Raw genomic sequence first — 219,850 nt, 5'->3', positions numbered from 1 at the left:
ACATAAGGTTTTTCTAAAGGCCATGCATTACTTTAGACACAACTAACAAAATGTAATTGGGTGATTCTCATGAAATCAAGTCACATTTTACCCCAAAATCAAATATATATATATATAATTATTTTTTTTTTTTGCATGATGAACACAAAGTCTATTTTCATGAGAATTAATCACAGTATTTTTACTGTTAAACCAGTATGAAAATCTCTCTTTTTTTTTTTTTGAAGAATCAAAATTTTACTCCAAATTAAATGGGTTTCGTGGGATTCACCTTTTCATTTTCTTCTATTTTATTGACAGGAGCTGTACCACTATAGAGAAGGTTTCTATGGATTCAGTTTTGTAAATCCATGCACATTTGTACATCGTGTTTCTCAAAGTGTGTGCAAAGCTCTATGAAACCAATTTGTCCACTGTCCTTGTATTAAAGGGATAGTTCACACAGAAATGAAAAGTCATTTACTCACCCTCATGTTCCGAACCCGTATGCATTAATTTCTTCTGCTGAACACAGTATTTTGAAGACGGTTTCAGTTCCTGTTGACTTATTGCATTTTTGTCCATACAATGGAAGTCAATGGGTACCAAAACGGATTAGTTGCCAGCATTCTACAAAAAAACAATCTTCTTTCATGTTTCACAGAAAGTCAGACAGGTTTGGTACAACATGTGTGTTAGTAATGACAGAATTTTCATTTTTGAGTGCACTTATCCCTTTAATAGATTCAAAAATATCTCCGACTCCAAAATGTGGGAACAGATTTGTACATTTGAATATTTAGCTTCAGAGCCTGGGAGGCCACAGGTTCACTGCTTACCTCTAGCATTGATGATCTCAATGTTATTCTGTAAATAATAGATCTAATGTGCAAAACACAGACCGTGTCCGAGATTTCTGCTTAATTGAAATTTGGACTGTAAAATTCTACTGATCATATGATCATGTTCGACTATGTATTGTAGATAAGTAAATGTTAAAAGTTATGTTATTCCAACTATATTTCTCCTAATTCATGTTTTTTGAGATTGATCATGATGGTCTGTTTTGGTTGACTGGTTCTATTCATTCTTTTTTGTTAGGTTGTTTCTTTAGTATTTTACGTATAACTGGTTTATAGTGGGGTTTTATCACATTGGATGTCATTGGACTGTAAAAAATCACAAAGCTGACAGTTGTGGGTCACTGATCACTCTTTGCTTTTAAAACTCAAAGTGAGCCTGAGTTCTGTTCGATCTGGACTCTACTAGTGTGGAAATCAAGTGATCCTTAAGCGATTTCGGAGAAGGTGCATGGAATACAACTAGTATGCTTGCTTTCTCTTAAGAAAAAATTTTTTTTGCTTCTACAACAATTATTATTAATAAAAAAATATTTTTTTTATTAATTATTAATCATACATACTTTTTTTTTTTTCTGTTTTGTTTTGAGGAGCCTCATTTGAAAAGCATCTTTTGAAGCCACAGTAAAAGCAAAACCCGGTGACATTTCTCTGAAAAGTGACATTGCCAGTCTCAATTTCCCAACAGTCATAGTGCAGTGCCAAAGATGATCCAGCTTTGTTTAAAATGGCCTTTCTCTGCTCCTCTGGAAGACCCATCCAACTGTGAGCGGCTTTGTCATGTTTGTCAAGTTTCCTATTAACTGCAAATTGACTAAACATATGAAACGTTATGGCTGATATTTTATCGGTTTCTTCATTTTGCCATGTAAGATTAATGTGACAAATCAGACTTTCTGTTGGTTTCCCTAATTCTGTACAGATGAATTATCAGTTTAATAAAACGCTGTAGATTTTCTTACCGTTGTGTTTTGTCTCCAGATTTGTTTTATTCATACATACAGTATGTGACTCCGAAAACATGATGACTGTCTCTGTATTTTTAATTGCTAATTTTATTTAAATTTAACTCAAGAGTCCAGCAATGTCAGGAACGTTTTTGAGAACAAACTTGTTTTCTAAAGCAAATTAAAGGGAAATTTTGCTGAAAATTTACTCTACCCTCAGGTCATCCAAGATGATGTTTTTCATTGGAACAGATTTTGAGTAATTTAACATTCCATCACTTGCTCACCAATGGATGCTCTGCAGTGAATGGGTGCTGTCAGAATGAGAGTCCAAACAGCTGATAAAAACATCACAATAATCCACAAATAATACACACCACTCCAGTCCATTAGTACACATCTTGTGAAGTGAGAAGCTGCATGTCAAAGCCAGTCTTCCTCTGCATTAAGAGGCGTATGTAACCCAGATTACCTGGATAATGATAGTCCCAGTACTCAAAATGGCATAGCATCAATATGAGAATGTCTTGTGGTTTTCTCCTATGTCTTAAAGGGATAGTTCACCCAAAAATGTAAATTCTGTCATCATTTACTCACCCTCATATCGTTCCAAACCTGTATGAGTTGCTTTCTTATGTTGAACATAAAAGAAGATATTTTGAAGAATGCTGGTAATCAAACAGTTGGTGGTTCCCATTGACTTCCATAAAAGAAAAACAAATAAAATCTAAGGGAACCACCAACTGTTTGATTACCATCAACCTCAAAAATAAAAACATATTCTAAAAATAAAAAAATAAAAAAACAACTCATACAGGTTTGGAACGACATGAGGGTGAGTACATGATGACAGATTTTTCATTTTTGGGTGAACTATCGCTTTAATGACTGCAGCACTGGAGCTGCAGGAACAAAACCTGATGATCATGTTCTCCAGCAAGAACATCTGTACAAAAAGTCACATGATCAATTCTTATTTGATTAGTGACCTGAAAATAGAGCTTAATCTGAAATGTATATTTTGATTTACTAGTTTACGTCATAGTGTTTCTTTGTTTTAAATGTTTCAAAATTCTAAAACGGTTTAAATTCGATTTTGAATTCCAGACTTTTGGAGCCCACAAATCTCAGTGGTGTTTTACTTATTCAGTCTTTTAAACGATCTAAAACATTTTTCGACATACACATCGTTGTCGATCATCATCCAAGTGTCTTTTACTGCCACCTAGTGGTGTTCGTTTGGATTGAAACGCTTTTATAAACGTGGCCATGGTTTGTGATGGACCAGCGTGCAAAGATTAATGACAGCAGTCCAGAATGGCTTAGATATAAATAACTACTGGACAGCCATAAACGTCCACTAATTCATTACCCACTAGTCAAGCGTCAGCCATCCATCCATCCAGAATCAGCAAGAGGTCAATACTGTCTGTCCTGCAGGCTGTCCAAGAGAAGATGTGTTCAGATCAAACATTTGATATCCCTTCAAACTGTGGCATGGCGGGTCTCAGAGAAAATGTCCTCTACAGAGGACAAAAATCTATGCCTGGGTCCCAGGAGGGGACTTTTGAAATAACTTTTTATTATCTGTGAAGAAGTGTGGAGCTAGTTAGAAGAATATGTTCATATGCTATATAGTGCAATATCTGAGATGATGTTATGAATATATCCAGGCAATATACTTACCAAAAATAAGACAATAATTTAATAGGTAGTGACAATTTAACAGTTTATTATATAATACAAGAGACTTAATGCAGGGTGGACACCAAAAATAAAGATATTTATTACAAAAACTTACCAATATTCAACAAACAAGGCATCTATAAAGGCTATGCATTTTTTATTAAGATTCAAACACATTATTTTAACAATGCCACAAGAACCTGAGGAATTACATATTCACATAATTAACAACATTAGCTGCCAGAGAGAGATAAAAAAATACATAAACTTCAGTGCTTTTAAAAGGTTTATGCATAATTTAAAGTCATTTATGAAATGAAGAAAAGATTGGCAAAGGTATTTTCATTGCAAAACAAATAATAGCATAACGATTCCATATATTGTTCTTTATTTTCTTTACATTTTCAAAAGAAAAAAGCAGATCAAATACAATGATTTCTGTTGTACATCCTAGTTTTCTGTTAATATAGTTTTCTAAATCCTTCCAAAATAATAATGAGTAAAGCACCTACATATAAATGTAAAGTTGTTTATTTAGTCTTTTGCTACATGTAGCTTCACCATTAACCTCCCCGCCTCCCAAAGACATGTCAGCCAACCCGATGTCAGCACACTGACTGTCTGCAGTGATTGACAGGCAGAGAAAGCTTCTTATCGGCTATAAACTCTGTTGTGTTGTGCACAAGGCCTTGGTCTGTTACAGGCATGTTTGTTTTCTCAGGTCACCTATATAAGTGATATCAGTCAGGTAAAAGGGGCAGTTTATGTGTGGTGCTTCAAAACAGCATCTTTTAAGACATAACCTTTGGTTTCCCTGGAGTTCTCATGTCACATTTACTTCCAAACATTTAAATCTGGTTTAGGATACACAGAGAAGCATGGCAGGTGTGTTTCTCTCCATGTATGGTTTCAATTTAACCAATCAATCAAAATAAAAACGAGTCTTTGTGAATTCAGTTAGTTTGTAGTGAGCAAACCAGCTCATTAGTCTAGCTCAGCATGCTCTAAAATGATTACCCTGATGATAACTATAACCAAATGGACACATGGATTACTTTTCATGGCACTTTTTTGAGTTCAGTCCTCATCTTCTCATTCCTTGTGCATATTTGGTGCCCAATGGAGGACAGAAGGTTTCACAGGTTTGGAACAACATGACGGTGAGTAGATGATCTATTCCCTTTAAAATATTTCAAGCAGAGTGGCATCACTAGTTTATTCATTTTTGGTGTGTTATGTGAATACAGTTTTAGATTGAAACAGTTTTGCTTATGTGTCCTCTTCCCAGCATGCACTGTGGCATGAATAGTTCATATGATTACATTTTGGGACCGTTTACTGGTGGGGTTATTGATTTTGTAAGCATCTTTAGCATTTAAAGGTTGTTTCTCTTTACAACAAAATGATCAGTTATTTGATTGTTAACCTTATTGTGTTTCATGTGTAACTTGAGTTTTTTTTTTAATATAGTATACTAAGTGCTAAATGCTTGTGTCTTTGTTATTGGTTTAATGCTGTTTGCTATCTATTTGCATTTCTAACAGTAATTATTGAAAGCCATTCAAAATATATTCATATATTTGTTTAATCTACTGCCAGTTACTCTGTTTTAATGACTCACTGGACTTTATTTGACTGTTGCAAAATCGTGACACATATGTTGTAGGCTATTTCCTTAATATTGAGTATAAATACTATACCATTTTTACTAGTATCAAATGATCAATTCAAGAAAAAAAACTTTTAACTGAATCTACCAAATTTTCATTATTCAACAAAACAGTGAAAATGTAAGAAAAAAAGAAGCAGCTGTTTCACGGTCATGTAGTTGTTCGTGGCTCCAGCAGATGGCGGTCTCTGAACAGATTTTACTCTCTTGTATTTCTCCGCAGTTTCATCTGAAACAGCAGCTCGCGTAACTCCTCACTGTCAGTGAGCTTATAGCTCAACATATAGTTTATCTTGGATGCATATAAACCCAGAATTCTACAATAACACAGATGCATTCCCAGTTCATTCCAGTCGACCGATAAGTCTTCCCTGTCTGTGACAGTCCTTGTCGTCACTTTCACTTTCTTGGATTTAAATAGCTGCAATCTGATTTGGTCATATTTATTAATGTCTTGGCCCAATCTAAACTATAACTTTTATCCAAAAAACAAAAACACTGGTTTGCTTGCCTAAAAGCAATTCTTTTAGACTTGTCTGCCTAAAATTAATATGCCTTTCCATTATGTTTACAGTTTTTATTCCTCTATATGGGCTGCTCTAATCCTAAATCAAGGCACACTTGTTGGTTTTCTTTAAATAATAGGCTAGTTAGAGCATGCTTGACTTTGGAGATGTTGCATTTGGAGCAGGGACGCATTTTACATTTTACATAACCTATTTATCAACAAGAAGAACATGCTTGGTATTCAATGTTTGTTAGCATTATTCATATTGTTTAATTATAGTATGTGTAACATGGGAAATATTATATAGCTAAAGTATTGGCAAAAAGGGAAGGTAACATTTGTGTGTGTGTGTGTGTGTGTGTGTGTGTGTGTGTGTGTGTGTGTGTGTGTGTGTGTGTGAGAGAGAGAGAGAGAGAGAGAAACACATCGGGCTGCTCTGGGCTTTTGTCCTGGGGTCGCGCACTTGACCTTTTGTCTGAACTGTGGAGCAGCTGCTGCATCACGAGCTCTTCTGACACTGTCAGCTCCAGATTTAATAAGAAATCACTGACCAGAGGCTTTGTTAAAGTTCAGAGACTGTACACTCCTTCAGAAAGTTATTGAGATTATTCGATGTCACGCGTTCATATCGTTTATGAGAACCACAAGAGGATTTTATAAGGCTTATTTTTTAGAGATGTTCAGATCTTGAATTGATTCCTTCTGAGATTCTTCTTTTCCCCTTTCTGTCGTTGTAACTAATTCAATTCTGCGTTTATTTCTAACGAATTAATATTTCGAGAGCGCAATGCACGCGAAACTGAGACGATGCATTTATGATTTTGTGAAACCATCGTCAGTGAATCAAATGTCTTTAACTTTTTGATTCGTCTAAAATAGAAAACATTTAATAAATAGCAATGATTAACATTTTGATTCCACAACAGAAGGTGTTTTTATTAGTGAGGAGAACAGGATGAAGATGAATTTAAAAATATTTTATAAAGTGTGTCTGATGCGGGTTCAAGAAATACGATCTCGTACAAAATACAAGCGTATAGATATACAAATATAAGATATCATTTTATATGAGTTTATTTTGAATAAAAAAATTCTACAATATTTGTAAAACAGAATGAAGTTGAATGTGTTTTAAGAACGAATTGGTATCTTACTAACATTAAGGCTACTTTTATTCTAATTTTATCAGCTGTTATTAGCTAATATAGTTGTAGAAGTAGTAATCATACTATAATAATATTAATCATTATTATTATTATTATTATTACTATTTAAAGCACGAGAACATCACGTGTTAAATATAGGCTGCCCTAAAAGATTCAGCCTACCTTAAATTTGAATGTTAAAATGTTAATTGCTGAATCAAAGGCTGATATTAAATTATAATAAGCTATGAATCGTAATTATACGCTGCATTTTAATTCAGAAGAGGCTGTATTATTACATTTCAGCACGTGGCACAGAGGTTAAGCTGCATGCACATTTAAAATAAGATGAAATTGTGCAGGTAGAAGAAGAGGATTCCCGAAGCCTGGTCACATTTAGAATAGTTTCCTGCGTCTTGTGCATTAAAATTCCGAATTTTATCAAACTTATGTTGTATTTTATACTTACGTCATATAATTCGATCATATATCAAAACATACTAACAACACGTGAACGTGCTTTATCCAATTTTATGTGTCTTTTTATCTATGACGACAGTGACGCGCAAAATCCGACAATTAATCGTTCGACAAATAGACTATGTAGTCTATGACATTAATTAAGGTATAAAAGAAAACGCAGAGCAATAGAACTATAGACGTATATAACATAATCTTCATATAGACATATGAAAATTATATTAAAATGCCACAGTAATTCAATGACCTTTCTCATCCTGTCCGACCAATGCGAAGAGATTTTTATAGGCCGGTGTTTCCAGTCAAGTTCATGTTCACAGCAGTGAATCTCATACATTTTTATAGAAGTAGAAAAATAAAAGAAAGAAATCTAAAGAACTTACCTGTGATTTAAAACAGATTTTTTTTCAAAGGTTATTTTATCCTACACCGTGTGTGTGTGTGTGTGTGTGTGTGTATGTGTGTGTGTATATATATATATATATAATGTAGGCTATTATTTATTTCACATGATGTATCTATTAAAACCAGACATGAGGCCTAATATTAACACTAAATATATATAAATGATGTAACAGAAAACGTACTGTAATGTACAAGGACATTAAGAAGCAGTCAAAATGAAAATAAATGTAGCTTTCCGTAGGAAAAGATAAATATATTCATAGAATAGACATTTATTTACAATATGGACTTACCTTAAAAATAAAATAAAAAAGCCAAAGTAGAGCAGAGGGCTTGTGGTTGTCCTGTGTGATGATTTTTGAGAGGTTTGAGGAGCAGACGCTGTGTCAGGCTGCTGTTTGAGGTTAAGGTCACGGGGTCAGCAGACAGACAGCAGCACATTGGCTGTCATATGGAGGGCAGAAACTGAGTGGGTTAAATAAGGATTTACAATTCCATGAATAGCTTCAAGATGCTTCAATCTCCACAATTTGACATTTTGAGCAGAGTTGTGAAGAGAGTAAATGTGATATTTTTCCCCCCATTACTGCAAGATTAAGATGAATTTTCAGCATAAATGGGTTCCTGTTTGCCAGCACTTCTATCTTTTTCTTTTTCTTTTTCTTTTTCTTTCTTTCTTTCTTTCTTTCTTTTTCTTTCTTTCTTTCTTTCTTTCTTTCTCTGAATTCTGATTTAAATTTGCATAATAAATGAAAATGGAGAATTTTTTATAAGAAACATTTGAGTTAAATATAAATTCATATCAATAAACACCATCTATGGGATTCTGTTAATCAAAACTAATTGAATCATCCCGAAGCTTGTATAAAAACACATTTCTATATCGGTGTTTCTTTCATTTTTGAATTTTCAATCATAATCAATTTGCCAGTAAATTTTAAAGAAACGGCAAGGAACACATTGAATTAAATGTGATTTTTTTGTCTGAGGCTTCCTGAAGCTTAGAAAACAATTATTTAAATATATTTAATAAATATAGAAAATAAAACATTTTTTTTTAAATCCTTGCCAAAAATCATTGGTCAATCAAATGCTATAAATAATAACATAAAAAACAATAAATGCTATAAATAATACAATAAAATAAATAAAAAAAACAATCCAAATGACAGAGAATATTAAGATGTAATACAGAGGTTATTAGATATAGTGGTATTTGCCAGAATTTAAAGGTCTTATCCTGAATATAAAAGGTGTGAAAACCCCAATAGCCAAAAGCCTAGAAAGTTCATATATGTCTAAGACTGGACTACAGCATATGAATCATTTGTACATGTATACGAGATTTTAGATTTGATTTTGTCAGTCCGTCTTTTTAGATTTCAAAGGCTCTGTGTTGAACCCCAGTCGTTCTCTCCAAAAACTCAAATAGAGGACTGTGGTTGCCATATCAACCGGCCACCTGACGTGTTACTGTGGCAACAGCAGTATTAGACAGAAACCGCTTATTAGATGTCCCATCTAAGGGTGAGCGGGAGGGGTGCGGGTGGAGAGACATCTAGATTAAAAAAGAATGAAACAAGGAATAATACCCTCTACTAATGCTACTAGTAAAAAGAAGAGATACTGATAACAGCTAGTTTAAAATTGTGCAGTGGATTTTAATTCCTCATAAGACTATTAACCCGTTCACTGCAGCACTGCACGGAAGTGTAGGGTCTTAAGACAGTGAGAGGCCAGCTGAGATGACATTTGTCATGCTGAAGGGTCAATGGGGTGAAGCGGCGTCTGTGTGATGGACCTCTTGTACTGTAATGCAAACAAAAATGCGTGTTGGTCTCAAATCTACAGTATGCATCTTGTTTGTGTCACACCCACAATTTTATTTATTTTTAATAACTATAAATTATAATAATGCTGAACGGTTAAATTAACTTATCTGTGTTGCTAGTTAGTATTTCTGTTGTGAACTCCAATGTTGGCAGTATCTTCAGAGGTGACCGTCATCTCTCATTGTCAGAATAAATTGTAAAATTCAAGAAATTAAAATTTGATTTAACCCAGAGAATATATTTAATTCCAATTTAAATTATATGGACAGTTATGTCACAGTCTGTAAAAACAAAACAAAAGCATTAACAGTTTTGCACTTTGACTACAATTATAATGTGTATTGTTAATGCATTTATGAATTTATAGTTAACCAAAATATTTCTTATAATTATAAATATGTAATAAATTTGGGAGAGTGGTGATTCAGTGCCAACTTGATATCCTTGTATTTAATTTCCTTGTGTTTTTTTTTTTATGATAAAAAGCTAAATATGCACTAGATAAGGAAATCAGATGTAAACTGAATAATGCACTTAAAACATAAAAGCAAGTTAGTCTTTAGAAAGTAGCAAAGATATTCTATTAATTAATATATATTATTTCTGTGATAGATTACTACTTTATTAGAAGAATTTTGCAAAATAATACACATAAATAATGCTGCTAAAAAGGCAAGAATTTGCATAACACATCAACCCTCTATGTGTGTGTATGTGTATGTGTGTGTTTAGCATTTGGGTAATTAACCCACATTAGATTAATCTACGAGGGTGGCATTTGTATCACAATGAAAACAGTGACCCCCAGCACTGCCGTGGGGCACACAGACATATAGAGGTCTGGCAGCAGGCCAGAAACACACGCGTGCATAAACAAACACGCATGCATACGCACACATTCACAGCGGAGATCCAAGGCTTTATACATTTAGATCCATCCATTACAGAAATAAATATAGTGTGATTTCACTTCAAAACGTGCAATTTTATTCTCCTATTTTCACTGCTTCATATGGGAAAGTGTGAAATGTCATTTCTTAAAGACAATGCATTAGTTTTAGAGCATGATTGTGTACTGATTCCCAAGGCAACATTCAGTATTACAGAATCTAGCAAATCTGGGGTAAACATTCCCACTTGGATTATCCTAATAATTTCCTTCCAAAAGATTCAAATCCACAGAGAGATTTACTAGCTATTGAAACTTTACCGACTGGATTTAGGGCTCTTGTGTTCTGTTATTCTCACAACCTCTGAAGATCCTGAACACGGGTATCACATCAGGAACATAAATAGGATTTCCCAGCAGACATGTATTATTCCAGTTCCTCTTTTCCAGCTGAGAAAAAGTGTTTATGCAAAGTGGCTCCCACCATGGCCCACATTCGTGAAAAATGCCTTCCAGAAACGAGAGTTGCTTCTGGGGTATTGTATTGTTTTACAAATAAACACATATCCAGCATGAGTCGTGAAATTACAAATATTCTTTAACAAGACCTGGCCTTGCTGCAGCCCCCCACATTTATGTAAAGCACCTTTGGCTTAAGCATAGAAATGTACACATTTCACAGACTAGTCCGTATGAATAATTTAGCTGAATTTTTTATTTACCTGTTCCACATAAAAGATTTAAGCAAATCCTTGATTTACAAAGATGGTTATACGATAGACCTCAACATGTTCTGATCGCTAAGTTAGAAAACCCATAATAAACAATAAGAAAAATATTAATGATGCCTCTTTTTGCAGTTAGTGCTACATGCAAAGAAATATCTTAGAGATTTATTTGGCTTAATTCTTCTGCAAAATGTACACATTAACAAAGTGTAAGTGATGTTAAACTAGTGAAAATCTTCAAAACAATCATTTAATTACAGTTAAGCTAAATGTGTTGTTTTTACAGACTTGATGTTGAAGAAGCTAATAAATGTTTTTACTTTGATTTTTGCATAATTTATTTAAAAACCCAAAGACTCTTGTTGGCTTAATTCATTTTTACTCATTTGCTATCTGTGCTGTATTATAAATCAAATTCGATTATACTGTGCTGGCTTTGGCATTAACAATAAATGCACCGGTGTTTTTTTATTTTTTTTATTTTGAGAGAGAAAGAATTGTTCTACTCTATAAGAGCTGAAACATCATTGCAGCCATTAGGTGGCGCTGTAGAAGCACCTGCCTCTGTCATCACCTCGTACTGCTCACATGGTCATTGAGCACATTTGTATAGTTTGCCAGAGTCCTACAAACATTAAAGTTGATTTGTGACTACATGAAAAATAGATTTAAGATGAAGACATTTTAATCATCACTCTGACGATCGGCGGCATGCTGTGGCAAAAACTAGATGATGTTGCTTTTATTTTTTTTACTCCCACTTAAGTCTTTGATTCACAGATTCATTTTTTTTTTTTTGCTTGCGTACAAAATATTTGCTTTACTGGATGTGTGCTAATTCTAAGATTGCATATTGTGTAATTAAGAAAAACGTGTTATAAACCAAAAAAGCACAAATCTCTCTGAAGCAGCAGTGAGTGGTGTTCCTGCAGATGGATGAATGCATGAATCAGAAGTTCTATTCAGCTGTGGCTGATGAATTCTGTTCTTTTGTTCGTAAAGGCTGTTCAAGGAAACGTCATTATAAGGGCTTGAAAATGACCATGATTTTGCTGCTCAGCTGATGCACGTGTGTAAATAATAAACTCTCCTATTTATAAGTGCATGGGGGGAAATTATTGCACCAAGATTTGTGAATGCACAACATTTTAAATGCATAAATACACCGTGCTTATATTTTATACAGATATTCCCACATTGAAATATTATATACACGCATCATCCTTTGGATTTATTTGATTAGGCTATAATAAACTTAGAATATGACTATGTGTGTGACCGATCATAATGGAATATTGGTTCATTTTGGTTCATTATGAACAAAAAGGCTTTAAAAATAATATTAATTAGCTTCGTTTTTTTTTTTTTCAATCTATATAGGCTATTTTTAAGGCATATGAAAATAAGTGCTCGCTTTGATTCTCCAGTGTATAAGTTTGAGGGAAATTTGCAATTTGGCATCCAACTTTAAAAAAAAAAAAAAAAAAAAAAAAGACAACAAAATAGCCTACATTTCATGCATATTAAGTAGCAAAGAACTTAGATCAATTTTTATGTAATGCAGGGTCGGTTTTTATGACAAAACGGAAACGTTGACCATAACAGCTCAACAGCCATTTTCAAGCACGCGCGTGCACGGACACACACACACACACACACACACACACACTCACAAAGAACACAAAAGAATTATCATGACAAAAGACACAAGTAGAGTGAAAAACACTTCAACACTCGCTCCTTTCATGTAGAAGTTTTAATGGAAACAATTTTCTTCCTGCTTGTGCACAGATGAAACATGCCATGTGCTACTGGTAAAATATTGATGCGATTATTATTGAGATGTTGTGTATATATGCCATGCTCCTTTTCTCCTTTTAAATGTGTTTTACACAAAATTGTATACGCTGGACATCTTATTCCTTTTTAATTTATCAATTTATGAATTTCATATAACAACAAAAAAAAAAAAAAAAAAAATGACATTTAACATTTATTATTTAGATGCATTTTTGTTTATAATATCAGAAATCCGTTATTTAAAATAGGTTCAGAATATTTTTTTATATATATATATATATATTACGCAATGCATTGATAGAGACACACTGGGAATGAACAGTATGTACTGATGAAAACCAATTATTACATTTATTTACTTTAAATTAACATAATTATGAAATTTTGTAAATGGTTCCCTATTTATATTTATGTATTCATCTCCGAACGACGACGACTACTAGAATAAGCCGCTATAATTTCATGCTCAATTTTAAAATTTTTACATTTGCCTTTATTTCATTGAATATCGTATCTAGTTGCATTTCTATACAAAACTCAACCAATAAATCCATATTATATTTTAAACATAAATGCACAGTAGGGCTTCAAACTTTCTATGAGCCCTACTGAGTGACAGAAACAAATGTTTTATATATGTATATATTAATAATAGGCTATTCAAGGCATGCATTATTATATGATTATAACAAAACATCGCGGTCCCTTCTCTACTGCATAGGCTACTCATATATGACCATTAAATATTTCTGTGAATATGTTTCCGCCCATCATCTGGCTTCTCATTTCATGGCAACTTTGTTGTTTTATCCTCGTCTTTATTGTTTATGTGCAAATGTAAAATTGTCCTATAGTCTAATTCCATCACTTCCCCCCTCTCTCCTCCCTACATCTCCCTCCTCTCTCTCTCTCTCTCTCTCTCTCTCCCTCTCCCATCCTGGAATCTTATTGATCCAGGAGGAGCTAATTATCTCTTCCCCTCGTGACTGTGTAATCAGCACATGCGCAGTGTGTTAATTCCAGCCATTTTTTTTACACGAAAGTAATTAGCAGGAATAAAGACCGGACTGATTTTTTTCACTCTCTCCTCCTTCCTCGAACCGAAGCCAGGGCGCGTCTGTCGTCTGCAGAACAACCAAAAACGAACCCTTTTAAATGCTTTAAAAACAGTCAAATACCTCGTTTAACTTCAGCAGCATGATGTGTGAACGCATGCATCTGTGCCAATGGGATCTATAAACGTGTTTACTGGAATACAAAGCGACGCGTCCAAATGTAAGTTTGTATCCGATGACTGTTTTCGCCGTTACAGTCGATTCTCTGCTCACTTTGCGCATGTATTTACGCAGCAAGTATAAACAGTTACACTAATGCACTACATAATTTTGCATGTTTCTGCTTTTGTTCTTTACTAATTACTGTCATGACATGTTTATGACATGTTCGCGAATGTAGAGCGCGTCCTGTTCACTTTCTTTCACGTCAGTGTCTTTCGTGAGTTCAGTTTGAAGTTAGAAAAGCTCTTCTGGTGTTCTCCTACCTGTTTTCTCCAAGAGTTGTCGCCCTCTTGTAAGTTGCATGAGAAAAAGAGCGAAAAGCGTAAAGTAACGTCCTTTGTGTGCGTGCGCTTTTGCTTTGGCGAGGGCTGTTGTGCATGTCAACACTGATTTCAGCGAATGCACCAGTACTGACTCGCGCTACGGGTCCAGAGCTTCCGTGAAACGATACGATACGAAGTAACCGAAGCCTCTGTGCGTCCTTCGCGTCGCGACGCACTTGCGCGTACATTATTTAAAAAGAGACGCGGAGTCAAGGGTGTAACTTTTTGGTTTTGCGTGTGAAATGAAGCGTAGATGGTGGAAGAAAAAGAATTAAGGTGACCCTGGTGTCCTGGGCATGTTTGGTCAAGCCTGCTTCCATTTATTCCTTCAACTGTATATGTGTGTGTGTATGTGGTGAGTTTGTGTGTGTGTGTGTGTGTGTGTGTTGTCCCCAGAAGTTAGGTAAATATAATAAAACCTAAAAGTGACTCATAAAGGAAGAGTATATTTTATTACATTCTAAAATGCAAAAATAAATTCAAATTTTATTTGAATAAAAAAGTTTATGGTGTGTCTGTGTGTGTTTACAATCCTATACTCTGGAGAATTTTTTTTTCTTCTAGAAATTAGCAATGATAAAATTATTCATAAATAAAGTTTTTATTTTATATAGTTGGTATGTAGTAATTTTAATTATTTTAAAATTTAGCAAATCAATGCAAATCTATAGTACGTCCTCATTTAGATAAACAAGTTTGTGTGTGTGTGTGTGTGTGTGTGTGTGTGTCTGTGTGTATGTGTGCTACACACAGACCGTGTGTTTGGGTATTGTTTTTCTGTCCTTTTGTGAATCTGTCACACTGTGACAAATAGTTTCTTTTTTATTCATTATACAATTGTTTTTGGCTTAATAGTTGAATAGTTTGCTTTTGAGCAGCTGGGCTCAAAAGCCAGCGCAAATTTCAGGCTTTATTTAGAAAAACAAAAATAAAAGAGTACCCTTTTTTGAGAGTACCCTAATTAATTTAGCTCTCTTAATGTCAGAATATTCACTTTTAGAAATGAAATAAATACTTTATATCTCTAGGTATAAAACCAGTGCTTGGCCTGAAATGGAGTGCTTACACTGAAGAAACCAGTTCTACTGCGAGAAAATAAACACTGTGCTTGAGGAGCAGATACAAATGAAGCAAGCACAGACTCTTTCTTTTGAGAACGCACACAAACACAAGGAGATGGTGTGGGGTGAAAGAGGATTGGCTCACAGGTCAGAGTTCACGGAGTTAGGGAACTGGGTGAAAGGAAGAAGATGGGATGAAAGGGCACAGCGAGAGAAGAGAAAAGTGGACTCCGCAGGGTAGCGGTGTCTAAATGATAGTGCTGAGCCAATGAGAGGGTTTAAAGGAAATTGTTCACAATAGGGTTTCGTTGAAGCATTTCTTTTACTGCATTAACCAAATTTAGTGGATGCATTGTAAAATATCTGAATATACATGATAAATGTTTATTTTTTATCATTCATATACAATCAGAAAAAATATAAGAGTCACATTTTAGGGTGTGTATGTAGGTTGTTTTGTTTATTTGATGTGTTAGTGTAGTCTCTAACCTTGCAGGACAGTGTAAAAATTGTGCAGACGTTGTGTTTGCAAATAAGGTGTCATGAAATCTGAATAATGAATTGTGTGTGTTCGTTTGGGAGTCTGTGTGCACACACTGCCTTCAGGGTTTGACTTTTTCTGTTTATCATAATAATAGCTGGGGTTGTGGAGAAGTGAGGCACATCGAAAGATCAGTCACTAAGGCCTCTCATGCAAACACACACACACATGCACACTTGCGCACACATGGACACACACACACACACACACACACACACACACACACAGCCAGAGAACAATGCAAGGGGGCCCAGCCTGTCAGTTCAAATTCTGCTCTCCATCCACGCCTTAAACAGACTCTGTGTGGTGTGTGTGTGTGTGTGTGTGTGTGTGTGTGTGTGGATGGGAGAAACGAGGGTGATCAGTGATTCTGCCTCACCTCCGCGTTACTGTGAACTCTCACCAGAATTCACTGCAAATATTGAACTATATCACACTGTCTGCTTTAGTCCAGGCAGAAGGAGGGTGGATTTGTTTGCCGTGGCTGCTGAATATATAGATTGAAGGTATAGTTTATAAAAGGTGCATAAACCACAGTCATGCAAGGTCAATGGAACTGTTGAACTCCTTTTCTCAGAAATGGATTGGAAATGGAGACAGACAGCGCCTGTTGTGAGCGAAAGACATTTTGCAGTGTTTTCAAATAGTGCTGAAATATATTTCTCTAGGGGTTCTGTGTATGATTAGCTTTTTTTTACGTTTATGAAAAAAGGTTGAATTTATTGAAGGAAAGAGGAAAACAGCTCAGCATGACTATTTGGTGTCTTTACAAATGTCGTTAAATAATATTGTGACGTCATGTTTTTACAGTTTGTATTTTCAATAGTTTTTCAACAATTTTCAAATTGTGCCTATAAATATTTGTGATGGATAGATAGATAGATAGATAGATAGATAGATAGATAGATAGATAGATAGATAGATAGCCAAAATTAGCACTATTAATGCAAGAGCAACTGGATTGCTAGCCAGTAGTAACATGACTATTTAGTTATTGTTTTAGCAAAAAGCCTATTCTGTCCGGTTTTTGCAATCCAATTAATTTCTGATGAATAATTTTCAAGTCAGTAATTGTCCTCCAACACAATCTAATCTCTTGTCAGTTTGTGAGGCTGCATAAATAATTTGTTAATACCACAGATTTTTTTTTTTTTTCAGCTAGTCAATTCCATTTTTGTTTTGCATGCTATTCAGCTCTACAGGATTTTGGATTATGATTTAGCTGTTAAAAGGAGTTAATCTTGCACAAATGTTTCCTTTTTCTTTTCCTTTCTCATTTCACAGTGCATATACTCTGGTAATGAATGCAGGATATTTACATGAATAATCCTAACAGATAAAAGCTTTAGTGCACACACAGTGCCACTTTCCATGAGATGTGTATAACAAGTGCTGCATTTCGACTGTAGAAGAGCAGTGTGCACAAGCATTTCCCATGCGTTGTCAGAGGCATAAGATCAAGTCAAATGAATAAGAACTCTTTCAGTGTAGCATTGATTTCATAATCCCGCCGGGTCTTGCTGCAGTTTAGATCAATACGTTTACATCACACTCAGACTTTCACACTAGAAACTGAAGTGTGTGTGACTTACTGTAAGCATATTTGATAGAATGCATTAGTGCGCATGTGTGAAACACTGGCTTCCTGTCTGTTGGAAACTGAAATACTCAAATGCAACTAATAATACATGCCTCATTTTTAAGGAGACAGCTGTCACAACACTGTCACGGCCCTGCCGTAACATCAGCATTACCTTTTGACCTTTGACCCTGCATTTTTGTCTGTGACTTCCTTTTTGTTTGTCATTCAGGAAGAGCATCAGCATTTTACTTCCTGTTAGTGTATTTTGTTCTTTGCTGGCTGACTTATTTAGAAACATTTTAAGGCCTCAGTTTTCTAAATCATATAAGTAATACCACTCTCACACTCTCTTTCGTCCACTCTTTCTTTTTTTCCCTTCCTCTTTCTCCCTCTTTCTTTTGAAGTTTCGCTCTTGAATAGGCTAGTGTCTCTAATGGAAATGGAGCATTAAATCAAAGATCAAAGACAAGCACACAGCAGAGAGGACAGCTGTATAAATACAGTGGGAGAAAATGTGTGTGTTTGCGTGACTGCAAGAGAGAAGGGGAGAGGGTGTGGGGTTAGCAGGTTCAAGTTTGGTTTGATTTCATACTTTCATTTTACAGTTCAACCCTTCTAACAGTTTTCATTCTTGTGTATTCATGCATGTGCTTAAAAGGATAAAAATAAAACAAACGTTTCAAAAGCTGGCATGAAGACTGAGCACACACTTGAGTGTTTCAAGTGTTTTTTTTTTTTTTTTTTTTACGATGTCTTGGATACTCTAATTTAAATACGTGCTGTGTCATGTTGTAAAAAGCATGTTTCATAATTGTTATCCGTATCTGTGCAGTAGTATTTTTGCTGTGATACTGAGGCAACATTAGATTAGCATTAAAACAGGAAGGCAAGACCCTGAATCAGCAAACTGCACTGTGAATGTGAAATCACTCTCTCCAACAAAACAGCAGGGCTCCCCAAACCATGTTTTTTTTGTTGTTGTTGTTGTTTTTTTTGTCAGGTTAAGCACTTTCTTTCAGTGGTCAGAAAATGTTGATAGTCTCAAGAGGTCAAACTAAATATTAAATGAGCTATTTAATTTCTATGAAGTTTGCAACCTTTCATGCAATCAGTAAACATAAAGTAAACATGAAATTGAAATGAACAGAAAAATACACTAAAATGAGTAACTGGGTTGATACAGCTTTCATTAGGGGCCAATTAATTTTTATATATACTATCATAATCCTCAAAACTAGAAAACAAAACTGTATTAAAAATAAAAAAAAAAAAAAAAATGTGTTTTGTATATATATATATATATATATGTGTTTTGTTGTTTGTTTGTTTGTTTGTTTGTTTGTTTGTTTTTGATCACTTTAAGTTGGATAATTTTCTTATTTTACTGTAATGTTTCACAAAGTATCCAAATAATGTTATTTTTTTGAGTGCCATCAATGTTTCTCAAAGTGACAGATTTATTAGGTAACAGGGATTGTCCACAAGATGTGGATAAATTTTTTTTAAATTTTTCATACATTTTAAAACATTTTCCTGTATATATATTTTTGTGTGTGCGTGTATTAGGGTTAGTGCTGGTACTGTTAGTGTCAGGGTTCATAATAAGGTTAGTGCAGTTTTGTGTAATTCTTACACAATAACATCTTGGTCTTAATCTACACACACACACTTCCAGAGAGTAATTGGTTTAAGATGTGTCTTGATTCCAGCTGTGTGCCCCCTATCAGGTATCCCAGAGAGATGGGTAATTAACCTAGCAGCTAATGAGATACATCACTAATTACACCACACACACAGAGCATATAAGACTGGATATTCATTGATCTGTACAGGAAGTCTAGTTTGTGTCAGCATGGCAGTCTGTTTATGAATATATATCTCCAGCACTCTGTAAGTATTTGCGTTCATTTAAATGAGTGGACTTCTATGTTCATTTTTGAAACGTTGCTTCTGGCCTGTTGTTTTAGGTCCTGTTTGAGCCTAAATCAGTGAACACATCCTTTAGCCTGGTGTACTAGCATCCTGTTCTTGCTTCCAGTAAGATGCTTAGCATTCACGCTATTGATTTTCCCATTAGCACTTTAGCCCCCTCCAGTAGAGAGGATCAGAGAGAGCTCAATATAACAGCTTGAATCTGAGTTCAAGAATCTGCACTCTTCAACCTAGAAACAGAGCAATTAGCCCCCCAACTGCAATTCACGAACCCTATACTTTCCTCAGACACCTTCTGTGCATATGCTTGAAGTTTTTACACCATTTAGGTGAGTTAACTGTAGATAAATCCAGTAATCTAGTAGATAACTATAAGCACATTTTAATTATTTAGCTATAGCCTATGGTGTAACTACAAGGCAGGCCCAAGTAGCAAAATCATATGTTTGCATTTGTAAAATGTACCAGCAGCACAAACTTAAACAACTGAAATGCCTATCCAAATGTGAACCTGTTTCTACTTAGTATCAATGCAAATTGCAATCATTTTAGACACCTTATGTAAGTTGAACCCTGTTGTGAAAGGCTGCTTTAATATAATTCAATTTAATTCACTTCAGCTGCTTTACTGATCAAGGCCTGTGGGGGCCGTGTCTCTGGAGAAACCTGGGACTAGAGTCAATAGGGAACTTATTCCGGAGGCACTGTCACGGGGCAATCCCCCGTAGACATGGCCCTATGTTCTGCTCAGTTGCCTAAAGGGAAATATAATGCAGATGGAGGGGGATGGGGGAAGCCGAGACAGACAGAGACATTTAATTGAACAGATCTTGGTGATTCCAAGAATTGTCTCTCATGTAATATTCAGCTCTCGGTAATACAGCTTGGCAAATAGCTATTGATCACAGTCTAGACCTCTTTCTATTTTCCTTCACCATTCCAGGGTTGCTTCTTTCTGAATAGTGACACTAAAGTTTGTTATGCTGCTCAAATTTAATATACCTCATATGTTGCTGTTATTATGTAAAGCGCAAAGTGATTTCGAAAGTCATAATGAAAGTTGTAATATTCAAGTGATTTGGATTCTAAATTTGACCCCTTTACTCTATTCTCTATTTCACTCTAGGCCAGGCTGGGATGAATGTGCTCAGTAGCTCAGAGGATGGAGTGTTGTGACTCTGTCTCAAACAATGGAGCCTCTGGCCCCCACACACAACAGCCTCCTGGGCTCTGCAGACCACTGGCCCCCTGTCCAGTCCTGCTGGCCAGAGATCTAGCCATTGCTCGGAGCACAGCGAATCTGTCTAAGCAGGGTGGAGTAGTGGGGCAGGCTGAGGAAGAGAGACTTGCAGGGAGGCATGAAGAACGATTTAGGGAAAAACAGGTTAATGAATGTTCAACCAGAGAGATGTTAAAAGATGCAGCTGAGAGGGAGAAGGCAGATGAAGAGGAAGAATGTGATGACGTGGAGAGGCCTATTGGAGAGATCCTATACCAGCCTGATGGGTCTGCCTATGTGATGGAGAGTAAACTTACTAGTGGTGTGCCCTCCTCCTCATCAGGTGCTCCTTCCTCCATCATTAAAGCCTGTTACATTTCCTCATCTGAAAGCCCTACTCCACAGATTTTTCATGTCTTCCAATTGCATAACCTTGACGACAGTGAAAGTCTAGCTCTGGTGACCTGCCAATCCAAAGATAGTGCTCCTGACGTGGCAGGATCATCAGAGACAGGAGTGACATGGTCCGGTCTAACCAAACCCATCCTGATGTGCTTTCTGTGTCGGCTGTCCTTTGGCCGTACACACTCATTTAGGGCTCATGCTTCTCGGCAACACAATATCACCTTCAGCGATGAAGAACAACATCTGCTCTCATTTAAACACACCTCTGCCATTTTACAGCCTGCCGGCCCAGGCGATCGGCCGCTCCTCTGTTTCCTAGAACCAAAAAGGAATTGTGAGTCTGTGGTACCATTTAACCTGGCATCTCTGACCTCTGGGAACAGCACAGAGGACACTGCAAGACGGAAAGAGAATGAAGAGCCTCTGACCTCTGAGCCTGGACTCCCTCTCCTGCCCTCTCCACCCAGAACCTCCCCTGCTACCTCAGTACCAAGCCCTGCCAAAGACCCTTCAACCCTGGGAAGAGAGGGCACACAAAGAGGCAAGGAGGATGAGATAAGAAAGAATGGAGGAAGTAGTGAGGAAGGAGAAAGGAGATTGTGTTTAGAGGTAGGCAGCACTGTAGATAATGGTGCTCACAGTATTAGCAGCAGTAGCGGACAAGAGCACATTACTGAAGCTGCTCTGTCAAACCAAAGCATTTCAAAACCTCCAAACTCTGTAAAAATAGCAACCAGCTTTACGAACAACACCAAAACCCTTACAGACTCTGAGTCAGAGTGTGGAACAAGCTTTAACTGCCACGACCCTGCACCTGCTTCCCTTGTTGTGGTAAACCCATCCACTATCACTATTACAGAACAACTTGCCAACCAAGAGAGTGCCACAGCAACAGAACCAAATGATCAGTTAGAGAATGGTAGCGCCATAGCAATGGAACCTACCGCCAGGTTGTCTGAAGATGACAGACATGCTGTCGCTCATTCTGACCTGCCCAATAATCATAGCCATTCCACGTCACCTACACTCAGTCCCATCTTAACCCAGACTAGTCAGCCTACTCTTGAAGAAGGGCACCCAGACACGGCCTCTAGAGGAAGGTTGGTGGTGGCCGGTGACGGAGGCTTCGTTGCAGCTGGAGACGATGTCCAAGGATCATCTTTCACTTTTGGCGTTCAAGCCACTCTGGTACACACCAGAAATTCCTGCAAGACATTGAAGTGTCCGAAATGCAACTGGCACTACAAGTACCAGCAAACTCTTGAGGCCCATATGAAGGAGAAGCACCCAGAGTCAGAGTCTGAACAGTGCCCATACTGCAGCAGTGGGCAGAGCCACCCGCGCCTAGCAAGAGGCGAGACATATTCTTGCGGATACAAGCCCTTCCGCTGCCAAGTCTGCCAATATTCCACCACCACCAAAGGCAACTTGAGCATCCACATGCAATCGGACAAACACCTCAACAACATGCAGAGCCTGCAGACGCAGTCACATGCGCACAGCCCAGCATCCCAGCCCAATCCTTTAACACATTCGCATCCTACTCTCACTCACCCCACCCAAGCCAACTCCCCCTCTCCATCTAAGCTGCGGGGACATGCATCGTGGCGGTGCGAAGTCTGTGACTATGAAACCAATGTGGCACGGAACCTAAGAATCCACATGACCAGTGAAAAGCACACGCACAATGTGCTTCTACTGCAGCAGAACCTGGCACACATGCAACGTCAACGTAAGCACAATGCCACTGAGCTTTACCGCGTCTGCCAACCTCAGACTAAACTGCCCGATGCCATCACTCCTCTATCCTGCAATGAAACCTCCTCACAGGAACTCTTTGAATGCATTCTATGTGGCTGCTTTTCTTGTGACACTCTAGAGGAGCTAAGTCAACACCTGACCATGCAGCGATCATTACCCAATTCTTACTGGAGGAGCACAACCGGAGACACCCATCATTGTCGCCTTTGCCATTATGCCACGCCTCTGCGAGCTAACTTCCAACTGCACTGTCAGACAGACAAACATGTACAGCGCTACCAGCTAGCTGCACACCTCCGAGAGGCCAATAGTCAACATGGAAACAGCGAGGAGGAGGAAGAAGAGTGGCGCCTCAGGTGTGTTGCTGCTGGAAGTCAGGTGCAGCTCAGGTGCAATGCTTGTGACTACGAGGCCAGCAGTTTGGAGAAACTGAAGCTACATACCATGAACTCCAGACATGAGACCAGCCTGAGACTATATAAGGTAAATCTCACAATTCAAAACCAGAAACTCTGTAAAAAAAAGTCTGGGGCATGGTATTCCTGTCAGTAAAACAAAAAGCCCAAGATTCCCTGAGTGACTCAATTCTTCCAGCAAGGCCAGCAAGGCCTCTTTGTTAATTGAGATAGATTGTGTTATTTTTTCCCTCCTGCTAATGTAGTCCATTAACTCAGCACATCTCTAATCAGTTTAGAGTTCTGTAAAACAAGTGGACTGGTGTTTCTCACCGTGGTTGTGTGTATGTGCTTTTGTGTCTTAGTGTGTGCATGTGATGTTTCACAGGGTTCTTTTTCTTTGAATCTGTCTGCTCAGCTTTCACCAGACCTCAGACAGAGGGAGAGATTTAATGTTTATTTGAGCAAAGCATGTTAAGTAACATCTACATAGGTGTTTTACAGGGTTGTATTGATCCTGCATTGATCTTTATTGTGCTGTCCACATAAGAGGAAGCCACATATTGATCATTTATGACTACATGGTCAATATATGGCTTAAGTTAAAGTACTTGAGTATGTTATTTACTGGTGTTGAAATGTGAGCTGGATGAAGTATAACAGTGTTTTATAAATTGATTTAACTTCTTTTCTTATTTCCTTCCTTTCATTTCACTCTCAAACATGCATACCTTTAATGTTTATCTTCACTTTCTCTCAGTATTTGCAGCAGCTGGATGGAGTGGAGTCTGAAGATGTCTGGCTGCACTGTGTGCTGTGTGATTTCTCCACTCAGAACAGCCTTTCTTTAGTGCAGCACTCCCATTCATTGAACCACCAGAGAGGGGAGGGGCTGCTCAGACTACAGCGAATCCAGAAGGGTCTGCAGGATGAGGAGGAGCTTGGTGCCATCTTTACAATCCGAAAAAGCCCTGCTCAAGAAAATGGTATGAGACACACATGCACAGTCGCTTTGTGAATTGTAAATGACTTTGGATATGGAAAACTGGGTTACCTTCAAGGGTTTTGCAAAGCACCAAAAACTGTCTCTTCAAACCAGTTAGTTTAAAGTCACTTTTCAGGGGAGGAAAATAAGCAGAATCCAACACACTCATAAGCAGAACACAGGCTTTTGATGCTAGATTAATTTTAGGGAAAAAAGGCAGGGAGAAATCCTTAAAACCCAAATCAAAAGACTTAACTGTCCCTTGTGTGTTGTGCTCATGATGCTCAAGGCTCTAAAACACACAACAGAACAACAGAGGAGGAGGAGCTGACAGACATGCAAAAAACAGAAAGAGAAGAGGGCAGATATTTACACTGGGGTAATTGAGAAAACCGAGTGGTGGAGGCAGTTAACATTTAGTTCTAACACAGAATAAGCTCAGCTAATGAGCTGAACAATAGCCTGACCTTGGCACCCAGCCTGTTTGAATGTGTATGTACTTATGCATTTGTGTGCGAGAGAGAGAGAGAGAATCAGTGTTGTGCTTTTTGTACAGAATGGTAGGAATTGATTTTGTTAATTGACTTGCCAATAATCACATTTGTAACATCTTCACTTGCAAGAAAGAGGCTAAACTAGAGGGTTAGCCAGTCAATGCAGCCAATAAAGGTGCAACCCGCTAACAAGGCATGAGTTAATTAACATTCTCCAATTAACATTTTAAAGGAAAGGCACAGAAAAGGCCTGATATAGATTCTTAAAGACTGACAGGTGTTTCTTAATATTGTAAATAGAAATGTAGAAATCCTAAACATTGGGGAAAAAATCATGAATCATGAAATACAGTATATTAGTATTATATTAGCAATGAGTAGAAATGGTGACACGCATGGTACAAGAAAAGGTTAACAGCCAGTGTGTCATGTACAATCAATGCTAAAGTCAGAGAGTGAGAGTTGAGTAGCTGTTTCAGTGTGAATTTGAACCTGTAGGAACACTGGATCAGCGCTGCTTCCGACCTGCTGGAGTGCCGCAGCTGAATGGCTGGTTATTGATCTCTTTGGGAACACCAGGGCATTGCCTAATTTATAATCAATACTGGATCAATGCTGCTGAGCATTTGTATATTGATCCCTGGGACGAGAAGGAAGTGCTGATGAAGTGTGTGTTGAGTGTGCGCCTGGAGTGTGTTAGCATGTGTGGGTGCATCTGATCACTTCATTACTGGCCGAAATGACCTCACCACACTGAGCCACGGCCATCTGTTTTGTCCAAGACGTACATGCAGAAAGAAGTGCACACAGAATCAGAGTGAATGCAACCCCCCCCCCCCCCCCTTTAGGTTTTGAAGTGGTTTTGAATGCAGCTTCAAAATTAAAATATTTGATAATTACTCTGATTTATTGCAGGTAAAACAAAACAAAAAAAAACACCTGTTCACATGTAAATTTGGTTAAATTCAGATGCATTACAAATTCACAGAATTGAGTTGTACTGTTTTGCATGAAATGTATAATTTGCTATTTTTGTCTGTTTGATTTGAATGTGACTGTAATGTAACAATTTCCTTCATTCCTATGTATATTTAGTTGCTGTTGTTCATTGATGTATTTATTTATTTTTTTAATTCCTAAGCTTCTTTGTTGTGATTTTCCCTGTGAGAGATGCTCAACAATAGACTAATATTTTTGGTCGGGTTCAAAGCGGTGTGTGTGACTTTGAGAGAATGACTGAGCGAGAGGGCTAAATGGGACGGTCGTAACTAGAGCGGATTTGACAGTTTCAGGTTATGTGTTCTGTGTTTATGGGTGTGTTGGTTTGATAGGAAATCAATAGCGTGTCTGTCAGGATAATTGGTGTTCAGATGGCCTTTCTCGCTCGCTCTCTCACCCTCCGTCATAATCACCTTCTCAAAGAACCACCAGAAGATACCTCAGCCTGCCTTTGATTGGTCTGTTATGACGACCCTCATGCATTTTTTTTTCATGTTTCCCCCCCCCCCCCCAAAATCCACCCAAATCAACTCTGTTCCCCCCCGCCTTCCCAAAATCCACCCAAATCAACTCTGTTCTTATTTTCCCTTCCCCCATGTAGCAGAACAATCACTCTGCTAAGAAAGCAGAAAGGCAGAAAGCAAGAGAGAAGAGGATGAGGAGAGGGAGGGAGGGTGTTGAATGGGGTATCTGGTTTAGTGTGTCCCGAGGCTGTGTGTTTTGTACCTACGGAGCTCGACTGAAGCTTTTAGATGCTGCAAAAGAACAACAGTGTCATTGCGCTTTTTGAATTTCCAACTCTCTGGATTCTTTTTGATTGTAGAGTCATCGGCAAGATTAAAAAATAACAAGCCAAAACTGAAAGCTGTTGTCAAAATAATGCCAGTAAATGTCATCCAACATGTTTTAGATATACAGACAGTTCAGTTTTCAGAAAAAAATAGCAAGAAAAGATAAAAACTAGTACAACAGACTCAAACTGAGCACAGTGCAGAGACCTATTGTATAAAGATAACTTTAAGCCTGTCATTGCAGCATTGTTCGCCAATTTGTGCTTTGAAATGGACTCTTTGTGTGTGACCCTCCTGACCTCTTCTACATTATCTTCCTCATGTAACTTTTAAAATCCCCACAGTTTAAATGAAGCTTTGCTGATGCTGTTGACTAACCCTTCCTCCTGATTTTCTTTTCTTGTATCTCTCTTTGTATGTTTTGCTGTAGAGGATCAATAATTTTAACTTTTGTGTGAACCGAAAGGAAATGGTGTGCATTATTACTGTATTGTGTCGGTCTGTTTTTGTTAATATATCAGAGCAGGTTGGTTGGGTCTCTCCAAACTAGTTGAGACTGACCCCTATAGGTTTGATTTTGATCCTGCATTCAACCTTGTTTTACAATAGCACATGTGCTAATGTAAAACAAAAATATTTTTAACACAAAAGATTTTATGCATTGTCCAGTTACCTAGTAAATCAAATAGTGAATTTGTCAAATGTGATGCACTCTCTGATTTTTTTTATATATTTTTTTGCTTTCAGGAGATCAGAATGGAATGGACTCTTCCACTGAGGCTAAAGCTAACCAGGAAGACAGAAATACCAATGGAGACAGAACGGAGAAAAAATCAGGTCCTTAACAAAATATCTTGCCAAAAAAAAAAAAAAAAAAAAAAGCTTGCAACAGTGGTTTTTCGTTTGATATTTCTTCAATACCCAGATATTGCATTAGATGTATTGTTTATCTTGTTATTTATCTTCTTGTTTAAAATCCAACACAGTAACTTATTAATATTATCAGACAAATATTATAATTTGCATTTTGCATTGTTGTTTTCCCTGCTGTCCATGATAACCAATTGGGAACCACTGTTTCACAATAAGCTTACTGTTGTAAATAATGTGCAACAATGTGCACCCTTTCTAAATGATCTCTGTTTGCTGCTTCTACTCATAGAAGGATTTATTCAAATGGAGGTGGAGCAAAATGAGTTGTCTTGCAGTCCTAAGCGTCCTTTATCTGGATCTGACGAGTCAGTTGAGCCCTCTCCCTGCAAACGGCCACGAATACAGGAAGAGGTCTGCTGCAACATGCTCTGCATTCATTTTTATTAAATGTAACATGATACTGTTTTTTAAAGTTCTTTAAAACCACTGATGCTACATACCATATTATTATTTACATAAGAAAAACATAATTCATTTTATACCACTGCATATCTGATACATCACTCTACCATTGAGCACAGCAACAAAACAAAGCCTAAAATTATTTAAAAGAATTGGATACCACAAAACAGTATGTAATTATTGTACCTTTTGTAAGTATTTCTGTTTTTCTCTCATTCAGATGCGGCAGTGTCCATTCTGTCAGTTCCATCATACTGATATTGAGCGTCTAAGGAGTCATGTGATGAATCAGCACGCAGTTCAGCCTGTGGTCCGCTGCCCACTGTGCCAAGACACACTGCACAGTATTGCCCTCTTGCGTACCCACCTCACACATCTGCACAGTGTCACTGCAGACTGTACTCAGAAGCTCATCAGTACGGTGAGGGGGGAAAAAAGAAACAGTATGCATGTATTATGTATATTTAGATTTTTTTTTTTTGTACAAATGTATAGTTTGTGATTTTGAAAAGAAATAAAGCAACCAGAGATTTTAAACAAAACAAAGGTCCATTCCAGCCACAATCTTCACTGCAAAAAAGTTTCTTAGTAAAAACATCGAAACTCCCCTGAAACAAAATAACTTAATATATAAATAACTTAATATATAAAGTTTTTTTTTTTTACAACAATATTTTTTGAATCAAGTATTTTAAACCACATAGGGAAATCTACAAATATTCAAATAAAACAAAATCTATTTGTAAATGTATTTGGTTTTAAGGATTTTTTGTTGTTGTTGGGGCAGGCCAAATAATCATCTGATATTTTGAGATTAATTGAGAATTATGTTTTAGTAAATACTGCATACTGTTTGTTTAAATTGTGCTATTTTGTGTATATCTTATTTGCTATAATTATAAGCCATGCTGCTTTCTAGATATATAAAAAAAAAAAACATAAGTTGACCACTATTTTTATATATGGTGTAAAAAAAACTATTTATGCAAGAAAATGGCTAGCACATTGTGAATGTGCATGTGCAGAGGGTGTTTAGGCCCTCAGTGACTCCAGCACGAGCGAACGGAGACAAGTAACGACATTGAGTTGGGGGAAGGGAGAGGTAGCTGCCTCAGATCCAATGAATATTAAAATTAGCTTTTTTTATCTGCAGAATATAAATTGATACTAATGCACACAGAGCTTGTTTGAGCTCCAAGCAGACATGCCTCACTGTTTCTGAAAGGTTGGACATTTTTTGCCAATTCAGTCAGCTTGCGCTGAGTGCTTTCTCTAGCGTAAAAGGCTTTTCTGTCTTTCTTTCCATTCATGTATTCTCCCCTCTTCCATCTTTCTTGTTCTTCCTTGCCCTCTGTTCTGCCATCTCTCTTGATTTCTCTCTTCGGCACTTTGCGTTCCTCACCCCCTTCCCCAGCTGAACTGAAGTACAGTAATGAAAATAATTGTGCTTCATTAGTTCTGAGCCAGTGCTAGGTGATTTTCGTTATGAACCGTGCCTGGTAATTATGTTCTAAATTAAATGTGACCTTGAAGAGGACTTGTGTGCTTTCTTCATGTCCCTTTAATACAGCACTTTGCTGAAATGGTGTGCTTTGTGATGGAAATAGCAGCCATTTTGTTTGGTTGCTCTCCCTCCCACTCCCCCCTTAAAGTTGCATTGATTTACACATTTTAAATTTGAGTGGGTACAGAAGGAGAGAAGGAGAGGGAGATAAATACTGGCTTTTTTGACTTCCAAAGTTAGCTAATTGTGTTGTCACAGACCAAAGATGGCTTCCATTCATACTTAACCTTTGAACTCCTTTAAGTGTTGGTTCATGACTGCGATTCCATTTTGCCATCTGAAGTTAAGGGTCTATTCTCTGGCATGATGCATCGTTAATGCACACATGTAGCAGGAACACAGCATAATGACCAATCATTTTCAGAGATAACGATCAAATGACTTAATAATGAGATTTTGTGGATTAATTAATCCACAAAATGGATTTATCAAACCTATTATGATTTCTTTTTTCCCCTTGTGATCAGGTGATTGCTTCAGACGTGCTGCCAGAGAAGATGTTTTTATCGGTGCACACGCCGATAAATGCTAATGAAACAACGAGACTGGATGGTTAGTATAAATCTCACTATTTGTTTGTTTTTATTTGTTATCTAGGTTGAGCATGGTTCTTTATTTGTCATAATTTTAAATAAGATCAACAGTTAATATACAGGATTTATGACAAGATTTTTTTTATATTAAATTTTGCTTAATGATATATTCACAATGATCCTTTTTCTCTTTTTTCTTTAGAAATTTCAACCGATGCTGAACCTGAGAGAGGTACAATAACTCACTTGGAGGCAGCAAAAATCTATAAACAACCGTCAGAAGATGCAGAATCCACAAAGGAGAACAACGCTGCTTTTCCTTGTTGGCAGAAAGGCTGTAACAAAGTCTTTACATCCTCAAGTGCACTCCAGACACACTTTAACCAGCTCCATAGCCAGAAATCTCAAACAGCAATATCTGATCGCCACATTTACAAGTACCGGTGTAATCAATGTAGCCTAGCATTCAAAACCCCTGAAAAGTTGCAGCTGCATTCTCGGTACCATGCTATCAGGGCTGCGACCATGTGCTGCCTCTGTCAACGCAGTTTTCGTACAATGCAGGCCCTTCGGAAACACCTTGAGACAAGCCACCTGGAGCTAAGTGAAACCCAGATACAGCAGCTTTATGGTGTTTTAATGATGAATGGTGAGACCCTGATCTGTGGAGACCAGACTTTTGGTGAAGAGGAGGGATTGCCAGAAGAAACTGGGATGAAAGATGATGAAGAATGTGATTTGGAGGAAAAACTAAGTCCTACAGACAATGATTCAAGTTTGGTTAAAGATAATGTTGAATGTGACCCTAAACAGCCTGTTTTTCCTCTTAGAAAAGGTCAGAATATCACATTTGAGAAATTTTTGGATCCGTCAAGGCCTTTCAAATGTACGGTTTGCAAGGAATCTTTCACCCAGAAGAATATTCTCTTGGTTCACTACAACTCGGTCTCACACTTACACAAACTTAAACGTTCTCTGCAGGACACGTCAACTGGCTTGCAAGAACCTGTCAACAATGCAGACCAAAAACCATTTAAATGTAGTATTTGCCATGTAGCATATAGTCAGAGTTCAACCTTAGAGATTCATATGCGTTCTGTCTTGCACCAGACCAAAGCTCGTGCATCCAAGCTTGATTCATCTGCTTCTAGTTCTGAATCTGTTGGCCCTACCCCAGGCAAGGCATTGTCCAACACTCCTGCAGCCATGAACAATGCTGGTCTAAGCCACCAACAAAACACTGAACTCAAAGGCATACCTGCAAACCCAGACACCAGTCATCCTTCAACATCTGACTTGAGAAACAAGTTGGTAAACATGATTGATTCAGCTACCAAGCAACAACAGATGTCATTACAACAACAACAACAGCAGTTAGCCCAGGCTCAAGTCCATCTCCACCAAGAGCTCCAAAAAAAGGCTGCTCTTATTCAGTCCCATTTATTCAATCCTGCACTTTTACACCCTTTTCCTATGGCAACAGAAGCTCTTCTTCCAGTGCAGCAGCAACAGCAATTGCTTCTTCCTTTTCTTATTCCAGGAGGAGAGTTCCGCATGAATCCAGAGGTAAACCTTAAAGGCTCTGGGCTAAATGTAAGCACAATAAAGCCTACTGTAAATGAGGATATTGCAGAGTCTTCCAAAAAAGATGTCCCAAAATATTGTTCTAAACAGAAACAAAATGAAGAGCTGGATGAACAGAAACTGACAAATGATCCACCATGTGAGAAGGATGTAGATGGACAGAACAGTAATGAAGAATCAAAGGAAATTGATAATGTAGGCATCAGTGAAAAAACACATGGTCCTAAAACTCAAGAAAATGAAGTCCTAAACAAAGAGATGTCAACCAGTGGGGAGGGTTTTGGTGAGTTTCTTCCACCCAGAATAGCCCATGATGCATCCGGGAATGCTTCAAAGGCACTGCTTGAAAACATTGGTTTTGAGTTAGTCATGCAATACAATGAAGATAAGCAGAGATATCAGAAAAATCTTACTGAGCCAATACCAAATGGCAGGGATGTGTCTGACACTGAAGAGGTGGGTCATTCGGAAGATAAGAAGAAGTTAGAGTGTGAGTCTTGTGGGAAGCTTTTTTCAAATGCACTGATATTAAAGAGCCATAACGAGCAAATTCATCATTCCATATTCCCTATCAAGTCGTTGGAGAAATTTGCCAAAGACTACAGGGAGCAATATGACAAACTCTTCCCTTTGAGACTTGCAACTCCAGATGCTTCCCCTGTCTCATCCCCTTCTCCTAACCCTCCTGTGATTCCAAATTCTTCAGTGCAGCAGCCACAACAACAACAACAACCTGTACAACCAATTATTCCTGCCTCTACACTCAGTGCTACTCCCTCTACTGTCTCCATTCCTCAAGTTAAGTCTCCATTAGCTCAAATTCCCTTACCCATGGAACTACCACTCTTCCCCCCACTCCTAATGCCTCCCATAACTTTGCAAGGTTTGACTCCTCAGGTTCCTGTCCATCTGCCCCCAGTGGAGGCTGAATTGACTCCTGATTTGTCACAGTTTTATCAACAGCAATTAAATCCAGCCATGTTACAGCAACAAAGTAAAAGACCTCGAACCAGAATCACAGATGACCAGCTTAGAATCCTGCGTCTGTATTTTGATATCAACAATTCTCCAAATGAGGACCAAATCCATGAGATGGCCAACAAATCTGATTTGCCACACAAGGTCATAAAGCACTGGTTTCGGAACACTCTATTCAAAGAACGCCAACGCAACAAGGATTCTCCCTATAACTTTAGTAACCCTCCCATCACAACACTGGAAGATGTAAAGATGGATTCTAGACCACCATCTCCTGAACAACCAAGACAAGAGATTTATGGGAGTAAGAGGTCCTCAAGAACCAGGTTTACTGACTACCAGCTAAGAGTATTGCAGGATTTTTTTGATGCCAATGCATACCCCAAAGATGATGAGTTTGAACAACTGTCCAATCTGCTTAATCTCTCTACCCGCGTGATTGTGGTATGGTTTCAAAATGCCAGACAGAAAGCTCGGAAGAATTATGAGAACCAAGGAGAGGGAGGGAAGGATAGTGAACGTCGAGACCTCTCTAATGACCGCTACTTTCGTACTTCCAACAACAATTTCCAGTGTAAGAAATGCAACATAGTTTTTCAGCGCATTTTTGATCTTATTAATCACCAAAAAGAGCAGTGTTACAAAGATGATGAGGAGGAAATGCAGAATGATCTGAATGAAACTGAAGTAGATTTTAAGACTGAGTGTCATAGTCCAATACCTGGACCCTCTTGCTTTACACAACCAGCTTCCTGCACAAGCCCCTCCAGTTCATCTGTGTCTAGTACTAATGTGAAGTTCACTGATTCTGAGCATATGCACACATCAAATCTTACTGGAGAGCATAAACAAACAAATGAAGCATCCTCTGACCCTAAACAGGCTGTTAGTATCAACTCCGAGCTTGAGGAATTAGAGAAAAGAATGCAGCAGCCAAAGCCTCTCTGTGAAGAGAACCAAAATGTAAGCACAGAGATTCCCTCTCACCCACCTCCTAAGCAACAACAGATTTCCTGCACATCTGAAACAAGCCCATCTCCATCAAAGAGCTCCCAAACTATAATTAGTCCTTTGGATATTCCTTCAACTGAGCAACAACAGCAACAGAAACCAGCCCAGGATATGAGCCCTTACCACTGCATCCAATGCAAATTGAGCTTCCCCTCATTTGAACATTGGCAAGAGCACCAGCATATGCACTTCCTTGCCCAAAGTTACTTTCCCACCTCACAGTTCCTAGACCGTCCTGTAGACATGCCTATTATGCTGTTTGATCCTGCTAATCCTCTACTTGCAAGGCATTTGCTTTCAGGAACAATTTCCCAGATAGTGGCAAATCAACCCGCAGTGACCACCATTCCCGATTCAACCATAAACTCTCTGAAGAGGAAACTTGAAGAGAAAGCAGGATTGAGTTCTTTGGAAAATGACTGGGAAAATAATAGGGAGGAACCCCAGAGAGACAAACGTATGAGGACCACTATAACACCAGAGCAGCTAGAGGTATTATATCAGAAATATCTTTTGGACTCCAATCCAACACGCAAGATGCTTGACCATATCTCCAACGAGGTTGGTCTTAAGAAACGAGTGGTTCAAGTCTGGTTCCAGAACACCCGAGCTCGTGAGAGGAAAGGCCAATTTCGGGCACTGGGTCCATCTCAAATCCATCGTCGCTGCCCATTCTGTCGGGCTCTCTTTAAAGCACAGACTGCTCTTGCTGCCCATATACGTTCACGTCACTGGCATGAAGCTAAGAATGCAGGCTGTAGTATGGCAATACCTAATATGACTCAAGATCAGGAAGGTTCTCAAATCAAATCTGAACTCTTTGATTTTGCCAATTATTCTCAGTTTTTGAACTCCACTGATGACTCTACAGCATGCAAAAGCATGGACCTGTCTTCACATCAGCAGCGTCTGAGCCCAAAACCTTTTATAGGTGAGGGTATGGAAGATTTTGAGATGCCTTCCATGTCAGTTTATCAAAATTTTGAACAAAGCAAGCTGAATAACTGTGACACTAAAACAAACATGGCCCATGACCATACCACTGATGAAGGAAATGACTCTCTAGAGGCTAAACATGGCAGTATTGACCACATGTCTCCCAGCACTGAAAGAGAGGCTTCTTCTGAAAGTGATGAAAAGATGTCTTCTGGATTGGTTAGCCCTGCAATGAGTTTTAATGCTAAAGATTTTGATAATGATTTAGTCTTAGATTACAGTGAAAATTCCAGCCTGGCTGATCCAGCTTCACCATGCCCTGGTAGCTCCAACAGTCAGAGCTTTGATAATGACAGACACAACCAAAAACGAAACCGCACTCAAATGACCAACCTGCAGGTGAAAGTGCTCAAAGCCTGCTTTAGTGACTATAAAACCCCAACAATGCTTGAATGTAAAGTCTTGGGGAATGACATTGGACTTGCCAAGAGGGTTGTTCAGGTGTGGTTTCAGAATGCTCGTGCCAAGGAGAAAAAGGCCAAGCTTAGCCTTGCAAAGCAATTTGGCACAGAGAGTACTTCTATTGATAGACCTAAGACAGAGTGTACTCTTTGCTCTGTTAAATACAGCAGCTGCTTGTCTATTCGTGACCACGTCTTCTCCCAGCAACATCTTGCTAAAGTTAAGGAGGCCCTGGGTGGCCAGATGGAGAGGGACAAGGAATATTTAGGATCAGTATCTACTCTTCAGCTGATGGCACAGCAAGAGGTGGATCATCTAAAAAAGACAAGTGATGGTCTGGGATTTGTCCAACCACAAGATATACTGAGCTCAGTAGGCCTTAACCAAACTGCCCTTCATTGTCTGAGCCCGTTTTCAGTGTACTCAAGTCTGCAGATGCAGACCACTGCAAGAATGGCAGGTGGTAGCAGCACAATGACTGAAGATTTTTCTTCCATAAAAACAGGTATGTGGCTAACCTACACTGTATTTTTTAAAATTAATTCACTTACCAAAATTCTGATCTTTAGTAATCCTTACTTCTTTTATGCATTCATTATTATAGAAGGTGCCAGTGACCCTCCTGTACATGACCTGACTTGCAAGCCAACTACGACATCCTCTTCTGCCATATCAGCTATGGATGACAAAGATGTAGTGAGCACAACCAACTCTGTCTTGACCCCAAAGACCACGGAACAAGAACTCCAGTTTCCCAAAGAAAATGATACTGAGAGTAACAGGATTCTCACAAACAAGCTTGACAGTACTCCTGAGGGAAATGCTAATCGTGCAAATTCTTCTCGCAAAAGTAAAGAAAAGTCAGACTCTTCCAGACCAACAGTATCTACTACAAATAATGGAAGAGAGTATGCCATGGAACCAACTCAGCTACAAGCTCTTCATGCAGCAATGAAAACTGACCATCCTGCTCTGCTCCCTAGTCCCCTCCTGCCCTGTCTGATGCCCGGCTTCCCTCCACTTTTTTCTCCCCATATACCCACAACTATATCTGGAGGCCTTCTGCAGCCCATATTTGGCATGGATAGCATGTTCCCATATGGTCCAGTCTTGCCACAGGCTCTGATGGGGCTGTCCCCGGGCTCCATTCTCCAGCAATATCAACAAAATCTGCAGGGTGCACTGATGCAACAAAGACTGCAGCTGCAACAGAAACAGTTAGTGCAGCTACCAGAGAAACCAAAACCTAGCCAAATCTCTGCTCGCCTCAATGCAGAGGACGCAGTTTCATCCAAACATGACAAGAAGCAAGGCACACCCAATAGCACAGATCCCCCCTTCATAAACGCTGTCAACACTAAGCAGCCAGAAGTGGACAATAACTTTCTTCTAAGCCAGTGTATTGTCTCCAAAACAGAGTGTAGAACAGAAGGCAAGGATGGTCATCTTTTTGACTGTCTCGCCTGTGAGGTGTCTCTTACTGGGAATGCAGAGCTCATCAAACATCTGGAGTACCCTCAGCATATACAAAGAGTGGCAGAGAGACTGAATGCCAAAGAGCATGCTTCTCCTCGATTACCTCATATCAATCCCTCATCTACCTCTCAGTCAAACCCATCCAGTGAACAGAGACCTTCTACAACTGCCCAGTCTTCTTTAGGGACTCCTTCTGCAACCTCCATCCCTAACCCAACCAATTCTGACCAGCCCGATAGACGTCTCCAAAGCTCACCCCTGACTTCAGTTTTACCTGAGGCTTCTCAAAGCTCACCGGCTACTCCCTCACATCATGTTCTTTCGCCTTCAAATGTTACCTCAAGCCTGGAAACCCCTGCAAAGACTTGTCACGTAAAAACAATTGACTCTGTAGATGGGCATTGTGACAGCAACGAGTCAGAGGATGGACAATACTCAACATAATATATTGGAGCAAGAGGTTTGATGCCTTCCATAACCATTGTTTTTATGGCTTGGACACAGCCTGAGAAAAGACTCCACCGAAAAAAGAAAAAAAAAAAACAGGAGGAAAGTTGAACAAAATGTCTCCATTGTAGATTACACTTGGAGAAAGCTATGACCCAGAATTAGTTAAGCAGACTGTTTTAAAAGGACTGAATCCTGTAGGATCCCACTTGCATTAACAGTGCTTGTAACCAAAAACAAGTGTCAGTAGAATGTTTTTTTCCATTTCAATATGCTGGTTTTTAACTAAAACTTGAGTATATGTAAAGTGTTTGGAAACTAAAGGGTGCACAGCTAAAGACTGGTGAAGAACCTAAGATGGTTTCATGATTACCTAACTAACCAAAAGTCTGTTTATAATGCGTATGTTATAACAGACACTCATAAAACACCAACACTATTTTTTGCCCTGTCAAGTGTTAAGATATTATATTATTGGCTTAATGAAGTGATGTAATGTATTTTGATGTTGTCTTCTCTCAGGTCAACAGCTCTCAATTTTGTTCTGTTACAAGACATACCAATAGAAAATATATGAAGCCCAAAAGAAATGTGTAATGAATGAAAACGTCCAATTCTGATTTGTTTTCAAAGTCCTGAAATTGCAACTAAGCTAGTAGATGTTCTTTTTTTCTTTTTCTTTTTCTTGGACATGTACTTGTCCGGACACAAAGTGTATTGCAGACTGTTGTAAATTGTGGAAAAATATCATTTAGCTTTTTTTCTTTTTGAAAAATGACAAAAAAACAAAAACATTTTGTGTTAATAATAGATACATGTATGAACATTTTGGTGTTACGTAGATTGTTAAATTCAAATGACTTATTTGTATGTTAGGTTAAAGCAAATTACTTGCATATTTAACTTTTGTATTGTCCCAGTCAAAGACACTTGAGGCTGTTTAGACATGCTAATGTTAAAACATAGCATTTACCCTCTAATGCTGTTGAAAATTGTCACTGTACAACCAACTTCCTCTCCTGCACTGAGCCAGGTTGAAAGACCCTATCTGTGTATGAATTAGATCAATGCACATCTATAAGATATTTTCTATTTTTGTTGTCTTCTAAACAGAACATTTCGATTGTGCACTTATTTTATTTTTTTCTTCTTTTGCCTTCAATACTGTAATTTCACTTTTAAGGCAGTAATTCTTTTTAATTTCTCCTTCACTACATGGTGTTTTATTTCTTAACATTTCTGCACTTGCCATGACTAACAATAATTACAGTGATGATATTATGAAACCATAATAACTTACAGTATTGCTTTAATGGAAAATCCAAAGATAAAGTAGTCTTACCATTGGTGCGTACAAAGGATAGAAAAAAACTTTATACTTTAGAAAATATTACTGTTTTTAAGGAATGGTAATCTTTTCAGAGCCAGCTATGAGAAAACTGTTTTAGCTAACTTATTAGAACATTTCTGACCTCATTTATGAAACAACCAGAGAACCAAAAAATAAAAACAAAACAAAAAACAGAAAGCTTACTCTGAGGATATGGGACAGCACTGTTGTGCAGCCATTGAGGTTTGTATTATAGAGGTGGAGATTACATAGTTTGCGTCTCCATGTCTGGCCTTTTTTTTTTGTCTGGTTATCTCTTTTGATTTTGTTTCTTATCTTATCGTTTGTTCTACTAAATGTACTGGGTCTAATTGTTGAGGAAATAGAGTGTGCTGCTAATGTAGGTTTGTACTAAGATGCATGCTTGATTTTGCTTTTCGCTGAAGCTTTAATGACGACCGTCAGTAGCCACAAACAATGTCCCTGTTCCACTGCAGTTGTGTCCACACATGACTGTGAAGACTGTGACTCTCCATGAACTACATTATGTTCTCCTCTTAGCCAACCAATGTTGAAAACCAATGATGTTATATTTATACAAAGTTTGCATTCCAAATATCACATTTGACATTTCAGTTGATTTTGTTTTGTTTTCCTCACTGTATTCTACTTCTAAGGGGACTGTAATGTATGCTCTCACTCCTGAGTCTGGACCTGCTGTGAGAGACTGTTTACTCTGCGTGTTCTTGGAAATGTTATTACTGTAGCGATCGCCAAATAATGTATGTTCATGATGCACTTGTGTTTATTCATGTGACTCACTGGGCTAATGTCTCCTGTCCTCTTATATAAGCATTCAAAGTGAATAAAATCTGTTTCCTTTTAATAATTTGACATGTCTCTATGGTCCTCAGAGCACCCAGGGAATCTGTCTTTTTAAAAGACTTTTATGACTCCCCTTTCTGACAGATTGAAGGTTGCAAGTAACACAAAATTTTAGTGATCGAAGTTCTGTGATTTGATCATGTGTGTTTCTGCTATGTCCTTAATCTGATTGCATGCACCCTACTCTGCTGAGGCAGTGTAAAGGAGACGGGCAATCAGCCAGAGCACTAGAAATCAATGGAGGTTAAACGAGACAAAATCAATGCAGCTAAAGTTCAAACTGAGATTCAAGTTCATGTGTATTAGCAAGCGATGGCATTGATGACAGTGTTGACTTGTGCTCAATATACAGTATCTCACAAAAGTGAGTACACCCCTCACATTTCAGCAACCATATTAGTATATCTTCTCAAGGGACAATACTATAGAAATGAAACTTGGATATATTTTAGAGCAGTCAATGTGCTGCTTGTATAGAAGTATAGATTTACTATCCTCTGAAAATAACTTAACATACAGCCATTATTGTCAATATAGCTGGCAACAAAAATGAGTACACCCGAAGTGAGCATCTCAAAGCTGTGTCCAAAGTGTCAATATTTTGCGTGAGCACCATTGTTATCTAGCACTACTTTACTTTAATATCCACCTGGGCATGGAATTCAGCAGAGCTGCACAGGTTGTTGCTAGGATCCTTTCCCACTCTTCCATAATGATATCACGGAGCTGCTGGATGTTAGACACATGGTGCTTCTCCACCTTCTGCTCAATAGGGTTCAGGTATGGAGACATACTTGGCCACGCCATCACCTTCAGCTTCCTCAGCAAGGCAGTTGTCTTCTTGGCGGTGTTTGGGGTTGTTATCATGTTCGAAAACTGCCGTTCTGCCCAGTTTCTGAAGGGAAGGCATCATGTTCTGCTTCAGAATGTCACAGTACATGTTGGAATCCATGTTTAGCACCAACCGCACTCATGCAGAGCAGCACCATGCAGACGGCCATGCAAACTGACTTGTTGCAGTTTGTGGCCTATGGTCTGAGCACTGACAAGCTGACCTTCCATTTCGGGCCTCTATAGCAATGCCAGCAGCACTCATGCGTCTGTTTTTTGAAGCCAGCTTCTGCACCTGATGCACAGCACGAGGACTCAACTTCTTTGATCGACCCTTGCGAGGCCTGTTCCAAGTGGAACCCATCTTGGAAAACCTCTGTATGACCCTGGCCACTGTACTGTAACTCAGTTTTAGGGTGTTACCGATCTTCCTATAGCCTAGGCCATCTTTATGAAGAGCAACAATTCTAATTCTTAAATCCTCAGAGAGTTATTTGCCATGAGGTGCCATGTTGAGCATCCAGTGGTCCGTATGAGAGAACTGTACTCAACGCACCAAATCTTAACTGCTCTAATACAAGATACACAAATTTGTATGGTCCTGTCAAGCTGAAAAAAACATGAACATGATGAATAGGACATCTAGCTTTATTGTCACTTAGGGTGTACTCACTTTTGTTGCCAGCTATATTGACAATAATGGCTGTATGTTAAGTTATTTTCAGAGGATAGTAAATCTATACGGCTATACAAGCAGCACATTGACTACTCTAAAATATATAGTATTGTCGCTTGAGAAGATATACTAAAATGGTTGCTGAAATGTGAGGGGTGTACTCACTTTTGTGAGATACTGTATATAACGCACAAGGTTATTAAGAAGTCAAGTCAAGTCAAGTCATCTTTATTTATATAGCGCTTTAAACAAAAAAGATTGCGTCAAAGCAACTGAACAACATTAATTAGGAAAACAGTGTGTCAATAATGCAAAAAATGACAGTTAAAGGCAGTTCATCATTGAATTCAGTGATGTCATCATGCAGCTCAGTTCAGTTTAAATAGTATCTGTGCAATAATTTGCAATCAAGTCAACGATATCGCTGTAAATGAAGTGTCCCCAACTAAGGAAGCCAGAGGCGACAGCGGCAAGGAAACAAAAACTCCATCAGTGAGAGAATGGAGAAAAAAACCTTGGGAGAAACCAGGCTCAGTTGGGGGGCCAGTTCTCCTCTGGCCAGACGAAACCAGCAGTTCAATTCCAGGCTGCAGCAAAGTCAGATTGTGCAGAAGAATCATCTGTTTCCTGTGGTCTTGTCCCGGTGGTCGTCTGAGACAAGGTCTTTACAGGGGATCTGTCTCTGGGGCTCTAGTCCTGGTCTCCGCTATCTTTCAGGGCTGTGGAGGTCCTTTCTAGGTGCGGATCCACCATCTGGGCTGGATACATACTGGATCCGGGTGACTGCAGTGACCCTCTGACTTGGATACAGACTGGATCTGGTGGCTACGGTGACCTCAGAATAAGAGAGAAACAGACTATTATGAGCGTAAATGCCATTCTTCTAACGATGTAGCAAGTACATCAGGTTTTATGGGAAGTGTTCCCGGTTCCGGTTGACCTAATTAATGCAGCCTAAAAATCCTTTAACGGATTTGGATATTAGAAGTGTATTAGTATGTTATGTGTAAGCCAGGTTAAAGAGATGGGTCTTTAATCTAGATTTAAACTGCAAGTGTTCCATGGTGTTCCATGCACAATCTTTATTTAGAAATGTTTGACTCACCAGCCACTGACCAATCAGAATCAAACATTAGTCAGGATGGGTAAGTAAAACTACAATTCTACCTTTTCTTACAGTTAATACAATAATATTGTGTATAGCTATCCTATTGTTTTATATCGTAGAATGTCGTATCAATAATCAACTAGCGTTCTACTTATTGAATTAAAATGTCTGCAGTGCATACCCACAGCCAAAATAAAATGTTTGGACAACGTCTTTTAGAATGTGTTAGCTGTGAACCAAGCAATGACGTACAAAAACTAGAACGCTCCCTTAACAATCAACGGACCTCGCTGATTGTAACTAGTTCTAGATTGTCGCATCGTATCCTTCACTCAGGAGCCGAGCGGATTGAGTATGGTGCTGGGAGATGAGGCCTAAATTACATCACGTCTCTGAATGATTTCTGCACATGTCATTAAGAGAGACACAGGAGGGTGATGGGCAGGACTAAACATTTCTAAAGAATCACGAGAGATTTTGATTGCATTTCTAGGGTTAATTTAAGACAGTTAAGGCCACTATTTCAGAGCTTTTGACATATAACGTTAGATATTTGTAAAATTTGGCTATGCTGTTAATTTAAAGCGGGAAACTCGAGTGACGTTTTTTTTTTCGGAGGTATTCCAAACCTCCCACCCAAAGAGCTTTACAGCTGTGCTCATATATAGCACTTACCCGTACTGCGCATCATAATCCTGTCTGAGCTGAGGTAAATCACGGCATAAACTAATCAATACGCACTAATAGTTTTTTATTGTACAGTTAGATTGCGGCTTTGCGGAAAACAAAAAACCATTTCCCTCTAATGACTCATGCATCTGAGTATCCTTTCATCAGGGAAGCGGCAGTGCAGATGATTCTATCCACAAGTTTCCTACGCCCCATGAGGCCTTGCGTCAAAAAGTTGGAGCGTTTTCCGGTTCGAAGTAAACAAAGTGGCATGTGACACTCATTCATTCAACAGTTTACAGTTAGTCTTTCAAGTTTACCCATTCAAACTTGCTATGATGTGGGAACACAACTTCAATAAACTTAAAATGGGTAAAATAATAGTACCTTTACCCTCCGGGGTAGATGGTTGGGAGGATGTTAACTGTGTGTCATTCATGTTCTGCATATGTTGCTTCAGAGTAGCTTTCACTTAAAATCTTTAGTCGAAGAAAAATGAAAAATAAAATCAGAAAACAAAGCAAAAATAATGCACCAAAATAAAAATACATATCAAAAAAAGAAAATTTTGATTGCACTTGGCTGAAAGCCAAAACTGAAAATGCTTTGTAATAATTATTTATTATTTTATTAAATAATATAAAGTAACTTTTAATGCAAGTGACACAAAAAATTGACAGAAAATACATTAATATTAAATATCAATATATTATTCAGTATTATCAGAGCATGTGAGCAGAGCGGGGAGCAGATCAGTAAATGAGAGGGTAGCGTCATTTTACCAGCGTTGCCCAGTACAGCTGTACTACACCATGTTACAGCACAGTTGCGCTATAGCAAACAGGAACAAGTTTATTACATAGAAATTTCCTGCTGGCACGTTGAGCAGACTTTCCTTTTCCAGTGAGCATGAGCGGGGTTGTGGCTAGAAGAGATGCATCAAAAACCAGAAGCTAACAATAAATAGAATTTTCTACCTATTAGATTGTGTTTTATTAACATCCACCACTACAAAAACCTTAATTATTGCCCTTAAACAAAAGAAAAAATAGTAATTGTTGTTCAGTGTGAGAAATATTACACTATACTGATGTGCCCATGCCCAGTAGTTTTTGCCATGTAGCCTTAACCCATGAGAGGAACGCACATTCATAGAGCGGAATATTGAGTGGAGTGTCAGTGAAGGCACCTAGAGGAAGAGTGGAACTTGCGCTCTGAACACTGCTGGCGGTGCGGCACTATAAATTTTTTGGCTCATATTTTCGTCCATTTTATTCTTTCGGCTGAAAATGCAATTTTGGTGCATCCCTATAAAATACCAATGATATACTACTTCTGCCACCTCACCGGAAGTTGTACCCTCTTTCTTTTTTACAGTAGCACCCCCAAGAAACAGGTGGATAGAATGACGCTGGTTCGAGTGGGGGCTGCACATCATTGGCTACCGGGGAAGGTTAATTGACTCTGCGTTTAACATGCTAAATTATTCCAGTTTGCCTGCATGGCATTAGGGGCTGCAAGACTCCCTCCTCCTCAGCCGAGGTCAGCCCGGACCAGTCATTAATTAAACTTGTGACATTTAGCCAGATGAGTTTCCTCTGAGTGAGGATGATATTATTAATATTAACGACCCTGTGTGAATAGAAGCTGTAACCGACTGCGTTTTTTATGGCATCAGAGAGATTGAATCTTTCTCGAGCAGCAGATTTTAAAATGAAAATGCAGGTTGTGATATGGAGATCCTGCCTCATGCATAGTTGGTTTCAAAGCTAAATGTGATGCGTCAGGAGTTTTGTGCGTGAAAGCTTGTTCTCTGGAAGATGACTTGAGGAGGTTTTCTCTTGTTTCTCTTTTCTTTAAGGCGAGAATTTCCATATGCTAAAACTACTTACTGTCTGGTGCGTCTTTAAACAGCGTAATAATGCAGCAGATGACATGTTTGAGTGTTAATGGACAATCATTTCTGTAATTGCCTAGACCTAATAGATTGAAGATGCAATAGCGTCATTGGTTTTGAATGTCGACATATTAGCATGGAGATCATTTGTTTAAAAAATGCCAAGCCCACCCGTGTTTTGAAACAAAGTGGATTGTGGTACCTTCAGAGAGACCCTTCCCCCATCTCACTGGTTTTAATACTAGGCAGCGCAGGGCCGTTATGAGCATTTCAGCTCCTCTTGTGTTCTGATAGATGGGCTCTGCTGATACATGATCTATGATGTATACGGAGAAAGGCCAGCTCATCTTTATTCATGAGCTCGGAGCTGTGATTTCCTCTTAAAGAGACAGAGCCCCTCATTCGCTGCACCTTTCTCTAGTCGCTGCTAACGTGCTACTGATGTTGTTGTGATTTTAAAACAGCACCAAAGCTCTTTAAGAGCAAAGATGATAATGAATTTTCATCTAAATGGTTCTTGTTAAATAAATATTGTTTGCTTCAGATTTCATTAATGTTTTTCACAGAAGATTAGCCTGTAGCGGCATTATCATTATTTTTCAGTTGAGTCATTAAGAGATTCACGGACTGTGTGTCATGTTGTCCCTCTCCAGTGGAGCAGGTCGAGGCAGCTATAATGATCTCCCAGAATCAGAGAAAGCACTGGCTAGTGCTCGTTTCCAATTCATTAAAACCACTATGGTGTTCCTTAAGACAATTCGCTTAGCATGGGAGCATTGAGCGATTGGAGCAGCAAATTTTGCCGTGGATACATGCCATCTTCTATCTGTATTTCATTTAAGAACCCCATTAGATGCAAAACCACAGGACATCACCTGTTATCTTTCTATTTCTGGAAATAGCCTATATTGTTTCTGTTTTCTCTTGCGCGCCATTAAAGTATGCTTCCCGCAGTAGACATTTAGAGGGGAACCTGCTAGCTATCTGTCTCTGAAATGACTTTTTAATGGCCAACTGGATTTGCTCATCTATCACAGGTCTGCGGCGCTCTTGATTCTCTGATAAACTCAAATAGATTCGGTTACTAATGTTCACACAGCCGCCATCGCACTGTTCTATGTGCAGTTCTTTACTCGGTGTGGCAGAGAAATTCATCTGAGTGGGTTTTTCTCTTACTGAATCGTTCGCTCACAAAGTCAGGTTGCAAAGTAACATTAAATAGCTGTGAAACCAGGGTAAGCTCATAAGGGAGATGTCGCTCTATCAGCTTTTATCCAAAAAAAAAAAGTGCTTTGGTGACATTCTGTCAAAGCCTCAGCATTATATGTATAAGAAAATCTGTGAATGACTCAAAACACACACATTTTTTAAATATTTGGATTGTGGGTATACTAGTTGCGGAGAATGCTGAGGGAAAAATGGTTTGTGTTCCACAGAAGACAGAAAATCATATGGGTTTCATATGACATGAGGGTGACTAAATAATGACAGAATGACTTTAACCCTGTACATTTAACCTTGAGTATGTCATATAGGTGATGAAGGATAAAGGTTACTAGAATGCTGTTTGTTTTTGGAGATTATATTAATCTTTTGCGATTATATAAAGCAAGATTTTTTGGGATTAATTAAATCGATAAAAAAATTTGAGTGACAGTAAAGACATTTATCAAATCTATTTATCAAAGAATCCTGTTTTTAATATGGATAATAATTAGACATGTTTCAAATCAGCATATTAGAATGATTTCTGAAGGATCAGGTGTCACTGAAGACTGGAGTAATGGCTCCCGAAGCTTTGTCACCACAGGAATAAATTTACATTATAAAATATATTAAAATAAAAAACAGTTCTTTCAAATTGTAATAATATTTCACAATGTTACTGTTTTTACACAAATAAATAATAAGCATAAGAGACTTTAAAGAAAAATGTAAAAAAAAAAAAAAACTTTTGAACAGTATTGTAGGTTAACATTTACAAACTGGTTGCATGATACTAAGATGTAAATGTAACACATTCTTTAGTTATAGTTCATTATTCATTATTGTTTTGTTGTTGTTGTTTTTGAAAATAATCAATACTTAAAATATAAATAGTATTTTAATTACATCATTTTTAAAAAATTCTTTGTATGGAGTCTACAACATTGTACTGCAACATAACTGTAACCAAAATGCAGCATAAAATATCATGTTTACGAGCCTGTCTGAAATGTTGTTTGTAATATCGCGAAACGCAGAATGCCACATCTAAACATTTGCTGACTAAGAAACCCCCCCCCCCCCCCCAGGTTGTCAGTTTGACACGGTTGCTGTATAATATTTTAGGTGAGCATCTGTCTCTACAGGGCAGGAACTGAGCCATCATGTTAGTGGAAAGGGGGCGTAGGGGGGGCTTTTTAAGAATCAAGCCTGTGAAATGAGATGCTAATCAGAGGCAGCAGGAGCATGAACGGGCTACGCGTGGCTTCCGTGAATATCTCGCACTGATATGATAAATTATGCTAAATCTTTGACCCTTTGACCTTGGGGAGTCTGGCGTATGAAGGTTGGTTATATGGTTTTGAGACCCTACACCCCATGTAGAGTTAGTGATTTAAGACTGGTGGTGCGATTGTTAGTTTAGGGTGAGTTATTGAAGGGTTTAGAAAGTGGTACAAGTTGGCATGCTACAGGAAAAGGTGGGCAGGATAGCAAGAAGTACACCAACAGTGAGGAGGGGTCTATCAAAGTCATTAGCATAAGAAAAGTATGCAGTGTAGTGGTTGCGCTGAGCTGTCCACACTTGATAACGGCATGAAGCGTGCCAGACAAACACACACTTAATCGTACATGACATCTCACCAGGTGGTGGCCAACACCACATGTCTTTCCCTCTTTCTATTTTTACCCCCTTTCTTTTGGTTTCTTAAAAGAGAATAAATCCTTGAAGCTCCGTTTGTCCCTCAGCAATGCTTTGGTACTCGGTCTATACAAAAGCTTTGGATCAGGGCTTATTCTGGCTTCTGTTTTATTGTTTACCACATCACCGGCTAGCCTGTGCCATTCGCCACAGCAAGGCTAATATGAGAATATTTTAAAACAGTTTTATATTAGAACCCCCTGCATACACACTCTGTCACTTCTTCATTATATATGATGGATAGCCCAATTTAAAAAGCTGCTGAGGGAGCCTAATTTAGGCATGAGATTTTTAACGAGATTAAACATTTCACATTCATAGCAGGTAATCGATGCAGACATTTCTATCATACGTAGACCTTGCTGCTCCGGTGTTTACATACAGATTTAAATATATCCGTCACAGAGTAATTACATTAAAGTCACACTGGAGAATGGCCGTTCTTGGGTCTGGAGGTCGGATGCTGTTTTGCACTTTATTTACAAAGTATTTAAGGAAAATGACGTTATGATAAACGTAGGAGGTGAGTGGGAGTAATATTTAAAGTTCATTTATTCATTTCCTTTCAGTTTTCCTTTTCTATCCCGTCTTGTTCTTCTCCTCTCCTTCCCATTTCTGTCCTCCAACTGTGTTTGTCATTATGTTTCTGTAATGGAAAATTTCACATTTTTCTAATCTCTCCCCAATGCCGCGTGCAGTCTTCTCTTTTCTTTCATGGAAAATATTGCAGTGGTCCTCTGGTGGCCTGTTGGCTGGGGCATGATTTATTTCAGTTATGTGTGGATGTCCAGTGCAGAATAGCCCATTGTGCAAAACACAAAGAGGAAGGCCAGTCTCTGAAGCCAGGCAGATGGCACATCCTGGAATCAGAGACAATAGTCTTCACCCTGAGTTCTATTAAAGAACGCAAAGAGCTGCATACTAATCATGCATACGTTAAACTGCTGGCCTGTGCTGGACTTTACATCCTCTGAAACATATGGTTTATTTTAGGCACCGATATCTTAAAATCTCATTTTTATTTTCCCAAAGAGTGCTTTTAAGTGTTAAATGTCACAGAGCATTGGCATGGAATATAAGTACATTATGTGATTAAAACAATGTGTATGTGTTAATGTATGTATGTAGAACATTCATGAAAGAAAATAAATGCATTTTTTAATATTCATAAAAAATATGGCAAGTAAATAGAAAAATGGAATGCATCATCAAAAAAAAACAAAACCCAAAAAACATTCTTTTAAATGCACATTATACTGTAATTATAAATATATATATTTCAAAATAAAATGAAGCAACTGCTTAAGAAACATTTTGCATATTGAAACAAGACCCTCATTTCTCGTTGTGCCGTCCTCTGCCCCTCTCCCCTCTCTCTGCAGGTGCATGAGCAATTTAATGAGATGCAAATGAGGTATGCATACAGCCAATCTCATGTGCCATGATTAAGCTCAGGATATTAATGAATTCTCTCTCTGTCTCTCACTTGCTCTTTTTCTCTCTTTACATCTAGTAAATCCCATCTTCGTCTCTGTCACTCCATTGCAGGACTACTGCAGCAGAAATAGCTACAAGAAAGAGAGAGAGAAAAAAAACCGTTTGCCATGTGTCTTGGTACATGGTGCATTGAGGAGAAAGATCCTTTCAGAATTCTGTGCAGTTTCTTGCAACCCCCCCCCCCACCTCCACTCTTGCCATATTCCCTCTTCCTTTGACGCTCCCCTTTTGTGTTAGTGTATGTGTGTGTGTGTGTGTGTGTGTGTGTGTGCGCATGCAGTTTTTTTGGGCATAATCCATTTACATAATAAAGATGAGGTAAAATTAAGATCCCCACAGGAGTAAAGAAGAGAATCCCAGCGATACAAACCTCATTAATACAGCGTGATTAGCATATCCGTACACAATTGTCCACAATCGGTACAAAGAAAGACATAAAAGCGAAAAAAAGCCCCGCAAATTAATCGGCTCATTTCATGAGGTTGTTAATGTCTAATTTGAACTTGTTTATCGAAGGTTATGCTGAAAACAATGCCCGTTTCGGAACCAATCCTGCGTCGCTTTAACGAGAACAATGCCAATGAAAGATTCGAAGCACAAAGGTGTGTAAATCCCTTCCTTCAGAAAGCACCAGAAGGAAGAGGAGGAGAGACAATCTGCATTATTTATGCTCCTCTACAATGTCAAACACATCCAGTGAGGGACTGAATTCTCCACTCACTCTCATCACCTTCTCCCTGACTCAACAGGAAGTTTCGAGGATCCTCAAAACAGGTATTCAAGCACAAAATCACTCATTACTGCGTATACAGGTATGATGGTTTAAGGTCCTGTCCTTGGATTTGAAAAGCTCTAGTAGGTCCATAAAATTGCAAAAGTAGTGCATCCTCCTGGTAAATTTCACCATACTAACACCCGCCAACATGTATCCTTTTGGTGTTCCCGACGTACCAGAGAAAATTCACTCTTGCTTGTGTTCATTTGTGCAAACCATTCTGTTTTGTTTTTGTAGTACATAAAATCCATATTCCATAATGACTTTAGTGTTTGAATTGATCTGTTGAGTCACTGTATGATAAGTCAAGGCCTGTGGTTTCTTTAGCTTCTTCCTGTTTCCACACTTGTTTCCTCAATCTTCTGTCTTGTCCAGAATTTGAAACAAACTTGTTTTTGAATGACAGTTTCTTGATGTTTTCCTTTTCATTCCGTTTATCCTTTTACAAACCTTGTTGAATGTAAAGTGCCATTGGCACAGGGTTGGCAGAGTTACTGATGGCATCCGATGACATTCCATCAGTCTGGGTTGCTCATCACTTTTGTTCTCACAAGTGTTCCTGCCATATTCCTCCTCACCAAATCTGTCACACTAATTAACCCAACAAACTCTGCGAGTGTTAATTAAGCTGTCGGATCACTGTGTTTTTCAATCTTGTTTTGTGTTTCGTCCCTAGGGCTCTTTGTCTTTGCCAAGTGACATGCGTCAGGGGCTGGTTACCGCAGGAACATGCTGGCACTCTGCCATTTCCAAGCCACCGCCAACTTCCCAGCGGCATACTGCAGTGCAGAGATCCTGGCACACTGCCGAAGGTTGGCGCGTGCCAACGAGAGTAACAAGACATGTCGCATATCTCCATTATGACTGAGCAGATGCCATCGTACCCGCGTTGAGTGGCATCGACTTTGGGGCATCTGCTGCTTACTCTCTAGGGGACGTGCCTACTTAGAGCCTGGCACGGTCACGAAGGAGACAGCGAAACGCAGGATGGCGAAGCCTGTGGGAAATAACATTATGAGGTCGTGGTGAAGAGATCTGCACTTTCTGAAACAGTAAGAGGATAAAAGGTTCGTTAAGAGGTTCCGTTTTGCATACTCACACAGTTGCCATGCTGACGAGCTGGCGGATGGATCTTCAAAGAGCTCCAACTTTTTGAATCCAGTGCTCGGGAACATTTCGTTTGGAGGATGATGCCTCTCTTTTCTCTCGTTATCTGTCTCTCCTCCTCTCTCTTCTGTAGTGCCACCCTGCCTACACGCCCTCTTTGGCACCGGCGCTGAGTGGATGGCACTGTGCCAACCTCGCAAAACCACGGTGTTCATTCGCCACTCTGCGTCGTGCCCCCCCCACACACACACACACACCCTCCCTCTCTAACTCTTCAACCTTTTTCTCTATCCATCCCTCATTCAGTCGCTCTACTTTGAATCCATGTGCTGTCTTTGATGATTTCTGATATGTGGAGCGTTGTGTTTACTTGTCCGTACAGAGTGCCACAGTAACTTTCTATAGCGTTTTCTTGTTGCTGCTCTTCAGCTCTGATGTGCCTTTTATTTCTTGCCATTCAAAGATCACAAGTGCGCTTTTATGTCCCTTATGATACTCCATTTCCAGAGACACCCAAGCCTGTTTGCTGGGCCCCAACAAGTTGTACTCCCTTCTGTTCTGTTCTGTTTTCTATTCTTTCATTCAGCAAATCTATGCATGAAGCGTTTCGCAACAGGAGGTCTCTGCGATGCAAATCAAGCAGATTAGCATATCATTTAGTGAAATGCATATGCAAATACTCTTTGAAATTTGTGAGTTTTCAGCTTTGAACAATTCAAAAGTCTCTTGTGTGTGTCTTGATACCTCTTTCTTTTTACAATCTCTAATCTCTTCTCTCTCGCTCCCTTTTTCTTGTTTACGTTTCACCTTTTTGTCTCTAAGGGTTTGTATAGGGGAAATGCCATGCCGTCGAGATTACCAAAGGGTATTGAGAGTATTTCAGGGTAAAAAAGCCTACCTTGTGAGCATGTCTGCCCATCTGGGCATCAAGTCCCATTACACAGAAGAGAACTAATGGATGTGTGGCACACATACTGCTGGAGGAAACACTCATGGTTGTGTTTTCTTCTTGGGTATAGAATGTCTTTATATTAATAAGCTTTGAATTTTTTTGAAAAACCCTGGAAATTATTATTTTCAAAGGAAGGGGCCTAAAATAGGTGCAACAATGAACAACAAACCAGATTTTGGTTGCAATATGTGCTTAAAGGTATATATATATTATTGACATGGTTAGAAAAATGAGGATCATCCAAAATCTTGAATATGGATGAATAGATGAGAATATTAAACACAATTTAAAATTCCAGTCATGATTTATTATGCCAGTTTAATTGCATCAAATTGATTATTTATACCCAGTGATTCAAGACACAATGTCTTTTGAAATGGCTAATGAGGTCATTATATTGCACGTTAATTTCTGAAATATTTTGGCTAATATGATAATGCCCAATGTAGTATGCTCAGTCCCGTAATATATTCGACCATACTTGCCAGATTTCCCTCTGCTGTGATGTGATACTTACAAACACTTACACAGTGTATATACAGTGTGTGTGTGTGTATATATATATATATATATATATATATATATATATATATATATATATATATATATATATATATATATATATATATATATATATATGTATATACTGTACAAATATGTGTGTGTAGTTTTAACATGAAAACAAATGTTCTTTTGGTTCATTCCTTCCTGTCAGTGAACACTTGTTCTGTATGCCATTTGCAGAGTGGATGCACTTCCTGCGATTTAAAAAGATGACCGGATATGAGATGTTTGCTTTGGCAGGACACTGCCGGGGGAACATATCCAAACATATCTGTGTAAGTTTACACTTAATGGCACACACATACTACCATTTTTGTTGCAAAAACATACTAAATTGTGTTGAAAAATGTGTGAGGTGTGTGCTTAAAATATGGCTACCAAACAAATGCAAATTGCATTTCAGTCAGCTAATCCACATGTACAAACTCGCTCTAAGCACACACATTTAAGTGAGCAACAGTAATGGGAGGCCGCATGGTCACCTTGGAATATAAATCACATTTCCCATCAGCCTCTGCTCTGACCTCTGACCTTCACTCTGATATGGGGTTCAAGAAAATGTATATGTGTGAATGCGTGTGTGTGAATATCTCTTGGTCGATAGCTACAGGATCTCTGCTCTTCTACACTACATTATTCTCAAATCTGTCCATTAGCAGGGCCACAGAGAGTAAATCTCCTCACCTACACACACACACACACACACAGAAAGAGGTGTGATATTACTGTAAGATCACCGTGGAATAAAACTTACCATGCATGTCACGGAGCTGTCAGGTAGCGTTGCCATGGAGATCACCAGCAGGTGTCTTTATTATGTGCCGGCATCATGTTTGTCAGGCTCTTGCATGTGTGTGTGTTGGCATGTTCGCTCACTCATGCACAAATAGACATGTGAGCTTGCAGTGCTTTCTATTTGAAGACATAAGCTCAGACTGTTTTCAACACTGGACAAGCAAACCTCTTGCTTTTATTTATTACTTCATATTCCTTCAGAACAAATAAATCATTTTGAATCCGTCTCGCATTTTATTTCATTCTCTTTCCATTTGCGGTGGGAATACTTCAGGGCAGTTTTGTTTATTGGAGCTAATGGCTGAATATTAGGAGCTTCCATCTTTCAAAATGTATTCCGCTCCGAGCTATAGAGTGTGTGAAGTCAACCTAAACTCAAATGAATATCATTAAATTGGTCTTAGCTCTGTGAAACAACAACAACAAAAATATTCTCAGAGACAAACGAAATAGCATTGTTTATTCATCAGCCATTATCTAGATCATACTGTTGTTTACTGGTGGAACCGCGAGGAAACATGCAACATTAACAGATAATCTGAAGCACAAAAATATCATAAACCCACCTGGTCCGGATTGCATAGAATAGAATAGATTAGAATAGAAAACTATACATTAAGAAATTGTATGCAATTGTATGCAAATGACTTCTAAGTTCAGTATTTCATCAGTCACTATCTATATTCTACTGATTTTTGCTGGTGGAACTGAGAAGAAACATGCAACATTAACATAACTTAAACAAACAAAATATCATAAATTAGCCTGGTCCTGAGAATATAATAGAATAGAATAGAAATGTATGCAATTGTATGCAAATTACTATTAAGCGCAGAATTTCATCTGCCATTATCTGTTGTACTGATTTTTTTTTTTTTTTTTTTTTTTTGGTGGAATAGCAATACAGATAATCTAAAGCAACAACATATCATAAACCCACCTGATCCATAGAATAGAGTAGAGTAGAGTATAATATAATAGAAAAGAAAACTATACATTAAGAATTTTTATGCAATTGTATGCAAATGACTTCTAAGTGCAGAATTTTATCAGCCACTATCTATAATCTACTGATTTTTGTTGGTAGAACCGAGAAGAAACATGCAATATTTACATAATTTAAACCATCAAAATATCATTAATCAGAATAGAATAGAATAGAATAAGGAAATAAAATGTATGCAGTTGTATGCAAATGCATTATAAATGCAGCATTTCATCAGCCATGATTTAGATTGTACTGATTTTTGCTGAAGGAAGGAAACATGCATTATTAACAGATAATCTAAAGCAGTATAGAATACTCAAAGGAAATATAATGTCTAATAAGTGCAAAATTTACATATTAAAAAGGAATACACATATATATGGAATTATGGAAAGTTGTCCTGCAGTGTGACGTGATATGTTTTAAACAATTTTAAACAGTGTTTTTCTAATTCATTTTTAATTATGCGTGCAGTGTTTATGTCCTCGTGTTAATTGAGAACCTACATGAAATATTTGTACTTTTAAAAATTAATTTGTCACACCACGGGATTATTTAAATTGAGCTAGTGAAGGCAGGGAGGCAATTAAAAATGGTGGGGGAACAAAAAGAAGAAATAGTGAACAGTTACAGACTTTACAATATACACTTTGTCTTATACATTTATACTTTAAATCTTAAAAGATAAACAATAAACTAAACAAATACTTAGATAATGTTATGTCAGATACAATTTGCATTATCCAATTTGGCTATTAGTACATGCCACAAGATAATTTTATTTTTACCAATATTTTATGATGATAACTTTTTATCAATTTTTTTTTTCCCTGTATTTTTATAATCTTTTTATTTTATCTATGCATTTGGCAGATGATGTTAACCAAAGCAACTTGCAGTGTGCTCAGGCTTTGCGTTACTTTCCCCTAAGAATCAAACCCATTACTTTGGTTTTCTTTCTACATTTCAAGATATAAGTTTATAAATTCTGTGTTTGAATTTTACTTTATAATAGAGACCTTAAACATAAAACAGGACACTGGACATGGCAATTATTATCATACAATACATGTTCATTATTCCAAATCCCTGTATTCCTTAACAAGTATTTTTGGTTTATGACTAGCTCTCTTTGTCCTGTATTAGACTGTGCTGAAACAGAAGCTTTGATTCTCTAGTCTGTCTGTGTGCCTGGGAGATCACTGTAGATTTACACCGGCCTGAGGTTAGGACCAAAGCAATGAACATATAGCTACTTAAATACATGCAGGAACAGCACTGAAAGTGTGTATGGAATCCATGTTTAATCCTGATCTTTTTGTGACCTTCTCAAAAACTTCTAATCAAGAATCTTACATTAGTGATTTGTGTCACACATTATTATTATTCATGCAGGCATAGGAAAAGTAATGAAGGAAAAAATAATATTACTTGTATCACAAGGAAACACCCGAAATAAACTTAAAGGGGGCCTGCACTTGCACGCTTCATCTGAAATACACAGGCAGAAATACAAAAATGATAGTGTCCCTGGAGGGCAAATTACATGGTGTTTGAGTGTGTGTGTCTGTGAGATGCTGCAAAATGAAATTCCGCCTATAGGGAGTCAGACACGCGCTCCAAGTGAATAAAGGAGAACAAAGGATTACGCTCTCCCCGATTCCTCTTGTTGTGCCTACTGCCAGTACTCTGGTCATTTGTTCTTGCACTTTTTTTCTTTGTCCATTTTTCCCTTTCCTGCATCTCTAACAGCGGCTCTCAAAAAGCACAGAGAAATGAGCACATAAACACAAACACATACTGCTATAACAAAAAGTCACAAATAATGTCTGACATTTTCTGTCCTCTCTCTCTCTCTCTCTCTTTCTCTCTCTCTCTGCAGGCTGTGATTCAGCAGCTGTCCTGCTGATGCTGCACTCACTGTCAAACAGTGACCTCCAGAGGACAGTTAGAAAACTGCAGCCTGTGCCGGTTGGGAGTCAAGACTGCTGCTGCAAACTCGTTATTTGAGGGATAAGCATTAAACTAATGCCCGGTGACTGCGAGGATAAGTATGCATTTTTTTGTTTTAGAACACAAGCTCTAGATGTTTTCTCCATCCCTCCCATAGACATGTTACACGAGGTCACATCATCAGCTCCACTAAAATCCAAAGAATGAACTTCGTGAGCGAAAACTTAGGGGGGAAAAAAGTGTTTCCAATGTTCAAATGTATCAAATTAGTAATTAATGTAGATTAAAATGGCCTTGATATCATGATACATTTGAAGAAACATAAAACCAAGTCTATTTGAGTAACAAGATACATAATATAATTAATTCAGCATACGATTGAATATGTTAAGTAAAAAAAAAAAAATAATTGTTAGTCTGAATGCACTGTAAGTCGCTTTGGATAAAAGTGTCTGCTAAATGCATAAATGTAAATGTAAATAAAATACAATATTAATAATGAAAAAATGCCAAAAATAGTGATTATTCTTATATTACTATTATAAGTATTGTTTTTGCAGCCTATTTAAGCAGTTATATTATCTTTATTATTATATTATATAATAAAGCTTGTGTAGGCTGCAAAATGATAATAATAATAATAATAATAACAACAATAATAATAAGAGCAAGAAAAAGAGGTTTATAAGAGATAGATGCACTAACATACTGTACTTGAAATCATGCATAATAATAATAGTAATAATAATAATTATTATTATCATTATTGTTATTTAATATGTATTAAAGCTTCTGTAAACAGCAAACAAATATTATTATTATTATTATGCAGTCTATTTAAGTAGTTCTATTATTATTGTTGTTGTTGTTGTTGTTATTTTGCAGTCTACACAAGCTTTTAGATACAAAATCCTCTGTTTTCCTCTGCAGATCTGTCACTTTAAAGCCTTGTCTAATATGACTCTCTCTCTCTCTCTCTCTCTCTCTCTCTCTCTCTCTCTCTCTCTGTCACCTTTTCTCTCTTTTCCCCTTCGTGCGTCCTTCCTGAAAGGCAGCAGTAATGTGATTTTTCAGTAATGTAATTTGTCTGCGTGTGTGTCAGTGTGCGGACAGTGAGGAGGAATCTGATCCAGGCTGAATGATTTATGATGTTCGTTCCACCGTTTTCCTAAAACACGTTTCTCTTCATTTATTTTTAATCTTCAGAGCGATTAGTTCTCCCTGTCACCTGCTATACAGCGTCTGAGCGGAGCATTAATGAGAGAGCGAGAGACAGATGCACAGACATATATTTACTCCACATGAAAACATGCAGAATAGAACAGATAGAAAATAAAGAGCAAACAGTAAATAGTACATTTGATTTTGTCCATCAGCACTGGAGAAAGATGTCACCTCATATTACTCTGAATGAGCATTCACTCAAATCAGAGGTCAGACTCAAAGCAGCCAATTGAAATCACTCCCTGCATTTCCATGGCAACACGCTCCATATATGACTCCACTTACACGCCTTGATAGCTTTATTTCCTTTACTCATCTTTTTATTTCCTTCAACTCCTTCCACTCACTCTGTTTTTCCTGCAAAGCGTGTTGTTTGACAACCAAGCATTTTCATTTGAATAAATTAAACTGAGATGTTTTGTTTTATGTCAGTTCATATAAAATATGCTTTATAAAATACAGATTGCTTTACAGTAATAAACAGGAGAATGATAGTTAACATTGCAAAATTCTTAAATTATGAAACAAATTCAGTTTCAGCTATAAAGCAGTTCTACAGAACACAATAGTGTCATTATTCAGCTCTCTCTCTCTCTATATATATACACACACACACACACACACACACACACACACACACAAGCTGTAAAAAGTATTGCGAATAAGATTATTCGAGTAGATTTTACGAGAAAATACTATTTCAGTCTTTCTACTTAAAAATTTCATGTTCAATTCAACTTGTTTCAACAGGTAACTGCTGTTTCTTTGTAATTTAATAGCGATTTCTAAATGAAAACGTGTCTATATATACTGTATTATTTATTCATATTCTTTATTTTTCAAATAATATACATTTTTTTCACATTTCTGCTCATAAATCCTCCAAAAATTGTCCCCATTTGCTTCTAATGCTAAACTGTAACACTGATTTTAGCTTATTATTTGTTTAATTTAGTAATTAATTCATTGTAATTTGAGGGACCTGTGGCATGTATTTCATGGTAATCAACATCTGACTATGTCACAAATGCTGGCAAACTTGTGTTTAATCTGGAATATTCTTTTAATAGTATTTAAAATAGCAACCACATGGCAGTGTTCTAAAACCCGCTCAGAACACTTTAACAACTGCATAGCAACACCCTGGCAACCACCTACACCCTTGCATTATGGCAGCGAGTTTTACATTAACAGTAGTCACCACTCTAGTTTATCTATCAAATCTAGTTTATTTATGCTTTTATGTAAGCATACATACATTTTGTGCCCAATGAAGTGGTTAACTGCTTTCGGGCCACTCTCAGTCTCTTTCTCTCTAATCGCCCTTCTCTCTGAGCTTTAAATAAAGAGCTGATCAGATCATACGATGAGGTCAGTGGGACAGAGCGGAGGGAGGTGGGGGCTCGTCTGTATTGATCTGCTGTCTGTTAGACTTGTTCTACTGTCTAAACATTATTGATTACACTGCCCTCAAACACAGGCTCCCTGTTCAATTTTCATTTTAAAGCTATTTGTTCCTGTTTAGAAAGGCTTTAGTCCACTTGTAAGTCAATACACATGAAAGAAAAAGATAGTAACACATTGTTTTACATCATGTGCTGTGTACACGTGTCTCTGTGTGCGTATATCTATGTCCGAGCTTCAAAGAGAGTCAGTGGATACGTTTTAAAGAAGCAAGTTAGCCACTAAGCCAGTTAATTTTTATTAGGCCTACTTAATTACTGAACCAAAATATACCATCTATTCAATAGAAATAAAAATTATACATACATAATATACATATATATATATATATATATATATATATATATATATATATATATATATAAATATATATATATATATATATATATATATATATAAGAATATAGAAAATAATTATTGTATTAACTTTAATATTATTGCCTCTGTTGCTAGCAAAACGTTAGATGGTATTATTACAGAAGGTTGTATTAAACCGTCGGCCTCTGCTGGTACAATCACTTAACTGCACTTTTCTCCACAAAACACTTCAAATATCAAAGCTAAGGAGCTCTGAAATAAATTAAAAATAAATAAATCAAAATAAGTAAATACATTTCATCAAGTAATATTCTTAATCATATCTTTTATTTATTAGATATATACAAAAAGTTACAGGCCTATTTCAAACGTATATATGTAACGATACATGCATGTCATGTAGGCCCTATAAATAAATTTAGAAAATAAAATGTATTATTAATTAATTAATTAGCATTTTTATATTAAAAAGTATATATTTTTTCAAATACAGGGATGAAATGTGAAAGTTTATTCGGGATAGAATGCCATTTCTTTGCTTACTTATTATTGGCAAATAAATGGATGAATACCCAGATGTAAGCTTTTAAAATAATATTTTTAAAAACCTACTTAAGTCAAATGTCATTGTGTGTCTGTATACAGCAGGAGAGAGAAACTTGCAGAGATAATCACAGAAAATGGTTTTGAAATGTCTGATTGATTGGCTCTCGTATATATTTGGATTAACACGTGCCACACTGAGGGGGAGGAGCATCTGTAATATGCTCGACCAGGATTGGTCAGACGGCTTATTCAGAACCGCCCCTTTACAGTCGCTGGAGGCGCTGTTACATATTCCTCATGCTTCTGATACTAAAGTTTATGTAGTTAACGTAAGTAATTAATCTATCATTATATCCATTTTCGGTAATTAAACATACGGATGTAATATAAACACAAGTAAAGCGTTACTGACGATGTTACAGTGGGTTATGAAAGCCCCGCAGCAGCTGCTTGTGTAACCTCTCAGCTCATTCATTCACGCGTTTTGTAACGCGGCTCGCGGATGCATTCTGTCTGTCAGTTTGTGTCATTTGTATATTTACTACGTTGAAAAGCGACGGATTTCCTCCAAGAGAATGTCTGTAAGCAGAGATATGAAGTCCGTGTCTCAGGTCCGTGAACTGCTGAGAGAGCTGGTGTTGGGTCGTGAGGATCCGGACGGGTTTTTCTGCATGTGTTTATCTCTGCTGGGGGACGCAGACACCCGAACACACTTTCTGGACGTGATCAAACCCCTTTTATCCGAACATGAACATTTACACAGTCAGCTGACTGCAATCTTTTTGGAGTACTTCTCTAAGGTAGTGTGGATTTCGTACTGTACCAAACAAAAATAATAATAATAATAATAATATATATATATATATATATATATATATATATATATATATAATGATATATATATATATATATATATATATATATATATATATATATATATATATATATATATATATATATACATATATATACATATATATATATACATATATATATATATAGCCTATAATATAGCAGCAAATCTGAATGATTTCTGAAGGATCATGGAGCAGCTGCTGGTATTCAGATTAAACTGCTTGTGTTGTGCAGTATGTTAAAACATATTTTGTATGTTGCTTTTTCAGGATAAAGCAGATGAATTAGAGTTGGCTTTAGCACTCTCTCTTTATGAAACCAAACTTACCAAACCAGATCATCAGCCTTACAAAAGCTCTGCCGACTTGAGTACAGTAACTTCAGGTGTTGATCTTTCAAACGTCAGTGATAGAGCTGAAGTAGCAGAGAGCCAGGCTGTTGCAAAATGGACACTAGATACAGAAGTGCATAACACCACGTGTGCCATTAAAAACACAAATAAAGACAATGATGATCTTAAGGTCACAAAGTCAACAAGATCACAAAGGCGCCGTCTGCGTAAGAAGCAGCATTTGTTGAAGAACCCATCGGGACCACGACCGGTTCTGCTCTGGTTCAGAAGGGACCTCCGCATGTGGGATAACCCTGCTCTTATTGACTGCCTGGAGCTTGGTGCACCTGTCATTCCTGTCTTCCTGTGGAATGCGGTGGAGGAGGAGGGTCCAGGGGTTACCGTGGCAACCGGTGGGGCATCTAAATACTGGCTGCATCAGGCACTAGTGAGTCTGAACCGCTCTCTGGAGAAGCGTGGAAGCCACTTGGTGACGCTGAAGGCAGAGTCTTCATCTTTGACAGCTCTGCAAGGGTTAATCACTGAGACGGGGGCAGCGTCGGTTGTGGCAACAGCCCTGTATGAGCCGTGGCTGAAGGAAAGAGATGACAGCATGTGGGAGAAACTGGAGAAACAAGGTGTTAAGTGCCATATCTACCACTCCTACTGCCTTAGAGACCCCTACACGGTCAGCACACAGGGCGTTGGACTACGAGGTGGGTAATGAGGTTAAAGCCAGGGCTGATGGGGTGGAAAATTGGGGATTAATTTTTTGCATTTGATTGGTGATTGTTCATACATTTTTAAATTCATCTTTAAAAAGTAATCAACTTTTTTTTAAATGTAATTTGTACATTAATTATGCCTTAAAGCAAGATGCTGTAGGCAAGTAGGATACAAATTGTTAGGTATTGCCATAATTCCCCAGCTGAGTCCCACATTAAGTTAAGATAATTGGATCACAAATGTTCTGAAATGTTATTTAATTATGCAAATGATGCATTTCTGAAATGTTATGTTTAAATATGCAAACGAGGCATTGTCTAATTAAATATGCACCAATTTGCATGCATTTCCAGAACAAAAACCTGAATATTGGAACAAGCAGAGAGGGTTTTGGGTATCTTTTTTTCATCATTCCACAAATCAAAAAAATAATGTCTGGGGCAATTAAACGTCCACAATAATAACTGCACAGCAAGACACTAAAGAATACCTTGGCAAACATATAGCACTGCCCTGACAACCAATTACTACACCCTAGCATGATAGCAGCAACTTCTGCATAGGCAAACACCACCAAAATCTAAAGCGCTAATTTCTTAAAGGTTTCTACATTATTTGCAGGTATTGGCTCTGTCTCTCACTTCATGAGTTGTTGCCAGCAGAATCCTGGCAGTGGACAGACCTCTCCGCTGGATGCCCCCGCTGCCCTGCCTGCTCCCTCAGCTTGGCCGCAGGGATGCCCACTTGTTGATCTGGGACTGGCACGCATGCCACGCAGGAAAGATGGCACAGAGGTGAAATATTCAGACCAACACTAACACACAACTGTTGAGTTCATCTGATTTCTGCCATATAAGTCAGTGTGATTTTATTATCACTGAGATACTATAATAGTCTTATAGCAATGTTTTTGTCATTTTTAGTAGTTTTATGGTTTATGTGTTTAAATAGGTTTTTAACATTTTTTAAGTTTTAGTTTTTTAATTTAGTTCTTTTTAAACATCAAACTAAATTAAAATGGGAAATGTTGTTTTAGCAACTAGTTGAATTTCTTTTTTATATTATATTTTATTATTTTATTTTATTTCAGTATTTATTTTAATTCAAGCAAAAATGTTTTAGTTTTAGTTAATTATAATAACCCTGAACAAGTTCTTATATTTTAAATTTGATGTACTTGTTGCTATTTATTAAACTAACAATTTTGGGGATTTATGTTAATAATCTTAGGTAATTCCTTTTTGGTGCTTATTATTATGATCATTATTAATACTATGTTTGGAATGTTCATGTTTTTAAATAAAGAATTTATATGATTTTGAAATGTGTAAATAAAAAAGTCAAAATCAAAGTCTTGAGACACATTTTTAAAAGTTGAGCTTATTTGAACTTGAGCGCTGCGTTTTGCCCCAGTGTCATGTGCAAGGCACCACAAAAGATGCAAGTTGTAATCACAGCAGTAATCACAGCAAAGACTACCTTCTAGCAAGTGTATGTAAAAAAGCAATGGAAAAGTAGTTCAGTCGGATGCAAGTTGCAATTTTACATAATTAAAGTGCTTTTGTGGTGTGGTATTGACAGATTGACTGGGCTGTGAACATTCGGAAATCATGGGACATCAGTGAGGAAGGAGCTCAGGCTCATCTTGAGGCCTTCCTGCGAGATGGTAAGACATATTTCCAGGGCACATGTTTTAATATAGCAGCATTACAAGCCAATCCATCATTTTGCGCTCATCAATTGACTTCATTGTAGGTGTGTACCGTTATGAGAAAGAGTCAAGTCGTGCGGATGAGCCCAACACCAGCTCTCTATCTCCATATCTGCACTTTGGGCAGTTGAGTGCACGCAGCCTATTATGGGATGCCCGTGGAGCTCACTGCAGACCTCCCAAGTTCCAGCGCAAACTGGCCTGGAGGGACCTGGCGTACTGGCAGCTGTGCCTTTTCCCAGACCTGCCCTGGGAGTCCCTCAGGCCACCGTACAAGGCAAGATTCATATTTATAATACTGCCCTGCATCATACAGGTCCTTCTCAAAAAATTAGCATATTGTGAAAAAGTTCATTATTTTCCATAGTGTAATGATAAAAATTGAACTTTCATATATTTTAGATTCATTGCACACCAACTGAAATATTTCAGGTCTTTTATTGTTTTAATACTGATGATTTTGGCATACAGCTCATGAAAACCCAAAATTCCTATCTCAAAAAATTAGCATATCATGAAAAGGTTCTCTAAACGAGCTATTAACCTAATCATCTGAATCAACTAATTAACTCTAAACACCTGCAAAAGATTCCTGAGGCTTTTAAAAAACTCCCAGCCTGGTTCATTACTCAAAACCGCAATCATGGGTAAGACTGCCGACCTGACTGCTGTCCAGAAGGCCATCATTGACACCCTCAAGCGAGAGGGTAAGACACAGAAATAAATTTCTGAACGAATAGGCTGTTCCCAGAGTGCTGTATCAAGGCACCTCAGTGGGAAGTCTGTGGGAAGGAAAAAGTGTGGCAAAAAACGCTGCACAACGAGAAGAGGTGACCGGACCCTGAGGAAGATTGTGGAGAAGGACCGATTCCAGACCTTGGGGGACCTGCGGAAGCAGTGGACTGAGTCTGGAGTAGAAACATCCAGAGCCACCGCGCACAGGCGTGTGCTTTTGAACCAGAAACAGCGGCAGAAGCGCCTGACCTGGGCTACAGAGAAACAGCACTGGACTGTTGCTCAGTGGTCCAAAGTACTTTTTTCAGATGAAAGCAAATTTTGCACGTCATTCGGAAATCAAGGTGCCAGAGTCTGGAGGAAGACTGGGGAGAAGGAAAATGCCAAAATGCCTGAAGTCCAGTGTCAAGTACCCACAGTCAGTGATGGTCTGGGGTGCCATGTCAGCTGCTGGTGTTGGTCCACTGTGTTTTATCAAGGGCAGGGTCAATGCAGCTAGCTATCAGGAGATTTTGGAGCACTTCATGCTTCCATCTGCTGAAAAGCTTTATGGAGATGAAGATTTCGTTTTTCAGCACGACCTGGCACCTGCTCACAGTGCCAAAACCACTGGTAAATGGTTTACTGACCATGGTATTACTGTGCTCAATTGGCCTGCCAACTCTCCTGACCTGAACCCCATAGAGAATCTGTGGGATATTGTGAAAAGAAAGTTGAGAGATGCAAGACCCAACACTCTGGATGAGCTTAAGGCCGCTATCGAAGCATCCTGGGCCTCCATAACACCTCAGCAGTGCCACAGGCTGATTGCCTCCATGCCACGCCGCACTGAAGCAGTCATTTCTGCAGAAGGATTCCCGACCAAGTATTGAGTGCGTAACTGAACATAATTATTTGAAGGTTGACTTTTTTTTGTATTAAAAACACTTTTCTTTTATTGGTCGGATGAAATATGCTAATTTTTTGAGATAGGAATTTTGGGTTTTCATGAGCTGTATGCCAAAATCATCAGTATTAAAACAATAAAAGACCTGAAATATTTCAGTTGGTGTGCAATGAATCTAAAATATATGAAAGTTTAATTTTTATCATTACATTATGGAAAATAATGAACTTTTTCACAATATGCTAATTTTTTGAGAAGGAAAAAATACTGCATTTTTGCTTTTGAAAGCCATTTGTAAGAAGTCTTGTATTATCCCTTAATCGGCAGAAAAACTGCCACAAGGATTCCCGTCTTCCTTTAAGCCAAGTTATAACTATTTGTTCAATTCTTAGACAATTTTCACATTTATGAATGATTCTGAAGACATTATTCTGATCCTAATTTCAGCTTTTTCCACTCCTTTGAAGATTGTTAATGAAATTATACGATGAGTGCACTTATCAAAATATAGATGCATTAAAAACCAATGGAAAGGTTTTTTTTTAATGATATTTATTAACTCCGCAACATCAAAATAGGTAATGTTAGGTAACCTTTTTTTAATAGCTGATTTTTTTTTTTCAAGATGCAGGACTGTTAGGCTCCCACCTAATATGCTTGTATGGAAAGTACAAAATGATTTAGACAATGTTTATTGCAGACAGAATGGGATATTGGTTTCAAAATCATGTGACTTGCTTAGGAGAGAAGTGCTATTGCTCGATCAGATTTATCATTTTTGCCTGCCAGATAATAAAACAGGTGAAAAAATCCCATAGACAAGCTATGGAGAGACCCAAGCCATCATAGAGACTTGTGGTGGACTCTTTTTATTTACGCCAATAAGCAACTGCATATTAATTCCCAAGCAACCACTCACAACATTCTAACATCTAGGTGGCATCAGAAAATGTATATATGTAGTTATGTGATTATTGTTACAATTTCATTGGCATACTCGTATGTTGACTCATGAGCAGGCTTTGCGCTGGAGTTCAGACCGTGTCCATCTGAAAGCATGGCAGCGTGGATGCACAGGATACCCACTGGTAGATGCCGCAATGAGACAGCTGTGGCAAACTGGCTGGATGAACAACTACATGAGACACGTGGTTGCCTCCTTCCTCATTGCTTATCTGCATATTGCTTGGCATGAAGGATACCGCTGGTTTCAGGTGGGACATGCAAAATCCAAAAAGATTTAATGCTTTTATTTTTTTTGTTCATAATTAATTGCAAGTTCATATCTTACAATTGCGTTTGTTAATTTTGAAAAAAGTCACGATTGCAAGACGTAAACTCAGAATTCTGAGAAAAAACTCATAATTGCAAGTTTATAACTTGCAATTATGTGATATACAGTAAATTTGCTATTCTGAGATAAACACAGAATCCTGAGAAAAGTCAAAATTGCAAGAAAAAAATGTCAGAATTGTTAGATAAAAAGTCATAATCTTTTTTTTATATTTTTATTTTATATGTGATGCTACAGCTAATGCAAAACCCCTAACCATAATTATGAATCTTCTGTGCATAACTCATGTTTTATTGAGGATATGTCATATTTTTCCACATCAAGTAATCCAATAGCTCCCACTTGGGAATGGGTTATTTTGACTTTTATCCGGTAAGAAACCACCTAGCAACCAGTCAAAGTACCCTAGAAACCAAATAACCACACCCTGGCAACACAGTACAGTAGCACTGTGCCAGCAAGTTCAGCATTCATGAACTGGGTTTCTGGTTTGTTGATGTGCCAATGTGCCAACTTTAGCATAAATGACGTGTAATGACCATTCACCACAGCATCTGAACACTCTTTCTCCATTTTACAGGACACGCTGGTAGACGCTGATGTTGCCATAGACGCCATGATGTGGCAGAATGGAGGAATGTGTGGACTGGATCACTGGAACTTCGTCATGCACCCTGTTGATGCAGCGCTGACCTGTGACCCCTATGGCACCTATGTGCGACAGTGGTGTCCTGAACTGAAGGCACTTCCTGATGACCTCATCCATAAGCCCTGGAAGTGCCCAGCATCAATGCTGCGTAGAGCAGGTCTGTTGTACTATATAATCTGTTCACGATTATCAGTTATACATAATGCTTTGTTTAGTGTTTTTTATTTATAGTGGTGAATATGCACAGTAATCCATCAATAATTCTGATTGTAGAAAACACAAATACCATCATTATGGTCAATTTCCAATTTAGGGCTGGGCAATATACAGCAAAAATAACTTTATTGTGAAATAAAATTACTCATATTGCAATATAGGATTTTGGTTATATTGTCCACCAGTATTCCCAATAAAATCAAGTCCCATACTTTTTTTTCCCCTAACAGGACACTCCGTTTCATTTGGATGTCACATTACGGAGATATAATAGGTTAAATCACATTTATACTAAATCATATCTATACTATCTATTCTCACTTTCTGTTCACAGGTGTGGTTTTAGGTGGCAACTACCCGGAGCGGATTGTTGTTGACCTTGAGGAGCGACGTGCACAGTCTCTACAGGATGTTGCGACAGTGAGAAGACGCTTTAGGGAGTTTGTTGACCAGAGATCAGGTTGTGACCTGGTACCTGTTCCTGCAAGGTTGGTGCAGGACGCTCTGGGCAGTATTGAGGATGTTGTGAATCGTGAAGGAACCGGGTTTCTCCTCCCAGTCATCACCCGCATGGAGTTTAAACACCAGTCAGAGGATCCAGACAGGCAAGATAACCAGTACAGCGCTGTGCTGAAGGGCTACGTCAGCCGCAAACGGGACGAAACCATTGCCTTCCTAAATGAGAGAGACTTCACAGCCAGTGTGATGTGTGAGAATGCACAGCGTAGAGAGAGGCTAGAGAAGGACTGGTGTCTTCTGGAGGGTCTGCCTCAGCCCATAGTCTCACGCGGCAGGGCCAGACGTACCCCAACCAGAGACCCTTACAGCAAAGTGCCTGGAGGTGTCGCTGTTCCCCGCAGATAACCGACTGACATGTTAAGACTGGAACACACTACACAACTTTTGCAGACACTGGTCAGCCAGTCTGCAGATTTTTAGCAGTCGGAGTTGATTTCGCACATATTCATAGTGTATTATGGGCAGACGATTTTTTTTTTTTAGCTTCAGACTTTCATTACTTTTAGTCTGAAGATATCAAACATGTTTGATATTTTGACTTTTTAAAACTTTAGTAGATAATTCAATACAGATGGCCTATTTTGCTTTCTTATCCTGTACAAACCCATCCATTGTGGTGTTGGAAACTGTTTGATATTTAACATTAATGACTAAAGCTTTGTTTTCTTTAAAGGGTGTTTTATAAAACAATACTACTTAAAATAATTCATTTGCAGACATTGGGTTCTTTATTTTATAAATTAGTCTTGTCCGAGGCACATTTGGCATCAAAAAGCAAGATTTCTAATGCAATAAAACCATTTAAAGCAGAGAGGTGTTTCAAATAGATGTTTAATGTTGTTAATTAATTAACTCTGTTATGAGTTCTTTAAAACTAAGACCGATTTCACCAGGTTTCATAGTTGTCCTCAGACTGAACATTGGGTGTTATTCGTCCTCCACATTTTATTTGTAGCTTACACCAAGAAATGACAAGCTTTTACAGAAACAGTGTAACATCTACAAAAGAGATGAAACTGTTACATAGTCTGTGTCTCTGGGGATACATATAGATCCTTGCAATCCAATCAGGTTTGCTTGTTGCTTTCCAAGCCAAGTGCATAATGTTGCGTCCATGTGGTCCCCTCCTGTGGCTGGGAAAATGTAATTTAAGAAAACATCTAAACTTAATCATCTACTATAAACATTCCTTAATTGATTGCTTTTAAATTCTCCTCTATATGCAACATGCCAGCAGCACGCTCTAGTCCTCTATAGATTTGATGTATCTCTCATAAGCAGCTTCATTCATCAGTCCATCCAATTCCTCAGGAATAGACACAGTCATCTTTATCAGCCAGCCTGTGAACAAAACAGACACTTACTGATGACAAAATGTACATTTTGTTTGAGAGGCCATCCAAGATGTACATGAGTTTGTTTCTTCATCTGATCAGATTTGGAGAAATGTAGCATTCCATCACTTGTGCATCAATGGTTCCTCTGCAGTGAATGGGTGCCGTCAGAATGAGTCCAAACAGCTGATAAAAACATCACAATAATCCACACCACTCCAGTCCATCAATTAACATTTAGTGAAGCGAAAAGCTTCATGTTTATAAGAAACAAATCCTTCAAGACCAAAAAAATAAAAAATCTCGTCTGAAATAGGAGAGAAATTTACACCTTTGTATTTTGATGTGGGAGGACAACAGGTGATAAACTTTTTCACTGGAGGAGCGCTATAATGAAAAATTGACTAGTATTTTATATTTAAAATCAGAACATCTTAATGGATTTTGTTTGTTTCAAACACGCAACTTTTCGCTTCACAAAACTGACGACTGATGGGGATAACTGTGATGCTTTTATCAGCTGTTTGGACTCTAATTCTGACGGCACCCATTCACTGCAGAGGATCCATTGGTGAGCAAGTGATGTAATGCTACATTTCTCCAAACCTGATCTGATGAAACAAACTCATCTAAATTTTGTATGGCTTGAGGGTGGGTGCATCTTCATTTTTGGGTGAACTATTCCTTTAAGTTGAAAGATTCCAGGCTAGTTTGAGTCAAAATGAGACTGAAGTAATGTCTCACCGTCTTTATAGCAAGATTTGTTAACCAGTCCTGGGTTGTCCGCCAAGGCGTCATTGACATCCGTCACCTCCCCCGTCAGAGGAGAGTACAACTCACTCGCTGCTTTAACACTCTCCAGAGCACCAAATTCATCTACAGTACAGATAACAATACATAAACAATAATAACTGATCCTAATATTTGCTTGATTTACAACAAACAAATAACTGTATTAACAAGTTTTTCAAAAGCAGTATTCTCCAGACTAGAGCAAGAGTAGTTACCAGACTGTGCCAACTTTGTGCCAACTTCAGGAAGCCCACAGTAGACAACGTCCCCCAGTGCCTCCTGGGAACATTACATTATAAACACATGACAATACATCCTATTTTGTCCCCCCCCAAAAACACATCTTAATATAACGATTACGTCTAAACTAGTCTTACCTGTGCAAAATTACTGATGCCCACTGTTGCCACACCACTGTCCACGCGAACCCACTCGTGTTTGTCTGTGAACTTCAGTGCTGCAGAATGACAGAGAAAACTGTTTTGTTAGGGTCACAGGCGGATCAAGGTATAAAAAAAAAAAAAAAAAAAAAACCGTAGAGCAACAAGATTTATAACTGTGCACGTAAAGATGCATTTAAACGTGCATGTAATATAGTTCATTCATTCTGAGTTTATCACTAGCATAGCATTTGAATGATTGCAGCACAGACAGATATAAACTTTCACGCGAGTCGCCTGTAAACATTCATAAGTTTGAATACCTGCGCAAAATCGAGTGGTGGTGCTCAGGGCTCTTTTATAGCATGTCCTCGCCAGCAGTCTAGCTGGAGTCAGAGCGTTTCTGTTTGACAGTCGAGGCAGAGAGGAGGTCAAACTAACAGAAGCACATCGTAATATTGTGCACATCGCCATTATTCCCCTCACGCAAACATTAAAGGACGCCGGCGCGCCTTGATGATGTCATTATTCGAATGGCCTCAGACGCGCCAAAGCGGTGCTTTGAAGTGTATGTTTGTGTTTGCGTTGAATGTATCTAGTGAATAATTAGTCTTGTATGTCTATATCTATAACCGGATAGTTGACAAATAACACGGACATCAACTTTTTATTCAACAACATCAAACTTTTGCGTATTTATTTGTAACTGTGCTATTTTAATCACATTTTGCTTTTGTGAAATTCACACAAAAAGTCATTTTAGTACAAATAATCCACGTAGTCTCTCAATTATATATGAGATCATAAAATTATAGGCCTGCATATTAACAAACATTTTTAATTAAAAATTACACATATTTTTAAATAGCACTATTCACACTATTAGAAGTAAACCGATTTTGACAATTTTGTAGCCATAGCTAAAGAAACTGTGATTTTTAATTAAGTCGACCTACCCGTTTTATCAGCATTCATATAATGCAGAGAAGATTATTAAACTTATTCTGACATTTGAACTATTTAGCAGATCTGTCTTCTGAAAGACTGATGGGTCTGTACTGAGTCAACATTTGCATCTGCTTGTCCAGTTTAGTGGATGAGTGCGCTCTATTTATTTCTGAACAGCGGGAAATATATTTTGATCTTGAATAAATGAGTTCACAATTTCCAGTAGCCTATATAAATTTAATAAAACAATTTATTCAGAGTCTTTTGAACGGATCACCGATTACTTTAACGAGAGCTTTCTGTGAAATGTAGGCCTAAGTACTATCATATTTATATCGAAAGTGTAAGCCCTATAACAAAAAAGGGTTTTTGTTTATCCAAAGAGGGGAACTATTGGACAAGGCTCGAGATTTAAAACCCCCTCCTCCCCCTTGAATCTCACTGAACGATTTTGATGGGATGTAGCGCAATGTTCTCACCTTTTATTATGTGTTAATTTGTAGGTTTAATACTTGCCACCAGTGCTTCATTGTGAAACTGAGCAAGACACTATCCTCATAATCGATAAATATTAATATATGAAAAATACTAATCATATCCATTGACTGTCAAATTCATTGTAAAGTTAAAGTAAACTTGTGTTCAGAGTAGGCTACTTCTGCTGCAACTGGAATATCATCAGATCTATATACGATTTCGTGCATCAGGTGGATGAGCGCTCGTGCGCTCTTACCTGCGCGCAGGTGCGCTCCGTCCTCCTGATGCCGCAGGCGCGCGCAGGTACATCATCCTCCTCTGACTGCACAGAAGATGGACGTTTATCCTTCACTACTCTGGGACAAATCACATTAGTTTGCTAATCGTACCTCAAAGATTTTAACTAATCCTAATCCTATGAGAATCTTTTTTTTTTCTGAAGGAGAATTTCACTCCATCCTCCTAAAATGAAACTCGTCATTTCATGATCGTTGAAGGACGCCCGTCGCTCTGAGATGAACGAACAGCGGGACATTCAACTGTTTTCACTCTTTACCCTTTTCATTTTCAAGCTATTTGTTCTGCAAGGCAAGTATAATTTAAATTTTGCTAAATATTAATGTACCCGCTGCAGTTGGCCCTTATAAAACTGTAATATAGTAACCATAGTTTTCATAAAATACCATATTTATTTAGTAAAATTGTGCAAATATTATATAATCGTAATACAGATAAGATTCTGAAAGAGATACCAAATTAATTTATAATTTGACGGGGGAAAAATAGTTTACAATGGTACAAATTTGTATGGGAAGTTTGCTATTTTGGATGAATTATATATTCTGTAAATCTATCTTAAGCCTTGAAAAACTTCATAAATTTTCAATAAGTTTTAAGTGTACTAAGCATACTGTTTTTCATAGAGCAGCTCTCCAATGTAGTTATGCAAGAATTTACTAAAATAAATATATAAATACATAAAGTTTTGTTTTGATCTTATATTTACAGACAGAACTTGATTAATAAGATAAGTCCAGAAATATGCATTTGTTTATATAATTTTTACTTTTGACAGGATTTATTTGCCAGGAATCAAACTCAGAAAATAAACTACCCAGGTATGTGGTTTTCTACGTATCCAGCCTCTTGTTCTGATGCTGATGGCTAGGTGTATGATCATAACGGTTTTCGATTTTTAAACATGTTAAGCATAGATAGCAGTTTGATTTTACCTTTAAAAACTGGTGAACCCTATCAAACATCTGCTATTACAAGGAGATTTTGAGCAGAGAGACCACTGATAAGATGTTAAGTGTTTGGTCTAATGTTTTGCAGTAACCATTAAACCAGTTCCTTGAGAATCATGCATCTGTATGGCATCTTAAATGTTTCAGACCTTTAGTCTCACAGTCGCCGCACTTTTAATACTGCTCTCTTTGTGCCACTTTTAAAAGGAGGGTTAATGCACTGCGGCAGAAACGGGATCTCTTCCGTGAAGAGGTGAGTATACTTAAGAGAAAGCGACAAGGGACAGAGTGGAGTAACCCCACACACACACACTCACACACACTCACAAATACTGAGATACACTCTCAGTGCTGACAAAGCTGTCTTTGTGGAGTTTACACAAATGCTACAGCCACTGAAAGCTCCACTCCCAAATGTCTGCAGTGGCAAAACCATGTGAAGGAGCGCCAAGACAGGTTCACCAACATGGCTTAGTGGCTAGACATGGTACTGTTGCCACTATAATAACCGATAAGACCAATGGACTTGGCAAATTTTTCGTACTTTTTTTTTCTCTGTAGACCCTTAGTACAGTGCTGTCTGATTCAACTCTCCCACGAAGATTTCCTCATAATTATACAGCGAGAGATGCATCAACAGGTATTGTATACTGTGCACTCATGATTTGCAGTGGTTTGTACAGTCTCACTTGAGTTTGCATGATGGAAACATCAATTATGAAGTTATACTTCAATAAAACAATGTTTTGTGAAGTTACACCACTGTCAGCTTCACTGTGAATTAAGCTTTGTGTATTTTAGTCATCTAAAGCCAAATCTGGTATATAAATTTTTACCAATAATGAATACAATTTATATAAGGATTAACTAAATCCATGTTAGTTTAATTAAATGCTTAAATAAAAATAAAAACTATGAAAGAATATATATATATATGAAAAAACAAACCAAAATTATTTTATTTCAGCAAGTTGACAAAGCAACATTTCTCATTTTCATTTAGTTTAACTTGATGTTCTTAAATAACTAATATTGGAATAAAAATGTATAGAAAATTACAGACATTTTTTTCAAATCAACTAGTAAAAATAACAAAAAATAAATAAATTGCTAATTATAATAACATTAAAATAAAAACTGAAAATATAAAAATGAAAATTAATTTTAAATGAGAGAAAAAAAATATGATTTCGTTAAGTCTGCATGAGCAAAGAAATAAAAAGGAACAAGAAACTGTTTCTAGGCCAAAGGGCTCAATTCAAGCATGAGTAGGAGACCCCAAATTTGCTCAGTGAACTATTCAAAACCAACTATATGGTTCTTTAGGTAGTTTTAGACTGCCAAGCAAAGGAAAATCAAAAATCTGTCAGAGCAAAAACACTGGAGCTATTCACCTTCAGTGCTTGGCCCATCATTTTAATTTTAATTTTAAGGTTGATTATTAATGTTTTGTGAAATTTGCCTCTCGTGTTTCTGTGTGTTGAAGAATATTGTGGGTGTCTTAATGGGGGCTGGTGCCAGGAGGAAGGACGCTGTGATTGTGCTCAGTTCCAGGGTCTCGGGGAACGCTGTCAAATCAGTAAGAAGCACACACACACAGGTTACATTTAATTAAAAACGATGCTTGCCTCCATGGAATTGTAAGGTACTGTCTGATATTATCATCTGCCACCCAGTGCTGAGCATTAAATGTGGATGAAAGAACCCTGAATTTAATTACTAGAATACAAGTGGCATTACTCACTGGTTCCAGTTAATCTACGTGACTATGTCTTACTGAATTTGTTGGCATTGGATTACAGATGTGCTGAGAATAGATTGCTGGTCACAAAGAGCTCTGTATGTGTGTTTAATTAACCACACACTATAAAGCTAGGCAGCTGGTGTGACCAACAGAATAACAGGATACTACATATACTGTACTCATATAAGCCATAAGAGGGCATAGATTACGTGCAACACAAATATTGAATTAAATGGTTGAATAATCATTAACAAAAAATAACAAGAATTACAGTAACTGAAATACCATGTACTGTTTTTTTTTTTTTTTTTTTTTTTTTTTTTTAAAGAAATAATACTTTTATTCTGTAGGAATGTATTGAATTGATAAATTGGGACAGTAAAGACATTTATAATGCTTCTATTTTAAACAAATTATGTTCTTTTGAACATTCTATCTTTCTATTCATCAAAGAATCCTGAAACAAAATGTATCACAGATTCCACAAAAATATTAAACAGAACAACTGTTTCTCATGTAGCAAATCAGCATATTAGAATGATTTCTCAAGGATCATGTGACGCTGAAGACTGGGGGTGAAAATACAGCTTTGTCATCAAAGAATAAATAACATTTAAAATAACAATTTTCTATTTGAATATATTGGAAATTGTAATAATATTTCATAGTATTACTGTTTATACTGTACTTTTGATCAAGTAATGGCAGTCTTGATGAGCAAATGAGTCTTCTCCAAACCTTTGAATGGTAGTGTACATATTTTGTAATCATTCAGTCCATTAATTCCATAGTATTATAAGCACTTTATTGTGTCATGGTACCACCACAGTAGTTTTTTTGTAAAGGATATTTTTCTGTTTTTTTGTATCAGTTCCCAACCATGGTCAGGACAGGGATGGGATTTGCCGTTCATGGGGTCAGCATCACTTTGAGACCTTTGATGGGATGTATTACTACTTCCCTGGAACCTGTTCATATATCCTGGCCAAAGACTGCCATTCCACAGAGCCCCAGTATACTGTGTGGGTGAGTTACAACTGTGCCAGGTCTGTTTGCTATGTATATTTTTTTTTGATACCTGCATTGCTAATTTATTTCTCATTGGCAGGTTCATAACAGTCGTTCATGTAGAGGTTCAGTGTATTCATGTCCTCGTGGTCTGACTCTGTTCTTCCCAAATGAAGAGGAAATCTATATTAGTGGTTATCAGGTGCTAAAGGGAGGACATAGGTGAGTTTGGCCATTATATTAATATTTAATATTAAATTAAGGCTTTTATTTAGCAAGGATACATTATATTGATTAAAAGTGACAGTAAAGACATTTATAATGTTTTATAACATTTATAATTCTTGTGTTTTTTGTCTGTTTCTTGTGCATGAATTCAGGCTGAGTCTGCCGCAGACAGTGCGCAATGTTTTCTTTGAGCGCTTGGCTGACTACATCCTGGTGAAGAGCACATTTGGCTTCTCTCTGGCATGGGACGGGAACTCTGGAGTCTACCTCAAAATGACTGAAGCACACAAAGGAAGGCCTTGTGGTCTGTGTGGAAACTATAATGATGACGGATCGGATGATCTCAGCAGCAGCCGCGGTGAGACAAACAGGCCCGGACACACACTTATCATCTCAGTCAGCAGCAAATTCAGGACAATTATATCAAAGCCGAGCAGTGCTGGATACTCAGTCTGAACACTTCCATCCCACTGTTGTCTATTTAGAGATGAGTTGTAACATTTTAGGGACAATTTAATAATTCTTAAGAAACCGTTTTTTATCATTTCTGTTGGAACAAGTGTATTATGGTGTCCTTAATGCTTTGCATTTTGCAATGTTAGGTATAGTCTCTGACGACATTGCTGATTTTGGGAACAGCTGGGCAGTAAATTTGCCTCAAGAGAGACCCTGTCCTGAGGTTGATGATGTTTTCCCTGGACCTTGCTCGTCTGAGTCCGACATGGATGTACGCTTTCACACAATGCATAATGGGTTTGAACTAAACTAAATGGGTCTTAGTATGTATAATAGTTTAAAACAAGAGTTAAAAATATTAATATGAACATATTTTTTAATATTATACTTAAAAGCGCCTTTTTAGCAACTTTGCCTGTTTGTGTGTTATCTGAGCAGGATGCCATTGAGAAGTGCAGCGCATTGCTTTTCTTTCCTTTCATCTCCTGCCATGAGAACATTGACCCAAATCCATTTGTCGCCAGCTGTGTTTCGGACATGTGTGTGTAAGTCAAGTGTGGTGCTTTTTTGTCTAAATGGTGTAACTGAAGTTGAACCCTGCTGAAAAAAACAAGCTAAAGGTGGATTGCTGATTTTAGCTGGATTAAGCGATCTCCCAGCAGGACCAAGTTGATGTTTGCTGGTCTAAACACCACTCTAAAACCATCTAAACTGACAAGCCTTAACAGATTTTGCTAGACTGAGAGATCACCTTAGAATGGCTTGATAGGCTTTTTTCATCAGTTTTATCTAAAGTGTTATTTATTATTTATGTAATATTATATGATTTATTAATATTAATTTTCAGTTTTCAATTTAATTTGTAGAATTTCTTATGTTTTTTTAATATTAAATACATTTATTTTTTATTTCCATTTTAGTAATTTTAGACCTTCAGCTTTAACTTATTTAATTTCAGTTTTTGTTTTTTAAGTCTTTAAGTAATATTTTAATTTTAATTTTATTTGATCTTTATTTTAGTTAAATGATTTAAATAAATTAATTAACATTAATATTTTTAATAGTTTACTTGATATAAATCAAACTTCTAAACCTTCTTTGAAACTGCTGCAATGTTTGGATCACTAGTTGCCTTAGAACTAAATTAAATGAGTTCTAAATTAAACTAAACTAAATTAAACTGTTGCCTTAAGGCCAGTTGCCTTAGAACTAAAGTTCATTGGGAATTCTGTAATTTGATCTTTTGCAATTATTAGCTTAAAATATAGGAACAGGATGAACAAAATAAACATAGTGAACATAAAGTCAGATGACTAACTGTGGAATACTAACAGTATAAATATTAACCTTTTTGCTAATGTTAATATTGAACATTTTTGTTTCTTACATTTAGGATTTTAATTAGAATAAGCATTTTTCTCTCTCCCTCTCTCTTCATGAATGTTAGCTTATTTCCAGCATTCCACACCTCCCAATTCCAACAGGATTATGTTAATTATAGTAATGAAAATACCTTGCATATGGCAACAGCCGCACATGTTTGTGAATATATGTAGCCTATACTATAGGCATGTGTGTGCTGTGCATGTAGGTATTTGTGCTCGTATGAGTATTTGTTAGAGTGTGTGTGTTGTGTGTATTGATTACAGTGATGAAATAGCTGCTAGAGTTTATGAACAGATTCAGACTCAACTGTTGATTGAAGAGGTAGTGAGAGGATCAGATTGCAAGCATGTTGAACTTGCAGCTGTACTGCCCTCACAGTTTCATTTCACCATACTAAAAAGTACTGACTTTTCCCCTATGTTCTTTTTTAGAACTATTTGTAATTTGGTCTGTTTTGGGTTTTTTAAATTGTAAGTGTTTTTTTTAATCTCCAGATCAGATGATGAGGAGACATTTTGTCGGACTCTAGTTGAGTACACCAGGGCCTGTTCTCATGTGGGATACCCCGTCAGAGAATGGAGGGACAGTTTTCCTACATGTGGTCAGTCGGGTTTCATGTCATGAAGGAAACACATGACATAAACTTTGCAGCTTGTGATGTGATATGTTTGTATTTCAGCGGACGGATGTGAGGATAGTTTTGTCCACAGAGACTGTATCAGCTGCTGCCCACCAACATGCACATTTGAGAAAGAGTGTTTAGGCACCAATCTACACTGTCTGGATGGATGCTACTGCCCAGATGGTAAGACCAATAATCAGATGCTTAAATGGGAGTAAAAATGTTAATATTTGTAAATGTTTGCTCTTTATAAGGAGAATACAAATGTTGATTAGCAGTTGAGCTGTTCAGGGCACTTCAGAATGCATGCTGCAGTTATTTGTAGAACATTTTTAACTTGTTGAGCATGATTTTAGTGACTTCTTTAATAGTGAACTTATAGCTACCTTTTTTTTTACTCATGGCTTCTCTTTCTCTCTGGCCTATTTCAGGTCTGATTTTGCAGAATGGAACCTGTATAGCAGTGTCTCAGTGCCCCTGTGTGTACCATGGCACAGCATATCCTCTTGGTCATGTATTGGAGCAGGGCTGTACTGTCTGGTTAGAAAAATCTCATTCTTACTCTTTTACACCTAAAACAAAAATTTTGAACCAATAGTTAACCACAGTAGCTAAAAATAGAAATTCTGTCCATAATAAACAAACTGTGTTAAATGTGTTAAATGTGTTAAATTCGTGGGTGAATCCATCTAATGTGAATTACATTTTCAGTGTCTGTATGGGAGGAGTGTGGAACTGCACCGAAAACAATTGCACTGGTAAATAAAAAACATATCCTCCAGTTTTACAGTATTTTAGGTTTAACGAAACGACTAGGTTCTTTTTACACAATGTTTTTTTTTTATGTAATGTTCATTCGAGAAACTTTGCATTCGCTAACAAAACTTTTGTGTATGAAATTCAAAGTTTTTGGGCGGCAAATGCAAAAGTTCATGCAATCAAATAGAAAATTTGAAAAAGTTTCGTGGGCATACGCAAATGTTTTGCAAGCAAACACAAATTTTTTAGTAGGTAATGCTAAACTTTTCTGAGTGAATGCAAAGTTTCTTGGGCAAACACAAAAGTTTTGCAAGTTTTTGGAATTTTTTCGGGTGAACGCAAAAGTTTTGCAATCAAATACAAAGTTCAACAATTTATAACAAAATGTAAAAAAAAACATAAAAAAACAAACTCAAAAAAATCTCAAAAGTTTTGAGTGAATGCAAAAATTTTTGCATGGACAGCAAACACAAAATTTTTCAGGGAAACTTTTGTGAGTGAACAGAACAATTCAAATATTATTCTTTTTTTTAACCCCCAGCGGAATGCACAGTAATGGGTGATGCACATGTGACCACATTCGATGGGCGGATCTTCATGCACATGGGCTCTTGCCAGTATGTGCTAGTGAAGAGCCGCGGCAGCACCAAGTTTACTGTCACACTACAGTACACAGCCTGTGGAGAGGTAAGAAGAGTGTTTCTGGGTATGTTTGTCATCAAAGATATTTTGTGTTTACTTGAGGTTCTCTCATCTCTCAGTCTCAGGAACACTCTTGCATCCACTCAGTGGCTCTGGTGGTGGATGAAAATGTCAGCAGGCAGCTCACTCTCACCAGAGAGGGGGAAATTGTTATTGGGGCCAGTATGGCTGTCAATTTGCCTTACTCTGATGGTAAGGTTCTCCATTTTACATCAGTATTTGGCCACTTTAATAGTAAATGTATTCTTATGGCTGAAGCCTATTTAGTTTGATGAAAGCACAACTGTGAGGGGCAATCTACTTTTCGAATTTTTACTAATGTCCATTATCTTTGATTTCACATTTCGAAATGAAATAATAAATATAATATATGAGTTTAGTTAGTTAAAAATGCTGATGAATGGTAAGATTAAATAATAATAGCAAAAAGAATGGAGATATAATTAAGAATAGTAAAAAGCTATTAGTAGAGCAATGGACAGCAAAAGAAAATAAAAATTTAATTGAATTAAAAAAAACAAAAATAACCAAAAATGTTACAATTGCACATTTAAATGTTTATGTTACCTGAAAAAATAATATTGGATTAAATTGTAGTTCCCATTTCTTTTTTTTTTTTATTTGTTTGTTAGACATGGTGAACGTTCGCCGGCTAACGTCGATGTTTGTGGGTCTGCGGTCTGTCTTTGGCCTGAGGTTTCAGTATGATTGTCAGGGTGGACGAATCTACCTTCAGCTGGACAGCACCTGGATAGGCTCCACTCTAGGCCTCTGTGGGACTCTCAACGGAAACCTACGGGATGATTTCCTGTGAGAAACGGAGGCTAAACCTCTGAATTTCTTTCAGCAAAAAAATTCAAATGTCTTTCAGTATCTTTCTGGGTTGCATTATGCAGTCACTTTTATTAATGTGAGTATGTGCTTGGCTAGAAACACCAATGTCACGGTTTCGATTCCGAGGGAATGCGTGAACTCATAAAATGTATACTGTAAATGCAATGCTAACACCCTTTGAATAAAAGCATCTCATAAATGCATAAATGTAAATGCTTGGTGCATAAGTAAATGTGTTATTATCCTCCAGTTCTCCTGCCGGAATGATTGAAGGAACTCCACAGCTGCACGTCAATGCCTGGAAAGTGTCTTCAGCATGCTTAAGCCCTGTCAACATACCTATTATCGACCCCTGTGAAATGAACCAGCAAAATGGTACATATGTTTTCCCTTTGCTTATCACAATTACAATATTCATGCTTGTCCCAAAAGTCAACTCTGAGGTTACAGAAGAGAGCAAAATGTAGGTTCAGATACTTATTAAGTACTTTACGTACTACTTTACTTTACTGTCAGAACCTAGAGCTCCTTGAAACCACACCAAATGTTTTGTGTGTTTGTGCACTCTTGTCAAATAAACCATATTCTGAATGTCATTAAATTCTGTGGCCTCCAAATCATCTATCTATCCTTACATTAGCATTTAATCTGTTGTTTGATTTCTAGACGTTCATGTGATGCTGAAAAGGTTTTTGTTTCAGTGTTTTATGCTGCCCAGTGTGATGTGCTTTTGGAGGAAGTGTTTGCGCCGTGCCATGCATATGTGAGTCCCAGCATGTACCACCAGCAGTGCCGGTACCAGGCCTGTCGATGTGGCAGCGCCTGCCTCTGCACTGCTCTGTCCCACTACGCATACATCTGCAACAAACATCATGTCACCATCAACTTCAGAGCACATGTCTCTGAGTGCGGTTAGTTGGTCATCGCTACATCTGTTTGTCTGTCTATCTGTCCTTTGTATGAGTATGTTTAGGAAGTAATTTGAGAATGCATGTGTGTGTAGGTATGGTGTGTTTAGGAGGGATGATGTATCACCCGTGCACTTCAGCATGCGGGAGGACATGTCAGTCAATCAGCAGTGGTGAAGTGTGTGATGGCGACTGTGCTGAAGGATGCAGCTGCACAGAGGGAACATTCTACGATCACGCTCGCCAGCGCTGTGTGCTGCTGTACGTCTGAATACACCAAACACCAACAACCCCAGCCTCTTCTTGTAATTTCTGAATACTTGCATATAAAAGGAAATAGTTTCTCCTTTTCTAACTGAGTCTTGTTTTCATTCAGCTCCCAGTGTCACTGTTATTTCATGGGTTCAGTGTTTCAGCCTGGTGAAGTGTCCTTCAGCTCTTCTGGTCCATGGTGAGTGTGTGGACATGGAGGATGTTGTTGTCAGACATGTACAATAGATTCTAAATGCACCATTTCCAAATCTTGTAACTTTTAATTATTATTATATTTCACAATAAAATCACAAATTAAATTTCATAATGATTTTTCTTTAGTCTCTGCAGAAACGGTCAAATGGAGTGTGTGCCTGAAGAGAGAGGTAAACTTTTTGTTTTTTACTTTTCCTTGCTCCATTTCATCAGTCTCTTTGACCCTCTATTCACTCTTACCTCTATTTTCCCTGAGAAAAAGTGTTTTCATCTTAGAGGGTCAGCAGTACATTCCTCAGAGGTAACGCATTGAGCGGACTGAATGCTGGACAGATCTGAACCTCAGATACACATGCACAAAGAAAGAGGGAGACTTGTGGGGTTGGAGATAGCAAATTCCACTTTTTGCTTTTTTTCTTGTCTGTTTGACTTTTTTTCCAGACTTTTCCAAATGGCAAAATAGTAAGACATTGCTCATTTGCAAGATTTGGCTGTGATTTAAAATCTTCAACAGTATTCAGGTTGCTGCATTATTAACGTTTGTCCATTTTTGTTTTAGATTGAACTGGTTGCCTGTTAACTCTAATTCCCTTTGATAATTATTAGCAGTGCAATCATCACTATTACTCATACTCATGACTATGGATTTGAACACAGTCTTAACTCAAATTGCTAAACATTGGCACATAACTCTTTCTTCATAGTTTAAATTTGACACCTGAAGTCATGTGTCTTGTTGAGGACAGTGGAAAATTTTGTCAGAGTGACTATCATAGAGACTTTGGGGGTAGATGTTTTTTTTTTTACTTTGTCTAGCTAGCAACTGACTAGAAATTTCACAGCAGCTAAATTAAAACTACTTTTGCTTGGAATAGCATTACTTTAGTTTTGTTATATTATTCTCATTCTTTCAACCATTCTCTCTCCATCAATTTTTTTTTTCAGAGCCTGAGAGAGGAGATTGTCCCAATGGAAAAGTCTACTATAGCTGCAGGAGTCAGAGTGGGCGTGGACCTTCAGGAGTGGGCGTGGCCTGTGAACTGACCTGTCGAAACCTGATGCTGAACCTGACCTGCCCTCCCATGACCCCATGTGTACCAGGATGTGGATGTCCTGCTGGGTAATCGCTGTCGTCTTTGCATTTGGAACAAATGTTTTGAAACCTATGCGTGTTCATTGACACCAGAGCATGTAATGTTACACCATCTTCTTCAATTGGTGCAGGCTAGTGGCTCATAATGGAGAATGCTATTACCCGGAGAACTGCCCTTGTGCATGGCTCGGTCTAGAGTATCTCCCCGGAGAGTCAGTGGACACTCCATGCTACCGCTGGTCAGTTTGTTTCAGTGTTTTTAGCTTCCATAATTCCTGTTAATGGGTGATTCTTCAATTAGTGGAACTTTTCTGTTCTCTGTCTATGTGTCTAATTACTATTTCCAAATTAAGAGTGTTGAAAGGTTATATATGACAAAATCCCTTTTTAACTTTTAAAATGTGTCTTCGGCACCAAATCAGCATATTAGAATGATTTCTGAAGGATCATGTGACACTGAAGACTGAAGACTGGACTAATGATGCTGAAGATTTAGCTTTGCATCACTGGAATAATTAAATTTTTACATGACATTTTTACTGTATTTTAATCAAATAAAAGCAGCCTTGGTGAGACTTCTTTCTAAAACATTGAAAAAGTGTTACCAACCCCAAACATTTAAAAATTTCTCCCAAAAATTATAAATGTCATTACCATTACAAGTTATAACAAAATATCCACACCATGATGCATTATAACAAAATTCACTTTATGGTTGGTAAAGGCCGTGATTATATGTTTATTCCACATGTGATAGTTGTTTTAATATAGAAGAAACATTGCTAGATTTTTTTTTCAATAGTTTGAATAATCAGAAATTCCTTTAATCACAGTGTATGTGTGTGTATTTCAGTAATAATTCACTAGATTTCTCTGTCTCTCTCCAGTGTGTGTCATCGTGGGTTCTTTAACTGCACATATTCACCGTGTCCAGCTGTGTGTACCATTTACAGTGACCGACATTACCACACATTTGATGGCCTGGAGTATGATTATGTCAGCGACTGCCAGGTCTACCTGGTCAAGGTAATTCCTGAGTGTGGCCAAAATGAACCATGCTGTTTAATAACACGTGTGTTGACCAGACCTATAAATCTGATATTTGTGTATATTAAAATAAGAGATTTTGTTAGAAAGTCTGGGGTTGGTAAAAATTGAAAAAAAAAAATTTTTCAGATATAAATTTTTTTTTTTTAATTTCTAAATGTCTTTACTGTCACTTTTTTTTTTTTAAATCAATTTAATACATATATTACTTAAGTATAATGTATTCTGCGAAAAAACAAACAAACAAAAAACTTACTCACTCCAAACTTTTAAATGGTATTTAACATTTTTAAATTACTGTCATTACTGTGTATTGCCCACCCTCCATTGTAGATATAACCATTGGTCATTTGAAAAAACCCACAGTGGTCGACAGTTTTACCATTGTTTCTGGACATGTACCATGGTAATAGTGCTTTTTTTTGCGGGGAAGCTTAAATGTAAGAGTAAGTGTATCTTTGTGTACAAATGCTGTAAAATGGCGATGATCGTTTGCCTTGTGTGCTGGTCTTAGGACCAAGTGGACAGGTGCTTACCAGCTTGCCTTCAACAAAGGGTGCGTTTCACCAGTTGAACATGTTGCACCTTTAAACTGAAGAATTTTTAGTGAAGGGCCAAAATGTGTGTGCGTGTGTGTGCTCTCACACGTTGCAGACTTCAGTAGGGACGGATAAAGTAGCAGGAAAAGAGATCTGCTTCTACCGCCTCTAATCTTGGGAAAATCAGAGGGGATTTTTAATTAGAACAGGGCTGTGGTAATGGAGCCAGAGTTAATGTCAGTCCCAGCACAGAAACTCAGCAAAGAGCCGCACATAACAAAGAGCAATCTGTTCCCTATCAGCCTACGCAATGCAACCTGCTACTGCCCTTAATGACTGAGAAAGTGTGTATGCATGTGTGCGTCGTTTGTGTGTGTGTGTAGATGCTTAAGGTGCAGGTGAATAGACTTTGGTGTCTCCTAAAGGCCAGTGATTCTCTGAGGAGTCTACTGATCTACCCGGGGGACAGACTCACACACAAACACAAAAACAAACACATTTAGTCACACACACACACACACACACACACACACACACACACACACACACACACACACACACACACACACACACACACACACACTCACAGCAACAAACAAGGTTTTGTTGCATATGATATAATACTGCCTATGAGCTGATACATCAGGAATGCATCGGTTATTTAAATATGTGTCACTTTTAATGTTAAATTACTTTCTTCTATCCTAGTTTAATATGCAGATATATAGATCTATAATTAAGACATTCATTAGTTGAATTCCTGAAGAGTGTAAACAAAGTGGCTCTGTGGCGCTTTCAAAACATTGCTTGTTTGAGAGGTCAGACATATCAGCTTCTTGCTCAACCACTGGGATGAGACTGGGATGGGATTACCATTCAAAAGATTGGGGTCAGTATGATCATAAAATGTTTAATTCTCTTATACTCACCAAGGCTGCATTTATTTGATCAAAAATACAGTAAAAACAGTAATATTGTGAAATATCTTTACCATTTATAAGAACAGTTTTCTATTTGAATATATTTTAAAATGTAGTTTACTCCTGTGATGCAAAGCTGAATTTTCAGCATCATTACTCCAGTCTTCAGTGTCACATGATCCTTCAGAAATGCTGATTTGAAAAAAAAAAAAAAACATTTCTTATTATCTTGAAAAGAGTTGTGCTTCTTTATATTTTTTGTGGAAAAAATTTTTTTTTTATTCAAAAAAGAAAGTTCAAAAGAACACTATTTACTTGAAATAGAGATTTTATTATAAATGTCTTTTTCTGTCACTTTTGATCAATTTAATGCATCCTTGCTGAATAAAAATATTGATTTCTCAAAAAGAGCTCTGCTCTCCACTCAAATTTAAAAGCTGCTGTCTGTTAATGAATATTTAATGTTTAACTAGCGGCTCATGGACTCATGTCATGTCAGAAAGTGATAAGGCCTTCAGTTTTATGGACATCGGCATCTTTGATATTACTTTGGTCACTGTTGCTATGGTTACTGGTATGAAATAAGGGCTTGAGATGTCAAAGAGTCATGTATCGATTGCTCAGTGCTCACTATACTTGTGTTAATCTTGTGTCTATATGTAGAGTGTTGGTGATACGGAGGTGTCCATCATGTCTCAAAATAAAGACTGCTACGAAAGTGGGATTGTTTGCATGAAGTACTTGCTCATCTATGTTGGCCTCACTAAAATCTACTTCAGTGACAACTCTGGTAAACCTGTGAGTACAAGACACAACCCATCTTCAGTTGTTTAATGGCACATTTGTCCTTTCACAAACTAGGAGACTGTAATTGCTTTTGTTAAAATGCATATCTTTTATTCTGTATTTACTGTAATCTGTGTTGATTTGAATTGGTTTGTGCTTGTCAGAGCTCATCTACTGTTGTAGGAAGAGGATATGAGTTTCAACTGTGGGGTGCGGGATACTACACTGTGGTCCACTTTCCTGCTCAAGATCTGACCATTTTATGGGACCGCAAGACCACTATTCATATTCGTGCTGGACCCCAGTGGAAGGTCAGAGCTTGTTTTCTCTCTATCATCAGTATAATTTTATACTGTATCAACCATGTGTCTTAATATAATGTATTTGGCTGTGTTTTTAGGGTCAAATGAGTGGTTTGTGTGGAAACTTTGACATGGTAACAGTGAATGACATGACCACAGCTGGACACATGGAGGTCAGTAACGCACAGGCCTTTGGAGACAGCTGGGCTGTTGGGCAGGTATGACACTTCAGGATACTCTGAGACAGTACACTAAATGTACACTACTCTTGGAAAATTTGGGGTCAGTAAGATTTTCTTTAAAATAAATTTTCAGTTTTAGGCCGCGTGGAATACTTTTTTTATGATGGATGGATGCACTTTATTCGAATATTGAATCCCAAGAGATTTTCACTGCCATTATAAAGCTTGGAAGAGCCAGGACATTTTTTAATATAACTCTGATTGTATTTGTATGAAAGAAGGAAGTCATATACACCTAGAATTGCTTGAGGGTGAGTAAGTCATGAGGTGGTTTTTTGGTGAACAATCCCTTTAATGTTTCCTGAGCAGTAAATCATATTTTTATAATTTCTGAAGGATCGTGTGACACTGAAGACTGGAGTAATGATGCTGGAAATTCAACGTTGCATCACAGGAATAAATGACATTTTAAAATATATACAAATAGAAAACTGTTATTTTAAATTGTAATAATATTTCACAATATTAGTGTACTTACTGTATTTTTGAACAACTAAATGCAGACTTGGCGATCATTTAAGCCTTGTTTTAAAAACATTTAAAAATCTCACTGACCCCAGATTTTTAAACCGTATGGATTCTTAAAATGTTTTCATGTTTCATGGTTTCTGCCATACTTTTATTACTAGTGTAAAACCATAGTAAACTGTACTGTTACAATAATCAGCTTTTATGTGTTAATGTGTGTGCAGTGTGAGAGCGACTTTGTAGTTCGCCGACTGTGTGAAGGAGATCTCAGTCGGCAGCCGTATGCCAAGCGGGAGTGTGGCCTTCTCTACAGTGACGTATTTGCTCCATGTCACAATGTGGTGAGCAGCTCTCATCTGGGGTTTAACAACACATTTGGCCTACAGATAAAAAGGCCACGTCTTACCCACAGCCACACACAGGCTGGCAGAGCATGAGACAGACACACACACTGTCTGCGATGAACCCTCTGATAGATAGAAGCTTTGAGACGGATTGCCGTTCAAAATATGGCCACTAGGGGGCTGCATAGGTTTGAAAAGCTAGAACATTCCACCATTAACACATTCAGGTGGAAGTCAGAAGTCCTGAGTATGTGTGTGCATAACCAATTGTGTGTTCTTGACAGGCTAATTGGGGATTTTCGGTTGCCATGTATTGTGCGTAACTAATCCCTTTGGTCTCTCAGGTGGATGTGACCTGGTTTTATAAAAACTGTCTAACGGACACCTGCAACTGCAACCGTGGAGGTGACTGTGAATGTCTGTGTACTAGTATTGCAGCATATGCACACAAATGCTGTCAAAATGGCATCACGGTGAACTGGAGATCCCCCACCGTGTGTCGTGAGTACAAGTACACACATAATGAAGCAAATAAACTTTGACCCGTTTGTGCTGTCTGTCATTGTAGGTTAATGGGTCAAAGACGACAAAGGGGTTTCAAGCATCAAAACAATTCAAGTTTAATTCAGCTTTAAATTAGAATGCCTCCTATCATATTTTATTTTGGTTTCTGTCATATAAAATTGTTGACTCCTTAAAACTCTATTTAAGGATCACAGTGCAGCCCTAAAAACTAATAAATTGCATTTTAAATATTTACTAATCTTTGCCACTATCCTGCAAACCACTAGGTTCAGCAGTTTTTAATCCTTTAAAATATAATGAAATTTATTATGATCACATTTTCTTATATTTTAAAAAGTATAGGTCAGAATGAGTATGTTAGTTCATTTTTACATAAATTTATATCTGTTACACTGATTGAGGATGGATCATCATTTCAACATCCATATTTTGACATTTTATATTCACGAAAGGTATTTGAAATATTAAACCAGACACATTGCTTACATTTAATATGCTTCCTATGTATATAAAGTCACTTTTGTAAATTTAATTTGATGCAGAGAGTTGTCTTTGACCCTAATACTGTACGCATATACATTTCTAATACAAAACTAACCCAGCATTTAGTTTGTACTTTTTCAAAACTGCTCCTCTTTGCTGTCGGAATGTGGTAATATAATCAGACACTCTATTCTGTATTCTGTTTCAGTTGCAGATTTGTCAAACTAAAAAAGTTAAATGTGCAGCTAATGCTGTTTCATGTTGCTTTTTAAGCTGGTAATGTTTAAATAACGCATGCATACTCATGATACAACCTGATTGCGGCTAATATAAGTATGTTTCTTTTAACAGCATATGACTGTGAATATTACAACCAAGGTAAGAAGGATTTATTCTGTTTATTTGCCTAGAATACTTCTGTAAGCACTAGAAGATCTTCCCCTAACCTTTTTATGTATGTATGTGTGCTTGGTTAGAGCTGGGAGAGGGTCCGTTCACTCTGTCTAGTGCAGAGCAGAATGACTCTGTATGTGTGTTTGGGGCGAATGTGAGCAGCGGTGAAGTGTTTCCCCTTCTGAGGACCAACGCTCAACCCAGCACCATTTTCCACTTCATGATCACAACTGGACTATACAAGGACCGAGCTTCCAGTGAGCACATACTCTTCACTTCAGCAGCAAAACAAAAAGCAAAACGAATTGCAGAAGAAAAAGACTAAAACTAAAATGCATCATACACATGCTTTAATGCAAAATGCAATGATCTGGTGTTTTTTGGAGTGAATTATTTTGCATTAAATGCTGCTCCACATGAACTTCATCTTTGCAAGCTCATGAGCTAAGTCGCTTATAACATGCATTTGAAAACTTAACATGCTAACCACATTCCCAAATTTGTGATGAGAATTAAATCTGTTGTCAAAATAAAGCCTCTGTATTTAACATTTAAAAGCAAAGTAATTAAGACAAAAATATTAATATTAACAATATAGAACAATAATAGTAAAATCAATAATAATACTTTTTATTTTTATCTTTTTATTTTACAGTATAAAAATTAATTGCAATAGTTAGATATGTCTTAATTCATTTGTTTAATTTTTATAATTTAAAATACAATTTGAATGTTATTGAAATATTATTTTAAATAATATTTGTATTATTATTATTATTACATTTAAAAATATATCTATTTTGCACTACAGTAGCATTATTGAAATAGTAATATTTCTTTATTGATTTATTATTATTATTATTATTGTATAGTTATACTGAATGGGGGACAAACAGGTTTTCCTTTCTTTTTGTCCTTTGCTGATCATATGTCTGCATCTTATTATACATTTGAACCAAAAATCGACCAGCCTCTGAAAGAAAAAAAATCATTTACATGTGGTTTGTATCTATAATTTATTTTAAAGCTGAATAGTAGCATCTACTGATGTTGTATTTGATTTCAGGACTTCCTGTTGTCTCACTGGAGTCAGCAGAGAGGCCCAACTACTTTCTGTGTGTTACTGCGAACCGTGGGTTACGATTGGAACACTGGCAGCCTGGGGAAGAATTCCGACGTAGGGCCACCTTCATCCACCACCAGGGCCTTTGGTTACCTGGTCGATCGTCCTTTGAGTTGCACAGTCAGAAGGGTGTCTTCCTCGCTCTCTCACGTACACACACGCGAGCTCAGAGCTATGACCACACATACCCCTTCAAAATCAGCAGCAGCTTTATCATTGAGGGTAAGACCAGCCTGCAAATATCTATATATCAAATATACTGTGCAAGTATAATTTATCTTATCATCAGGCCCATATTACCTGCACTGATTATGGAATGGATTTAAATATAATGCAATGTATTAACCAGAGCAGACACAGACTTACTGGAAACAGAATTATTGGAAGTGTGGATTTCTGGAGAGTCATATAAGCTCATATTACACCAAAAATACAATCAAATAACTCTAACATACCAACCTCGTTTACAGTGCTTTCTCTTATGTCTCTAATGTTTATGATGGTTGTGTTCCTGCATTTTAGAGAGCAGTTTTGTGATCCCCTACCGCTTGATATGTGAGTGGAAATATCATGCATGTGCCAGTCCATGTGTGAAAACATGCAACGACCCCGATGCCACACGCTGCCAGTTTTTACCGCCGTAAGATCATGTGCACATGCTAAAATAATAATTTATGTGACAGTTATTCAAAGAGTGCTTGCTAAGGCAGGTATTATATTGTCATGTTCCACTACAAAACCAAAAGAAATATATTTATGAAAATTAAGTCTTTAGGTCAGTGGTTCTCAATCACTAGGGAGCAAGCATTTAAATTAATAAATTATTAATATATTAAAATAATCAAACTAATCTGATTTAAAATGCTAAAAAAAAAAAACACATGAAATCTAGATATCAACTGAAATGTATTTTTATATAATATAATATAAATATAACTAATATACAGTTGTTTTTAACTGTAGAACATGAAATACTGTTCTTGAAACTTTTAAAGTCACAAAATTAATCATGGTTAATTAAGTTAATTAAAATAAAAATCTAATGAAAATGATCAGTGAGGATAATGACTACAAAAATAAAAAATAAACCAAAAAAACTAAAACATCTGGTCATATTGTGATCATTTTGGGTTGAGTATGTACTTATTTGTCATGAAAATCATATCACAATGCATAAGAAACTGTTAAACAGGCTTCATGTTCTTTCTGCAAAATCTAATATTATGAAGAAAACATGACCTAGACATACTGTTATGAGATTCACCCTCACAATTTCTTCAGAAAAAGTCCAAATCCAAATCAGTTGTCTTTCATTCTCTGACCTGGTTTAGAGTTGAAGGTTGTTTTCCACGCTGTCCCAAGTCTATGCTGTTGGATGAAGTGACCAGGCGGTGTGTTTACAAAGAAGACTGTACGTGTGAAAACATCATATGCATCACTTTCATCATCATCCTATCTTTTATATACATTTATGCACACTGTTAGAATTGTCTTAGCACCTGTGTTGTTTCTGATGTGCTTGCAGGTGTGATACTATCTCCAACTCCGACTCCTTACATGTTCGTGACCCGATCAAACAGAACCACAGCGGCTCCAACCTCTGCTCCTATAACCACAACTACAACCACAACAACTCCCTCCATCACAATGGCAACAGCAAGCACCGCTCCGAGCACAACTGCCAGTACTACAATCATAACTACACCTTTGGAAGCAGAGGATTTAATTGGCAGCCCTACTACACCCACATCACCACCAACCACACTCTCTTCAACTATGGCCACCACCACCTCCACTGAAACTCCCACAACTCCCTCTCCACCAACCACAGAACCCCCTCTAGTCAGCACTGCCCCGCCCACCACCACAGCCACTACAGAGCCCATAACAACACTTCTTACCACTTTATCTACTTCAACCACAGAGGTGCCGACTACACCCGAGCCCATCACCGAACCAGAGACGACCTCTCCGACATCCACCATCCCACCTGTTACAACCAGCACTGTCATTACAACTGAGACCACAACATCAGAACCGACTTCAACAACCATCACCGCGGAGACAACATCTGTCTCCACGACAACTGAGGAGCCCTCGACCACTACAGCAGTAGTACCAACAACCTCTGAGATAATGCCTTCACCCTCCCCTTCACCGGAGACAACAGGAATAACAACAGTGCTTCCTCCATTCCTTCTACCCACAGGGCCCTGCACTGTAAGAGTTTGTGTGTTAGGGTTGGTCATTCTTATTAAATATTTTCATTTTATAGTATTTGATTAAATTCATGGTAAAATATACTTTAAATATAAACTGGAACGATGTTCTTAGTGTTCAGTTCTTTTAATGGTTTTTGAATAATCAGTGAATGAATAATAGCCATAATACAAATCCATTTAATGGACAAGACATCTTTCTTGTATTGTCATTGTTAACTAAATGTAAAACTATTAAACATAATTTTCATTCATTTAAATAAAGCTGAAATAAAAAATAAAACTAAAACAGAAAAAAAATAATTAGATTAGACAGAGTAGATTAGAGCTTTTTTTTTTATCGAAATATTAAAAAAGTACAAAATTACAAAAGCAGATAACAATATTAGTAAAACTTGATCTCATTGGTTGAATTTCTTTGAATCGGTTGAATGGCTCACTAACTGAATCAGAGAATCATTTGTTGACTCAATCCTTGAATTTGAAGTCAATAAAATGAATGAAACTGAGAATAAAAAAAGAAAACTGTTACTTACCTGTATGTCCCCCTGAGACTCGTGAGACTTAAATTGGTGTAGTTAGTCAGTGGTTGTTCAGGCAACAACCTGTAGTTAAAGATTAAGAAATTTAATTCCTAGTATGTGTTCTAAGAAAAATATGTTTTGCTTTTGATATGTTTTGAAAAATATGTTTTGATGCATCTTCCCTGAGATATCAGTGATGGATTCAACGGTACTAAGTGAGAGTTGACGTCTCCCATTTCTCTCCCTGACATCTTCAAGAATAGTCATTAATCTACATAGGGTGAACACTTCTACCAGTCTTAATTCTTTTTTCTTGAGTCATTCCTGTCTACTTGCCAGGATGTTGATGCCCTGAGGGAAGAATCATGGGTTAAGATGTGGTACAGTGAATAACTGATAAATTTGTCATAATATAACTCAAGAACAGAAAAGATAATTAATCAATGCATCCTACATAATATCATCCAGAGGTGCCTTATATAGTTTTTGATGGTGGAGGGGTTTATATGCTTTCTATCTCATGAATGTCTCTGTTTTGTATCCATACAGCCTCCATATTCATTGCGTGTGGACGAGTGCAGTGAGTACATCTGCTTTAATGGACAGCTGATGCTGCATAATTCCTCTCAGCACTGCAGATACAACATCAGCCAGCCACAGTGCAACCTGCTGGGCACACCGATCCAGACCAACACAGACCCCTGCTGCCCACTGTGGAAGTGCCCATGTAAGACATACATACATGACCATTTAGATTTGCTCTAGATGGGAGGTGTTTATATATGTTATATTTTTATATATATGGTTTAGTGTTATTTATATACTATTATAGTATTTATGAACATTTTAAATACGGTTTTATTTTTATATTTTTCTTAATCTATTAATAATAATTCATTAATTCTTTCAATATTTTATATATGTCTACAACATACATATTTTATTACACAACATACCCCAACATTCATCAAACTTCCCTAGAACATAAATCATCATATTAAAAAAATACATAAAACATCTTTATAGTTATTGTTCTTGATTTGAACAGGCCTTATGTTTTTCATCTAATATTTATATTTCATTTCAGTTACTAAAAAAAATCTTTAATAGTTTTAGTTAACAATAACAATACTTCTTCAGTTCTTCAGAAACTCTTTATCATGTTATTGGTGTTTAATGTTTGACTGTTTGTGTTCTGTCAGGTCGCTGCTCTATAATCTCTGACCTGCGTGTGATCACGTTTGATGGGAATAATGTGGCTCTGTATGATATCGGTTCTTATATTCTGGTCCACCTGCCCAGAGAGAAAATAGTCGGCCACATTGAGAAATGCCCAACCAGTGAGGTAAACCCACACTAACACAAGAAATATGCTGTCTTCTATATATGCTTTTTACATTTTATTAAATGCTTGACTTTTCATTACAGAGTGTGAACTACATCAGAAGACCTGTGAGTGTGTTATTAGCTTATTTATGTTAAAATGTTATCTATTATAATCATCCTAATGAGGATGACAAGCTCATTTACATTCTCTCTTCCTGTTAGACTCCCTCTGGTGGAACCTCTGGTCTGTGTTTTAAGAAGCTGAACATTACGACTCAATCGTACAGAATTATGGTCAACCGCTTGGACCGGAAGGTAATGCCTGCAAGATTTGACCTAAGTCAAGTCATAAAGTCATGTTGTTCTAAACCAGGGCTGTCCAAACTCGGTCCTGGATGGCCGGTGTCCTGCAGAGTTTAGCTCCAACTTGCCTCAACACACCTGCCTGGAAATTTCTAGTATGCAAAGTAAGACCTTAATTAGCTGGTTCAGGTGTGTTTAATTAGGGTTGGAGCTAACCTCTGCAGGACACCGGCCCTCCAGGACTGAGTTTGGACACCCCTGTTCTAAACACAACAAAACACAAAACTGTATTATTAGTAGCTATTATTTCAGCAGGCAGTACATAATATAAAATGTTTGCTGAGTAAAATCAAAGAAAATTGCAATTGAAATTCTCATTTATTTAAAAGTCATAATTGATGCATTTTGTGTCTCCGCTTAATCGTGGCTCATAAACGTGATTTACGTTGCTGTGTAACAATGGTTTGATCTGATACAGGCGTCGGTGAATCAGATCACGGCCCGGCTTCCTCTCACCAGACAGAACCTCCATATTGATGACACCGGGACCATGTACATCATTAATACACCTGGTGGGATCAACATAAAGTGGTACCACAGCACTGGTATCATGGTTCTACAGTACACGGCTCCTGATAACACCTCCACTAGGGGGCTCTGTGGTCAGTGTGTTGTACTCGTATTTTGTAGATAAATAATAATATAATATCCTAGTTTTCACATTATGTCCAAATCCAGATAAAAAAGTCCCACCCTGTAAAAATAGTTATTTAGTTTCATTCTGAAATATGTCACATTCTGGAAGCTGAATGTGTTTTTCTATGTTGCTTTTAATATTTTTTAACAGCCTTCAGTCATTTGTGGTGATATAAGTGTGTTTGATGTATTTTGTTTTCTTTCTCAGGATGTTGTGATGGTAATCCAGCTGATGACCTGCGGCTGCCCAATGGCACTGTGGTCCAGGATGTTGAGGACATCCCAGTGTTTCTGCACGGATGGATGGTGGATACGTCAGAAGAGACAGATTACTTCCGCAGAGTGGGAGACAACTGCACCACCGGCAACTGCTCCAAATGTTTCACCATGCTCAACCAGAGACCTTTCTCTAAATGTCACCACAAGGTACATCACACAAGCTTGAATACATATTCATGTGCAAACATGCTACTTACATCCATTGCAAAAGCTGTTTGTAAATACTAGTGTTTAATATTAGCTATAAAATCTTATTTAGCTTGTTCACAGTTTACATAATTAAATAATCATTACATTTGGCGCATATACTGTATTAATCCTTATAAAGTGGTTGTTTTAACCTTTGTTTCCCCATTTTTAACTATGTTGTTATTGTTGACTTAAACTAAAACTATTAAAGATCATTTACATTAATGAAAAAATAAAGCTGAAACAAATAAAATATAAATATTAGATTAAAAAATAAAAAAATAAAACATAAAAATTTGCAAATGTTGCCTTGGCAACAGCAATAAAAGTTAATAAAACCTAAATTAGTTGAAAGAAAGTTGAAAAAGTTGAAAAGTTGAAGTACTAAAATAAATCAAAGCAAAATAGTAGCAAAAGCCTATAACAAAATTACTAAAGCAAGCAAATTTAGATGAAACCTGAAGTATAAAATAAAGGCTAATTCAAGTTATTAATAAATACTATAATAGTACTGAAACAACACTGATTTTCCTTTGATTTTGCTAATATTCTAGGGAAATCTAGAGAAATATCATCCCCACTGGCTTGTGAAAGTTCATACTTACCCTACATGTGACCATTTTATCATGGATTATTTTTCCAAAGGTTTCTCCAGAACACTTCTGTGATAAGATATGGGCTGGTGACCTACATTATAAAGAGCATGAGTGTGACTTCCTGGCTGCTTATGTGGCCATTTGTTACACGCATCAGATCTGCTTCAGCTGGAGGAAAAGCAACTTCTGCCGTGAGTGTGTTCACAGATACTGTTTGGATGCATTTTCATAAAGGTTTTTGCTTATATGCTTAACTTTTGACTGGTAGCATATCTATTCACTTTTGCATATTTGAATGTTTTTGTACACGCAGCACTCAAATGTCCTTCTGGTAAAGAATATAAACCCTGTGTGAATACATGTAAGACTCGAACATGTCAAAACCGAGATTACTACGAGGAGAGCACCTGTTCTTCTATCAGAGAGGAGTGCGTGTGTAAAAGCAGCACCATCCTGCACCGAGCAGACTCCGCCTTCTGTGTCACCGAGGACCAGTGTGGTGAGAATGCCACACATTATGTGTTTGCGTGCATGCTAAATAAAGTGCTGTTTGCCTTAATGGCCTCTTATTTGCATGTGATCAGTGTGTACGGATAACGATGGTGCTCCACGAGCCCCGGGTGAGGTGTGGAACGGCTCTCTGCGTGGCTGCTGTCTGTTCAAGTGTCTGGAGAACGGTAGTGTGGTTCCTGTGGAACCCGAGTGCAGTTTTGAACCTGCCCCGCTGTGTGAGAGGGAGGGAGAGTATGCAGTCGATGTGCTGGAGGAAGGAGTCTGCTGTCCTAAGAAGATTTGTGGTATAAACACACATGGATGTATACTTCACAAATCTATCCTGGCAACATTGATAATAATAAAAAAAAGTTTCTTGAGCAACAAATCAGCATATTAGAATGATTTCTGAAGGATCGTGTGGCAGTGAAGACTGGAGTAATGATATTACCATAGAAAACAATTATAAAAAAAAATTTTTTAAAATCAAAATTATTTATCCTGTTTGTCTGTCCCCTATCTCCTTTTAAATATGTTTATTTATTTTATTTACCCGTTTTTGTTCTTGCTATGAATATTGCCTTAGATGCCGACATGGAACAAAACAACCGAATGAATAACAAAACAAATCAGAAATGCACATTAAAAATGTACAGTATTTTTCTTCCAAGAAAATAAACCAAAATATGCTTGACTAATGCTCGTGTCTTTGTGTGTAGAATGTAACCTCACCATCTGTCAGAGTGAAGTGCCCAGCTGTGAGAATGGAGACAAGCTGGTGATTGGTTACAGTGCTCTGTCCTGCTGTCCCGAATACAGATGTGGTAAGAGCTCATGTAATCCTTAATCTGATTGGCTGTTTATTTGGTCAGTGGACGAAGGTCAGTCTTCTGATTGGTCTCTGCTAGAATGTGATCCGCTGGCATGCCAGAGTGTTCCTGCCCCGATCTGCAGAGAAGATCAATTCCTGGTGGAGGTCAGAGGGGCACACGCTTGCTGCTACAGCTACATGTGTGGTAATAATATTATATAAATACTTGAATTCTACAGCTGACTTTCTCATCTCTATGCTGACAATACATTCATTTATATATTAAATTATAAATAATAATAAAATAATTACAAGAAGGTTATGTTTTAGTATTATACATACATATATATAAAAATTATATATAAAAAAAAATAAAAAAATATATTAATAAAAACAAAGATATATATAAAAAAAAACACACACAAACAAAAATAAAAAATAATATCAAAATCAAATCAAATAATTGTAATTAATAATATCAAACTTATATCAAACTATTAAAAATAGTAATTATCAAACACTAAATTCCCAAATGTACATTATATGAGTACTATTTTTAAGCATGTATTTATAATTCATTTTAAATTTAAACAAAGATACAGAAAATACACATTATGATGCATATAATACACATAAAGTGTGTACATGTTTGTGTGTGTGTGTGTGTGTGTGTGTATATATATATATACACTTTTTTCTATATATATATATATATATATATATATATATATATATATATATATATATATATATATATATATATATATACACACTTTTTTTTCACTCACTTTTTTTTCACTTTATATATAATTTATAATTTACTAAAACCTAAGCACCTAAGCCTGAGATAAAACATGATTTAAAATAATTATAATTAATAATTGTGTACTGTTTGAAGCCTATATATAGTATATATAATTCATTATATATATTCAGTGTATATAAATACACAAAGATCTAACATAATTTATAATGCTTCAAAAAATATATTATAATGTAAAACATATTTACATAAAATACTCTATAAATGTTATTCTTCTGTGATATTATTATTGCATGCTATAGTAATAATTTGCATATGTTTTGCAGTGTGCGAGTCCTGTATTGAACCTGTACCAGTGTGTCTGCCTGGAGAGATACTGGCTGTGGATGTCAACACTACTAATCACTGCTGTCCACATTATCATTGTGGTAGTTGTAACAAACACACAAGCAGTGACTGTCCTGAAGTGCCCAGTCATTTTGTGTTTCGTAATGAAAGGAGAAACATGATGTGTTTAAAGTCTGTGTCTTGATCTTTCAGTGTGTGATAGGAGTCTGTGTCCTGAGCCCAGTGTGAGTTGTGCACCTGGAGCTGTACTGGTGAAGAGACCCGTGCTGGACAGATGCTGCCCAGAGACACACTGCGGTACTGGACACATGCACACTTACCTAGATATCTAAACACTGACTTCCCTGTGACTTCTTTTTGTTTTGAAGATAATCAAGATAATTATACTTACTACAGAATAACCCTTACTCAAACTCTTAAATTCAGCTTTTGAAGTTTAGAAGGCATTATTTAGTTTACTACTATTATTCCTTTTGTGGATGTTTTTTTTTTTTTTTTGTAGATTTAGAAAACTTCTGTGGATATTTTTTTTTTCATCAGTTCTCTCATAAATATAGCTAAACTCAAATAAGTACACAGATACAGAAATATTACACTAAAAAGTACTGTGCTATTACCATGAGTACAGTGTAAATCGCATGATAACCATCAATAGTCTGTAAAACTTTTCTTTTTTAAAGGAATTATTATTATTATTTAGCAAGGATACATGAATTGATCAAAAGTGACAGTAAAGACATCTGTAATGTTTTGAATAAATGTATATTCATCAAATTTATATTCCATTCATAAACTTTCTATTTGTCAAAAAAAAAAAAAAGGAAACAACAACTGTTTTCAACATTTATAATAATACAAAATGTTCCTTGAACAGCAAATCGGCATCTTAGATTTCTGAAGGATCATGTGACACAGAAGACTGGAGTAATGATGCTGAAAAATTCAGCTTTGCCATCACAGGAATAAATTATATATAAAAATATATTTAAATTGAAAATTAATAATATTTCACAATAAAAATATATGCAGCCTTGGTGAGCAGAAGAGACTTCTTAAAAAAAAAAAAAAATCTTACCCACCCCAAACTTTTGAACAGTGAGTTATGAATCCAGTAGTTTATGAAATTCCATTTAATGCCACCACTTTAAAATGTTATTCTGATACACAGTTACATTTGTAACATTTGTTGTTTTTAGAATGTCAGTGTCACAACGTTACACTTCCTGTCTGCACTGTGGTGAGTGTTCTAAAATGTATTCTGTTTGTGTGAATACTGTATATAGTGCATTTTGTTGCCATAGTGAATTCTTCTGTAGCCACCGTATTATACCGTGACATTTGTGTTAAAGGGTGAAGTGAGAGTGGAGGAACCAGACCTCGACGGCCCGTGCGGATGCCCACTGTATCACTGCAGTAAGACTCAAACAAACACTCACACACTCGAAATTCACCTCACTATTCAATGAAACTGAAACATGTTTATGTGTCTCTGTGTGTATGTGTGTGTGTAGAGAAGGCAGAAGTCTGTCTGTTTCATGGTGTGACTATATTGAACCCCGGTCAGTCTATGGTGCAATACTTTGAGGGGGAGCTGTGTTACACCGTTCAGTGCCTCACACATAAAGACCCCAGCACCGGGTTCTATGCCATGGAGGTCACCACTGCCAACTGCTCTGAGAAGTGTGAACCTGTAAGTCACATGACTAATTCAGCTTTCAATATATGTATTAACAGATACTTCCCCATATATTAAAAGTTATATGATTTTCCATGAAATTTATGAACATTTAAAAGGCACATATCATGTACAATTGCATATACAATTGTACAGTGTCAATCATAACAGAAGTGATCTACATATAGTGTTAGAGAGACAGTGGAAGACAGTCATGTAAAATTAAATTATAGATTCAGAAGTGTAGATTATGGCCCATTTATGTAATATATTATATTATATTATATTATATTATATTATATTATATTATATTATATTATATTATTGTAATATATTATATATATATATATATATATATATATATATATATATATATATATATATATATACATATATATATATATATATATTACATTGTTTTCCCAATATTATGTGAACTATTTGTATTTATTTTTGAATTTTTTTTTATGTTTTTTTTATATTTTTGTTACTACAGCATCAGGTTTATGTCCCATCATCTGATCCACATGTGTGCTGTGGCTCCTGCAAAAACATCTCATGCTCATATCCCAGTGAAAACGGGACTACAGAAGTATTTATGGTAATCTGTACTCACCGTCTGGTACTTTTTGTTAATCTTGTAAAGCCTGATATATGAAATCATAGTCAGAAAAATCGAATTTTTTAAAATGGAACATATTATCGAACCTTTAGACAATATATATATATATATATATATATATATATATATATATATATAAAATCTTTATGCATATACGTTTTTGTTGAGTATCATATTTGATACATCAGGCTTTTATGGCACATATGATAGAGGAGAATATGGAGCTCATTCTTGAGGAGGAAAACACACACACACACACAAAAGAAAATAAATAATAAAAATAAAATATAAAATTGCTATTTGGTACAGTTGCTGATATTCATGACAAAAAAAAAGAAAGAAAGAAATTCCGCTTTTAATGCAAATCAGTGGGATCTTCAGGACAGTACAGCAGACTACTCTCATAAATTGCATATAAATATTAGTTTGTCACTTTATATCTTGCAATAATATTATCTTATTGGATAATTTTTAGATAATATTTAAATGCTTAGTTTTATGATCATATAAAATACAAAGATAATTGGCAGATGTACAAATAAACATTCCTCAAAAGGCTGATTTTAATGATTTGATACAATTAAACATGATGAACCTAAGTTGCTTCAGTCTAGTAAGTTTTCATTTTGAAATATTACTACAGTCGAAAAATTATTTGTATGCTAATTAAATAACAATGAGTAAAGATTTCATAGCAAAAAAACACGTGAACCCTGAAGAGGAACGTTTTTACAATTATATACTAAAGGTCCTTTTACTTGCTAAAAAAAGTATAAACTATTTACAGATTTTAATCATGTTGATAATTTAGAGTCCATAGAAATTTGCATACTAAATATGATCCAGTAGGCTGTATAGGGTTAATGTAATCCTAAACTTAGACATTATTCACTGTATTTGCGAACATTTTCCCCTTTGAGGATGTGCACAAATGGATGTTTTGTCAGATTTGCTGGGGGCGTTTTTCAGCAAATTTATCCACAAAAGCATTGCTACTGTAGGTCGAAAACACACAGAGAAAACCACATCATTGTTTTCAGGAAATACAAAAAGGCTGAGCCTCTAATGCATTAACCTGAGAGTGTATTTTGATGTGGTTTGCAGGCAGGAAGCTCATGGGTGGCTAACTGCACACGCTTTGACTGTATGGAGACGGCGGTAGGAGCAGTAGTTCTGGCCTCTGGAGTGGTCTGTCCTCCTTTCAATGACACAGAATGTATTCAGGTCTGACTAAAATCAGTGCATTCCTTCAGCTTTTTTAGTAACAGTTTGTGCATTTGTGCTTCTAACCTCAGTGCTTTGTGTTTCAGAATGGAGGCATAGTTCAGACGTATGTGGACGGTTGCTGTAAGACATGTAAGTATGTGTGTCTGGGGCTGGCTGTGCTTTCTGGGAATGCTGGGGGCTGTTTGAACAGCATGATGGTGAAGCAGTGCTGGGCTTTATTAGCTGCTGGTTGCGTTGTGGTTAGATGCTCCCTGTTGTCCTGGGGAAAAAAGAGGCGCTGCTGTACACATCTCACAGGCCTCTTTCATTCCTTTCTTCCAGTTTCAATTTCATGTGCTTTTCCTGTACTCAATCCTCTCAATGATTGTTTATGCCATGATCTGGGGAGAAATGTATAGATTTCAGCACAAAGCAAAGTACTTACAGGGTTTTTTTCTGATAAAATACTAATGAAAGCCAGACTTCTTTACTGTTGTCCTCTCTATGCGTTCTTAACTTTGTCTTTTGTGTAATCTGTGGCTCAGGCTGGATTTTGTGCTATGGGATTGGTGTTTGTGGTTTTTAACTGCTTCTTGTCAAAGCTTGGTGCTTTATGTACAGTATAAACAGGTTAAGATGAATAACTTCCTAAAAACATTAGTAAAGCAATCAGAATTGGTATGTACAGTAATAACTTGTGTTTGAGTTACTAAAATGGGTTTTTCAGTGGCCATGTTTCAGTTTTTGATTAATGACATCAAATGATGTTTATGCAAAATATGGTTCTCACAGTACAAATAATACAATAAAATATAACAATAAAATATACAAACAAGTTACAGAAACATAATGAACATTTTCGTAGTCAATATGAAATTCGGCTTGTGTTTAGCTTGAAATTTTGTGTGAATTTGTCATAAAATGATTTTTAAAAATCATTTTCCAGTTGTCTTTAATAACTACTAGAAAAATCATTGAAAAGTCATGGGAATTAATAGGTTAAAAGGTCTGGGAACCCTATATTTTGCACAATAATTCATTGAAATGCACAAAAACAAATAACTACCAAATATTTGAAAATTTATTGGCTTGGGTTGCATTTCATGAAAGCGTAAGCCTAAGTTAATTGATATATTGGGCTATCACTAATAATAACAAACATTTTAAACATTTTTTTTTTCAAATACATTTTTGCTGTTCAAAATTTGGGGTCAGTAAAGGTTTTTGCAAGAAGTCCCTTATTCTCACCAAGGCTGCATTTATTTGATCAAAAAATACAGTAAAACAGTAATATTGTGAAATATTGTTACATTTGAGAATAACTGTTTTTTTTTTAAGATAATGGAAAATATCATTTATGATGAACACATGTTCCTTCAGAAATCATTCTAATATGCTGATTTGCTGCTCAAAAAACATTTATTAATATTTTCAGTGTTGAAAACCGTTGTGCTGTTTAATATCTAGGATTCTTTGATTAATAGGAAGTAAAAACAGCATTTATTTGAAATAGAAATCTTTTGTAACATTATGAATGTCTTCACTATCACTTTTGATAAATTTAATGCATCCTTGCTGAATAAAAGTATTCATTTAAAAATAAATAAAATCTTACTGACCCCAAAACATTTGAATAGTAATGTGTTTTTTTTTTTTTTTGCATTACTTTTAAACCAAGGAAAGCACATTGGAAAATGCTGCATGAATCTGTTCTTAATAAAATCTTTGATAAGAGCCAGCGGTCTTGATTACATTGGCATGGCATGCTAGAGGGATCCAGGGGTGACTTTGAGGAAAAACTCGACATGTTTGGCATGTGCCTTTGCTGGCTATGTGTTATATTTGCTTCCAACAAACTGGTATGTATTTTTTGTGTAAGCGGTGGGTCTGTGCATCTTTTTATGCTTGAGGGCACTTGAGGGCACAGGTTTGTGTGTGTTCGCATTGGTTTGGGGGCTCTTGTGTTTGTGCTGCGTGCTGGAAGCTTTACAAGCGACTTCAACCAATGAGTTTGTTATCGACTTGTGAGTTTGTGAACCTGCCCCTGTGTGTTTCTCAGGTGCTGGACTTGGTTTGTTGCCTTTTTCCGTTAGTCCAGTAACACCCACTGCTAGTACTAACTGTGATACAGGTACTCACTCATTACTGAATGAACTTTATTTGTGTCTCATAGCATTGTGTGTTTTGAAGAAAATATTTGACACTTATCTCTTTCAGTCTTGCCGTTATTTTCTTTTAGTTTGAGTGACCTGATTAAGTGTGTGAGACATTTGGCCTGTAATAGAAAGTCATTATTTACCCTGCTGTTTCAAACCCTTACACTATTTTTAATTTTTTTTTTCTGTGGAAAACAAAATTAGTTTTGAATAATGTTCATACTACCACAATGTTACCAACGCTCTACCACTGAGCCACAGGATCACTTTATGGGAGAACAATGGCAGAATTGTAAATTTTATTAACTGTTCCTTTAAGACTCACACATGAACATCCGTGTAACATACAAACATTCAAACACAGACACAACTGTGTTGCAGACACACTCATCCGCTGTCCCTCCCACCATCTCAAACACATAGCTGTGAAGTCTTGATTTATTTTCTGTTGAAAACCCCTGATAAATCTCCAAAACCTGTCCTCCATTTCAACCCCCAGAATCTCTGTCAAAATTAATGAACACACTGCCCTCAAAAGAGTTAAATGCCTTTCATTTTATCATTGTTATTCAAACAAAAATTTGATTATTATGGGTGAAAAGTTCAGTTCTCAATGGTGCGACTTGATCATTGTCAGACAAATGTCACCATGGTAACTAACATGTCAGTCAAGCAGAGCCCCTGAGGTGCAGCAATAAGTGTGTGTGTGTGTGTGTGTGTGTGTGTGTGTGTGTGTGTGTGTGTGTGTGTGTGTGTGTGTGTGTGTGTGTGTTTGTGTGTGTTTGACTCATTGTTATAGCCACATTTAAAAAGATTAAACTGCACTTGGTTTAGCTGTCAAAACTGACCTCAGCTGACTACGTGTCATAGATGAATTTTGTGAAAATGCACTACCAAACATCATTAAGCTCTTTTACATGTATTTTATTTTTTAATAATGTTATGGAACAAAATACAACATATATTGTAAAGTGCTGTGTGAATATGTTTAAAGTCAACATGAAATGTCTTAATGTCTTATTGCATGTTCCTGATCTTATTGCACATTCTTCTATATATATGTATAGTAGGTATATGCAACCTTTCTGAAATCAGGCCAATAATTATCTTTTACTATTTTTATAATGTAATACCAGTTAATGTAATGTTACAGCAGTAATAGGAAATAATAATAGTCAAGATGGATAAAAAATGTACTGTTGACATGTTTTCTAATTTTATTTTTAATTTAATACATTTTAAATGTAATAACATTTAATATTTTTTCCTCCAACAGTGTCCATTACAGTAGTAAATTGGCTTCTAAATATTGTTTGAAGTTGATTTAAAACAAATAATGTCATGTTTGTGTTAATTTTTAAGTCTCATAGTTTCTGTGTGTGTGTGTGTGTAGGCAAAGAAGATGGTAAAACCTGTAAGAGAGTCGCCATCAGAACCACCATCAGAAAAGATGACTGTAGAAGTAACGCACCTGTAAGTGTGAAAAAAACACCATCAACACTACGAGCACTGTGATTCTTACTGTTACAGCTATACATTGTATTCTCTTCTGTTCTTTTCTCTGTTCTTTTTTAATACAGCAGGATAGAGTACAGTTTATCTTCTGGAATATTAATTGTTAGCATCATCTCTCTTTATTTTTCTCTTCAGGTGACTGTGTACTCATGTGATGGAAAATGTCCATCTGCCACCATCTTCAACTTTAACATTAACAGTCATGCACGTTTCTGCAAGTGCTGCCGTGAGAACAGCCTCCAAAACCGCATCATTCAGCTGTACTGCACTCGAAATGCCACTACGGTGGATTATTACTACCAGGAGCCAATGGACTGCTCATGCCAGTGGAACTGATTCCTTGCGGACTGTATGCAGTAAACTTAAGATCTCACTGAGAGCACTAGCTTGACGCAGACAGGCCTGAATCCGACTGCATATCACTGTATCTGATGTGTCTTTGAAATCTATAATTTATCTGCAAGAACAGTAGGTTAATCAAACATTTATTCAAATAAGAACAACAAACTGCTGTTAAATTGGTGTATTGTTTAGATTTTAGTATTAACATTTGTTAAATGATGAAATGACATGGGGAAGAGTATTATTGGAATCAATATTTAGTATTTAACATTTTAAATACATTTATACATTTTAAAACCAGATGCTTTGTTTAAATGGCAACTTTGTGCTTTTTCTAACAAAAAATTTGTTTCTTATTAGTTTTTTTTAATTACAGAGAAAATAAAAAAGCCAGTCTCAAGCCCCGTTCACATCATGATAAAGATATCTATAGCGATAACTATATTATCGTCCACACCAACACACATTTGAACATTATGTTAATTATAAGCACACATGCTTTGCATTTTTGACCTCTACCATCTAAATGCTAAAGCTCTTCAAAACAGCATGGAGTCTGACTGGCTGTCAATGTTTTTATCGTTCATCATTCTGCAATTTTTTTTAGAACTTTATCATTAGTTATCGTCTTTTGTGTAAACAGGCCTTTAAGTAGGCGTTTGATATTTAAAGAGAGATCCCACACAGTTGCTTGACACGCGCATGTTGACACTTTTATTGAGCTCTGTCTATGTCTAAGCTGTCTGTAAAAAACATGTCGTGATGAACTTGAATTTCCATACTATAGCCATAATGCCAAAAATATGATTTCTGCTGCAAGTGAGCTGAATTGTATAAGCTTAGCATATAGTAAACTACCTATAAACCTGCATGTTATTGTCACTGTTTTTTAAATAATAATAAAAAACAAACAAACAATCAAAAAAACATTTTTTTTTCCATATGCACTGGGCAAATCAATAATTGAATTGATTTACCAAGCTATTTTCTAATATCCCATTCAATTAGCCACAGGTAAGTATTCAGCAAATACTAATTAATGACTTATTCTTAAGAGCTAATATAAATAGTTTTGAGTTTTTGAGTGTCAGGGGAGGTGTGTCCTCAAGTAAAATTCTTTGCTTTAAGATGCCACGGAGTGATTATATGACCACAAAGACTGTTTTAGGATGCTGCTGAAGTTTGACGGAGCAAACTATTGTAGTGTAGGTTATTATTACAGTGTAAGCTGCAAGGCTAAAGATCTTAGTGTTTTGCTTTAAGGATATGGTGTCATCTATGGACACTGCTATTACGGGATCAAACTCCATGGACAAACCTCTGGCATTGTTTTGGCAACTTCTACACTTCTTTCAGGTAATAATTTATTCAAGCTGTTATTGGATTGCATCATCTTCAAGTTAAGGAAAATGTGCTGTGAAGGAAAAAGATAGTGTTAGAAACTTTCTAACCTGGAATAGATCTTTAGAAAACTTGGACAAGAAATCAAAATTGGCCCTGTTTGCTTTCTTACAATATGTGCCATTATTCATTAATGCATGTTATTCCAAAGAGAAGATGGTTGTCTTTGCAATCATTTATCACAATCTAGTACTTGCTTCGCATCTGAAATGCCTTTCCTTTTCAGTTGACGTCATCTAGGCCAAAAATAAAAAGTTAATTATTTGCCAATTATTTTGGTCATTGTTTTAAGCAATGCAGCCTAATTCTATACCAGTATTCCATTCAGTGTTTCAAATATCCACAGACAGAAGGTGACTTCCTCTGGTTTTATGGTTGTACCTACAACTTAAATACTGAAATGACATCATAGCTTTCAGCCAATCAAACGGGCTGTGCTGCAATGCAGAAGAATGCGCCTGGAGCAGGATACTTCTTCACTGCTTTCCTGTGTTACCTGCAGCTTCCCTACATGTGTCAAGAAGAGCGTGAGTAAAGGAGAGAGATACAGAGTGTAGATACTTTCACTGCGTTAAGGGGGATATGATTCACACAAGCAGGACATGTTCCTCGATCAACATGCACTGTTGTTCCTGGAAAAAGAGGTTGGGTTGAAGTCAGGATTGAATGGGTTGATAGGAATGTTGTTCCGGGACCAACAAATGTTGATCCAGGAATATGTCCTGTTTTGATAAATCAAGCTGTGCGATAAGGTATATCACAGCTGAAGTGAAACTGTGCCCAGAAGATTTTGAAGTCAACATTTTATACTGTCGTTAAATAACAGATACTCAAATGAGGGGGGAAATAGTTTTTTTACTACTGTGTTGTGTGTGTGTCTTTGTCACCATCAGAGCTGGTGACATTAACACAACACAATTTCAACTACTTACTCAGGTTTTTTTTTTTTGTTTTGTTTTGTTTTGTAAAAAATAAATAAGAAATAATACTTTTATTTGCTGATTATGTGACAGTGAAAAAAATATATTTGAAAATAATTATATTAAAAATAGAATGCTGATCTTTTGAACTTTATATACATTGTAAGATCCTGAAAAAAAAATTCCACAAAAATATTAAGCATCACAACTCTTTTCAACATTGATAATAATCAGAAATGTTTCTTGAGCAACAAATCAGCATACAAGAATGATTTCTGAAGGATCCGGTGACACTGAAGACTGGAGTAATGATGCTGAAAATTCAGCTTTACATCACAAGAATAAAATACATTCCAAAATATATTCAAATAGAAAACAGCTATTTTAAATGATAATAATATTTCACAATATTACTGTTTTTACTGTATTTTGATCAAATACATGCTATCTTGGTGTACGTAAGATACTTAAAAGCATTAAATAATCTTGACCCAAAACTTTTGAATGGTAGTATACAGTATTTCTTACACTCAGTACTGTACTTACAACAGCTCTTTTTGACCAATAAATATCCATTCCTTTTCAATTTGATGTTTAAGAGCAAATCAGCTTAACTGCTGACAGAAAAAATTAATGGAAATCACAGTTTTGTGTGTTTCATGACCACAGCTGACTCATCTGGAACACTCCTCTGGTACACTCAAGAGGAGTGCTCCTCTTGGAACACTCACTCTAGTTGCATGTGATAGTGTATTTTAATATTTAGATTCTTGCTTGTTTGTTTATTTGTTTTTAACAATTGAATAGGCCAGAAGGTTGAAGCAGTTACGTGGAATGAGTTATTATAAGTTTGTGTGTGTAAGCACACCTAGACTATTGTTAAGGGCTTTGCACATCCGTTAAAACTTTCATACTGACTGTCTCAGCTGAAATGTAGCCTAGCAACACCCTGTAGCCCTGTGTGCTTGGGTTTCTGCTTTTCTCATAATACATGAGCGCCGATCCTTCATTATACCTCACAAAGACAAGGAAGGTATTTGAGCATTTGATGTAAACATGCTTCTTGTGCAATGTAAAGTCCTCTGGAATAACCTGGGCTGAAGTTACTTTTCCAAGGGCAGTGGTAATGATCCTCCCACTTCCATTGTCACCCCTATTCTAGATTGGCCTTGCCAGCAACTCAGATCTTTATTGACTGAGCTACTAACATGTTTTTTTTTTTTTTCCATTTTATGCAAATTACTATTCAAAGGTTTGGGGATGGTAAGACTTGTTCATGTTTTTGAAAGAAGTATCATGCTCACCAAGGCTGTTCAAAAATACAGTAAAAACAGAAATATTGTGAAATATTATTGCAATTTAAAATAACTGTTTTCTATTTTAATACATTTTAAAATATATTTTATTCTTGTGATGCAACGCTAAATTTTCAACATCAGCGTCTTCAATGTCACATGATTCTTTAGAATTCATTCTACAAACCCGATTCCAAAAAAGTTGGGACACTGTACAAATTGTGAGTAAAAAAGGACTGGAATAATTTACAAATCTCATAAACTTATATTTTACTCACAATAGAATATAGAAAATATATCAAATGTTGAAAGTGAGACATTTTGAAATGTAATGCCAAATATTGGCTCATTTTGGAGAGCTACACATTCCAAAAAAGTTGGGACATGTAGCAATAAGAGGCCGGAAAAGTTAAATGTACATATAAGGAACAGCTGGAGGACCCATTTGCAACTTATTAGGCCAATTGGCAACATGATTGGGTATAAAAAAAAAAGCCTCTCAGAATGGCAGTGTCTCTCAGAAGTCAAGATGGGCAGAGGATCACCAATTCCCCCAATGCTGCGGCGAAAAATAGTGGAGCAATATCAGAAAGGAGTTTCTCAGAGAAAAATTGCAAAGAGTTTGAAGTTATCATCATCTACAGTGCAAAAAATTATCCAAAGATTCAGAGAATCTGGAACAATCTCTGTGTGTAAGGGTCAAGGCCGGAAAACCATACTGGATGCCCGTGATCTTCGGGCCCTTAGACAGCACTGCATCACATACAGGAATGCTACTGTAATGGAAATCACAACATGGGCTCAGGAATACTTCCAGAAAACATTGTCGGTGAACACAATCTACCGTGCCATTCACTGTTGCTGGCTAAAACTCTATAGGTCAAAAAAGAAGCCATATCTAAACATGATCCAGAAGCGCAGCCGTTTTCTCTGGGTCAAGGCTCATTTAACATGGACTGTGGCAAAGTGGAAAACTGTTCTGTGGTCAGACGAATCAAAATTTGAAGTTCTTTTTGGTAAACTGGGACACCATGTCACCCGGACTAAAGAGGACAAGGACAACCCAAGTTGTTATCAGCACTCAGTTCAGAAGCCTGCATCTCTGATGGTATGGGGTTGCATGAGTGTGTGTGGCATGGGCAGCTTACACATCTGGAAAGGCACCATCAATGCTGAAAAGTATATCCAAGTTCTAGAACAACATATGCTCCCATCCAGACGTTGTCTCATTCAGGGAAGACCTTGCATTTTCCAACATGACAATGCCAGACCACATACTGCATTAATTACAACATCATGGCTGCATAGAAGAATGATCCGGGTACTGAAATGGCCAGCCTGCATTCCAGATCTTTCACCCATAGAAAAACATTTGGCACATCATAAAGAGGAAGATGCGACCAGGAAGACCTAAGAGAGTTGAGCAACTAGAAGCCTGTATTAGACAAGAATGGGACAACATTCCTATTCCTCAACTTGAGCAACTTGTCTCCTCAGTCCCCAGACGTTTGCAGACTGTTATAAAAAGAAGAGGGGATGCCACATAGTGGTAAACATGGCCTTGTCCCAACTTTTTTGAGATGTGTTGATGCCATGAAATTTAAAATCAACTTATTTTTCCCCTAAAATTAAACATTTTCTCAGTTTAAACATTTGATATGTCATCTATGTTGTATTTTATATAAAATATTGAAATTTGAAACTTTTTATTCACAATTTGTACAGTGTCCCAACTTTTTTGGAATCGGGTTTGTAATATGCTCTGTTGCTGCTCAAGAACATTAATTATGGACCTTTTCACATTTCCGGGTTTCTCAGCAGCTGAAGTCGTCATAGTTGGTAAACTTCTATAGTGGTGAATGGAACTCTATAGTAAGGTTGGAGAACAAGGGAGAGAGTGAAAGACAGAGAAGGCCATTAATAATAGGTTTACCAGTGGTGGAGAACTAGTTTGATTCTAAACATTGACATACCACCGATTAGTTAGCCCGTTCACCCATCCAGCAGCTCTCTCTTAGTGAGGTGCAATCATGCCATCCTGTCTGCCCCTGCTGGTTATCCTGTACGCGGGCCTCAGTAACGTTCAAGTAGGCTATAATTGCATATTGCATGAGTTCTGCATTACATGACATGCATTACGCAGGCTTTTTAACCATGTACCAAATGAAATAGTCAAGTTGTGACATTCAGAATTATATTGAAATTGAATCTGAAATGATGTATGTTGTAATTTTATTTTTACTATTTTTAACATACTATTTTAGCTGTTCTAACCTGAGAATTTCACAATTAATTCAATGTTACTTGCCATTTCTTTGTAATTATTTGTGAAATTTGTGAAAGTTTGTTTCAAAGTAAATTCTACACAATTTTTTTTCCAGTGTAGCAAACAGAATTGTTTAAAGAAATAAATTAAAAGGGATGTTTGTAATCAATCAAATGCCACCTGTAGATTTTTTTATTTATTTATTTATATTTGATTAAATTTACTAAATTTAACTTATATTAACATCAAGGAATTCAGAGACTCATTTCCTTAAAATTTAATTTAACCCAAAGCCTTTAAAATATAGCATTTTATTTTATTTTAGGATTTTTTTATTTTAATTTTTTCATCATTTGAATTGCAATTCAGTAAATTCATCTTCCTGTCATTCTAATTCAAATTCCAGATGAACATTGTCCAGGGTATTTCAAATGAAAATGTAATTTCCTGCAAGATTTTCTGCAACCCTGCAAGATTTATTTCTTCTAAAACACACAGACTGTGTTCTGTGAGCTGGTGAGATGGTGAGACACATGAAATAAGAGGAATTCTTGAACTGGCTTGCATTTCTTAGAATGAAGGAACACAACAATACTGACACACAAACAAAGGCTTGAGTGTGTGATAGATATTACTGTGAATTGACTGGCTTGTGCAGGACTGTGAGATTGGAAAGCATTGCCATTTGACATTTTATTCTCTGAGGCATTAATTTGTAGAGCATTCATAAATGTTGCTATCACCAATCAAAAATTCATTTTTAAATCCTGATGCTTTCTGCCAATTTTCTGCATCATTTTCCATTGCCATTTACATACACCTGTGTGAACTTAAAAGTAACTTTCTTTTGGATCTTGGGACCAGCTAGTTACATTGCAAATGGCTCAGAATAGTGAAATAAGTTGTGACAAAAGCTTGAGCAGCGTTTGTCAGCAAATGCCACTTGGTTTATATGGTTGATATTTTATTATTTATTTGCAGTGAAATTCATAGAATTGTGGCTTATGCATATATACAAGTTATGTAATGCATGCAAGCATGAATTAGGTTTTGCAGTCTTGTCTTGTTTTACAGGTGTTGTCAGGCTATTTTATCCTCAGATCTGATAAGACTACTGTCTTTCTGGAACAAGTGTATTTAGCCTGCCGCTGTTACATTACTCAACAAACCTTGTGTTTGTGAACATGTGACAGAAGACTACAAAATATGTTTTTGTTTTATGATATTTTGTGAGCAAATGGTTTCTGATGAAATTATTGCCAGTAACGCACATCATTTGAAGTGCATGCAAACTCCAGAAGTTTTCGCTTGAAAAAAGTGTGTTTGTGGGAGTGTCTGAGGTGCATGTATTATTAATGGTATCTAGTTGTTTTTGAAGGTGGTTTGATTCATGATGGTACTTTGGGGGAATATTGCAATGTGTTTGATTAATGTGAGCCATTGTCTTCAGTGAGGCATAGCCTGTGCTATTAGAATCACATTCATATATCCGATCACATTCAAAGTGTGGTTTGTTGATTATCTTGTGCTGACATTTTGATTTTACCTGAGGTTTATTGTATAGTATATTACGCTTTGGTCTTCTCAGAAGAGACGTGACTCAGCATGCTTTGTCATGCACTGAAAATGAGCCTTTACTGACTATATTATTTGAAAAATTGTACTCCATTCAATAATAAAAAATGTAATAACTAAATCAAAATAAGCTTTTTTTATTTCTTGAAAACAAATAATTTTTTTAAAACCCTGAACTTTAAGGTGCAAAAACCACCCCGTCAACAAAACACACAAGAACATGAGATTTTATCATTGCACAGGTCAGTTGCATTTTTATTTGGCGTTGGTTTTGCATTGCATGACAAGCATTATGCAAGATATTTTAACAATATAAATACTAATTACAGTAAATACCAAACTGAATACTTGAGATTAGCATTTAAAATGGAATATTGTAATCAATGTTTGAAATGCCACCTATTATTTTTTGTTGTAGATTTTATATAGCCTAACATGAAAACTTATTGTAAATAGTTATTAACATTCCTAATCAAACTTTTGTCTTTTGCTTTTGGCTTTATATTATTATTATTATTATTTTTTTCACAAATGAAGCATTAATATAATTATTACCTCAAAATGTGGCAGATTCAAGTATTTAAAAAAAAAAAAACAAAGCAAACCAATACAGTGCCATTTCATATGATCTAATATATAATGTTATTATAGAAAAATCTATGGAATAATGTATTTTAAAACTTTTTCATGACTGAAACAACAAAGGACGTCTCTGTCACCATGTTATGTTGGTTGTAGATGTGTATCCTGTAAATGAATTGTGTATATTCTGTGTTTTAGGCTCAAGTGTCCGGTGTAACCCCTGGAACATCTTACACTGTGACTGTCAATGCGGTGGCTTCATCAGGGTTCAGCTCACCTGTCAGCCGAATACTCGTCACCACTAACGAGTCTCGTAAATCTGTGTGTTCCATTCTTAAACCACTATCCTCTTTAAATAAAAATTATGATTTCCTTTCATGTGTATTTCCCCATAGCCCCTATATATTCCTCTAGACATCCTCCTGAAATTTTTACCTGTTTTTGCTTGTAAAATAAAAAGCATTAAATTATTTTCATTGACAAACAACACTCTTTAATATAAAGGTTTGGGTTTCCCCAAAGCACCTTTCAGTGAACAGTTCTTAAAAGAACCATATTTTCTTAGTGTGAAAAAACATTTTAATACTCTAAACAACCTTTTTGTACTGTAAAGTGCAATTGGAAGATTTAAGATTTAATGTTAAAAGTTCTACATGGAACCACAGAGGCCAATAAAGAAATACTATTTTTAAGATTTAACTACAAATGTAAGGTTGAAAATGCTATATTAGCATTCTTTGCAGTACTATTAAGTACTATGTAAATACCATGGTAGATAATCCAATACCATGTTATATATAAAGTACCATCTTATTTAATCTCTCTACTACTATATTGTCTTGTAAGAGTAGAACCAGTGATGAAAATTGAAAAGCAAAACCCTTTGAGATGCTGTACATGAATCCATGCATTTTGTTCCATTTGAAATGTGTATGTGTGTGTCTGTGTATATTTATGTTTGCATAATTGATGCTGATTCCAGTTAGCAGGCTTTGATAAGTCGTTGGTTGCTTGTCCCTCTGAGAATGGCATGATCGGGTCACGCTTTCTGATGGCTTTATATTGTTATTCTCCTAAATGGCTAACACCTCCACAACAACGGATAGCTGTTAGCGAGCCAAACGCCTTCTGAAAGACCTCTAAATTGGATAATGACCCGGATGATTCAAAATCTAGGTCAAAGCAACAATATCCGTCCTGCTTCATTGCAGAAGAAGAGGATATAATGGCAACATAAATGCAAGAAGTGACAATTAAAATGAATTGTGTGTAAAAATACTACATAAAACAATTGCTGTAATTAACCAATTAGATTCAAGTATTGAATAAAGCTGTCATAAAGTAGGATTATATACTGAACGTTTATTTTTTTCTTTGTGTTTTATCTATGTGTATGCAGTACCCGCGGCCCCCTCGAAGCCAGAAGGGGAGCGGGTCGGTTCCACACGGATCCTGCTGTCCTGGAGAATGCCAATGCATCTCGACTCCACAATTCACTCATTTGCCATCAGATACAAGGAAATGTGCCCATATCCTGACCCAACCTTCAATGAGGTCATCAAGAGCCTGGACATCCCAGAAACCCAGCTGAACACACTCTCCCCCGGAGCCACATACAACATCAAGGTGCACGCTTGAGCTTTCACTCATTTCTGTTGATCATCTGATAGCAAAAATGTACATCATGACAAAAAATACATCACGTTTCATGTACACAAATTTGCCCACAGCATAGATTTAACCAACGCATAGATTTTCAAATATTATAGGAACAAAATATCAAGATTCCTAGAGTGTGCATAACACATTTGACTACAACATGTTTTTATGGAAATGTTTTTTTAGGAAACTGTGAAAAGGAACTCAAGTATACTCTACATCATATTACAGCTATGAGGAATATTCTGCATTACTATTCAAAAATTTAAGGTTAAGATTTTTGTAATATTTTTGAAAGAACTTATGCTCAGCAAGCCTGCATTTATTTGATCAAAAGTACATTAAAAACAGTAATATTGTTAAATTCTATTACAAAATATAATTCTTTTCTATTTGAATATATTTTCATATGTAATTTAATCTTGTGATGACAAAGCTGAATTTTCACTCTTCAGTGGCACGTGATCTTTCATAAATCATTTTAATTTCCTGATTTGCTGCACAAGAAATGTTTCTTATTATTATCAACGTTTAAAACGTTCAAACGTAAAGTTGTACAGCTTAATATTTATGTGGAAACCATTTTTCAGGTTTCTTTGATGAATATGAAGTTCAAAAGAACAGTGTTTTTGCAATAAAGATCCTTAATTATAAAATTCTTTACTGTCACTTTTGATCTATATAATGCGTCCTTCCTGAATAAAAGTATACTTTTAATAAAAGGATATTTTTGCTCAAGGAGGTTGAAAACAGAGGTTGAAGCACTTAGAGACAAGATACTTGAGTGGATAAATGTCACAAAAATGCGTCCTCAAAAAGTATTTTTAATCATGGCAGGTCTGCCTCATTGCTGGTATGAGGAGCACAGAACAAAGACTATAACAACAACAAAAGTGGTTCACAGTCTGCACCTTTTACCTTTATGCAGACAGGTGAACATTTGAGGAAAATCAGATATTATTGCAACTTCATTAAATATCCTGATTCCTCTACCTGGCAGAATAATGGCCAAAGACTATGAAAGTGAACATGTTTCCTCATAATATGCTAGTATTCCAGGGCAGAAGTGTCCTAGTACATAGTGCTAAACAAATTCAGATGTGACGTCTCATACATTTCTCAAAGACTCTAGAGAAACTCTAGAGATTTCCAATTTTCTTTCCAACTCCAAAAACCTCCAGACCTCTTATTGAGGAATGGTGCAATATCACACAGTTCAAAAGCTGAAGGGGAACTATTCCCCAAAGAACCAAAGCTCTTCTGAAGACAAAAAAACATGACCTGCTCCTTATTAAGCCCTGGAAATTAATACATTTATAGATGTTACTAATATTATATCCAGCCCATGTGTATCTGAGATTTAAGATCCTCCTTAATGTCCCCTTTTAGTGTTTTCTGTTTTTTTAATGTCATTGCGGTGTGTTTTTGTCACCTCTAATGAAACAGCAGCTAGTAAAAACTTTTCTGAAAGTGCTTTGTTGGGAAGGTCCAGCGTTCAGCAGAAACTACTGGATTAACTGTCCATGGGAAAGTTGCCAGTGGCCTCTATTCCATTGATCCCACTCAATAATGTATCAGCTATGAATTATTCATCTCCTAGAGAGAACTTTGGATCCATGAGGGATCTCTGTTTTCCCTCAATTGTCTCGTGAATTCATTGTTGCTGGGTACACCGTGAACTCTGAATTGACTCTCTGAGCTTTTGTGCGAGCGTGTGTTTGTGCGTGTGACAGTATTTGATGGATCTGTTGTCTGGAGTAGATCTTCTTGCACTGGAATCTTCATTCACAGTGTTTATATAACCATCTCTGCTAAGTCATGGTGATAAATCAAGCAGACATTCTCATGCTGTGTGAGGCTTACCTATATTGCTTTTTAAAAGCTCTTCTTCTGTCTTTTCTTTATAGGTTTCAGCAGTAAACAAAGCAGGAATTTGGACCTTTTAGCCAGTCTCTGTACTACAAAACTGCAGAGGCCCGTAAGCAACATCTATATATTTTACAAAAGCTTTTTTCGAAGTCCTAGTGAGCCTCTTCGCTGTCTTCAAATGCGGCATCTTAAGTAACTGATTCAAAATGCTCTTCATGTACAGCAACTTTGTTAATGGTCAGCACTCCTCCTGTGATGTGCATTTTGATACGCTAATAAGCACAAAAATACACAAAACAGTGTATTGTAAGGGTAAGGGTGCAAATAACATTTCAGAATTGAGAGAGTGTATGTGTGATAGCATACCAGCCTCTGGCATGCAGACCATAGTGCTGGCGATCTGTCCCTCCCCGTCACTGGTGAAGGCTCACATTTTTGCATTTCTTCATGTCCCCATATTGTCCAAAAATTTAGATTTTATCAGTTTTAGCCAACTTCTGAGGACAAATTTGTTTCTTTACTATAAATAGGTAAACATATGACCTGTGAAATGTTATTTGCACCCTTACTGATTTTGTCTTTAATTGGTTTTTATTTGTCACAGTGCATGTTTCAAATCTTCAGACATGATGCAATATTAGATAAAGTGATAAAAGTCATACAAAACAGTTCATTTTTTGATTCATCTGTTTGGAGAACAGAAGGCTCAGGGAATGTGTAAGTGTTTGCGACTTCTGTAAGCGTTCAGACTTGGGGGGTTAAAGTAAGTGAGAGGTATAAATGAGGTTATATTTAGCTGGTCTTGGTGTAATTAAGTCTGTCTGCGAAATCAGCTATCTCTAATTATACCTTTAATTGAGTTCATTTAACTGGAGGAAATGAATTTTTAATACAGAGCCAGTTGGTGCTGAATAAGAAAATGCTTATTAAATGCGTGGAAAAACAAGAAAGGTTATTTGTTCACTTAGGGTTGCTTTTATCTCAAATTAGATTTTGGTTCATGGCCTCAAAGCATCCAATGCTGAGTATGTGTGATATTTTTCTCAGCAATGGATTGTAGAAATGGGAAAATATATCAGTTGTTTCCAGTACTGGACATTAATAATCCAACTCTGACTTTACAAAAGTAATTTTCATGATTACAATTTTTGTTAATAACAACACTGACTGAAGTATAGACAACAGACTTCATTTTTTAAAAATTGTGTGTGTGTGTGTTTCCCCGTTTATTCCCCTACCCATAATCCTAAAGATTAATCCACCAATCAGAGTCACTGTCACCGTGAAAACTGGTTGAAATTGGTGAAAAGAGCAACAGTGACCTGTATTTTAATGTAAATTTTTATATAAAAATATTTTATATTACATCTCATATAATATATATCATATAAAACTATATATGCTTATATCCACAGGTCTGGACAAGGACAGCAGTTATAAGGTACGTGTGGCGGCGTCCACCGCCGTTGGGGAAAGTCCACTGACCAATGAAGACTACATCTTCGTTATGACACTAGAGGATGGTACTGAGCCAGTTATGTGTCATATACATACAGAAGCACCCTTAATCACTTCTGAAATCTCTTAGCATGCCTCCATCTGTCTTTCAGAGCCAGATTCACCCCCGCGGGATCTGGCCGTAGTGAAAACCACCTCCTCCACCTCTACTCTCACCTGGTCTCCTCCAGAGAAACCCAACGGCATCATCCGCCTGTATGAGGTCTCCTACACCAACGGCACATACAGCAACACAGTCAACAGCACATTGCCCAGCGCCACACTGCACTACATGAAGCCGTACACACATTACAATGTGACTGTCCGAGCGTTTAGGCTACATGGAGACGGGAATCAGATTTCTTATAGGCCTACTCTACAGATGCTGTTGGGGGAGGATGGTGAGTCATTGTGTGTGTTTATGTTTAATTGAAAAACTAGAAGAGGCATAAAACTTTAATCCAATCTCATCCCGAAATCCCACGCAACTGAGGCGCACTCACACATATAGCATTTTACTGTTTGATTTCTAGTAGACATTCCTATTCCAAGTCTGATCAAGGCATTAAAGCATGTGAACTCTTGTGTCTTTACCCCAGATGCATTGCGTCTCTACTCAGTTTGCATGAAGCTGAATATAAATCACTCTTAACTCTGTTATAACTCTTATTAATGGAAGATTAATGACTTTTGGACGCTCTGTTTCAGCAAACATTTTTTAATACTTTTAATCAGTAAGAACACATATAATTTATCAAGCCTTTTAAAAGTTCTTTTCATCAAAGAATTCTTAAAAAGTATCACAGTTTGCGCTAGAATTCTTTCTTTCTTGAGCAGCAAATCAGCATATTAGAACGATTTCTGAAAGATCATGTGGAACGGAAGACTGGAGTAATGATGCTGAAAATTCAGCTTTGCATCACAGAAAAAATTCTCACATTCAAATAGAAAATAGCTATTTTAAATATTTTGCATTATTCCTGTTTTTACTATATTTAAATGCATCCTTGGTCTGCATAACTTCTTTCAGAACCATTAAAAAAATCTAACTGACCCTAAACTCTTCATTCATAAAATCCCACATCCCAGACAACACACGTTGAGCCATGGTGCCTTGTCCTCTTTGTACTGTCCATTATGTTAATAAAAATTCAAGAACACCATAAAAGAGGACAAATAAGGCCTAGTGTTTAGTGCATGAGCTCCAGCATGTTGAGTTATTGTGCTTATGTTTCCTTTTTTTATTATTTCAGCTTATGTGGGAAATGCAGATACTAATCTCATTCCCCCTCTGTACTGTTTCAAAAATAATTTTAATTTAGTAAAAAGCCCACCTCATGTTTTAATATCATTTATCACATGAGCGAGAGGACTGTTTTATCGAATATCAGCAATTTGCAGGCTGATATAATTTTTGCACTAAGCAAACCTCTAACCTCTATAGTTTAATTGTTTGTTTCAGTGCCTGGCAGCCCGCCTTACGATTTGCCTATGAGAACATTGGATCCAGCTATACCGCATCAGCGTGCAGGCTGCCACACAGGTTGGCATCAGCAACCACACGAGCGAGATCCTGAAAATCACCACACTGGAGGATGGTGAGTGTTCGGTTTTAACAAATGGACCTTGAGTTTTTAATAGATCTGTTTCTCCTTTTTAGTGTCAGTCTTCAGGGTGAATGTGTCTATATCTGGCTAAAGATGCAGAAAGAATCAAGGTCACACAGTAAACATTTCTTCTTTTTACAGCCTTTCAGTGATCTGTGTGCAGGAATTGGGAGTGTTTTATTATTTTTGAATATTTTTATTTCTCCCACAGGACGATTTCTCAAAGCAATCTGGGAGTTTTATACAGTGTCATGGATAAATTTAACCTTTTAACCAAGTTTTTTCTTTCTAGCTCAGGAGACAGAACCTTGTTCTCTGTGTTTGGTTGGTTAGTTTTCCCATTAGCAGCTGCCAGCATGGACAAATGCAGATGCCACTCATGGCACGGGAGACTTTCTCTTACAGTACTAACTCAAATCACTGTCATGTTCGAGAGTGAAGTCCTTTTCCACAGTTTTGGGTCTATAAAAGCTGTTTTTCCTAAACAACAGTACCCAGTTCCCCTCCAAAATTCCTAATTGCCAGGAAATTGAATGATACTGAGGTAGAGTTGTCCTGGAAACATCCCGATGAGGCCAACTCTGAGATATTATACTACATAGTGAGAGTGTGGTAAGTAAAGATGATTTAAAATCAGTTTTTACCAAAGACCAAGCTGAATCTGAGCTCTGAGTTTGTCGCCAATGTGACGGAGACGTCAGTGGTGTTGAGTCTGGATGGACTGGGTCAATATAATGCCTCCGTGAGCAGCTGGACTCGACTCGGAGATAGAGGAATGCTGATTTACATCACGTTCAGTACCATAGAATCAGGTAAACACAAACACATTCTGTTCCAAACCTCCTAGACTACACTTTTAGTCATCATAAGCTTGTTTCTAATGTGGAGGCTCATAAGCCTCATTTTGGCCAAAATTTAAATAAATAAATTACATTACAGTAGTAAATTACATCTTAAAATATATTCAAATAAAAACCAGTTATCTGAAATTGTGATCAAATGCTTAAATAAATGCAACCTTGGTGAGCGTAAGAGACTTCTTTCAAAATCTTACCAACCTTGAAATTTGAAAGATTGAAAGAGCATATTTTACTTGGTAGTAAAAATATTAATGGAAAATAGCAGAACATTTAACTTCTTTCTGGACGTTTTAATTCAGTCTGTTGTAAGGTTTAGTTTCATTTAGCCTAGAGAGTGAGGCAGCTCACTAGGTTTTGAAAAAGAACCACAATATCACAAAACAGCATTGCCCTCATACTCATTATGGTAAATCCTTTCTCTGTTTTGCAGCCCCCTCTGACCCTCCACAGAATGTCATACACACTCCTCACCACCACTACAGTGCGTCTCAGCTGGAGTCCTCCGAATGCACCCAACGGCGTCATCCAATATTACACAATCTACTACTCCCAGAAATATACATAGTATTATCAGGTATAATGTATACACTCACACAGATGAGTATTGATCTTTTTGGAGCCACTAAACGTGGTGGCATTCTATTTTCTATTTGAATATATTTCAAAATTTACTCTGCTGGATTTTCAGCTTCATAACTCCAGTCTTCAGTGTCACACGATCCTTCAGAAATCATTCTAATATACTAAAACATAATATATTGATATACTGAAAAGCATAAATTTATTAGTGAAATGTTTCATTAATTAAAAGCTTTATGGGTATAGTTCACGCCAAGTTTTTTAAAAAAAATTGCATTGTATGTTAAAATAAAATCAAAATGAAGGAATGAATAAATATGTCTCTTTATATAAATATAATTATAAATGTTTATATCAATTGATAATTTATAATATGATAATTATTGAAAAATAATGAATTTATTAATTATAAATATATATATATATATATATATATATATATATATATATATATATATATATATATATATATATATATATATATTTATTAAATTGTTGTGCTTTGTGACACTTACTTTCTTGACAGTTAAAGGGATACTCCACCCCAAAATGAAAATTTTGTCATTAATCTCTTACCCCCATGTCGTTCCAAACCCGTAAAAGCTTGATTCGTCTTCGGAACACTATTTATAGTTTTAGATATTTTAAAGATATTTTGGATGAAAACCGGGAGGCTTGAGACTTGTAAACCGGGAGATTTGATGCTTGAGAAAACCAGGAGGCTTGAGACTTACTTTTTTGGGGATGAGTGATTAATGACAAAATTTTCATTTTGCGGTGGAGTATCCCTTTAAGCCCACATCTGTACGTATAATGGTACATGTATATGGTAATCATCAATACTTACATCAATTTTATTATATTATCATCTGATACCTTCATTTGTACCATGGAACCACCACAATACTTTTTTATAAAGGATTTAATATCCATAAGAATAGCTTGACCAACTAAACACATAAACACATTTTAAACTCAGAATAAAATGCTGATTCAGTCGTGCAGTGATTGACCATGTTCTCTTTCTCTGTCTGTAGACGGTTCCGGGTTCGGAGCATTGGTGGGTGTTGTCTGATCTGAGGGCAGGACAGGAATACAGTGTATGGATGAGTTCCAGCACTTCTGTTGGTAACGAGGGAGTGTTCACTCCCCGTCTAAACTTCACCATGTTAGAAGACAGTCAGTCTCCTCACACGCTCAGGGGAGAAGCACAGCTCTGCACCAGTTTTTCAACAAACTGCACTCCCAAAAATCACACTGAAACTCATAAACACACCCACATGCATGCACACAGCACACATTCAGCCCATTTTGTGAAAGGAGACAACTTCCTTCAAGCTGCAAACTGGGATTGTTGAGCCCTCACCATGAAATCGAGTGGGTCTGATCTCAAAGCCTTTTATTTGTCGGTCTCTAGAATATCCCAGCTTGCATTTCCTCTCACAGGATTTGTTGAAAATAGAAAATAGCACATTGCTGTAAGTTTCTGGGTACATTATGCAACATGTTATATATTTGTCTTCGAGAACATTGTAAATGTGTCAGTGTGACTAAGAAATATCATAAAACGGTTTGAGAGCAATTGGAGACTTTTTTTTTTTTTTTTGCTTTTCAGATGTTTGTCCTGAGATAAAGAGCCAAGTAATGTTCTCATGAGATCTCAACAATGTCTCAAACTGTGCTCAGATTTGCCAAAATCTGCAAGTCAGAGATCTCAATATAAACATTTCTCATGAAGGCAAATGATCTGAGCAGCTATCTTATTTTTATAGCTCTATGCTTTTATTATATGTCAGCAGCTGTCCCATTTGTGCTCTCCTAAAATTGATTATTTCATTCCATATGTGTTTATATGAATATGCTGACCTGATTTCAGAATCTATACCGCATGCTGTGGTTTTAGGTAAGAGTCATAATAAGCAGTTTTTATGTGATTTTTGGAAAACGGTGCAGAGGTGACCTTCTGAGACAGATGAAGGTTTTTCTTCCCTGGTGTCTGAGATTTTGAAAGTGTTCTGTATGAATAAATAATGCCATGGTCCTGTTTGGCTCTTTGTGAGTGATTGTGTCTGATTGGTTTGCAGTTATTGGAGAATCACCCAGCTTCAGCAGCTCAGTTCAGCACAAAGCAATATCTCGAGCAGAGAACATGCTCCAGACGGATTTTTACTACTAACACAATCAGCCTGTCTTCCTCTACTTCTATCTTCTTTCCTATATCTGTGATCTTGACTCTTGATTATTTTGCAGATGCTGTGCCGGAGTCTATTTACCATTTTTTCATTTCCACAGACTCACAGATGTGTGTAATTGCTGAATATCATGTCCATGTGTGTGTGTTGTATGTGTGCTTTTGTATTTTTTAATGAATATTTTAATTTCTTGGTTTAGGATAGAACATTTATCTTTGCTGCTTTTAATAATTGTAATTGTTAACTGGTTTGATGTTACAGTGTGCAATTTATGCTTTATTTAAGCATAAATTAATTAATTAAATATATTTATTTATTAATTAATTAATTAAAAGGATAGTTCTTTGTACATCTAATGGGTGAATCTCAATCTCTGGGTCATATTTCACTCCTAAGATTATAAAAAAAAATATATATATATATATATATTATATATTATATAATGATAATTATTTAAAAAAATATTAATTTGTTAATAAATTATAAATTATTTATTTCGTATAAAGTCAATTTTAGCACCTTTATGATTTTTTTTATCTTTATGAAAACCTTTTAATAGTCATTTAATAATAATAATAATAATAATAAAAAGACAATAATAAAGTTTTAAATTAAGAAAAAGATGGTTTCAAATGTGCATCATTATGTTTATAAAAGCCTCTATAATGGAGGTCTGTTGTTATTAAATCACAACAAATTTTCTCTCTATAAGGGCAATAACCCTGAAATGGTCAAATCACTTTTTTTATTGTTGGGAAAACCCCAACTTTTTGAGTCTTGGCTTATACATTTAAATTGAAAGTTTGATATTTGAAAATTGTAATTAAGTCTGAAATTTCACATCTGTATATCCCACTTTTGCAAATTCATACAATTTTAATGTGTGACTTAATGTGTCTAATTCATTATATTATTTTTGTGTGTCCAGTGCCAATGTCTCCACCACGCGATCTGATTATTTTTAACCACACTGTGAATTCAGTGTGGCTTCAGTGGGAACCTAGTCCAGAGCCAAATGGAATCGTCCAGCATTACGAATTCCGAATACTCGAACTAAACACATACACTTTCATATATCAGGTAGTACACCCATATGTCTACATATGTAATACAGAATATGTGATTCTGTTCTCACCTTTTTCTGTGTGTGTGTGTATTCACTAGAGCAGGAAATGGGGATCAGTACAGCCTTCCTGTCATATTCACTACCAAAGAATCAGGTAATAAACACTCACACATCCATCCGTACCACATGATCCTTCAGAAATTATTCTAATATCTTTATTTGGTGCTCAGTAAACATTTCTCATCATTGGCAATGCAAAAAACAGTGTTACATAAAATGTAAAAAAAAAAAAAAAAAAAAAAAAAAAAAAAAAAAATGTTAAAAAAAAACTTTTATTAAACTTTAGGTTTTAAATCTTTGTCTTGGCTTTGAAATTTAAAATTGGAATTTGTTTAATATTTCAAATTTAAAACTATACAAAAACAAACAAACAAAAAAAAACATATACAAAACCTTAGAGATCAAATGAACAAGAAATGAAGATATAGTTGTGCTGTTGGTGTGTATGTTTCAGTGTCAGATGCCTCTAGGAATCTGACCTGCTCTGGATTGGATTGGAATTCAGTGTACATGGAATGGGAGCTTCTGATTCATCCTAATGGAGAGATTCTGTACTACCTCATTCGCTGTGGAAATCTGGAGGAGGAGGCTCATGCTCACACACACAATGGCACACACTTTCATTGGCCTGTTGCCTGATGTTTTCTATGTCATCAGTGTGGCTGCAGTTAATTCAGCAGGAATAGGGGAAGAAACCATCTGCACTGCACACACTCCACCAGAGTCAGGTAACATGTCTTAAAAGAGTAAAAATTGCTGAAAATTTATCCTCAGGCCATCCAAGATGTACAGTAGGTGAGATTGTATCTTCATCAGAACAGATTTGGAGAAATGTAGCATTCCATCACTGTCTCACCAGTGGATCCTCTGCAGTGAATGGGTGCCGTCAGAATGAGAGTCCAAACAGCTGATAAAAACATCACAAGTAATCCACGCCACTCCAGTCCATCAGTTAATGTATTGTGAGGTGAAAAGCTGTTTTTGTAAGAAATAAATCCATCATTAAGATGTTTTAACTTTTAACCATCACTATATATGGCAAAAATATGAGTCCATAATAACACAGTTATTCCAGTGAAAAAGTCCATCCCCTGCTGTCCTCTCACATCAAAATATACAACATATCTGTTCAGAACTATTTTGGACAGTTTTCACTTTTAAACTGTGCATATTTCTCTCCTGATTTAGACAGGATGACTTTCTCCCTGGAAAAAGCAATAGTATGAATAGAGGACTAGCTAAAATTTCTCCAAATCTATTCTGATGAAGAAACAAGCTCTTCTACATCTTGGATGGCTTGAGGGTGAGAAATATGTCAGCAAATTTTCATTTTTGAGTGAGCTGTTCAGTGAGTTTGTCAATCGTATTGGTTGTTTACACTTAGGATTTAAAAAAAAAAAATCCCCCCCAGTTGCTTACCATAATGGATATTACCTCTGACAGCGTGTCTCTGAGCTGGCAGCGTCCCATCCATGTTCCTGGTCTGTTGCAGGGTTATAATGTAGAGATTCAGCAATTAGCAAGAAATTGTGAGCAACGGCAGCATATGGAGTCCTGCGTGGAGAGTGAGCTTGTGGAGTGGGTTGAAGGAGAAACCAGTGCAGTCACACTTTCACCTCTGCTGAAATATAGAGAGTATCGTATCAGACTGGTGGCGTTCACCAGATAACCCTCCAACTGGATCCACACACAGATACACGCAGGAAGTATGTTACACTTGTGCACAAACATATTCCTATAAGAAAGAAAAATCACAAATGAGATGCGTTTAATATCTTTTATGTTTATCCTAGACAGCGATAGGAGACTTTTGCTTGAGTCTCCCACTTTTCAGATGTTTCTTCTGAGAAAATGATCCTAGTCTCACATATCTTCTCTCGAGCTTCAGAAGAGATCTTAATATTAACTTAAACATTTCTCATTCATTTTTTTTCAGATCACAATCCACTTTGATTTGACTTGTTTCTAAAAAATTAAAAATATAGAAATATATAGAAAAAGTATTAATATATATATATGTAATATTTGTATTTTGTTGTCTATATATTTTTAAAATGAATTTAAAAATTTGAAATATATAAGTAATTTTATTACTTTTTTCCAAATTTTGTCTATAGTTTGAAAAAAAAAGGAAATAAATAGAAAATACATCTACAGGCTAAACATTATTTTCCTGAGACAAGCAACGAGATATTAATATTTGCATGGCCTCTGTGAAAATCAGTGGGAAATATTGCTGAAACGCTGCCCAATCCATTAGCTTTGATTCAACTCTCAAGATCAACATTTTTCCACACATTTTTAAGTATTTGCCTTTTGCAGAGAGCATTCTTTGGTCTATGTGGGAGCAATATGAGAAGTACAGCTCAGAGGAAACATTGATTAAGTCTCCTGAGTTTTTGAGCTATATAATTTTCCCTTGGGTTGTCATATGCACATAGCAAACCATTTCTTTGTCTTAGACCCTGATGCCCCCCCTAGTGCCATAGCAGTGTTTCCTTCTCCCACTGGGTTAAAGATTGACTGGGACGAACCATCTGTCATCTCAGGGCCCACCTCATACATCATTGACATACCTTCTGAAAGTTCATAAACCAGATAAACCTTGTCCTCTTTCAGGATGGACGGTTCGGGATACAACAGTTTAACCCTGTACTCCTTCATTAAGAACGGTATTCAGCAATCAATAACATAATCCACCAACACAAATCAAAACAATCCATGAAAGCAAGAATTATCGGTATTCATCCCATCCTCGTCAGAACCCTGGAGGACAGTGAGGATGTTTGTGCATGCTTGATTATCAGAAATCCATTGAATCCATGCATGCATGACTTATTTGTGACATTCATGGTCATGTTTTCCCAGAGCCCAAAGACCCTCGCAAAAACGTGACATTGACGGTGATCCCAGAGGAAGTGACACGTGTTTTTGTTACGTTCTCTCCACCGGATGAGCCGAATGGAAACATTAGTGCCTACCATGTTTCCATCTATCGCAACGGACAACTGGACTTCTACATCAACAGCCTGCCTGTGATCAGCAACCCTAATAATGCCATGATGGCCATTATACAGTAGATGGACTGAAGGGTGGATTCAATTACAGCATAAGGGTAGGAAACTAAAACCTAAACATTTTAGGAGCATTTACACCAACTTTTTTTCACTTGGTTTGACTGTTTGCTCACAAAGTGCATCTCCAGCCTCTTCCCCTACATGCACAGGTCTCTTTCTCTTTCTTACACTAATAGGGGGAAAAAGGTACAAAGCTGTCACTGGGGCAATACCCTAATGTACAAAAGCTAAAAGGTACATCTTTGTATCCTATTTACCCATAAATAGTACATATTAGTACCTTAAAGGTATATTTTAAGTTTAAAAATACATTATTTGTAACTGAAGTGTACATATTAGTACCTTTTGAAAGAGTACCTCCCCAAAGACAGCTTTTGTACCTTTTTTTCTGAGAGTATACTGAACTGTGAGCAGTGGCAGCAGCTATTTAAAGCTGTATCTAGGTAACAACAGAGAAGGCAGCGCCAAAAATGGAAAGCAATGTTTGCATCAGTCTTTTGAATCATGTTTTTATTGCTTTTGGTTTAAAATACTAAAACTCCACCTGCACAGAATGGTGCTTGTTGCTGTTTGCTGACTTCCACAATTAGGCTAAATGCATTTGTTTTGTCCTTGTTGCAGATGGCGAATGGAGCCATTTTAGGGCCAAGTTCAGAGGTTCAGGTCACCACAGGTGTGAAAGGTATGAGAAAACCTAATGCTTTGTAAGTCAGCTATACTATTTTGCTGAAGTGACTGTCATTTTAAGATTCTGGCAGGTTTATTTAGAGCCCCCCAAACCGTCGAGGAGGCCGCGGGCTGCTCTGAACAACGCAGGTGTCATCATCTCTACCTCCAAGACCATCACCATTGAGATGCCTGAATGTTTCTTTACAGATGACCATGGACCAATCCAAAAAGTTCAGGTCATTGTTTCTGAACCAGCAGGTATTAAAAAGTTACATATAACACCAGGAGTAATGGCACTTTTAGGAGATTTTTTAAAAGATATTAATACTTTTTTTATTCAGCATGGATGCATTAAATTGATCAAAAGTGACCATAAAGACATTTATAATGGTACAAAATATTTCTAGTTCTTTTGAACGTTCTATTCATCAAATACTCCTGAAACAAATGTTTTGAGCATTGTTAAAAATAAGAAATTATTCTTGAGCATAAATTAATGTCTGCTGAAAATTTAGCTTTGCATCACAGGAATAAATTATATTTTAAAATATATTCAGAATAGAAACCGTTATTTCACAATATTACCGTTTTGACTGAATTTTTGATCAAATAAATGCAGCCTTGGTGACCAAATGAGACTTCTTTCAAAACATTAGAAAGGTTTATTGTTATATTGTTTTTTCAATGTTGATGCAGTGATGGAGTACGGTGATCTGTCCAACTGGAAAAGTGTTTTTCTCTACCCTACCGCACCGTACCTGACCGACGAGGGCTTCTTGAACCCAAAGTGCTTGGGGAAAGCAGAGCGCATGAGCACAAACACTAAAACATACGTTATAGAAGAAGATGAGAATTGCCTGTCTGAAGATGCCAATACACTTTGTAACAGACCCCTCAAACCCAAAACATATTATATGTGAGAGACATAGGCACACACAACTAAACTGAGTTGTAAATATTTTAATGCAACCTGTTTCCAACTGTTTATTTTTTGTATTGTAGGTTCAAATTTCGGGGAACAAACATCCGTGGGCAATATACACATTCTCTGAGAGCTCAGACAGAGTCAGAACCGCAAGTACAGTATGAACGCAAGTAGCACACAAGGACTGTTACAATATTAATGCACCGAGCCCAGCCGTGATGTTTCACTCACATTTGACCTCTTTCCCTCTGAGATTTTCATACTTTCAGTATTGTTTTTTTATATACGGTCAGATTTTTCACATTGAGTTAATGTTCACCCATAATTAACAATTCTGTCATTTAGTCGTATGGACAACTTTTATGATACTTTTATAGTGCTTTTTTTTTTTACTTTTCTAATTTTTTTACTCCGTTTTTTTTTTTTACTTTTCTAATTATTTAAGAAATTATTGACACAGTTTAAAAATGCTTTTATAACATTACAGTGTTATCTTACTTTTACTTTTTAATTTTTTTTTACTCCGTTTCCCCTTAAAATTGCAAATAGAAATAATTTTATATCGTCTTACACTGTTAAAAATAAAGGTGCTTCACAATGCCATAGAAGAACCTTTTTGTCTAAATGGTTCAATAAATAACCTTTAACATCTGAAGAACCTTTCTGTTCCACAAAAGGTTCTTTGTGGTGAAAGAAGGTTCTTCAGATTACAAAAAGGTGAGAAAGAAAGAACCTTTGACTGAATGGTTCTTTGTGGAGTGTATGATATTTTGGTTAGCATTTCTCCTTTTTTATGTACACTACCATTTCATTTTAATTAGGACTTTTTTTTCAGCAAGGACATAAAATTTAAATAAATGGTATTCTTTTGAACTTTATATTCATCATGGTTTCCGCAAAAATATGAAGCAGCACAACTGTTCTCAACATTGTTAATAATAAGAAATGTTTCCTGAGCAAATCAGCATATTAGAATGATTTCTGAAGGATCATGTGACACTGAAGACTGGAGAAATGATGCTGAAAATTCAGCTTTGCATCACAGGAATAATTACATCTTAAAACATATTAAAATAGAAACAGTTATTTTGAATTGTAATAATTTTTCACAATTTTATTGTTTTTACTGTATTTTTGATCAAATAGGTATAGCCTTGGTGAGCATCTCTTCAAGACATTTAATTTAAATCCATTAATAATGTACTTATGTTCTTATAAGTGTACATTTTATGATGCTGGGCTTGTAGAACAGTACATTTCAAAGTGAACAAGTACTGCTTCTACTGTGTATAAATACTGACTGGGATTTCAGATAGCCGCCTGCTGACCAGAGATGAGCAGATCATTCTTGGAGTCCTGCTGTCATTTTTCCTCGTGTTGTTTTTCATTCTGATTGTATACGAATCAGTCAGGTAAGTTGAGTGTAGTTATAAATAGCGATTCAACAACATACTCGAATAGTATTTTGCAAAAAAAGCCCCTGGTTTTCCTAGTTTAACAACTGGACTCGCTATCTCCGATCCTAGGATCCACCGCAGGCAGAAGGAAGGTGTGACGTACTCCCCACGCGAGGCTGAGATCATTGAGACCAACTTCAAGCTGGATCAGCTCATTGCAGTGGCCGACCTGGAGCTGAAAGAGGAGAAGATTAATCGGTGAGACATTGTCCAGTGGGCTTTAGTTATCTGTGTTTATATGTCATTTTGTCTTCTGCTCTCTCTCTCTCTCTCTCTCTCTTACTAACTAATTTACTCACTTACTCACTCACTCACTTACACACTTACTCATCCTTTCATTCACTCTCACTAATCCATTCAAACACTTGCACTATCCTCTGTTCTCAGGTATTCCTAATTTCTCATTAGAAGGAGGGAGATTTTTATCATCGAGTAAGTAGACAGAGATGTTGATGTTTAGATGATGCATGATCCCATGTGATGTGTAGTATCAGTATTTTCATTCATTTTAAAGATTACTCATTTTATTTTCCCAGTTGCATGTTGTGCTGTTAGTATCTGGTGTTGGATGTTTTATTATGAATGAATATGACAAACTACATTACCATAATTTCAATAATTTCGGTTTCATAATGCTACTCTGTAGTTCTGCTCTGCTTTGTGTGTTTGTGCCAGAAAGATCACATAGAATGACTCTCCGATTGGTTTTATGTTTGTGTGAACTTCACATCTTTCTAAAAAAAAACTTCACATAGATTCATTTCTTATTTATCACTGGAAGTGAAAAAGTAACCAAATTTTTCAGTGCAAAGCCAATTTCATAATAATTCTCTAGTGTCTAATGTTCCAGGCAACTAAGTTACAGGAAATCTCTCATGTAAGTGAAAGAGACTTGATGGATTGATTGATTTTTCTTATATTCTTTTCTTAATTTTTTTCTTATTCCTTTGTCTGTTAGAAATAATGCTTGAATATGATGATTATTTATGGTTTTGTTTTTGGTATGTTTATGCTCTGTTTATCTCTCCCTAACACATTTGCAGGCCAATCAGTAAGAAATCATTTCTTCAGCATGTGGAAGATCTTTGTGCCAACGACAATGCCAACTTTCAGGAGGAGTTTGCTGTAAGTTTTAGTAATAAATGTGTGTAGGTGGGTGAGAGAGAAAGAAAGTACTAAACAAAAAAAAAAATTTCAGTTACACTTAAACTTAATTTAATCGTACACTTATATTCACAATATCAAAAGCGTATGATATTTTTTGTGGTTGATTGATTTTCTTTCTGGTGTTTCATAATTGGACATTTTCTGCTGTGTTTCAGGAGCTGCCGAAGCTGCTTCAGGATCTGGCCACATCAGATGCTGACCTGCCGTGGAATCGCTCCAAATATCGCTTTACAAACATTAAACCCTGTATGAAAAAAAATTGTTCTGTCATTGTCTGTCACAGTAACTCATTTCAAACCTGCTTGACTTTTTTTTGTTCTATGCAACACAAAAGAAGAGGTTTATTATAATGTTAATAGGCTGTCAAGCTCCATAAAGGACATAAAAGCACCTCAGAAGTGTCCCATATGACTTGTGTGCTACACTACCATTCAAAAGTAAAACACAGTAAAAACAGGAACATTGTGAAATTATATTTCTATTTAAAATACTGTTTTTCTTTTAGAATGTAATTTATTCCTGTGATGCAAAGCTGTATTTTCAGCATCACTACTCCAGTCTTCAGTGTCACATGATCCTTCAGAAATCATTCTAATATGCTGATTTGCTGCTCAAGAAACATTATTTATTATTATCAGTTTTGAAAATAGTTGTACTGCTTAAATTTTTTTTTTTTTTTTTTTTTTTTTTTTTTTTTGTGGAAACCGTGATACAATTAGACATCTTTTGTAAAAAGTAACAAATAAGTATTAGAAAAAAGTATTCATTCTCAAAAAATTTTTTAAAAATCTTTATAGCTTTAGCCGTTCTTAGTTGAGAAACTTCTCCAAATCTTCTCAAATTTAAATATGCAATAAGAAGCTACTATACTACTACATAGTTAGAAATGATCTCATTAACTACTTTTATATGCTTTTTTGTTGTTGTTGTTGTTGTTGTTGTTGTTATTATTTAGAATGTTTTATTTTTGTTCCAAAAAAAGTCATGCAGGTTCTGAATGATGTGAGGGTAAGAACATGATGACAGAATTTTAATTTCTAACAATTATTTCTTTGAAACTTAACAAGCTTTCTTTCTATAAACATTGTTAACACATATTTTAGCATGTCTTTTTTAGATAACAATAGCCGAGTGAAGTTACTGTCCGAGCCAGGAATGCCGGGGTCAGACTACATCAGTGCCAGCTTCGTCTCTGTAAGTGCTCGAGAGCAGCCCACATACAGTATCAGCTGTCTCTCTCTTTTATACTGAGGCATGACTTTAATTGAATTGGCCTAAGCTCTTGTGTCTGTCTCTCAGGGCTATCTGTGTCATAATGAGTTTATAGCCACTCAGGGTCCTCTGCCTAGTACCGTCGCAGACTTCTGGAGGATGATTTGGGAAACGAGGACCAAAACCATCGTTATGCTCACTCAATGCTTTGAGAATACCCGGGTATGTATGTGTGTGTTTGAATAATTCAATGTAGACATTAGACATATGTTAGTATATACTCTATATATAATCTTTACAGTCTGATGTCATAGGAGAATCCCAGGTGTCCCACAAAGAACTTCTTTCTCTAGTTTTGATGGCATTGACTCATAAATATCACAATGTCTTTGTGAGAGACTTCCTTCCTAAAATATAAAGGCAGATATACTTATAATATTTATATTTTTCACTGCATAAATGGATTTTATACATTAAATAGAAGCATATACACTAATTTATACAGTGAAAAATATATATTTTATGTATGAATTTATTTAATGTATAAAACCTGTTTTAAATATAGAATGTATACATATTATAAATATGCACTTTTCCTACCCACCATTACAGTATTGTTTCATGTATTAACCTTTAAAAAGTAAAAAATAGAAATGGTAATAATACCACATTTTATACATCTGAATTAATTCGTTTTTTAATTTATTTTACATGCTTTATTTTCAACTTTTTACACTTAAGAGTATGTGTGTAATATGTAGATACTGTTAATTAATTCAGAGTTTTATCCATATTAATTTAATTTTACCTCCTTGTAGGTCTATATGAAAAATTTATATCCAAAACACAACTAAAACACAATTAAATAAATGTTTGACAGTGATCTGCTGAAATATATGCATCATAATAATAAACTATACATGTAACCTGTTTGTATGTTTTAGATCTGCTGTCATCAGTACTGGCCAGAAGACATTAAACCCGTCACAGTTTTTGCTGATATCATAATCACTAAACTCACAGAAGACGTGCATCCTGATTGGACGGTCCGGACACTCAGAGTGGAGAGGGTAAAACAGTTTACGATGTCATTTTTATCTTTAAGGTCAACCGCTGTCATAGCAGAGCATCAGTTAAAGTGAAGTTGCTGACGTGTTTATTGCTAGCTAGTTGAATTTATACATCCAGTTAAATGGCATCCAATTTAATCTAAAGAAACAGAAAACTCTGTCGCCCCCTGAAGTATTGAGGTTTTTTATTGCCACAGAAATGTATGTTTCATAGGACCGCATGCTTGCATGTGCTGATTGTGTAGTTGAGTCTGCATATGCATGCTTGTATATGTTTGTGGCCTTACTATGAATGCACAGTAACACAGATGTGGGTGGTTAGTTAGATAATTAGTCCCCAAGGACACATTTAGCCCTTCCTCTTTCTCTTTCTCTCTCCAGCACGGAAGTTACATGATTGTTCATCATTTTATCTACACCTCATGGCCGGAACACGGCGTTCCGGAGTCCAGCTCCACACTCGTCCAGTTTGTCAAAGCAGTTCGCTCACACAGAGGCCATGACAACACAACCATCATGGTCCACTGCAGGTGTGTATATCTGCCCATTAGATTAACAGGAAGTCTTGAGGCTTTTCTTTACAGTCAGCTAACAGTGCATGTGTATGTTTGAGTTTGAGTTGCATGGAAGTCCATTTTTGCCTCCAAGTAAAAGAAAAAGTTAATTGCAACTCCATATCTCACAATCTACTTATTTCACGATCAACACAGTCATGTTATCATAATTGTGTATTTCACAATTTGACTTTATATCTCACAATTGATACTTTATATCTTCCGATTAGGCCTTTATGTTCTTATTTATATATGTTATGTATATATTCTTTATGTATATCTTGCTAATTAATTTGTCTCATATTTGCAACTTTATTTCTTATAATTCTTTCTCAGTTTCTACTCACATGTTTTCTTATTTTAAATGCACAATTTTATATTATCTTATCATCTTATCTTAGTTTTTATTATTTTGAATTTATATATATATATATATATATATATATATATATATATATAATATATATATATATATATATATATATATATATAATATATGTATGTATATATGATCGTGAAATCATTGTGAGATATGGAGTCGATTGTGAGATATGGAGTTGCAATTAACTTTTTCTTTTACTCTGAGGCAAAAATGGACTTCCATGGTCTTAGTTTTACATAAATGTAGATTTTATACACATGTATGTAATGTGTGTATGTGCAGTGCTGGTGTGGGCAGGACTGGAGTGTTTATAGCCTTGGATCATCTCATTCAGCATGTGAGGGATCATGATTTTGTGGATATATATGGCCTGGTCGCAGAGCTGGGCAGTGAGAGGATGTGCATGGTGCAAAACCTGGTAAACCTGTTTAAAAATTGACAGATTTCACTTTATATTGCAAAAATAGTTCAGTCTCTGTAGACTTTTGTGAGATGATCATCTTCTCCTACTCAGATGTTGTTGATTTATGCCTCTCTCTCAGGCTCAGTACATGTTTCTGCATCAGAGCACTCTGGATCTGCTGTCTGCAAAAGGAAACAGTCAGTCCATATGGTTTGTAAATTACTCTGCTCTGGAGAAGATGGACTCGCTGGATGCGATGGAGGGTAAAATACATCCTACAGTCAATGACTTGTGCAGTGCAGTGAAAGCTGGTGTTTAAAGATCTCTGTCTTGATGGAAACGTATTATGTCATGTTTGTTCTCTCAGGTGATGTAGGATTGGAGTGGGAAGAGACGACTATGTAACAGGGACGTTGTTTCCTGAAGGTCTGGTTGTGAGGAGACATGGAACACACTCATTAAAAATCTAGACGCTGGGACTTTGGACTCCGGGGCCAAACATGCTATGCAAAGGATAAACGAAGAATACAAGTGAATCAGAAGCAAACTCAAATATTCTCACCTAAATGGATTGTCTCTATCTCTCAACCTCACATTTACATCCACCAGACAATCTCATCTATCAAAGTTTTTTCTAAAGTTCTTGTCCAACTTCTGCAATTATTTTATCTCTACCTAGAATATGGTACACTACCTACTTATGGACTCAAAAGGGAACAGACACCAAAAATATGTCTGTTTCTTAAGAAAGTAGGAATATTCAGCAGACAGGAGTGAGAAATTATGGGTTTTTATGTCCTGTAGTCAAATGTATTACTAATGCAATTATTAAGGATGAGAGTCATAAGGATTATTTGCCTTTATTCCCTTAACGATTTTTTTCTTTTTTAATTTGGTCAAATTATGAGATAATTACAATAGAAGACTATTGCATTCACACAGAACATGAACATATCCCTATTTATAGTCTTCCTTACACCAAGAACGAAATCTATAACAATAGGTCCACATCAACAGAGAATAACGTCATGTTTATTGCATTGATTTGTAATATCTGTCAATGTATATAGCGTTCATCTGGAGAAATCGCTCTGAAAGAGATTACAACGATATCCAACGAACTCCATGCCATTATTGTAAAAGTTATGTAGACTATCCTTTTTAAGGCCTGTTCATACCAAGACTGATGCTATATTAGTATCCACAACAACGGACAATAACTATTTAATAATATAGCTGCAAGCAGCGATTACTGGGGTTCAAGCACTTTAAGACATTTAAGCACATAAGGACAAGACATTGTGTATTATTAGTTAACAAGCCTGTAGCCAGTTAAATCAACGATTAAAAAGAGCATTTTTTGTCAATTGCAGGTCATTTATCATAAAAAGATTATGTTTATTAACATTTGTGGCTGTTATAGCTCCACCTACGGTCCAATCTCCATAAAACTTTGCATGATTATTTAGAATCATCTGTCGCATGTGCTCATGTAGTTTGGTGAAGTTTTGAGGTTTCGTTTAGAATTTATAGGCTTTTGTGTATATTTGGCCACGCCCCCTTTTCTAAAACGATGTTATAGCTACTCAAAAGGTAAAGTTCAACTTTTTTTTTGATGATGATTATTGATCTAGAGAATTCAGAGAATCATGCTTCAGTGCTTATATTGAGGTTGAGCTAATTCACAAAAGTAGTTTGTTTGACATAATTGAGAATCATTAATGAATGATTTGATTGACAGCAGTGGTTTTTGAGGCAAAGTTGCTCAATATGAGGAATTCTATCAAATGATATGAATATTGTGTGGGTGTGTGAAACACCACGTGACTACAGAGGCATAAAACGCATTATGTTATTCCACTTAGTTGCCGATTTCTTTCAAAATTATTACAGATCTCTAGGGCCACGAGTTGAACATGCCCACCGAGCTTTATTCCGATCGATTAACCTTGTCTAATTGGTGATCAAAATTCACTGGCTGATGGCAGTCACATTTTTTAAAATACATGAATATCTTTGTGGCACTTTGGACAAAAACACTACATACCAATTTTCAAGTCGATCGGACTAACGGGTGCGTATATAGCCGTTTTTGTTTTTTCCCTGTTATAGTGCCACCAAGTGGCCAAACTCTTTTTTTTTTTTTACTGTGACATCAGATTGAGGTTTTACATACATGTTCTGAGTTTGGTGAAAATATATCTTTCCATTCAAGAGTTAAATGCTTTTTAGTAAAAGTGGCTCCGTCCCTTTCGAACATTTTGGTGTGCCGTTGAGTCAAAAGTTCATCTTTTTTGATAATGATTGATATTCACTCTCCAGGTACTGATCGGTCGAAAAACCTAGGACTAGTTTGCAAAAGTATATTTTTAAAAAAATCCTAAATACCCGAAAATTTTGACGATCGAATCCAAGGCATGCATTTTGTCTGTCGTGAGCTAAGGATTCTAGTGAAATATGATACTTGAGCCTGCTACTAATGGTTTAGAGCAGGGATAGCCAACTCCGGTCCTGGAGGGCCACTATCCTGCAGAGTTTAGCTTCTGCCCTCATAAAAACTCACCTGCCTGTATCTATCTAGTAATCCCGAAAACACTGATTGCCTTGTTCAGGTGGGTTTAATTAGGGTTGGAGCTAAACTCTGCAGGACAGTGACCCTCCAGGACCGAAGTTGCCTATCCCTGGTTTAGAGTAATGAGCGATTTTGCACTTTTGATCGCTGTAGCGCCATCGTCAGGCCGATTGGTGACATTGTGGACTGTGTGAGTACTACCATTCTTTTTGTCATTTTGGAACTTTACAGCCATGGTCCTCATTCACTTTTTTAAACTTGAAAAGACTGAGCTGAAAATTTGTCAAAAATTCACCATTGTGATTAACAAAAGAATGAAAGTCATGGGTTTGGAATTACATAAGGGTGAGTGAATGCTCTCTCTCTCTCTCTCTCTCTCTCTCTCTCTCTCTTTCTCTCTTTAAATAGTTGCAGTAATGAAAATTGTGTGGTGTTGATCATGTTCAAAAAAAAAAAAATCAGGACTATTAATGTAAGGTTTCCAAAATATCTGATTGTTGAAATCATTACAGGAGCTCAAATTCATTGGCACTCACAAGCACCCCAGAGTGCATGGACTGTCATTCTCTCTGTGTGGTTGCTTTGAAGAGTGAGAGAGCATCGGGTGTGAAAGCAGCAATTCAGGACCCTGGAGAGCAGCACTGAAGCTTTCAGAGGAAACAAAGGGAAGATGCTGGGAGACACAAGGTCCCTACTTGAGAGGTACTATGATTTGTGACATGAGTGAGAAGTGTCATTAGATATTAAATGAAGTGCAACGACGGCAATATGAAATGTTCTATAAATAAAAAACAACAACAATAAAACTGTAATATTGTGTAATCTATTTATGTGACGCAAATCATTACTCTGGTCTTCAGTGCCACATGATCCTTCAGAAATCATTCTGATAGCTGATTTTCTGCTCAAGAAACATTTCTATTAAAGAGATACTCCACCCCAAAATTAAAATTTTGTCATTAATCACTTACCCCCATGTCGTTCCAAACCCGTAAAAGCTTAGTTCGTCTTCAAAACACAATTTAAGATATTTTAGATGAAAACCGGGAGGCTTGAGACTGTCCCATATACTGCCAAGTAAATAACAGTGTCAAGGTCCATAAAAGGTATGAAAGTGGTCGTCAGAATACTCCATCTGCCATCAGACGTGCAATCTGGGTTATATAAAGCGACGGGAACACTTTTTGTAAGCGAAGAAAACAAAACTTTTGAACTTTTTGAATTAGCTATTTTTGTTTTAGTAGGATGATTATAATATTCTTAATTTTAATTAATATAAAAATATATATTTTCACAATTTATTTTTGAGTTACATTTTCTTTCAATTGCTTTGGCAATTAAATGGCAATTGTCTCAGTGCATGCAACAACTAATCTCATTTCAAATTGTGCTTTTGATAGATGGAGTTGTTCTTGTAAATAAATGATAATGATAAATTGATAACAGTATATGAAAAAGTCTAGCTGAACAATAGATTTACTATATTATATATTATATTTAACAGGCTGCTGATTACTGTCTTAAATACCATTGTAATATTTAAGTCCATTGGTACTGAAACACAAATACACACACACAAGATCTATTCTATTTTCTGCACGTTTAATGATTGTTGAGATATGATTACATGACATTGCATATACAGGATATAAATGTGAGTGTATCAAGTGTCTTTTCACTATATAAAACTTCATAATAGATTTCAATACAAATATAGATCATAAAAACCTATTAGATGGGACCATTGATTTGATCATTACAAGGTTATATTTTGATAACTTACACATGAAAATCTGCATTTTCTTCTTTTTCGGACTTCTCTTTTTTTATAGAACTTCTGGAAATTGAAATCAAGAAGTTAATTTTAGACTGAAACTATGGACTTGAGGATGGAGTTTATGGTGTATTTTTACAAAAATGCAGTGCAACTTCACAAATTCACAGCCAGAATACGGCCCCACGCTGGGTTTAAATGTGTCGCTATGTTCTTGGAAACAAATATGTCGCTGCATGCTAATTTAACCTAGCAAATAAACAGCTTCTGACTCAATATTGTGTGTGGTAGAGGAGTATATGTGAGTTGAACAGTCCTAACAAAAGACTGTATTTGATCAGTGCATCTTAATGAATAAACAGCTGTGCAAACTATACAATAAAGCTTTTCATTCTCCTACTCTGTATGAATAAATAGATTTATAAATACATTTTTTGCTGCTTTTCTGTAATTTCTGTGTCTAAGCACAGAATGACATCATTTCCAATAATGCCTTGGAAAAAAACAGATATGTAGATACTTGTAATTCAAAACTAGTTCTGTAATTCAAAACTGAACAAAGAAAATAGAAACATAAGTATTAGTATTGTACATCTGAGATATACTCCTGATAAAAGCTCTTTATAGATATCTGCACATAAACATATGAATCTCTTATGACATGCAATACAGAACACATGAATTCTAAGTGGCAAACACAAAAATAATCCACCAGAGCATTTTAGAACACAAATCATCCCCCTACCCCCAAAGATTTTAACATAATATTTTCATAGACATTTTAAGTGATAATTTTAAAAATATACAATTTATCAGTCATAGCCTTGTAGTATGCAATATTTGATATTTTCTCAGAGGTTTGATGTGCACCTGGTTTTCACATGAAGCTACCTGAGCACCAGGCCTGATCACAGTAACACGCTACAGAGTCGCTCTAGAGGACCAGACACAATAAAAAGGTTGATTTAAGATGATTATCTGGGTTAAAGCCAGCCTGGGCTTTAGAATGGTAAACTATCTCACCACCCTCTTTCAAAATGTTTTGCTTTGTGTTCCTGTAAAAAGCTATTTTAAAGAAAAAGCATTAGAAAAGTAAGTAAAAAGTGTAAACATTTTGATTGCATTTAAACTTTAAAGGAATAATTCACCCAAAAATGAAAGTCTAGTGAAAATGTACTCACCCTCAGGCCATCAAAGATGTAGATGGGTTTGTTTCTTCATCAGAATGGATTTGGAGAAATTTTGCATTACATAATTTGGTCACATCTCATGAAGTTTGCCAAAATATGAATGTTTTTTGTTGTTTAAAAAAAAAAAATCCATAATAATATATGAATTATATATATTTAATAATATAATATAATCCATAATAATGCATCCTCAAGTGAAAAAGTCCATCCCCGTTGTCCAATAACATTAAAATCCACCTACACATTTGTTTAGAACTGTTTACGCATGTAAACAGTGCTTGATCTATGAACATTTTTCTCCTGATTCAGACGAGATGTCTTTTTCATTTGAGAAATCAATAATATAGATAGAGACGTTCATTTTAAATGAAATTGTATTAATGATGGGTTTGTTTCCTACAAACACGCAGCTTCTGGCTTCATAAGATGTTAATTGATGGACTGGAGTGGTGTGGATTACTTGTGGATTACTGTGATGTTTTTATCAGATGTTTGGACTCTCATTCTGACGGCACCCATTCACTGATCCATTGGTAAGCAAGTGATGCAAAGCTACATTTCCCCATATCTGTACATAAGAAAAAATCAACAACATAAACATCATTTAAGAAACTATTCATATTATGGGTGAGCTATTCCTTTAATATATGAGGTATAGTTTTCAATAATTTTTACTCATTTATAAATATTAAAAGATCAGTGCTTGATGTACATTTAATGTGAATGTATATTTAAATATATATAAAACAAATGAAAAATTTCTGACTATTTGAATGAACTAACACTTTTAAGCAGGATGCTATAAAATGTTTGTCAATGCTGTAATTAAAAGTTATTATATAAATATTTTGTTAAATAAAACCCCCAGCTAGGTTTAACCAATCAGAAGTTGTGGAAAATAATGATATTAATTACTGTAGAAATACAGGAAACATTCTATTTCTAGCAAGTACTACACTGAATTGGGTTACAGCATAGATTAGCAATTCACAATGGGCCAAAATGGGCTTTCTAGAGGACATTAGGTTACTTTTATGAGAAGGCACAATTCAGGCCCCAGGTATCCAAATGTTTTAAAGGGTTTATGGAGCTCAGTCAACACTCTTATTAGGTGCATGGCTCTCAAGATCAAGCGCTTCCTTCACACAGGATGGCAGTGTCCTAAATTTCTCAGCAACTGACGCTAGGACTCTTGACAGGATAAGAAAGTAAGTAGATGATGCCAAATATAGACAAAATCTGTTGCTTTTATCTTGGAAGTTAGAAATTCTTTTGTGGCCACGTCCTGACCTAAATTTCTTCCAAAACCATTGGTTCAGGACACAACACAATTGGAATAATTCGCTAGAGGATGATTTGATTTACAGCAATAATGTCATTCATTTTCAGAAGGAGTTGTCAATTTAAATAAAGTGCAAAGTTGAGCTTAATTTATGCAAATGTGCAGATAAATGTCACATGACCTGCCTCCTGATACAGTTGGTTACTGTAGATTAGTTCAGGATGCGTACTGCAGAGACTTATTTGGTGCAAATTGTTATTTGCTGCATCTAAACCAACTCAAGGGGATGTTCTCTTTTCTAACCTAGTTATTTTACTTTTGCATTTGTTTTTTGTTTTTTCAGAAATGCTGCGAGGTATGATTTATATCCATATACTGAAATTGGATTTCATTTTCAAAAGACTAAAAGGTAAGACCTTTGAAAGAGGGTGGTGAGTTTCTATTTCCACACAAAACAAAATGTAAACATTTATATAATTGGAAAAATTATTTCATGGTGGTGTCTAGAAACAAATTTATCTTCACAGCACTCCCTCTACACTACATCCATCAATTGTAGTTCAGGTCAGGGGCAACACAAGACATGGGCATTTCAGGAGAAATCAAAATATATAAAAATTTCATTTGAATACGGGGTCATGGTGAACACACAAAAAAAAATCCCTCTTAAAAAAATACTATACATCTACTCACTTTAAATACACACTTTAAGGCCATGAGGACCCAACAATTCTAAGTGTAGCTTCTTTTGAGCTATGTGAGCCTAACAGTTCAGACTGCTTGTGCTATTTTGTGTCTTCAAAAAGAGTGTACACAATAATTTAGTTTTCAAGCAATAGTTCACGTAAATATCAAAATTATGTCATGGTTTATTCGCCCTCATGTTGCTTTACATCCGTATGCTGTTATTTTTTCCATAGAACACAAAAAGAGAATTTTTGAAGAATGTTCATACAGCTCTTTTCCATGAAGTGACAGTTAAAAACATTAAAAATGATTTTCGTTAATTGAAATAAAGCTGAAAAATAAAATATAAATATTAAATTAACTTTAAAAATGTAGACAAAAATATTAGAAATTTTGCCTTGTCAACAAACTAAATAAAGTTCAAGTTAATTAAAACTAAATTAAAGCTAAATAGAATATTTTCAAAAAATTATAAAAGCACATAACAAAATAGCACAGAACTAAACCTTAATCAAAACTTAAAATGAAAACAGAAAATAAAATAAAGCAAATGTAAAATATGAATAAATATTATAATAGTATATAAATAATACAAAAATAGCACTGAACAGTTTACACTTCATAAACTGCAAAATATCCTAATATTATCAAGTATTTTTGTCTGTTTTTGTATTTACTTTCCAGTTAAAATATCTTATTGATATCTTAAAGCAACACTAAATAAAATATTAAGACTTCTTATTCATAGACAAGTGTATTTGGTCTTACTGCACTGGCAGATTTCTTTTCTTATTTCTCTAAAATAAAAATAATAATGCATCTAAATGTTTCCTTGAAAGCCATTTTAGAATTCCACTGGCGGTTTTCAGTGAACATAAAATTAATGGACATAAATTTTCAGCTCATATATGGCTTAAGAGAACTTCAGAGTCCACAAAATGCACAGACTACATTTAATTGTGCTTATCATTAGTTTTTTTCACTATAAATATTTTTATACTGGAAAAAAAAACTAAGTTAACATTATTCAAAATGTCCTTTTTGTGTTCTGTAAAACATTTTTTTTTTACTTGAAAAATGCGTTTGGAATGACATGAGAGTTCTTAAATAAAGAGAGAGTGTTCTTTTGTAGGTGAACCATCAACAGGTGTAAACTCATCTGAGTGTGTGTTGTTCAGACTAGGCTGCGTGTCCCGCTGGAGTACCTGCGTTGGCTCAGCAGGTGGCGTGGTGGTGGAGGGGTCGGGGGGCAAAACTGATGCGGGTGATGGTAAGGAGGTGGCGGGGGAGGGAGGGGTGGCTGCTGCTGCTGCTGCTTGCCTCCCTCCAGTGACCTGGTGGGCGTGGAGACAGCCGATTGGATGAGGCGATGGGCGGGGTTATGGCTGAGGAATGCCTCCACGTGGCCACGCCCAGCAGAGTCCACGACGATCACTTTCACGATCTGCTGGCACTGGATCAGGGTGTCAGGGGAGATGGTGAGGGCGGAGCCGGGGGCGGGGCTAGGCAGGGCGGCCAGGTGTTGCTGAGCGCTTGGTGGGGCCAGAGCAGAGCTGAGTTGGTACGTTTGGAGCCTGTTGTGAATTGACACCTATTTTAGAAACAGCCAGAAGCAGGAAGCGTTATCAGCCTGGCCTGCTGCACTCTCACGGCCCTCTGGTGCGGAAACACATGACAAGGCCATGCCACAGAGCATGCAGGCGGCAAAAGATGGCACAGCTACATACAGTACATACAGTGCGGTCAGAGTGGGTGAAAGGGGGCGATGCTGACGTCCTACTGCTGTGATTTGGATAATTAATTGCTATCTTATGCACTTCCTTTTATTTCTGCACTGGTAAGAAAATGTAAAATATTTATAAATACTATAATAGTACATAAATAACACCGCCCTGCTTCATATTTGCTGAATGAAATCCAGTACTTCTTTCTTAATAATTTTGAGGTGCTGATTCCAAAAATATGAGCTGTTTTGCTCTAGCATGTCAGATTTCTCTCAAAATATGATACATTTCGTAGCATTTTTGCTTTTGACAAGTATTTGTAAGGTGAAGAAGTCCTGTATTATGCTCTAATCAGCAGAAAAACTGACACAAAGATATGATTCTCTTCATCTCAGCAAGGGTAGAATTGTTTCATCAATTCTCAGCCAATTTTCTCGTATGAATGTTTCTGAAGACATTATTTCATGCCTAATCTTGATTTCAGTGTTAGAATTATGGCCAGTGACTGAAGAAAATGCAAACATGACCCAGAAGTTTTCTGCTACACTTGTCGGAGATTTGCTACTGTTTATCCAAACGGTGACAGAAAATTACAGATTTTGAGAAAAAAAAAAAAATATTTGGCTTACTTTGAACATATTTTCCACTCCTTTGACGACTATAATCTAAATCTTATAAAAAAAAAAAAAATTGTAATCTTATTTTGTAAAAACAAGAACACAATAAAACTGTATATGATGGAAGGTAAAATTAGTATTAGGCCTTTTTTTGTAAATAAGTAATAATAAATAAGTCTTTTCTGTCTATTTTTGAATTTATCTAATAATATTTTTATAATATTATTTTAGAAAATATCTAATAATAATAGGCTGTATCTTTAATATAAATTTCAAAACTCAAAGTGTATTTTGTCTTACTGCAATGGCAGATTTTTTTTCCTTTTTATTCAAAAATTAATTTTCTTCTTTTATTTCTTCTTTTTTAGTAAAAATAAGCGCAAATAATCTGCCAGAGCATGCAGGCAAAATACAGCATGACTACGTACATACAGTGCGGTTGGAGTGGGTGAAAGCGTGCGACGCTGACTTCCTGCTTAAACTGCCGTGATCTGGATAATTAACTGCTATCTTATTCACTTCCTTTCATTACTTCGCTGCTAATCAGACTGTTATATTTTTATCCGTCTGTAAGAAGCATTAAAGTGCCCCTCGAGGGCCTAGATGCTTGGCAGCGAGGGTCCTTATTGCGTGCAGGGCAATTTGCACCTTGTCTTGATGTATTTGGCATCTTGTGAAAGTGCATTCAGGTAGCATGTCTGTCTACAGTAACCACAGCTCGGTCCTTTCATTTCGGCTCTTTTTAATGAAGTATTTGAATTTTAATGACTTCCAGTTCAAGAGCTATTGAAACTATTACAATGGTGTTTTTGGACGGGCATTGCAAATCTTATCTTTGTTTTTTCACAAGCAATTACATTTTTTTTCCTCTGGTAGGCAAGTGTATTTTAAAATGCAATTTGCAAGACATTTTTTAATTCTGTGATTTAATGTACACTACCATTCAAAGGTCTCTCATGCACACCAAGACTGCATTTATTTGATAAAAAATACAGTAAAATTGTGAAATATTCTTATAATTTAAAGTATATGTTTTCTATTTAAATATACTGTAAAATATAATTTATTCCTGTGATGGCAGACTGAATTTTGAGCATCATTACTTCAGTCGCCAGTGTCACATGATCCTTCAGAAATCATTCTCATATGCTGATTTGCTGCTCAAGAAACATTTCTAATTATCAATGTTAAAAACTGCTGTGCAACATAATATTTTTGTGTAAACCCTGATGCGTTTTTTTCTTTTCTTTTTTTTTTCACGATGATTAGAAAGTTCAAAAGAACAGCATTTATTTCAATTGGAAATCTTTAGAAACAAATGTCTTTGCTGTCACTTTTAAACAGTTTAATGTATACAGTATCTACTTGATACTTATATATAAAAAAATAATACTGACCCAGGGTATAAATTTGGGCTTAATTCATGCATGGCATCAATGTCTGCATTCCATTGCATTGCAGTCAAAACATTAGCCGCAACATTTCCTTTAAAGGCAAAAGCTGTATTTGTGAATGCACTTATCAGTGTGTCTTACTCGAATACCCTGCCGACATCATTTCCACTAAAGATTTTTACATTTAAATAATTTCACCCCGCAACAACAGCAGCTGGATGCAGCATTAAAACACAGCATTCAGCAAAAACCAGAGTTAGAGACCATAATTACAGATCACAGCGAGGGGCGGTGGATGGTGTTTTCTGGGGGGCAGCAGTGCTGTTATTGCTCTGCACCAGTGGTGTGAGATTGCAGTGAAGACACCGAGGGCGGGCGTCTCCAATCTGATGGACAACAGGGTGAGAGTGAGCTCAGGAGTCAAAAGGGGTAAAGAGCAGGGAGTTTGGGGCCGGTGGGGAGGTTATCTCTGATTCTGCATGGAGATAGATGATAACTAAATAGACAATTAAAAACTACAATACGTGCTGTCACCACCCACAATGTTTTGAAACACCCTAGGCTTTAAAATGGTCCAATATCAGCATAAATCCTCAACTTTTTTATGGTGAATGCATTAAAGTATTATACAATTTTCATTGAAGGTATTTTTTTATTTGATTGATTGATTGATTGATTGATTGACAGAACAACAGACCAAACAGAACACAGTTTAGAGATGCTTTATAACCAGCTCCACTTAAAATAAAGGTTCTTCATTGGCAATGATGGTTCCATGAAGGCACCCTCTTTTGAACTTTTATTTTTAAGAGTGTAGTATTTTTCTATGCTTTAAATTTATTTATTTACTTACTTTATTTAAAGAAATAGCTGACCTAAAAATGAAAAAGTACTCACCTTCAAGCCATAGAAGATGAAGAGTTTGTTTGTTCATCAGAACAGATTTGGAGAAATTTAGCATTTCACCAATTGCGGATTATTGTGATGTTTTTATCAGCTGTTTGGACTCTCATTCTGACGGCACCCATTCACTGCAGAGGATCCATTGGTGAGACAGTGATGGAATGCTAAATTTCTCCAAATCTGTTCTGATGAACAAACAAACTCATCTATATCTTGGATGGCTTGAGGTTGAGTACATTTTCAGCAAATTCTAATTTTTAGGTGAACTATACCTTTAATAAAATATGCTTTCATACTGTTAGTTGTCCCTTATCAATGCAAATACATCACTAAAAATTACAAAGATTTATGCTGATATCCAAAGCCCCACTTTGCCTAGGGCGTTCCCAAACTTTTGGAAGACACTGTACATACAGTACATGCACAGAGAATCGAAACATTATTTTGCACTGCACTAAGACCACGATTTATTGATACAAACCTCTACCGTGTTGCTTCCCGTTTTCTCATAAATATCATCCCCTGCAAGCCACACAAATACACAAGACATCAAAAACAGGCTTATTGTTGTGTATAGCGTGTGTGTGTGTGTTTGTATGTGTGTGTGTGTGTGTGTGTGTGTGTGTGTGTGTGTGTGTGTGTGTGTGTGTTTGTATGTGTGTGTGTGTGTGTACCTGAGGCAGAACTAGGTCCAGCGTGGATGTCTAGTTGTGTGCCATTCTTGTTAGTTTGATATCTCACAACCTGTTGTCTTTCTAGTTCCCCTGAGAACCACATACATAATTCACTTTAATGACGGCCACAACAGTGGCATTCAAACCACTGAGGAATATAGAGAATTCATTATATTTCGTGCTAACCTTTAGGTAATGATAAGGAGTTAAAACGTTAGAAATAATATATAAATTATTTATAGTGCTAATAAACAACTTAAAATGAAGAAAACATGCACTGTTCTAATATATACAGTATTCTTTTCCAATGATGTTAAACTGAAAAAGCTTTGCATGTTGCTATGTGTTTGCCAGGGTGTTCTTGGTGGTTGCTAAGTGGTTTCTTACTGGACCAGGTCAAAAGTGTCTAGATTTTGACTTTTCAATGCTAGTCTTTTTTTTTCTTTTTTCAATTTTTTTTAAATTCAAATTTGAAATAAATGTGACTATCACTACCCTAAAGCGTATGAACGAGTAAATGTAAATGAGTACTTGCGTGCTCCTGATGAGTAAATGAGCACGCAATAACACGCAAAGACACTCACACTCAATCCGTATTTGTTCCATCTCTGCCACCTCTGCGATGCTCTCTCTCAGGTCCTCTACAAACTTGAGCAGCTCTTCGGCGCTCTGAGAACAGAAACTCACCACCTGCTTCTTCTCTGACGAGAACGGAGACAATATTGTGATTCCATGAGGGTAATCTGTGACAAAAAAACACACAACATATGTATGGCACTGCAAATATTGAACAAAGTTCTGCTCTGTAAGTTTCTGTTTTTTATAATTTAAAAAAGAAAACAAAATTTAAAAAAAAAAAAAATGTTGAAATCAAAAAATATATATTGTTAAAAATGCATTATGAAATTACCTTTAAATATAATAAATATTTTCTCTTGGATAACATAAAAATGGCAGCATATTCACTTCATACTCAAGAAATTTCTTTTTTGAAGATTATTGCATCAAAACAATCTTTATAGGTTCACTGATTGATAAATCAGAACACAGTTTGAAGATGCTATATAAATAGCTTTAGTATTTTTCTGAATTCATTCAATTTTATTTAATAAAATATATTTTCATAGTTTAAGTTGTCTCTTATCAATTCAAAGTAGGGATGTAACGATTAACTGTGAGCTGACTGAAAATCGATTAAAATATGTGACGCTTCAAATCGGTTGAGATGCTAAACCAATCGCGATTCATTTAGGTGTAGGAGTTTATATGAATGCATGTCTGAGGGGAACTTACTGTCTTTAGAAAAGTTTAGATGGTATTTTTTTCTTTTCATCTTGCCTCTGTATTATGCATATTGAAACTGCATTATTAAAAGTGCAGCACTGCTTCGTTTACAGCAGAAACCAATGAAACGCTTTAAACGCCACTGCTGGCAGAGAGTGAATCTGTGTGTCATTCATGCTGTTTCATGCATATATTTTTATGTATAGTTTCACAAAACTGAAGCCAAACCATTCTGTTTTTGCTTCAAAATTTCGTAATTATACAATCTAGTTTAAATTAAAAACTGTTCATGTTGCATGTATGCAGCATCTTTGTTTGGATCATGATTAAAATGCAGTGGTTGCTTCTCATTTTAAATGGAAAATGCACAGACAAAGCCTTATTTTGTTTATATGAAGAGATTTATTTTATTTGTGCTATTTATTTTTTTGATTTGGAGCTTGTTTAAAAATTTCAATTTAATTTTGTTATTTACATTTACATACTATTTAAATTTTGTCATTCAGCAGACGCTTTTATCCAAAGCTACTTACAAATGAGGACAATAGAAGCAATCAAAACCAACAAAAGAGGAATATTAGGCAAGTGCTATATTAGTATATTATTATAGTTATATTATAATTTCACAAAGAAATGTACAGCATTTTGTCCAAGCAATAATATAAGGACACATTTAATTCATAATTTGTCTTAAATATCATTTTGTTAAAATAAAAATAAAAATTGTGAGTTGAGTGAATCGTTACATCCCTAATGCAAAGTCATCACTAAAAATTGTAAAGATTAATGCTGATATTATCCAAAACCACACTGTGCCTTTTAAAAGGATATTATTATTAAACATTATTATATTTTTATTATTTAAAAAAATAAACATGTATCCATTTGGATTTGGTAAAAACTATAATAATATCATTAAAAAAAATCTATTTTTAAGATTGGACTTACACTTCAGAAACAATTTGTTTATTTATTAGTAAAATTACTATTTATTTATGATTATTAAAAAGCAATATAACAGATTAACCACATTTAGAAATTGTATTTAATTTTATTTTATTTTCAGTCCATATAGTAGTTTCATGGTCACCCAATTGAAAACTCTTAACTATAACTATACTATATTCTTCTCTACATTTATAAATATAGTCAAATATAAATATAGATTATTCAACTATTTTTTGTGCATGTTTGTATTCTTACACTCATTCTCAAACAGATGAAACTGCATTCCCAGTAACCCCATGGCCTTGCAGAACGTGTATGTGGCAGCACTCTTCTTCTTAGGGCAGAGTTTTAGGATCTAACAAAACAAAAGAAAGAACAAAAACTATTTTTATGTTCTGTTGTTTGTGTGTACATGTTTTAATATCTTTTTGTGTATGAACACGTGTGTCTCTCACCACTATCAGGTCATTGAAGAGGAACACTTCCCTCTGATGTGAGGCCTGTTTCTGTGGTTTATTCACATCGGTGACCTCATAGAGTCGACTGCAGCACACCAGCCTACGGTGAGGAACCGACAGTATCTAACCAAGAAAGAGAGAGATCAAATTTTGGGTTAATTCGATTCAGAAGGTGCAGTTTCCATCAGCACAGGAAATGTGCTGAAAAGAGGGATGGCTGAAGAATGAAATTAATATTTCATATGGAGGTAGAATGTTTTGCAGTGCTGTCATGTGAAATCTGAAATTATAACACCAAACTAATGAGTAGTTTTAGTCTCAAGTCGCCTGTTTTTATAGCTCACCCACTGACAAATTCATTCACACAGCTGTTGGCAGACAGAGGTGGAGAAAAATAATGACCAGAAACTCTAATGTGAGTTTCACTTGTTTTTGCTTTGAGCAAAGTTTATTTTTACCTCATCGTGTTCATCAAACATGAGACTGACAAAAGTTTTTGGGGTCATACAAGTTAAAACTCATTTAAAACTTTAGACTTGCATATGAAAATCATATTGTTTACTTTCTGTAAATTTTTTGGAGTAGAACAATAGAATTATAGAATTATTATTCCATTACATAGAATTTAGAGTGTAAAGTTTTTAGTGAATCAAAAACATTTAGCGCAACCAGTGTTGTCTGATTCTGGAACAAATGATTCTTTTGAGCTATTTTTTTTATTTTTTATATATACTCATATATACTATATATATATATATATATATATATATATATATATATATATATATATATATATATATATAATATATATATATATACTTTATTTCAACCCAGCTTTGGGTCAAATTTGGACTAACCCAACTTTTGGGTTAAAAAATTTCATTTTAAAATTTAACCCAACAGCTTGGGTTAGTCCATATTTGACCCAAATTTTAGATTAAACAACCCAAAACTTAAAAAACAAAATATATAAAGATTTAAAAACATTCATTGTAACCAATGTAGTCTAATTCACCAAAAAAAATTATTACGTTCTTATGAGCTGGTTCTTTTTAGTGAATCAAAAACATACAGTATAGTGCAATCAGTAATCTAACTCTTGAACTCCGGATTTTATTAGTAAATCAAAAACATATAATGCCATCAGTGTAGTCCGATTCACAAACGAATGAGTCTATTTTACTGAATCAAACACATACAGCTTACAACTAGCTGTGACTAGACTTTTCATCGTTTGTTCATATGACAACATGTGGTTGAAGATGTTAAAGATGCACATTGCACATTTTATCAGCAGTATTTTATAAATAATGAATTAAATATATAACGAATGTATATAAGATGTAAATTAACTGTTTTCAAAAACTGTTTAAATTTAAACAATCTCATCTTTTGGCAATGTAATTGCACTTCTTTTTTCCAAAAATTAATTCCTTAAAACTGTTATGATACTTGAATGATTAAGAAGAATCTCTAGGCTATAGCAATGGTTCAGGATAAGTCCAAGACTTAGTGTTAGAGGTTGTTCAAATCATTTACACAAGTGTGAGTGATAGTAATGCTCATCTTTGGCTGAGCAAGACCCACTAATAAATGTATTGTTGAGAAGCCAGTTATTCGGTCAGATATCTCACTGTCTCTAATCACCTTTCAAAGCGCAAACCGAACTGAAAGGTGATGCACTTTTCACATTTGCATGACCTTTGTGTATAATTGGTAGAGAACTGACTCACCGTTTTCATTCCAAGAATGCTTTGCTCCACCCTGGTAACATAAGTCACATGATCCTCGTTGGAGCGCAGCTCCCTCTGCTGAATCCGCTCATAAATCCCGGCTAGCATCTCCCGTGGAATATCTGCCCCATCGTCCACTCCTAAAGGTGAATTTAGTTATTACCTTTTAACATTTACTATATACTAATGCAAGAATAGATGAAGTCTTGAAAACCCGGTACAATGTTCTGGATTGCCTGTTCTGTAATAGGAATGAATCTGTTGTCAACAAGGACCAAAGTATATGCAGAAGCTATGGAAAGCCATGGAATAAAAATATTCTTATCTCAGGATTTGGATAGTTTTATTGTGACTTCAATCTCATAATTCAGACTACTTTTTCCTCAGAGTAATTAATTGGAAAAACTTAACTCTAAAAATTTTTCTCAGAATTGCAAGTTCATGTCTTACAAATGTGAGTTATAAACTGGTAATTCTGACTTTTTTATCTCACCATTGCAAGTTCTTAATATGCAAATTGTAAATTCAGAATTGTCATTAAAAAAGTCAGAATTGTAAACTCACAGTTCTGACTTTTAATCATTTACGAGTTTACAACTCGCCATTGCAAGTTATTAAACTGCAAAACAAACAACAGTATTAACTGTGATTAATTGTAAAATTTAAATTGAGAATTCTAAGAAAAAAAAGCATATTTGTTCCATGGAAATATAGACTTGCAATTCTGAAAAAACCTTCATAAAACCTGTTTGTTTTTCTTCGTTGATATCTTGTAATTGCGAGGTATTCATTTATAAAAGTTTGAATAAAAAAAGTCAGAATTAATAGTCAAAATAAAAAGTCATAATTAAAAACCTTACGGGTTTATTACTTGCAATTGTAAGATATCAACTTGCGATTGCGAGAAGAGAGTCTGAATTGATAGAGAAAAATTCACTGTATAATTTTTCTGAAGTGAGGATTTATTTGGCTTATGGAAATGTCCCATCATAAACCAGAGTTCAACTAATAGCATGCTCTGATTTTGTTCCAATCCCCATGTCTTTACATCGCCCTTTAAAGTGCGGCTCTCTTTTACCGCATGTGTTTGTTATATCTGCAGAAAGCAGGCAACAGATCAAAAACTAGTTGATCAGAGACCAGGAATCATTCCAAGAAACACACACACACACACACTGCCTACGCTCCTAGGAGATAATCGAAATGTCTCTTTTGATATAGAAAAAAATGCAAATTTAAACATGAAGATGGAAAGCTGATTATCAAATATCCGATCTCTGACATCAAAACACTAACAGGCTCCGGTTTTAATTAACAACACACACAACACACCTCGTAGATTGCGTATGAAATCTTCCAGAAGCATCTTGCGCTCTGGTTTGATGTTGGGACTGTACATGTCTGTGTTCAGCAGCACGATGGCGAAGGCCAGGATGAAGATGGTGTCAGGGTTATGAAACTGCTGCACCACATCAGGGTTACACATACAATACCTCTGACTGAAAGAAAGAACACCAGCAATGTGCATTATAGTGAATGTTCTGCACCCAATGGATAAAATTAGTTCATTTAGTTAATTTGGAAAATTGCATGTGTGTCTAGGAAATGACACTTAATTACTAATTAAAAACTAATTCTCACCTGAATGCTTCAATGAGTCTCTCAACTTTCTGAGCTTCTCCTTGCACTCGCACATGAGCCTGAAACTTCCTCAAAGCTTCATCCAGCTCCAGCATCGAGAAATCCATCTCATCCACCACACAGCTGAGAGAGAGAGACACCACATAAAACTCATAAATGTGCTCACTTTAAATTAAGAGCCCAATTTATGAGGCTCCAGCACTGTAAGAAATGAATTAGTGCTATTATTACCTTCAGAGGTTGGTTCTTAAGTGAGAACCCCCAATCCTGAATATGTGGTTATATTCATGCATTGGCTAATAAAAGCTAATGCAGCCAGGTTAATTCAGTCATATTCACTCTAACTCTTTCAAAACAAGAATATCATTTTAGAATATGTTAATTAATACTGCAGTTTCATCATATTTCTGACAGTATTTTTAAATTTAGATTTACATTGTATTAGCAGTCACAAATCTGGCTTATTTTTTGAATAATCTTGATCATTCCTTACATAATTTTGTGTAAAAAGCTTATTTATACATACATTTTCTGTATTCTGTCAACTGTGTACATACAGTACGTTATTTGTTTATATTGTGTATATTTATGTTTTAATTAAAGGGTTTATGTATTTATTATTATTATTTGTTTTAAAAACAATAAAAGATTAACCACATAAATATATTTTTATGTATGTATGTTTTTACTATATTTATAAATTTAGTAAAACATAAATATATACTATATTTAATTATATTTTGTACCTACATTTCGTCTGTTTTTTCTATTCATACATTATTTGTCTATTGTGTTTATATTGTGTATATTTAATATTTAATATTTTTATTTTATTTTATTTTTTTATTATCTGTGTCTTGTTTTTGTTGTTGTTCCAGTGCACTGGAAGATTCTTTTCTCACCAAGGCAAACATACTGTAACTATGCTGTAAACATACATGAACATTTTTTAAATTCAACTATTATTATTTAATTTTTTAGGGCTTATTATAAATGTTTTATATGACTTACATTTTTGCCTCATCAGACAGAGGATGTGTTATTGTCTGCAAAATGACCATGATACAGAGAAAAGTATAATGCATAAAACTTTATGAAGACACAACTTACTCTAACACATCTCTGTTGAACTGCCTCTTGCTGTTACCCAGGAACTCTCCTATCATCTGTCGACTCAAACCCTTCCTCTGCAGCAGGAAGTGAGCCACACCGATGGCCGTGTCCGGAATAAAGCCCCTGGATATCAGGAACTGGATGCCTTTGTCTGGATTTCTGCAGGAAGATCAAAAAAGATGTAGGTAAGCACTGACAACTAATTTTTTTCAAGAAGCTAGAGATAACACTTTATAATAATATTCATTAGGAAAGTTAGCCAATGTTACATCATGTAATGATATAATATACTGCATCTACATTTAATGTTATCGTACATTTTCTTATTAATTTATTTATTTATTATATCAATTCAAAGTTTGGAATCATTTTTGTATTTTTTATCTTTAAGTTTTTTGTTTTGTTTTCAGTTTGCATTCATTCTGGGCCTGTTAGTATGAATTGTTTCCAAGAAAAAACAGAAGAGGTCTGAGTGCGTGTGTGCAGAGTCACATGTGTATAAGTGTGTTAAGAGAGATATTCAATGCAGTATTTACATGCATTTTTCATCCAAAATATCTTAAATTGTGTTCCGAAGACGAGCGGAGCTTTTACGGGATTGGAACGACATGGGGGTAAGTGATTAATGACAAAATTTTCCTTTTGGGGTGGAGTATCCCTTTAACCTTTCTCTCAATAAAAAATAAAAAAATCAAATATGAATGATTTACTTAAATCTTGGGGGCATGAAATAATAACGATACAGAAACGAAACAGCCTGTTCAATCTGGAAAATGGTCACTTAAAACCAAAATATGTTTTCAAGCACAAGATACTTAAAAAAAAAAAAAGAAGGGAAATGAAAATCTGTCTGACCTTATACCGGTGAGCACACATGCGAATGTGCACACACACATGCGCACACACACGTGCATGACCCCAAACATGCTACACGCCACTTACTCATTGTGAGTAAATAGCTAAAAAAACTAAATTCCCTCATACATCCTGACAGAAACCTTATAAAAGCAACAGTGTACCTTAGCCACAGCCTGAAACCGTAAAACCGTGTGTGTGTGTGTGTGTGTTTGTGTGTGTGGGTGTGTGTGTGTGTGTGTGTGTGGTGTGTGTGTGTGTGTGTGTGTGTGTGTGTGTGTGTGTGTGTTTGTGTGTGTGTGTGGATCACCTGGTTACCTTGGCAGCCATGGTGCTACTCACGTCAAGCATGTCAGAGTGAATCTGATCTTAGATTTCAATTGAGTGCTGATGCACTCTGAAGCCTCTGACGATTGGATTTATTCTGTGTGTGTGTGTGTGCACACACACAAAATGGAGCAGAGAAAGAGCTTCACAATCACCCCTGAGGGAGTTTAATATAGTCTTCTTGAGTATTTGTGTATGTATACGTGTGTGTGTGTGTGTGTGTGTGTGTGTGTGTGTGAGTGTGTGTCATGGTGTGTGCATGTGTGTGTGTGTGTGTGTGTGTGTGTGTGTGTGTGTGTGTGTGTGTGTGTGTGTGTGTGTGTGTGTGTGTTTTTCAGCGTGTATCAGCAGGTATAATGAAAATGCACTCAACTTTTTAGTCATGGGCAAACTGACCATACAAACAAAAGCTCTTTTCTTTAGGATTAGTAATTTGAACAATTCTATAATATATTTGCTTGCTTGTTTGTAAGGCCTATAAAACCTTTAAACCATAAAGTTCTTTCAGAACTTTCAAACAAGGTTTTGATAAGCCAAAATTTAAAGTTTACCTTGACAAACTTTGCATTTCTAGTTTAATATGACAGTTATATTAATTTCTTCTAATCCCTTTATAAACAGTTTTCCTTCTAATGATGGTAAGATCTGCAGTATTGTTTTTTTTAACTAAAACTACTGATTTTTTTTTTCAGTAACTGAAATAAAATATAAATATTAGTTTGAAAAGTTAATTTTAAAGTACTAAAATTACTAAAACGCAAAAATATATTTAAAAATATAAGCTATATAGTAGTATAGAAAAAAATAATAAAATGTCAAAGAAACAACAACAACAAAAAAAACTAAAATTAAAATTACCACAGTATTAAAATCACTAAAACTGAAATAAAAATAAAACTATGTAGAAATATAGGGTAAAAAAAAAAAAAAAAACGAAAATTAAAAATGAAAATCACCACAGTAATAAATTCACTAAAACTGAAATAAAAACTGAAATAAAAATAAAGCCATATAGAAATATGGGGGGGGGGGGTTGTAAAATGACAAAGCAACAAAAAATACTAAAAGTGAATCTAAAGTTAAAATAAAAACTTAAAATGAAAGCAAATTCAATTTTAATAAATTCTAAAATGCTATCCAAATAATATTAAAATAGCACTAGATTTAGTAGATTTTACTGTCTTTGTAGGACATCCATGGCTTTCAAACATAGAAAAACCTGTAACACGCTTAAACAGCCACTGTAAATGGAAAGATTTGAACTTTAACCTTTGTACTCACACATTGAAGAGGTTGAGTCCAATGCGGTAAAGGCGTTTGCGTGCAATATCCGTTGAGAGTGTGCCACAGGGTGTGTCCTGGCAATGTGGGCGGGGCAGAGATAGAATCATCGTCTCACACGCTGATGTCGAGGTGCTGCTGCTACTGACGGGCTCTGAGCTGTTTTCCGCCATCTCTGGTGCAATCTGATTGGTCTGTTTCCCCTCCAGTCCCGCCCCTGCTGTCGGTACGTCCATTCCAGTTGGCTGTTGGTTCTCTTTCTCTTCCTCGCTGGGTGGCGGAGCTGGGAACTCAGGCTCCGCTGTGGTAGACGATGCCGACTGGCCTGCGTTCTGTCCCCCCATTTGGGGTTCCGAGCTGGTCTCCTTGGATACGCCGTTACCAAGGGAAACTGACTCCAGCATTGAGGAGGAGAGGCGAAAGTTGTGGTTGTCAATTTGAACAGTCACGTCCCTGAAAGCCATCATGAGTTTACTGGCACTGCGGGGCATGCTCTCCCCACAGCTGCTCTGCTTGGTATCCTGTAGGGCAGCAGGGTCCATCAGGAGCCCCTCGGGATGGGATCCAGAGGGAGGGGCCACAGTGGACTTCTCTCCTTCCCCATCTCGAACAGAACTCCAGCTGTTCAAAGCCTCATCAATAGACCGCGCTAATGACTGAACCTGGCAGGGAGAATAGAATAGAATAGAATAGAATAGAATAGAATAGAATAGAATAGAATAGAATAGAATAGAATAGAATGGAGCAACATATTTAAATAGTACAGGATATAACAGAACATAAGAGAACAGAATAGAATAAAACAAAATATTTGAATTGAAGAGAATGAATACAACAGAATAATTCAACACATTCTAATAGAACAGAATGGAATTGAATACAAAAGAACAGAATACAACAACATATGTAAAATCAATAGAATATAATAAAATATAATACAACAGAACAGAATAAAATAACATATGTAAATTGAATACAACCAAATAAAATTGAACCGAATACAACAGAAAATTACAACATATTTAAACTAAATAGAAGAAAACCAAATAGGGTAAAACCAATTAAAACCGAATAGAATGGAATACAATAGAATATAATAGAACAAAATATTTGATTAGAATAGAAAAGAGCAGAATGCAACCAAATACAACAGCACTGAGTAAGATATTTGAATTGAGCAGAACAGAATAGAACAACATATTTGAATTGAATAGAATAGACTAAACTGAAATGCAACAGAACAGAATTCAACAGAAAAGAACATATTTAAATTGAATAAAAAAGAACCAAATAGAATGGAACCAAATACAACAGAATAGAACAACATATCTGAATAGAATGGAATACAACAGAACAGAACGACATAGTACAGGATAGAATAGTACAGAAGAGAATAGAACACCATATCTGAGTAGAATCGAACAGAACAGAAGAAAAGGACAGAACAGAACCAAATGCAACAGAATCAAACAATAAAATAGAATAAATCAGAACAGAATAGTTTGTGTACTTGAACTGACCCAATTACAAAGACAGTAATAGAAATATGCTGAATAGATAGCACAGAATTCATGCTGTATCATGTATGCTGATGGCGTAACTGTACCTGTTCAGTGAATGTGTCCTCCAGGTGTGTGAGTGTGGTTGTTGTAGCCACCGGCAGTGAGGTGGAGTGTGTGAGCGGGATGCCCATGAGTGAACATCCCTCCATCAGCGCCCGTTCAGCGGAGAAACCATCCCTCTGTACCCGGACCCTGCGCACTGACATGCGCCGTGGGATCCCTCTCTCCAGAACCGAGTTACGGATCTTCTGGAAGTTCTTGCTGAGCTGGTACTGACGAAATGCCGTCTGGATCTTACAGGCCGCACGCCGGGAAATCAGAGGACCTCCATACATCTGCTCCAGTTCCTCTATCTGCAGATAAAAAAATAAGGTACAAAAACTTTGAGACAAAAACTTATCCTTGCATGCTATTAATATATTAAAGAATCAGTATCGCACGCATAGATGCATGTCCGTTGGGTCGTACCTGTTTTTGTTTAAGATCAGGAGAGAGCTCATATTCTGGAGGATGTGGGCAGGGTGGCGCATCATGCTGGGCATCTTTTTTCTCATCTTTTTGTTCTGCAGCAGGAATCGAGCTGCGGTTTGAAATAACACAAGTGAGCAGTGGCTGACCCAGATTCACCGTTGTTTAATCTAGACTGATCAGAACCCACAGCGCACTCAGGGCTAATTAACTCTGCTTAATTACTACATGCAGGCTTTCACAGATTTCAAATTCAATGCAGTCTTCATGGAAAATGAGGTAATCAAGTGAAGGTTTCAGATCATCTTTCCAAGTCATGATTTAATCTTCAGAAACTGTTCATTGAATGAGACAGCGAAAATTGAATTAAAATAAAATGCCTTTATTAATTTTTTTTTTTTTTACTATTCATTGAATAAGATAAAAATTAAATTAAATTAAATTGTTTGGGTGTGTGTACACATACATAGATATATACAAATAAATACACCCACAGACACAAATTTTTATATAAACATATATTATATAATATACATTATATAATTATGCACTAAGTCATTAAATGAAAAGAATTGTTAAAATTAAATTTAATAAATATATATATGTGTGTATATATTCACTAAATAATTAAAATGTATAAATAATATAATTTTTAAATGTGAATTTTATATGTATAAAAATGTATGTCATATATATATATAATATATATATATATATATATATATATATATATATATATATATGCACACACACACACACATATATATTTGAAAAACACTGCTTCTGCAAAACCAATTAAAATTAAATTATTTATTGAATACAGTAAAATATATATTTGTTTACTCAAATACATTCAGAAATTGCAATGGACGGGTTTCATATAAAATCCCCAAAAAACAAATACTAAATCAAACCAAATGTCCGAGGTTAGCACCCCACACAATCTTACATAAGTCCATACATGACAAAGCCATTTTCCTCTTATGTAGAGCTCATGAAAAAGCATTTCTAAATGGTAAGCAGATGTTTAAATCATGAGAGATGTCACAAAGTACATTCCTTCTGCTTAACAACACAGCTCAAGCTCATTTTCTCCAGGTTCTCTCTCAGAGTAGACACAGGTTTACAACACACACAAGCACACTGCTGACTGTATTCACTGTCAGCACATTAGCTGCTACCCTGGTGTAAAGGCCACTTAAGCTCTGTTAGCACTTATACACAAGGAGCAGAGAGGAGGGTCTTCCATCTTTCATGCGCCAAGTACTGCTCGCTTCTGAGGAACGACAGCAAATGCAGCAGAACCTTAAAAGAGAGCGAAAACAGATGCCAGTGCACACGGTCGCTACAGATCATTACGCCGCTACACAACTGATCTGAGAACCCAAACTGAAATTTGATATCACTCCTTGTTTGAGAGTGTGTGTGTGTGTGTGTGTGTGTGTGTGTGTGTGTGTGTGTGTGTGTGTGTGTGTGTGTGTGTGTGTGTGTGTGAAGTGATGCAGGCAACAAAGAGTTTGATGTCATTTCCTATGTTCTGACTCACTAAATATGCTCTCTCTCTCTCTCTCTCTCTCTCTCTCTCTCTCTCTCTCTCTCTCTCTCTCTCTCTCTCGCTCTCAAGCTGTTTAAAAACAGGTTTCAACATCAATCAGAAGCCCAGGAAGTTGATTTCTGCAAATAAAAGGTGAGAAACTACTGCATGCTTATATTTTACCCATTAGTGCATCTTCTCTCTCACCAACCCCCCTTTTCTAATCATTTGGGAAATAACTGGCACACAATCACTACAGGCTTTCTGCAAAAATTAAAGCTGCTTTCTCCTGTTCATCAGTTAAATTGGCATCAATAAAACTTTATTAGTTGTGCTTACTCAGGCTTATGGTTACTTATTCATACTTACAGTAGAGTTAGTGATTTAAATAAACTTTCTACAGAAAAATACTGTAAAAATGCTACAGTACAAATATTTAGTTAATTGTAACAATGTAACATGAAAAATGGTATTATGTTTTGTTGTTGTTTTGCAAGTAATGTAATTTCTACAGAAAAAGTGTTTGTGTCCAGTGGCTTTCAATCGAACCACCTGTATTATTTTTAGATAAAAGGTAGTTTTTGTTAGTTTAAGTAGCTTGGTATTTAACATGACATCACTAAATGAAATATAGGTTCATGGTGACATTATTTTTACAGTGAATTTCTGGCAACCTCAGCAGCCAGGTTTTTATTTATTTTTTTATTTTTTACTGTCAGTTTAATAGAATATTTTTACACTGTATTGCAGGTGAGAAACGAAATGCACTCTGACTGCATGCTTATCTTGGTTCTTTCTTTCCTTTTTTGTCCATTTTCAACCATTCAGGATATAATTGGCACAAAATTAGAATAGATTTTCTGCGCAAATAAAGCTCTTCTTTAATGTTTACCACAAAAATTGGAAAATATGAATCTGAGTTTTCTGTTAGGGTCAAACAATAATGAGCACTTTCCACTTTATCAGTTTGCTGCAAAGACAAGGTCATGATTTCTTAAAATTTGGACACAAAAGTAAAGATTGTCTGTTTAGAACTGATTTTGTTCGCAGTTATCATGTGCTGTTTAATTAAGCATAGCTTTTAAGACTTTGTTTTGTTGGCAACAAAATATGCAGTCAACAAAGCTCAGATGGTTTGAAGTTCCCAAAATAGTGCAGAACTGCCACATTCACACACACACACACACACACAGACTCTCTCCTCACCTGAGTGACGATGCTTATCCATGCCGAGAGTTTTCCAGTCTATCAGACATAAGACGGACCAGGGTTAAACTACACCTGCAGCATGCACTAACTCTCTTTCTCAAAACACACACACACACACACACACACACTTATACTCTGATAGCTTGAATCCCATCAACCAGAATGCCTCAGGCCAAGAGAACAGAGGCTGCAAACAGAAAACCACTACCATTCAAGGATGGAATACTAAACTAATGTAGACAGCTGCGGTAAACAAGTAGATTCACACTCTCCTTACTGCATCACTTGCTCATATTGTAAATTTTATTTGTTTGGCATGTAGAAAGAAAGACTAACTCTCCTCTGATTGGCTCGTTACAAAAGATGACATCCTCACCTGGAGCAGGTTAGGGACTCTCCCTCTGGAGCCTCAGGTGCGGGACAGCAGAACTGGTGCAGGATGGTCTGGCTCCTGTAAAGGTTCAAAACCACATTACTGCAATTAAATGCAATGCAATATTATTTACATGTTACTTAATTTGTGTTCCTTGATTACTTATAGAGATTGCTGTAGCTTAGTGTGGTGGTTCCCAACTGGTTTTGATTCAGAATCCAGATTACTGGCACTCAAAAGTACCCACAAAAAGTATTTTGGCATAAATTTAATATTTATGTATTTGAAATGCACACAGAATTTCCATCCATTTGGAAAACACAATTCAATATAAGCTAGTAAACTTAATTTGTATGTAAGTCATAAATGAAATGGGTGAGATTTCGTCACTCAAAAATCATGACATAGTTTATTATTAACTATTTGCATCTATTTGAATTTATTTTAAATAAAAAAATAAAAAAAAAAATATATAAAAAAAAAATATATTATTAACATTTCTGATAATCAGAAAAATCTGTTTAATGTGAAATCAATTCAGTTTTAAAAAATTATAAAATTATAAACAGTTGAAATATGGCTAGCTGTGAAACAAGCAATATATGTATGTAATATATATATATATAATATATGTATATATATATATCAAAATGTATGAGATACTACTATAGAAATCAGTTTGTTACTTGTTTCATTTATGTAGGTTTATTAGTTTGATAAAACTGTGCAGTCCAAATGGATTTAAATTTTATATGCAATTCAAATGCAGAACATAAATCTTAAATGTAGCTTTAAATATTCAATGTTGTGGGTTTTAACCCACCAGGTCAGAAGCTCTCTAAATAACACACTTAAATGAAGTTCTAAATGAAGTCTTAGAGGAACAGTTCATCCTGACAAAGCAATGGCTGCTCTGAATTCTTTAAGAACTCCTTCCAGATTTATTTTAATTCTCTAACATTTTTAATAATTCAGTCTCTAATTCAGGAGTCCAGGGAAATTGAAAGTTCAAGATGAGTTTTCTTTGAGCTCTCCATTGTTGACAGCACATCAAATAAGTTTGCTTCACACTCGAGCATAACATGAGAATGTGAAGTGCTATTAATATAATCATATCACTTCCTTGCAGTCCTGCTATTGTTATTATTATGTAATATTCATTATTAATTTAATATTCTGTTGTGTCTAAAATTCCCAGCTGCTTTCTTGGTTAAAAAAGTACGTCATTTTGTGATCTTCTTTTATGCTCAACAGAAGAAAGTCATGCCAGTTTGGAACTTTAAACCGTCACTTCTGGCCAATATGCATGAAATATATAGAAAAGTCCATATTCCATAATAATGCTTCCTGCAGTGAAAAAGTCCGTCCTCTGTTGTCCTCTCACACCAAGCTTTTCACTCCACAAGATGTTAATTGATGTACTGGAGTGGTGTGGATTACTCGTGGATTATTATGATGTTTTTATCAGCTGTTTTGGACTGTTTCTGACGGCACCCATTCACTGCAGAGGATCCATTGTTGAGCAAGTGATGTAATGCTAAATTTCTCCAAATCTGTTTAGAAAAAAACTCACCTACATCTTAGATGGCCTGAAGGTGAGTCATTTTTCAGCATATGTTCATTTTTTTGTGAACTATTAAAAGTGGCTATTGCAAAAACTCTGTCTCACTCGCTAATAAAGATGCAACAGTCTCAAAATATACCTGTCAAAACCATAGCGATGTGAGATTAGCTTTAATAAGATGCATGCATGAGCATAATTGAGCCCTAAAACTCATTGGCAATAAGCATCTCATACTTCCAGTAGAACTAAGTGTATTCTGCCGTAAAAACAAACCAAACAAACACAAAACAAGGTAACACTCTCAGACTCAGGACTAAGTGTTTGGTACCCTAAAGGACAAGATAATGCTACCATTAAACAAATCAGAGCAGAATGTATAATTTCAGTTTTGCTTGTGGGGTTCACACACATACACATACAAACATACACACACAGAGTACTCTACAAATGCAGCATGAGATGTGCACTGAAGCAGATGAGCAGTCGTAATAGGCAACACACATGCACACTCACACAGACACTCACCCACTCAATCTCTCGTTCTTTCTCTCTCTTACTGTGGATTAGATTCCAGCTGGCGGATCAACTTCACATGCACTATGGGAATGTCACTTAAAGCTTCACTTTACGCATAAATCTGTGTGTGCCCGTGAGTTTGCATGCCAATAAAGTATTTTTAAGTGCTTTTTAAAATGCATTCTTGCTACAAAATAATCAGGTGCATTAAAAAAACTCTTTCTTAAGACCTTTTGCCCTGGAAAGAGTGAATGTGCTGAACTAATGATGACCTATAATCATTTTTCTTCCATTTTACAATGTGCGGTTAATTTACACACTCATGCATTTATGCACTGATAGACAAAGCATGATGAAAGATTTTATAAATACAAATCATCATGCTTTTTGTGATCCTGGAATTATTGATGTGCAATATGTGATGTATATTGATGTGTTAAATATGCACTGTGGCCTACATAGAGGTAAATTCCTCTGTTATGTAATCCTGATTGCGCATGTAATCTGCCTCAACTTCTCACCAAACTCGTGTTTTCCTAGAGAAAAAATACTGATTTGTTGAACGTGTGATGAGAACTTACTCAGATGCCCGTGGGAGTCCCACAGTTCGGCACAAGGTGGCAGGTGTCTGTGGGACCAGGGACCGACAGCAGGGGTCCTGAGCGTCATTATCATCTTCATCAGCAGAGTCCGGACTGGCATTGCTGGGTACCGCAGGCACAAGCTGCATGTCCAGGGGGGAATGCTGTTGCTGCTGTTGGGTTTGGACCGGGGGCGTCCCGGATCTGTTGGTTCGGGGCAGGCTGGAGGTCCGGGGGGGCGGAGGAGGATGGTAGCGGGGAGGGTGCCGGTGATGGCTGCTGGAGTCCCGGAGCTGCCGGTTCTCAACCGCTAGATCCTCCAGCCGGCGCTCGAGTATGTCTATCCGGTATCGTTGGGTTTGAATCAGACTCTGCTGGTTCTGCACGATGGCGGTGAGCTCCTTCAGATAGAGCACCGCCTGCAGAGGGTTCTCCAGGAGGCTCGACATCCTCTTGAAAAAGCCGAGAAATGATCCGATCCAAGCGGGGCGTCTTGGAGTCAGAACCCCTGACCAGTTGCACGGGTTGATATTTAAATGGCTTAACCGAGAGAGAGAGAGGCAGAGAGAGAGAGAGAGAGAGTGCGAGAGACCCCCGCCTCCGCCTCCACCTCCGTGCCCAGAGCGCGCACGAAGGGATGCGCGGAGTGGTGCTGATGCGAGGATGTCAAAACACGGGACTGAAGGGGGCGGGGACGCGTTCGCGAGTGACGTCAGGGGGCACGCAACGAGGCGCAATAACAGAGTTTGATTAGTTTATATATCTTCTTTAAATTTGTTGTTAATAATTAATTATTATTTATAAATTGTATCTTGTATGTACCTCGACGTGGATCCGTTTGTCTGCCTTTCAATGTTCAATAAAAATAACATTCCCACACATGAAACATGCTTAGTGTCTTATTTTATTGCTACAAATTTAGATTTCTGTTGCTTAGTTACCAAATTAATGTTCTTTTCCACCTTATTTTCAGAGTGCATTATAAGCACGACTGTTTCTCACTAAGTAATGCCAAAGCGTCAATAATAACTACAACAATAATAGAGAAAACAAGGCAAAAATCATAGAGTTAATGATGGGAATGGTTCACTACTAACAAATCTGATCAAAACGCTTTCGTATATAGCCTACATGGAATATACAAAGACAAATGATTTTTGAAAGCTGGCTACATTCATTCATAATTATTTTAATGTTCTTTCGGCCTACACAAATGTACATCATGCTAAGTGATATTAGAACAACAACAATTATAATAATAATACAAATGAAGTAATAATAATAAAATTATTAAAAAAATGCTCAAAAGTGTCATAATGTCTCATACACGAGTTATTTTTTAGAATTTTAGTATGCATTAAATAAACATTTTATTCATAGTAATAATTTATTATTAATATTAATGTATATTTAAACAATTTATTACTATTAATAAACATTTATGCTTTATTATTTTATTAACCTTTTATTTATTTTTTTTTATTTTTTACTGTTGTTACGCGCCGACGTTGGGGTCACGTGATCTGAGAGTGCGGAAGTTTCGTTTCTGAAAGATTGAGCGCCTTCGAGCAGCTTAACGTTTGTGCTTTTGACATATAAATGGTCAGGTAAAGTGTTTTCTTTCTGTTTTCATGGCGATATTTCAAAGATATTTCATAGGCATCCGTTTGAGTGTCTGGCCGCTGTGTTTTCTCCATCGGAGATAGAAGGAGGATCGCGTCGTGTAACTTTAGCCTATATCAAACGAAAATCAGTGTCTTAATCAGCTGGTTTGTTTCAGATAACGGTCCTATTATTATTAGAATCTCTTATTAAAGGGTTTGCATTGCGACACGCAACACAACAGTGTTATTTCAGCTTTACCCGACTCTGTGTGCGAGTCATCATGTGACTGTCATTCGGTTAAGCCTCAGTTCAGGCTGCAGCAGTGTTTCATGTTGCTGTATTAGATTAGAGTCTCTAGATTGGATCTAAATACCTTGACCCTAGATACTTGATCCAAAGGGTATGAAATTTTCAATTTCATACAGTGTCCAATGCATTATAAATAGTATGTGTGTTGACAACTTCAGTATTTGAATGTTATATTATCAGTACATATAACACCTTCAAAAACTAAAACAATATAACATAAAAAATCTCTATATATCACAAAATACACATACTCATATATTGATTCTTTGGTTTGTGTCTGTGTGTAGGATGACTCAGAAACGTTACCTGGAGGGACAGGTGTACTCTGTACCGCTCATCCAGCCGGATCTGAGGAGAGAAGAGGCTGTGCATCAGATCACTGATGCATTACAGTATCTGGAAATGATATCAACAGACATCTTTTCTAGGTAAACACACTTATACACAATAATTCTTAGTACATAGTGCTTTTGTGTAGATCAGAGATATAAAAGATCACAAGGCTAGATTCAATAATATTTACAAATTTAATATTATATTTAATATACAGTAGCGGTTCACACAAACATTATATGTGAATGCTACATTTTGAGTTGCTCATTCAGGTCTCAAAAATAAAGATTATATATATATATATATATATATAATATATTTTTTTTAAAAATAGATTTGATTTAAAATTAAATACAATTTATTTTAAATGTTTATTTATTTATTTATTTTTATGTTTACAGTTCATAACCAAACAATTATTCACTATATATCTTTTTTTTTTTTTTTTTAATAATCGAATGCTGAAAATTCAGCTTTGCATCAGAGAAATAGATTACATATTCAAATACATTAAAATAGAAAACAGGTTTTTTAAATTGTAATAATATTACTGTTTTTACTGTATTTTTGATCAAATAAATGCAGCCTTGATGAGCATAAGAGACGTTAAAATCTTATCAATCCCAAACAATATTTAAATAATTAGAATTAACAAAATTTCAATGAATAACACATAGCAAGTGCAAGGCATAAAAACACATGTACATGATGATCAACAAACATAAGATGCAGTGACGACGTGTGTGTATAAGGTAAGTGACAGCTCTGTCCACTGGCCCGAAAGCCCTGGGCCGTCCTTATTGTTGTGCCTGGCTACTGAAGGAGAGAGAATGAATAGACCGTGTCAAAATAACAAAGGAGAGAAACACAATGAAAGGTGTGTGTTTTGCATGAGATGCAGTTGTGAGGGAGTGAGTGCTCAAATTTGCTAATTTCAGCTGAACAGGCTGGAAAACCATCCACAGCGTTTCCATGACAACATGGCACGTAGGGGTCCAGGGAACATATTGTGTGTGTGTGTGTGTGGTGAAGCAGTGCGTTTCTAGGTCAGCTCCATTAAGCCTCTCTTTCCCCCCTTCTCTTTTAGTCATTCTTCTGTCATTTTACCCTGTTTCTAATAGAGGGTCTTTTCAGACAGTGTGTAGTGCCATAGGCTACACTGACTCAGAAGTGATGATAGGACTGTACACATGCACGATTACGCTCTCATTCCCACTGCATTTTGTTGATGTTTTCAGGCTGGTGTACTGTAGCTGCCTCCTGCAATCAAGGGATCTTTTTTCCTGTTTGTAATGTTTGTCCACAGAAACAGTGCAGAATGGACAAACAAAGGAGATACGTGGCTGGTAAACACTGACGGCTTACAATAGGTGTAATAAAAAGACATTATAATATCCAGCCAAAACACATGGCATTGGCATAGAGCCACCAAGGTCATAGTGTACGTGCTGTTTCATCTGCTATTAATGTGCTGCAGTACACCGTTATTCAGCATGTTGTTTGGAGAATGTTTTTGCAAGAAGTCTCTTGTGTTCATAAAGGCTGCATTTATTTGATAAAATACAGTAAAAACAGTAAAATTGTGAAATATTAATACAATTTAAAATAACTTTTTAATTTTTATTTTGAATATATTTTAAAATGTAATTTATTCCTGTGATGCAAAGCTGAATTTTCAGCATCATTACTGCAGTCTTCAGTGTCACATGATCATAGTTTGTGGAAACCATTATGCATTTTTTCAGGATTCTTTAAATAGAAAAATAAAAAGAACAGTATTTATATGAAATAAAATAATTTTTATGAAAAAACAAAACAATGATCCACTTATTCCTTATCGCTTATAGCAAATTAAACACAAAATTACTAAATTAAATGACTTAATGCAGTATTAACATACAGTAGAATTCATTTAGAAATGCCTGCAACAGAATGTGTTTAATTCTTTCTAAATGTCATAGGAAGATTAAAAAAATGTATTTTTTATTTGAAGATGAAATTGTCAGTGTTGAGGATGTAAAAATGAGTCAGGCATACTGGTTTAAGCAGGATTAATTATGAAACGTGTCAATCACCAATAAATTAGTTGAGAAAGGCCTGAATTTCAGATTACACTTTTGTGAAGTTCTGATCTAAATGTATTCACCTGTATTCTGCAGCTATAGTTTGCCTTGGTTTGGTTTTGACAGGGTGTCTCAGAGCGTGGAGAAGAACCGTGTACACCTTCAGTCCGTCACAGACCGGATCAAACTGGCTCAGGCCAGAGTCCAGAAGATCAAAGGAAGCAAGAAAGCCACAAAGGTGATGCAGATGATTCAGACACAGAGAATCTCACAGTCAGTCACAGTGTAGAAGAGAAACTGTTTCTGCAACAAATATTTGGAGTTGTAGGGTGGGCATAAGCTAATGGTTAAATCACATCAAGAAATGTCTGGGTAGTATTATGACTAAATAACAAAAATGAAAAATAAAATTCCCATTAATAAAATGAAGACAATTTTCAGTATCATTAAGATTTTTACTGCTCTACTGTTTGAACTGCTGTAATTTTGTTCTTATAATAATTGAACTGTAAGTCATTTTGTATTAAAGCACCAACTAAATGACTAATTAATAATTATTGCACAGTACTGAGTGGTTATATGTCTGATGTGTTTGTGTAGGTGTTCTCCAGTGCCAAATACCCCGCTCCAGAAAAACTGCAGGATTATTCGTCCATCTTTACAGGTGCAGTAGATCCCGCCTCCCAAAAGCGGCCTCGCTTTAAAGTTCAGAGCAAACTCCGCCCACTGGATGACAAGGCCCCACAGGTGAACAAATTTAGTCATCTGTCTTTCAGTTCATTCTCCTGCTCCTCCTCCTCTCTTCTCTGCTCACTTTCAAGTGTATATGGATCATATTTAGTTAAAAAATACATGATGTGAGAAAGTGAGAAAGAAAAAAATGAACATAATGAGAGGAAGTTAGCTCTTCAACTACAGGTGCAGATGTCTCTCCTCGTTTTATTCATTTTATTTAGCTTATTATTTTATTTTTTATTTAACAACATTTCAAACATGAATTAAATAAACATTTGTAGATATGTCTATTCATTTGTCTATTAAAAGGTGATTTATTTCCTAAAATCATAGTAACAGAATTGCTATTGTAATGTTACAATATCAACTCTGTTACCATGATTTTGTGGAAGACTAAAAGTGCCACTTACAAATAAAATGAAGGAATAAATGTAATAATAATAAAAAATAAAAAAGGAAATAAATATTTAAAAAAAATTGATTAATAGATAAACAGTTTTAAAATGTAGTTAAAATAATGACTACATCATTTTTTATTGAAAAGTTAAAATATTTAAATTAACATATTTAATAAATTGTTTTATTAAATAAAAAATTATAAAAAATTAAAATAAATTTTATAATAAAATTAAAATAATTTTTAAATGGCATTTAAAAATTTTAAATGTCACATCTTAAATTTCATTTTGATAAACTGTTGGCAGGTTGCTTTTCATTGTTGTTTTGTTATATGCTTTATGCATTTGCTTCATCCAAGTTGTAAATGTCACTGGACAGTTCACTTTGGAGGGAAACCAGCTTTTTAACTCAATTTTATCAGCCACACAAACACTTCACAATTGTTAATATTTGTGGATATTTGTGAAAATATCAGCATCAAATTCTCTTTATAAGAAGTTCTTTGTAGTTTCATGACTTTAAACATTAGGCTTGTAATGTCGGATTACAGTCTATCAACACACATTTATGTTAAAAATATTTAATGAAATGACCCACAAATGTGCTTGATAGGAGAAGCTGATGTATTTGCCAGTATGTGTCAACACTAAGAAGCGCTCTGAGGATGAGACAGAGGAGGGTTTGGGAAGTCTGCCGAGAAATGTCAACTCAGTCAGCTCCTTATTGCTGTTCAACACAACCGAGAACCTGTGAGTACACAAACACCTACACATATTAACTGAATGCTGCACTGCCGATGTAACCATGTAATCATTGCTGTGCGTGTTTGTGCATTTTCAGCTATAAGAAATATGTGTTTCTTGACCCTCTGGCGGGTGCCGTGACTAAAACACACACCACGTTAGAGACGGAAAAGGAAGATAAACCGTTTGATGCGCCGCTGTCGATCACCAAGAGAGAGCAGCTAGAGAGACAGGTGAGCTGTTCAATCACACCTATGATGAAGCGATGCGCTGAAAACAGGACGCAAGATCAGCTGATGTCTCTTTCGTGTTTTCTTCTCAGACCGCAGAGAACTATTTCTATGTGCCAGACCTGGGGCAAGTGCCTGAGATCGATGTGCCATCTTACCTGCCTGACTTACCTGGCATCGCTGATGACCTCATGTACAGCGCTGACCTCGGCCCAGGGTTCGCACCATCCGTTCCTGCCAGCAGCAGCATCCCTGAACTGCCTTCGTTTGGCATGGAGCACGATGAATCTAGCGGATCTGGTGGGATCATTATTTATTCTTTTTTTGAGAAATTAATGTATAATTATGTAATTTTGGAAAATATATCGTAATGTAATTATAAAATAAATCAGTATAAAAATATATATAATTTAGCAAATTATAAAAATACATGTAATTATTAGTGCTGTCAAATGATTAATCACGATTAATCGCATACGAAATAAAAGTTTTGTTTGCATAATATATGTATGCGTTCTGTGTATATTTATTATGTATATACAGTATAAATACACACACATACAGTATATATTTTGAAAATGTTTACATGTATTTACATGTTTGTTTATATTCATAAAATTTATATTATAAATAAATATATTTAATATATAAACAACATTTTTCTGAAATATATACATGCTATGTGTGTATTTATATGTACATAATATAAACAGCATGCATACATATATTATGTTAACAAAAACTTTTATTTTGGATGCGATTAATCGCGATTAATCATTTGACAGCACTAGTAATTATTTTTTATTTATAAACTTATAATGAATAAAAACATATAATATTATTCATAAATTGTTATTTGTTTTTAAGACTCTCATTTTAGGCTTGAGGCTCCGCCCCCTCCACCGCCTCCTCCTCCACCGGAGCCAACTCAAGTATCACTGCCGCCCCCTGGAGCTTCTCCAGCTCTGCCCCCTCCTCCCCCACCTCCACCTATCACAGCAGACAGCACTGATGGCATAGCAAGTCAAGCCCCTCCCACAGGTAAAAGATTCATTTTCAGAATTATTGACAGTCTTTTTAGCGATGGTTAAGTGTTCAAAAATCTTTTTTTGTCCACATACACTAACTTTCAGCTGATGGTAGCTAAGTCTCACTAAGGTTGCATTTATCTATTCACAAATACATTAAAAACAGTAATTCTGTATAATAATTGTTTATCTATTTTAATATATTTGAAAATTTAAGTTATTTCTATGATGCAAAGCTGAATTATCAGCAGCCATTACTCCAGTCTTCATTGTCACATGATGAATCATTCCTTAATATTATCAGTGTTAAACTATATTTTTGTGGAAACGGTGAAAAGGTTTTTTTTTTTTTCGTTTTTTTCAGGATTTTTTTGATGAATAGAATGTTCAGAAGAACAGCATTTATTTGAAATAGAAGCCTTTTGCTTACTTTAATGTATTCGTGCTGAATGAAAGAATTAATGTTAGTGTATGTCAGCCACTGTCTTTCGTGTTCATGTATCAGGTCTGGTGAAAGGGGCCCCTACTGAGGTGTTAAAGCCGTCGGACGGCCGAGCCAGTCTGCTGGAGTCAATCCGAAACGCCGGTGGTATCGGCAAAGCAAACCTCCGCAATGTAAAAGAGCGTAAGATGGAGAAGAAGAAACAGAAGGAACAAGAGCAAGGTCAGACGGCAGCAGTGTTTACACTCTGTACTGAAAGCATACTGCCAAACAGGGTCAATTAGAGGGTGTTAACATTAGCTAAACTGTTATTAGGGTAAGAAACTTGTTAGTAGTGTTTGCTAATGGTAGCATTAAAAAAATCAAGCTGTATGTAGAGACTTTGGACCAATAAGCAACATCCTAGTAGCCGCATAGGCTCACCCTGGCAACCATTCAGAATAGATGTAAAACTGTTCATGCAGTTATTTTGCGAGATGAACATATTATGTGCACAAGAGTATTCATTTTTAAAACTAGAGGAATTCACTGTGTTCCAGTGTCGCTGATATAAGGAAGAGCGATGTGGTATTTGGAAAGGTCAAAAGAGAAATTTACTTTCATTAAATCTGCCGTTAAGCCTTTTAAATCTGCTTGACATTTGCTCTGAAATCGACTGACTCTGGACTCACAAAGTCTCAGATATTTCAAATTCTTCATTGATATATTTTTGATGGATAAACTTTGTGGTCTTTTGAATTTGTCGACTCCGAGAGGTGATTTCTAATGATTTAGGACTTGGGTGAGAGTAAGTGCCACACTTAAGATTTGAAAGAATGCAATGTAATAATCTTTGCTACTTGTTATTCTCCTGAAAATAACTGCAGAAAACAACAAAGGCAAATTTTTTCATGTTTATCAAAGAAGTCTCTTATGCTTATCAAGACTGCATTTATTGATCCAAAATACAGAAAAAAAACAGTAATATTCATAAATATTATTACAATTATAAATTACTGTTTTCTGTTTGAGAATATTTCAAAATGTCATTTATTCCTGTGATGCAAAGCTTAATTTCCAGCATCATTAATGCAGTCTTCGGTGTCATGTGAACTTTCAGAAATCAGTCTAATATTCTGATTAACAAACATTTCTTATCAATATCTCTGTTGAAAACAGTTGTGCTGCTTAATATTTTTGTAGAAACTGTGATACATTTCTTTCAGGATTCATTGATCATTAGAATTCTTTAGTAACGTTATAATTTCTGCACCTTCACTTTTGATAAATTTATTGCATCCTTGTAGGTTAATATTCATTAAAAACAAAAACATTTTCACGTTACATAACCTAACAGTTGTGTTTTTTCCAGTTGGGGCAGCGGTGAGCGGTGGAGACCTGATGTCTGACCTCTTTAATAAATTGGCCATGCGCAGGAAAGGTGCATTTGAAACCTTCGTTTTAGCCTCAGTCTGTGTGTTTTCTTCCTACCTGATGCATTTTTCATTGTGAATATTTGAAAGGGATTTCTGGCAAGGGCCCAGCGGGCGGAGACTCATCTGAAGCACCTGCCAACTCCGGTGGCGCGTTCGCGCGGATGTCAGATGTGATCCCGCCCCTTCCAGCGCCACTGCAACCCACTGCAGACGATGAAGGTGATTGGGAGGCGTAACCATGGCGACTCAGAGTTGAGTGCGAAACTCAAGATTAGAGAGTTGAAGAAATCCTCATAGACGGGGTCTGGAGATAGTGTCTCTCCAAGGAGAGCTGTGGAGTGTTGAGTGAGACGTTTGGTCTCTTGTTTTGTATCCTGAAGGTCAGTGAATTAACAAAAGTGTAAGAGGATGTGTTCTATATGTCATTAAAACCTTTATAGTCTGAAAGATTATATTATTAAAGTCAACGTGACATCTAAATGCACACTATTTACATTCTTCATTCACATTTTGTTCATCTGTGCTTGATTCATCAGTGCAAATTATTTCAAAATTTTGAAAATGTAATCTTTCAAGCAAATGTAACTAATGTTTTTTATAATATTATATATTATATAATACTACAATAATAGTATTATATTGTAAAATAAAAACAAATCTATATCAAGTAAATTTTACAGAACAATAAAAAATTACAGTATTAATAAATAATAGTATTATTTCTTATTTTCTTGGCTTTCAAATGTTAAATAATAGAGCTTTAATTTGGCAAAATATCATTAAAAAAAATACAAAAATCCATATAAATATGGAAAAATCCCATCCCTGATGCATACTGTACATAATGTGCATAGAATTCCTAGATGAGCTACGGTATGCAGCTATCCCACAATGCAATGTGCTTGACTAGACCTTCCATTTCCACTATGATGAATGAACTGGAAGTTCAGACATAACAAAAGCTAAGACATTTTAACAAAAATTTGGATTGCAAAAGTCAACATGACTCTAAATTCAGCCTGTCTGCATACTCTGATCATTTATGCATGATTTATTAAAAATTTCAAGATGCATGTAATCTTCCATCAAAATCTGATGTCATCTCATCCACACAAGTGCTTGGTTCACGTTACCCACTTTAAATCTCACATTATGGTTGTTTTATGTTGACTTTAATAATTAATTGCACTTTTTAATGAAAATTTTTCACTACTCATGCACATTCAAAATAATGTGACAAGTTCATGGTGAAATAACTAATGTTCCATTAAGGAAGAAAAGATTTTGAAAATATGATGTATTTTTTTATATATATTTTGTGTTTTACATGCTCTAAAACATCTCTGGTATTAGTAGCTTTAGTACAGACAATAAACTCTAATCTACTATGATTGTTGTAGCCCTTCCGAGCAAGTCTTTTGGCTTCACGTTTTGCATTACAAACACAGAAACCAATCATCTTGTAAACAGTCAGCTTTAATTTAACAAAAGTCAAGAACCGAACCAAAAAACACATGCTGAAACACAGAACCTGAGGACAGAGGCAGCAGAACTCCGCTTCAATAATTCACAAGGCCAGTGTAGTCAAACAAACATCCATAATGCAGGACACACTGTAGTATTTGTACACAGCCCTGTCGATTTGAGCCTCAGAGCGGCGGTCTCTGTCGCTTCTCCAGGAAGAACTGCAGAATCAAATACAGGATCAGACAGGGAGCATATGGCTAACAAATCATCCTCATCCTGTCATCCTTCACTTCCTGTCATTAGAACAGACCTGCTTACAGAGAGCACAGCTGGAGAACGTCTGTCTCATTAAAAGACACGCACACAAGCTCTCACTCACACTTCACATGCTCCTGTCTATCACAGTGACATCCTGTCTATTATTTTAGAAATGAAGCTGACTGCATCAGGCAAGTGATCAGCTAAAGATAGAGAAATTAAAATTATGATCATTTTAAATGATAAATTATATAATAATTTATCAAATAAATTTTTCATGTAAAAAATTAAATCAATAAATGCACATTATATACAGTATGCATCAGGGATTTGATTTTTCCATTATTGAATTTTTGTATTTTGTAAGCGGTTTTCTGCCATAATTTGAAAGATTTGAAAGAAAATAAATAACGACTATCATAAATATTAGCATTTAAATTTTTCTGTTGTTGTTTAAAATAATTATTATTCTTATTAAGTGTTTTTTTATTTTACAGAACAGAAAAATTACAGTATTAATAGTTATGACTATCTTTATTTCTTTGATTACAAATGTTGTTTATTTTCACGGAAAACCATTTACAAAATACAAAAATTCATATAAAAAAAATACGAAAATCCATATACTGTAAATATGGAAAAATCCCATCCTTGATGCATAATGTACATAGTATGCATAGAATTCCTGGATGAACTACAGTGTACAGCAGAGCACATGGTATCCCACAATGCAATGTGCTTGACTTGACCTTCCATCTCCACTGAATGAGCTGGAAGTGATATCAACTGCAATTTGAATTTTATTGAGTTAAATTTTCAAGTATTAAGACATTTTAACAAAAACTGGATTGAAAATGCCAAATATTCATTTCTGATATAACAGGACACTTGCTGTATAAACATAAAAAATCATTTGACCACAGTACTACTGTTTGAAAGTGTGGCATGCTGTTTCATGTACAGTTTTAAAAAAAAGTAGGCAGTACATAATTCATACTGCACAGTACGCTTACCCTCCTGACGCTGGCGAAGGCGGGACCAAATGTTGTGTGCGTGTGCGTGCTGGATCGAATCCATTCTGGAAGTTTCTGCAGCGTGCCTGATCGGGCGTACCGGTGGTCACACAGCACAATACATGCATAATCACCACGGTGACGGATCGCACGACCTGTGTGCGGTGAAGAGGCCAAAACAGTGAGAAACTGAGATTTACTCCACTATTACACATCTCAAAGTCTGTTAGAAAGCAGATTGCATACTAGTCTTATAAAGAATAAATAATAGATGAACTTTACTAGTATGCCATTCTAAAATCAGACAATCTGCATTTGTTTACTTTTTGTTAAACACAGCACTGAACTACAGGAGTACTGGCTCCACCTACCAATAGATTGATTGACAGCTTTCATGCACAGATTCTCAATCAGTGCCTTCCCAGGACTTTTACCACCAATGTGAGGCTGAAACAGATGGGAGAGAGTTAGAAACGGCAGGTTTGTCCCATATGCACCATCCTTTATTAAGTCTCACCATGTGCTTGTCCAGGTAAGCCATCTTCTCCTGAAGCTCTGGTGACTTTATGTTGGGATACGGCATTCCGACCATAACAATACATCTAAACAAAAGCACACATGCAAAATGATTCAAAATAATACCCTATTACATGCTGTGCAGAATGCACTAAATGTATAAAAAAAACTGCATTATTTTAGTATAATTAATATAGTATTTAGTAATATTAGTAGTAGTTTTATAATATCCATTTATTTTAGTTAGTTTTAGTTTTTTTTCCATTTTAATTTTTATTTAAATTTTAGTTTATTTTCATTATTTTTTTTTCATGTTAGTACTTAGAACAAACAAAAATACTAAAACGCTGAATTAAATTGATATAAAATAAGCTCCATTTTAAAATTTTAGTATCATTACTATATTATGAATTTAAAAAAATAATTTTAAATTTTATCTTGGTTTAAATTTTAGTCATTTTGTTGGGTTATTTGGTAACACTTTACAATACGTTTCAATTAGTTAATGTATTCATTAACATGAACAATACATTCATTACGGTATTTATTCATCTTTGTTAGTTAATTAATGAAAATACAGTTCACTGTTAATTCATACTGCATTATCTAATGTTAACAAGCACAAATTTTGATTTCAATAATGCTTTAGTAAATGTTGAAATCAACATTAACTAAGATTAATAAATGCTGTAGAAGTATTGTTCATTCTTAGTTAACTAAAGTATTTAACTAATGAACCTTAATGTAAAGTGTTACCGTTTTTTGATTGACGGGTTTTATTTTTTGTAGTTTTTATTTTAGTTTTAGTTCCGTTATTTTCATTGTTTGTTTTTTTAGTTTTAGTAATTTTAGTATTTCAGCTTAAACAAAAAATGGAAATGTTGCAACCACTCGAGATAATTTTCATATAATTAATTGAAATTAGTATAAATATATATATATTTTTAAATAGTTTCAATTAATAAAAATAATAGTATTATATATGCAATAAAACATCCTATATTGTTGTCATGTAGTAGTGTGCTTCATTGTATATGGCACATTTTGTGGTATTTATGCATACTGCTTACAGTATACATACTGTAAAAATAGCATGGCATGCTATAATGAACACAGTTTTACCTGCCCAGGTCATCAGAGAAGTTGATTCCTTCACTCATTTTCCCTCCCACTACAGAGAATAGCAGCGCCCCTGTCTGGCCACTTCCGGCATTACTGCAGCGCTGCATTAACGTAACAAACCATAACATGTCATTAACTGTAGATATAAACAGCCAGACCTGCTCTAATTTACTTTTTAGTATAGTAATATTCACAAACACACCTGTATACACTTGGAATAGTCACTGAGCACTTGCTCAACCTGACTGGCTTTTTTGGGCTCCTGGAAAATCTGAAACACACAAAGAGCCTCTTAATTTGAGTATAAACTGACTTGACATGATAGTACCGGCGTTTGTGTACCTTCTTCTTGGACTGGAGCCGCTGAAGGATGCCAGTACTCTCCCAGTGTCCCAGAATCCTCTTCTCATATTCGTAGGAGGGGAAGAAACAGACCACGCCCCCCGGCACTATGTTACAAAGGTTTGAGAGAACACGGCCCGTCTCCTCCATCTGATATAGAGAACAGATATGAAGATCATGCAGAACATATTTTGGGGTTATTTACATTTTTTTTCTAATCTACTTTCAAATCTTTTTTGAAAGAAGTCTCTTATGCTCACCAAGGCTGCATTTATTTGATCAAAATACAGTAAAAACAGTAATATTGTGAAATATTATTACAACTTCAAATCACTCTTTTCAATTTCAGTTTGACTTTATATCTTCATTTTGCATTTCAAATAAATGTATCTTGATTTAAAGATGTTTAGATATTTGAACTGGAAAACAAGACAAAAATTGTAGTGAATGCAACATTTAATGCCATGACTATGAATTTAAGACTTTCTGCTCCAATTTAAGAGCTTTTAAGGCCTTTTAATGACAAATTAAGACTTTTTAAGATATAAATTGTAAGTGTACAACTGATGATACTTTGTAGCCATAATGTTGTGTTTGCATGCAACCATCTGTGGTAGTTTTAATTTGCTCTTGTAAGTTTTACCATCTGTGGTGTGTCTCTAGTTTGAAAAGTGAACTCCAACTGTTGTCCTGAGGGGCCCGCGCTAAGGACTATGGGTAGGATGTTCACAGGGGGTATGACGTGACCTGAAGCCATTATGCAAGAGTTACACACACAATCAGCAATACTGCAAAAGATGAACTGCAAGATGAAATATGCGCAATAACGTAAACTCACCACATGAGAACTCTAAAATACGGTCTTCTGTGACCCCGGCGGAAAATAGAAGCTGCTCTTTAAAATCAGCAACCTGCAAAGCATAAACACAAAATCAGTCTTGCTCTCAGCACGCTATTCTACACTCTGAAAGTCTTTAAAATGTCCGTTTAAGGTTATATAACTGAGACAGCTGTGTCACTGTGTCCAATAATGCCTGTGAAGTTTGTGTGTGTGTGTGTGTGTGTGTGTGTGTGAGAGCTGACGGGCTGCATGGTTCCCCCGGCGATGATCACGGCCCTGCACTCCTGGACGATCTGTGCGAAGTGGACTGCGGCGTTCAGCAAGAGAAACTTCAGACTGCTCTGAGAAAGACATTCTGGAGGAAGAACGGAGAACTATGTGTGAGAGGACAGTTTCATGTTTATCTCTGTGCATGTGATAGAATCCTCACTAACCCTGCCTTTGTATCATGACTCGTCCATCTTTGTTGGAGTTAGTGAGGGCAAACAGGAAACTTTCAACCAGCATCATTGGAGAAGCCATGATTGGTTTGTCTTCTACTGCCATCTGCTGCTCTGAAACATCTAGAACATCAAATCCACACTGACTGCTTCTCTGTGTAAAACCAGGGCGAATGAGGAAGTACATGCTGACTGAGACCGGACTGTACCTGTAGGTTTGTTCTGAAGCGTCTGCAGGAAGCGTCCGAGTCCTTCTGTGCGACGGTTCTCTTTGTTCTTAGATCCGGAGTGTGTGTTTACACCACTGCCTTCGTATTTCTCCACAAATCCACACAGCTACACACGAGACACGGATCATCAGTGTGTGTTTGTGTGAATTTTTTTTAAATAGAGTCATAAATGTGTTCTCATACTCACCTTATGGCTGATCATGCTCTTCTCGAAATATTTCTGAACTTCAAAAGACAGATTAATCCACATTAAGAACTCTACCAATGTCAAATTCGACAAAAAACAATAATAATAATAATAATGCATTTTAATTATAATTAATACTAATATACATACTAATAAATGTATTAACATATATACTAACTGTATATATAAAACCCAAATGAGAATGCTACATTGGTAGCTGTCTGAAATAAGTTTTAGATAAATTACTAAAACTGAAATAAAAAATTAATTAAAGTTAATTGTGCATTTTAAAAACTAAAAAAGAATTTAAAAAAAATTCAACTGAAAAATAAAAATATAAAAATAATAATATAATAGTAAATTATACTGTATAGTATTTAAAAAAAAAAAAAAAAAAAAAAATATATATATATATATATATATATATATATATATAATATATATTATAATAATTAAGAATAGTAGTAAGTGAAGTTGGTGCAGTGTTGTTATTGTCAACAAAAACGAAAACTATAAAAAATATTTTTTGTTAATTGAAATAAAGCTGAAATAAAATAAAATACAAATATTACATGAAAAACAAAAACTTAAAAAACCCAAATGAGAATGAGAAATGTTGCACTGCTCGCTATCTGAAATAAAATAAGTTGAATTACTAAAATTGCTAAAACTAAAACTGAACTAAAATAAATTCAAGCTAAATAGAAATATTAAACAAAAAAATAAAAATTGAATTCAACTGAAATATTAAGTTATAAAAATAAAAGCTAATTAAAAAATATTAATAAATATAATAATATATAAATAATATGGAGTCTGTAGTACCTTAAAAAGGTTTATGTTATCAACTTGAGCCTTGAATAGGAAATCGTTGATAGTCAGCAGCTCGCTTCCTGTTGTGTTAAAAATTCAAAATCAAAAGAACTTCATAAAGAAAAAAAAAAAAACACTTAGGATGAACTTTTCGTGCGGGTTGTGTTTGTTTACCTGGTTGGCAGGACTGAGTGTTCGGATTCTGACCCACTTTACCTGTTTACAGGAAACCACAGCAATAAATCAGCTAGATAAAATGAGATGGAACAAGATAAAATACACAAACAAAACAATATATCACACATCTGACCTCCAAGTGTGCGCACAAGGCCCTCCAGCACAAAGAGGATCTGTTTAATGTACATCAGATTTTTGGCCTTCAGTCGACTTCTGCAACCAAAAAACACTGATATTTACATGAAATCCCAATGATAATATGACCTAATGTCTAAAAACATTACTTTAAGTAGCTAGCAGACTTAAATTTCACTTTGAATGAACTTTTATGTTTTTCCTCTTTTCACGCTCGACAGCATAATAATAATAAATGTTTCTTGAGCAGCAAATCAGCATCTTAGTATGATTTCTGAAGGATCATGTGACACTGAAGACTGGAGTAATAATGCTGACAATTCAGCTTTACATCACAGGAAAAAATTTGATTTTAAAATATATTACAACAAAAAAATAGTTATTTTAAATTGTAATGATATTTCACAATATTACTGTTTTGAATGCATTTTTAAAACAAGCTTCGGTAGCACAAGAGACTTTCATCAGATCGATTTATTTTCATTGTGTGAACATTCTGCAAAAGTTCTCCTTTAGTGTTCCACAGAATAAGAAAGTCATAAGGGTTTGGAACAACTTGAGGGTGAGTAAATAATAAACTTTACCCTAAATTCGATGTACAGACTGTTTGAAATGTGTGTTTTTACCTGTAGCGCTCACAGTACTGAGAGAGCTGTGAATGAGCCCTGCAGAACTGAAACATAACAAACACACATCAGTTAACTAGTCTGATCAGACTACACTAGATCTGATCAGTGAGTCTGTGTGTCCGTGCACCTGTGCTCCGCTGATTTCTGCACTGTGTATGGCTGAGATGGTGTCAGTCAGATTATGAGCCTCATCTATAATCACAATCTGATCCTTTAGTTTGATCCCAGATGCTTTACGGGTGGAAGCATGGAGCAGCGACTGATACGGCAACACCACCACCTGAGAAAGAGAGAAGAGATTGAATGCACAAGGTTGTATATGAGTGAGAGTGTGTTGCATGAGGCGTGTGTGTACCTGTGCTGCAGGTATGGCCATTCGTGTGCTGTAGTAAGGACACGTGTGTGTCTCCCGGCCGTGCTGCAGGAGCTGCTCCACATCTCGCACCTTTACCAGCACCTCGTCCCTCATCGCCATCAAATTTTCAAAACCCGAGAAGGGACAAGTTGCCTTGGCAACACCGCGGCGACGTTTCGTCTCAGAGTCTGACGCCTTTTCTTGTTTCTCTGCAGATGGAGGTCAAAACTCCAACATTGAGCTCATGTCATTATGTAATCATTGGGTCGTTTTAATTAAGAATTGGCAGAGACTGTGTTGACGTTTCTGACCGTGTTTGTTTTTCTGCATTTCTAAACAGCGGTCGTTCATCATTTGGACGTTTCCGAGCCGGACGACCTCTGGATTAATGCACAGGTTCTATAAATGACAAAATGATACATCATCTAATTGCCCCTTTATGGATGCATAATAATTCATTGTTGAAAATTGGCCTAGCATTGTGGCAGCACTCATTTTCTACAAAAATCTACAATTTTAAAACATGTAAAAGTATAATTCTTGTTATAGACACTCATGATAAAATTGTTTTATATCATATAAAATATCATATCATTATATACTACTGTTGAAAAGTTTGGGCTCAGTAAGAAATTAATACTTTTTTTCAGCAAGGATGCATTTTTTTTAATGCTACAAAATATTTATTTTTCAAATAAACGCTGTTCTTTTAAACTTTCTATTTATCAAAAAATCCTAAAAAAAAAAAAAAAGTTTCCATAAAACTATTAATTAGCACAACTGTTTTCAACATTGATAATAATAATACATTTTTCTTGAGCAGCAAATCAGCATATCAGAATGATTTCTGAAGGATCCTGTGACACTGAAGACTGGAGTAATGATGCTGAAAATTCAGCTTTTAAAATATATTACAATAGAAAACCTTTTATTTTTTTGTAGTTTAATAATATTAAACAATATTACTGTTCTTACTGTATTTTTGATTAAATAAGCGCAGTCTTGTTGAGTCTAAGAGTCTAATTTCAGAAACATTAAAAGACCCCAAACTTTTAAACTGTGGTATATGCATAGTTATTATTAAAATGTTTTTAATTAATAGTGATAAAAGAATTACAATAACAATTCAGTGGGCATCTTTACCTGTCTGGAGCCCAGGTTAACCAAGCGAACAGCAGCCCCGTATGGACTCTTCTGCACCTCGTGCACAAACTGAGCCAGCTGAGAGTGAGTTCGGCTACAGTAATAAATCTAAAGATGTAAAAAAAAAAAAAACATTGTTAAACATGCACAAACACCTTGTTCACTAATGCAGGGTGGAAAGTTTAAACATGCACCTTAGTGACATGATCCTCCTCTAGATCTTCATCATCGTCCTCATCACACACCCTGTGGAGAAAACCCTATGAGAAATCAAGGCTGGAAAAGACACACAAACTCATGCACAATCAATACCTGCTCTTGGGCGTGGCTTCATCATCACTCTCATATTCTGCTACAATAAGCCCCTCCTCCTCTGGATTGAGTGTCTCTGACTCCGCCCCCTCTCTGCTCAGCTGCAGTAATTTCACAGCCTCATCATCTTCGCTGGCCTGTTAAAAGTAAAATAAGCAACCTGATACTTTACTGGGTAAATGCAATGTCTGCATGAGCTCCTAGAATAGCAGATCCACACAGCTCCTAGACACACAAATCCACACAATATTCTTTCTTCATTTTGTATCTTATTTTAAATGTTTCTAAATCATAAAACCTTGTTTATTTCCAGGTATCACTGATTTAAAAATCCCAGATTCCACTGCTCATGCACTCACTTTTCTCTTCATGGCATATCTGAGCTGGGCATTGTGACGGATCATCTCCAATCTTTCCTCTCGCTTCTTCCGTTTCAGCTCTTCATCCTGAATGAAATTGAGGACAAGCATGATTTTTTTCTAAACCACTTAGACAGGGGTTTCCACTTTTTATAAATATTATAAATATATGATAATCCTAGTGCAAAGGACCCCCATCCTAAAATTTAAAAAGGAGCTTGATATTTTAATATATATATAAAGACACAATTTATAAATAATTAAATTAAATAGTATTTGTAAAATATTTAGTTTTTTTTTAATTGCATTATTACATTTTTCTACTTTCTATAGTACTATACAGCTAGATGTAATATTTATTTATTAGATTTTTTGTGTTTTAAAACATTTTTAACCAAATTATTTATTTATTTATTTTTAATTTATTTGTAATTTTCGTCTTTGTAAAGACCATATTTCTAAAATAAAATGAAATAAAATATTATTTGGATTTTTTTAATTTATTTTTTTACATTATTACAATTTTCTGCTCACTACTGTTAGATGTATTATTTATTAGTTTATATTATTTTTTTTTAAGCATTTTTGTTTATTTTAATATAGAAATTCATTTTATTTATTTGTATTTATTGTAGGTTTCCACTTTTATCACTTTTCTTGCACTACCTATGCCCCAGGTTGAAAATCCTGCTTAGAAACACACGACTTGATCTGATGAACAGTAAAAGGCACATGATTCTCATACCTTTAACTTGTTCACCATGTCTCTCTCTGCTTTCTTCTGCACAAACTCAGACACCCAGTCTGGCTCTGATGGTTGGCTGGTGCTGTTCTCCTCCTTCACAGCATCACACTTCTTCTCCGGTCCATCCAGAAGTCTAGCAGCCTCCAGTTTCTTCTGCTCCTCGTAGTCCCTCAGCCATGTCAGTGCACCACATATCAGACTCAGAGACTTTCCCTGCAGGATAAAACACACGACAGCTCAAACATCCACCGTCCTCTCACCTGAGAAAGCGAGATGAAGCGTAGACTGACCGTGCCAGTGGGACTCTCGAATATACCGACTTTCCCCTGATCCAGAGCAGTGTAAAGGGCCTCCATGAAGCTCTCCTGGATGGTGTAGGGCTGGAAAGGGAAAGGAAACCGACTGCTCCTGCTCTCCATGATCAGGCCAGACTCAGACTGCTGCATACAACACACAGACTGAACTTGGCCGAGTTAACGTTACAGACTGACAAAAAAAATCCATATCCATATATAAATCGGTCGCTTTTCCCGTGTAATTATATTGACATCACAGATGGCTGTAAAGAAATATCACATGTAATTTAACATCAAAGAAAAACTCGTTCTGACAGCGTAAACTTCCTCGAACGAACGCGCCAGTCTTCTGCTCCAGCCAATGAAAACGTCGCAGAGGATAGGGACCCGCATCAAATCTCACTCTTTCATGAAAAACGAAATCAGAAACTCCAGCTTTTCACCCTTTCTAGAAAGTTCTCTGTTGATTTCCAAGAACTATCATTCTTTTATTGAAACATCAGAATTTTTTTCTGTTTGTTTAATATTTATATTGTATTTATTATGTTTTATTGTATTTCATGATATCTTTCTCTTGTTAATTTAATTTGATCTATTATAGTATTGATTCATATTTGAATTAGCTTTTAACTTTTAAGGTTTCATTTAACTTTTTTGTATGAGTTTTAATAAATTTATGTGCTTTTGTCTTATTTGTTTTTATATTTCTATTACCTTTATTTTTTTAAGTTTTAATTTTTATAATTTACATTTATAATTTAACCCCTTAACTGTCACCCCCCATTTTTTTAAATAGGCATTAAAGTGCACTATCCAAACTTAAATTGTTGTATTTTATGAACACTTTGGAATATAGACCTAAGGTTGGTCTCTTTTTTAAAGAAGAAAATTAGCAGATTTTGGCTAAAGTTGAATTTTTTCAAAAAAATTAAAGTATCAAACAGTTATAGAAGTTTAAATGTACTGTAAATAAATGTGCTATCTTAATTTTATTTTAATTTATTTATTATCTATTTTACATAACAGGTTTTACTCTAAAAATTTGTATAAAAATTAAAGCCTTGTGTCTAAATAAGTTATGTTCCAAATTTGAATTGATATGAAAAAAAAAATTGTGGTTTCCTGTGAGATTTTATTTAGGGCGTCATACCACAAACAGCCACTGGGAGCCATCAAAACTCCTCTGAATTTTGTTTAATGAATTTTTCCCTAGATTTCTCTGTCAATTTTACTTCAATGCTCAAAATAACCAACAAATATGGAATCCTGAAACTCAGACCTTTCCAAGTATGTTTGTTGCCAAGATTATAAAAAGTTTTGATTCTAAAAGACCGTAATGCATTTTGTAATATGACACTTGACACTGCCCACTAAGGGGGGAGGATACCGCCATAAGATTTTAAAGTACCATTTCCATGGTAACGCAATGTCCGATTTCAAAATGGTTTTCACAGGATAATCTTGGGCTTCTAAGCTTTCAAATGATATATAATTTATTATGATTACTAACAGATTTTATAGAGAAAAAGGACAACAAAAAAAAGAAATACAAGCGTCCCACAGGTGGGACGGTGACAGTTAAGGGGTTAAGTATTATTACATTTTTAACTAGTCTTAGTCAACCGTATACAGCACTACTTTCATGAATGTAATCTGTTGATTTTCACTATCTATCTATCTATCTATCTATCTATCTATCTATCTATCTATCTCCTTTAATTCTGTCAATATAAATACATATACATATTTTAATATAAGACATATTTTAGTTTAGTTTAAATGCATTTATTAACTTTTTTTTTAAAGTGTGCAGTTTAAAATATTAGTGTGTATTATAAAATAAAATTGCATTATTCTTTTTATTATAATATACACCATTAACAAAACTTAGAACATTATACAGTGGGAAAATAAACATCACCATCATAGTAAAGCAGGCTTCATATACATACTGTCTTTAAACATTGTTAATAGGTATATAAAAGGTGTGTACAGTACATTGTTAATTTATTATTAATATATATATATATATAGTTTTATATGTTTTAGTTGGTGTTCTGTACTTGTTACAAGTGCACGTAAAGTTATTCTGCATGAATAAAGACAAATAATAATAATAATAATCTAATCTTACCATAGAAACATGTAACCATATTTTCGTTTTTGACTGTGGTTAACAGTTTAGCGACGGTGCCTATTTGCAGTTAGTTCTAGACAGTGTTGCCAAATCCGCATTTTTCCCGCGGAAATTGGCCACCTTTAACTCTGTTGCACCGGGTTGAAGCGAACCAAATATCGTGATATTTAGAACGCGAATTTTAGCAAAGGACTAACTCCGAAAACGTGTATTTTAACCCCGGAATGCGATTTTTTACCGGAGGACCTCCCCATCGAAACGCGAGCGGGCTGGTTTTGAGTAGAAATTAGGCGGGTTTGTTATGAAAACTTGGCAACCCTGGTTCTAGACGCTACCATCTCCTCGCTCTCGTGCAGCTCTGGAAAGTTCGTCGAGTCGATTCAGTTTCCAGCAGCGGGCCGATTGTTATATAAACGCCTCGCACAGCTCGTCCCCGGACTCAAAAACTACATTTAACAAGCACGAACCGTCAAATATTCGCCGTGGATCACCAAATCCATTCCTAATAGCGATATTAATTCCATTTAGCCCTGCGGACGTCGAGTCTCCAGTGATCTCTGTGAAGGAAAGACCTCATACTAGACGCTCTGTGAGGAGAGTGGATATAAGTTATTTTTGGGGCTGTTTCGAAGAAAAAATCATTTTGAATCAAACATGACTGCAGAAGAGGTGGTGAATGAAGGCTGTAGCATCTCCATGGAGGGTGAAGACATCACTCCGAAGAAAGATGGAGGTGTTTTAAAGGTAAATACTGCAGTGCCATGAGCCGCATTGACTCCATGAAGGAGGTGTGACTGACTGAATGCTTGTTAGAGCCAATATTTCTCTCTGTTAGCTCACTTTACTGCAGCTCTAGCTGTTGTACGCAGTAAAATGTGAATAAATGGGTTTAATTTGTTTAAACGTTGCTAATTGGTTTCAAACACCGCCTGTTGCTAATTTTGCAGCATTGCTGGATCTTTTTAGCTAGCTTGTCCTGCTTAAAGGCACCCACCAAAATGACAGCTTTATCATAATTTATTTCTGAATGTCTAACCAAACTTACATGACTTTCTTTTTTTCTTTTTTTTTATGTGGAACACAAAATTAGATGTTTTGCGGTAGGCAGCTCCAGTCACCATTCACTTTCATTGCAGTCTTGTCTAACACAACGAAAGCGAATGGTGACTGAAATTGTCATAAGCCTTAAATTGTAATTTTGTGTTCCACAGACAAAAGACAAAGTCTTTCAGCTTTGGAACAACATGAGTGCGGATAAATGATGACAGAAATCTTTCTTTTTAGATTAACTTTACTTTTTCTTTAGGTGTGTTTCATTGTTGTAGTTTTATTTGTACAGATGTGTAATGTTGAGTAAACATTCAAATGTCGTCTATTTTGAATTTATATACAAGTGACAAGTTTATGCAGTGAAATGAGTGGCAGACCATTCAATATGCACATGCAGGTCAGCATGTAATTTCTGGAAACTTCTCTCAGTTTAGTGTTTTCAGATGGAAAGTGATTCAAACAGGAATTACTTGTTTGGGATAGTCGAGCACTTTCAGTGTAATGCATTTAAGAAATTTATCGGAATGAGCTGTAATTATAATTTGCAATATGACACACCTATGCAATTTAAAAGTAATTTATTATATACAAATGTAGATTGATTCATTTGCTGTTTTCGAGTAACGTATCATAAATGTAAGCATTAGGCGTGAACATTTTTCTGTGTGCGGTCTTGAAGATTGACAGATCACAGGTGTAATGCAGTGTGACCAACAGATTGATGATTAATCTTGTTCTCTCTTCTACAGATGGTCAAGAAGGAGGGTACAGGCACTGAGTTGCCTATGACCGGTGATAAAGTATTTGTACACTATGTTGGAACCCTGCTTGATGGCACGCAGTTCGACTCCAGCCGTGATCGTGGGGAGAAGTTCTCCTTTGAGCTGGGCAAAGGTGGGTGTTGTGAGAGTGAAGTGGGTTGAATGTTTGTCTGCCCTCTCTGACATTTAAACAGGTTGTTGATGCTGTAGTTTTATATGGAAATAACACCTGTTATGATTGGTTAAATTAGCGATTTGATGAAAGTGGTGACATATAATTTCTTACGTCCGTGATGACGTATTTTTGTAGGCTAACCTGGAAGTTATCATCACCTTTGTTACCTTGATCAAACCCCAATATGATTTTTACATTGGCATTTGGATTATTGCAGAAAATAAGCACTGAAAATAAACATTCTGAACCCTAAATACTAGGGCTGGGCGATATACCGCATGCGATTGTCACGCGCATTATTTCGTCAGTAAAGCCGCTTCCCTGATTACCGCTAAATCGCTATCACCTGCTTTCAAATGGAGTGGCATTTAATAGACAGAGCCATAGTTCACTGACAAACTACGCAATATTGCGTTCATTATTGAAGGCGATTCTTCTGTGATAATGAATGCGATATTGCTTTTCAGTTTTTGGCCTACACAAATACGTAATGCGAATGTGTTGTACATTAGAGTGAAACAAATAATCAAAAAAGATGGATTTGACGAGGATTTGGTTCTGTGCATCGGTTGTTGCTCGGATGGAGGCATATCTGAATGCGAGCTTGCAGTTGATTGTAAGGAAGGGCTGGGGTTTAAATGGACTGAATGAGTGGAGAAGTCAGTCGTTTCACTGAAACAATGACATATTGATTAAAAATAAGGTTAAAACAATTAAGCATGCATGAATGAATCGTTCACAACATGCATTTAGAAAACATGAATTTCCATTTCATGCCAACTTTAAACCATCATGAACTTAACCATGTGCAGTGTGGGAACTGCAGGGATTAGGGACAGATGTAGTTAGAAAATACAGAATAGATAAGACATTGTCTAGCATGCAAGTCAACCATTGTTTGCTCTGTCTCACAGGTCAGGTGATCAAAGCATGGGACATCGGTGTGGCCACGATGAAGATTGGCGAGATCTGCCAACTGATTTGCAAACCTGAGTATGCCTATGGAGCTGCTGGCAGCCCACCCAAAATCCCACCTAACGCCACCCTTGTGTTCCAGGTGAGGTCCAGATGCATGTGAACAGGATATTCAGAATATTGTATTGTATAATTAAGAAAATTGTAAGGAGTTTGTGTGTTGACATGTCTATTTGTTTGTTTGTCTGGCAGGTGGAGTTGTTTGAGTTTCACGGGGAGGACATCACAGATGAAGAAGATGGTGGGATTATTCGCAGGATCATCACTAAGGGGGAGGGTTACACAAAGCCTAATGAGGGTGCATCTGTAGAAGGTAAAACACTGCTCTTATTCCTCCAACAATCAATAAATGGAGAGCAATTCATCTACATGTCACTCTGAAGGGTCCACTTAATGAGTAAAGCAAATGTTAACAGAAGAATGAAGCGAAACTAATTTAAAGAAACAGTTGACCCGAAAATTGCTTTCTCCAGTGAACTACTCCTTTAATCATTCTGTGTAAGTACACTCTTTGCAGTAGTTAATCTTTCTATTTCTTTGGGTTAGTGTGGTTGGAGGGCTGTCACGAGGGGCGTGTTTTCGACGAGCGTGAGCTGAAGTTTGAGGTGGGAGACGGAGAGGGTTTGGGTCTGCCTCCAGGTGTGGAGAGAGCCCTGCAAGCGATGGAACAGGGAGAAGAGGCGCTCTTCACTATCAAACCAAAGTAAACACACATTTCTTACAACTGCAAGCAGTGTCTGTTGATGTCCATGCTTTATATTCATTTATTTATGCATGTGCATCAATCTTAGGTATGGCTTTGGAACTGCTGGCAGCAACAAATTCAACATTCCACCTAATGCTACGCTGCAGTACAAAATCAAATTGAAAGCATTTGAGAAGGTCAGTGTGTGTGCTCCAAAATAAATTCACTCAGGAAAAAGCCAGTGTATTGGGATATTATGTTTTTGAGGTTTACATTTAGGGAACTTTATGTAATATGAAATTACTAGTCTGTGATATAAGGTCATTGAAATCCATTCCTAAGAACAACAATAATTTGTAATATGTTTTCTAGCTTTATTTTATTTTAATTTTTTCGTAAATCATGCATTAAGATTAATTACAGTCTGTAAGTGATCAGCTAAGCATTAATGTCTGTACACAGTCATTGTCATGAATGGATAGGAGCTTAATATGTTGTGTTCTCTCATACAGGCAAAAGAATCCTGGGAGATGAACACGACTGAGAAACTAGAACAGAGTGGCATCGTCAAAGAGAAAGGAACTCAGTATTTTAAGGTAGCAGTTTAATAAACCTAATGTATTAACTTTTTGCAGCATTGACATGTTATTCATCTCATTTTAATCTAATAGTACACTTTTAAGAATTGGAGTGTGTTTTCTGTGCACAGGAGGGGAAATACAAGCAGGCAGTCATGCAATACAAACGCATTGTGTCCTGGTTGGAGCACGAGTCAAGTATGCAGCCGGAGGAGGAAGAGAAAGCCAAAGCTCTGCGATTGGCTGCTCATCTCAACCTAGCTATGTGCTACCTAAAGCTGCAGGAACCAAATCCTGCCCTGGAGAACTGTGACAAGGTAGGGAATGAACAACCTTGTTGAGGCTTGCACATCGTCATGCTTACACAGTCATATTTAAAGGCTGTAAAAGTTAATACATTAAGTTTATTAAACTTAATAAATAACTTAATTTGTAACGTCTTTATTTAAAATGATTAATGGGCTTTTTTATTTTAGTACTTTTTTTAAATTTGAGTACTTATTTGTTGAAGATTCTATTTCAGTTACATTTCTTATTTCTGTTTACATTTTTTTCTTAATGTTTGTGTACGTTTTTCCTCATCATTAGCAAGTTTAAAAAAAAAAAAAGGCATTCTCTTTATTGATATTCACTCTTGAATCCTGAATTGAAGGTTATATTAAAAAGAGAGCAAACTGTTCTAATTTGTCCTGATTTCATTTTGATTTCTGTATTTTTTTGTGTAAAGGCACTGGAGCTGGATGCAAATAATGAGAAGGCTTTGTTTAGGCGAGGAGAGGCACTGATTGTCATGAAGGAGTTTGACCGGGCGAGAGCAGACTTCCAGCGAGTCACTCAGTTGTATCCAGCCAATAAGGCCGCAAAGAGCCAAATTGTGCTCTGCCAGAAACATATCAAAGAGCAACATGAGAAGGACAAACGCCTCTATGCCAACATGTTCCAGAAGTTTGCAGAGAGGGACGCCAAAGTAAGTGTCTACAGTTACTAGCTCTTAGTCACTGCACAAAAGATTTGCCCACCGGATAGCTGTTGTCTTCTATCTAATGTTGTTTTTTTTGTGTGTGTGTTTGATTTTCCAGAAAGAGTCAGAACAAGAAAAGGAGCCGGAAAAGAAAGAGAATGGTAGTGCAATTGAAATAGATGAAAACGGAGCCCAGGAACAAACCGCAGCATAATAGCGTGCTTGCGTGTGTGTATGTATTATTTACTGTCTTCTGTGTTATTTTTGTACCTACTATAATATCTGTCTCCCTGAAGCGACTGTGTTCGTGCGAGTGAGGACGCATACTTGCTTTGGTTTCTAATCTAATGTAGCAAGTGGTTTGCTTTTGTACTGTGGCCAGACCCTTGTGGCCAGGTGTGCACTCGCATATGATTGCACATGTGTATGAATGTTTGTGTGAGATACTGTAAGGCAGCTAGTCGGCCTGGCCATGTTCTCTGCTGCGTCTCTCTAAGATATGGTGGAAATAAAGCGAACTCGTTCTTTGACTGTAGCCTGTACTGCAGCCTCTCGCGTGAACGCAATACCATCGCTGCTCCTTAGAAACTCTTGAGTTACACTGCTGTACAATAAAGCGCTTTTCTGTCCTTTTATGTAAAGTGCATGGAAATGATCGCCAGGGCAAAAAGACTGTTTTGATTTCTTTGACTTGTAAACATTTGATTTGGGTTTTTTTCTTTTTTTAAGAACATCTTTCCACTGTTAAATTCTTCATGTTTAATGTGTCACAACTGGAAGCATTTCAATAGGGAATCTCTGCTGAAGTCTTGCAAGCATTTTAGAGGAGAAACAACGCACCTTTCCTATGAAGAATCGTCTAGTTTCCACTTTACTCATTTTCTGTTTGCATCCTTTTTGGTGAGATGGGTATTTTAAAATACAAGGTGAGAACATGAACTTAGACCTGCAGTCTGTTTTTTTGTTTGTTTGTTTTTTGCGTTTTGTCCCTTGTTTCTTCATCTTCTTGTGGACAAGATTTCCTATGATTTCTCCATAATCCCTTTTGCACACTGTAATCTGATGGTGAATCGTCATGGCAGACGAGGCTCTGTGTGACAGAGCTCATGCAGGACAGGAGAACTGTAGTGTGTGGTTTGTGCGCCAGACCTACAGATTCTTTTTCCATGTCCTTGATGCACCTGTGATGTTGACTAGAACAATAAAACAAACTCCAAATCCTCCTGCTGTAGTGTGCTTTGTAGCATTTAGTACAGTGTGAAAGTAGTATAAAATTTGTCTGTCTCTGCAAAGATAAATTGGGAGCCAGTGGAATTAATAAAAGGAAATAAACCAGTGTTCTACCTTAGTCAGCTGAAATCCAGAAAAACTACAGAAATGTGAAATTCTGAAATAGAAAATAGTATTTTCTAATAAAATATATATATATATATATATATATATATATATATATAATAAATTTGAACAATTGTTTTGTTTTTTTTACAGTGTTTTTTTTTTTTTCTTTTTCTTAACTGACATTTTCAAGAATCATGGTTCTCATGGTCTTGGGCAACCTGGATGATTATTTTAAAAGTGTGATTTATAGTCATGGAAAAGTATTGGAAATTATTTGATATATATAAATAAATAATCACACATTTTTCTGTAAGTAAAGTTTGAAAACGAGCTGCCTCTTCATTACACCAGAAGTGTCAGAAATATCCATTCAAATATTGTCTTTGACAGAAGGGGGAGCCTTGGAGTCAAAAATGTTGAGCATGACTGCATTAAGCCAACTTGTTTTACAAACATGCAAACAGCTGGCATTAGATTGAGAAGGAAAAGACTTAATTCAGAAATAACTGCCCAACTTTCAAATCAAAACTGTATTAGCCAAGATGTACTTAACGAGGACTTAACAGGTTGCTCCTGGATTATCACTGTAATATGTCATTATTAATAAAAGGCATCTGCTAAATGACAGCTTTTTTCTCTCTTTATTACTAAACATAATGTTTAAATATGACAGTAAACACAATTTAAAGACGAACACAACATGCAAAATAAAATGTTTGACCCAAATATGTAAAGCAGGGGTATTAAAACACTCCATTTTAATAGATAAAAAAGAACAGTTATTGACATTCAGAAATTACTTAATTGAGGAGTATCCTTTTAAATATATTTTATATCATATATATATATATATATATATATATATATATATATATATATATATATATATATATATATAGAACTGCACACATTTTAAGGTTAAATACAATATTTATTTAAAAGTACTATTGCATAACCTAAATCAAACTCCTATCACTGAAAATGTAAAGCTCCTCTAAGCGTAATTTTATGTCACTGGCTTTGAAAACTTGAGATCTTCCCTCATGTCTGCCTGCAGTATGTCACTTGGTAACACATTGGTCATTGGGGATGGTAAAGTCCCCAGGCAGATATGTTTGTTTGTCGGTGATGTATCTGCTAAGCCCATCTCTCTCTTTCTATCATGTCTCATGTTAAAATGTGTGGCCCATGCCACATCTGCTGGAAACGCCATTGACACTGAAGACAAATAAACCTGCATGCAAAACAACCTGCAGCAACAGTATAGCAGGACATACAGGTTTATCCAGATCAGCTTCCACACAACACATCCAAACATTTTCCTTTGTCTGCTATACTAGTTATTTTAGCATTTTATCTATCTATCTATCTATCTATCTATCTATCTATCTATCTATCTATCTATCTATCTATCTATCTATCTATCTATCCATCCACCTACCTACCTATTGATCTATCCAATAATATTGATATTAAATAGATAAAATGCTAAACGATATATATATATATATAGATAGATAGATAGATAGATAGATATGTTGATTTATTTATTAAATATAAGTCCTTTCCAATACAATTTTATTATTTTGTGCTATAACTCTGTCTCTCTCTCTCTGTGTGTAAAATATATCGATTTAAATATTTAAAAACTCATTTTGTATATTGTGTTAATGACACACGCACACAAAATTTGTTTTGCAAATTGTCAAAAAAAAAAAAACACTTCTGTTAAGGGGTGTTTTTATGTTAATAAATGTAAGAAAAGCTTGATTTTAAATGTTTTATTTTTTATTTTTATTAATGTTATTTTTTTTATTGCCAAAGCATCATAAAACTATACATGTATATGCATTATATACCAATTATAATTAATAAATGACACAAAATAATAAAACACTACATCTCGACAAAATAGGCTTACATCACATTCTTTAACTAAACAAATGAAAAAGGCAGCACAGATTTACCGTCTCAAGAGCTTTGTAGGTGAGTGAAGATGAAATAGCTTGGATATATTGCTCCATATCTAGCAGACTCGTGTTTACCTCTGTTGTACCTGTTCAGGAGCAGCGACGTCACGCAGAGGGCGTGGCCTCCTCAACCTGTGCGCGCACTGATGTGTGAGGCACTCTTGCAGACGCTGGATCACAGAGAAGGAAATGTGAATCAGAGAAGCGACGGCGGCGTTTTCCACCTGGTTTGAAACCGGGAACGCGTGTGTCGATGATCTTTACAGCGGTTTTCAACTTGTGTGAACCACACGGAGCCTGAAGCGCTTGAAGATGATGCTCAACTTTTTCCCCGTGAGGAAATTCAAGCGCAACGGCAGATATATCGTGTTCGGGGCGGTGCTGACGGTCGCGTTACTGGCGGCTTATCTGGAGTTCATGGCCACGAGCGAGTTGAGCAGCACTGGTGAGTGACAGCTGATGCACTGTCACTAATTGCTGATAACTGATACTTTCGTTATGCTAATGGTTACATATTAAGGCCAAGTTATGGTCATGCTTAACAATAAGGGTCAATTTATTAAACTTATTTAATAACAACTTTTTTACAGCATTTATTGGACTAGGTCAGGATTTCCAAACTTTTCAAACTAAAATCTTGACCTAAAACATTTTACGAGTTTACTGATTTCTGATCTCGGTTAATGGTCACATGACACGCAGGTAAACAAAATATGTCTTTTTTATTATTACTTATTTTTTATGTACACTTATTTTTAATTGAGCATTTTCATGATTTAATTATTAGATTTTCTACATCTCACAAATTTTGAGGTTGTTAATGTTAATTTTTCAACATAGGCTACTACTGTTCATTGTTAATTCATGTGTGTTGATCATAAATTAACTGATGTTAATTTATACAATTAGAACAGTGTATTTATGTGTAAAATTTAGCAGAGCCTTTATTAATTAAATGATATTAAATGCTGTAAAAGTATTGTTCATTATTAGTTAGTGATACCATGCATTAATTAATATTATTCCATGGTCTGTCTGAATACTCGATTCTGATTAATCGAGAAAAACAGACTAAAAAACAAGAAAATCAATGGTTTGCCGTGCATTAAAAAGGATTTTAAATGCACTTCATGGAGGCAACTTCATGGTTGAAATCCTTTAATGCACTGCAAACCGCTGATTATCCCTTACTTAATGAATTTAACCAAATATTATCAGTATTACATTATTAATTCCATTCCATTCCATTGTCTTTTTCTATTTCATTCTAACAGTTTCATTCATTCCATTATCTGTTTAAAAATAATTGTTATATTTAAAGTTAATTAAACCATTTTCTAATAGGATTCCGGTTTTTAATTATATTCCACATAATATTCCATTCTACTACCAAATACAGTCTATTTTCTAGATATTTCCATTGTTTTCTAATTAGTTCTAATTAGTAATTGCGTTCCATTTTTTACTCACTACATTCCACATTTTTAATGTTTACTTGCAGTCCATTCAACTAATTACATCCAGAGATTTATGCGCCAATGGATCCTCTGCAGTCCATCAGTTAACATCTTGTGAAGAGCAGAAGTGTTTGTAAGAAACAAACCCCCCAAAAACCAAAACCACAAACAACAATACATGAAAAAAACCAACCCCTGTTGTCCTCTCAAATCAAAATTCACCTACATAACCAAAATCCATCGATATATTTGTATATAGAACTGTTTTTGCTTGTAAACTGTGCATATTTCTTTCCTGATTCAGATGAGAATCCTTTTTTTTTTTCTTGAATAGAGATAATTATTACTATTGCTTTATTAGGACTATTACTTTAGCTGGAAGTAAGCACTTTTTATTACAAATATGCATTTTCCCTTCGCAATACATTAACTGATGGACTGGAGTGGTGTGGATTATTGTGATGTTTTTATCAGTTGTTTTGACTCTCATTCTGACGGCACCCATTCACTGCAGAGGATCCACTGGTGAGCAAGTGATGCAATGCTGATTTCTCCAAATCTGTTCTGATGAAGAAACAAACAAATCTTAGATGGACTGAGGGTTTTGAGTGAACTATTCCTTTAAGGAGTGTTTTTCATGGTGAATTGCTTCCATTATTATTACACACAATGCAATAAAATACAACATGCAAACACTACAGAACAATGACTTAAGTGCAGTGACACAATACACTGTATTGATGGGAACAAGGATATGGTCATTGTGCATGCAGACACAAGAACATCAGGCTGGTTGTTTCTGCCCTGCCGGTCTAGTTAGTTTCTTTATTCCAGCTCAAAGTCAGGATCCCAGAGTAACTCGCGGTGTCTCCTCTGCTTTTCTTTTTTTCTGCCGACTCAGGGACCTTGAAACTTACCGCAATTTTCAATCATGTTTTCTCATTGACCCTGATTAGCAAAAGTTGCACAAAGAGAAGCTTATGTGATTGAGGAAACTTGAGAGCTCTGACCTGCAGAAGGTTTTTGTCATCTTGTTTGAGGTCAGTATCAGGTCAAAGAAGCAGCACCAATGTCACACCACCTGGACATCAAGCTGCTAAAATTACACTTGAATAGTAAACGTACACTGCCCTGCAAGCGCAATCAGATTTAAAAACAACAGCTGTCCGGTTGTGCTTTGAGGAGAAAGAGTGAATGTGATGAAGTTGGTTCCTTCTGTATTTTTAAAAGAATGTTTGATCTTCACATGGCATCATTGACACACTCTTGTGAGTCCGCTGGCCATGAATTCACATGCATGCCATTCCTCTGTGAGTCTGCATATATTTTTCATGCTGACGTTTAGGGCTGCACGATAAATCGCATGCGATATTTAATGTGCATCTTGTCAGTAAAGCCGGTTCTGTAATCAGCGGTAAATCTCCATCACGTGCGTCCCTTCACATGGAGCAGCATTTACTACACAGAGCCGTTGTTCAGTGACAAGCTGCACAAAACATGCGCAAAATATGATCATTATCATGTAAGTGCATTAAATATATATATATATATATATATATATATATATATATATATATGTGTGTGTGTGTGTGTGTGTGTGTGTGTGTGTGTGTGTAAATCAAAATAAAATTCTGTAAACATTTGCATTTTATGTAACACTATAAGTGTGTTTATTCGGGTAATGAAAAGTTCTACATGCACTTGTAGTCTTCACCCCCCACTTGAACACTTGGGGCAAAAACAGGAAATACGTCATGTAAGCAGACAAGTGGTCTAGTGCAAAGACCACAAGTGTGGTCTTTGCACACTCTCTCTCTTTCTCCCATGATGCTGGGTAAGGGTGCTTCTACTTTCTTTTAAACAAACTCGACATGTGCTACTGGTGACCTCTAAGGGGCACAGTAAAAGAAAGGGTTTGGAAAATGGAGAAAGGCAAAGAAGGAAATGTGGGTTGCTTGCTAAAAAAAACACTTTGAAAATGCACATGAAATGCAGAAATCCTCAGAATCTTTAAATGCATTTTTTCTCACTCACACACTAAGGAAAGTTCACACACTGCCCAGTGTGCAAATACACACTGACCATAAAAGTCTGCCTGCCCCGGCCCGCCCCATAGTGTGACTTTAGTGGCACTGGGGGTCAGGTGACCCTTTCTTCTGTAAGGTGAGGCGTCATTTCCTGTGCTCATTGTTGCTGTAGCACCAATGTGTAAGGTTAAGCACACTTGAACTCCTCTGTACACATTGACGCAGAAGTATAAATGAAAACTGACGCATTGCCTAAAGTGTAAAGGCTACGGCGTAGGTCCGACGCAGAAGTATAAATCAGCCTTAATGTGAGAATATACTAGAAAGTTTTTTTTCTGTATGTATTGTGTGCATGCATCTTCTGTTTGACCAAGTCTGATACACTTTGTCCCTGTTGAGCAGGATGTCTCCACAATAAAATTGTGAAAAGAAAAGTTCTGTGAGATGTAAGCTCAGAGTTGTGAAAAAAAAATCTTTGAGATGTTTTTATTCCATGGCAGAAACAGGCTTTTGTACCATGCAATTGACCCTTCTGTAGCAGTTTGATTGACAGGCAGTCTGACCAATCATAATGCCAAATCTGCTGTTTTATCCGATAAACAAACCAGACAGAACTTAAAAATGGAGTGTATTGACGTCTTTCTACATTTGAAACAAGAAACCTTCTGATGTCGGTGCCGCTTGAACATAGGTGCTACAGTGATCTGTCACAACAAATTAAAGAGCCACAAAATGGTATTTATTGTTAAAATTTCTTAAAAAAAAGAACAAAATTTGAAAGCTGAGACTTTGTTTCATACAGTACCAAATGTAACCAGTTCTGTCTTGTCTGTCAAAGCGTCGTCCGTGTCCTCTTTGCTCCATGACGTATTTTTCACTGTGTGAGAACATGATGTGTGGCGTGAGAGCACCATGACTTGTTGGACGTAACAAACAGTATCTAAGATCACTGCAAAATGCAAAACTAGTAGTCAATGTTTTTTTAGTTTTTTTTTTCAGTAGATGAGCAGGATGTTTGTCAAAATTTTGTTTACCAAAAGATAAAAATTCACATTTTTAACAACTGGAAACCTTGGTGAAGCTTGAATTGCTGGTTTTTGCTCTTGTTGTGACTGAAGGGAAAGTGCATACAGGACACATGGGTGTACAAATGATGAAACATGAGTCTGTTTTTATTGTATCAGCAACCTGCGCTGTGTGTGTTCTAACAAAACATCCCCTTGGGATGTCCTCACTGTATAATGATTCATATATAAAACATTTTTATCCTTAAAATGCAATAATAACAAAAATTATTATTATTATTATTATTATTATTATTATTATTATTATTATTATTATTATATTGTTGTAGTAATTATAATTAGCTTTTATATTAGTGATGCACCCAAATTTCATGAATTCATGGAGTTTTCATTTCACAGAAAACCTAAGTTGTACTGTTTCTTTCAACAAACCGTCTTATATGTTCATTCATGTTTATTTCATGCTTTAACTAGTATGAGAAAGGAAGATATAATCAGTTCACATGCTGCTTGACCTGAGACGGCTGCAGCGATCTGTCACGCCACATTATAGAGCATCAAAACCACACTTATTGTTAGTATGTGATAAAATTGACAGAATTTTGAAAGCTGACACTTTTTCCTGTTAAAAGTATCAAAGCGCTAATTAAACATCACTGTTTAGGTTAATGATTTTAGCTCCTCAAAACTATTAGAATTTTTGGTTGCTAAAATTTATTTGTGTTTGTATGATACACTGGGTACATGCGTTTAGACATATTTAAGGAACAAAATAGTCCTTAGAAGCTTGGTAAATCTGACAAAACTTCTGCATTGATAAACCATATTTATAAATAAATAAGAATGCTTTTTGTTTCTTAAAATGCAAAAAGTTTCCTTTTAAAGCTGGGGTTAGGGTTAGCCAGCAATCATAACTGACTTTATTAAAAACAGTGTAAGTGTGTTGTATGTCCTAAGCATGTACTGTACATACACAGATGCGTTGCTTCTATGAAAAATCAGCAGCAGGAAATCATTATGTTCTGTTTTGTATAGAGTTAAATAATGATCAAGGAAGCATGTTGTGACACAGAAAAAAAAAATCTTAATGACCTGTTTTGCATTTTGGGAAACTCTGTATGTAGTTCATTTTATAAATGGATCAACATGGATGCTGGACACCCGATTTAAACTAAAAAAAACTACATAAAATACATAGTTTTAATTTAATCTAATTAGGGATAAGATTGAAAGTGTGTTTGGTGTGACTGACAGTGTGTAAGTTAATGCTTTCCCTCCTGTTAAAGATTTATGTTAACATGGAATCAGTTTCAGTCCATCTGAAGAAATCCTAAACCATCAATGACAACCTAATGTCAGTGTCCTGGATCACACACACACACAAACACACACACACACACACACGTGGTTGGTCAGATGTAATTAATTTATTGGCTACTTGACTAAATATTTACTTTTTTTGTCTTTCAGGTATAACTGTCCTCAGTGAAAGCGCTGCTTGGGCAAAAGCTGCTGCTGCTCGACATGCGGTAAAAACTCACACTTTGCCTCCTTTTGTTTCTTGTTTCATGTTTCATTAACGGAGACCAGTTATAGTCTTGGAATTATGTTTTGATTTTGATGTTATGATTTTCATTTTTTAAATTAAGTTTTGTATAAAAACATGACTCTTAAATAGGTAAATATATTGTGTCAAGAAAAAGAATTGTCATGGCTGACATTTCTTCTTCTTCATTTCAAAATTAATGGTCAAGTTAAAGAAATTCAACCAAAAATGTCAATTTTGGTCCAAGATGTTTATGGTCCAAGATGTTTATGAGTTTGTTTCTTCATCGGAACAGATTTGGAGAAATTTTGCATTCCATCACTTGCTCACCAATGGATCCTCTGCAGTGAATGGGTGCCGTCAGAATGAGAGTCCAAACAGTTGATAAAAACATCACAAGTAATCCACACCACTCCAGTCCATCAGTTAACATCACGTGAAGTGACTGTTTACTGCTTAAGTGAAAACTGTCCAAAACGGTTCTAAACAAATATGTCAGTGGATTTTAATGTAAGAAGAAAGCAGTTTAATTTTTACATTACTTGTGGATTATTGTGATGTTTTTATCAGCTGTCTGGATTTTCATTCTGACGGCACCCATTCACTGCATAGGATCCATTGGTAAGCAAGTCATTCAACACCAAAATCTCAATTTTCTGCTAAAACAAACAAAAAAAAACATCTACATCTTGTATAATCAGAAGGTGAGTAAGCTTTCAGAAAATTCTCATTTTTGAGTGAACTGTACTGGAGTATGGTACTCCATGCAACTTCCTCGGTTTGTATACTGCAAATTTTGGCACAGAAAATGTACATACTGTAGAAATAAAAATATAATGCTCAAAAATGTTGTCTAAGTAGTTGCAGAGTAGATTTTGAAACACACACGAAATCCAAAATGCTGCTGGAATGCAGAAGCATGAACAAAAATTCTGTGTTTTTTTTTTTATGTGTGTGTCACAGGCTCACAACTCTGATGATAATCATGATAAAGACATCTGGACACCAAAAAACACTAAACAGACATGGAGGGTGGAGGTAATGATATGGTCACAATGATAGAAACACACATGGATAGTATTATCAGTGTCCAAAAATATGGTTTTAAGATTATGCATAACCAAAAACATGGTATTGCTATGGCACATCTTTTAAAAACATAGAATTTGCTTGGTATGTGCCCAAAAAACCAATACCATGGTGTTTTTGGTACTTTTGGTAGTTTGTGATATTTCTGTCACTCAGAGTTCTGTATGCATGATCTGTTAATGTGCATATACTGTAAAGATGATAGTATTAAGCCACATGAGTATGTCGCCCACGGCTCTTTCTGTGTGTCTTCAGCAAGAGTTTTGGTGTCTTGTTAAATTTAGCAAGACTCTGTGTGTCTCTGGTGTCCCTATACTATTTTAAATGTGACACATGAGCTCTACATTTGTTCATTTCGTTTGTTGGTAATTAAAAGTGCTTCAAAATTACTTCAGCACTATTGATGACATTACTACACTTTTGAAACAGTACCCCACAAGTGCATAATGTAGACTTGTGTTTTCCTTGTTTTTACAGTCAGATGAATGAAATATCTTTTATTTGTATAAACTATTGGAATATAAAAATGAGTTGATTTGTATATATTTGTGTGTTGTATGTTTGCTGCAGTATAAAGGAATGGCGAATCTTCACGTCTTTGAGGACTGGTGTGGCACATCTATAGCTCAACTACGGAAGAATCTACATTATCCACTATATCCTCACGTAGGTGTTATATCTGTACAGATGACATATCTGCCATATATACACTAACATTCACAAGTTTGGGGTCAGTAATATATTTTTTTAAACAAATTAATACTTTTCTTCAGCAAGTATGCATTAAATTGATCAAAAGTGACAGTAAAGACATTTACAGTGTATGTATCTAGTTTTTTTTATAGAATTATTAGGCAGCACAGCTGTTTTTAGCACTGGTATGAGAAATGTTTTCAAATCGGCATACTAGAATGATTTCTGGAGGATCATATGACGAGTAATGACTGCTAAGAAAAATTAGCTTTGCAATCACAGGAATAAATTACATTTTGAAATATATAAAAATAGAAAACAGTTATTTTAATTTGTAATAATATTTCACAATATGACTGTTTTTACTGTATGTTTGCAATTGGGACATTTTGGAAAAAAATAAAAAAAACATGAAATGGGTTTAATGTCTTTTAGTCCATGTCTTAGATTTGAGGACAGTTCTGAAAAAAGTTGACAAAATAACCTTTTTTTTTCCCACATATATACATGCTTTTTATTTGAATAAATTTAAACGGATAAAGTTACTCTAAATACTGTTAGAATAGACCTAGGTTGTATATGTGAATCAGAAAAGTACTAGCAAACAACAGCATTTATCTAAATATTCCTACTATAAGAAGATCAAGCATGGTAACAAACAGTGCTACCTTAACATTACTTCAAATTAAGCTTATTTTGTTTGTTTATTGACATTTTTATTGCAGCCTTATTTCAATGAGCAAAAATAGTTAGTTAACATACATTTCTTGCAGTATTACATTCGTTTGGATTGTATTAGATATGTTTTTATCTCTGTAGAATCGTACAACTGTGAAGAAGCTTGCTGTGTCACCCAGCTGGACCAATTATGGACTCAGGATATTTGGATACATACATCCTTATACTGATGGTCTGTCTTTCTCTCTCTCTCTCTCTCTCTCTCTCTCACAGACACAGACACAGACACACACACACACACACACACACACACACACACACACACTCACGTTCAGACTGTGTGCCATTGTCCCGCTGTTAACCTCTCCTCGTTGTTTGGCAGGTGACTTTCTTTTTGCAGTGGCGTCTGATGATAACAGTGAGTTTTGGCTCAGTGATGATGAGAATCCAGACAATCTGAAGCTCCGCGCTTACGTTGGAAAGGTTTGTGAGACGGAGTGTCAACTTTACAGTTACTTTCATGCAGATGCGTTAAATGCATACACTTAATTTTGTGATTCCTCCATTTTTAGACAGGCAGAGAATGGACCGCCCCAGGGGAATATGGGAAATACGCCAGTCAGATATCAGATCTTATTCCGTAAGTGAATGCTCTGTTTGTGTTTCATAATGCTTCAAGGAGGTGATCACACATCTTTCCATGTTATGACCACACAACTAGATAAAACTATTTTTACATTCAGTAAGTGTAGACTCACAAGCTGCTGCTTGTGTCCTGATTCTGGTCATGGCACACAGTGGGAAATCATTAGAAGTATTTGTCTGTTATATTATGATTTGTAATAATGTGTGTTTGTGTGTCTAACAACTGTTGGTCAAGATTACATGTCAGTAACATACTTTAAATTAAATAACAAGAATCAATTATGTATCTTCAGTTAAAATCACACAAAACAAGGCTGATCCAGCTAATGTACATGCACATTCATCAGTAAACAAAACGTGATTTCAGAATCAGAAACATTGCTGTAGGCAGTATGGATCAAATTCATCAAGATGTTAGGCTCTGATATTATTAGTCTGAGAAAGTTACAAAACCACTTAAGTTGGGACTCTCAATCTTTTAAAAATTGTTTTAAAATACATTTTTATTAAAATTATTACAATATGATATATTATTTAAGTATATCATATACTGGATGTGTTTAGAATGGAAGCGTAGATGAACATCAGTTTTAGTAATTGTTAAATGCATTTGTCTTTTTTATTGCTTAAACAAAACTTAAATAAATGACTTAATTTAAAGGGATAGTTCAAACAAAAATGAAAGTTCTGTCATCATTTACTCACCCATAAGTTGTTCCAGACCTGTATTAGTTTCTTTCTTCTGTTGAACACAATTAAGATATTTTGAAGAATTATTGTAACAGTTGACGGTAGCCATTGACTTTCATAGTATGGAAAAAAATACCATGGAGTCAGTGGCTACCACAAATTCTTAAAAAAATCTAAATAAAACTATCCATTTAGCTGGAAAAACATTACATGGCAGTTTTTTTTATTTTAATTTTTCATTTTTTTAGTATAATATATTATAGTATATCATATATAAAATAAAAAAATATAAAATACTTGATTTTTCTTTAGAATAGTTCACGTATTTCCGTATTTCCTATTTCCTAATTGTATTTGTTTAAATTAGTTTGTTTTATTCTGAAGTGTCTTGTCTTTGTGGTAAAGCATATTGAGAAAGCAACTTTTAAAGTCCAATAAATAAAGAAAAAATATTTTAATTGATCAGTTTATTAATAAAGTAATTAGTCAATTTAATGTTATCTTTTAATGTAAAACTTTTGAATTGCATTAGATGCTTTATTTAAAAGTTTCAAAGATCTGATGGTGTTCATGCCAGAGTGGTAAAATTTCACTTTTTGTGTGTGTGTTTTACAGTCTGCAAAAGAACAATAAATATTTCTTTGAGCTTATCCACAAACAAAACGATAAAGGAACGGACCATGTGGAGGTTGCGGTGAGTGTGTTTACTGAGAGTGTTTGTGTGTGATTGTTATACACTGTTATGACACTGACTGTCTTTACTTACAGTGGCGACTCAAACAGATCGGGAATGGATTTTCAATCATTGATTCCAAGTTCATCTCCCTCTACACCAGTGAGTGTGTGTGTTATTTTGGGATGTGGTTGCAGAAATGTCAGGGTAGTGTTAGGACGCCTGGAATAGCTGCTCCTGTCCGCACACACGCCCTGAAATAGAGCTTATGATAGCTTAGGGGTAGTCAGCACTGTACAAAGTGTGTGTGTTGTCATCTTATTCCTTCAGCTGAAGTGTCAATACAGGCCTTCGCCTTAATTTCTGTGTTAATGTATGCTTATGTATTTCTAGTGAGAATCTGGTGAGAATTTGAGACTTCAGACTGCTATGATATGATATGTGTTTGCATTAGTTAGTTAACTAAAACTAAAATTAGCTTTTGTATTATTATTATTTTAGTAAGTATTATTTTTGTTAATTTAAAAACAGCTGAAATTAAATAAAAATTAAAATATTAGATGAAAAACTAAAAAAATTGAAATATTGCCTTGGCAATGAACAGAAATATATATCAATTAAAGCTAAATTAAGTGTATTTAAAAAATAATAATATAAATGACAAAACTACAGTATAAAATTAAACGAATACTAAATTTAAAATGAAAACTGAAAAATGTGAATGTTTGTAAAGTTTATTTTTCATATAATATTTAACATGTAATCATTTCAGAAATGTTGCATTTTTAATCAAGTCTAAATTTCTTGCAACTTTTAGCAGTTTGAACAGTCTACATACTAATTAGTATGGTAGTGTGCTTTCCAAACCGATGACCGAATCTTTGTATGTCAACACAGTAAAACCAGCTCTGCTGTACCAGGCCTAATTGTGTGTGTGTGTGTGTGTGTGTGTGTGTGTGCGCACAGATGAGTCCTCTCTGAAGGCAGCAGATGTCAATCACATTCCTCAGACCATTGCTAGTCATGTGACTCGGCTCCAGAGGTCATCTCAGACTCCGCCCCTTGGAGTAGACATGCTGAGAGCAGATCCACGTGACACGTTTCATCAGGGTGAGAAATTCAGACACAAACTCCCATTTATTCAACACCCTTTTCTTAGTCAAAAGAAACATAATATGCCAACAATGCAGACATTCTCTGCTATTAAACACTGAACTTAACTCATTAAAGGGGCGTTCCAAACCCACATGCAGATGTTTTTCAGTTGAAGTAAAAGTAAAGAATTTAAAGAATATTTACACAACTCTTTTAATACATTGATGGTTCATGGTGACCATGTCTGTCAAAATGGACAGTGTGTACGTAATATAACTGTACACAGTATATATGTATACAGATTTGAAAAATGAGAGCGAGGGAATATAGAATTTTTTAATTAAGTGGACATGGCATATGATGAGAGTTCTATCATAATAAATACTAAATCATTGTCATCTGCACTTCTTGTTATTATTTTCCTCACTTTATATTATTTCTGGTTCTTGTCTATAGTTTCTTGCTAGTTTTGTGATGTATTGATTTTCAGACAAAATCTACAACAAATCTTAAAGTTGCATGTGTACAAGCACTTAAAAAAAATTGGAATATATGCAAACAGAACATGAATATAGTGCCACCTTGTGGCATAGAAACATTTGCGTAGTGATTCTTAGCCTTTTTGACTCCAGGGCCTTGTTGTCCAACACAATATTCTATGGTCACCCCCACCCCATGTTCTGTATAATATTTTTCTTATTTCTGCTGCAATTATGACACAGCTTTATTAACAGAAACTGGGAATCTTACAATTTATTACACTACTTTAATTAAATTAACCACTTTCCATTTTGTAATTTCATGAGTTTTAAGAACTGTATTCATGTGTTCTTCAATAAAAACAATAATACTAATATTAGTATTAGTAATGCTAGTCATTTAAAAATAAAGAACCACTGCATTAGATGCTTCAGTTTGTAGAATTAATACAATTAACTGTGCATGTTGTTGTTATTATTGTCATTGTTATAAAAATAGTAATGAAGTGTTATTAATGCTTTTCTTGTTTGTATGTATTTGTACATGTAGTTCCATTATTGGACAGGGTGCGTTTGCAGGGAGTTTTACCTGACTGTATCTATAACCCCAGCTACAGCATAAAGGGATATCCTTTAATGCGCTACCAGGGCCTGCAGTTTGTAAGTGCTTACACACACATACATAGTTAGAAAACTAAGAGAATTTCTTTTTTATTGTATTCCTTTATAAAGCAGGGAATGTTGTTCTTATGCATGCATGATCTCGATCAATCTAATCTGATGCAGGTGCACCTGATGTACGTGTATCCTAATGACTACACACGGCTCACACACATGGAGAACGATAACAAATGTTTCTACCGTGGGGATCCATATTACCTGGAAAGGTAGACGCACTAATACAGTACACTACTATTCATATGGCTGGGGTTGGTACTTTTTTTCAAAAGTCTCTTATGCTCACCAAGTCTGCATTTATTTGGTAAAAAAAAAATACAGTAATATTGTGGAATATTAATACAATTAAAATAGCTGTTTTCTATTTGAATGTATTTTGAAATCTCATTTATTCTTGTGATGCAAAGCTGAATGTCCAGCAGCCATTTCTCCAGTCTTTAGTCACATGATCCTTCAGGAATGTTTATAATATGCTGCTTTATTCGAACATCATATGAAATAGAAATGTTACATTAGTCACATTTGATCAATTTAATGCATCCTTGCTGTATTCATTTCTTTATAAAAATATCTTTCTGACCCCAAATTTTTGAAATTTAGAAATTTTTGAATTTAGCCTTGTTCCGACTGTCAATCCAAATCCAGAAATTTTATTGTGCATGTCTGAATGGAATCTGATCATATTAAGCAAGTCTGAACGACAAAAAAAATCACCTAAAATCAGATTTTTTGAAATTAGTTTCAAGTCACATTTATATGTGGTTTAAAATCCTATTCAAACTGCATTTCTGGAATCCGTTTCAGTCTGACAGCTCAGATCGGATTTAGCATAGCTTTGTCTCTTTCTCACACCATGTAAATTGTAAACACGTCAGATGTTGTTTGTAGGAAAAATGCTTAATGTCTTTGCAGAAACAAGGCTGTGTTGTCCCGAAGTGCAAGTCAGGCAGAAAGTCTACGCACCTCTTTGTGTTTTGAGACAGTATCACGGAATAAAGCCGTGCATTCCAGCTTCCTATGTTTCTGTCGCTGCCTCATAAAACGCAATGTAATCCAGCGCGACGGCAACATGTTGTCACGATGTAAGACAACATCTGCATTGCAAATTGTATTGCTGTTATTGTTGTTTTTGGCGTATGCATACCAACTCAACGTCATTGCCATAGAAATCAATGCAGATAGTTAGTAAAACAGAAAAGCACCACGGACACTCAAATCCGGTCTGAACAGACATGATACACAGTGTGGACAGTCAAACATTTAAATCAGATTCCAATTGGATATGCACAAAAATCGGATTTGGACCGACAGTCTGAACAAGGCCTTTGGTGCACCTTGTGCATTATGATATCAAATAATTTCTTTTTTAGATACGGCTTCTCAAACTACATTCAACTGGATTTGCCTGAAAATGAGGTCAAATATAAAGGTACATCAAATAATGAATGCTTTTGTGATGTCTTTAAATTTAAAGACAACAATCACATTGCATTTAATTTCCTTAAATAATCAGCAGAGCTTAATTTTATGAATTTTTGAAAGCAAACATTATTATCTTATTAATAATGTATAATCATGAATTGTGTGCTATAAGATCAGAAATTTATTTAAATATGGTCAATTTTGATGTCTTTAAATCTTGCATTAAAACATGCATCAGCTTGATGGTTCAGAACTTGAAGCTCTCTGAAGGGAAGTGCTTATTCATTCCCCATTTCTTGTCTTTGTCTTCCTGTAGGAGACGGCATGCTAGGAAGAGCCATGGATCTGGGCAGAAATGAAGATGAGGGCTTTAGGAAAGCTGGAAAGTTTGAGGAGAGGAAGCACATGAAAGCCATGGAGAGGAACAAGGTTCTCCAGGATTATGGAGACGATTTTGATGATTATACAATGAAGAGACGCCGCAATCTGTTTTCTGTCCAGAAACATGGCAGAATCAGAAAAAAGAGGGAAGATGGGGACCTAAACAACCGATTTCAACAGATGGACCAAAACAACCAACCTAAGGAAATCCAAAAACCACCTGAAGAACCACAGAACCACCCAGAGGGACCAAAGCAGCAACCAAGAAAGAAGAAGAAAAGGAGACGTCCTGAACAAAACCAACAGGACCAACACTACCTCCAAAACCCACTTTCAGAGGTGAAGAACTATGACCAGGGAAAAGAAAAAGACTCACATCGGTTTCAGAATATCGTCATGGAGAAGATCCCTGACCAGCAGAATCCAGGACCAGCTCAGAGAGAAGAACGCTTGAGGTCAAAGGTGAAACAACAAGTGAACCAGTCACTCAATCTTGATGATAGAATTGAGCTCCACCTGCGTAAAGCCAAATACAGCAATAGTAGTGATAGAAATCCAGGTCTTGTGGCAGTCAGAGACAGAAATAATCCCACAGAGAACATACGAGAAGCCAATGAGATGAAGCAAAGGTCAGTGACCAACTCTGGAATTTTTAATGAGGTCCAGAAGGAACGTCATGATCTTGTGAATCGGATGGGTAATCGGAAAGTGAATCTTGGAGAACATGAGGACAAGGCACCCAAGAACAGATTAGATGAGGTTAAAGACAAACGGCCTTCCTTGGATGGGGATGAAGTCAAAGCAGTACAGATAAAGAGGCTCAAACACCCAAAACATGAAGCAGATGAAGCCGTGCATGTTTTGAAGGACAACCCTGAAAGGGCTGTAAAAGATGACAACAATATTGTCATCAAGCATGAAAATGTGGCTCATCATCTCCAAATTACCCAACATCAGCACCGAAACTCATCAAATAACGAGACCAATGAACGTAAGGCATCGGTCATCACAACTCCATCTAACAAAGAATATAACAGCCGCTGGGGTCATGTGAATGATGTCAGAAAGGGGATGGAGATTCAGGATAATGCAATACATATAGAAGAGGTGGGAGAAGGAGGAGAGGAAGATGACGCTTGGGTGAATCAGGGTTTCTCAGAGGACGAAGACTATGAGCTCACAAACAGGGCTGTGTATGACGTGGAAGTCAAGTGGTGTCAGACGTTCCAGGCTAAACCCCTAGATCTGCACGCCTTGCGCTCCGACTGGATCGATCTGAAGTGTAATGTGTCTGGAAACCTGCTGCTTGAGGAATCAGAAGCATTGTCTGTAGTGGAAGCTTTCATGAAGAAACTAAACCAGAAATATCCAAGGTAGGCCGACTGTTACAATTATAGTGAATCTAAAATTCACTTAGTTCTGCAGTATGCAAAACGAGACTCTATGAACTTTGTTTGGAATGCAATACTAGCATACTGCATTCTAAACAGTTTATACAGAAAACTGCCTGTGATTTTATTTAAAATATTATGTGAAACCTGCATCAAAGAGTAACTTTTTTAATATGGGTTTGTTCAAAAAGGAAAGAAAAGAAAGAAATTGATACTTTTATTCAGCAAGGATACATTAAACTGATCAAAGTGACTAGAAAAAGACTTCCATTTCCAATAAATGCTGTTCTTTTAAACTTTATATTCCTAAAAGATTTCTGATTGTCCACAAAAATATTAAGCAGCATAATTGTTTTCAGTATTGATAATAATAAGAAATGTTTATTGAGCAGCAAATCAGCATGTTAGAATGATTTCTGAAGATCATGTGACACTGAAGACTGGAGTAATGACGCTGAAAATTCAGCTTTTCATCACAAGAATAAACTACATTTTAAAATATATTACAATAGAAAATGGGTATTTAAAATTGTAATTATTTCATAATATTACTGTATCAAATAAATTCAGCCGTGGTGAGCATAAGAGACGTCTTTCAAAAACATTAAAAAAAATCTTAGCAACCCAAAATTTTGAACGGTAATGTATGCAATGTTTTATTTTTATTTTATTTTATTATTTTCTAAATACACATTTTAAATTGTATGCAGCCTGTGTCTGATCATTTGGCATGCTGATCAAAAATCCTGTAGTTTTGCATAAATACAGAAAATCAGTGCACAGTAAAAATGGTATTTATAGTATGCTAAAATGTCATTCTGAACATTTTAATTAATCTCTGACACTAATTGGTGTGTGTGTGTGTGTGTAGGCAGTTTTCTCTAGAGCGTATTGTGAACATTGAGAAGAAGCCTGATTACAGTCGTGGCAGTAGATATCTACTGGAACTGGAATTGCTGGAGGCTTCAGGACGCCACCTGAGCCTGGTTCAGTACATCTATGTAAAAAGAACTGAAGTCTGGGGTTCTCACAAAAAACAAAAGGCTCAGGGTGAAGAACTTAAGCTTTGCAATCCATATAGCTTCTACTGGAACCCAACTGCTATTGTCCACTTCATCATCCCAGGTAACTGTCATATAGAGGATTTTACTATCCCTGGTGAAGGAAGCAGCTTGGGCATGTTTCTTTGTATGCTGCATGAAATATCTTAATAAAGCTCTGTCTGTGTTTGTATGTCTGCAGTGAAGAACCAGGCCCGTTGGGTGCAGCAGTTTATTTCAGACATGGAGGAGATATACCGCACCACTGGAGATCAGAACTTCAACGTCATCATTACCGACTATGAAAGCAATGATATGAACATAGAACAAGCACTACAGAGCTCTTATTTACCCAGGTACATTCACCAGTTTATAAATGCATGCTTAGTAGAGTGATCCTTCATGAGTTAGATTTCATGCTCATATGGCACATTATTTCATCTCATGCTACTGTAGCTATCATATTTGTTGTGGCCTAGTGGTTAGAGAGTTTGACTCCTAACCCTAAGGTTGTGGGTTCAAGTCTCGGGCCGGCTGCTGTGTGTGTGCACTTTGGATGGGTTAAAAGCAGAGCACAAATTCTGAGTATGGGTCACCATACTTGGCTGTGTCACGTCATATTTCTTTCTGAACCTTTCTATTGTGTGTCCTCTGTTTCAGGTATCAGTACCTCAGGTTAAGTGGAAACTTTGAGAGATCAGCAGGACTGCAGGCAGGAATAGACCTCATTACTGTAAGTTTAAGACTCAGTATCATGCACCAGACACATGACTTGAATTTCTAATACTTGTTCGAAACATGCCATGATCTTCAGTGAAAAAGAAAGCAGAACTAATGCAAGGTGATGTCACTTAATTGCAGCTTATAAAGATCTGTCTCTTTCTCAGGATGATCACAGTATTGTGTTTCTATGTGACCTGCACATCCATTTTCCACCTGGCTTCATCGACACTGTGAGAAAACACTGTGTGGAGGGGCACATGGCCTTTGCTCCGATAGTCATGAGACTGAACTGTGGCGCTACACCTTTGGAACCTGATGGTACAGTCTTACAAACATGAGATAAACTGATAACACTGTCATATACAACACAGAATCAGATTACTGTATCAACACATTCACTTTCATTTAAAAGATTGGGGTTAATATGATATTCTTGAATGAAATCTGAATTTTCAGCATCATTACTCCAGTCTTCAGTGTCACATGATCCTTCAGAATTGCTATTGCTGATTTAGTGCTCAAGAAACTAGAGCCCTGCATTTCAGACTTATTTACGTTGTGTTGATTTGAGAAGGATAAATTGATCAAACATGTGATCAACTCACTGTCTGCCTCTTCACCTTTCACTTTAAAAAACAAAAAATGTTCCACTTTGCCACGTTTCAAATCTGAACTATTTTAATGGCTGCAACAGCATCTGTGTAATTGGGAAGAGAGAGAGAGATAAAAAAGACTTTCTGCTCTACAAGAAGCATTTCTTGTTGTTTTCAATGTTGAAAACAGTTGTGCTGGTAATGTGCAGGTTATTGGGAGGTCAATGGCTTTGGTCTTCTGGGCATTTATAAATCCGACCTAGACTCCATCGGGGGCATGAACACCAAAGAATTCACTGACCGCTGGGGAGGAGAGGACTGGGAACTACTGGACCGGTCAGTCTCGAGACAATACTCTAATATCACACTTAATACAAGTTTATCTTTAAAACATTATTTATTTATTAACACAATTACACCTTATTTCTAGCTTGATCTCAAAGTCACTGGCAGCATTTAAAGTGATTGATTTTTAGTTTAGTCACCACCGAGGTGCATTACTGTAAAGCACTTAGAATTTCCATCATTTATAGTATGAAATGTGCTGTATAAATAAACGTGCCTGGTCTAGAATATCAATATTGACTATTGCCTGTAATGTGAAAATAATTCAGCTTTTTGTGTCGGACAGGATTTTTATATCTATAATCTGTAATGCTAAACGAACATTATTTGGTGTGTGAAGTGCTTTCTGTTTTCTGTGGTCTCAGGATCCTTCAGGGGGGGCTGGAGGTGGCGCGACTCTACCTGAGGAACTTCTTCCATTACTTTCACTCAAAGCGTGGAATGTGGAACCGCCAGGTGCTGCGCAACACGTAACCGTGGCAACAGCCTCGCTGCTGCTGAGCAACGGTTACCATGGCACTTTAAACTTCAGGACATTCTGGATGTGAATTTGATGTGATCATTTAGTGGAAACACGCCTGTGATGTTTGGGTTGTTGCATCCAAACCTCACTTGATCATTTCCAAAGTTGGAAGGTTTCTCCAAAGCTAGCTATGCTATCAAGAAAAACTAACTTTAAAGGAACTGATACAAGTTAGTGATGGCTTCAGCATCACTTTGTTGTTGTCGTCACTTCAGGTCTATAATATGCCTTCAGTCGAGTCTAGTTGAGTATTCTGTTCTGACAGATAGAAATATGACGTTCAATGAGATTAATATACTGAGAAAAAGTGTATTTATTCAGGTAGGTCTTGGGTGAGGGTTTGACTTTGCACACTGTTATATATGTTTTATGGCGTGTGACCTCTTAGGGACTGAAAGAATCAAGATGTGCAATATTCACAGAGCGTGTTTGTCGAAGAAAGTGAATTCATTCAGGTTAGAAATGCTGTTCTGTTTTCAAATCAATCTCACAAAGCCTGTCAAAAACTATCTGTCACATATCAACCTCAAAATACAAAAGAAATGACCTTTTGTTAAAAGAATAATTTTTTTACTATAAAGCAGAAAATAGACAGAAATACATATTATTCAATTTAAAGTTAAATCATTTCAGTTTAAATAATGGTAGCATTGGTCTTTATGCTGATTTAAATATTAAAAAATGTCTTCATATTTTTTTTTTTGTAATACCATACAGGAAAATAATTATTATAGATGTGCTTAATTGTCATTGAATATACATAATGTCACAGTACCTTCATTCGAGGCTTAATTATCTTTATGCAAAATGTAATTTATTTTGAGGAGAGTATGAAATGGCTTAGTTGTTTTTGTTTTTGTGTTTTATATTTGCCATTTTGTAGTGGTTTTGAAGGAAAATGAAAATGTTCTTTTTTTATATAAAATAGAAAGCGTTTTTCCAGAGTTCATGACACATTCCAGTGAGTAAACCTGGCTCAAGATGATTTAGACTGATTCAATCCTGTACAATATTACTTAAAACAATTAAGATCCGAATATTCATCATAAACAGTCAATTTCAATCCTTTACTGTAGGGTTCTTATTTGGTTTGTACTCTGAATTACATGCAAAATTTTCCAAATGAAAGCTGACATAAGACATGCAAACTCATAAGTGCCTTCTGTATTTAATGTGAAGGAAATCAGATGGAAATATCTACTGTACACACTGTTTTGTGTGGGGATTTAGTGCTGTTTTTACAGAGATTTTTTTTAATGGTTACAAATGATCTAAATGTTGCTGCCTTGCTGTCTGTTTGTTTGTTTTTTTTGGTGACTTTTTTGTAAAAAAAAAAAAAAATCAAAGCATTGAAATTGTGATAGTTAATAGTGTAATACTTAAAAAAATTAAGTTGTATTTTTAATTTATTTTTCCAAATATTTAGTTGGCACCATAATTAAAATGACCTTTAAGCCATTCATGCATGACACCAACAACCTTAAAATAAAATGTTTCTTCAGATTTCACCTGTTGATGAGCATTAAGCAAATAAATTAATTAGCTTACTGTCTGACTGCAGCATTGGATAAGGTACTTCCTTTCTGTCTTCTGTCTATCAGCATGTTAGCTTCATCATTCTTCTGTTCCATCACTCCATCGTTACAGAGGCTGATCCCTGTCTGTTGTGCCAGACTCCAGAAATAGCAGCTTGTAAATGTGCATCATTGCTGTAATAAATAACTAGACCAACACCTCGAAGAACATTTCTCAGTACTGCAAATGTCAATGATTTGTTTATAGTGGAAGCAGATACATTTCTTTTGGAAAAAGTAAATAAATGCTTTTCATGCTTCGAAGCTGCGTTAAAGGGATAGTTCACCCAAAAGTAAAAATCACCCCATGATTTACTCACCCTCAAGCCATCCTTGGTGTATAATACTAGAATGACTATACATGCTCTTTTTCTTGGACACATCCTGGTCAGATTTTGTATATTGCCTAAAATATCCAGGTTTTGGCTTTGTTTTCCTCTTTTCATTCTTGCTGAAGGTAATGATGGAAAAGTACAGTAGTTTGACCAAAAGAGCAGTATGGTCACCCTAAGTGTATATGACTTTCTAAATTTATAAAGGCCTTCTGAATTGAATCGATGCATTTGTGTAAGAAAAAATTTAAAATGTTATAAACCGTTATCTCAGAAGGCCTTTATTGTGGAGACTTTAAATAAGACACTGCGTTTAGCATATAGTGTTTTCAAACTGTATAATGAGAAAAAAAGTCCACCAAAATGAAATGTACATCTACTGTAAATACAGCACCTAATTCCAGAGGGCCCTCCCATTTGTTGGTACAGTATGAGCTTGTGACGGTTTAAAATAAGAACAGGAGACTCTGGCTTCCCTCTGAACATGTTTAAATTCTACAAATGCCTTTTAATTTTATACGTAGGCGGGCTATATTTAGTGAAGGCTTGCATTTATTTGGAGTTGTGTGTACGTGCATCCTCAGGTCTACAGTCAGCTGAGCTCACCACATTGTCAGTGCAAAGTACAAAGATAGACACACTCTTTATCTTACTCAATTGTTTAAACTTTAACATATTTAAAGGAGCTGACTCTATTATCGTTGTTTTTATATTCAGAATGGAATATTAGCATATTTCTAACTGCAAAGTATTCAATAGATTACATTAAAAATGTACATAAAAAAC

General features: G+C 36.0%; 10 protein-coding genes and 1 long non-coding RNA gene across 16 annotated transcripts; 7 read left to right on the top strand and 4 right to left on the bottom strand.

Annotated features, from left to right (window-relative positions):
- The first annotated feature begins 4,182 nt into the window (after nt 1-4,182).
- Nucleotides 4,183-37,171, top strand: LOC109110531 (zinc finger homeobox protein 3-like). 2 transcript variants are annotated; one of them, XM_042775651.1, is made up of 9 exons: nt 4,183-4,632; nt 20,771-23,512; nt 24,185-24,410; nt 27,441-27,530; nt 27,856-27,977; nt 28,249-28,449; nt 30,060-30,144; nt 30,328-35,601; nt 35,701-37,171. In XM_042775651.1, exons 2-9 carry the CDS (start codon nt 20,786-20,788, stop codon nt 37,014-37,016), a joined length of 10,041 nt encoding a protein of 3,346 aa, XP_042631585.1. In that variant the 5' UTR covers nt 4,183-4,632; nt 20,771-20,785; the 3' UTR covers nt 37,017-37,171. The 2 variants fall into 2 exon arrangements, with proteins under 2 accessions (XP_042631585.1, XP_042631584.1); XM_042775650.1 differs by lacking the exon at nt 4,183-4,632 and adding an exon at nt 13,900-14,203.
- A 9,229-nt stretch (nt 37,172-46,400) lies between these two features.
- On the bottom strand, nt 46,401-50,824 carry LOC122148611. 2 transcript variants are annotated; one of them, XR_006162508.1, is made up of 3 exons: nt 50,692-50,824; nt 49,188-50,589; nt 46,401-48,888 (listed from the first exon to the last, which is right to left on the bottom strand). It is a non-coding gene; the product is annotated as an uncharacterized LOC122148611 (long non-coding RNA). The 2 variants fall into 2 exon arrangements; XR_006162507.1 differs by lacking the exon at nt 46,401-48,888 and having other exon boundaries at nt 49,106-50,589.
- Nucleotides 50,825-59,445: 8,621 nt separating this feature from the next.
- si:ch1073-390k14.1 (deoxyribodipyrimidine photo-lyase) lies at nt 59,446-68,137 on the top strand. Its single transcript, XM_042775654.1, has 8 exons — nt 59,446-60,303; nt 60,628-61,405; nt 62,037-62,209; nt 62,997-63,081; nt 63,171-63,403; nt 65,767-65,961; nt 66,622-66,847; nt 67,241-68,137. The coding sequence occupies exons 1-8, from the start codon at nt 60,079-60,081 to the stop codon at nt 67,768-67,770; spliced, it is 2,445 nt and encodes an 814-aa protein (XP_042631588.1). The 5' UTR covers nt 59,446-60,078; the 3' UTR covers nt 67,771-68,137.
- A 103-nt stretch (nt 68,138-68,240) lies between these two features.
- Nucleotides 68,241-70,451, bottom strand: LOC122148610 (glycine cleavage system H protein, mitochondrial-like). The gene is made up of 5 exons (XM_042775658.1): nt 70,255-70,451; nt 69,929-70,008; nt 69,767-69,830; nt 69,504-69,635; nt 68,241-68,766 (listed from the first exon to the last, which is right to left on the bottom strand). Exons 1-5 carry the CDS (start codon nt 70,403-70,405, stop codon nt 68,669-68,671), a joined length of 525 nt encoding a protein of 174 aa, XP_042631592.1. The 5' UTR covers nt 70,406-70,451; the 3' UTR covers nt 68,241-68,668.
- A 1,189-nt stretch (nt 70,452-71,640) lies between these two features.
- Nucleotides 71,641-106,918, top strand: LOC109055519 (otogelin-like protein). The gene is made up of 58 exons (XM_042775834.1): nt 71,641-71,659; nt 72,432-72,474; nt 72,811-72,856; nt 73,165-73,243; nt 74,090-74,182; nt 75,219-75,373; nt 75,456-75,577; nt 75,736-75,941; nt 76,186-76,310; nt 76,478-76,584; nt 77,920-78,026; nt 78,105-78,230; nt 78,479-78,587; nt 78,759-78,805; nt 79,348-79,493; nt 79,568-79,700; nt 80,141-80,318; nt 80,593-80,717; nt 81,044-81,253; nt 81,346-81,511; nt 81,627-81,701; nt 81,845-81,888; nt 82,664-82,838; nt 82,943-83,050; nt 83,699-83,837; nt 85,981-86,115; nt 86,268-86,414; nt 86,504-86,623; nt 87,340-87,456; nt 87,804-87,960; nt 88,819-88,845; nt 88,944-89,117; nt 89,927-90,205; nt 90,506-90,623; nt 91,315-91,394; nt 91,509-92,203; nt 93,276-93,453; nt 93,929-94,071; nt 94,155-94,178; nt 94,275-94,367; nt 94,834-95,017; nt 95,260-95,477; nt 96,165-96,306; nt 96,429-96,614; nt 96,700-96,912; nt 97,327-97,431; nt 97,516-97,623; nt 98,508-98,609; nt 98,722-98,826; nt 99,726-99,766; nt 99,879-99,942; nt 100,041-100,219; nt 100,701-100,805; nt 101,931-102,050; nt 102,137-102,182; nt 104,092-104,163; nt 105,582-105,661; nt 105,839-106,918. Exons 1-58 carry the CDS (start codon nt 71,641-71,643, stop codon nt 106,037-106,039), a joined length of 7,641 nt encoding a protein of 2,546 aa, XP_042631768.1. The 3' UTR covers nt 106,040-106,918.
- A 980-nt stretch (nt 106,919-107,898) lies between these two features.
- LOC109080827 (phosphatidylinositol phosphatase PTPRQ-like) lies at nt 107,899-138,957 on the top strand. Its single transcript, XM_042775833.1, is given in 33 exon segments — nt 107,899-107,973; nt 114,283-114,397; nt 115,484-115,710; nt 118,976-119,135; nt 119,223-119,510; nt 120,606-120,707; nt 121,208-121,528; nt 122,007-122,031; nt 122,033-122,140; nt 122,265-122,286; nt 123,193-123,334; nt 125,276-125,452; nt 125,928-126,061; nt 126,966-127,108; nt 128,093-128,145; nt 128,312-128,550; nt 128,553-128,588; nt 128,668-128,699; nt 129,260-129,477; nt 129,916-130,135; nt 130,222-130,284; nt 131,461-131,556; nt 131,671-131,799; nt 132,452-132,478; nt 132,645-132,726; nt 132,924-133,014; nt 133,886-133,962; nt 134,068-134,202; nt 134,925-135,050; nt 135,432-135,580; nt 136,269-136,404; nt 136,529-136,652; nt 136,757-138,957. Coding segments are annotated over 33 exon segments (4,110 nt in total). The 3' UTR covers nt 136,795-138,957.
- A 3,639-nt stretch (nt 138,958-142,596) lies between these two features.
- LOC109106349 (IQ motif and SEC7 domain-containing protein 3-like) lies at nt 142,597-167,528 on the bottom strand. 3 transcript variants are annotated; one of them, XM_042775646.1, is made up of 15 exons: nt 166,654-167,527; nt 163,996-164,070; nt 160,877-160,988; nt 160,453-160,761; nt 158,847-159,508; nt 156,381-156,542; nt 155,271-155,393; nt 154,962-155,128; nt 153,630-153,769; nt 151,894-152,019; nt 151,694-151,793; nt 149,791-149,949; nt 149,207-149,296; nt 149,014-149,054; nt 142,597-145,485 (listed from the first exon to the last, which is right to left on the bottom strand). In XM_042775646.1, exons 1-15 carry the CDS (start codon nt 167,100-167,102, stop codon nt 145,069-145,071), a joined length of 3,132 nt encoding a protein of 1,043 aa, XP_042631580.1. In that variant the 5' UTR covers nt 167,103-167,527; the 3' UTR covers nt 142,597-145,068. The 3 variants fall into 3 exon arrangements, with proteins under 3 accessions (XP_042631580.1, XP_042631583.1, XP_042631581.1); XM_042775649.1 differs by having other exon boundaries at nt 145,259-145,468; XM_042775647.1 differs by lacking the exon at nt 142,597-145,485 and adding an exon at nt 147,484-148,015 and having other exon boundaries at nt 166,654-167,528.
- Nucleotides 167,529-168,153: 625 nt separating this feature from the next.
- Nucleotides 168,154-176,444, top strand: LOC109106348 (WASH complex subunit 1-like). Its single transcript, XM_042775645.1, has 11 exons — nt 168,154-168,260; nt 168,855-168,995; nt 171,090-171,201; nt 171,564-171,710; nt 172,710-172,846; nt 172,938-173,073; nt 173,163-173,370; nt 173,938-174,111; nt 174,604-174,762; nt 175,892-175,960; nt 176,043-176,444. The coding sequence occupies exons 1-11, from the start codon at nt 168,253-168,255 to the stop codon at nt 176,189-176,191; spliced, it is 1,440 nt and encodes a 479-aa protein (XP_042631579.1). The 5' UTR covers nt 168,154-168,252; the 3' UTR covers nt 176,192-176,444.
- A 969-nt stretch (nt 176,445-177,413) lies between these two features.
- On the bottom strand, nt 177,414-187,786 carry LOC109105665 (DEAD/H (Asp-Glu-Ala-Asp/His) box helicase 11). Of its 2 annotated transcripts, none has more exons than XM_019118931.2 (26): nt 187,330-187,786; nt 187,040-187,252; nt 186,295-186,381; nt 185,936-186,072; nt 185,818-185,869; nt 185,624-185,731; nt 184,792-184,879; nt 184,481-184,689; nt 184,253-184,405; nt 184,123-184,169; nt 183,495-183,574; nt 183,359-183,400; nt 183,197-183,264; nt 182,372-182,410; nt 182,164-182,290; nt 181,949-182,068; nt 181,757-181,869; nt 181,512-181,584; nt 181,317-181,420; nt 180,674-180,823; nt 180,534-180,602; nt 180,332-180,432; nt 179,211-179,295; nt 179,065-179,140; nt 178,694-178,848; nt 177,414-177,640 (listed from the first exon to the last, which is right to left on the bottom strand). In XM_019118931.2, the coding sequence occupies exons 1-26, from the start codon at nt 187,483-187,485 to the stop codon at nt 177,605-177,607; spliced, it is 2,688 nt and encodes an 895-aa protein (XP_018974476.2). In that variant the 5' UTR covers nt 187,486-187,786; the 3' UTR covers nt 177,414-177,604. The 2 variants fall into 2 exon arrangements, with proteins under 2 accessions (XP_018974476.2, XP_018974475.2); XM_019118930.2 differs by having other exon boundaries at nt 181,949-182,077; nt 187,330-187,782.
- A 1,853-nt stretch (nt 187,787-189,639) lies between these two features.
- LOC109106346 (peptidyl-prolyl cis-trans isomerase FKBP4-like) lies at nt 189,640-195,878 on the top strand. Its single transcript, XM_042775644.1, has 10 exons — nt 189,640-190,216; nt 191,272-191,416; nt 192,373-192,515; nt 192,626-192,746; nt 192,980-193,136; nt 193,225-193,315; nt 193,631-193,714; nt 193,828-194,013; nt 194,424-194,663; nt 194,776-195,878. The coding sequence occupies exons 1-10, from the start codon at nt 190,127-190,129 to the stop codon at nt 194,869-194,871; spliced, it is 1,353 nt and encodes a 450-aa protein (XP_042631578.1). The 5' UTR covers nt 189,640-190,126; the 3' UTR covers nt 194,872-195,878.
- Nucleotides 195,879-198,034: 2,156 nt separating this feature from the next.
- LOC109083510 (beta-1,4-N-acetylgalactosaminyltransferase 3-like) lies at nt 198,035-219,044 on the top strand. The gene is made up of 20 exons (XM_042775643.1): nt 198,035-198,410; nt 203,945-204,003; nt 204,984-205,058; nt 205,680-205,775; nt 206,622-206,712; nt 206,863-206,963; nt 207,053-207,120; nt 208,431-208,509; nt 208,584-208,650; nt 209,455-209,598; nt 210,613-210,722; nt 210,849-210,949; nt 212,111-212,169; nt 212,479-213,916; nt 214,806-215,059; nt 215,177-215,330; nt 215,635-215,707; nt 215,862-216,015; nt 216,500-216,626; nt 217,001-219,044. The coding sequence occupies exons 1-20, from the start codon at nt 198,278-198,280 to the stop codon at nt 217,107-217,109; spliced, it is 3,492 nt and encodes a 1,163-aa protein (XP_042631577.1). The 5' UTR covers nt 198,035-198,277; the 3' UTR covers nt 217,110-219,044.
- Nucleotides 219,045-219,850: the final 806 nt, after the last annotated feature.

The sequence above is a fragment of the Cyprinus carpio genome, chromosome A18 (assembly GCF_018340385.1).
Source record: "Cyprinus carpio isolate SPL01 chromosome A18, ASM1834038v1, whole genome shotgun sequence".
Taxonomy (NCBI): domain Eukaryota; kingdom Metazoa; phylum Chordata; class Actinopteri; order Cypriniformes; family Cyprinidae; genus Cyprinus; species Cyprinus carpio.
The sequence above is the reverse complement of the archived record's forward strand: the minus strand, read 5'-3'. Positions and strand labels throughout refer to the sequence as shown.

Bases quoted from the DNA above. Each gene is read 5' to 3' on its own strand.
- LOC109110531 (XM_042775651.1), top strand. From the start codon at position 20,786: ATGTGCTCAGTAGCTCAGAGGATGGAGTGTTGTGACTCTGTCTCAAAC. The intron at 23,513-24,184 runs GTAAATCTCACA...ACTTTCTCTCAG, and splicing joins CCAGCCTGAGACTATATAAG to TATTTGCAGCAGCTGGATGG. The intron at 24,411-27,440 runs GTATGAGACACA...TTTTGCTTTCAG, and splicing joins AAGCCCTGCTCAAGAAAATG to GAGATCAGAATGGAATGGAC.
- si:ch1073-390k14.1 (XM_042775654.1), top strand. From the start codon at position 60,079: ATGTCTGTAAGCAGAGATATGAAGTCCGTGTCTCAGGTCCGTGAACTG. The intron at 61,406-62,036 runs GTGGGTAATGAG...CATTATTTGCAG, and splicing joins ACAGGGCGTTGGACTACGAG to GTATTGGCTCTGTCTCTCAC. The intron at 63,404-65,766 runs GCAAGATTCATA...ACTCATGAGCAG, and splicing joins CCCTCAGGCCACCGTACAAG to GCTTTGCGCTGGAGTTCAGA.
- LOC122148610 (XM_042775658.1), bottom strand. From the start codon at position 70,405: ATGGCGATGTGCACAATATTACGATGTGCTTCTGTTAGTTTGACCTCC. The intron at 70,009-70,254 runs GTATTCAAACTT...GTCATTCTGCAG, and splicing joins CACCACTCGATTTTGCGCAG to CACTGAAGTTCACAGACAAA. The intron at 69,831-69,928 runs GTAAGACTAGTT...TAATGTTCCCAG, and splicing joins GCATCAGTAATTTTGCACAG to GAGGCACTGGGGGACGTTGT.
- LOC109055519 (XM_042775834.1), top strand. The intron at 75,942-76,185 runs GTGAGACAAACA...TTGCAATGTTAG, and splicing joins TGATCTCAGCAGCAGCCGCG to GTATAGTCTCTGACGACATT. The intron at 96,913-97,326 runs GTATAAACACAC...CTTTGTGTGTAG, and splicing joins CTGTCCTAAGAAGATTTGTG to AATGTAACCTCACCATCTGT.
- LOC109106349 (XM_042775646.1), bottom strand. From the start codon at position 167,102: ATGTCGAGCCTCCTGGAGAACCCTCTGCAGGCGGTGCTCTATCTGAAG. The intron at 152,020-153,629 runs GTGAGTCAGTTC...TTTCTTGGTTAG, and splicing joins GCATTCTTGGAATGAAAACG to ATACTGTCGGTTCCTCACCG. The intron at 149,950-151,693 runs GTAAGAATACAA...TTTTTGTCACAG, and splicing joins TCATCTGTTTGAGAATGAGT to ATTACCCTCATGGAATCACA.
- LOC109106348 (XM_042775645.1), top strand. The intron at 171,202-171,563 runs GTGATGCAGATG...GTGTTTGTGTAG, and splicing joins GAAGCAAGAAAGCCACAAAG to GTGTTCTCCAGTGCCAAATA. The intron at 174,112-174,603 runs GTAAAAGATTCA...TTCATGTATCAG, and splicing joins AAGTCAAGCCCCTCCCACAG to GTCTGGTGAAAGGGGCCCCT.
- LOC109105665 (XM_019118930.2), bottom strand. From the start codon at position 187,485: ATGCAGCAGTCTGAGTCTGGCCTGATCATGGAGAGCAGGAGCAGTCGG. The intron at 184,406-184,480 runs GTACACACACGC...TCTCTTTCTCAG, and splicing joins TGGCCATACCTGCAGCACAG to GTGGTGGTGTTGCCGTATCA. The intron at 183,265-183,358 runs GTAAACAAACAC...TTAACACAACAG, and splicing joins CACTCAGTCCTGCCAACCAG to GAAGCGAGCTGCTGACTATC.
- LOC109106346 (XM_042775644.1), top strand. From the start codon at position 190,127: ATGACTGCAGAAGAGGTGGTGAATGAAGGCTGTAGCATCTCCATGGAG. The intron at 192,747-192,979 runs GTAAAACACTGC...TCTTTGGGTTAG, and splicing joins TGAGGGTGCATCTGTAGAAG to TGTGGTTGGAGGGCTGTCAC. The intron at 193,715-193,827 runs GTAGCAGTTTAA...TTCTGTGCACAG, and splicing joins AAGGAACTCAGTATTTTAAG to GAGGGGAAATACAAGCAGGC.
- LOC109083510 (XM_042775643.1), top strand. From the start codon at position 198,278: ATGATGCTCAACTTTTTCCCCGTGAGGAAATTCAAGCGCAACGGCAGA. The intron at 205,059-205,679 runs GTAATGATATGG...TGTTTGCTGCAG, and splicing joins AACAGACATGGAGGGTGGAG to TATAAAGGAATGGCGAATCT. The intron at 215,331-215,634 runs GTACATTCACCA...CCTCTGTTTCAG, and splicing joins CAGAGCTCTTATTTACCCAG to GTATCAGTACCTCAGGTTAA.